Source organism: Patiria miniata, unplaced genomic scaffold, assembly GCF_015706575.1.
Source record: "Patiria miniata isolate m_02_andy unplaced genomic scaffold, ASM1570657v1 HiC_scaffold_17, whole genome shotgun sequence".
Taxonomy (NCBI): Eukaryota; Metazoa; Echinodermata; class Asteroidea; order Valvatida; family Asterinidae; genus Patiria; species Patiria miniata.
Genome location: NW_024037055.1, coordinates 10,168,324 through 10,390,857, shown reverse-complemented (window position 1 = coordinate 10,390,857; position 222,534 = coordinate 10,168,324). Strand labels below are relative to the sequence as shown.

Below are 222,534 nucleotides of genomic sequence, written 5' to 3'. Positions count from 1 at the left end.
AATGTCACTTTTTTGGACATTGTTATCACTTCCTGATGGGTGATGTTCCAATTTAGGGACAAGATCTGTGATGTCTGAGTACATGTATGGTACACGTGAAACACATTGTTTTTTTAATTTTTTTGAGAACTATATAATCGAGAGAAATAGGCCATACCTGTACTATTCTCAGGAAGCAAAGCTGTATCAAGTTCTTATCAACGTCACCGTTGAACAGCCCGTCCTCTTTGAGAGTGTGGAAGATATCCATCCAATATTGAGTGCAGTGCTTTCTGAAAAAGCTCCACCAGGCCTCCATCTTTTGGTTAGTTGTGCTCTTTCCATACAGAAAGCTTTTAGCACCAGCCATGTTGTCTTCGTCGTTTCTTCTGAGAAACGTCTGTACCTGCTCAACATGGCCATTTTCGGTCCCCATATCTGCCCGCACTACGCGTGGACATCCGTGCCTAGAAGAAACTGCTGCCAGATAGAAGCCTAGTATTATTTTGGGATCGTTATTGGTGGTGTATGCCTCTAACCACATCAAGTGTCTAGAATAACCATCTATGCATCCGCTTATCGCAATGCCAAACGGCTTCAACTTATCATACCCATCCATGTGCCACGTCTGGTTGGGTCCAGCACTTGTGTAGATCCTGCGTGTCAAACGATGTCTCCTCTTTGCTGCAACACCTTCAGGGTCTAGCAAATGTTGTATCATACGAATAGTGTTCTGTGAAACAACAAACCCCTCCTCAATGCACCTAGCGTGCATCCAGCGATATCCATAGTACTGAGCAGATGTTTGCAATTGTTCTTCAATAAATGATGCAATCTTAAGGACATCTGAATACCCTCTCCTCCTATACAGTCCTCCTTTCCTTAAAAGTCGGCGTAGATGTCTCTGACTGATAACTATTCCATGGTTCAGAGCAAGGCAAGACAATATCTCCTTCTGACTAAAACCGAGCTGAAAATATAGCTTAATAATCTCTTGACGGTCCATTTTAAAACGTTTGCTTTTTGGCAAGTAAAAGGACTAACTTTCATATCGGACTAATTAGTCAGAAGCACAGTTACTAATCTGGTCCAGGAGTACCTACATGACGACAGCGCCAGCACTACTGAAAGTGCCGTATCGAATTGGTAATTCGTACGTACGATTTAGTAATTCGTACGTACGGTTTAGTAATTCGTACGTACGAATTAGTAATTCGTACGTACGAATTAGTAATTCGTACGTACGAATTAGTAATTCGTACGTACGGTTTAGTAATTCGTACGTACGAATTAGTAATTCGTACGTACGGATTAGTAATTCGTACGTACGGTTTAGTAATTCGTACGTACGAATTAGTAATTCGTACGTACGAATTAGTAATTCGTACATACGGTTTAGTAATTCGTACGTACGAATTATTTTTTTTTTTAACCATGTCCTATCTACACTTCCATAAAATTGTGATGGTTGGTAATACCGCAATCCTTCGCAGAGTTCATTGTCACGGTGTAGCTAGCCCGACCGCGTCCATTCGATCTCGTCTACCGGGAGCCTTTGCCTGACCCATGCGGTCAGCTGACTGCAACTCCAACAAGGAAACGTGACAACCCTTTCCAAAATCTCGGCTTCACCCTGGTTCGGCTTCTCAACGGTTGTAAACGATACGCAGCTAGGAGCCTTGTAAGATATACGGCAGAACATTATAATCTAATATTTCTTTATGATTTGATGCTTAGGCCTGGTAGCAGAAAATGGATCTCGTCAGGTTCATGAAAACATAAAACTTGCTATATGAAAGCCTAGGCTGCCGACCAGGCCGAGGTTTCGAAACACTTCCTGGTTTCGCCCAGTAAACGGTAACTAAAATGATAATATTGTCGGTGAGAACACTTGAACAACATCGATTGAATTTTGTTGATCGGAGAACATTAAAAAAAAAAAACCTGCCGATGCAAGTCATGTTTAACTTTTCAACGATACCTTTTTTGCTATTCAAAATGATTACGTAGCAGTATATTGTGGTTAATCGGGGTTCGGAAATTCAGAAATTTAAGCTTGTCACATTACAACATGTTGTAGCATACTTTAATATTCACAAAAACATTTACGGTGACTTTTGTGCATGCTGAATTATTTACGTTCGATAGGCCTATTGCGGTTTTTTTTTTGGGGGGGGGATGCTGATGATGTTGGCATATGCATGGTGAAGTGATTGGTGATATTGGCACGAGCGGTGGCGATGGTGATTGTGAAAGGTACGTGACGATTATCACGGTGGTCAGGTATCAGGACGGTAATTGAGCTATATGCCCCGTGTCTATCCCGGACACGTGGCTCAGTCTCCCGCCGCTGCCAACACTAAAAAAACCCCAAAACACAGATTGGTTAACTTCTAACCAAACATTGGTTGAAACAGCCACATATTGGTTTATTATGTGTCGAACCAATCGGATTGATTGGTTGTTTTAACCAATCTGTTTTTAGAGTGAGCTTACAGAGGGCGCTAGTTCCATATTCTAACCACTGCAGGATGCGATAGGGACAATAATGATACACTCACTTCCAGTAACGGAAAAATATACTCGCAACTTCCCAAAGTGTTCACAACATCATAGTTTAGCTTTACTCTCTTTCCTTCATTTTAGCTCAATTTTAGGAGGTATTAGGGCTGTACAAGTAGGTCTTTGCACGCAACGCACAGTTTCGTTATCATGCGAGTAGGCGAGTATAGGCGGCGAAATAGGTGCCGATATGAGAGGTCGTAAGTGAAATTCGTTTTACAAGAAGAATACTGATACAAAATTCCAAAATGATTGTTTCTTTTGGTTGTTGAAGTGAGAAATCATTATGCGTAAAATGACAGGCAGTAGAAGGGCAACACGATGTAAAAATGTCCTTCCCATGAGAGTGGCCTGGAAGCTCGAGAGTGTCGATCCTGGAAAGCTTTCCAGGTGAGTTTTTCATCGAGCGTTCAAGAGGGCGGCAGACTCTCTGCTGGTTCGCTGTCTATGGCTGCTCTCTATCTCGGTGCAGATATCCACGCTTGTGTGCCGGGAGGCATGGATACGGTCGAGTGGCAACATTATAATAGTTTCCACGGCAACCTATACACAAGCCAGGCATACCCAAATGCACGTACACACACTCGTTGATGGTAGTAGCCATGACGACCTAGTATTCCTACACAATGGGCAAGTTCAAAAGGTGAAAACAACAGGCTTCTGTCATTACGGAAATGGAATGCAAGTTCCTGGTCTTCTAGTAGTTCGTTTCTATTCCCGTGTTTGTTTACATTTAGAAACAGTAATGTACTCGACCTGAGGAAATAAAAGTAAGGAGGAAAAAACATTTGCCTCATTCATTTTCTGTGTGTGAACACCCAATCAAACTGGCTATATGAACATAGCAACGTCAGAATGTTTATCCCCGCTACAAACACATGAATGTTATATAGTGAGTCAGCCTCGTCTATAGCTGTAGTCGAAGTGATTTCAATGTAGATCAGAGAACACAAAATCATAGCCCAGCCATTGATTCCAGCACTCATACTTCGAAGTATGACTGGCAAAAACAAAGTTTAAGTGATTGTCCAGTGGGTACGTATAGGTCTACATTTCGAGAGAGAAAAAAGAGAGAGAAATGCGTGAATTTCTTTGTGCGGCCAAATTCAGTAAATTTGCTGTCCGAGTCTAACAAAGGGAATTTAACCCGCATTCACAGTAACTGAATGTAATCCATGATTGAGTTGAGTTGGCGTCAGAAAAATATGAAATTGAATGACGAATGATTATAATAATTCAGCTATAATGTGCACCCTACAAAATGGCGGGCGAATAATTTCATGCTGGGGTGCCATTTTATGCATTAATAATACTTAGAAATTAGTCCATGATAAGCATTGTTTGTACAGTACCCCATTACAGCTTGACTAAAGTACACAATCACGAACGACCCAAAAAGGTGTTGAATATTTTCGTGTGCTAAGGTCAAGTGTGAAGTAATTAAACAATGTCTTGTCTTGTTTGCATAAGCAGAAATCGATGAATCGACAGGCAGTGGCGTAGCCAGGAATTTTTCAGTGGGGGGCGCTAGGGGGCTGGAACATTTCATGGGGGGGGGGGCGTCATGTAGATCAATGATAATTTTTTTAGAAACTCAAAATCTCAGTGGGGGGGGGGGGCGGGGGACAAGGTTTGATGGGGGGCATAGTCACCTATGCACATTTACGATGACAGTGACCGAAGCAGTTAACTTCAAAAAGAGCCCGATAGACGGACAAACAAGCAAACAAACAAGCAAACAACCAATCACATAATTATTAAAAAACTGTTGTACATAATCATACACTCTCAATAAGTGCGTCACGTGTTCTGTAAAGAGAACACAACGTCGCTCCTCAACACATGGTACATGCACGTACCATCCTCGGTTATCGTTACGGATGAATGGTGATGTTTCTCCGCAACCCATGAGATGAAACTGTGTGGCTATTATTGTAACCCATTGTGTGAAGGTGTGTGACTACCCGGACCCACAGAAAGTCCCTCCCTATACATGTACTTGTTTACGGAATTGGCAGACAGAATATGATACATCTAGGGTGAGAACGTGCAATAGAATGTGTGAAGGTATTGGATCAAGTTGTGAATAATTACTCTTAGCCCTTTGTGTAGTAGGACTATATGACACCGGTTGATTCGAACTCAATACATCAGAGAGATACCGACAACTCGCCCCACATTGCCACTGCGACCGTGAGCATCGAAAGGATGCGGAAGTAAAATAATCGAGAAATCTCCTTTGAGGGAAGACAGAGGTGCGTTCCAAATCGAAATGGCCGGCAGTGGGTTGCAGGTGTCGACCCGTGGACCACCGCCCGGGTTGGCCTTCAACCTAGACGAGTGGGTACCGTGTGAGGTGTACCTGGGCTGCACCGAAGAGAGAGAGACAGACACGGCCACCAGTGCCGACTTGGCTCGGGTGATCGCCAAGCTACATCGACGCCATGAACGTGACCATGGAACGGTTCTGGGGCAGTCATCTGCAGCAACAGAGGTACGTCAATTAGAAAGGTTCTCGATTCAGACGCCACTATACTTTTGTTGGTCGTGCTCAACAGAGTCAAAATCATCATGTAAAAAATTGGAGAAAGAATGCAGGTTCATGACGCCAGTGAGCGCCCTAAAATATAATATTGAGAAAACATGAATGAAGACTAAAGAGCGTGTCAGGTTTTGTTAGAAATACCAACAGCTTATTAACGTGCAAAACATTCGAAATACTTCTCGGTACCAATTTTTTTCTGTTTTCATACTCGCCACTATGATCCATACTTTTGCAATTTTGAGATCTTTATTGTGAAATTTTGTTATTATTATTAACTATTTCTGATAATGAAACCAAGGATTCCTCAAAAGCGCCCTATGCACTGTAGCTCGCAAGCCTGAAGAAACCTTTAGAGAGAAGAAAATGAGAAGAAATTACAGTTTTAGTTACAGAATGGGCCCATTTTGCAATGCGTTCATTTTCCCACCCAACTATCTATTTTAATTGTACCATTTTTAACTGCCGAAATAAATAATTTGTAAACGGCCGTATAGCACATCGATGCACTGGTTTTGAACTTGAAATTGAATTTATACCAAGAAATCGCGTCATATATGATACATCTTATAAGATATGTACGTATGACGTATCATAAAATGTTGCCTTTTCAAAAGTGCTTTGCTTTTTTCGCTTGTCGACCTTTTTGCTGTCTTTAATTATGGCACAGCGATTTTTGGTAAAACTTTTTTCCGACACAAATTGTAACCTGCATAGCTGCAACCGCAAACGGTGTTCATTAATGCAAACACGCCTGCTGTTTTCAAGTTCGCGGTGGTGCTTTTTGTTTTACATTCTATACCTCGTTTTGTATAAGAATGGAGTGTAATTTACATAACAGTGGGCTCTCAGGAAGCACTAATGGTCGTCATGGTGATACTCGCATGAAAGCACACGGATCAATACAATATCGCTCAAATAAGCATCGAGCTAAATATAGAAATGTGTGCATGTAGCTGTAATTGTGGCGTTGCATTTGGGGAATGACGCTGTCAATTCAAACGTAGTCTATGTTCAAGCCTGCTTGTGTTTTTTGTTCTCCGAGTGCAGCCGGTCCTGATCGAATCCAGTATAGACCATTATCATGTTGCGGCCCTCGTGATTTTCCCCCATTCAAATCAACGTAACCAAAGCGAGGCTGGAAGCAAAAAATAGTCTGGTTCCTTTTTGCACAAACAACATTATTATTCAGTACTGTTATAAGATGCAGGGAACATGACTGAAATGGTAGCAGCAAAATAAAGGTCTATTGGGAAGTTGGCTCTGAGACCCGCGGCCCGAGAAATTCCGAGCTTACCTCACGCTATACGCGCCCGCGTTAGGTGTGTTCACTGGGTGTATAGTGCCAAAAAAGTCCCAAGACTTGATTTGCTTGATCTTCTTGATAGAGCCCTCTGTGGCTTGACTGTGCTTGTCAGGGACCGGATGCAATACGTCAACAAAATCCAAATCCAGAAGAATAAAAAGGCTGAAAAATAATGTTGACTGGAAGGAAACTGTAAAACCCAACCAAATCCTTCCCGCTATAGCCTCTCCTCTTTGCCCCTTTGGCTTTGCATGTCCGCATCGAACAGTGGTGACATGATGTTACCTATCCGCCCCTCATCCCCTCCCAGCGGCTATCCGTCACGAACTTAAACATGACTTTGTGACTGACTACATTTTGTGAGCACACAGTCATCCTCAATCAAATTGGTGACCGTCTGTAAGAACCACCCGTCTAAGTTTAACGATAGAGAAACGTACCGAATCAGAAAGAGACTGAATTCTGAACTTGGATCAGAGTCGGATTCGAACCCGTTGGATCAGGGTCGGGTTGGAACCCGAAAAGGACCCGTTGTGAAACAAAAGGTGGGAAAACTTTGTGCACTCCTTTAAATGAGCTAATTCCATTCATCCTTAATCATTGTATCCATCCTAAGTCCATGAATTGTTTATGATATCACAGGTGTATGTCAAGGTTATACCTCTTGGATTTATTCTGAGGGTCATCCCATCCTCCCGAGACAACCAGGAGACCAATAGCCCGCAAGAGGGTATCAGAGAATTCTTCGAGACAGTCCGCATAGCAAGATGCTCCGCCAACCACGAGCCGTGCAATCGCGCTCTTATCTGGGTGTACAACCGCCGCTCCCTCGATGGCGGGACGGCTGGGTCAGACGGACGGGTGGAGTGTCACGGCGTAGTGTGCCGGGACTTAAGGGACGCCACCCGACTGGCTAACACGCTTGCCGCGGCCTTCTACGAGATGCGACAGCAGCCTGTGTCAATCGGTAACGCCTTTGGCGCTGTGGGCGGCGCGGTCAGCATGTCAGGGGTCATGCAGAGTGTGCCAGGGGAGCTCCCTCCGGCTTACACGCCCGCGGCTACCGGCGGTGAAGTCGCTGTGACAGAGCCCCGGTCCAGACGGGCCAGAAGCCGTGGAGGCAGGCAGATGCGAGTCCTGGAAGTCGTTACAATGCACCAAGGAGAGGACATCGAGGAAGGTTCCCAACTGGATCTGAGCCCCAGGTCAACTGGTTCCATGAGCCCAAGGGATGTCTCATCCCCACCAAATGCCGCCGGCACTACGCGGAACTCCACCGTGTCTCTGCACTCTGCCGTGGCCATCTCCGAGGTCAGGTCTCCAAGAGGCCAACGGTACGGAGGCATGCCAGACGTGGCAGCTGACCCCTGGGGAAACCCTGTCGGATAGACCCTAAAATATAGGCAGGAGTGTTAGCCTCAGCTTAATGAGTTGCTTATAATACTAATAGAAGACAAAAATTGCTTAGAATATGGTGGGACCAGATCGCACGAGCTGAGTCTTATTTTGTAATATCCAGTAGAAAAGGCGTACTCTGCACTTCAGTTTGATGTATCAGTCATTTTGATGTCTTCAGATGCGCATATAATTATTATGTGGGTGAAAACGCTGACATTTTGTATGGGTTTCCAGTGTGCAAGACTTGTAAAAACGTCTATTCCACAAAAGTAGTCCGGGCGGTTTGTGACGCATTTGTTCACGCACGTGATTCATCCATAATTAGCTGTTTCGGTGTACACACCGAAACAGCTCTTGTTTTCGTTAAGATTTTTTTTTCTTTTTTTTGAAACTTGGCACAGAGTCAGAACCCACAGTGAACTCGTGCATGGGAAAAGTGACGTCATCATGACGTCATCATGGGCCACGTGACGTCATCTGAAATGTGCAAACTCTAGGACCCTATATCTAAAGAACTATAAGTCGGATTGGGTTGAAACTCGGTATGTTGGTAGACCGGGATGTGTTAAAGATAAAAATTGAGGTGACGTCATCAGACGTCATCGTGTGATTTTATATCTGTTTTTGACGTTTTGGACCTTGAAACCATATTTCACGAACGCAATATGCTAAATTCAAAATTCTTTTTGTATTAGGTTTGTTAGGCAATAAGTATATGCACACAATTTTGAAAAATGTGTGACGTCATGATGACGTCATCAAAAATGCGATTTTGTAAAACACATATAAGGGAATGTCCGATCGTACTGAAACTTGGTGGGTGGGTAGATAATTGTACCAGTGCACAAAATATGAAATGACATCACGATGACGTCATCGACAGATTTTTAACGATTTTTAAAATATTTACAATTTTATTCTGATTACAAAATTTAACACTTTTCCAAGTCGCTTCAAACTTGGTCCAGGCTAAATCCACAAAAGAATATTGAGCACCACCAAGTATTGTTTTAATGACGTCATCATGGGTCACGTGACGTCATCTTAAAAGTTCATAATTCGAAGCCCAATGTCCACAGCACGGTAAGTCTGATTGGGTTGAAACTCGGTATGTAGGTAGACCGGGATGTGTTATAGGTACAAATTGAAATGACTTCATAATGACGTCATCATGTGATTTTATATGATTTTATGAATTGTTGGACCTTTAAGCCATATCACACGAACGCAACATGCAAAATTCAAAATTCTTTTTGTATTTGATTTGATAGGGAATAAGTATATACACAAAACTTTGAAAAGAATGTGACGTCATCATGACGTCATCAAAAATGCGATAGTTGAAAACATATAAACATAACATCAACATCACTGAACAATCACCATCAACTAATCAACAATAACAAATCAAAAATCTAAATCAACAGTCAAAATCAACAATCAACACCAAAAACCATCAACTATCAACAATCAACTATCGATAATCATCAACCGACATCAACATCAACAATCAACAATCAACAATCAGAATCAACAATTAACAATTAACATCAACAATCATCAACAATCAACATCAATAACCAACATCAACAATCAACATCAAGAAACATCATCAACAATCGACATAAATAATCAACATCAACAATCAACGTCAACAATCATCAACAACATCAACATCAAAAATCAATATCAAAAATCAACATCAACATCAACATTCAACAACAACAACAACAACATCATCAACATCAACAATTAACATCAACATCAACATCAACAATCAGCATCAACTAATCATCAATCAACATCAACAATCAACAATCAACAATCAAAATCAACAATTAACAATTAAGATCAACAATCAACATCAATAACCATTATCAACATCATCATCAAGAAACATCATCAACCATCGACATCAATAATCAACATCAACAATCAACGTCAACAATCAACATCAACAATCAACATCAACAATCAACAATCAACATCAACAATCAACATTCAACGACAACAATCAACAATGCGAAAAAGCCATATGTTCTGTTGATTGAACAAACATAAACCTCTAGTTTTTTTGGCTTTTCCGCATTGTTGCGGAAAAGCCTTTCTTTTTGTTCTCATTTTTAGCTGTTTCGGTGACACACCGAAACAGCTCTTGTTTTCGTTAAGATTTTTTTTAATTTTTTTTTAGCTGTTTCGGTGACACACCGAAACAGCCCTTTATCTCTGCAAGTATTCGACCAATTGTGTTGAAATTTTACACGCACTAATTGAAGTCATCTTCTCATGTCCTTGTCACATAAAAAAACCCGAAACAGCTTGTGTTTGTCAACAAACACATCTCTAGTTTCTTCTCCTTTTTCAGACTTTTTCTCCATAGGTTTAGCACACGTTTCTTCCACCATTCCACTTTGGCACTTTTTTAAATCCGATCGATTTCAGACTTGGTACATACTTAGACCACCACCCACAGATGGTCCTAGAAGAAATTCGTGACCGTGACGTCATCAGGTGTCGGGTTACGTCACATGAAAGATGCATATTTCCCCATATGTTTTGTACACGTTTTAAAACACTCCACTTTGGTATCTTCGTAAATCCGATCGACCTCAGACTTGATACATACTTAGACCACCACCCACAGATGGTCCTAGAGGGAATTCGTGACCGTGACGTCATCAGGTGTCGGGTTACGTCACATTAAAGATTCATTTTCCCCCATATGTTTTGTACACGTTTTAAAACACTCCACTCTCTTCGTAAATCCGATCGACCTCAGACTTGATACATACTTAGACCACCACCCACAGATGGTCCTAGAAGAAATTCGTGATCATGACATCATTAGGTGTCCGGTTACGTTACATTAAAGATGTATTTTTTCCATAGGGTTTGTACACGTTTTAAAATGCTCCACTTTGGCACTTTCGTAAATTCGATGTACTTCAAGTCTAAAGTCTTTAGACTTGGCACACACTTAGACCATCACCAACAGATGGTCCTAGAAGATATTTGTGATCGTGACGTCATCAGGTGATGGGTTACGTCACATTAAAGATGTATTTTCCCCATAGGGCTTGTACACGTTTTAAAACATTCTACTTTGGCACTTTCGTAAATCCGATCTACGTTAGACTTGGTACACACTTAGACTACCACCAACAGATGGTCCTTGAAGAAATTCGTGATCGTGACATCATCAGGTGTACGTTACTTCACATTGAAGATGCATTTTTCCCCATAGGTTTTGTACACGTTTTTCTTCAAATCATATTTTGGCACTATATGTCTGATTGACTTTTCACTTGGCAGATGACATTCGAAGTGACTTCATCAAGTGTTCATCACGTGCACAGAGTATTTCAAATATCCGAAACAGCTTGTGTTTGTCCACAAACACATTTCTAGTTTTTTCTGAACTTGTTATATTTGTGGGCCTATGTACCGCTTGAAATGAGTTAAAAGGTCGTGACATCAATGCTCATTATTTATTTTTTTGTAGTTTGAACTAAATCCATAAAACCAAATTGCACACTGTTGGTTTCTTTTGACCCTGGGGTTGGATAAAATGAAGTATAAAGAACGATGGCGTAAGTAGGGTTCAGTCCGCAAGGGAGGGCACTCGGGCTACCTTATTTTCTAAAGGTGGCACTCAGTCGGTTTCAAGAAAAGGTCATTTTGGCTTCTTCCAATTCTGAGTGGGAAGCACAAGATGGCAAAGGGCTTAAGGAAGTGCCCCACGACCTCCTTGGTTACGCCACCGAAAGGAAACACAAAAGGGCATTCCGTGACTATACGTGCCTGCCTTTAAATTCGAAAACCCATCTTATTCACAAAATTAATCTCTATCGGTCTCTACTGTGCCGAAGGTAAATAACTTTTTCGCACTGCATGTTGTTTCTTGTGCATGCTAAAATTTCAATGCACCAGTGGGTGTGTTGATTGCAATGTATAATATGTAATAATTTCGGAAGATATATATATATTCAGATTATTTATAAGATGGAATTAGCGTCGGGGTGATGTAAATCAACATTAGGTTTTGCCCTTCACCAACGTATAAACACTGTACACTCAGTGTGTTACCTCCCAAGTGAAAGTTAGCTCGGTGTCTCGAACCTACGACCTCCTGCTTTCTAGCGCAGACGTCTTACCACTCGACCACCGAGCTTGCGTGATCGCGCAGCAGCGGGCACCGCAAGCTCGGTGGTCGAATGGTAAAGACGTCTGCACTAGAAAGCAGGAGGTCGTGGGTTCGAGTCCCACCCGAGTGATTTTTCTGACTTTCACTCGGGAGGTAACACACTGAGTATAGGCTACATTGTTTCTACACCGGTGAAGGGCTAAACCTAATATTAAATATTCAGATTATTCACTCAGATTTATTAAATAGAATTAAATAATATTCGCGTGATAAACATGGCTTTCCACAGCGTATGATCTAAACTTTTAAGGTTGTGTTGTATTAATGTGTGCATGCTATATTGCACCCCAGCATTTTAATCCGACAAGTGAAAATGTCAATGACTGGTTTTCATAAATGGTCCTCTTGACAGCGCATGTTCAGATCTTCGGCCAGGAAAAGGACGAGGATTTCGTGTGCAAGGTTTTTCTGAGCATTCGACAAATTTGCACGACAATTTGGAACATAGTAACGTGATTTTAGTGCCACATTTTATCGGACCGATGTTACGAATAGAGCTTCTTTTAGAACCAATAAAATCTAATAAGGTGGATTGATGTCCCGTCCCCATCCTCCCCATCTCCGAGTGGATATTTATGTGGCTGCACAATTTTACCAAGTTCTATTCTTCATGGGTGGAAATGACCCAGATGTCAACATTATCCACTTCACTTTCTGTTCGTAAGCACCTTGGAAACAGATGGACCCTTTAAAAGACAGCATTGTATCCAATGAATGAACTCGGTTTTGCGCCGGACCGGGTTCCTCCGTCAATTCCAGTTTTTTGAAAAAGTTTCCACTGAGCTGAAACTTCAACAAGTTAGTTGTTATGCACCCTTCTTAAGATTTTCAGCATGATTATTGTTGCTCCAAACGAAAATAAATGCACAAAACGTAAGTTTCCCCTTACCGTTAAGATATTCCAAATTACAGTGGGATCCAATTGGGTCCCATCCCATGTAAGATGTCCCGAGTGCAAAATGGGATTCCTTTAAGTCCAATTGAAGACGTCCCAAATTCCCGTAAGATCCCGTTGGGTCACATTGAACATATCCCAAAGGCATTCGATTGATTGCATTTAAGATTTCCCAAGTTGCAATAAGATTTAATAAGATCCGATTTAAGAGGTTCCAAATTCCAATTGGATCTGATTGGGTGCAATTAAAAATGTCCAACAATTCCAATTGGAAACCCGTTGCGTCACACTGAAGTTAAATTCCAATGGGATCCCGTTAAGTCAATGAAGTTGAAGATGTCTGAAATTCAAATAGGATCCTGTTAGGTCCCATTGAAGATGTCCCGAATTCCAATGGGATCCTGTGTAATTCCGGTTGAAGACGTCTTAAAATTTCAACAGGATCTTGTTTGGTCCCATTGAAGATGTCACCGACTCTAGTGGGTTCCCGTTAGGTCAACTTCAGTGGCGTGTCCAACATTTTGATGTCGGGGGGGGGGGGGGGGGCAACCGCACTCGCACATCAGCGCCGAAATGTAGACGTGTTTTTTCCTCCGGATACTTGGCCTCCGTAAATTCAAAAAGCATGGGCGGGGGGGGGGGAGCCCATTTTCCAAATTGGGGTGCTTTTTCAAAACTTTCCATTATTGCATACTGGAAAATATGCAGAATTTCACGGTGCACTGTAATGGTTTTGGAGATTAGATTACATGTAGTTTCTTTTTTTTTTCATGTCGGAACTCCCTAACCATTAATGGAAATAGTTACTGAAAAAATATCCTTCAAAAATATCTGCCGGGGGGGGGGGGGGCAAGGTTCCCCCTGCCGCCCCCCCCCTGCCGCCCCCGCCCCTCCCTCTGGATACGTCACTGGTCAAGGTCCATTTAAGACACAGGAAATTCCAATGGGAGTCCATTGGCTCTCAATTAAGATGTCCCGAATTCCAATAAGATCTGGCCCTTCCCACTCTGTTTTGGGGTCTCATTAAAGATGTCCCAAATTCCAATAAAATTCCGTTGTGTCCCACCAAGAATGTCCAACTTGAATTAAATTTGCCCAAATTCCGATGGGATCCCACTGGGTACCATTGAAGACTCTCAAAATTCGAATAGGGTCCGGTTACATCAGATTGGAAATGTCCCAAATTCCTATGGGATCCCATTTCAGATGACCGAAATTCCAAAGGGATCCAGTTGAGTCCCATGGAATATGACAAATTCCAATGGGATCCAATTAGTTCCGATCCCATTTCAGATGTCCGAAATTCCAAATACCAATGGTCCTATAGGGTCCCAATGAAGAAGTTGCAAATTCCTATGGGATCCATTTGAAGATTTCCCAAATTACTATAGGATTCCGTTGGGTCACATTGAATATGTCCCAATGCGACCCAATCGGCTTTATTCACGAGTCGGCCATATTAAATTGAAAGCGAGGTAAAATCTTCATTTTGTGGAAATTGTGAAAGCAATGACATAAATTTAATCACAAATTAATAACAGTCTGCTCTGCATCTGATGAATAGCTTAAACTTTTTGATTAAATATACAGTAATGTTTCAGCCACATTAAAAAAAAAAATGAAAATGAGGCTTTGAACGCTAAATAGTCTGGCACCGACCATTCAACACATTTTTTTTTGTATTGCATTGTTCCTGTTTGTGAGTGATTAAAAATCCAATAACATCCTTAGACAAGTCCCAACATCTATACACAATGCGATGGCGCGAGACTTGATATGAGGGATTCGAAACATCAAAATATTAAACCAATCGTGTCCTTCGCCAACCTTTTAAACTATACGACATGAAACACGTTCATGATTATCTATGTCTCAAATTCATGGCTATACTAAACACATGATTCTTTGCTTATAACCAACATTCTGTGCCAACAGCTCCATCACACGTAAAAGACTAGAACTTCTAAGCAATCCTCAGCTGTAATAAGCCTCTGTACTGATGACGTCACACTGATGACATGACGTGACGTCTGATGACATCAGTACAGGTGCTTATTAAGCACATGCCATACGCTTGCGATGCGAACCCTCCTCTACCTACTATGGGTGCACCCCACTATAACAATTCCGATGGACACCGGTGATAATCTCCATACTTCAAAACTCTTTTAAAAAATACTCAGAATTCCCACAGGTGTTCAGGCTGCACAGACAAATAATGATCGACATGTCATCTTTCATTTTCTTTTCAATTTTTAGTGGGTTGACCATTGACTTTTTGGACAAACTCTCACCCAAAGAAGACCACTAAGAATCTGCCGTTCAGCCCGTGTTCTTTTATAGAGGGGTCGCACACAGAATCATTAATAACAGGATGTAAACATTTGCAGTTTGCGTATAAGCTAAACTACCAAGCTGAGCTGCGATATTCCCAATCGTTTGTGCAGATATTCCTGAAATTTGACATGGCCAAACTTCAAATAGACCTTATGCGCTTGTAAGGCGGTCACTGTAGATAGGCATTTGATTTTAATACATTAATTGTTGGTAAATTACACAACAAAGAACACCCTCTGAGATGCAACGCATAAAGTAATAGCATCAAAGCCGAGGCTCTCCACACTTGTCATTTTTGGTCATTTGTGGCCTTATCTCCTCCAGTCCTCGCCCCATTATTAAGGGCCTCGCTTTCAATGCTAATTTCAAATTCGGCTTGTGTCCACTCCATACCTAAAACATTGTGTGCTTATAGGGTTAACACAGACTTTCTGTGCTAGCACTGCATGCACAGAATGCTGATTGTAGGCCAAAGCACAAAATTCCGTAGTTAGCAGAGCCATGAAAGTGAGGCCCCGTTTACGAGAGTCTAGGTGTTGTGGTGTTTGCAGTAGGAGTGCCGGTCGCCGCCAGGGCAAGTGAATTTGTGCGTGATCCAGTCCACGTTCTGGCATTCCCGGCTGCAGTAGACCACGTCCTGACACCTGCCACAGCTGAACAGAGGCTGGCCGTTCGGCTGCTTGCTGTCCCCGCACGTGTTGCAGAAACGGACAAGGAGCTTAGTCGGGGTCCTCAAAGCCTGGAACGGAACACAATACATGTGCCCCAAAACGGGGGTGAAGTCAGATTTTTTTCTCCTGTAAAATTAACATTTCTTCGTTGTCTTATCCCTCTCATGTTTTCTTTCGGCGTCTCTGCTTAGAGTGCCTGTGCTATTTTCAGGAAGTTTAATTAGTTTCACAAAGAAACCCGGAATATGATTTGATACCATGACCATTGACAACAAAAGCAGAGAAAGTATTATAAATGGTATTTTTAAGATGAAATTTTGCGTAGGGGTGATATAAATCAAATTAGGTTTTACCCTTCACCGACGTTCAAACACTGTATACTCAGTGTGTTACCTCCCGAGTGAAAGTTGGAAAAAAAATCACTCGGGTGGTACTCGAACCCACGACCTCCTGCTTTCTAGTGCAGATGTCTTACCACTCAACCACCGAGCTAACGGGACCGGTTGGCTGGTTTGAATCTGATGTACATGGCAGCGGGTACCGCATAAACTATTTTTAAGTTGGAATTTTGCGTCGGGGTGATTAGGTTTTGCCCTTCACCGACGTTCAAACACTGTATACTAAGGTCTTTGCATGGGGTAAAACGTTTTTCATTGTAAAAACTATGATTTAATATTCACTTGCATTCTTGAATTTGTACAGCCTGAAACCCCTACCTTTGCTGTTGTCAATTTCCTTTTGATTTTAATATAACGTCTAGGTCGCAGTTCTCCATGTTCCGCTTGCCCTCTCCTGTTTTGCGTTGGTCTCAGTGCAGCCTTCCTGGGTGGCTCAGCTACGGTCTTCTTTTCCCGAAGAACATGCCTGATGATTCCCACCAGAGGCTGGATGACCGGCTGCATGTTGCACTGGTTCGACCCCGGCGGGTGATTGCAAGGTGGTAGCACGTCGGTGACTTCCTTCCCCTCGAAGAACTTGAGCAGGCAGTCTCGGAAGGTCATCAGGAGCGTCTGGTCCTCCTTTATCCGCTTCAATCCCCGCTTGGCCTCCAGGGCGTCTAAGACAAGCCTCTGGACAAGCTCCGGCTCAAAGGGGCAGTCTGGGAGGGTGAACCTCCGAGAGTGTACGGTACCCACCTGAATTGGGAGTAGGCACAACGCCTTCTCCACTACGTCGTCGGCGATCTCCCATGTCTCCATGCAGCTTGGGGGCTGCGGGTCCGATGATTCATCAGACTCAGCCGAGGAGGATCCCTCTTCGTCGTCTGAGCTGGACGATTGACTCTTTGTATCTGATCGCGTCTGGTCGGCGTCGATGTCAACCGGAGCCTCCATTTCATGAATTGAAGAGGCTGAGTCAATCTTTAGAGCCTGCATGTCAGCCGACAACTCTTCGAGGCTCGACGATATCTCCTTTGCCTTCTGGTGCTTTATAGTAGTCGATTCAGCCTTGGGCTTTCTGCCAAATATCCTCGAGAAAAACCCCTGTCCCTCGCGTCGTTCTTTTTTACCCGTCCCATCGGCAGACGGTTTGTTCAGAAAGTCCTGATCTGGCATCCTATCGCAAACAACGGCCCAGGAGGCGACGCTTTGTTGCATTTGAGCTCCCGAGCTGTTGGTATTGGTCTGCGGCGCAGCGGTAGAGTCCTGGGCCTGTAAAGTTTTGAAAATCTCCATGGTGGCGTCTCCAGTCACTGACTTGTGTTTCCGCGCGGTGTGGGTTGGCTGGGTCGGATGGAGGGCAAGTTGAGCCTGAAGCGCTGCTGCACTTGCAGCAAACGCCGGAGGATGGGGTTGCTGTTTGTGGACGGCTTTTAGTTTTTCCCGTCCAGGACTTGTGGACTCTACAGCCAACTGTTGCTGCTGTTGTTCTTCTTCCTGCTGTCGCCGTTGTTGAAGCTGTTTTTGAAGATGTTGTTGCTTCTTATGAGGGTTTTGTTTCAGCTTCTGCAGTTTCTGTTTCTGTTGCTGCTGCTCTTGCTGCAGTTGCTGTTGTAATTCGTCTGGCTCCTTCTGATCTTGAATTTTTATTTGTTCTTTCTCCAAATGATCGGGAATCTGCTGAGATTCCAACTGACTGGGAATATGCCGACAGTTCAATTTGGTAGCTGTTCTGAATGTTTTCTTTAGAGGTACAAAGGTGGTCTGCTTGCAATTGGTTATCTCCTGAGATACCTCATTGAGAGCAGATCCTTGGTTACCTTGAACGTTGAGCTGTGAGGAAATAGTAGACCGTGGTGCCTGTATCGAGGGATGGGTGGACAGAAGAGTTTGCGGTCGGGCATCTGCATTAGATGAAGTTGCACAGAGAGACCTTTTCTGACTTTTCTGTTTGCTTGGATCGGCCGTTGTTGCGAGCTCTCTTGGTGGCTGAAGAGGGTGGTTGGGATTCAGTGGTCCCGGATTAGAGAAATCGATAGTCATTAAAGGAACTGGTTTCCCATGTTGTGTTTTAACGTGCAACACACAATCATTTTGCACGGTTAATTTCCGACCTGGCTTTGCTTTGTATGTCGAAGCTAGGTCAAGCTTTACAGCTTCTTCTTTGGAGGGTTTGCCTTGCCCGTTATTAGCCGCAAAGTCACCCTTTTGTTTTGTCTGTCCGTGTTGGTCATGTTTCTTGGTCGTTTCTTCTGTCAGGGTTTGCTGGAGCTGATGTTGGTCTTGATGAACCTGCTTTTGCTGTGTTGGCTGTTGTTGTTTTGTGTGCTGCTCCATTAGCATTTGTTTTTGATTTTCTGGCTGCACTTTGACTTTGAGAGTCTCCTGATCTTTGAGTTCCTTGGACTGCAGTTTTATCTGCTGGTTCAGTTGAGGTTGTGGCCGTGGTGCTTGATTTGAAAGATGCTCCGTTTGCTCTTGGTTCTGTTGCTGTTGTGTTTGCTGTTTTTCATGGTGCTGTGTTGTGTTCTTGCCAAACTGCTGCTCCTGTAACATACGCAGCCTCTGCTCTCTCTTTAATTGCTTCTTCGTTTTCTTTGATTGATGGTTTTGCACTTGGTTGTGTTGTTGCTGCTGTTGCTTTTGCTGTTGCTCCTGTACCACTTGTGACAATTGCTGGTGCTTCTTAGGTTGAGATTGTGTTTCCATCTGGGACTGATTATTAATTTCTTTTTGTTGTTGCTGCATGTGTTGCTGTTGAATTGGCTGGTTCTCTTGCTGTCTCTCTTGAATTGGCTGGTTCTCTTGCTGTCTCTGTTGAATTGGCTGGTTCTCTTGCTGTCTCTGTTGCACTTTATGGTTCTGTTGCTGATTCTGTGGTGTATCCAGATAGTCTGAAATGGGTTCTTGTTGTTCCATTATATCTCTGTTCTCTTTTGAGCACTGTTCCTGGACTTCATTCTCCTTCTGATGCTGTTGCGGCTGCTTTGGTTGCGGTTCGTTTTTATTTTGCGGTATATGTGCCTTTTTTTGCTGGTTTAAACGTTGTTTTGATGACTGCGTCGATAGCTTCTGCAGTTCTTTGTCCTGTTGTGAACGTGGCTGATTTTGCTCCTTTTGATGCTCACTTTCTGGTAACTGTTCTTTGTTATCTTGTGTACTACTATCTTGCTGGAGATCTTGCCGCTGAATTTGTTGCAACTGCTGTTGCTTTGACTGTTGTTTTGCCGCTTGCACGGGTTGCTGTTGCTGGAACTGCTGTTGAAAGTGCTGCTGCTGATGATGTTGTAACCTCTTTTGGGAGGTTTGTTTTTGAAACTGTTGTAACTGAGGCGGCTGTACAGGCTGCTGTTTTTCTTGCTTTTGCAGATTCGGCTTTCGTTGAAACTGCTTTTGATACATCAGTTCCAACTGCTGTTGCGGCTGCTCTTGTTTTGCAGACTTTTCCTCTTTTAGCCGATTTTGTTGCGATGGTTGCTTTTGGCTCTGCTCTTCCTGATACTGCTGCAACTGCTGCTGTTGCTGAAGCTGTTCGAACTGATGCTGTTGTGCAGACTTTTGGTTTTGTGCAGACTGTTGCTGTTGCTGCTTTTGTTGCAACTTCTGGGATTGCTGTTTAGGTTGTTGCAGCTGCTGTTGTAGCTGAAACCGCTGCAACTGCGGTTGTACGGAATGATGTTGCTGTTGCTTTTGTTGTGGGGTATGCTGGGTCGGTAGTTGGAGCTGACAGACATTTTGCTGTTGCTGCTGTACATACTGATGTTGCTGTTGCTTTTGTTGTAGTGGCCTATTTTGGGACTGCTGATGTTGACGCAGTGGTAACTTTTGCTGCTGTTGCTGATGTACATACAGTTGTTGCTGCTGCTTTTGTTGCAGCCTGTTTTGAGGCAGTTGTTGAAGCTGTTGAAACTTTTGCTGTTGCTGTTGCTGTGCAAACTGCTCATGCTCCTGCTTTTGCGTTGGCTCCAGACACTTTTGTTGTTGCTTTCCCTGTCGAAGTTGCTGGGCTTTTGAGGTTGAAACCTCATTTGAGTTGCACAAGGAACGTTCATGTTGGAGTTGGTTTAAACGCTTTTCGAGCTCAGTCGCATTTGCGAACGAAATCTGATAAGAAAAAAAAATCATCTTTAAAGCCACAATAAATCGGATTTGGTGTGCGATGAATTCCCCATAGATACTACTCGTTTTCTTATTAGAAATTGTTCGTGCTTGATCGAAGATAAGTGTCTAGGACAAGCTTCAGATCGACTCACATTATCTAAACTTTAGTACATGCTTTTAGTTCAAGACTCGAAAAGAGGAGTTATGAAGAAGAATACTCATTATTTGAGAGACATTTGCTACATGCGGACTTGACCAACCTTTTGATTGACTGTAGTTGATTGTGTGTCAACCGAAGTCTCTTTGAAACCCAAAGGTTTTGTTTTAGTGGCGCGTTGGGTTCCGTCGACCGGGGCGAAGCTGTGGAAGCCCGGGATGGGAGACGTGGGAGGTGAGACGAAACGCTCCGATTTGATGGATTGCTCGGAACTCTGTCTGGAAGCACGCACCTGGGGACATTGAAAAGAGTGGTTGTCTCTTAGACTCCAGTCATCACGAGTCTTCCAGTCTTAAGTCAGGGATAGTTTAGTAAAATAAACTAAATCCACCGCAAGGTAATGTTACTTAAATTTGTTACGTCGAACAAGGCCTATAGCACTGACACATACTACTATAGTTTTAAATGATACTGCCCCAACAAAAATATATAGTTGGGGCACGTTCCCAACTATGGTTTGTACGATGGTCCGAAGTATAGTTATATTTCGGACGCGTACGATCTAGGCCTATAGTTGGTGAGTAACAAAGTTAAAAGTCAAATGTGATTAATTTGTGTCTGACTCACGATTGATTGACTTGTGATAAGCCCTAGGCTAGCCCGTCAGTCGTATAATGCAATGCAGACGTCGTCCAACCTGGGCTAGCCCTTGGCAGTATGGTTTACTCTCTGCCGTCTCGATCCCCAGGCCTACAAGATAATTATCTAACCTTAAAAGAGCCGAGGAGACCGTGTTGACTATAGTACTAGATTCCATCCCCTTCTGAATCTCAAAACTGCAATGACAGACTTTTTTTAATTTGTTTACAGGCATTTTGTTACTACTTTAGGCGTATGTACGGTCAACGAAAAACGCTATACCCATCCAACAATACTCTCACGCAAACTAAGGCATAATTGTTACTGTGGAATAGCCCAAGTTGTCATTGACAAATTGAGATTTGGAATGTAGGCCTATGCCTACCCGGAGCTCGGGGGAACAAAATCAAAGAGCGAGAAAATGACTGCGAACCAAGCCAGTAAAACAATGTGACTAGGCCTACGCAGAAAGGAAAACTTACCGCTTTGAAATCCGAGTGGCTTTCAAGACTTGCTTTTTTTGACTGTCCTAAACCCATCGCTGTATTAATTTTCTAAATTGGATCCAAAACTTAAATGAAAGGCTTTCATCAGCATGATCAGAAGAAACCTCTTTGCTTCTACATGGTAGGTTGCCGCCGCGGAATCAGAGATTTGAAATTAATGCGTGTTATTATTTTGCTGCGCCCGCGTACAGTTCACGCGCATCGCGCGCAGTACATCCAGTCCATGCATCCAGTCGAAACGTTTCGCACCCGTTTGAATGGACCGATATGAAGCAGCTCTCGTTATGCTTCTCCTAATAACACTCAGCTATAATTCATTATTTTCATAAGTTCTCAGTTTCAAGGTAATAGACACCATTCGGCAAAAAAAGAGTTTTTGCCGATTCAAGGAGTTAATACGATAACTGTCGAAATTTCAGCTCCGTAGGCTACATACTTTTTTGGAGAAAACTGCGCAAACGCATCTTCGTTTTCTCGACGCAAAGCATAGGTTTCTGTTACGCATGATGGTTTGGTCCTGACCATCGCCAGGAAATTATCATTTCTCTTTTCTCGAAAAAAGACAGCACACTAGGCGCATTGATTTCACAGGATGCTTGATGCTATTATTCAGTCAAGTAGGATATTTCATGATATTTTGACAGTTTCATTTTTCAGTTTTGCAAATGGTGCCCATTACCATTAACCAAGCATTCACTTCTAAGCAGTTTCCTTTTTTTGTAGCCAAATAAATAAAAGAAAAAGAATACGGGAAAAATTAATTAAATTAAATATATAAAAACCAAAATTTAGTAGCGGAGGGGATGGGCGGGTTGCAAACTCTCCGCCCCCCCCCCCCTTCAGCCGCTGTGACTAATGTTATGACATTAGTAAAATGAGGCCCAAAAATAATAAATGTCCTACATTGTTTCTTGAATTGCCTAGGAATGCGGGAGAAATCATCGCAGATTTCAATTTGTTTTCCCGGAGGGGGGATGTCACCGGATCCCTCAAGCTGGGTTGGACTCAAACACCCCCCATATCAATTTTTCCCGTTTCCTAAAAGCTAGATCCTCGTGTGAACGGCACAGAGATGTATAGCAGTGATTTCAGGATATTCCGACCCCTCCCCGCGCTTAAAATTGTCAAATTGAATTGTCACGTTTTATAACATTACTAAGGTTATGAGCTTCAAATAAGACATCACAAGAAAGAAAATCGGCACACGATCAGATACCGAATACTACTTTTTTTTCTCATTATATTTTTAAAAATATGGCTCGTTAATACATGATGACATCATTTTTTGGAAGGCCGTATACATGTATAAACTTTTTTTCTGTTCAAAGCTGTAATTTTGTTTCTGTGTTTTCCTGCGGGGATAATAGAGTCTTATACAGAGAATGGGACAGCAAATACGCATACATCATATACATGTGCATCGTTTTATGTTACCCCAATAACTTAACATTGGAACGAGAAGGAATTACATTCCTGCGAGAATAAAAAAATTAAAAAAGGAAACTGGTTCTAAAGATTTTGTAGGAAAATGCGTTTCATTAGAATTTATACAATTTTCACACACTGAACAAAAACATACGCTGCTGATTCTCTGTCATTACAGATATATTTATTAAAGACAGATTTAGACAAATATAATGATATTTGTAACCAAATGTTTTAGACACGATTATAATACTGTAAATATTGCGGCTACATAAGCCGTTCAAAAAACGCAAACAAGAACGAACCTCTTAACAAATATTTGATACCGCAGACAGAAAACGAGCCAGACACTAGATTTTTGTTTTCGAAATACATTTGTACAAGAATAGGAATATTATTTCACAACTCCGTGAAAAAAATGTTGTAGGTTTACAATCATCAGTCATCTGTACAACGTGGAATTCACGATTTCGTCAATTAAGAAAATAAATTACACTTTCATTAACCTCTTTCCAACTGGAGGTGCCCGTTAACAAACGAGGCTTTATGATTGCATATTTTTAATATAAGGAAACAAATTCATTAAGAATAAAAATGAAACCCAACCATTTTTTAATAGTTCACATTATTTAAAGATAAAATTAATTTAACAAAGAAACCATCTTCCTGCTTCCATTTTTTTTTCAAGTTTCTCTCCCCGTCCTTTTTTTCGAATTTCAAACCGAAAATAGATTTTGTTTTTAAATTGCTATACAAATTTTAGGTGGAGGGGACTATTTAATTTTGAATGCGACATCGAAAATGAATTCGCCTGTGAACGTTTAGATATGGAGTATTTGCCGTACCGTACATAATTTATATTAGTTGGAATTATTTGCGGCCTATCTTTTTGTGCGTTATGGGCGAAAAAGAAACCCAAAATACAAGTGTTATTTTCAGAGGATTGAAAATTCAACATAGCAAACAGGACATTCGTGAAGAGCACTGGTTGAATAACTTTAACACAAAATTGCTTATTAGCTGTGCATAAAAAAATGATTTTCGGAAAACCCAAATTCGTGTTTCATGACCCATTTTTTGGAATTGGATTGAGGTTTAAGGGACAGACTTTTTCATCGGGTCAAAGTATCAACCATGCATGTAAGCGCCCATACCTCAATCAGTTGGGACTTCGGAGTTAATTTTTCTCCATTAAATCTCCCAAATATAGTACAAAAGATAAATTCATTACTTGGTACTTAATCGGTTGGTTCTTCTCCTAAAAACTCCGCAGGGGAGTTTTAACAGGAGTCCAGAAACATCGGGGCAAACCCCTTCTCTTCAATTCGCTCCTGGTAAGATTCTTTTAAGCATAAGGTACAAACTTGTGCTTGGTATTGGAAATATAAGTACCAAAGAGTTGCGGAGAAGCTGCGTGTTAAAAACCTCTTCAACGAAGTTACAATTGGGGTTTTGTTGAATAAACGCTTTTATGTCATAGATGCTATGGTTACTTATACATGATTAATATCTTTATACATAAAGTTCACTCTCATAAAGTTCACAGATTTTAAATTCGTAGATATTATCTTTCCACAGTTACCGAGTTACTTGCTCACTGAATAACATGCTTGTATTTAACATGATTTCAGTACAAGACCAAAGCACACGCATTATTTCACAGGCAATTCATGAAAAGCCCGAAAATACAGACAAATGTTGACCTTTTAAAAGGCAGTAACACACAAAACAAAACACTTTGCTCTCGATTTCAAATGTGCTATCTTTTAAAGATAATTTATACAAAATAAATCTTAAGGCTTGCATTGCTCTTTCAAAATACAAAAGTAAAAAATCTTTGCTACTTAAAAAATTATAAAATTTCAACGTAATAGAAGCCCTCCATGAATTTTTACCATGGCTATCTAGATTTAATATACTTTTTTCCCCCCTGGATTTTCATGAATTCACATGTTTAGTAGTTCAAAAAAGTTGGACCCATTCATGAAGGTCCCAAGCGAAACTATACTGCTAAGCACATTAATGGACATGCTATAGCAATATTCAGCAGGGAACCAGGCATTTTGGCTGGTTACCTTTTTTTGCTGAGCAATAGTTTTCCCTGTGCTAAGCAATGTAACGAAATTGAGCCAGGTATAATAACAATACATGTATGTGATAAGGGAATTTAACATTTCACAAGCTAATGTTGGAAACTTTGCCAAAATATTGCTATGGCGTCTCATTATCATTATACCAGTGCAAATGTATTAAATACGTAAATGTATCAATATAGATGTACTAAATATTCAAATCATTCCTTGAGGCAATTTCTAAAACCTTTTGAAAATATTTCTTTGAAAATTGCAATGGTCATTCTTGGAATGCAACAATAATATCACAAATGGCAATCTGTACAGTCCATGCACTCTTCTGGTACAATTTTTTTTTTGATATGATTTACAATTAGTGAAAATACTAAAAAAATTGAGTTTTATTCATACGATCTTTAAGCAAGTGAAGGTAATTCTCTTTTGAAGAATTGGTAAATTTCTCGCAAAGTTGAGTGCCATATCCTGTTTTTCCCCATTTCTGCCCGTCACCATTACGCAAATTTAACAAACATTTTGTGCTATCATCTCCTTGTTCAAGAGTTGTTCTGGTTTCATTCTCCATACGTTTACAGGCAAAATTGACAATTATATACCAACTGTTTTTTCGACAATCCAAAATTTTTTTGCCGGAGAGTTTCAAAAAGAAACAAAAACAAAACATATGCTCATTTTTAATGAAATGTTTCAACAGTAAACAGTAATACTCACTTTTTTGTGCCATTTTTGACGCCATTCTGCTGTCCTCATAAAAAAAGTACTTTCACACAGTGTACAATGCAACAAAGTTTGAATCTTCTTTTTCTTCAAACTTTCAAATTTTGCACAAAACATCATACTTACAATAGTATCTTTTTTGTCAAGTCTCTCTAACCTGCACCGAGTGGTCAGATTTAAAAATCTTGTAACTATCCACTTCGCTCATACTCATTGCTCTATCCGAGGGTGATACGTTTTTGAATTGGATACGTTTTATATAGCTAGCTACCCGAGTCAATACTTTGAATTGGGTAAGAGCTGTGCATGCATTTATCATTGCAGTTACCTACCCGTAATGCTTTGGGATGCCCATGTTTCACTCACAAAATTGAGAAAAGAGAAGTTTGTACACTTCCAATGCACAGGAGCTGGGCATAAGCCCAACTATTCATGTTTGATGCAACTACAGTCAGTTGGAAATGCTTACTGTCCGCAGTCACTGTGAGCATTCCAGTTCCGGTCATTTCAGGCCAGAATGATGACTAAAGGGTTAGGTGGGGCCTACAGGTAGGTAGAAGGTGCTACGATGACTCCAGTCTGGACCAGGATGATGAGAAGGAATGCTGTCAGTAGGAGGATACCATAGACGTTGGATGTATTGGCAGGGATGAAGAGCAGTCGCACCTGTCATATTGCAACAAGAAGGGTATTGGCTGAGGTTTTTTTTTTCAACAAATCTGACTGGTTAATCAGAGATGTGTGAATTTACACCTTTTAAGGTGAAAAAGAATGACTTTCCATTAAATTGAGGGTGCAACAGTGCTACTTTACTTATCAGGGTTGTTTTTTTTTAGTAAGAGTCTAAGTATGATCTCCAAAGTCCATACAGCCACCTGTGAATATTACTAATAATGAATAAATATATTTTGGGGCTAATCATCCTTACTTGCAGCAGAAGCTGAATTGCGACGGATGCAGCTACGAGAGAGAATCAACAAACAATTCTACTCACATATGACCCAAGCCAGGAATCAAACCGGGGCCACAGCGGTAAGAGGCAAGCGCTTTACGCACTGCGCCACCCATGTCATCCAACTGTCATTATCTTAATGAAATCAACACAGCTCATCAACATCATTGCATTTAGGGCTTACTTTTGCCAGTTGTCCAAATTGACCAATCCATTGAGCCTCAGTTTGGGCAACAACACGTTCATCTGCTCAATGCCAACTTGCACGTTCAAGATACATATCACAGGGGTTTTCCTTAACTTTTTCCTTTACTGGCCGGCCGGGCCAGTAAACCAGAGTTTTCACTGGCCCACAACCGTTTTCACTAGCCCACATGTTTTAATAGTAACTTTCAATCAAATCACCATAAGCATTTTTGATAACATTTTTGATAATAAATTATGCAATATGAATACAATCGGCAATTATCTTAATCATGTACATAATATTGCATGTAGTTCCTTTTTAAGTGATGTCAATGTTTCTTTAATCGTCCATGCTTTAACATAGAGCAAGGCTTTAATTAACAGGAATCAAATAGGGGGAGAAGTTATAATCAAAATTTATGCAGTGTGCTTCGTTCCGAACTTAAGGCTTTAGGTGTTCTATTTCCGACATGTTTTGATAAAACACGAACTAAAAAAGCTTTATCTTGAGGAACAAGAAAACATTGCACACAGTCGTGGTATTAATGGGAGTTTACCAAGTTAGTAACTGAACTGTTTTAACTTGTTTGAAAATGAGTGAGAAGGCCAGTATTTTCAAAAAAACATCTCTCGCGCGCGCCATGCATTTCTAGCGAAGAATGGTGCAATCAGCGTGCCTAGCCAAGAAGCGCTGCGGGCGGGCGACCCACGAACTTACGCTGGTCACGTCAATCCATAACGTTTTCCGGAGCACGGTCCACTTTACATTCACTAGTCTTTACATTCAAAATAGGCCCCTCGAATCTCATATTGTCCTCATCTTTTCGGTACATTCGTTTGATAGTGTTCAAGAAATCATCCCAAGAATCCGTTCGGGCACAAGTTTTGGCAGACTGTCATGAAAGTTTTCTCCTCACCACGTTGTATGATATGAATACGATGTTAACGTACGTACGTCCGTACCATGTGGACTGCAGACGAAGTAAATCAAGTGCGCTGCATGTGTGCACGATGTGTAATGGCAAATACACGTTGATTCGCCTCATGTTCGTCGATGGGATTTCAATGCACAGCGCACTGCGAATATACATGGAGTGATACGAATTCGAACTACCGATGTTTTTATTTCGGTCGGCGTGGCAAAAGTATTCATGTGTTGTATCACCCTTAACTTTTTTATTTTGATTGATTGAAAAATACTGTCGGGAAAACTTCGTTATTTTTATTTTTTTTAACAGTTTTTTGACTCGCCCGTCGGACTACTGAGAGGAGGGTTTTGACTCGCCCGCCGCTGTTTTCACTCGCATTTGGCGAGCGGGCGACCGCTAAGGATAATCCCTGATATCATACATTGTATGTACATAACAGCGTGCATTTCAGACTTTTGTTGGACATTTGGTTGTGCAATGATCGTGGCTGTGATTGGCCGAATCATGGGACAGGGCTTTCTGGATCCATCTATTGGTAGATAGATAACTTTATAAGAGAATAAGTATGTGCTTGGCCGGTTTTAAACACTATGTTTAAGACCGGTTTGGAGTCTGGACGCCGATCAGTGGCCAGACTCCAAACCGGTCTTAAACATAATGCTCAATACCGGCCAAGCACATACTTATTCCCATTCATAAATACCTTTTCGGTCAAACAGTCAAAACAAGTTTACTTAAATTTTATTTAAACCCCTCTTGCTATGTTATGGTATGTGCCTCTCACGAGTAAGCATAAACAACTCCTTATATGGAGATTGTCGTGCACGCGCGATGTGATGCAGAACGCAGCTGTGCTGGTATAGTGTGAATTAAGGACTGTGAAATACGGACTCATTGTTAGTATTGCGCATGACCAACCTAGGATTGTGAGTGTTCAACCAGTAAAAGGGACTGGATTTCATATCAGTCCAAATTTCATGTGACACTGCAAAAGTGTTCAACACCAGTCAGCCAGTGTTTTATCAACCGTTATAAGACCGGCCACGTGATGGGCTCTCAACCAATAGGAAGGGGTAAACTGTCTTAGATACTATGAATTTTTCTAATAGCATGGCCACCATGCCATTGCTAGAAGTTTTTGGTCAAAAATTCTGGAAAGAAATTACAGCAAACTTGTAAAATTTAAGTATGACTTGAATACCTTGCACTTGGCCTGAGTGACAAATTGCAGGAAGGAGTCTAGATCCCTCGGTGTGCTGGTCAGGTAGCCAAAGACTCGCATCTCCAATGCTGCCTGCTCAAACTTGTTGTAGATGGAACTCAATCTTGCTGCCTGATCATTCAACATAGAAAATCATGACAGTACGCAGTAAAGTGGATTGCTGTTGTTCCAATCATCTTTATCTTTATCTACCCGACCAAGCCTCACTCAGCCCAACTCAGCTTTACTTTTCAATGCCCAGCCCAAACCCAACACAACCCAACCCTATTCTACCCTACATAATCAAGCCAAGCCTAGCCCAACTCAATCAGACCCTGGCCATCCCAACGCAACCAAGGCCATCCCAACCAAACTACTCCCAACCAAATCTTACTTGGGTCCACCTAACTAAACTTAACCCAACCCAACCCAATCCAGGCCATCCCAAATCAACCCAACCAAAAACTTGTAACGAACCCTATGCTACCCTACCTTTCCAAGCCCAGCCCAGCCCAACTCAACCCATCCCAACCCAAACCAACTTGCAACCCAGGACATCCCTACCCAACTACTCCCAACCAAATTTTACTTAGGCCATCCCAACTAAAGCTGAACCCAACCCAATCCAATCCAGGCCATCCAAAACCAGCTAAACCCGACCTTTGGAAAACCTAGTCCAACCCAACTCAACTCAGTATAGAATGGGCCTTATTCACGAATCGGCCATATTGGATTGAGAGCGAGGTAAAATCTTCATTTTTGGAACTTATGTAGAGAAATGAAAGCAAAATAATTACTAATTAATTCCAGTCTGCTTAAATGAATAATTTAAAATTTGTGATTAAATGTTCTAATGTTTAAAGCCAGATTTTAAAAAAAATGACATTAAAAAAGGCTGCATTATGCCTGCAAAAATAGTCTGGCGCCATCCCATTCAACAGTTGAGAATTAATGATATTTGTTCAGGGAACTCAACAAAAATGGCCAACTCGTGAATACGGCCCATAACTTAGCCTAACCAAACCCATTCTAGCCCAAACAATCCCAGCCCGGCCTAGCTCAACCCAATCCAACCCAGCCAAGCCTAACTCAACCCAACCCAACTGACAAATTGTTCACCTGTACGTATGTAAACAACCCCCCCCCCCCCCCCCCCGTATCAACTGACTGACAAACAAGCCATCAAAACCTTTGTCAATGAGAGTTATTCCTTTTGTCAATTACCTGCACATAAGGAAAGACAAGGATGGCCAACCACAGCAGAAAGAAACACACGCGATATGTGGTAACTAAAGCAGATATCTCATCACCCCTGGGTTGATGAAACAGTAGTAGGCTTATACCTGAAAAGCAATCAGACAATGATGATGGTTACAATCATCTATGAGGTGCAACATCATTATGACCCCTGCTTACTGGGTGAATGAAACATTCCAAAGACCATCTCAGCTCCTTGGCTAAACAGTTGTATGCTGCCATTTCAGAATAAAGCAGCAAAAATCAAACACAGACCCATACAGATACCAATTTTTTCCTGGGTGGGGTGAAGTGGTTAGTGACAAAGTGTGTTGCGAAAGTACAAATACACACTGCAACTCCAGGCTGGTCCGGAACCCCCAACCTGCAGAACTACCCGCAGATCTTGAGTTTGATGCTCAAGAGCATGAGGGCCCTCCGGTACACCAGTAACCAAATACAGAGTGAATAAAAAAAACAAAAAAAACAAATGTCAGGACCATTTTTTTAAAATGAAGTTCTGCATGTAGCACTTTCAAAATCTAGGATATGAAACCCCAATTAATAAGGTTTCTTTTAGTACAAGAATCATTCAAATCACTCATGTACTCTTCAAGTTACGGGTTTTTAAACACAAACACTGTTTTAAAGTTCTGTCCGCGGATCACAAAAAAGGTAAGTGTTCTTTCAGCAAAACGAAAACAATTCACATAGAGATGTCCTAGATTATGAAAGTGCAACATGCAGAACTTCATTTTAAAAAAATGGTTCTGATATTTAGGTTTCCCTTTTGTTTCACTCACCCTGTATACCCCCAATAGCATAAAATACCTTTCCTGTATATGAATCCCTTGTTTTATCATCACCAAAGCCTATTCTAAAAACATTACGTTTATTAACTCTTTCTTATGCTTTTTCACTTACTATTGTGGAGGGGAACAACATGAATATCAACAGTACGATTTTTGCAGCATTACGAAGATGTTGAATTTTATTTGTGTGTTTGCCTTACCTGCTACAACCATAGCAGCAAAGTTGAAGACCAACAGTGACATCATTTTGGCCATGGGTCCATTCAGCTGCTGAGTGGCCTGCCAAACTTTCAAGATGTCCTGAAAGAAAGAAGGAAACAATCCACTTTCAACTCAGTGAACACAAAAAAGGTCCAAAAGTCTGGGGTTTTTTTTTTGGGGGGGGGGGGGAGGGAATATGTGGAAGAAAGTCCAAAATGCTTGGAAGGTGGTTTTTTTAAGACCCAATGGGGAGTCTGTGAATGGTTAAATAACTTACAGAGTAAGACATGGAGTTTTTGGCACGCACGTGCCCACCTCAAGACAACAATCAGAAGTAAATATAGCACTCAGCATGCTAAATTAGGAAGACAAAGCCAATTTTGAACAGTTTTCTAGACATTAGTCCCCTGAGAAGTTTCAGTTGTCTTGTCAACACCTCTTTAATAGTTTTGCATATATTTCTTGTCTCACGCTTATTTTATTCTTGTGGCAATTTTAACCTGTATATTTTATTTTAACAAAAAAAACCTATTTTTCAATTTTGGGCATCCAAAAATCTGAAAAAGGCTTTTATTTAGGGGTGCTTTTGCCGACAATCAGATCCGCCCTGTGAGTAGACTGGTACCCAGTCCCTATTTGTCAGTTCGGGAAGGGGGCAGGAACCAGTCTACCCTTTGAAACCTGAATTATGTGGATCCGCAAATATTACAAATTTGTAAACTAATTATTCCATAAACTAAACGTGGGCCATTTGATATCTCATACAAAAGTAATATATATCTTTTGCATTCCTAGAAAAATAGCAATTTCAAACTATATATAAATTTACATAAAACTACTTTTTTGGAGGAGTGAATCTCAAAAATGGCACAGACAGTACAACAGTACATGGACTGATTTATGTGGCTGGCCAGGGGGGGGGGGGGGCTGGATTGGTGGTTGATAATTAGACCTCACATGCATGATCATTCGCAAGTCTCCTGTCTTCTCTAGCAACTGTTCCTGGATGCTGCGCACAAAGCAAATGATGGTTTCACACTGCACCGAGTAGTTGACAACAACAGCCGCTATGATGGAGTTGTAGATGAGACAGCCAAACGCGTGGACGCACAGCAAGACAATGTTCCAAGCTTGCCTGTGCAAATTGGAATGCAACAGAAATAGTTCCTTCATACACACTTCTAAAGAAATAGACCAAATAATCCATTGGGTTCCTGCAAAGTGGAGGATTCGTGAAACGCAGAGTAAATCAAGCTGGCAACACAGCATCTTTTTCAGAAGCACTGCTCCTTTCAGAAGGTTCCATCCTTTTCAAATTTGTCCACTCAGTTCAGTGACTGCTCATTTCTAATCACAGCAAAACTGCTGGGAATGAACATTTGGACTTACCAATGTCCAAAGAATTGTTTAACCTTATTTCAATCATTCCCCTGTTTGTTTATAAAAGGTGTGTTGTTCTGGGCATTTAAAAACTTTTGCCACCTTTTCCAGAGATTCTGGCAACGGTTTTGGCATCAGCTGAGTGCAAGCAGCGGACACAATTTTCCAACAAACAGGATAAATTTGACATGCTGTTTTGAATGATGAACTGGTTTTGAAACCCATAATAGAAAAACTTACACAGTAAAGAACTTGTAGATGGTGTTTTGCAGCCCAAAAGCCGTCAGGAACAGTGCCAGAACCCCCATCATGGCTAGTACCCACAATGCACCACCAATCAGGATCCATCTTGGATTTGGGCATTGGGGAAAAAATACTGAATATTAGAAAAGCGTGCAGGTATTTATCAATTAAGTAATGAATTACAAAGATTCTTTAATTAATCTGCCAAAACTTAATGACTGGTTTTGACTGATTTTGACAAATTTGGGAATGTAGAGCTTATGGCACCATTCAGAAAAAATGGGAAATTGGTGTCACAATTTGCCATTGACTTACTGCAATGGTTGAAACTAAATGTCAAAGGAGCAAGGGGTTGCAGGGAAATTCTAGGGGAAAGTACCAACAGAAGCAAGTAAATTTTGAATCCAACATTCAAATTTTTCTTTCACAGGTCAGAAAAAAAAACAAGATCAAATGGAACATGTTGCCTTTCGGGATCTTATAATCTAACAGAGTAAGTGAGATAATGATGTAAATAATACACATCTATCTGTCAGTTTTGTTTTATAAAAATGACCAAAGTACACAACTGATTTTACATGAAAACATCTCAATTATTTAGAAAATAGTTTTTAAAGCTACAGCCCATCGTTTGCAGCTATCCAAAAAGTAACTGACGTAATCAGTGTGGAAAACATTCTTGGTTGAAAGATGGTAAGGGAACTAAACTCCCTGTGAAATTGTTCTTTCTGGCATGCTGTCATTTTGAAGAAATCAACTAAAGAAGGCCTTTCCAACTGTGCGTCTAAAGACGCACCGTTGAACATTTCCATTAGTAGTTGTTTTTTTAATTCGGCAAAGTGTGTGCAAGCGTTAACACGAAGCACACGCGCGCCCGGTTGCTATAATTCGTCGGTTCAGTGCGCGACATCGCGTAGCTGCATTCGGCTCAATGAGAAAGTGTCTCGGACGCTGAATTCAGGCCCAATTCAAAACATGCTTCAGCAACTTTTGATTTGAAATCAAGATCCTAGAATGTTGTTTTTCTCAAAATATACAGCTGAAGCTGAGCTGAACTTCATCAGGTTAGTTGTTCAGCATCCTTTTTTTAGATTTTGAGCACGTTTGTTGCTTCAAATGAACAAAATGCACAAATTACAAATGATGGACTGTACCTTTAAGTTACATGTAATACACATATGTTGGTGAGGAACAAGTAGCACAATAAAAAGTTCAGAGAAGGAATGAAATAAACACTAGAGTTTATTCTTACTTCATTGCCCTGATCATGGTAGACTGTGTGTTAGAGCCATGCGTTGTGGGTGTTGCATGCAGAAAGGCCTGAAAGATACAAAATGTAAAAGTTTCATAATCAAATCATATAACCACTGGTTTCTAACATTTAAGCATGTCAAAAACTACAGCACACATTTTTTTTTTTTTTTAAAGTCTTAACAGTGCAATAAAACAACTAAAGACTGTAGTACATGTAATATTTGAAAGTACATATCAAAATTTTGAATACTCCAATTTCAGTTTGAAAAGCTCCATTAGAAACAGTTCCCAGCTAATCTCCTTGGTTGAGTGGTAATTGTAAAATGTGGTAAGCTTGTAAATTTTTTCTCGCAAGCACTGAGTTTACAGCGTTTTACAGTGTTTATAAATACTGAGTTTACAGTGTTTATAAATACGTCGGTGAAGGGTCAAACACAACATAAAATTTACATCATCCCAACGCAGTTTCCATCTAATGAAAGACTTGCCAACCGGAATAGTGTCCCTGAATGCATTGGCCAATGTTCAATTCACTATCCTAACAACCACAACTACAAGCCACTACATACTAAGCTGGAACCACAAGCAGGAGCCCCTGCAATTGGGTTGTAGACAGCCTGCAAGCCAGAGTGGTACCACCTCTTTAGTTCTTTTTGTTGCTGATTAGAACTGAAATGTATTCCTGTTCCCAGAATGTTCTCAGCGACCTACCTGAATGTTCTAAATTCAGGTGTTCCCTACCTATCACACCTAGAAGTGTTGTCCTCAAGTCATACCAAGTCAATCACAAGCATATCACAAGCCAATCCCTTTCCTTCTTTCTTCAACTTATTACAAGCCATTAAAAATGTGAAAATAGGCATTCCTTTGTCACTATTCACCCCCTGTTACTTGTGATCAACATGTGAGTTGGCTAATTGGCTTGTGAATGACATGAAATGAACTAAGGGTTTACTCAATTAAAACTCTGCAGCCGATTTCATGAAACAGTGCATAACTTACGCTATGAGTAGGACTCATTTTTTGCATAGCTGCGCAATAAACTTAAGATCAATTTCACGAAACTTGGCATAGCTGAATAACGTCTTGGACGAGGAGATAAACAGCTTTTACGATGGCTTTTTAAAAAATTTACTGTTCAGTCACCAAACAGTTACTGAATCACCCCACATACCATTTTGAAAGTAGTTTTGTTCCGACTTTCTTTGGAATCGTGTGGCAACTGTAAAAAAATCTGTCACAAGAAAAATAGCAATTCATTTACTTCAACCACAAAGGTGTGAGTGTCTTGTATCAATGCTGATAAGTTGAGCAATGACAGGCTCCATGACAATCACGATTTGCCAGTAAAATAGTTGATTTTCACCTCCTACGCCATAACTTATGCCACCTAAAGTGATTGCATGAGTTATGCCATAATTTGTTGTGCAACATGCGGGCTTACGCACTATATGAAACTTTCATGAAATTGTCAGAACTGAAAAGTTGCACAGCGTGAAATGTTGCGCAACTTATGCAATAAATTGTGGCGCAAGTGGAGTTACGCCAATGCATAACGTTTTGTGAAATTGGCTGCTGGCTAAGCATGATGTGAGCCCAAATAGGGGAAGTGCACCTGTTGAATCAGTGCATCCATCTGCTCGTTGTCTTGGATGCGGAAGTACCAGAAGCCCAGCAGGAAGGCTACAAAGTGGAGGACATCAGGCAGGATGTAGGAGGAGATGAGATGAGTGCAGGCATGGTAGCTGTCTATGGCTGGTTCTATGGGGACGTAGCCGCTGGGTGTGGTAGGGGTAGGTGCGGGATCAGCTGGCAACCCAAAGTTTGGTGACATCTTTGTCTGTGATTTAAATCAAGAAAATACTCCCAAACTTGTATGCTGGTACCTTTGGGTGGGCCATCACTGCATTATGGGTAAGTTTTTTATTGTTAGGCAAATAAGGATTGAGTTATGGGGACTTTCTGCTGTCCCCGGCCACAACATCTTCGGTCCCCATATTGGACAACTCGTGTGTAGTCCCCACAACTACAGAACAAGTAAAACAAGCATTACATTCACTGTGTGGACTTCCGAACAAAAGATGTCCACAGAAACCAGTTTTCAGATACGTTATGTGGACTTGCCCACGTCTCTGGCAAACAGCTTTAGAGGCATTTTTGGGTTAGGTTTTTCCGTCACAAAATGGAGAGAAACACTCAAGGGAATCATAGTAAAAAATTTGGGTTGAAAGAGTTTTCACAGTGTGAGTAACATGATTTTTTTTCACAGGTTTTTCTTAACTTCATGAAAACAAAGGAATGTCCACACTAGGTACGTAACATAAATGTGTTCGAGTGTGTGTGAATTAAGAGTAACAATGCATGCAAAGCTGGGCAAATCATGCCAGAATAAATTAGCCCTCCCTTTCTGGCTGAAAATAATTGGAGGAAAAGCTGCCCCTTCAGGCTCTCTCAAAAAAAATAGTGACTGTTTTTAACAGTTGGGAATCCTTGGTCTACTGAAGCAGGATTGACTGGCTGTGGCTGTTTATGTAACTTGATACAGCTAACTGTGACTGTAGGTGATTGATAAGCTGTTTGTTGACGTGATTACCAGAAATGTGATCTGACTGTTGGTGACTAGCGTGTGTATAAAGGTTTTTGTGCTAAGAAAGTGGATTGAACTTTGACTGGCTGTGGCTGTTCAGACAGCAGGAAAATCTAAGCATCATAACTAAATAAAAACACACTCAGAACAGTGGACACATGCAGCTCCATTCCATTACATTGAGCTTCAGATCCTCCAAAATCCCTCAGGTGGATTATGAAGGACTATTACTTGCAATAGGTTTGATGTCCCATACACGTTAACATACAAAGACTGGAATGTGCCATTGGTTTCCTGCACAGTTGAAGATTTGTGAAGGATTAGGGAAGGTTCCTGGCACAAATCCATCTAGAGGTAGGGTTAAAACAAGGCAATCCGTGGATCACACGTGACGTCTTTTTTCGCAGCTCCTAACCGAAGTAAATATCAACATCCATCAAATTATGTAGATGAACAAACATTTGTAGCATATTTAAACAAGACCTCTAATGATCCCTGCATGACCTTTGACCTCAATGCTTAACACCAAACCTCAAGACTTCCATGACATTCATTCTAAGCAACATTGGTACGAGTAACCATGCATTTCTTCGAAACAATAGCATTTCTAAATTTTTTCCATTATGACCTCAACTGACCCCTGGAGGACCTTTGACATAGCTCCCTTGACAGTCCCCTAATGGTGTCAATACACTATGTACCAATGACTGTGCATTCAACAACAAATGTATGATTTTTGAGGCTACATTATATGCTCTGCTGCAAGAAAAAAGGGAGAAAATTCAAATGACAAAGGTATCTTACCGGCTGGATAACAAACGGAACATCGTACTTCCCTTGGCAAGACAATATTCGGTACACGTAGACGTAGAACATCAAGGCAACCAGCAGGATTGGATAGACTATGTTCAGTGCCTTCCAGCCACAGTGGTAGTTGATGCGGTCCCGCCCAAATGGCCGCCATCCAATCTGAAAGAAAGAAAACATAAAAAATTCCAAATTCCCATTAACCCTCCTGCTATTAAAACAACCACAGACAGTCAAAATTCACTTCCCCTGCTATACTTATAGCAAAGGCTAGTCACCAGCAGTCAGATCATATGTCAAGCAAGTACTGTGATTAGTCAAACTCAACAGACAAAATAGGCAAGTTGTCGTCATTGCTGTTTTATCCATCACCCGGAGTCAAAGCATAGTTGTATCAAGTTACTTAAACAGTCCCAGCCAGTCAATCCTGCTTTTTTTTTAATATAGGTTGGGAATTTTGAATTGTTGAACACAGTCACTTGTTTGATTTTTACTGAAAGGACTACTTGGCACAGAATGTATGTTTGCATAGGAGGGTTAATATTCCTTCAAATAGGATGTGCACTAGCTGTTCTGCCTTAATTTGTTCCTCAGTAGAACTGGCCATATTGAATCAAAAGTGTGTGTGCATTTTTTTAATGTGCTTGCACTTCTTTTGAATTTTTCCGCTGAAGTATATTTACCATAAACCTTATAAAGCGAGTACTAAATCTCCTCGGCCTTTTAGGCAAGAATGCATTATTCCTTCTAAACCGATCAATATAAACGTGACCTGGCAGAATATGTTTCTGTAGGCATTTGGAAAAAAAGACTTAAAAATTCAGTCAATATTAAACTTACAGATAGCTCTTCCATTATCTCCATCGACAAAATTATCTTGTGGTATTGAAATAAAAAGTGCCTTCAATCTTCAGGCTCAAACATCCAACTCTTACCTTCAAAGCCATTCAATGTCTCTCCTCCAAAATCAATCAATATAGAATCACACTGCATTATCAATCTTTCAAAATCGACCTCAATGTCAATGCGCATACAGTCTCACAAAACTGCAACGTGAATTTTGGAGGATTGAGGAGTATTAGGGGTTTAACAGATTGACATGGATTTATCATTCCGGGAGGGGGGGGGGGAAGGGGGGGGGGAGCTTACCACAAAGAGCAACTTCCAATAGGGCTTCAGCACTTGCTGTCTGCACACTCTCAGAATAGTGGTAGTGTGGTATAGGTTAGTGCCGTCACGACTCTCGCAATCTGTGATCTGAAAAGTTACAGCAAATAGAAGTCGTATTGCCATGAGTGCATTAAATGCACTAGTGGAAGCAGTATTACTTTTTGGGATGTGCCGCCCTGGGTAATCCAAAGTTAAAATCTGTGAAGAGGAAACTTGTTCCTAACTGGCAAACAAACCTGGTCACCTTTGGCAAGGTACGATATCTGTTGGGGTGATTATATTCACTTTATCTGAAAACTACATGCTTTTGATGGAAATTCTGACTTATTTAACATCTTCATGTATTAACATGATTAAGAGTGGACATGAAAATAGAGTTTTCTAAACTTTAAAGAAGTTGCACATATTTGGTATATGCAAGAGCTAGTGAGAAGGTCAAGTTTAGAAAGAATAGGAACAGACAAATATGAAAGATGTTCTATAAAGCAGCATAGAACTTCAAATAAGAAGTATGGTTCTAACCTTTACATATTTGTCAAATACACTGGGCTGTACTAGTCTAATTGACTGTTTGGAACCAGTCTGCCTGCTATAAGGCTGGTCATATCACTAATTACCAATAACCAAATATATCCTTATAAACAGCAGAGACCATCAGACCACGACAACAATAAAGTTACTTAAAGTTAAGTACTAAGTCTTGGGGCACACGAGGCGAAGCCTCGGGTGCTATGCGCCCCTTGGGTGTTCAAAACATCATATCCCACATCACAACAGTCAACAGTTGTTAAATAGCCCATTCCTAGCATACCTCACAAAGTGACGAGGAGTATGAATCCCTGTCCCTTTCATCGCTGGTGCTAGTGTTCAATGCTTCTGTAGTGTTGGCATGGTTGGAGTGAAACATTCTGTCATCCATCGGTCGTCCAACACTTAAAGCATTCATGAGGGAGTTTCAAACCTGTAATAATAAAGGGACTGCGGCATGACCAGGGAACGTTATGGACACATCGCTGACTTCAAAGTATTCACAACTTTTACAAATGTTTGTACAACATGGATGTAGGGCCAAAGATACACCTACATACATGTAGTTAGCCTGTCTTACATGTAGATTAAGGTCAAGGGTACAATATGGCAAAAAATTTGAGATGACCAGTTTCAGCAGTAGCGTACATTTGGGTCCCACGCCTATGAGAGAATTAAAGTCCAATTTCATATATTATGATATCATGTGGAATAGCAATAAAATTGATTTTTCAAAACACAATTCTGGCTTTCCTAAGGAACATTTATAATACGAAACCTCAGGCCAGTTGGTGACAAAATCATTTATCATAACTAAGAAATATACAATATGTACAATATGCAAAATTTAGCATGTAAAATGCAAAAAGGCAAGGAGGTCAGCTCCATGATTAATGAACTGCTGCATAAGGTTTGATTTTTGCGAATGTCTATGTATTTTACACGTAATTCAGCTCTAAGGCTGTGAGATTTCAATTTAGACAGTTCTACATGTAGGTCCACTGATGTTCCTGTTATACCATCAATGACATATTGGTATTCAGATTAAGGCAACTCGGTTCCAAGTCAACTCGGTCTTCATGGAAAAATTTACTTAAATAAAGGCACATGTAGGTAGTTTTAAGGTCTCATGTAACATGACTTTGATTATGTCCTCGGGTGAGGCCGGGTCTTGAGTGACTGGGATACTGGGATGCAGTGGGAGGGGGAGGTTGCAGGCTGGCTTTCGTGTGATGGGGCATGCAACCCATTTTTTTCTCTTCTTAAGAAGCTTTGCAAACTGTAAAAACAATTCCTTCTCTAATTTGTGTTTGGGAAGAGGTTTTGGGGAAGGAAAGAAAAGTCTGAAAGTCTATCTTGCAGCTCCCCTACCAAAGTTGTTTTAAAAAATATGCATGTGGTGAGCCGGGGTTAGCCGGCCGAGCAGAGCCGGGATAAGTTAAGTAGGGATATATGGTACAAGCAGCACATTGCACGGTCGATAGACGAGGTAATTTTGGGCACTAGAACTCCTTTTTCGAAAAAAGGAGTTCCATTCTCCCCAGTTACTGGGACTACATGGCCGGCAGTATGTGGCACCGGCACAGTGCCTGCACTGCCTGCAGTGGGTACGCAATAAGGTGCACAGCCGCGGCGTACCATGCCAAGTGCGTTGAGATTGGAAGTGTTTAAGTGAATACATGTAGTTAATGTCGGACAATTAATAATTGTCTATCACCATCAAATTTTCTCTAAACTTTTTTTCCCAGGTATTTTTGGTAAATTTTCCCAATATTAATTCAAGCCGTAACGGTTTGTCTTTAATTCATTAAACTTAAATTATTACGGGGCAACCACCCTCTCGGCTTCCTCAACCCCTGGAAGATTGCTGTAATTCCCTGGCCACGGGGTGGGAAATTCATGCAAAAGAAAACAATGAATCGCATGCACTCTTTCTACATGTAGCAACTTATTGGACCGTCAGACTGCGACCACTCCACCCGGGCCAACAATGGTACGGTCCCACCACTCAATCACCTAAATACACGTACTCAAGGTCATGTTATTAGGGTAAGAGTCCTAAACATGCTAAAAAGTGCTGACCATATCTTTACGTATTTCCCATATATACATGGAGACCGAGTTGAGTTGTGACCGAGTTGTCTAGGAACCGAATTGACTTGGACCAAGTTGGTTTGGTCGTAAATGGCTATCGTTATGGCAGCTGTAACGTGATTTCCATCTGCTGTCGTTACAGCATTGCAAAAACACCATCGCGAAATATAACTGTCCTACCAACAATAGTGTTTTGGTAGCGCGATTGGTTAAATACTTCACTACCATGCCGAAGGTACCGGGATCAAATCTGTGTTATACCAAAAAATTTTATTCTTGTTTTTGTTGTAATAGTTTCATTTTTTTTGTTTAATGTTTTTAATAAAATCCTACTTTTTATTGAAGTAGACATTATTTCATCTTCATAATCCGTGGCTTTTGAGGATTTCTTTTTAACATAGTGGCCAGTGGCGTAAATCTGTGCCAGCGAGTGGGGGGATGGGGGATGACCAAAATCCTAAAATTGCCCGGCCATGGGAATTCAAAAAGCAGGGGGGGGGGGGGAAATGGACACCACATTATACTAGGGGCGCTCTTCAGAGAAATATCATTACAGTCGAATCTCGTTAGTACAAACTCTGTTAATACAAAATTCTGGTTATAAAGCCTTAGTCCCGACTGTGCATTTATGTGCACAATGAATGGGACTGATGTTCCTCTTAATACAAAATTCTGATATAACAAACAATTTGGCTAGGTCCGAACGAGTTTGTATTAACGAGACTCGAATGTATGTATATTCAGGCTTACATTTTTTAAGCTTGTATACTTTGTTTCTCCACTTTTCAGTGCTATTGAATACAATTTTAATTTTTGGGACATTCTGCAAATACATCAAAATCCACACTTTTTTTATCACAAAAAAGTGGGGGGGGGGGGGGGGGTGATTCAATAGCTCATCCACCCCTGGTCAAAAGGTGAGGGGGATAAATACCCCCCATCTCCCCCCGGGATTTAGGCCCCTGGTAGTAGCTATCGTTACAGCAGCCGCCTGTAATGCAATTTTCAACTGCTATCATTACGGCATTGCAAAAACATCTTTGCGAATCACAACTGCCTGTCCAACCAAAGTCGCTTTGGTAGCTCAATCGGACATAATGCTCATCTACAATGCAGAAGGTTCTGGGATCGACCCCCGCGCTGCGCATTTTTTCCTAAATTCCTTTTCTTTCTTTTTTCTTTTAATAGTTTTCTTTACATTTCCCTTGCTCTATGTTTTTCTTTAACATTTCATTTTCTTCTTTGTAATCTGTGGCTTTGGAGAATTTTTTTAAAAGGGAAATAAAGTCCGAGAACCATTCGGTTGATAGTCTGGTTCCAAAAGCCAAAAATCCTGACGTTGAAAACTATTAGGTCAGGGAACCAGATGGTTGACTGCCATGCCATAAGGATAGCAGATGAAAATATGTTGTGGCTGCCGTAATGATAGCCACTGCGTGTTTTTTTAAGGGAATGTACAACATTTGCTTTTGCTGCAATTTTCAGAAATAAATGGATTTAGAGGATTAATATGTTATAGCACATATTGTTAAACTGACTTGCTTCACATTTTGGGTTCGGAGATGCTGGCAAATCCAAGAAAACCAACCATATTCTTGTAGTCTGGTTTCCTGACCCCACTTAAGATGAAACGGAGAATTTATAGACTTTGGGGAATTGTAATGTCAAAGAAACAGTCTAGCAGGCATGTACCCCTTCACAGGTGTGTAAGCAATTGGAAAGACAATGTGGAAGAACGAAATATTAAAAATGAGGAGCACTTTTTGAAAAAAAGCCAGTTTTCTCCAACGATGGTCGGCCGAGCTGGCAATTGAACCCTGCTGGGGATCTCTCACTCATGAGATACATGTACACGCGCTATGCACTCGGCCACTGCTGTTGTACAAACGATGGTGGTAATTTAATACCTTTTATTATATAATGTAGGCCTAAGTATACGCGTCGAAGAGGGCGCTGTACAATGTAGCCGGCTTTATATCGTTTACTAAAAGAAAGCCGGCTAAATCTAGCCGGCTAAATATACACTTCCTTTAAAGGGAAAATACAACATTTGCAAACATCAAAAAATGAAGTGATCAAATTATCATGAAATACCTTACTGCCTTACTGGATTGTTAGGGAATGACATTCAAAAGCAGCCTGTAAAATCGTGGCTCCTGGTGTGCTGACATTTTCAAGAAAACTTGTGCTAAAGTGGTTGAAATTCACAGATTTGCAGCCCAAAAAATAATCGTGAGTATCATTGAAGCCCGATTACTTTGTCTTTGACATGTGGAGAAGCCAGTAGGTGCTTTCAAAGGTAGTTTTGTGAAGTATTTTGCGTGATTTTTAGAAATTGTTACATTGACAATAGTTCCTTAGTGGGTCGCTAGTACGACAGTAACATCCCAAATGTCAAAAAAGGAGTTCTAGCGACCCAGTTAGTGGGACTACGTACCTACACTGTCTTTTAAAAAAGGCAGTGTATATTTTGCCGGAGACGGCAAACCTTTAGTAAACGTTAGTTTGCCGGATATGCACTGAACATGCGCAGTTACTGTTTTTTTGTACTTTAGCATTTTCCGGTGACAAGTTTTAGTCTGGCTCCATGCCAAAATTATCGTTGTTACCTCGTATTCACAAGATGGGATTCAGACCATTTTATAATTTCGGACTTTATTTCCCTTTTAAAAAAAATCCTCCAGAGCCACAAATCTGAAAAAGAAAATGTAATACTCTGCAAAAAATGTTTGAGACATGTTAAAATAATAAAAGAAGAATATTCTTATTTATTTGGGGATGAAAAAAAAACAACTTAAAAATGTGGTGCGGTCGGAATCGAACGCGTGTCATCCCGATTACTAGAGCCTTTGCTTAACCACTACACCAAACGTGCTACACAACTTTTGGTGGGAATTTAATACATGTTATAATTCAGCCCTATTTTAAAGAGTACAGCGCCCTCTGTTGATGTGGATTGCCGCCGGCAAACCTTTAGTAATCGTTAGTTTGCCGTCATTACCTCCGGCAAAATATCCACTACCTTTAAAAAAAGGGAACATCCGAGAACCATTCGGTTGATAGTCTTGAAGAGCCAATATCCTGCTGATTATTACTATTACTAGTATTAGGTCAGGGAACCAGACAGTCGACTGCTGCCGTAACAATAGCCTGATTATTGTTGAGCTTCACACAAACCACGGAGGAAGGAATACAAACAAACAGTGAAACACGACAAACCACTGGCATGACTGGCATGACTGGCATGACTGGCACTGCAAACAATGACAAAACATTTCTTTTTGTCGGAATTCTACTTTTTCGTAGGCCTAGTTCACCAAACATGGAAATACAGTACAAAACCTTGACTGATTTCTTGAAATTTTCGGTAACATTTTGTGATAAATACTCACTGTTGAGAACAAAGGCGGACGACGAAGGACAACTTTGACTTTCACGGTCAATTTTTTCATTCAATCTTCATGGCGGCGGCCATCTTGGTTGTTTACAAAATTATTGCTGGCGCGTGCAGTTTCCCAAATTACGGCTTCGTTTTAACTTTGGCTTCATACCGGCCCAATACGCCAAGGTCCAAACTGAACAAAAATGTAATACAATTTGATGTTCATAAAGTTAAAAAACAAATTACCTATATTGAGCTGAAGGTCTCAACGTGTTGGGGTAATTAATAATCTCTTGAAACCAATGTTTCACATCAATTGGGTTCACCATAGCTGGAGTTACCCAGCCCTGAGTTTTATCATTGGGTTGTCATCTAGGATGACAACCCAATGATAAAACTCAGGGCTGGGTAACTCCAGCTAGGTTCACCACGCGGCCAAGGAGCTAAAAAAAATCCATATAATTTATACCCTAGTGACGAAATAAGAAGTTTAAGAACATAAGATAAAACAAATAATTCAAGACACACAATTACATTTAAAAAATTTAATTAAATTTAATAATAAACATTTTAATAAAAACAACAAAACTAAACGGGGCCAATTAATTAAAAACAGGCGAAACCCTGAAGAGGCCTCATATCAGGGTCATCAACAAAATAATACAATTTGATGAAAAACATTTCTTGAGATAAAAGTCACTTGATTTTAAAATAAAATAAAACATTATTTATTTCATGTCGTCTTCATTGTCATTTTCACAAGACTTAATAAGTAGCAACCTCGTCCCTAGGGTCTTCTTTATTTCCAACCTCATGTAGTGTTGGAAGCGTACTGTAACGACATCCTGGTAACGAAGTTGAAATACGTATGGATTTGGGTATTCAAATTGGATGCGCTACGGTGCATTCTGATTGGTCATTATGCGTATCTGAGAACCAATCAGAAGACGAGTACAAGGGCGTCGATGTCCAAACAGCTGCTGGCCCCCGAACGTGTACAACGCTGGCGTCCAATTCAAAATGCTTGTGGTGCACGACGACCGTACTTAAATATCCATGCAGAATTTCTCCATACAATTGTACACAACAAAAGAACACACAGAACACGGACAGTGCAGTGACAGCAAGAAGGTTCATTAGTCTTGATGCTTGCCCAATAATTCTAGCTTTTTTCTCAGTGTTTGAGACCGAAAGTGGACAGATATTGTGTGTAAGTAAACCCATCATGTACAGGAGATACAGTAACTGGTATGGAAACACACATATAGTCAGATTTCTTTGCTTGATTTTGAATCAAAATTTGGTAGAATACTGTACTCGTACGCGTGCGCGTGCCAACTCGTTGTAGTCGTACGCGAGCCACCTCGGTCATACACGAACTATCTCGTACGCTACGCGGGCAAACTCGTACAATAACCAACTCGTACGGGGTCTAACTTACACGAACCAACTCGTACGCAAGCCAACTCGTAACATACGCAGGCCATTCTAAGGCCGTACGTGTGCCATCTCAGCTTTACAGTCACTTCGCCCCATGTCACTTCGATTTTGGGTCAACTCGTACCAAGGTCAACTCGTACCCGCGACCCGAGTCAACTCGTACCCGAGTCAACTCGTACCCGAGTCAACTCGTACCCGAGTCAACTCGTACCCGAGTCAACTCGTACCCGAGTCAACTCGAACCCAAGTCAACTCGTACCCTAGCCCCATAAATGTGGCCAATTTACTGGACTAGGCCTACCTCCGTAAACATAGGCCACACGAATACAGGTCAACTCGTACGCGAACCAACTCGTACGCGACCAACTCGTACGCGGGTCCATTCGTACGCGAACCGACTCGTACGCGGACCGACTCGTACGCGGACCGACTCGTACGCGGACCAACTCGTACGCGGACCAACTCGTACGCGTGAGTTTAGACGATTGGTTTAGCTCACATGGACAGATGAAATTAGGTTCGGTACAGTAGGTCGGCATAATTTTACCTTTTCTGAAAGGTTGAGATTTTCAAATTAAATGTAGTTGATTTTTGAATCCGCCAGTGCTACTTACATTCGCGATTTTTTAGAGAAGAATTCTGCGTTTGTTTGTTTTTTTACAAGTTCGCTTGATTGATTGGGAAGTTGTCTTCGCGATAACCAGTATGATTGGTTCCCGCCGCACCGCGCACTGTATAAAGAATGCATGATTGAATCGCTGAAACATATGCGCCGCGGTACAATTGCTGGTTGGTTAGACAAGTAAAATGAATAATTATTATGTCTCCAAATTATATTTTGTAAAATAAAACAATGGGGAGGTGAATTTTATTTATTTTTAAAAATTTGAATTTTATTTAATATCACTGCAAATGCGTGGTGGCCCTGAAAAGGACCGATTGGGTTTTCAGTTAGACAGTGCAATTGTCTATTCTCTTTTGTGTGGTTTGGTGGTTTTTTTTGGCCCTGAAAAGGGCCGTTTTTTTTTTTTTTGGTGTTGGTGTTGGTTACTTTATTATCATCATTCACGGGTTCACTCCCAATCACACACAACGGTCACACACTGAACTACGGACTACCCGTCACACTATTCCCAAATTCTTCCCAACCATGCCAACCCAATCCTCGAAACCACTCCTAAAACGGCCTGCATACGAGTTGGTTCGCGTACGAGTTGGCTCGCGTACGAGTTGGCTCGCGTACGAGTTGGCACGCGTACGAGTTGGCTCGCGTACGAGTTGGCTCGCGTACGAGTTGACCAATCCGCGTACGAGTTGACTCGCGTACGAGTTGGTTCGCGTACGAGTTGACCTGTTTCCGGCCACACATCCACATGTACAAAAACGTGTCGCACTTTGTCATGTTTGTCAAATTTTGATTTTAACATTTATAGGCTTACAAACATGTAGTAAATTGTAGTCCGAGTAACTTGGACCCAACTTATCGCCTTTTTTAACGTTTGGACATGGTCTGCCGAGTAACTTGGACCCAACTTATCGCCTTTTTTAACGTTTGGACATGGTCTGGCGATAGTATCGCCAGACCATGTCCAAATGCAGTGATGTAGTGCCTTGATGCTGGGCCTTGGCCTTAAGGCTGCCTTAAGGCTGGATTTTAGGGCCTTGGCCTTGGCCTCGAGGCTTGAGGGCAAAAGCCTTGGCCTTGGCCTTGAGGGTTCAGGGCCTTGCAATTTTGAGTCAAGGCTCTTCAAGGCCCATAGATTTTTGCATTTTCCAGATAAATCTGTTCGAAATTTTGCTGTTAGTTACCATTTTGTATTACCATGGAGGAGGGAAGCACCCTGTAGATTTGTGTGTTGGGCACACTTCCACTTTTGTAGCATCACATATGTTACCATTGTAGTAGATTTGCTGCAAAAATATTCCGTACACTTGTGGGGCTAATGAGATGATCACTTTAATTGCATATAACTATGGAATAGATCTGATTGGTTGTATATGGCTCCCTGATAAGTGCTAAAGATTTGCATGTATCTGTTTTAGATAATGCTGATATTTCTGACCATGTTGGGCCAGCAAATAAAAAATTCCCAAATCAGTTTCTTGGATCCCCCTTTTGTTACACTTGGGAGAATTGTGTGTCAATATAGAAGTAAATCATTATTGTGTTTAGTTAAACCATCATGAAGACCTGAACTTATACTTTAATAGATACAGTGCAGTCATAAAATGGTGTAGGCCTATGCGAGCATGTTGATTGCAATTAAAGAAATGTTGTACTTCGTAACAAGCAATTCGTGATGATAAGGGCAGATCCAGGGGGCCAAAAGGGGCCATGCCCCCCCCCCCCAAAAAAAACCGAAACCATTTTTTTTAATGTGACGTCGTATTAAAGGCAGGCAATGAGTACACCTCCATCTTTTCCTCAAAAAACATCGGTTAAAATGGTCAGAAATTGCCTCAAATCGCACCACAGAGCATCTCGAATCCAAATTTTTTTCGGGGCCCTTAAGTGGGCCCCGAAGCCCAAGCCGTCATTTTTTGACCCACTTTTGGGGGGACCAAAATTTCTTCCCCCCCCCCCAATTGTGTTCTGGATCCGCCCTTGCGTGATGATGTGTCACTCATGTGACTATAATTAGTTCTATATCAGTGGTCATTTCATAAAACAGGGCCTTGGCCTTGGCCTTGGCCTTGAGGGTTAAGCCTTGGCCTTGGCCTCGAGGCTTGAGGGTCAAAGCCTTGGCCTTGGCCTTGGCCTTGAGGGTCAAAGCCTTGGCCTTGGCCTTGGCCTTGAGGGTCAAAGCCTTGGCCTTGGCCTTGGCCTTGAGGGTCAAAGCCTTTGCTCCAACACTGTCCAAATGTTAAAAAAGGCGATAAGTTGGGTCCAACTTCCAAGTTACTCGGACTAAGTAAATTGTAGGTTTTTTTGCTTTAGAACTAGAAAAAAAAGTAGAAGCATACTCACCCTCTTTATAGGCTAATCAGAAAGTGCTGCCTTTTTCAGATGTCTAATTTTTGTGAAATTTCATGTTGAAATTTTGATACGCAAACGTGTGCAAATGAATCTGGAAATTTCACGAAAAATAGACATCTGAAAAAGGCAGCGCTTTCTTATAAGCCTATAAAGAGGGTGAGTATGCTTCTTCTAAAGCAAAAAAACCGTACAAAGCCTAAATGTGAAAATCAAAATTTGACAAAGTGCGACACGTTTTTGTACATGTGGATGTGTGGCCTATGTTTACGGAGGTAGTCCAGTAAATTGGCCACATTTTTGGGGCTACTCGTACCCAAGTTCACTTGTACCTGAGTCAACTCGTACCCAGGTCAACTCGTAACTCCCTAGAGGCTAGACCCGTGAACGTGGCTTGTAAACTACGCCACGCTGTTGTGTATTTCTGAACCTGGCGAAATTGTCCCTCTGACTCCCTCCATTACACACACTGGACGTTATTTTGCAAATGTAATAAGTACTCACATATGAAGCTGTCTTGAAATCTGTTTGTACATCAAAACTTGCATTTGATGAAATTTGAGGAAAATTCTGGCCCCGGTTTATGAAGTCCTGCTAGCTGCCATTTTCTCCCAAGTGACCTATGCGCATTGCATTTTATTGTACCGTCCTTCGAATAATTCGACGACTGTTTACTGTCGCAGCTAAAAGAGACATCGTTTTAGACAAGTTTCAAGTCCTTTCCTCTCTCACCGCACCGCACGCGGATCCGCGGATGAGCCGAGCAGCCAATCGGGTGCGGGTTTTTTTTTTCGGGGTTGCGACATGAAACAGCCGTCAATCTGTCCAAGCGACTCATCCGGAGTCATTTGTCAGGGTCACTTGTCGGGTTAAAATGAAATTTCTACATGTTCGTATGGGTCTTACTGATGGGCAAATTTCGTCGAAATTACACAGCCTAAACAATCGGACGGGCAAATTTAGATTTCTAGGTGAGTACTCAACACCCATACGGAATTATGTATGTCGGATCGATTTCGCTAGGTTTTAAAATACACAACAACATGGCGTTGTATACAACGCCACGTTCACGGGTCTAGTAACTCCCCTCCTTTTTGGGGAGTACGAATGGATGGTTCCAACAAAAAGTTCCGATTTTATCCTCAAGTCAAAACGGCGACAGAAATAGTATAGTTACGCCACCACAGATACAAATAGTTTGAGGTTTAAGGTGGTGGTATAAACATGATAGATGTTAACTCACATTCTGGATGAAAAGGGAAATTTACCGTTTATCTAAACAGTAAATTTCACTTTTCATCCAGATCGTGTAAGCTGCCGCGGCCGGCTTCGCGCTAAATAAATTCCTCTTTTTTGGGGGGGGGGGGATCCATTTATGGATCAGGAGGATTTTGAAGGATTGAGGATGAATGCATTTTGAGGCAGGACTGTCTGAAAATTTTCTGAAAATTTTGAAAAATTAAAAAATGTTGGAGGATTTTGGAGGATTGAGGATGGTTCCCAGCAAAAAGAGCTAGGGGGTTAGGGTTAAAGGTGACTCGGCATTAGGCTTACTTGTGCGGGAACTATTTTTTCAAACTTTAAATATTATTTTCGACCCAAACTATGCATGCTTTTATCACTTTATTTTATTTTTGTATTTTCAAGATGATCCTGTGGTTTTCCGATGAACATCAATTTGTGCTGATTTGAACGACGGTCTGCTGGCCATAATAAATCAGTGTTATTTCAAGTCTACGACGAAACTTTTCTCGCAAAAAAAATGATAAGCTTTCTTTAATATATTGTAATTTAGTTGTTTATAGATTGCTCTAAGCATGAAGATCACAGAGATGATAGAAAGAGAGAAGAGAAAACCCCTCATCTTTCCATTTCAGTCTACATACAGTTTATAGTCACTTTGTTTTGGGGCAAAATGGAAATAGGGCAAAGTGACGGCAGGGCGAAGTGACATGGGGCGAAGTGGAAATGGGGCGAAGTGACCGATAACCCCATCTCAGATCGTACGTGGACCATAAAATGATTGACTACCTGTTGGGACATTATTTCAAATACTATACGCAGTACGTCACTTCGTGGCTATTGTTACGGCGGCAGCCGTAATGCGATTTTTTAACTGCTAACGTTAAGGAACAGTTTTGGGGTATGGGCTCCGTGCGCTAACAAAAGAGGGCGCGTTTTCATCTCTTTTGAATGCTCCGTGTACAGTAATGAATCATGTTATTTCAAGTCTATGACGCAAGACTTCCTGAATGTGCACAAGCTATAGCCACTGCGTCTTCCCTTGAGCATCAGATGTCGTCGGCGCGCGAATACATTTTAACCCTTTCCTTCCCATGGGCGACTTTTGTCGACAAGAACTACCCCCCTGCTGGTTCCCATGGGCGACTTTAGTCGACCAGGAAACCACACACAAAACACCCTCAACACAGATATATTCACTACTTTTCAGAAAGTCGGTATGTTGATATGTTTGGCCGCCCATACATCAACCATATACTAGCTGAAAGAGTGTTTTCGGATCTTTCTAATGGTGTAGTTTATTTATAGGGTTACCATTACAAAAAAATGAGAAAAGTGCTTCAGAAGTATCCATGCACAATTTGAGGTATGGAGTGCCATTTGGTCATGTGGTAAAATGGCTTGCAGTTTGATAAATGGGACCAGATGAACAAAAAGGCATAACTTTCTTATATTTGCGCATATGGACTTCATTTTTACATCAGATAAAAGAGTAAGGTTCAAGGAACAAACTTTACACACAACACCTATGATTTTAATCACTTCTTGGCAGTGAAAATCTGGGTTGAAAAAAGTAAGTTTTGGACTTGTGGTCAGTTTGTTCACGCTCTAGTGATTTCCGCATGACTGAGCAAACAATTCGGTCCTGGGGAGAGCCAAGTCAATAAACAATGTGGGCATGAAAGGGTTAATTCCACTTGCGATGGTCTCCGAGACTAATCCTCGCCTCCAATAACTTTTGATACATTCAAAGAACGCAGTGGATGGATCTGGAACCAGTCTAGGTCACCCCCAACTCTCCTTTTCTGGCTGTTGATGGGATACTTGTGCACGGAGCCCATGGGCTTATTATATTCATATGTGTGCAACTACGAGTTGGCTCGCTTACAAGTTCACATTTGCACACAAAACGTACTTGTATAAAGTTGATCAAGCTATCCACAAATTACAACTTGCACAGAGTTTCTAATTCCCCAGAAACAAGAAGAGTTGTCCTCAAAAAGACTGAGACTGAGGCCTTTTCCCAATCGACGGCTCCATATCTAGCTCCATCTCCATTGAGAAACTACATGTCTGAATCCAGAGACGGAGTCACGGAGACAAAGCCGGGGTTTTGAAAATGGCCTTTGTACAATTTCTGGATGATTTAAAAATGTGTAGTGGTCACGCTTGTATCTTGACCAAAGTGCAAGCAAAATGGTATGAGCGTTTCAAGGCGTCTGTCTGCTACACTAAACGTAATGATAATATGGCATTGGCGGCAAGCTGGACAGCTCTAGTTGATCAGTATTAGTTGGACAGTCTGACAGTGACTCAGTCAGTCAGAGGACGGTAGGCTGGTTCTTTGATGCCAGTTGAAACATGAAATTTGGGGTCTGAAAAATACTTTTATACACTTGTTGGAAAATAGGCTTATAAATTGTTTGATGACTCACGTGCTAGTTTTCTCTTAATCTGGCACTACTTATAAAATATGCAGAAAACTTGCAAAGTAAAATTTAGACCAACTCTCTCTCTCTCAAGATATCACAATTTTACAAAATATTCTCTCAAAAAAGATATAAAGTTTATTGTAATCAGTCCTGGATTTTATACTTCTATGCTACCATTCCGTGAGGAAGTCGAAATGGCTGATTATCCCAAATGTGATGGTAAAAGTAATGGCATTGTGATTCTACACTCTTTCCCGATATGATTGAAACAAATTTTAAAGGAACTTGGAAGTATTTGTGTCTTTAAGATCACGTAAATCCATCCAGCAAACACCCAAACACTGAAGTTGACTTTCAACCAAATTTGTTTTATTCCTTTTTTAGTTTGTTGTAGATTCTGCTCAAAGGACTGACAGTAGTTTACTCCAACTCCAAGATGCCCCTTGCAATGAGACGAAAGCCCAAGATGGCTAACATCCAGCAGGTGAGGTGGAATGACAACCAGCAGAAACTTCATTATAAAAAACATGAACATCATAATCATTGTTGCGGAAAGGACATTTATTTATTGTTTCACCTGCAAGTGCCAATTGAGGGCGCTCTTGTTGAGGACCATTATGTTATTGGCTGAATTAGGAGCACGAAGTTAAGAGCATTTTGAGGTGGTGTTTGCGAAAACATACGATGTTCGTTTAAGATTTCTAAGATGTTTGAGGATACAAATATGCTGACAGGGCCTCTACACATTGCAGATAACAGACACTTGGCTTAGTTGTGAGAGCTCTGTTGGTACGTCACTTATATTATCTAATTGATCTCCACATAACGTTACATTTGTACACATGAACAATTCATTGAGTATAGTTCTTCAAGTCATCGGTTATTGACCATTCAATTGGAGTGTCCATCATAGTATATTGAGAACTGTGTGTACAAACTTGGCCATCTGTAAAGTGTCTTTAGGACTAGTACAACAAAGTTAAGGGAGAAGTGAACCCTTCCAGTCTATAACTTTGGAGGGCTGTTTATTGTGAGCATTATTTTAAACCAGACATTTACGAACAGCGAGACTGGTATTGCCACTGCCCTGGTGTCTTTAGATTACTCGCATTAATGTTGATGAACCAGAAAATGCGTGTTTAACTACAGCTAAGTGACAAACAGCAGACAGAGGGAGTTCTACACAGCCAAAATCAATCACAATCATATGGAGCATTGTTGGTCTAACCAGTTTGGACTGGCTAACCAGTTTGGACTGGCTAACCAGTTTGGACTGGCTAACCAGTTTGGACTGGCTAACCAGTTTGGACTGGCTAAACACTTCGAACTGGGTAACCACTTTGAACTGGCTAACCGGTTTGGACTGGCTAACCGGTTTGGACTGGCTAACCACTTTGGACTGGCTAACCACTTTGGACTGGCTAAGCAGTTTGAACTGGCTAACCGGTTTGGACTGGCTAACCGGTTTGGAATGGCTAACCAGTTTGGAATGGCTAACCAGTTTGGAATGGCTAACCAGTTTGGACTACTGAGTCTTAATCTGGGGAGGAGGTGGACAGCAGTGCAGGCATAAAAATAAAAAAAAATCCATAACTTTTTCATTTTTAAACTGCACAGCAGGGCCCTTGAATTTCAAGCTTAAAGCATGGCATCACATACAGTTCAGGGGGTGGGAAAGATGCGTAATTGCCTGGGCAAAATAGATCATGTGCAGTTAAACTTCAGCTGTACATGTGCTTGTAAACATAATGTGTTTGGGCATACATGGTCAGTGGTTGATGTATGTTCAGTGGTTGATGTATGTTCAGTGGTTGATGTATGTTCAGTGGTTGATGTATGTTCAGTGGTTGATGTATGTTTAGTGGTTGATGTATGTTCAGTGGTTGATGTATGTTCAGTGGTTGATGTATGTTCAGTGGTTGATGTATGTTTAGTGGTTGATGTATGTTCAGTGGTTGATGTATGTTCAGTGGTTGATGTATGTTCAGTGGTTGATGTATGTTCAATGGTTGATGTATGTTTAATTGTTGATGTATGTTTAGTGGTTGATGTATGTTTAGTGGTTGATGTATGTTCAGTGGTTGATGTATGTTCAGTGGTTGATGTATGTTCAGTGGTTGATGTATGTTCAGTGGTTGATGTATGTTCAGTGGTTGATGTATGTTCAGTGGTTGATGTATGTTCAGTGGTTGATGTATGTTCAGTGGTTGATGTATGTTCAATGGTTGATGTATGTTCAGTGGTTGATGTTTGTTCAATGGTTGATGTATGTTCAATGGTTGATGTATTTCACCTGGGCATTTGGAGCCATTGAGGAGGTACTTTGAAAGGCAAGTCAGTTGGGCATGCAAAAGAAGGTAGAAATTGCTCGTTTTGTTGGAATAACAAAGTGTGCAGTGTTTGCTTTTGGTTGGGTTCAGGGTGAAAGTCCTCTCTAGCATGCTAAGAGGTTGAGAGTTGTGCCCATTTCAACCCTTTGCACATTGTGATTCGTTGCTTTCTGCACAGATTCACCACGATGAGCCCAAGGGACCAGCTCTGCGTCAGAGCAAGCGACGGTCCAGTGGATCACCAAAGGGACAGCAACCAACAAAGAGGGCAGCCTTTGGTGACATCACCAATGTGAGTACATCCCATTAAAACCCAACAAATGCCAAATTGTGTTGTAATGTAGCAAGACACGCAGAGAGAAATAAAAGCACATGAACCCCGAATTGACTTCAACAACTATATTCTTGTGCTTATGCCTTACATACAAATTGTTTATAAAGACTTCACCAATCAACTGTGCCAAATTTTTTGTCTAGATACAAAAGAAAAAACATCTGAGAATAGGCACTGTGTCACTGAAGTGTCCACCAATATTTAATGCTAATGTTTTGAGTTATGAATTGTGTTATGATGTATACATATTGACTGGCAATGAGGTTAATACTACTGCATGTCTATATACCCTGAGGGACTGTGAGAGACCACAAGAGGGTCTGTGAGTGACCACAAGAGGGTCCAGTCCTATTTCTCTCGGCCTTCGGCCTCTGGAAGTAGGACCGGACAGTCTTGTGTTCACTCACAGGGTATATAGAACAGGATGAATGTTGAGAAGTCAGTGTTGAATTTGAATTCATCTACTCAAACCGTCATCCTTTTCTTTTAAACTACAAATAAATTATTATTTCTTTTTCCAATGTAGGCAAAACTCATCAGAAAAGAAGGCACGAAGAAAGTGAATATTGTGTCTTCCAAGAAATCCACCACGGCACAGCAGGTACCCAAAATGAAGGAACCGCTGCTGTTGGTAAAACCCAAGACAGACACGGTGACACACCCGGTGACACACCCGGTGACAGACACCCAGCCTGAAGCCCAGGATGAGAGCCTTGAGATCATCTTGTCACAGGGATCGTCACAGGATTCGTCACAGGATTCATTGCCAAGTTCACAGGAATCCAGCTCATCTTCACATCAAATGCAGTCATCCTCAAGGTAGACTATGTTTACCTGTAATGTCATAACAACTGGCAACTGGCAGGCAACCCAAACATGCAAACATCTTTTGCATAACATTTTGCATACTTTAACCCTCCCTCTCAGTGACAAAATGGAGAGATACCCTATCTGTTTTGTTTAACCAAGGAATGAAATCTGTGAGTCAAGCAATTTTTCATATATTTACTTTCACAGCTCATCTCCAGAGAGTGTGGATTTGGTGGAGTTAATGAATCAACGTAATGATGAGAAGACGACGGAGGCAGATATCAAAGACGCGGTGAGTAGATTTCAGACAAACAAAAAAGTGGACCATGGTCAATGTCTCTCAGTTTTACAATAAAGCCATGTGGGATGCCCCGAAAAGTATTTAATGCCACAAACCATGTTCAAATTCAAGATAGGAGTGGTATCAAGGTGAAGGTGGTTAAAAAAAAGTGCCTGAAATTGTGAAAATGTATCTTCATTTTTCTCTATGCAAAGCTTCCTTTGAAAACCCTCTCTCCCAAAATGTTCATTAATTAATACTTTTTGAATGTCACCCTCTTGTGATATGATCCCAGTTTGTCACTCGGGAAAATAATTCTCATTCATGTAACTGATTGCAAACTAAATTTAAATTTGGTCAGTTGGAGCAGTATTTAAAAACAGCCAGTTGTTTCAGCTAATGGTTTGTTCCTAACTATCTTGAATGCAGAATACAGAATGCTTGATCCTATCATTTAGTCACAATTAAGAAGGATATTTCATAATGTTTTGGCAGTTTCGATTTTGAATGTTTGCAAATGTTTTCCATACCTTTAACCACCTATTAGATGTTTTTCCCTGTGAATGCTTTGACGGTGTTACTATGTATTTGTGTTGGTTTGGAGCAGGTTGCAGCAATCACTTTACAAGAATCACCCGACTACAATGACATAGATGAGGAGAACAAAGGTGATCCCAACCAGTCACCGATCTATGCGCAGGATATCTTCAACTACCTCAAAGAACGAGAGGTGAGGGCATGGTGTAGCCATTAGCTGGAACCAATACTACTCAGTACTAAGCCTTCAATCGGTTATCAGGAAATTCACTACTACATGACAAATGCATATAGTTCAAGAAATCTACCAGGCCAGTTTAAAATCATTCGTATGCAGCAATTAAAGCAAAAAATAAGAAAAATTGCATGACTGTTTTCCTTGAAAAGGGCCCTAAGGTACAGAACTGCAAGCAAACAACAGTTGTGTTTTTTTCCCCGATTAATTAATGGAAACTGAATTGCTTTTGGTAAGTGTATACACTGCAACACCTATGACTGTAGATGCTCTGCTTCGGTGCTTTGTTGATATTAACATGCCAACTTTCATTAGACAAGACAAATCACTTAACAATAGGACTTGTTAAACACTTTTCCCTAGACCAGTATCTAAAGCACTGACTTGATCCAGTGGATACTTCAAACCCCGTTTATACAACATACATCCATTTGCTGCACTATCCCAATCCTCTACTCTTCTTTTTCCTCAGTAGATTCAAATTTTCATTTTGTATCTTACAGCTAAGAACCCCCATAGAGTCCTACTTTGACCAGCAGCCAGAGGTGAATCGTCACATGAGGGCGGTGTTGGTGGACTGGCTGGTGGAGGTCCAGGAGAACTTTGAGCTGAACCATGAGACATTGTACCTGGCTGTCAAGCTGGTAGATCGCTACCTGATGAAGAAGAAAGTGACAAGAGATATCCTTCAGTTGCTGGGGGCAACGTCACTCTTCATTGCCTGTAAATACGACGTGAGTTGTCATTTGCAAGCTATATTCCCCCCCCCCCCAATAATTGTCGGTCATATTGCTTCTGTATAAATCCTCCGGATGTGATAATGATATTTTGCTCTAAAACTACAATACATTGGACATTCTCTGTCTTACAGACTGTTACATTGTCAGATATGCCAAATTTTCCAGGATATTTTCAAATTGATACTGACTATCAGACACTGGAAATTTTTACTTGGGAATTTTCAGTGCAGACTTGCCATTTTTCTGGGATTGTGAAATATTAAATGAAACAATAAGATTTTGGGTAATAAATTATACCTCTAGAGGTTAAAATATTTCTTCATTACGTAGTAATCAAATACATAGTGAAACTGAGAAAAAAATATACCAAGTGGGTATGGTACTGGGTTGTTGACCCCCCCCCCCAACTTGGGTTCTATTTGTGGTGAATTAACCAGACGTTGATATTTTGTGGATCTGATTTCAGGAGCGTTGCCCACCTGCCCTGGATGACTTCAAGTACATCTGTGATGATGCCTATGAGAGGCAGCAGTTTATTGATACAGAGATGGTCATCCTGTCTTTGCTGGACTTTGATCTAGGCATTCCGCTATCCTACCGATTCCTCAGAAGATATGCTAAGGTAAAGCTGCAAGCTCTTATGTTCTTAAAAACGGGGCTTGTAGGGACCAATATTTGAAAGTCAGTGCCAAAATTAGAAAAGCAAAAATTTGCAATTACAATTGGAAAAGCTGTTTTTTTTTTAAAGCTTGAGTTAAGTAATGTTTATCGTTTTACATGTTTGTGGTTAAAATAATTGGTAGAAATAGTTTCCATTAACCCAAATGGGCATGAGTATCCTATGTGTGCAGCCATTCTTGGCATACTTGCATGGCTCTGCTTACCAGAATTGAAATATTTCTGCTTACTGTAGCAGAAAATTCACGCTTGCGGTTTGTATATTCGTAGGTAAGTATGGATTATGAGCTGCCTAGGTATTCACAGATTGTCTGCGTTATAGCTCTGTAAGCACAGAATAGCGATTGTAAGTGCAGTCTTTTGATGTTAGCTAAGCCCTGAATATTGGGACTGGCTTACTGGTGTTTATAACTTACAAAGTCTTTGCACCATTGACTTGATAAAAATGTTGGCTGTTAAATTTGAAAATCAATTATTAAAATTCGATTTGACTTTTTCTAATGGGACGTCAACTAGAAGTCCTGATTACCAGTTCGCCTGTCGCACCACAAAGTGACGTATGGTGTGCACAAAACCCATAGACGATTCGTCCCTTCGTGGTACATCCAACGGATTCTTACCCAACATTTGGTCTTGATCAATGTTCTTGTTGGGTTTGTTTGTTCATGACAGTGTGCTCATGCCTCCATGGAGACCCTGACTCTAGCTCGCTTCATCTTGGAGCAATCGTTGATGGACGCTCAGTTCCTTGAGACGAGGGACTCAATGATAGCAGCGGCTGCACTCTTACTGGCATTCAAGATGACCAAGACAGGAGAATGGGTATGTTAAACATCCATAGGTGTTGCCTTGTAGAGATTACCACATCTGAGTCTGATTACTTCTGTCTGATTTCCAGTCTATTCAAAAGTGGACTTGATTCCGACTTGATTCCCAGTCTAAACTTAGTCCCACAATACCTGCAGTAAATATGAAAAATGTCCCCAAAAGAGGTGTCACAATGAAATACCTCAATCCATGTTTAAATTGGATTCAGCCTCAATCCTCCAAAATCATCCGTTATTTCTTGAATTTGTTCGGTCAAGGTAGAGACCACTGCCTCAATCCTTCAAAATCCTCCAACATTCATTGTAAATATATTAAGGGCGGTGTCAATGATATCCAGAAACAGTGGAGATGGTATCCAATATATAACATGGGCCTCTATGCTGGGTACAGCCTATGACCTCGACACAATGTACCATCCAAAATCACCTTTTTTTGTCATTCAGCCTCAATCATTAAAAATCATCCAAAACCACTTGGAAGATTCAGGAGGGCTACTGAAAGTCGCACATGAATTTTGAACAGCCTTTACTGGTATGTCTAAGACATGTACACAATTATGTATGCATCCATTTACATACATGTATACATCTAGCATGTGTATACACACAGTCTAAATTGTTGGTTCCTAGTATTTCATGCTGTGTATGGATTACATTTGATGCTTTCATTTGCTATTATCCATCAGGATGCCACCCTTCAGCACTACTCAGGCTACAAGGAATCTGAACTGATGGACCTGACTCGTCAGCTGAACTCCATGCTGGCCGCTACACCCAACAAGCAGCTCATGACCATCAGAAACAAATACTCACACAAGTAAGTGTCTCATTAGGTAGATAAATCATTGCTTTAAATCACTCTGTACAATCCAACTAGGACTTCAAAGATTGTTTTTGTGAATTGTTTAACACTTTGTTTAAGTTTTTTTGGGTATACAATACTTCTTCAAGGCAATCAGGGTTTGGGAGAAAACAATTTCCACTTTTAATTGGGACTGGTTTCACAGCTTGTGCTCAGTTCTCAGTATTTTGTTAGCATTATTACTGCATAGCAGCTCGGCTTGGGACTAAAAATGATTTGATGAAATGAATTTCACTGTTTCTATGCCATTTGTACTATATTTGTTCTGCAGAGTTTTCTATGAAGTTGCCAAGCTCCCAGCCCTAGATGTGCTCCAGTTATAATGAAGACTTCAAGACTGCAATCCCTTGAATTCACCTTGTTTACGTTTGATGATTACATGCGAGGAAACACAAGTCGGACAGGCGGAGCGTGAAGGAACAAATGCAGAGCTGTGGTGCTTTTCACAAGCTTTGGCAAAGGGGTTTTGTCAGTGATTTTGTAAAGGAGGAAGCGTCTTCAATTGTGCTATCCTTTCAGTGATGAATTGGACATTTGAAAGAGGTGATCATTGACAATTGTGTTTGTATTTACGTCTTTAAAATGCAGTTTGAAATTGAATCTCACAACAGAATTTTTTTTTTTAGCAAGCACGTTGAAAACTTTGGTTAAAATCATGCCATATGTTCATTGAGGATGAGCTAAGGGAACAATGCTTCAAAGAAATGGATGGGCAACCTCTAATACCACAGCAACAGTCAGTTGTCATTGATGTACAGCTCAGTGCAAATGAACCTCTGTAACCCAACACACTTGATATTAACTTTAAAAAAATGAATGTCACAGACCAATGTGTTGAAGAATATTTGAAACAGTTTTTAAAAATGCAGATACATGTACGTGAACATGTTTTTTCTAAAACATGTCTGTTTTTGCCATGTCATTTTTTACCAATTCTTTTAAATTCACTTTTATCATGACTGCAGTTATCCGCGCTCTCGTGCAATTATTTCTTAATCAGTTTTACACAAAGAGCCTGTCGACTTTTTAAACCTTTTTTGACTTGGTAAAATTAATGATAACACTTTTTTTATATGATGCCAATTATGTTCATCCACTAAAAACATACACTGTCTCCTTTTTTTGTATTTTAAAATCTTATCATTGGCAAGAGCAACTCTTTATTGATGAACTGGAATGTTGTACCATCGGGCTGACAATTGGTCGTTTTAAGTTCCCTCTAAATCATGATTTTGAACTGCATATATTCTGTGTGTGGTGTTTGTTGTACAGTTTGTAAATATGTATTTTCAGTAGTAACGGAAAATTGGCTTTGATGACCTTTGCCAAGTCAGGGAGCAAAAAAGACCAATGCAGTTGTAAAAAAATGTTCCTTCTAAAAAAAACCATGTCAAGTATTTTGGTGGTGTGAAATTTGTATTTCTTAGTTTTCTCTTTTTACATTTTCGTGTACATAAACCAGGCACATTTTTATACAGGAAAAGTGCATTTGTTGGGTGTTTCGTCTCTTGTGAAACACCAATCTCATTTGTCAACACAGACATATTGTCAGTACACTACAACATATTTGGAATGGTAGGATCCCCAAACTGTCTCGTAATGCAGACCTGCATTGCTACCTTGTGGCTTTCAGATTTTCGCATTCTAATGATCAAAATTTGTCCATTATTTTAAGGGTGCTAAGGTAATATCCTCGTCATTATAAATGAGACTAGTTTGGACTCAAGAGACTAGTTTCTGCAGAAAGACTGTGTCATTTGAATCATGTAAACTTTCATTCAGCATCACATCAGTGTCTTCCAAATATCTTTGGTTTTTTTATCTTTCTCAAATGAAGTGTTTGCAAAATTCATTCTCATTAATCGCAGTCCAACATTACAAAATTAACATTTAGAAACTGTTGGATTTAATCAAAATACATGTATATAAACAGTCAAGACAGTCCCTACCTAAAAAAATACCAATTTGTGAAGAAAAAGGTGAATCAATCAACAATGTCAGTAACAATTCTCACAAACTTTCCAGTTTCTTGAACCCAGGGATTAAAAAAAACCAGAAAATTAAATCACTTTGGTATTGGAGAACTTGCTGGATTTTTTTTGTCTCAATGTTTCACATGGATTTCTGTTGATATTTATGATTCAGTTATTTCCAAATTTTAGGCCTTACGGTATTACCATTAAATAACGGGTTTCAAACTTTAAATAGAATTTTAGAATTTCAAATGATTTGAGCACCACTCGTTGTCAGTGTGTGGACAAGTCATTTGAAACATTAAATGGTGCATTGTCTTATAAAACTGAAGAGAAATAAAATATGAATGGTATAATGTACATCTTTAACTTGGTTATTTTCAAAGGCGTAATTCTGTTGAGTAAAGCTTGATATTGTGAAGGACCAAATACAATCTGCATCCCCAGCAGTGTGTTGTGCTCATCGTGACATTAGTACAGAGCGTTCTGTTCAAAAACAAGTATTCTGACACCTAAAAATGAGAGATAACGCATTTGCGTTGGCTTCTGGCTGCCTCAAATGGCATCCTCTTATTTTGGAATTTTGAGACTCGGCTCAGCTGGAAAATTGAAATAGTTTTGTGAAGGAAAAAAATACACAAGTCTTAAATATGAAGGCCTTGATAGAAAGGATGCTGTTTAGTTCAATTTGAATGTTTAATACAAGAGTTTATCCAATCGAGAAAGTGCTATCCCCTAATTTCTGCTATACCTAAAAAAGACACTTGCAATTTACAACATAAAGCAATTTACAACATAGAGCAGCATCTATTCTATTTGCACAAACAAAAGAGGGTGCTGTGTGGCCGAAAGAAAAAGACACTTCACATTGCGTTATACCCCGCCACTCGGAAATACATCCCTAAAATGAACACACGGCAGGTAAGGTTTGCCTTAACAAGGGAGGAATGAGTTGGTTCTCACTGCACCCTTCTAAAGGAAGATGTGGCAATCAGCCACTGCACGCAAATTTTGTTTCCATTGGAAGGTGAAACAATGAATAATTCAGTACTTTTTATAGGAAAATTTATGTTTACTCATGAAAAGAGAATGACTTGAACAACATTGTTATCATTTAGTCAGGTTACATTACAGCATTGTAAAAAAAAAATGGCTGTGGTCAAGTTGCCACAGAAGCCTAGTGGATATTGAGATGAGCTATGGATCGAAAGATCTCTGGTTCGAATCCACCGATGCCCCTATTTAAATGACTGTTTTTCTTCTCCAAAATTTAACAGCTACTTTTTCCTGCATGATTTCCCATTTTTAGCATTTTTACCAAAGCGGGGATACTTGTGGATGGACTCCATGGCTTGTGTGCTACCTTGTAAATTGGTCCCAAATACAGAGTACATTGTATGCCAAGTCTCTGATATTTCGCTTGTCTGGCACCCTATCCAACAAAATTGTGCGAAGAAAACACATATTTCACAATGCATGGTGTGTAACTACTGCCACAATAAACACATGTGTGGGAGAGCCATCACCGCGTTATGGGGCAGTTTTTATTGTTAGGCAAATTAGGACCGGGTTATGGGGGACTTTCTGCTGTCCCCACAGCGTCTTCAGTCCCCATAATACCGTGGGACAACTTGTGTACATGTACAGGGTTCCTTAAGGGGTAGAAAACACAATAGAACAGTAAACCCCATAAGGAAGTCTTTAGAAATCTATCTACCCCATAAGGGGAATGCTATGGAGTTTGAGATTTCAGTAGGAACAAAGGTCTTCCCCAAAAGTATATGTGTGTCTGTGCAAGTGTGTCATGCACACATGGCAGTGTCGACTGCCCACTCACTGGTAAGGGAAAATCTGTTCATTGACAGCTCATGAAATTAGAGGTCACTGTAGCATCCTTGGATAGGGCGGTGGATAATATTAGTTATCTTGCGAGCGCGAGTGGAACACGGAATAATGTAGTGCATCTGTGTCCCACATACCACGAGGCCGAAGGCCGAGTGGTATGTGGGACACAGACGCACTACATTTTCCGTGTTTCCACGAGCGTGATAACGAATTTATCTTCAAGCAAATTTGACGCACAGTAAAAGTTGGAACACGCATGCTGTGTAACCTACGCACAACTGTTGAATTCCCAGTGAATTGTGCAGCACTAATCGCGTCACGTAGGCTTAGAATAGCGCAATACGCGGAGTGCGGTATGGACCGTGGCCGTGCGGTATGGTTATATGTAGCACGGCTTGTTGCCATGGATCGACCAATCAGGATCGAGGATTCAAGTTTGCTTGAAGATAAAAGAGAATATCACATCTCCCTGAACACATAACCATTTGTGCCAACTCAAAAAAGATTATCTGAAAAAGAAACTGCACTCGATGCCAGCTTTACAAAGTCCAATTCTTTTAACCTTTATTTACAAAAAGTGTGACATTCCGAACAAAATTTAGTTTTTATCATTTTGATACAGATCAATATCCTGTCCAACATCCTATGCAATAGATAGTCATCTTCATCTTACTTATACATACATGTCACTCAAATACCTGAGTGCCGTTCCATTTAGCCACTCTTCCACACAAATTCACTTGGCCAATAGCTATGCGTCCCCACATTAAAAAACAAAATTGAAGAAATTTTCCAAAACTTCCTTAAATGTTGTTAAAGAAACTGAGCTGTTTCCAGCATACAGGTTCTCCATAGCCCATAGGATCATTTATGATTTTTGCCCAGACACTTTCCAACAAATCTTTAAAACCCAACTTCAAGTCATAATGAGACTGATAGGATACACCCTATGGAATTATTCTAACACAAATTTAGGAGGAAAGAAATTAGTGTAGGTTATTTTACTAAATGATAAATTGTCAAACTCGGGTCCTTTGTACAAATGCGAACCTGAAGTGTTATTCTGGGCCCTATTTCATAGGTCTCACTCTGCTAACCACAAACGTTGGCTGACAGCGGCAAGCATTTGCTTACCAGAAACAGCTTACCAGACACGAAGTCATGCAATGTATATATCACAAATGTAGTTAAGTCATAGAGCTATATTACATTACTAGAGTGCTTACTCCTCATTCTTACGTGCGGAGATACTTTGAAGCCGTCCTGCGCGCAGACATTTTGAATTCACGTGCGTGTTTGTAGAACATAATGAAAAGATGGATTTTGAAAGTGTTCTCTAAATGTATTGCGCAAGAACAACTTACGCAAACAACTTAAGCTCGTCATGACAGTTATAAAACATCACGGCAAAAATCATCTGCAGTGGATACGCGCACGCGTTTGCGTTGTTTGTGCAAGGCAAAATGCAACGTTCATTTACTCATTGTGCGTTTCAGTTTTGGGCATACATGCATAGGTTCCAATAACGCACCTGCATAGAATACAAACGCAGATATGCAAATAGCTGTACACAATTTTTGAGTTTTCCCATAGGTTTGTGCACAAACATGGATGCGCCCAGCAGGCATCACTTTGTACAACCAGTCAGCACTCTAGTAATGTAATATACATGTAGCTCTATGAGTAAAGTCTATCACAAGTCTAGTCCAAGAAAAACACAATCCTAAAAGTGTCGGTGTTTGGCAAGCAGATGTAGAAAACGGAAAATTTTAGCCCCGACAGAAGCATTGCATTCATTGTGTGTCGGCCATTTTGGAAAACACAGTAAACAACTCAGGAAGACTGTTGGCCTTTGTTGCCAACATGCGCCAACAGTCGTTCCCACGGACCCCTGAAGGCAAACGGATATCCAACGATTTGTTATTATTAAAGAAGTACTGTTTCCATCCACTTGCAACCTTTTCGTTTTTTCAATACACTGTATCCAAATGTACATGATTCCTCTGAAATAAGAGGGATTGATAAGACCACATGATTCTGTGAAAAGATTGTGACATTTATATTACCCACTATTCCATCCAACATTTCAGGTATTTCTGCCTTTTTTTTTTTAAAACAAATCCTTCAATTCATTCTCATTACCCAAGGTTAAAAATGTTGCTTTAAACCTAGATTAGGGTCATTTCAGCAAAGAGATAATAAACAAAACAAAACAAAACTTGTAATTTCTAAAAACCAATACTTTAGATAAAAGCTTTTCAGCAATTTCCCCCATTCCTCCCCCCCCCTAAAAAAATCTCTTGTGAGTTAAATTCCTGGATCTTTCCCTGATCTTGAGAAAAGGGGTGGGAGTTAGGTTGGAGATGGGGAAAGAACAGTATAAATCGATCCGCACAGACTCTTGGCAGTCCCAAATAATGTCAAGAAGCACTGTGACAACGTGTGTGCAAATCAACTGTTCAACGACGTTTACTGAAACCAATAGCTGACAAAATACTTCAACTATTACTGGGGGCCTCCATGAGAGCACACTGTTTTCGAACTAGTTTATACCATCTCCTTCCCCCAACTCCACCCATCCCAACCCCCTTTTTTCCAATAGCACCCCTCTGGTTTCACCCTTTTAGAGGGCCACTTTACGCCCCTCAATACTGATGGAGATAGCACGTGGGTTCTTGTTCTTGCTCCGCGCTTTGGCGTCTTTGAAGCGTTTCAGATGCTTGTCTAGTTTGGTGGGTTCTTTCTTGCCACTCTGTAAAGAAAAAAAATGCAGACAAGTTTTTATCCTCCGAAAAGACTTGTCAAGTATTGGGAAGAAAATCTACAAGCATATTTGTTTCAGGTTCTGGATGCAGACTGGCAGCTTTGTCTCCAAACTTGATACATGGGAATGGTTGTTTATATGTATACATGCTAACTCAAGAATTTGATTGGGTATAGTAGTTTGTAGGATTTAATGACCACTGAAAAATATTTCAAGGTTGTAATGGTGAAAATATGAGTAGGAACTCTCTGATTAGTCCAATGGGCAGGCTATTCATGAACCAAAGAGACTGCTAGTGAGTGAACGTAGTCACAATCAGAGACCATGGAGCAAATTTGGAGATGTTTTAGATGTTTTCTTTAGCTTGTGTAACAAAAAATGAAAGGCTAAAAAAAAATTTACGGTTAGTTTCGAATATCCGGTTTCTAAAATCAAAATTGAATAGTTGAATTCCAACCAAATTTCAAAAACTCTGGATTTTAATCCCACCTCTACTACATTCCAAATGATTTGTTCCTGAATGTTTGAAGAAAATCACAGTTGCTGTGAATTTGGACTTTTTCTATGCATATGGTAGTTAGAAGCCTAATGGGGTGTGGATTGGACTCTTCAAGGAAGACACACAAGGAAGCCCTTTGGTCAGTAATAATGAGCAGGGTCTCACTCAAATTGGCCCGAGTAGTGGAGTTGGGTCCTTCCTGTTCTTTGTATGTATCCCTTTTTCCCAGTTGGGGTGAATGCCATCAAAATGGTGCATCCCGTGTTTGTACAATAATGAGCATGAACAAGTTTTCAGACAGATAACCATGTTTATAGAGTAAACATACATATCACATATCACCCCACGTATCATTTCTAAGGCAAGAATCTTGGCACTACATTTTAGCACAGTTTGTAGCAAGTCATGTGTTATATTGTGGTATCGTATTGCCACTATACGGAACAATTTAGTCCTCTCTTACCTTGGAGAATTCTTTCTCTACGTTCCACTTTGGTCGGACCACATAGTCCTTGGTAGATGGTAGGGGTACCCTGGCTCTACCAACCCAACCCTTGTCTCCAGGTCTCAAGGCCCTGCAACACAAAGGAAAACACTGTTAACCCTAAGCGCTGAGATATATTTACCTAAATCTTCCTAAATCTTTACCAAAATCATCCACTTTTCAGAGAGCTGACAGCACATTTTTTACACTCAAACTTTAACGATGTACTGTCAATGCTACTTTCTGAGTTTCTCCCTGAAAAAAAACCAGATTTTTTTTTTTACATTGCTTTGTTTCTAGCTATACCGTAGTTATTCATTTTGTCAGCAGGTTGCAGATGCCAAAAGTAGCACAAAAGCATAGCTGCCAACTATTACGATTTTTTCGTAATTATTGTAAGAATTGTTTGTTAAATTACGAAAATACGATTTGCCACTAAAAAATTACGAATTTCCCATTTTCTCCCTAACAAAAAAAAAATACTTGTTAAGTATCGTTTTTGACCGAAAACTTCTGGCGAAATGTTGCGATAATCGATGGACTGGTGACAAGTCTAATAAGCAATGCGGTCAAGCACCTGATAGACATCAATGCAGTGTGCGCAGTGGAGTATTTGAGGACCAGACTAAAAATATTTTTCAATGGTGTGCCATTTGTGTGCATCTCGTGGATGTGTGGTTGGGTGTGTGTACTGTATGTGTGAGTACTTTTCAATGACGATCGTGAGCACATTTGGTCGCTTATTGCCGGGATGAGACCCATCAACGCGACATTTTAATCATGGAATTTAATAAGAGTATGGTTGGAATAATTGGTAATAGAGTTTGAGTTTATCACAACGTCCAGAAAAGATAAATCAGCATGCGTTTGCAAGGTATGTTGGCGGGATATTTCTATTGCATACGGTGGCCCTAAATCATTGTGTGTAAAATCACGATACGAACTCGAAACTCAACATCGATAGCATGCATCTCAAAAAAAAAAAAAAATGCGCACATGTTATTATTGTTATTATTTATTTGACTTCAACAAACAAATACAGACAGTAAAACAAAATGAATTTTAAAAAAAATTATTAATATTTTTTTTTCGAAGTGGCTATCATTACGGCAGCTGTTGTTTAGCGCCCTCTACGATACTTTTTTGATACGCACGCAGGTATATAATTATTTGTTTCTCCACGTTTTAGCGAGCAGTGCGACAGCTCAGACGATAGAGGGTAGGATTTTGCACCGCGAGGTTGCGTGTTCGCATCTCAGTTTTGCACTCGAATTTTTTTCCTTTTCTAACCTGAGGCTTTGGAGGATTTTTTTTAAAAGGGAAATAAAGTCCGAATTTCATAACGTTCAAATTCACTTTTTTCCTTCTAATTTTATATTTTCTTCTCATGTTTTTATAAAAGTTGCAGTACTACCGTAACGATAGAAAATGGGGATGCGTTACGGCTGCCGTAATGATAGCCACTGCGTTTGTTTGTTTTTTCTTCTCCTTTTTTTTTTTTTTTTAATTATCTTTTGGCCTACAGTACATTATTATTCACAACAAGAATGGTATACACATGTAAACCATGTACCTGTACTCGATGTTGGTATAAAAGCTGGTACATACACTTTTGATAATAGGAGCAGTTGAAAATGACCGCGCGGGTTGATTACTCATTGGGATTTTGAAAAGTTGGCAGCTATGCAAAAGTATCTTTTTGTGAAAATTAAACATACAACACGAGAATTTGTTAGAAGAAAAAAATGGAATTTGTTGAAGACCACAGACAGTGTATCTTTAACACAGGCCTCACACAATATAAGTATTATCATCAGGGATGTAGCCAAGTCTATCACAAAGTCCCTGCAAGTCCATACAATTCATCCAGTCCCAATTCAACTCACAAGCTATTCAAAGGAGCTTTGACAAAGGCATTCCTTTGTTATTGTTCATCCACTGTTACTTGTGAATGGACTTGTGATGGACTTGTGACAGACTTGACTACATCCCTGAATATTATACATCAAGTGATCTTGTGTGGAGCCAAAATGTGTTCAAAACCAGTCACAAGGAATATATCGTTATGTCTTAAAGCTATGGTCCATCGTTTGCAGCCATCCGAAAAAGTAACTGGCGTATTATTGTTGAAAAACATACTTGGTTGAAAGGTAGTAAGTGGACTAAACTCCCTGAGACATTAATCTTTCTGGCAAGCTATCATATTGAAGTAATCAACGAAAGAAGGCCTTTCTAACGGTGCATCTTAAGACGCACCGTAGGAAAATTTAAATTAGTAGTTCGTTTTGTTATTCGGCGAAGCGCGCGCAAGCATTGGCACGATGCACAGGCGCGCGTGGTTGCTATAATTCGTCAATCAGTGCGCGACATCGCGTATAGCTGCGATTCAAAACAATTCAAAACATGATTCAGCAACTTTTGATTTGAAATTGAGATCCTAGAATGCTGTTTTTCTCGGAATATACAGCTGAAGCTGAGCTGAAACTTCATCAGGTTAGTTGTTCAGTATCCTTCATTAGATTTTGAACACTTCTGTTGCTTCAAACGAACAAAATGCACAAATTACAAATGATGGACTATAGCTTTAACAGGCGTCCAGAGCTATGGCTGTGTTTATTGTCAACATATGCCCACACAGTGTTAGCTGTCATTGACTTTGACATTAGCTCATGACAAGATATGCATTTGCCCTTCTGCCAAGCACACGGACAATTTATTCTGGAGAATTGAAAACTGATTGTGTATTGTAATGTAAAACTATGGACACTGGACGTTATTTAAATAGAACTTTGCTCATGACAAGTACCTACCTTTCTTCCCCTGTGAGTGCTGTCTCCATGCTATTGGGCTTGTGTGTAGCGCCATCTGTCGAACTGTATGTGAGAACAGGACAAACAGGGGAAATAGGACATTCACTTTTCAATTGTGTTTGTTCTTGTAGACCACATTAGACCGTTTGCACTGCAGCCATGTTTGAGGTGTGTGCTTTTGTTCAACAGGGATATGCATGAGCAGACCTCTTGTGCATTCATTGTTAATGAATTGACATAACAAAACACACCTCCAAGATGGCTGCTGAATGCAATCACTCCATTTGAAGCAATGGCTGCGGTGGCAACATATGTGCATGCATGTGAAATAGGTCCTTAAAATTGAGGTGCCTTGCAGTTTTAGAAAACTGTGTGCAGGGCCAAATATGGACCCTGTTTGTAGGAGAGTGCTCCAAGCATTGCAAGGACACTCTGAAACTGAGCAGACCAAACCAAATTTTCTGTGTCAACATGTGCAACATTGATCTACCTACCTTAACCGTCTCTTTTTGACTGCTGATAGCTGGGCTAGATCTCTCTCCTGACGCTCCTCCTTGCTCATGGAATGAAAATTGGCCTCAACTCCAAAGATTGGTCGTGACCAATCATCTGTGTTGACAAAATAATTAACAGGTGGTAACTTTCAGGTGGTAAAAAAATCCTGTGTGCATTTTGGTACCAGATATGTGCAAGATCTCTGTGGGTATGGAGCAGCAGTCAATCACCGATTGCAGTACCTGCTGCTAGAATTATTAGATTCAAGTTGGCCAGGCAACCAAAGTAGTTCCATGGTTGAGTGGTTTAGACATCATCCGAGTCCCACTCAACAAAACTGGTTAATTATTTTCTCCTTGTTTATTCTCTGCATTCTATATACTCAGTGTTGCGCTGTCTCACATCACTGAGTAAACAGTGCTAATCAAGTTGCGTCGGTGTGGTTCAAACACATATGTAAGTTTAGCAGCTAATCAGAATGACTCTTTTCAACTTAACAGCCAATCATAGATCAGGGTGAAGACACTCTGCTTACTGATTAGTCTTCCTGCTAAATCCCTACAGTGTCGCAGTTCCTTGGGATGTCTGTACAGGCACATGACTGCCTTGCCGATACCGCTGGTTTTCAACATGTGCTGGTCAATTGGTGGAAACTGTGAAATAAAAGTCAAGGTGTGATTTAACAGCGCTGCTGACAAAACAAATTGTTAAAAAAATCTGCTGAGAATAAGTGACAAATTTAAAAAATGCTGCAAAGTCCTTCCAAATCTCCGGGAGGATTTTGGAGGATTTGGAAGGGTTTAAGAAGAACTGGGAAAATTTGGGAGGATTTGGAGGGGTTAAGGTTTATGACAGGAGTCATTTTTTGTGTTTTGAGGCATGAACCCAATTAGGAGAGGGGGATATGACCTACCTCCTTGAGTACTCTTAGAAGGCTCTCCCTGACATGAAGGTTGGGTAGACTGTGATCTGGAAGTGGCATGAGCCATTCCTTCATGACTCTCAAGATGCCACAGTCTAGGAACGCTATCTGCAAGTCTTGCCTGTTTTCAACATCATAGAAACAGAAAATGAGTTCACTATTTTTACCCCAAAGCCATCGTTACCTCATTAGCCTTCCTGTATCCTTGTAACTCACCCACTAAACACAATTTTAATTGCACATTGTTTGTTAATAAACTGTTGAGTGACATCAAGCCCCATGTAACACATTTGTGTCTGGGCTTTTCATTCCTCCCCAAACCTCCTGCAGCCGATTTCAAGAAACTATAGGTAATTGCGTAACTCCACTTGCGCCACAATTTATTGGGTTAGTTGCAATACATTTCACACTACGCAACATTTCAGTTATGACACGTTTCACAAACGTTTGATAATGCGCAAGTCCGCGACTTGTCCAACAACATATGGCATGACTTGCCAAATCATTTTAGGTGGCGTAAGTTGTGGCGCAGCGACTATAAATGAACTATTTTACTAGCAAAATGTGATCATCGTGGAACCAGTCATTGCACAACTTATCAAGGTCGATACAAGACACTCACAGCTGTGTGTTTGAGTTAAGTGAATTGATATTTTACTTGTGACAGAGAATTTATAGAGTTGCCACATGATTCCGAAGAAAGTTGGATAAAATTACTTTTAAAATGGCAGTTGGAGGGGATTCAAAGACTGTTTCGTGACATATTATCCTCGTCCAACATGTTGAGATTATTTAAAACATTACGCAGCTTAAGTTTCGTGAAATCAATCGTTCAAAATCAATCAGAAGTTTACTGCACATCTGTGCAACATATTTGTTGTAACTTACGCACTGTTTCGTGAAATCAGCTGCTGAAGCCCAACAAAGTTTGGAGGCGTACATGTAGAAATACTGAACCTATTTGTTTTCATAGTCTTTCATTTTCATTACAACTATCAATGGAGTATGGATCGTGTAGTTTGGTGGCTTGACTTTTAATAGCGGAAACATTGGACCAAACACTTAATGACACACAATTTACTTTTGCTTTACTACTGCATATAACTGGTGGACTCTTTGTTTCATACATGCGTCAGTCCATTTTCATGTGTTCCATTTGTAATCTATCTCCAGTTTAGGGATTCTAGTAACTGCTAAGTTTCTTGTGAAAAAAAAACAATTTAACACTTTTCACTTAAGTACCTGAGAGTTCCTTGTCAAAAATTATTTCATGTCAAATATATAAGCAACTTGTTGCAAAAGCTAGCCAAGTCTTGTTGGAACTCACTTTCTAAGTTGAGACATCACAGAAGGCAACATCATTAACTTCTTGGTGGCTGCTTTCCTCATCTGATTTAATGAACGGTCTTCCTGCCATTGTAGAAGAGAAAATAAATTTACCCAGTGGTTAAATTACCAATGCCATTATATGCAGGCAAGCAGTTAGCATTTTAAGAGTGTATGTTTTCATGTTATACACCATGAAACATAACCAAGAGCTTAGATTTGTTTCAACAGTTGTGCATGGTGATGATGGACAAACAACTGAAATATTCCTTGGCTTTGAAAAGTTAAATGCGAGGGTGGGGCTGGAGTGGGGGGATGTTGGACATCACTTGACAACAGCTGGCACTGTTCTTGACACAAACATGGTTACACATATGTATACATATTATGAAAATGAACATATCTACTCTTTATGTTCATTTCCTGTTACATTGAACTCTCTTAGCTGCAATTTGCTTCTTTACTTCCACTTTGCAACACTACTGTTACTTTTTTGCACAGTCATATCAAAAGAAAGACACTGTTATCAGTCATTGTCAGTGCAAAAGTCTTGGGGTATGATCCTGTGGCCCATCCCCTCCGTCAACAAATTGGGGGGGGGGGGAGGGATTTCCCCATTCCTGATAGGATTTACCTACATGAATGCATCAAAAATCTACTTTTATGGTCTTTAGTAATAGGCTGTCTTTTTTTAGCAAACGACAGCAGTTGTAACAAGACAATCTTCTAGGTTCAAACATGAGCGTCACCATCATCAGTATTAAGTAGGATTGTTAGGGCGTTGTACGGGCTGTTTGGTTCAGATTCTTCCAAAAGCACCAAATTCAGATTCAGATTGCTCGACCCTGAAAATACCTGAAAAGTGGTATTATTTATGATTCTAGCTCATTTAGTTCAATTGACCTCTGACCCAGTTGGTGGCCATATTGGATTTTGCCAATACGGCGGCCCCGTGGGGCGCCCGACTTGGCGCCCATCAAAAATCGAAATAGTATGGCATGGTCGACATCTGTGCCAAATTTGGTGCTTTTGGAAGAATCTGAACAAAAATATCGCTAAGACCCCCGGCAACATAAAATCGTCAGTAAGCCTCATTTCGTTGGATTCCATCACAGATTTTAATTTTATTATGTTTGAGCCCCTCCACCATTGACTTACTTTAGAAGCCTCCTCCATCTGTTTAATCATAGCAACGATGATGTCATCGTTGTCGTTGATGATGTCACCGCCCCGCCGACGTTTCCGATGCATTTTGTTCTCAGCTTTTTTCTTCTCCATCATCAGGTCAAAATCAGACACGAAATCCCTGTAGATTCAACATTCAGATATTTCTTCATAAGGAAACAAGAAGTCGATTTTGTTTGTCGAAGTCGATTTTGTTGTCATCCTGTATGCTACGAATTGAAACATCTCACGTTGAAATATCTTCTTAACAAACGTTGATCCTAACTCACTTGTGTCTTTTGGTAAGTACTAGATCCACCAAAATCCATCACTGACCCTGCTTCACATAATGCATTAGGACCAAATCCGCTGAAATCCACCACAAGACCACCACTACTATAGGTGGATTTTGATGGACTTGGTACTCATGGCTTGCCTACAAAAATCCCTGAACTGGGGAAAAAGATTTTGATGGATTTGGGGTGGTTTAGGTTTGAGGAAGTGTACCTGCCTGTAGTGGTGCTTGAATATTTCTGCAATTTCTGACTTAATCTCAATGAGTATTTCAGCTAAAACCTCCTGAATTCCCCCAAAATAAAATCCACCAGGAACAAAATGGCGTATCAAGGCAAATTCTTTTAGGGGTGTGCATCCAAACCGGGTACCCGAGCACCCAAAAACTGATGTCAGGAACCGGTTCCAGATTATGGGATCGGGTGCCCATAACCAACGTAACAAATTAATTGGTAACTTCTTAGAAGATGAAAATGAAAGGTTTTGAATGCCATTTGTGGGATTTTTCAAAATGAAAACCAGGCTACAAGGAAAACCAAAACAGATGTCACATTTATGTGCATTTTAACGCACGACAGATGACGCTCACGACAGTTGCAGTTTACACCGTAAAGTTATAAAACCCTTCAGACAACTTCCAGGATTTGCATTTTGGGGTTGGGTTTCCTTTACAGGTACCTGTGTTTTACTTCAATAGGGAACCTGGTTCCTGTAGTACCCGTAAATGCACACCACTAAATTCTTTGTGCTTAAACTTTCAAGGGGCATGAAGCGGTAACTATTAAGATCTGGGAATGTTAGTGTGTGTGTATTCATGAGGAATCATTGTTTCACTAAGGTGGGTTGCCCAACCATAGACCTGAGATGTTTTACTTGCAAGCGGCAATTTTTACCTGGTTCTGTGCCCCGTGTTTTTAGGTCATCAGTCCCAAAAGATTGATCATTGCATGTCTTTTAACCCTAACTCCCTAGGGGTCGTGCAAAATTGTATTAAAATTGGAGGATTCAGGACAGTAAGGGTTAAAGGAGGTCACTGAGTTTCATTTGCATGAAACTTATTTCGTGTGCATTTATACTTGAACGTCACTAAACCCATTAGTCCATGTACTGCCCAAAACCCCTGCCTGTTACTCCTTATATTTCCCCAAACAGCCCAAGCACTAGGTTTTTTTTTAATCAAATTGGAATAAATACAATGGCAAATGCATTGTAGTTCATGTGCTAATTATTGTAAAATTGCAAGTAGAAATTTAAAAATAATGAAAGGTTTGCGGAAACACCATGTGCGAATAATTTCTCAACTAAGAGTATGGTTCTGAAAGAACCAGAGGTATAAACTCGACGTTCCGGTCAGTATGCTCTGACCGTCTTCAGGAGAGTGCCTAAACTCTAAGAAAGTGAATACTTAAGTAGCAAAAGGCGAAGTCAATGAAGTGTGAAGTTGCATCCTGTGAAATGTAGAAATTTAAAAGTTATGACTGATATCTTATTGAGGAAACCACTCACGCTTTGGACTTTTCACCATCTTCAACACCTTCGTCCGAATCCGAGTCCTCTGCTGCCAGCGCTTGTTGGCCCTGCTCTGGCTCGGCCTGTTCTCCCTCTGGGAGTTCCTCCCCCTCCATCTCCTCAGGCACCCCCTCCTGCTCAATGGTATCTTCCATTCCGACATTGGCATCATCATCATCGTCATCTTCGTCACTGGAGACAATAGCTGTGGACATAAAAACAAGGGCATTTCCAAAATTCTGAGCCCAATTTCATGGTGATGCTAATCAAGGAAAATCTGTACTTATGATCACAATTCTGTGTTTGCAGCACCAGCTGAGAAATTTGCGATAAACGTAAGGGATACCTGCCCAAATAACAGTAAGAAAAGGAAGGTTGGGGGAGACGCCTGACATGAAGATGTTATGGCACATTCAGAAATAAGTGGGGCTTACATTATTAGCGTGTGAAGCAGTAAGCACATGCCGTGCGTCCAGTTTACTCGGCTCTCAAAAGTGGTACAAAAGCGCCCTCTCTGTTCGTGCACGGAACCCACGAGCACAGAATCTTTAAATTATTCTCTCCATGCACTTCAACAAATTCAATTTTTTTTTCCAAACAAGTTTAGATGTATGTGTATTTAAGGAAGAAATGTTTCTCTCAATTTTGTCTGCAACCCTCTACACAAAGGCTTTTATTTTGGTTTGCTAATGTACAAAGGAGCCACCTGAAATATAATCGGGCTGCAAGTAATTCAAACTATGCAAGGTAATTATTCCAGAACTAAATGTGTTGTCCAATTTTTCATTCAAAACGCCTTGAATAACTTTTGAACTGCTAGAAAAACTGGGGGTGGAACTTGCATTGGGGCGGCAATTTCAGTTAGGGCCCTGTCACACTTCTGCATATCCTAATTCCTTATGAGTTGCGCATTGACATTTTTTTCATACGCAGTCGTACGCACAATACGCACCTCATATGCATCTCTATCGTTTTGTGTAAGTTTTATGTACACAGGCATACGCATGGTACGGCCCAGTACGCTGGATAGTTTTGGGCATGCACAAAACTACGCTGCGTACGCTGTTACGCAGGTCATAAGTTATAAATACGCAGCGCATCGGTCCCGCATCGGTCGAGCGCGGTACGAGTACGCTTTGTGTTCATGGGGGATAAGCCGTTCATACGCGGTAATACGCTGACCTCCTATATTGGACGTATACATAGCATACTTGCAGCGCAGATACAACGCACACTGAACGAACTCATATCGAATGCCGACGTATTGCACGAATTAGTACCGCTCTTCCTGCGAGCGGGCAGCGCATTGTTCTTATTCGTAACTTATGAAAAACGCACAGATAGCGAACTCGCGCACTGCATACGCAACTCATACGCATCTCATACGCAGTGGATGCGCTGAATTCGTTACTTGTTCGCTAGATGTGCGTCGCACATAAGTCAAAGTAATCAAAAAATTTTGACGTTTTGATCGTACGGCTGCGTATTGAAAAATTTTGATAAGGAACTCATAAGGAATTGGGATACGCAAAAGTGTGACAGGGGCTTTATGGGCCGTATACCTGCTCACAAGCCACAATTTCTCGCTAACCTGTGAAATATACCATTAAGCACGTAACTGTCTGCAATTCATCACTTCATACGATAATTGGAGCTTATAAACTGGGCCCTATTTTAAAGTGTACTTGTAATGTCATTTTTGGAAGGAGCCAATGCAAAATAGTGTTGTTTTAATGGAATTCTGAATATGAGCCATTGTTTGCTATTTCTCTTGGGTGTTGCTGAGGTTTTGTGATTTTGATGCCTTAACCCCAAACGATCCCCAACCAGCCAAACTCCAACATCAGGGTTTGTTGGAATCTGTTAGGATGAGTACTGCACTAGTAAACTGACTGTGCTTTACGTGGGTTTAGGCATACCACAAGGATTAGGAATGTTCCTAGTAAATCACCCTAGGGGTTAGGGTTAAAAGAACAGCCAGGTGACAAGACAGATATTACAAATGGGAAAAAATCAATTCAGTTAATTCACAGAATGATATATCAAACTAAAACAAAACAGTTGTCCCAGGAATATGTACATGTAGATAAAATAAACAAAATATTTTTATTGACTTTGTCCCTACCGTTTTGAGGGTAAATCAAAATGGGGTTTGGTACTGGGATCAGGACATATACAACACAAAATCTCAACAACAAAAAAGGTGAAAAAGGATCATTCGTTTACCTGCTCGCTTCTTTTTCACTGGCTGTTCCAGTTCTGCTTCTCCAAAACCCTGTACAAAGAAAGGAAAAACTACATTTAGTAACGAGCAGAATCCTTCACGATAAGGGTGGATTAACTGAAACAATCTTACCAACCAACTAGTCTACAGAGAAGTATGGTTAACTAGAGGGCGAACTTTAATAGAGAAAAAGAATTAGCATGATCAAATAAGACCTGTTACATGCAAAGTGTTACACTCCTTCACAAAACTTGAAATGCACTTACAGTACAAAATTTGATTTCGCATATCTCGTTTTGTTTGTACATGTACAAATATAAACAAGTCGGTTCTCGAACCACGCATCTCCCCTGCTTTCGTGATTATCTGTAAAGAGTGACTTTTGACCTTGGTGTGTGACCTTTGACATCATTATCATATGAAGGTTGCCATGTTGCATCTAATGACCCAAGTTTGGCTCCAATTGGACTTCAACTTTGCAAACGAGACAAATTTTACATTTTCAGACTATTTTACAACTTGACCTCAGATGACCTTTGACATTGGTATGTGACCTTCGACATCATAATCATTACCATATGAAGGTACCCATGTTGCATCTATGATTCAAGTTTAGTTCCAATTGGACTTAAACTTTTGAAATGAGATCAATTCCCCGAAACTGTAACCAAAATACCACGGACATACATACTACATACACTGTACGGACATACATACTACATACACTGTACGTACAGACATAGTGATTGCATAGTCTCTTTCCTGAACAAAGTCCAGGTGAGACAAAAATGGTTACAAAAATTAATGTCTAACCCTAATTTCTTCCACTGTAATCTATATTGGACCAGACCCTCAAGGATGAACATCAAACAAATAAGACAAGCAATATACAATCTGGTAAGTCTTTCTTTTTATACCTCAAATTCTTCATCATCTTCTTCGTCACTTGAGCCAAAAATATCTGCAATGAGTTCTCCTACTCCAGCTCTGCAAAAGAACACAAAACAGGAAAAATCAATACAAATGATTAGCCTTCCTTCTTCAACTTTACCTTGTAACTGCACAGGTTTACCAAAAGACAGTCTGGCCATGCAGTTTGTATAGACATGGTAATGCCCTGCACAGAAAGTCACTTGACCTTCCGAAGCCATGAGCATGGTACTGTTCATTGGGGGGAAAGCGAAATTAAAAAGGCGGAAATTCGAGGTTTAATAGGGTTTAAGAGGACACCTTGGGGTTCACCCCTGCTACAACTTGTATGCCAGTCTGCCTTATACTATGTTGCACACACATACCTATTCATGGAACTTGTAAGGGACGCTCAAAACTTATTAAGTGACACATTTTTGAAGAAGATATCATTGCATATGACAAGTAACAAGATGTCACATATGTTTTACCAACAAAATTATGGTAAAATGTCTGACCCTGGAATGGTCCCTACAAATGCCCCCGTTTTTGTGCTTATGAAGAACTGGTGTGCTATACTCACTCCTCTTCATTGCTCTCATCCCCACTGTCCAGGGTTTCGGCATGGGGTTCGGCCGGACTCTGGGGCTGCTGGGCCTCTCCAACCCCATCCTCCTCCTCATCGCCCCTTTCTGCAAACTCTTCACCCACTTCTGCCAACTCTTCGCCCTCTTCTGCCAACTCTTCGCCCTCTTCTGCCAACTCTTCGCCCTCTTCTGCCAACTCTTCGGCCCCTTCTGTCAACTGTTCACCCCCTTCTGCAAACTCTTCGCCCCCTTCTACCAATTCTTCGCCCCTTTCTGACAAGTCTTCGCCCCTTTCTGCCAAGTCTTCGTCTCTTTCTGCCAAGTCTTCATCCCCTTCTTCCAACTCTTCTCCCCTTTCTGCCGGCTCTTCCACCTCGTTATAGCCCGCTTCTGTCCCTTCTTGTAGTCCTTCGTCAACACTGCGGTCATACGGTTCTGCATCTATGTCATAAGGCTCTGAAAACAAAGAAAGTTTGCCTTGTCACGTTATAGTTTTGCTCATCGTTCCTTAAACCCTTTAGTCACTGCAGCGTTCAAAACCACACTGCCTATTACTCACTTTAGTGCCCGAAACCACCCAAGCACTCTATGTTTGATTGATTCTTCAGTGAATAAACACAATGCAATACAAGATAGTACAGGTGCTAATGGGTTAAAATATCAATTTCTTCCCAGTGCCTTATGGTTTGTTTATTTGCAGCTATTAGCTTGTACATTTAGATAAGATATAGTTTCACTCATGCTAAATACATGCTGATTTCAAAATGTGTTTTGAGTGTTCTAGTAAATGGACACAAATTATAACTGTTGAGTAAACACTGCCAACATGATTGGAACTTACCACCCAATTTTACTGGGTTTTGCACCCCACTGGATGCATGTGTTTTATGTTTTATTGCTGGACTTTGTGAATACGATTTTTCAACACTCCCTAACAGTTTTTATAATCAGCAAGTGTTGTATCACATGCATGACATGGGTACACATATTTAATATGGTGAAATTTTCTGTAAGCAAAGCTTAGTGCAGTAAGAATCAAGAGTCTGATGTAAAGCTTACCATCTTCATCGGAGGCTGCTTGACGCTCTGGATCAGGGCTTTCTGGTCCCATCATATCTGGGTCTGGTTCATAGGCTTCATGCCTGACAGGATGCTGGTCTTGAGCTGCTTCATCCTCTGCGTACCTCATTCCATCTTCTGCAACCTCAGTGTCTGATTGCACCTCCCTGTACTGTTCCTCTTCATGGAAGGCCTCTGTCTCTGAGTCCACACCATCCTCTTGGTGCGCCGTGTCCTGGTATTCCTCCTCCTGTGTCTGGTATTGCTCAGTCTGCTGCTCTTCCCTTCCCCTGTCATCGCCGAACTCCTCTGGTTCAGCATCGCTATCTACATAGTGTCTGGCTGCCTGTCCTGATTCAACATCTTCATTGTAATCCTCATCAGAATCTGCTCGCTGTCTCTCTTCATCCCCTTCTAGTCCTTCCTCTGAGCCATAGGCCGGTTCTTCTTGGTAGTCCTCAGCAGGTTCATACTCTCCTTCCTCAACCTCCTCCCCTTCTTCCAGCTCCTGGGGCTCTGCATCGCTCTGTTCGCCATGCTCCCTGTCGCTCTCATCATTTCTCTCGCCTCCATCTCTATCTTCGTTCTCATCGTCTGAGCCATGCCTGTAAGCCACATTGTCATCGTCACTATGTCTCGCCTCGGTTGGCTCCTCCTCAAACTCATCCTCTGACACTTGCTGGTAATCATTGTCGACTTCTCCTTCCTCAACTGCTTCCCCATCCTGCTCTTCCTCTGATCTCCCATCTTGATCATCATTGTCATCGATTCTGTCCTCCATGCCACTTTCTCTGTCCTCATCCTCCTCCTCGGCCTCATGGTAACCCCCTTCCTCCTCCTCTGGCTCCGCCTCTTGCTCACTGTCTCTTTGTTGTTCTTCCTCATTTTCGTCACTTTGTTGCTCGCCATCTTCCACTTCTGGTTCACTTTCCACCTCCCCTGCAGAGCTAGCATTGTCCTCATCATCATGCCCCCCTTCTCCATCTGATATGTATTCACCTTCCTTCATAAAAATGAAACAAACATGTCAAGAATAAGGACTTTTATGGCATTATTCGGTGTAGTATAAAAAGGTAGGTGCGAGTACTAAAATCATGACACGATGAACAAAAGCGTGATTGAAGTCTTGGACCCACAATGACATCATGCAGCAATGTGTCCCATAACTATGATGGTGCTAGATGGGCAAGGTGCTCATTGGACAATGTGTTTCTAGGTTTGAATTCAGTTCAAAGTGAAGAAACTATGGAAAAGAAAAGGCTTTGGTGTTCAGCTTACTGGGGGTGCAATAATATTGTCGTAATGATAATTACAATGCACGAATACCTCAACCAATAACAAAATCATGACACATGGGTATGAAAAGATAGACTATTTCAAGCATCAGAAGTCTGACTTTGTGGACAATTTTTTTTTGGGGGGGGGGTTAATACAAAAAAATACCCAAAAGGGAACCTGAGCACACTTTAGCAGCTGTACTGCAATTTCACAGATTTCCAAACATTGGAAAATAAACCCAGTTGGAGATACACAGCGTGTGGGCAACTTTATTTTGAATGGGTACAACCAAGGCATAAATGTCAAACAGTCCAAAACTGCCACTGCTGAAGTTCAAGATATGTGCAGAGTGCATGTATTGTGATGCATGTCACATCATCACTAGTTACTGTTATCTGGATATTATGGTGAAACTGTGGTATCACAACACCACATGCAGAATTAAGGGTCAGATGGCTTAGGGGAAAGGTTTTGTGTTGGGGGGGGGGGGGCAAGGACTCGGGGAGGAAGGGGTTTACCTCTAGATCCTCTGCTGGGGTTTCCCCAATGCTTGCTGCTCCTTCACTGTTTTCTGCATCGCTAGCTGGCTGCAAGTCACCTTGTTCCTCATCACTGTGTTCATCTTGGACTGGCGTGCTACCTCCATCACTCCCTGCACATTGAGCAAGTATTACATTACTATTTTCACTGTGGCCCAATTGAAAACTTTACCATTCTAAATTATGTCCAGATTATACATTCCTGATCTTGCTGGGCATGACTGTACAAGTTATATCAAAAACACATAAAGTGATCACCTATTTGACAGAAATTCGCCAAAAAAGAATGCTGAGAAAATGGCGATTACTTTAATACGGACCCCTCTTTAGTTTTGTTCAAGTAAAAGTCTGATGTTTTTGACACCGTTTTTGGTTAATTTTGAACAGGTTCTTGCTGCAGAAAATGCAATATTCTTAAGTGTTTTACGGTAGGTGCCATGCGAATCACGGCAATTTTGCATGTTCATGGTGCATTGCGGTGATCGGCATCTTTATTTTCGTGTTGCGTTTTGTCGTCTTCATCATCGTTTATCTACACATTTCCCTCAAAGATTCAAAACCTTGCCCTCTATCTACGACATACAAGTTGGTTTTTAATGACGCTTATTACATGTAGTTTGGTAAAATTGGTAACTTCAATAATCGAAAAGTGGATTTTTGTTCTCTTATACTAGGAACAGGGCCTGTAACTACACAATCACTAGAAAAACAATTGTTGAATTTGATATTGATAATATCTCAAACGTTTTGCACAAATATTTCATTGATTTTCATACTGATTTCATGCTAAAAACGTGACGCGACGCCTGAGGCACTCCATTTGTGGTGCGTATACCTCTGTGTGCGAATCCACGGACAATTGGGTCATCGCACTTCGGCCTGATTTCGTGGACTTTTCTCGACTCGGACAAAGTACCACTACTTTTAGATCTGCCATTGATCCATCAAGTTATGAGTAATAACAGTTAAGATCTCACTCTCTCTCAGTTACACTAACTTGTTGATTTATCTGGTCAAATTCTCCCCCATCCCATCTGATAACCAGTATAAAGTGGGGGTGTATTCGGAGGCAGAGTCCGACAGATCGTTACTAAGCAAAAACCTTCAGTCTGACTAGGGTTGATGCTATGCTGCAAACATAGTAAGAACATGATCATGTGATTATGGTTCAGATCTCACTCTCTCATTTACACTACATAGGCAGTGCCACTTCTCCTTCAGACTGGGACCTGGAGTGCTCTGAAACGTGTCAAACAAAATCAGGCCCACTTTACTCACTCTTTAGCCAGCAAATTTCTCCAAAAAATCCATTGGGCAAAGAAAAGATCCTCAGTATTTCACCAACCAAGTTTGCAGACTCAACTCAATTTTTAAAGGAGGCATTTCTTCAATATTTTGCACATGAGAGGGAAGTCAAGTGATTTCAAACTGAGGCTAAAGACTAAACTGGTACATGTCCAACCATGGTCCAACTATTTGAAAAGACTGACCTCTTCATTCAGTGTCAATAGTCTGGTGGCTGACTATGGAGAAATGCGAAGTAACTTGAGACTAGTTTCCGGTTCATGCCACATGTTTCTTAAATTCTTTTGGCATGGTTGATTGATGCAGTACTGAAGCAGTGATAGACTGGTTGTTTCAGGTGCTAGTCGATTTTCTTGTTTTGCATGTTTTCAATACCTTAAATTTACGACCCACATACACAGTATTGAGAGATCCAATTTTTCGGACTAGTTCTCCATATCCGATCAAATACTCCCCCTTTTTACCATATCCAATAACGGGATGTCGGTAAAAAGCAAAATCAGACATTTCAGCTTCATTTCTGAAAGTTTCATGACATTCTGATGTCTGTCAGCCCACCACGTATCTTCATTCCTTCCACTTAGTTTGTGCGCATGCGCCAAAATCTCGGCTAATGCCAGTGACTGTCGAAATGGCAGCGCCGCGGAGAGGAAAGACACACCAATTTTCATCTATAAACATCCTGTTCATTTTGCTAGATTAAGTCAAATACATGCCACTGGATGAAATTAAATTTGTTTATTATTATCTTATTATTATCTTATACCATATTTTTTTGTCAAAATTTTCAAGAAAATGTGGTTTTAGATCGTTGTTTGCTTTCCATTTCCATACAATCATCAGCAAAAGGGCCAACTTAAGTTGGGATTTTTGTAATGTTCTCCAGTTTTCCCAAACATGCCACTTATCGCAGCATTTGAATGAGATATTAAAATATATTATCACAGGATTTTCGAGTTATTGTGAACAGGTTTGCATTCCTTAGGTGGGTATTGTATTTGAAGTTTCCGACTGTACCTTTACATGTATGAACCATTCGCTGTCAAAAACGATGTCACAGTGCACGGACGGCCATGTTGAGCCATCCACTGGAGCACGGGCCCGGCTTGCGTAATGCGGAAAATCACGCTGCGCTATATGGGTCAGCGGAAAAAAACGAATACACGTCGGCAGATACTTTGATTTATTTAGTAATTTTCGTCTGGTGCGTTGTCGCGGAAAGCAAGACAACGAGAATGCCCTCCACGGCAACCCACCAGACGAAAATTGAACTCACTTGCGGCACCTGAAAGCGGTGTGGTACCCACATACATCGCGCGCGCAGATTTTTTTGATGTCATCACGTGATGCATACATTTACATAATTAGTAAAACAAAATGGAAGACAGCCGTTGGAACTGGCGTATTTTTACGGACAAGCCACCGAAATCGTCAAGATTTTTCACTTTTTTTTGTGGTCTGTTTCAAGTCGATCATTAGGCTTCGTAAACATGGTAAATGACTGCTGAATGTATGAGGTATGTAAATGAACTCTGGGGTGGGATATTAGAGGTGAAAATGAACAATTTTTGAGAGGCCATTTTTTTAGGGTCTCTTGCTACCACATTCTAACGAATAGGTTTTGCCTCCAGCGTTACATGTGAATGAATATGGAACATGTCAGCTGGAGTTACTCAACTACGCGGTATCAGGTCAACTCGGACCCAAACCAAGTCGGACCCATGCCAAGTCGGACCCATGCCAACTCGGACCCACACCAACTCAGACCCACTACCAACTCGGACCCACTACCAACTCGGACCCACGACCAACTCGGACCCACCACCAACTCGGACCCACTACCAACTCGGACCCAAGCATGACCAACTCGGACCCAGCAATGACTCAATCATTAGTTTCAGAGATTATATTTATAGGTGATCTTAATGTTAGTGCTTATATAGTAAAGATATTCTGTAATTATATTGGGCAGAATGGGGCTTTTAGTTTTGTTGTTTTCTTGTATTGCAGCTGTGTGGAGCGCTATTTTATGATGTGTACAGTAAATACTGTTGCTTAAACGCTTATCGTTTTGAACGTCATAAAACTAAACGTGCTTAGCTTTTTGAAACCATGACCTGTGAAGCTAAACCAAGCGATATTAATAGCGTATAGTATAGGTTAGGCATATCGTATGTCATTTGTACAACTTGATATATACGTGCTTTTTCAAAATCTCGATTTTCTTTTCCAAACGAAATTCAAAGGATTATAATTTTCAGTAAAAAATAAATTACTTGTTTGTTTTTGCAGGCCTTTGTGTCGTCTAACAAGTGGTTTTAAGTGGCACATTTTGTTTCAGTGAGGAAGTTATTAATTTGAAATAACTATTTAGGCCTTTCATTTCATGTATTAAATTGTTTGTTTTTGTTTAATTCACATGCTGGCTTTGAATTTTGTGGGATTTTTTTATGAATCTGTTTAACTTTTAATAATTTTTTAAACTTTTTTCCCCCGTGGAACATCATAGTCGAACATACAGGCAGCTACCTGTAAGGCCTTGAAGGATAATCTTCCCAGAGCTCCAATACTCCTTTTTGATGATTGACAGTGCATCTATTTGTAGGGGATTAAACTTGATCATTTTTTAATTCACATGCTGGCTTTGAATTTTGTGGGTTTTTTTTACGAATCCGATTAACTTTTTATACTTTTTTGATTTAACTTTTTGTTTAATATGGAACCTTCGTTTTTCTTGCAGTGTATGCAATGGTGTTTATGTGGGGTTTTTTTTTAAAGAGATTCTAATAGACTTCGTTTTTATATCTTATTTATTTTATTTATTGACATAATGTTTACTTATATTCATTGAGTTAATAATGTTATGTTTGAAAGTGTTTATGTTTTAATGCCATACTTTCCAATTTTATTTTTCTATGAAGATCTGTCTGTTCTTAATTTGTATACTCGTTACGTTGAAGTTTGGATTAAAAACGAAATAAATGCTGTTAAATTTAGCAAGATGGAAACAAACAAAAATAATAAATAATTAATTACACTTTTAAAGCGCATTTCAAAATAGCATTTCAATGCGCTTTACAACGACAAAAATGTTATAGGGGCCTACTGCTGCAATACAGATATGAGATAATTTACCTTACAATTACAATGAAAATTTATACTAAACAGCATCACTGTAATAACAGATGAGAAGTGGACAAACTTTATGAAATGAATGATTGAAAACGATGTCGAATGATTGAAAACGATGGGTCCGAGTTGGTCATGCATGGGTCCGAGTTGGTAGTGGGTCCGAGTTGGTTGTAGGTCCGATCTTGGTAGTGGGTCCGAGTTGGTCGTGGGTCCGAGTTGGTCGTGGGTCCGAGTTGGTAGTGGGTCCGAGTTGGCATGGGTCCGAGTTGGTAGTGGGTCCGAGTTGGCATGGGTCCGAGTTGGCTTGGGTCCGATGTGGTTTGGGTCCGAGTTGGATCGAAACTAGCCCCATAAATGTGGCCTATTTACTGGACTGCCTCCGTAAACATAGGCCACACATCCACATGTACAAAAATCGTGTCGACGGAGCCAAATTTTGATTTTCACATTTAGGCTTAGTTTGTAGGGTTTTTTTGCTTTAGAAGCATACTCACCCTCTTTATAGGCTAATCAGAAAGTGCTGCCTTTTTCAGATGTATATTTTTCGTGAAATTTCCAGATTCATTTTTACACGTTTGCGTATCAAAATTTCAACATGAAATTTCACAAAAATTAGACATCTGAAAAAAGGCAGCACTTTCTGATTAGCCTGTAAAGAGGGTGAGTATGCTTCTAAAGCAAAAAAAACCCTACAAACTAAGCCTAAATGTGAAAATCAAAATTTGGCTCCGTCGACACGATTTTTGTACATGTGGATGTGTGGCCTATGTTTACGGAGGCAGTCCAGTAAATAGGCCACATTTATGGGGCTAGATCGAAACCAACTACGCCTACGGCATGTCATGCATGTGTCCGGAAACCGGGCAAGGCCTGCTGTAATTGTAAACTCACCACTCTCGTAATTTTCTTCCATTTTTCAAGTAGAAGGTGTGTGAACGAACGCGTTTCGATGATCACTTTAACTCTGCCTTGGATTCATCAGACACAAAACAATATGCCGGCAACAACAAAACGGATCGCAAAACGGGAAAGTCAAAAAACACGATGAACCCTAGGTCCTAGTTCTCTTTATGCGTACCATATTCACAATCAAGAGAGGGCGCTATAGCTAGAGATCGACCCGCGCTGCACTGACTAAGAACTTATATTTTATTTACGTGAAAATTATATATCTAAATAAAGCAGATATCATTAGAAAGCTGGATAGGAAAGCCTGTTATTTATTTATTTATAGTTTTATTTAGACAGGCTAGCCTAAGCAGTTTTAAAAACTGCTATTATGAGGGCCCTGTATGTATAAAATGACAATGATCATGAAAATGAAATAACAAGAAAAACATAACGTAAAGTCACTAAGAAAAATTCTAAAAATTTAGAATGAAAAAAGCAGACATGTAAAACATAGGAATGTGAATATGTAAAGTAAGAACAAATATTAAAATACAGATATGAACAATAATGACAAACTGGACAGAAATTAAATTTTAAAAAAATCCAAAACAGAATATGCATTGCAGGTGTCTTAGAGGGTATTCTTTGTTATTTTGAACTAGTAACAAATGTAACATACAGCAAACTGGAGGTTCATTGTTCAATCAGTTTTTCAGGATAAAGCTTGAATGGTCCCTTGCAGATTCTGTCATGTGGCTCATAGACCTTATGCGCTATGGCGGAGTACCCGGGGCAATGGCTTTGTATTAATATTGCATGGATAGGCATGTAAACCTTTTGTGCATTTGTTACAGATTAAAATAACAAAGAATACCCTCTGGCACACCCGCAATGATAATACATAAGGTATGAGAGGCAGTCGAACCCCATCCCGCGGCGCATGTACTGGCGAAAGTTGAGACTAGACTAGAATGAGATAATCCCAGCAATATGGTTGCTAACCGCAAAGCGTCGCCGTTGTTAAGAAAAGCTAATCCGATTACGTACATAGACGCTATAACGGAGCAGTGAAATTCATGCACCCCCCCTAAAAAAAAATGGCATTTCGAACGTTGTGTTTCTCAGAAAATATGGTCGGTATGATTGAAATGTTACATTCTAACTGAAGAAGAAATTCTAAACTTCATACTGGTTACTGTCAAAGCTGTACCTTCAAGTCTGGAGGAAATCGTTCAAAAACTTCCCCAAATGTATGTATTTATCCCAATTTCTAGGAATTTATCCCAGTTGTTATTTCACGAGTAGTTGAACACTTATATCATCTCAGTATATTCCGAATTTCAGCTTAATCTGTTGTTGCGGACGCTAGTGTTACAACGTGAACCATCTCCATGGAAAATTTCGAAGAGAATCAAAACAATTATTTGCCGACCCAACCCCATGTGCATTGCTCAGCAAAGCACCGTAGGCGCTACGGCCCGGCTGACCGATTTCGGCCCAGCCCACAATGATGACGGGCATATTATTAGCACGGTCACTCGGCGTGACATGGCTTGGGTCTCGGTATCGACCAATGGAAGCCGGCAAAAAGGTGATATACGTTAATTAACAAGTCATGAAGGAGGTTTTTATGCGAAGGTTTACCGCACACCGTAATTGATAGGAACCTCATTAATATTCGTGAGGCTTGCAAAGATTGATAGCTATCAGTGCGCACGCCAGTGTTACAATTTTCAAAATTGCAAGTAGCAAGGCCTATTTTCCCAATTTCAACGGAAACTAAAGAACATATCACAACGACTTTTAGCACATACTTGGATCATTATAGGGGAAATAATCCTGAAAGTTGCATTAACATACGGTTTTTCAAACTGGAAATATTAATTTTCAAAGATTTCACCCCCAAACGTGACCATGTCTGTCTGTGTACATGTAGTTTCATTCAAAATAAAGTGTTACGTAACCTTTAGAAACTGCCCTTCGCAACCATATGGCTGATCAAGGCAAATTGTGAAGAAGAACAAAATATCTGGAAAGTAGGGCTATCATCTAAAAAAAAAACAGGAATTCTCTGGCCTTATCGCTAATTGCCGACTCCAACTGATTTCCGATCGCAGCAAATTCTAAACCGGGCAGGATGGATGGACGCCAAGTATATTAACAAAGCTGTGAAACCTTTTTTTGGGGGTATTCTTCGGGGGGGGGGGCTGCATTGTGCCATGCTCCCTCCAGGAATTTGCTCCACTCTGTGGACAATATTGTAATTTTAACTTTAACATTCGCAACAAACTTTATTTCTGGCCACTTTCTCTATACAGAGCGGCTGGCTAATGTGCACAGAGCAAGGGCTGGGCCCATGGATGCCCGTCAGCGCAGCTCGCCCGGCCGGTGTGGCAGGTAATTCTGTCCCCCCTGGTAAATGTGTCCCCCCGGACAGATCTACCGGGTCGTGACCCGGTAAATCTGTCCGGGGGGACACTTTTACCTAGGTAAACCTGTCCCCCTCTTGGTAAATCTGTCCCCCTGCACGACGTTAAATGTGTCCCCCCTGGTAAATGTGCCCCCGTGCAACGTCACAAGTCAAGCACCCAGACTGTATATTAGTGAAGTTATTAACTGTTTTTGCGCGGCGCCTTGCTAAATTTGGGAATGGTGCTTACGTCAAAGCACAACTCCCGTTTTGATGACGACTTCGGGCCCAGCGAACGATTTGCATGGTGGGCGTGCGCGCGATACCGCACCTATGGGCCGCGGCCGGGGGGGACGGGGACAACATTGCACCAGCAGCAGGCCTGCGGCGCAGTGACCCGTGTCGCGTATAATTTTGCCAATTCTCCTCATTGAAGTCCGCCATGACAGTCACACGCGTATCGGCGGCTGATGCGCGTGCGCGCTAGCGATAGGTTGAGTATTACTACGCGTGCCTTCTTGCAGAAACATAGATCGGTTGATTAACATCTTAACGTTAATTTCATTTTGATAATTATTGATGAAGGGTGGAAAAATCTAAAAATGTATACCTGTGCGCTGAATTTATTATAATAACATCAATATAACAACTTATGCGTGCAAAACCAGGGGGGACAGAATGGACCGATCCAGTAAGCACCGCCCCATGGTGTACTGACCAATCACAGCCGTGATTTATGTCCGACGTGCGTGCAAGGAAGTCCGACATGCGTGCACGCGCGTATGATGCGCGCGGCAGGAAAATGCAGCGTGGCATTGGAGAGGAGCACGTGGTTATTTGCCCACGTGCGCAGTGGGCGGGGCTTACTGGATCGGTCCATTAACTGGAGGGGACAGAATTACCTGAAGGGGGACACAATTAACGGGACAGGGGGGACACTTTTACCTAGGTAATTCTGTCCCCCGGACACTTTTACCGGGGGACAGAATTACCGTCCACACCGGCCCTGCGCAAAACTAAACTTAGATATATTTAGAAGAGAGAAAAACCACAAAACCCCATGCCTATAAATATCCCTGTTAGTCTGGTGGCATATGGTCGGAATCATGACCGACTGGTCCAAAGCACCAAACTTGACAGACTAGATTCTTATAGCCCTAGAGAAGATATTTAAAAGGGGTGACACCTGAAATTCTTTTGGGAAGGGTGCCTAATTTGCATAAATCGTTAATCCCTGCCGTGTAATATATTTATTCCCATATTATATTTGGGTATATTTTTATTTTTTAATTTTTTTGAAAAGTGTATTTTGGTGATTCTACTTACATATCCTTACTTCAATAACATTTTCTAAAGCTAAAGTGACTGAATAATTATGAGAACATAGCAAAGTACCAAAATGGCTACTATTTTACCCAAAAGTTGCGCGCATTTACCTTTTCCTCAGATATCATCAACTAGTCTCGCCAAATGTGGGTATTGATGAGCTTCAACACAAAGTAACTTACTAGCACAGTTACCCTAACAAAAATAAGTGGAAATCATGTGAAAATTTATAAAATCTTGATGTTTAGCCCACAAGACAAAAAAGGGGAGAAAATGAGGTGTCCATATATTGGGCTACTATAGGCGAAGGGTAACGTGGGGCTTGAACAAGTTCAACGAATTCCCCCCAAATGAGAGATTATTGTTGTTTACAATAATTTTGTCTACACCAAAACGTTTTCTCACCAATAATTTTGGGAATTTCCTTGAACTTGTTCCAGTCTCCCATGTAAGGCACGCAACCCTTCACCTACTTGTTAGGCCAATTTAAAGACACCTAGTTTTTTCCCGTTTTTGTTTTCTGGGCTAAGCATTACAATGTTATCATCAGTTTTCACATGATGTTGCATAAGGTTTTAATAGGGTATCTGTACTAGTAAGCAACTTGGTGAATTTGAAGTTCGTCAATGCTGATGTTTGGCAAGACTAATTGATGATATCTGGAGACAAGGTGCGCGCAGCTTTAGGGCATAATAGTAGCCATTTTTGATTGTTACTATGTCCTCGTAATTATTCAGTCACTTATATGCTTTGGAAAATGTTATTGAAGTAAAGATATGTAAGTGGAATCCCCAAAATACACTTTTCAAAAATATTTTTTTAAAATATACCCCCACATGGGAATAAATATATTCCACGCAGGTATTAACGAATTATGCAAATCAGGCACCCTTCCAAAACGAATTTCAGGTGTTACCCCTTCCAAATATCTTCACTAGGTCTATAAGAATCTATCTGCCAAGTCTGGTGCTTTGGACCAGTCGGTCACGATCTTGTCAAAAATTAGATCTAAGCTACCTGACTATGTTAATATAGATAACAATAGCCATACAAGTTAAATCGCGGTTTTGGGGTTTTTGCGACGTTAAATTAAAGATCGCACAGCCTATCGCAGCATAATAATAATTATGATGATCTTGCTGCTAGCTCAGCGTTCAGGGTGCACAGCGCCCTCTTCGGGTGATAGAGGAAAATCCGAAGCGACGAGTTTGATGAAGATGGCGGCCAGCGGGAAGTCGAAAAGTCCTGCGATGGACGGACTTGTCAAGCAGTTTGCTGCTATCACGGGTAAGATTTCCACATATTGTGAACGAATAGGTGTTGATTGACACTGCATGGAGTTATTGCAGAATACCCTACAACTGGAAAATAACCCCCCAAAAATCAGACTTCGGGTAGGCCTACCTACCGCCCGGTACATCGAAGCAGGTCGTTTCGTACCCAAGTCGTTTCGTACCCAAGTCGTTTCGTACCCAAGTCGTTTCGTACCCAAGTCGTTTCGTACCCAAGTCGTTTCGTACCCAAGTCGTTTCGTACCCAAGTCGTTTCGTACCCAAGTCGTTTCGTACACAGTCAATTATGATGCACAAAGGAGAAAAGCCAGTCATGCAAACCCGCTCCTGTGACGTCACCGACGCGCGGCATCATTTAAGATGTATCAAGTTCCCAGGGATTAAGATTGCGTCCTACATAACTGGCTGTCTGTTTCACTGTCGATCATTCTGCCTCAGAATGTGTATTAAAACTGATGAAGTCTCGACCAATGCGGTGGCATTCACGCACAGTAGGCCTAGCTACCGAATGTGGGCCCTCTAGCGGCGAAAAATCCTTTGGAAAACACATTTGGTTCCCGTTTTTATGAACGTAATCATCTTCCGATTCGCCCTTCATGCCCTTAACATGCTTAAAGATTGTTTTCCCTTTTTGAATTTTTAAAACTCATATTGAAAGAATATACGCAGTGGCTATTGTTACGGCAGCCGTAACGCATTTCCCATTTTCTATCGTTACGGTAGACTGCAACCTGGCAACTTTTATAAAAAAAAACATGACAAGAAAATATAAAATTAGAAGGAAAAAAGTGAATTTGAACTTTATGAAATTCGGACTTTATTTCCCTTTTAAAAAAAATCCTCCGAAGCCTCAGGTTAGAAAAGGAAATAAATTCGAGTGCAAAACTGAGTTTCGAACCCGCAACCTCGCGGTGCAAAATCCTACCCTCTATCGGCTGAGCTGGCGCACTGCTCGATAAAACGTGTGGAAACAAATAATTATATACCTGCGTGCGTATCAAAAAAATATCGTAGAGGGCGCTAAACAACGAGTGCCGTAACGATAGCCACTTCGAAGAATATAACACTGGAATAACACAATAGGCCTAAACCAATTTAAAATCTATCGTATGGGGATCTACATAGTTTTTTTTTCATTTCAAAGGAAAAGCCTTATCCCCTTGAAAACCCGGGTAACTGGAGAATGTATAAGTGCATTGACGTATGAACCTCCCGGACTTGTGTTTTTTTAAAGTTTTTTTTTTTTAAGGTTTCAAATTTGCTTGTCATTTTGATTCCGTTACAGTTATGGTGTTCCAATTTTCAGATATGATACAAACTGCAAAACTACAAAACTAGTGAATTGCATTTTTTATTACAAAACTAGTGAATTGCATTTTATTACTCACAACATTTTTTGAATTGAAATCAAAACTTGATAATTATAGAAGAGTGAAAACATTAACACCAGGGTAGATTGAAACATTGAAAATTTTAAAAACAATTGAATTGCATTTTATGACTTACAATAGTTTTTTAATTAAAGTCAAAACTTGATAATTATAGAAGACGGAAGACGTTTACGTAAATTCAACATGAAATTTAATAACAAAAAGTACAATTTCTCAGGTTAGAAAAGGAAATAAATTCGAGTGCAAAACTGAGTTTCGAACCCGCAACCTCGCGGTGCAAAATCCTACCCTCTATCGGCTGAGCTGGCGCACTGCTCGATAAAACGTGTGGAAACAAATAATTATATACCTGCGTGCGTATCAAAAAAATATCGTAGAGGGCGCTAAACAACGAGTGCCGTAACGATAGCCACTTCGAAGAATATAACACTGGAATAACACAATAGGCCTAAACCAATTTAAAATCTATCGTATGGGGATCTACATAGTTTTTTTTTCATTTCAAAGGAAAAGCCTTATCCCCTTGAAAACCCGGGTAACTGGAGAATGTATAAGTGCATTGACGTATGAACCTCCCGGACTTGTGTTTTTTTAAAGTTTTTTTTTTTTAAGGTTTCAAATTTGCTTGTCATTTTGATTCCGTTACAGTTATGGTGTTCCAATTTTCAGATATGATACAAACTGCAAAACTACAAAACTAGTGAATTGCATTTTTTATTACAAAACTAGTGAATTGCATTTTATTACTCACAACATTTTTTGAATTGAAATCAAAACTTGATAATTATAGAAGAGTGAAAACATTAACACCAGGGTAGATTGAAACATTGAAAATTTTAAAAACAATTGAATTGCATTTTATGACTTACAATAGTTTTTTAATTAAAGTCAAAACTTGATAATTATAGAAGACGGAAGACGTTTACGTAAATTCAACATGAAATTTAATAACAAAAAGTACAATTTCAAAAAAAAAAAACAACCAAAGAAAATCACGCTACAATATAGAAGAACAACATCATCGATCATAACCCAACCTAAAAAAAACAACAAACCGCAGGGTAGATAAAATCCAAGCTCCAAGAAGAACAAAAAACATGCAGTGGCAGGTTAAAAAAATCAAACAAAACAAACCGCAGCGCCGTCAACACAAGTCCTGTGAACCACCAAGAGTGATTGACAGTAGCATTGTTGTTCAATAGAAAAGGATTTGGAACCCTTTGTCACGTGTGCAATGAATCCTGGGTGCGAAACGACCTGGGTACGAAACGACCTGGGTACGAAACGACTTGGGTACGAAACGACCGACATTCCTGGTACAGGGCCACTCCATTCTAGTCGTGTTCTACTTAGCTTGAGTAACTCCAGCTGACATGCTCATATCCATTCACATGTAGCGCTGGAGAAATAACCTGTTCGTTAGAATGTGGTAGCAAGAGACCCTAAAAAAATGGCCTCTCAAAAATTGTCCATTTTCACCTCTAATATCCCACCCCAGATTTCATTTACATACCTCATACATGTACATTCAGCAGTCATTCACGAAGCCTAATGATCGACTTGAAACAGACCACAAAAAAAACAAATACGAAAACTTTTGATGATTTCGGTGGCTTGTCCGTAAAAAACCGCCAGTTCCAACGGCTGTCGTCCAAATTTGCGCGCGCAATGTATGTGGGTACCACACCGCTTTCAGGCGCCGCAAGTGAGTTCAATTTTCGTCTGGTGCGTTGTCGAGGAAAGCATTCTCGTTGTCTTGCTTTCCGCGACAACCAAAGTTGAACTCACTTGCGGCGCCTGAAAGCGGTGTGGTACCCGAACGATAATAGGGGGTCGGGAACTAGGGCAGCTTTTATGGACGGATACCAGTTCAAGCTGGTTCCCGATTCCCTTTTACCGTTCGAAATGCACTTGTGTTTACTAACGCGATCCAGTCTACTCATTATCATAATCGATGCATCGCGCGCGCTCGGTAACGGAATCGCACTCGGGATACGGGAACCATTGAATGTACGCTGGGCATGAAGACCACATCGCGTCGTTCAAATATTAACACGAATCGGAAATTTAACGTGTTCACGATCGCGAGGGGACCCCTCGGAATTGAACGGGAAATTTCACTTTCCATCCGGATCGTAAGTAAACTTCAGTACAACCATCTTAATTATCGATGTCTACTTGTACCTCAGTTGGCGTATCTAGTAATTTGGAGGCCGTTTTGAAGGTGAAATCTGAGGTTTTTTGTTGGAAAATGTTGGTTTTTGGAACAGTGACAGAATTGTGTTGTTCAGCTCGCACTATTAGCTTGGACCCCACTATCGCCAGACCATGTCCGAATGTTAAAAAGGCGATAAGTTGGGTCTAAGTTACTCGGACTAGTGATAAACGCAGCTAATAATTTGGAATCGCACTTATGATCCGGACATCAGGAGTGCCCGGAGCGTCAGTGCGATACCAAATTATCTGCAGCGTTTATCAAGTGGTAAACTACATGCATCAGGAGGAGGTTGCAGGACGTCGAGATCTTGCCAGATTTTACCTCGAATATCGTTTAAATGCCAGATTTGGCATAAAAGCAGATTTCAACATGTCCAAGAAAGCTTGATATGTGAATACTTATCACAGGGTATAAAGGCAATGTTCAGTCTTTGTCATGGAAGGACGATTTCGCTTGGTTCGAACATGTACAAGAGCATGGCGTACTTTACAAGCCACGTTCACGGGTCTAGTCGTGTTCCTGTTGTGCGCTATTTTGTGATTTGCGCAATCATAAGAATGCGTATGCACATTCTTATGATTGCGCAACTGGATCCTTGTGCAATCTTCGCAAAAAAACTCTTCCAGATTGAGCGCACATTCTTAAGAATGCGCGACAAGATAACGGTCTTGTCGCTGCCGAGCACCAGCTGCGCTTGGCAAGTCTAGCTGCATCCTCATTCACTGATTCTTAACAATTATACTGTTTGCAACGCAAGGTCACTTACCTAGGAAAAGATTTAACGATGAAAAGTATACACGTATTCGGGGGACCGGGAAAAAATAAGAGACATAATAATAGTGTAGTGGAAAGAATTTTGATTTTTGGGTAAACAAGGGGGGGGGGGCGTAAGAATGAAGAATGTGAAGAATGAGTCAAAAGAGCAATTTTGGCAGCTTCTGGACATCGTTTTTTTGTGACATGCATATGATACATACAGGGACTTGTAACTTGTCTAGCCTAAACGAAACACTTCCCAGACTAGTTCCCAGTCCTCCGTTATTACAAAACTTCCCATAGTGGGCAGAAAAAGCAATAACAGGTTTAATTTGATTCAAATTATCGTAGTTATACGAGTACAGAAGCATAGATCATTTTCTTTCCTCATTATATGAATTATTTCCTCTTTAATCGCTATACATTTCGTTTAACATAATTATGCTGTGCAATGTTTATTAAGATTGCGCAAAATTCATAAATTGCACACGTGATATTCCCATGCAATCTTAAGAATAAGCGCTCATTCTTCAGATTGCGTGCTCATTCTTAAGAATGTGTGCCCATTCTTAAGAATGCGCGCTCATTCTTAAGATTGCGTGATTTGCAAGAAAGCGCACATCATTCTATTGATGACTTCATGCTCATCCACTCCGCATCCGCGCATCCAAGACATCCCAAGCCGTCTCACTCGGTATATATAGTACGTACTTGTCAATAATTCACTCTCTATAGCGCCCTCTATAGGTGATATCCCTATACATACATGCACATTTCAGGGACAAAAGAAATCCCTGCTTTAATCCACTAGTACAATGCATAGGGATATCACATTTTGCAACACGTATGCCAAATTTTAGATGAGCTAGAAACCAAACCAAAAATATAATACCTCCAATTTTTGGATATTTTGTAGAAAACATGTTGAGGTATAATCTTCATCAAAGTTCGTCTCAAGGTCATGTGATCCACAAGGTCAAATTCAAGTTCAAAGTAAAGGTCAAAAGGTCATCATACTTCAAAGTACTCTGACATGAAAAGTAATGGATTCCTTATGATGTTACCTTTCCAAATAAACCAAGATTAACAAATTTGGCTCACAGGTTATGGAAATATGTTCATTTGAAAATTGGTGGCCATGCCCATTTTGACCAAAATTGACAAACAATGGTGAGCAGTAGCTCGAAAAGCGTTCATCGGATGGCGCTAAAACTTAAAATTTTAGCTTTTTCAGCCTAAATTACCCCATACACCAAATATTAACCAATTTGAAAGGGGTGGGGTTTAAACTTTAATTTTTTTTTGGTGATTTGACACGGAATGACCCAGTCCTGAAACGTGGCGGTATTTAAAAAAAGAGAAAAAAGAGAACTGCCCTTGCGATTATCTCAAAGCTTGCTTGGTGAAAACTGTGAAAAAATTATTCAAGTAAGGAAAATGTAAATAAAAGTAGTGCTCACCAGTAGTTTTTGGCCGAATAATAAATAGTTTTTGTCAGTAATCATGACCTATGATGTGGTTTTCATTTGTCAAGGGGCTACTGAAGATGTTGGCCGTCGCTTGCTGGAGGTGTGCAACGGAAACCTGGAGATGGCCATTGGCATGCAGCTTGAGGGCGCTGTTGAGACGGCTGAAGCAGGGGCATCAGCCGGCCCATCCGGGGCTTCAGCGGGCCCATCCGGGGGCAGCGCTGTGCCAGAAATACCACCTGAGTAAGGGCAGCTTTTGAAAATGTACTCATCCCACATATTTAATCATGTTAAGACTACTCTGTCATAGGGTGAAAGATGACACAAGACTGCTCAGACAAAAAATGTACTTGCACAATGTTGAACTGTAACTTAACTTACATCAAATGTGACTTAGCACAGTTGTTATTCGGTAAATTTCTGATGTACAGTTAATCACTTTGCTTTACTTTTGACTTCTGTTGAATCAGTGATAGCGTCCGAGCACCTATACCTCAGAAGAGAGAAATTATGGTTCCAGAAGTGCCAACTTTTGGTAAGTGTCTAGATATTAGGCAGGATTTGAGTAAGTGAGAGTCTAAATTTGACTTGGAATGAAAAACTCCAAATCGGAGTTATTTTTGCGCACACATTTACATGACATATTGTTAAAAAAGGGTTCTGAAATCAAGCCTTGCCAAAGATGAGTTTATGAGTGTCATCGATATTATTGAAGACAATATACAAATATTAATAATAATAATATACAACATGTTGGCAAAAAGTGCATTTGTATACATGTCTCTGTGCTTTTCCTACCTTATGAATTAAGTATGTGGGGCATTTCTATGAATTTAGGGTTTTAAGTTGTGACATTTTTTTGTTCCTGTTACCTTGGTACTTTGTGAGTTACCGGTACCATTCAAGTATCATTAAGAAGGACTTCAAACAATTTTTCATTTGTTGGGTACTTAGTTTTCTATTCATAATCATTCTTGGAGGACGACCGCAGTGACGAGTACATCAGAATTATATAATCACAGATGTCAAAACGTAGACCCCAAATTTGTAGACTGACCCATTTATGTGCCTGTATGCATTCATCATAAGCCAATCTATGTTGTCATTTTATCAAATGGCTAATTTAAGCAAAAAAGTATAGGACATATAATCATGTCATATAGGACATGAAATTTTGTACCAAAAAATGGCCCAAGAACATTTGGTGTTCTGTAGGGCGTGGCTTCCAATCCCAAATTTCTTTTTGCACTGTTTGTCACTCATCTCTGTTTCATTCATCTTTGCTTTTGTCCCTAACTGTCAGGTCCTCGACCGAGGCGGAGAGGCGGGCAGATGTCTATATTTGATAAGTTCCGGGACTTCCAGGCAGAAACACGTAAGAATCACAGAATCTCTCCAAAAAATGTTTTATTTTAAACCTTCCTTACCCCCAATCACACGGAAAACACTGAAGGCACTTTACCTGGCAAGAAATGGTCAATGGAATGTTGGGTTCTCTACCAACAGATTTGTCCGACCACATAACAGGAATAAGCTTGTTTGCTGGAACTATTTAATGGAAATAATCTTGTTTTATTAACCCCAACCTTCCTCAATCCTCCAAAGTCCTACAGGTGGTTTTGGAAGATTTTGGAAGATTTTGGAGGATTGAGACTGAATGCAATATACAATGTTGGAGGATTGTGGAGGATTGAGGGCACATGGACATCCCCATCCTGGCAAGCCCATGCACTTTTGTCCCGAAATGTTTGCTATCGAATGCGTGACTCCAGTCATACTTGTCATAAAGTAAAAATATCAAACTGCTCCTTGGCTCCCACTTGTTCCAGTTTTACTTCATGGTTTAATTAAATCAAATTAACTTAAGTTGTCCTATTGGGTAAACTTGTTTGGGTTTGATCAAGGGTTCACCTTTGTTACATTCGTGAACTATCTCGTTTTTATTTTATGTCTGAAAAGTACTGGGGAATATGTGTAAGTGTACCCCTGGAAATGTACTCGTATTTGTACTCGTGGAAAAGTACTTGACTACAACACTGTTGCAAAGTGTAGATATACTGACACTTGCCCATGCATGAATATAGCTGCTGTTGTGTCATTCTTGTGATCTCCTTCTTTAAAATGCATGGCTTTGCCCAGTTTGCTAATCTGACCACTAATGGTCTCCATCAAATGGACACAGGCTCTGTTTGGGGGAAATCTCGTTCTTATCAGCAACATTTTTTTCTGAAGCTCATATTGTAATTTCAGAGCAGCAAAGATTGTTGGGACTTATCCTCCTTGGCAACAACTCCTCTCTACATTACATTTAGATTTTTGTTTGTGTATTGTTTTTTTTTGCAGGGCATCAGGAAGCCTTGATTCGTAACCAAGGCAACGAGATACCCCAATCAGCCAAAATACGCACCCTGGAGGACCTGTTTCGACCCCCTGTTGATCTGATGCACAAAGGCACCTTCAATACGGTTGGTACAAACGCACCTTATTCCCTTCTAAAAATCAAGTGCAAAAATCATGTCCTTGAGGTGTATGTAATACACGTACACACATTCTTGTTCCGTAGTTGTGGGGACATACACTCGTCAATACGAGGTATTTGTGGGTACCAAAAGCGCTATGGGGACAGCAGAAAGTTCCCATTAAAACTGCCTCATAATGCGGTGTAGGGCTATTCACACACGCACACACACGTAGTCGTTTTTTGCTATGCTTCCGAGGATTGGCTTTGTGTTTTCCTTTGTCCCTGTAATATAACACTCTCCCATTGACTAAGCACACAAACCTGCGTTCGAGGACAATAGGCACCTTCCTTCGAGGATCAATGGCCCCTTTGTGCTCCTTTTGTTGTCTGTCCTCAGGCGTAATGCCATGCAGGAACACCCACGTTTGTTTATGATGTAAATCGAGGATTTTCTATTGTTCCTCTTCCCTTTTCCTTTGTTTATACTTTTTTGCAACAGCTCTCATTGGTTTTGTACATGCTTTCTAACTGAGGAGTCCTCAATTTGGTTTCTGTCCTCGATTCATCGATGATGTTGCAGTGTGTGTCCTCGATTTACACCATAAACAAACGCACCTTTTCTGCTTTATTGTATATAGCGGGAAGTCTATTCATGTGGCAGCTGCAATTGGTGGTGCTGTGTCATTTGCATCTACGCAAGTTTTGTGTCTTATATCACCCTCTGCACTCAGTCCATTGACAGAAACCTCCAAAATTTTAGCACCTGGGACTGTCTTCCACAAAATAAATTAATATGTTGAAGTTGGGCCCCTCTTGCTTCAAAATCAGTTTGACCTTCGTTTGTTCTGTTTTCTAGGCTCGAGAGGCTGGTCAGAGCCAGGGGCGATGGTTGATTGTTAATGTTCAAGATGTACAGGAATTCAATTGTCAGAAGCTCAACAGGGATGTATGGAGTGACCCAACGGTCCGCAGTATCATCAGAGAGTCTTTCATATTTTGGCAGGTACTTTTACATCCCTCCCCAATATGTTTTTCAATAATATAATATAATACAACAATTGTGCTTATATTGCGCTTTCCATCGTATCAACAATCTCAAAGCGCTTTACAATTATTACCCCGTTCATCAGGCCATGGGACCACACGGCAGCCGATATCAGCGCTCAATCGGTCCTCGACCCTCACGGGCACCCATTTATACTCCTGGGTGGAGAGAGGCAATTGTAGTTAAGTGTCTTACCCAAGGGCACAAACACCATGTTCCTTCTTTCATGAGTCAAACACCGTAACCACTGGGACCCATGGCATTTATCTGAGTTCTACGGTTGACTTAATTATTGGCTCCCTGCACGAACAGTAGAGGCACCTTTTGACCACTTTTGAGAGCTCCAATGGGAGGGACACACTGCGTGCGTACTGGCTGCGCGTTTGTCACAGGAAGTATGCATGACTGATTTTATTCTGAATCTGCACAAACTCCTAGCGTCTTTGTGTGAGATTCAGGTGTGTTCAAATGTCTCTCCCAGTGGTCTCTCCCAACTCTCCCCTTGCAACCATTGAGGGGGTACTAGAGTGGTAATAGAGTGGGAATCAAGGCTGAGCACCAAGGCTGTGTTGAGTGAGCAGGAAATTAGGAATGAGTGTTGGGACATGGTTGTGCAAGCATTTAAATTAAAGGCACGTAGGAATGTTGGTAATAACCCAGAAATTTGCTTACAGATTTAATGAAATGCCTTGCTCAAAGTTGGGCTGGTTTCAAATAGACTACCCTGTGAAATTATCCTGCCAGAAATGGTATTTGATTGAAAGTAAACTGCCATTAGCAATGGAATCAAGTTACGAGACCCAAAAAAATTTGCTGAGGTTTTGCTCTGTTTTCTCAAAATGTATAGTAGCCACTGAACTAAACCTTCAACAGATTTGTTGTTAGGCACCTACTTAAGATTTTGAGCAATTTTGTTGCCTCAAATGAAATGGTTTTTTTTACAAAGAGCAAATGAACCTGTGTTCCTTTAACCACTTCGCGCCGGGATTATTTTGACATTAACCGGACCCAGGCTCGAGATTGTTTTTCACGAACCTCAATGCCAGACGGGTTCAGGCCATCATCTGCGGGTAGCACACCCTGATATTTCCGGCCTCGCCCGCTGCGAGCGGGTTGCAGACAGATATTTCCGGCTCTGCTCGTTGTGTGTTTATCCGTCATCTGTTCCGAATACGGCAAAACCTTGCGTGTATACACATCATCTGATGTGAACTGGTTAACAAAGCCTACAAACATTTATCATTGTCTTCAGAACTGACTTCAGCATTAAACTTGGTATAAAGAGTAAAATTTTCTACTGTTTTGTTTCCATTCCACACACATACTGTAGAGTTTGCTTCAAAAGCCTAATTTAATATCAGTTGGGTTAATCTGTGGCATTTTGTCTATTTTCAATCTACCGGACTATTGCACCTGCATTTGAGAAAATAGAGGACATGCAGTAACGTGACTGCCCATTGATTTTGGAAAGGCACCGTTTAAGTGATCCACTGACATCATCTGCCGTCTTCTGCCGTCTTCTATAACCAGTTTTGTGTTTTTGTATTCAGGTGTATCATGATAGTGATGAAGGCCGTAGATATATGCAGTTTTACAGGGTCAACGAGTTCCCCTATGTTTCCATACTGGACCCAAGAACAGGTAAACAATTAACAATGTTATTGGAACAACACAGATTCAGTGTTATTTCAAGAACTGCACTTGTTTATAGTTCTCTTTCATGATAGAATATATAAATGTGTCTGAATTGCGGATTTGTATGGAGTATTTATCAGTGTTATAGTCACTGGCCTTACGATGCATCACAAGTACGTTACAAATGCCATCACAAGTAAGTCCAAAGTATATTGATTTATATCACCCCGACGCAAATTCAATCTTATGAATAGTTTAATTGCGGTACCCGCTGCTACATGTACATCAGATTCGAACCAGCCAACCGATCCCGCAAGCTCGGTGGTCGAGTGGTAAGACATCTGCACTAGAAAACAGGAGGTTGTGGGTTCGAGTGCCACTCGGGTGATTTTTCCCAACTTACACTTGGGAGGTAACACACTGAGTATACAGTGTTTATACATCGGTGAAAGGCAAAACCTAATATTGATTTACATCACCCCGACACAATTTCCATCATATGAAAAGTCCAAAGTAATTCATGAGTCCAGTCACAAGTACCAGGGGATGAACAATAACAAAGGAGTGGTTTTGTCATAGTTCATATATAGCGTGTGACTTGACTTGGGACTGGAGCACTTGTTATTGACTCAACACTATCTCGACTACAACACTGGTATTTATGCAAGCAGACACAGACACAAGAAACTTTGTGGCATGAAAGCTAACATATGAACTGGCTTTAAGTTTATTTATTTTGTTTATATTTTTTCGTTTATATTGTAGCCGTCTTAATTCTAATTTTGTTTGTCCCCATCTAGGCGAGCTTCTTGTGTCTTGGATGAAACTAGACAGTGTATCATTTTGTGACCTCGGTAAGATACTTTCCTTCCCCAAAAGATTTCTTTTGTGGGTTATTTAAATCCTGTAATGGAAATCCAACATTTGAGTCTTTCCATTTGATTTGAACATTAAAAGGTCTACAAATAATTTCAGGGCCAGAGGCTAAGCAAAAGCTGGACATGAATTCAGTGTTTCCGAAATAGCCCTACTCTTTTTTCCTACAGAGCGAATTGAAATGCTCATTTACTGACTGCTTGTTTCAGTTTTGGAGATATCTGCTTCATTTACTCAAATAGATACCGGGTACATCAATAGATTAATGCACAAACATTGATGCGTCCGGCAGGCTACATTGTGTACAGCAAGTTAGCTCTCTAGTAATTTCACGCATCTCTAAGCCTGGGACACATTGTTAAGAGTCCTCACATTGTCTTCTGATCCTGATTTCCTTTCCATTTACAGTCATGGAGTTCCTATCTGACCATCCATGTTTTGACAAGGACACGTTGTCATCACCGCCTGCCAAAAGAGCCAGAACTGTAAGTTATGCACAGGGTCATAGACTGCATGCATGAACAATAGATTGCGCTTTTGGCCACTTTGGAGAGCCGTTTTAGGCGAAGTATGCACAACTAAAAAAAAATTCTGAATGTGTACAAACCCATAGTGTATTCCCATCGTGAATGTGCACGGAGCCCATATAATGGACCCCTACAGGATCTATAGCTTATTGTACCTCTACAAGCACTAGAAAATAAATGTGTGTCGTTAACCCTAACCCTGCTGAATCCAACGGGATCCAACTATGTCATATACCCGATGGAGCCTGTTGGATTGAGCAGTAAACCCCTTGTGAACATTCCTCATGCAAAATGCAAACTGCATTATAACGCCATGTTGGACTCCGTTGACTTTAGCAGACAACCGAAAATAAGGCACAGTGGATTGAGCAGGACACTCCGGTTGGACACTGTTGGATTTAGCAGGGTAGTCCTGAGGAAGTACTAGGGGGTTTGTTGACCTCCTAATTTGAGGAAAGCCGATGGCCTTACAGTTTCTGTGATTTTGTTGGTTAATCAGTTAAAGACAAAATGCTTCTTTATCTAGGGCCCTTGGCCCTAAACAGATTTATACTTATGAATTGATGGCCTGCTGAACTGCTCAGGCACAAATATCGGTGACAAAATGAGACAACTCACAAGACCGTTTCTGTTACTTTCAACCAATCCACCAAGCTGGTCACTTGAACTTGACAAATTGAATACCATTGTGCTGTGCTGTACCAATTTCCCCTTATATTCATAACAAAGCCCCGGCATGTGTATGGCCTAGGTCTCCCTGGTCTCAGAACCTTTGCAGTTGACCATCCTCTACCAGAAGTCTTGGTTTACACCCTTGGGTACAAGCAAATACGTTACATTACGGCTGCATAACAGCTCAACAATGCAGACATTACTGGTATCTGTCAACCCTTGCTCTGCTACACTCTACAAAACACTTCATTATTTGCTGAAAGAGAATCCCCAATGTTTACTGCAGGCTCAAGTGGTGTAAGCTGCGCTGGTGAGCAAATGAGAACCCTTCAATGCACTCCATGGGGCAGATAATTGGCATTTCCGGCTGAATGATAAAAAACTGCACACAGAGAGTAAAGGCTGTTGATCTGCATGCGCCAGAGTTAAAATACTGCAAATTTGCAGTGTGGAAACTTACCGTGATGTCACAAATTCACATTCGCGTTGCATTAGTTTTTGCGCCGAGAATGAACCAGTCTGAAGTGTTGAATCAAACAATCTTTGACAACAAATGACACTGGCATTCTAAGCTATTAACCTGATTCCAGCTGAAATGCTGAATGCATCTTCCATTTGAAACTGAAGTACATTTTGATGTTTTGTGAGACAGGTAACCTCTTTTCTCACACGGTTTTTGTTTTGTGTTGGTTTTGTTTTCAAGTCTTTTTTGTAATTTTTTTTTTCCTGTCATAAGACCAAGAGCATATTAGACGCCAGTGAAGATTCCCAACTGGAAGCAGCCATTGCCGCCTCTCTTGCCGAATCCTCCAGCTCCGCCTCCCAAAGTGCCCAGCCCACCAAAGACTCATCAGCCGCTGCTTCGTCCTATAAGAAAACACCTGAGACAATCAGTCTCTCTGGCGACGAGGACGATGAGGATGAAATTGAGGACGATGATGATGATCTCATTGTGAATGTTGAGAGCAACTCCAGCCGCGACTCCAGCGACTCGGATTGCGTGGTTGAGTCAGTGGGCGACCACAGCTCCAAGAAGGTTCCACCAACAAACCCTTCCTCCTTGTCGCAGAACTCACTTCGAGCTGCTCCATCTCACGTTGAGAAAACGGAACACTTGCTGTCATCGTTAAATGGAAATGCCATCGCAGAGAAGGAAGGGAGAACTAAAACAGTCAACCAAAACAGCAACGGGGATAATCATGGGGGTGGGTCAGATAAAGACGTGAAAAGGAAGGTGTCAAATGCTTTAGATGGAATCACTGAGAATAGGACAGAAATGGCGGAAACGAGTCTTAATAACGGCAAGACTGAAGTTGATGCAGGTCAGTTTAACAACAGTAAAGTTTTCCGTTGTTACACACCGATAGCTTAGCCATGCATGACTGAATGATGAACAGAGTACAGCCTACTTACAAGTCCATCGCAAGTCCTTCAGTTTCAAGCCATGTTCCAAGCTATATAAATTAGGGCTGTGAATTTTCGAATAATTTAGTATTTGATTATTCCAACTTGGATTCGATCAAATATTTGATTTTGAAATGCACTAATCAAGTTAAACATGCGCCAGTCTAAATTGGCCGCTGGTCGGGATTTGCATGCGCCTGCACTTGTTAAAAATTGACAGAGATTATTAAAATAAGGTAATGAACAGGTAGCGGAATGGCTGATATTTGACCGATTTTTAAAAAAGAAATTTGAGCTATGTTCCTCGTGGAAGCTATCCTGTCATGCGCGACTTTCAATAAAAGTGTGGCACTTGACAAACATTAAAACCGACTTGTGGCTGACTCGTGATGGACTTGTAATTTGACTTTTGACTGACCTGTGATTTGATATGTGATGGAGTTGACTACAACTGCACAGTGGAATTCCCCTGAGTGCCTTGGCTGCCATTTACACCGCCTTAGGTGTACAAAGTGCCATGGACCAAGTCACAGCAGATAACATTATTGTATATTGCTACATGTATTGAGATGCCAGTGTAACTCTCTTTCATGTTTTGGGGTTCTGCAGAGGAACAGTCACAAGCCAAGCTGATGCTACGATTCCCAGACGGAAAGAGGAAACAGCTCTCACTGTCGGAAGACACTCCTCTATTGGTGAGAGAACACTAGGATTCATTTGATGTCTGTGAATGTGAAGTGAAGAACCCATTTTAAGAGTTGTTCAAATTGATAGTGCATTAACTTCAACCATAACTCCAATGATCCATCAAATCTTGGAGTTTTTTGTAGGATTTTGTAGGATTTAAGATGGTACAGCCCAGCCACTGCTACTTTGCTTTGAGCTCAGTGCCCCTGGAAAGTTAAGCATGAAGCATGCGAGAGGTGGAAAAGTTGCCTCCCCACATAGCAGGCGAGGCTAAGTCTTGTAGCGGATAAAGCAACTTTGCAGTGCATACTCTCTTCCCCCCCCCCCCCCATTTTTTGTTTTAATTCTTAAAGCATTGTGCTTTCCTCCAATGCAGAATATTGGCTTTTGAAAACAGTATGCAAGTTTTTGGGACTCTTGTTTATTTCCAGCACCAAAATTTGTCTGTAGAGTCCCAGGAATATGCATTGTTCTCTTGGCCTTGAGTCAGGTGGCTTAGACCCAATTTTGGACAAGATCGTGGTCCAAAGCACCAAACTTGGCAGATATATTGTTATAGCCTTAGAGAAGATATTTAGAAGGGGTGACACCTGAAATTCTTTTGGGAAGGGTGCCTAATTTGCATAAATCGTTAATCCCTACCGTGTAATATATTTTATTCCTATATTTGAGTATATTTTTAATTTTTTGTTGTTGAAAAGTTGATTTTGGTGATTCCGCTTACACACCCTTTCTTCAATAACATTTTCTAAAGCATTTAAGATTGACTGGATAATTATGAGGACACAGTAATGATCCAAAATGGCTACTTTTATACTCTAAAGTTGCGCGCATTAACCTTGTCTCCAGATATCATCAAGTAGTCTTGCCAAACCTTAGTATTGATGGGCTTCAAAATCACCAAGTTGCTTACTGGCACAGTTACTCGATTAAGTCTTCATGGAAAATCATGTGAACAATGATAAAATTGTGATATTAAGGCCAGAAAACAAAAACGGGGAACTTGATCAAGTCCACCACGTTGGGCAGGCTTCGCCTAGTTTTTAGCCCAATTTACGGACACCTCATTTTCACCCCTTTTTGTTTTTGTGGGCTAAATATCAAGATGATTTAATTTTTCACATGATTTCCCATTTATTTTTGTTAGGGTTACTGTGTCAGTAAGTAATTTTGGGAATTTGAAGGTAATCAATACTGAGGTTTGGCAAGACTACTTGGTGATATCTGAGGGAAAAGGAATGCGCGCAACTTTAGGGTATAATGGTAGCCATTTTGGATCTTTATTATGTCCTTATAATCTTCAAGTCTCCGATATGCTTAAGAAAATGTTATTTAAGTAAGGATATGTAAGTAAAATCCCCAAAATGTGCTTTTCAAAAAATAGCAAAAATAAACATCTACCCAAATATGGGAATAAATATATTACACAGTAGGGATTAACGCTTTATGCAAATTAGGCACCCTTCCCAAAATGATTTCAGGTGTCACCCCTTCTAAATATCTTCTCCAGGGCTATAAGAATCTATCTGCTAAGTTTGGTGCTTTGGACCAGTCGGTCACGATTCCAACCATATGTCACCTGACTACTTTTTAAAATCTGAATATCACAGGGATGATGAATTCGTTTAAATAGAACTAATAAAAAGCTCTGTAATCACAGTAAAATAGCATTTCCTGATTTCAGTTTGTAGGGTTTTTTGAAATGTTACAAAGATTATTAAACCTTTTTTCTTTTTCAGAACTGATAAAATGGTTTAACATTTTGAAAGTTATTTCTGTACCTGTCATTGAGTTGTGACACTCATTGTGAGGGATACATTTTTGTGTCCGTTTTAGTGATTCTTCGACATCCGTGAAACTTACATGAAACGAACCCTTCTATTGGAAAGAAAATTAAAAAATCAAACTGCAAAAAACTTATCTTCATATGTTTTTTTAATCTTCACACTCACAGACTCTGGTGAAACTGGTGGGCAAGGAAGGTTATGCCAACGAGCGCTACGAGATGGTGACCAACTTCCCCAGGCGGAAACTCTCCTACATGGACTTTGACAAGTCACTGAAAGAGGCTGGGCTGTGCCCACAAGAGACCATCTTCATACAGGAACGCTAAAAGACTGAACCTGACGATCTAAGAGGGACCTGCAGGGCCCAATTTCATGGCCCTGCTAAGCACATACTTCTGTGTTTATGAGTGTCATTCCTTGCTTACAGCTCTACCACAGAAACTGTAGACTCAACTTGTAAGCTGTGTGAACATCTACGTGCTTATGCCGAATCTCTTGCTTATCTGTGATATTCGCTAACTTCATTTTCTGCTGTAGTGAGCGGGAAGTCTGCACTAAGTAAAGGTAGTCAGGGCCATGAAAGTGGAACCAGCATGGAGCTGCTTATACTGCAGAAAATATTGCTTGAGAAATATTCTCACTAAGTAGATGTCATCTGGGAACCAGTCTAAAGCTATATGCATTACTTTGGATGTTTTGGTTGGTAACCTTGAGTTGCTAAGAAGGACTCTTATGTGTTAAGCAAGTTCTGTGTGCATAGCAGCTTCAAGACACTGGCTCTGTATTCTTGTGGTATAACTGGTGATCTGGTCAGTAGACTCCTGGACCTTGGGCATGAATCAGCCGAGCCCAAACTTCTTGGGATCACAGCAGCTGTGTTTGTTGATCTGTAAACACCAACAAGTTTTGGGAACTTTCAATATTTTAGACAGCTTTTGAGAATGTCTGTTTTCACAGAGGTCCCAAAGAGTGCCCTGTATTTTGGGGGGCAAACTATTACAGCAGTTCAAGTTTTTCATGTATTCCTCATACTCTTTCACTCAATTTCGTATGATACACTAGTCACTTCAGATGCTTTCCACAACCAAGGCCCAACTCGTCAAAACTTCTCACAACTTATCTGCTCTGAAGAAAGTTTACTTATGGGGACTAAAAAGAGAATGAGTTGAGAACATAACAGCTGTTTGCAGGAACACGTAAGGAGGCTGTGGAACCCACTCACATGGCATATCAGCACAAATTGTCTGTTCTGTGCTCTGTGTTGTATTTTGTTTGTGCATGTTATTATAACTATAAGCCCTTCCACAGGCTTCTAGTCTTGCCAAGCACGCATCCTTGAGAAGTTTGAATTAGTCCTGAAATTCTTCAAGTCTCTTCATTGAAACAGTCATTTTCGCTTTGGATATTTGTAACCATGTGGTTTTTATCAGTGAAGATTGGCCCTTGGGTATGTTTGCTTGTAATCTTTCCGATTCCTCCAAATATCTAAAATGATACAAGCTCCTAGATTCTTGCACTGATAAAATAAAATCATCTGCTTTCCTTCCTGCCATGTTGATAAAGTTAAAACTCATGCCAACTTTGGGTTCTCGTTTGGTCCTAACCATGTCTTTATGCCAGCATGATCAAAGATGTGAAAATGCTCAACCAGTTAAAACCAAAGAATGCTATAGATATATTTGTTTTGTCTTGAATAGGGGAGAGAATGTATTAAAGGCATATAGGAGCATTTGCATTTATCCCAAAAGTAACCTACCAAATTATTATAAAAAAGGCTTACATGGATTAAAGATCGTGAAATATTTTCATGAAAATATTCATGGCTTGCTGTCATTTAGAAGAAATCAAGAAATGTTGGTGATTTCCAACAATCAGTCGATAGTTGTGCATGGTTTTACACTGTGCTCTCAAAAAGTGCTGTGTCCACCGAGCTGAAACTTCAATAGGTTAGGTTTTGAACGTTCTTCTTCGGATTATCATTTTGAGCAGTGTTACTATTGGAAATGAACAATATGCATGAAAAGCTAATGATCCTTTATGCCTTTAAAGGAACCTCATTTTGCACAACCAACAATTCCACAGGAAAAATTACATAGTAGAGGTGTCATTGACAAAATATAAATCTACGATTAAAGTGTAACCCCGACTGTACACAGACCCACCACAAGAGGGCCATATGATGCATAAACCTTACAGCAAGAATCGTGCATGTTCCACCTGTATCTGATAGAAGCATAAATTAGAGCTGGCCTCTCATCTCTTATCAGTGACGTCTCTATAATTGGTATTATTCAATCATTGAAGATGTATCTATTTTTAATCCAAATTTGTCAATAAAGTTCTTAGAAATTCATGATGCTGCATAGTTTGTGTCATCAATATATTTGCTGTGTCCAGGACTTTTATTGGGAAGTTGTCTATTAGGTCCCAGTTATGGTGTGTTTCGAGTGAACCCACAATTTGTTTGTTGGAACCATAATTACTGGTTCACGCGCAAAGCAACGGCCCAGTGAACACCGTGGTTCCTGCTGAAAGGCAGTGAACCATTTTCAGGAACTAATTTGTGAAAATGTTCTGTACAAGTTGGATGTACAAATGGCTAGTAAGCCTGTCCTGACCTTTCTCAGTGTATAGGTGGTTGTGACCATAGACCAAAAAGTTTGGGTTTTTTTTTGGGGGGGGGTGTTGTAGGGGATTTTGGTAAACAGTTTGAGGACATGAATCATGTTATTTGAGTACTGTTGAACTTTAATACACATTCATAAATACCTTGGACAGTTTACCCATTCCTATTGGTCGAGAGCCCATCACGTTGCCAGTCTTAAATGGATGATAAATACATAACTGGCTGGTCTTAAAAAAAAATTCAGTGCCTTTTACCGTTCTATTAGTTGAACATTCAACATCTGCATGTAGGCATGCGCAATACTGCCAGGGAGTCCGTATTTCATAGTCCAAAATTCACAACGCACTCACCACAGCTGCATCTGCGCGACGCGCGCGCCAATCTCCACAAAAGGAGTTGTTTACATCTTAACTGTGAGCTGGACACTCCATTAAATAGCTAGAGCGGTGTTTTGAAAAACAGAAAGTAAAAAGTGTTGAACAAAATTGTTCGAAATTTCCGACTCGTTTTGACTTTTTGACCAAAAAGGTATTTATGAATGGGAATAAATATGTGCTTGGTCAGTATTAAACACTATGTTTAAGACTGGTTGGAGTACTGGAATGGTGATAATTACCCAAGGTGAAGCCGAGGGTTTGTGTACCCTTACTTCCCTCCCCCATAAAATGGGGGTTGTGAAAGATGTATTTAAGTGACATCAATCTGTAATGAACCCATTATTACAAAGTATATTGTGCACAACACCACCACAGCATTTTATTCGAAAGAAAAACACTTGCAATGTATAGATAAAAAAAGTGCACCCTTCAAAACTTAATTTAATGTACAAATTAAGTGTACAAATCAACTTAATTAAATATAATACAAAATTGGAGCTTCCGTCTTTGCATTTTGGAACCTTGAAACCATGATTTTGAAGTGGGATATGCCAAGTTACTCGGTAAGTTTCTTAAAATCTCATAAAAAGCACAGATACAAAAGGCCAATAATATACCATCTGTACATAAAGAATAAAATGTTTACTGCTTAGAAGTAAATTTTACAAATAAGCTATTTTAACTAATAACATTACATTTTCTTTCATAATGCTGAATTTGGCCTAATATGTAGGCTTTCAAGCAGACCAGGTCAAAAAGTAGAACAGTGGGATTCAAGAAAACAAATCACACAAATAATTGTTTGATTTACATATAACAATGTGTAACACCATTATGAACATTTTTTGAGATTTCATTTTTCCGAAAAAGTAGGAATTTCAAGAAAAATGTAGGAGCAAGGTAAAAAAAAAAACAAAGAAGAGAAAGGGTAGGACAAGTACGAATACTTGAAAGCTGGCCTTTATGTATTACACTGGTTGCCTTACTTGCCGTCCTGATTAATAGATAAAAGCCAAACACTGGCAAGGCAAAGGTTCTCCACGTTGATCTGTGTAAATCACATTTAGCTTTACTCTACTCTACCCTTAAGTTTACACAAGTGCAATTTAGCCCTGGTTTGAACCAAGGTTAGCCAGATGCTCTATATCTGGTAAAAAAACCCCAAAATTATGGCCACCCTAATTATGTCCATGCCCTTACATCATTTAAAGAATCATTGCATATGAGAAAAGTGTGCTTCATGTTTATGTACAGTGTTTACATTAACAATACTGTACCGAGATAGTCCAAAAGGGCGTTGTGTAGTATGTGTACAGTGTATAAGCAGAAGCAGAAGCAGAAACAATTAGGGATTACTCATGGACTGAGTCCATATGGCAAGTAGTCAGTTAGTATAGTATATTGCAGAGAAAAAGTTTTAGCCCATTTTGCTTTTCAATTAGAACGAGAGTTTGCCATGGAGAGTCCATTTTTCTAGTTTACAGTCGTCAATACACGGCTCATTTGAATGAGTGTCAGTGGACAACTTGAGCTAATTGGTTTGGGGCATAGCGTTCTGCCACCTTACAAAAAACAACATATTGATAAAAAGAAAACACATACAATAAACACCTCGGCTAAACCGACATCGTGTAAACCGTCATATCGCTTAAATCGGCCGTCTGACGAAAGTCCCGATTGTCTCTAATGCATTTCCAATGACATTTTCTTTTCCAAGCCAGCCTTTGTAAGCCGCCATTTCGCCTATATCGGCGTGTTACTTTCAGTCCCATTTCCTCAAAACCACACAAATTCCTCTGTATAAGTCGGCATCGTGCTCTGCGGTTTGCAAGAAGTGTCAAGTGAAAAGTCGCACACACTGCTAATTGACATCTGTTTATGGCACAGCCCGTGATTGATGCACGTGCGCGATTAAAAAGGGGTTTTCCCGATAGCACATCAATACCAGTACCCCCTCTCGACTGCATGCATGCGCTCTGTTCATTTTGGGGGTCCCCTTATTGTACCAGTACCATGCACATATTTAATTCGTGGCTGTACACGAACGTCGTGCACAATGTACACAACATGCACATGGCCGGCCATGGATGTACAGTATGCAAGCGATCTGTACGAACCACTGTTAACGCTTGCCGGCCGCACTGTCCTTGCTTCATACATACGTACATCTACATGCATGACTTTTTGCGATACCACAGCCTGTTTGTGATGATAAACATTGAGGATATATTTGCTGGAATCAACCATGGATGTAGAAATAAACCAGGGTAAATCAAAGCGTTTGAATTTTAGCCATGAATCTTGTTTGCATGATCCAGATACAAATGCGCATAGGCCATTAATTCAATCTATTTTTTTCACTCCGTGATTCAATTAGTGCATTTGTGTAAGTCGGCAAAATGACGACTTGCAGCAGAAGCCGACATTCGCGTAAGCCGTCACAAATTCTCTGGTCCCGAGAGTGCCGTCTTAGCCGGAGTTTACTGTACTTGAATCATACGCTTACGAAACTACTGCCTGGAAAAACCAACAATTTCAAATGTCCCACGCTGCGAATTTGTCAACCATCTCCCACACTGCACTGGGAAAAAATGAACTCTCTGTGGCAACCTCTTGGTGGTGCACTGCATTGTGAATCGCCCTCATTGTTTGCTGAGGAAGAGGCCTCCTGTTTCTAATTTTAAGGTTAACATCCGACTAATACTGTCCTGCAGTTAATCATTTATCCTTCAGTAATTTACATGTACATACTGAAATACTAATCCGACCACATACAAACACAAACTCAACATTGAGTATTCGGACAAAAAATTCCATCTTATGGAATTCAAACAAACAAAAACATAAAATTGCAGTTGTTCCAACAGCAAATTCTAGGAAGTATTCATCCAGTTTCTTGTGTTGCAGTTGATTAATGATCTGTCCCAGTTCAAAGGTAACGTCAATACTTTCTACTTGAAGTATTTTTTTCCTTCTTTTTCTTCGATTTCCCTGTGTGGCCCTCACCTTGGATGGCCCTTGAACAGGGCGTTGTGATATGGGTGACTCATCAAAAACACAATGTTTGGAGTGGAGATGTCAACTTAAGTAAACTTCAAAATATTGCTTCTCCTAGTAGCCTCTTTTTGGTGTACTATATCATTTTACTGTACCTCATACATATTCATGACCGAGAGCCGAATTCTCACTGGTCCATTCACCATCAAGTGCCAGATGCTATTGTTGCTGTTTACCAAATGCACGCGCAAGTATTCACGCACAGGCTAAATATGCATGCATAGTGGTACGCATGCGCATTACAAAGCAATCATGGAACTGTTGCACGGGTGAAGTACACACGCGGGAATATCGCCCGAGCTAGCTACACATGAAAAGATCATGGTTGCACATGTAAATAATTAGTGTTTTCCCGAGCTCAATGATGCCGAATTGGAGAATATGATGGACAATAAAGATGTCTTCTGTAATAAAACAAATTGTCCACAAATGATTGTATTTACAACCGTAGTTACTGTATTGCAAACGAACTGAACTTTTCGGAGGTTGAGCAATATTATTCCTCTGGTGCGCTGGACAAATTTCTCCGAAGATATATTTTGCCTGCAAGGTGCATACATTGTACTTATTGCATCAGGGAAAATTTGGCAATTGAATATGTATGAGGTATAGTTAAACAAATATAACATGGTTTATTTTGGGTGGACAGTCGATATAAGCTCCCCTCGGTATTGGAAGTTGACAAACTCAACTTCCAATACCTCGGGGAGCAAATATCGACTGTCCACCCGATATAAACCATGTTATATTTGTACAATATTCATCCAATGAATTGACAAGACAATACAAACCCTGTACCACCACTGTACTTCATTAGTCTAGATTGACCTTGAAATAATCAGCCACTGAGACATTGCTGTAGCCACCAAAGTAATCCAGAAGCAGAATTTGATTGATGTCCATCTTGAGGAAGGTGTGTTGATGGAAGTGCCAGCTGGACATGGAAGGATGGCGAGGGAAGAGGGCTGCTTTGGCCGTGGCGTTGCCTGCCGCATCTTTCACTAAGTGCATGTCACCTAGAGTAGGGAAATACACAAATGGAGAAAATACTCATTGAAATGTCAGGAAGATACCACTGAACTTCTAGGTTAAACTCCCTGTGAAATTATTGTTTCTGGCAAGCTGTCATTTTGAAGAAAAATAAACGAAAGAAGGCCTTTCCAACAAGACACACCGTTGGAAATTTCTGTTAGTAGTTTTTTTTTTTTATTCGGCGAAGCGCACGCAAGCTTTGGCACGAGGCACATGTGCGGGCGGTTGCTATAATTTGTCGGATCGGTGCGCGACATCGCGTAGCTGCAATCAGCTCAGTGAGAATGTGTCTCGGACGCTGAATTTAGGCCCAATTCAAAACATGATTCAGCAACCTTTGATTTGAAATTGAGATCCTAGAAAGCTGTTTTTCTCGGAATAGACAGCTGAAGCTGAGCTGAAACTTCATCAGGTTAGTTGTTCAGCACCCTTCTTTACATTTTGAGCACTTTTGTTGCTTCAAATCTTTTACATCCATCATCTAGTAACAGTCAAGGAGATTACAGACTAGGAGTTTTGGATCATTTCTCTGAATCATTCATTTGGTATCATGGTTAATCAGCCTAGTCATGGACATTATACTTTGAACCTTTCACAAAGCTGGAAATGCTCATATCGTGTTTAAATCCTTTAAAAAACTGTGTCAATGGTTTTCTGCAGATCGAGTGTTGGAGTTTGGAAGATTTTGGAAGCTCCCAAGGAATTATTGTTTTTGGGCATGACATTTCTCAAATGGGCAGCAGTCTCAGCAAAGTAAACTCTTCCTAGTGGGCCCATCTCAGTCACACGAGAGGATTGGATCAGCCTTTGGCCCATCTAAAATCTTTGAGAGGCCTCAGCTCGCAGCCATCATTTGCACTCTCTATTCCATATGAAAAACTAATTACTAATTAAAACTAAAACCGTTCAGAAATCATACTAGAAGATACAACGACTCTAGTTGAGTGCTAAATTTAAACCCACCCTCGAGGTGTTGTAACTGACCGTTTTAGCAGCAAGACAAAACCAATTTAGGGTAAATTTAAAACCGTTCAGACACTGTTTTAGCAGAAAAGTAACACCGAATAGAGTTCAACTAGTATCTTAAGGGAATTTAAAACTGCCTCTGAACGTAGCCTTTTACACCCTAGCTACCCCCAGGATCTGCCACTAACACCTAAGTAGACACATACTGCAGGGTAACACATGGCTAAATAATGACTGCTTCAACTGGGCCATGTTCAGATACCGTTTCAGCTAATACGGTAAAAGTTAAAACGGTCGCTTACCACGGAAGGCTGGTTGTAAAAATAAAACTACCGATCATCCAGACATTGTTCAAGTATATAGCAAGTTGAACTCGAAGTGGTTTATCTCAGTTTCTAGGGTAATGTAGAACATCAGCCTCGGAAAAAAACGCGCGCTAAAAAGAACCTTCACTCTTCCATTTTTACACTTTGCTACACATTGTCTGAGCCTCTCACCGTCCTGATGTGTGTTACCATGTTTGACATATTCAGCCTCGGGTTTACTGCATCAACTTGCCTGCAAAACATGCCAGTCACGTGAAAATACATTTGATATTAACGTCGCATTATTGACCAATCAACACCCTGGTAGAGTCAAACTAGCTTCTCCTGGTCATCCACTAAACAAAGAACTAACCAAAGACAATGCCACGGGAAGATGAAATGCTTTCCCTGTAAACCACTTCCCTCAATCCCTCTCCGCTTCCCCACATTGTTAGATTTTGTCACCATGCCTTTTTGGTCTTATATTTGATAATAATGAATGTATGTTACCCATCAACATCAGCCTTGCACACATTGGCCACTCCGGGTCTGAATCTTTGGTTAAGAGGCATTCTTTCAGTCCAAACTGGGCCTCGCTGAAAGTCAATGTCACCTGAAATAAAACAAAGAGAAAAGCTGAATATGGAATTTTGACTCTTTACATCTTAGGTATTATAGCCACTTTAATTAAGGGAAAAAATGTGTGCTGGTTTTAACCAGTTCACATTGGAGGACGTGATAACATGCACTGGCTGTTTTTATACACACGTGCCGGTTGACATTTTGGCAGAAAATATCGTACAAATACTGTTGAAATTAGTCTTGTGAATCTATATTTGTGGTGTTTGGCTGTATATCAGAAAGTGGCTGGAAAGTGTTGTTTTCTTGCGAAAATTGAAATTTTCGGCAATAACAGTCCCGGCACGAAGTGGTTATACCATGTTTAAGACCGGTTTGTAGTCTGGACACTGATAATGACCCAAGCTGAATGTCATTATCAGCGTCCAGGCTCCAAACTGGTGTTAAACGTAGTGTTTAATACCGGCCAAGCACATATTTATTCCCATTCATAAATATCTTTTTTGTCAAATAGTAAAATCAAGTCAAAAATTATAAATTTCCAACCATTTTGTTCAACAAGTTTACTTCACGTTTTTTTAAACACTCCTCTAGCTATGTTATGGTATGTGCCTCTCGCGAGTAGCTGTAAACAACTCCTTATATGGACATTGGCGCGCGCATTGTACATACTGTGAGATGTGGTGCAGAACGCAGCTGTGCCGGTGCAGTGTGAATTTAGGATTATGAAATACTGACTCACTGGTGGTATTGCTCATGCGTACGTGAGGATTGTGAACATTCAACCAATAAAAGGGTAAAAGGGACCAGATTTCATATGAGTGCAAATTTCATGGACACTAGAAAAGTGTTTTAAGACCAGTCAGCCGGTGTTTAAGACCGGCCACGTGATGGGCTCTCAACCAATAGGAATGGGTAAACTGTCTCAGGTATTTATGAACTGAAATTTAATGCAATAGTTATTATACCTTGCGTGTTTTTTTCACACTTTTGCATGTTCCTCAGGTACCCCTTTTGTGATTTTTAAGTACTATTGTTAAGTCTTCCAATATTATCTCGTTTTCAAAACCCTGTTTATTAGAAAAAAAAAAATAGCCTCAAGTTTTTAGCTTCCTTGGGCACTGTCAATAATTCTTTATTTGTTTGATGAGCAGGGGTACACGGTTATAATTTGACACCTTGAGCAATGCATAGGAGGATATGCATCTGGAAACAATTGAATCATTTGTGAACATTATTTGTCACATGCTTACTTTGCTGTTCTGGGAAATATCCTGCACTATGTAGGATACAGTGGGCTGATACATGTAGGGAATGCCAGAACTCTTGTCCACCGGCCCATCGCTCATGGAAGTAGGGTTGGGAAATGGTTGGCCAAGCAATGCTGGGCTGGATGAAAGGGTGGTTATGACGCACCAGTCAGCCTGTACCAAATTTGAGGAGAAATTTCAAGAAAGGAAGATTCTTCTTAAGTTTGTGCAAAATCATAAGTAAACTTCAGAAATTAGAGTTTTCAAAAACAATTACAGACAAACTTGTGTGTGCTATAAACTGCTTGTAGACTGAAAATGTAGTCTACAAACAAAGGGAAACTGACAAGATTCACTTGTAACAATAAATTATTAAGTTGATCGAGCTAACTTAATTCCACTGAAGTGGGATTTTAAAGCATTGGCCTAATTTCACGGCACTGCTTACCAGTGTTGGAGCAAAGGCTTTGACCCTCAAGGCCAAGGCCAAGGCCAAGGCTTTGACCCTCAAGGCCAAGGCCAAGGCCAAGGCTTTGACCCTCAAGCCTCGAGGCCAAGGCTTCACCCTCAAGCCAAGGCCAAGGCCCTGTTTTATGAAATGACCACTGATATAGAACTAATTATAGTCACATGAGTGACACATCATCACGCAAGGGCGGATCCAGAACACAATTTTTTTTGGGGGGGGGGGCAAAGAAATTTGGGTCCCCCCCAAAAAAGTGGGTCAAAAAATTACGGCTTGGGCTTCGGGGTGCGATTTGAGGCAATTTCTTACCATTTTAACCGATGTTTTTTTAGGAAAAGATGGTGGTGTACTCATTGCCTGCCTTTATTACGACGTCACATAAACAAAAATGGTTTCAGGGTTTTTTTTGGGTGGTGGGGGGGAGCACAGAACTCTGCTGGGGGGCACATACCCCCTGTGCCCCCCATAGTTACGCCACTGGCTGTATTCGGACTCTGTCTTGTACCAGTTTTGTCCATGGAGAACAAATCCATTGCCTTTGGGAGGTACGTTTGATATTCTTCAAGTTGTCATTAACATGTTGATGTACCTTATGCACGATGTAGCGAGCTCTCTTTGCTAGTTCACCATGTGGAGGGGGATCAACACACTGTCCAATATAAAAAAAAAACACAGGAAGTTCAGTGAAAGTCTCTGATGAACATCAAAGGAATGGAATGTGGAAACAATTATCAATATGCTATCTCTTTTATTACACTTATTTTAATAGCACCATCAATTATTGTTAATACTACTATACTAGCATGTTGGGAAACCCGGTGCTACAAACAACCAGTACTATTTTACTCGGAATTGACCATTTCACAATGCTAGGAGTAGACTAAGTAGTACCGTACTACAGTACTATACTAAGAGTAAAATGAATGAGTAAAGCCATAACTCTACGAATTGTCTGGTCACGCACTCCTGAGATTCCGAGATTCTGAAATTCTGCCATTCTTGTCCTTAATTATTAATAAATATACCCCTAACTCCCTAGGGGGTGTGAAAAATCATATTAAAATTGGAGGATTCAGGACTGTTGTTAGGGATAGCCATAATACAACAGTCCTGAATCCTCCAATTTTAATACGATATACAAAAGCACAAAAGCATACGACAGAAATTTGTGTAGAAGGAATTTCAAACACTGCTCCAATCTAGCTTGCACGACACAGCTCATGACCTCGGAAATTCACCATTTAGAATTTCCCATGTCAATTGTCATGACATTTATGAGACCTATTGGTCGAGAGCCCGTCACGTGGCCGGTCTTAAACGGATGATAGAGACATGGCTGGCTGGTCTTAAACACTTTTCCAGTGTCACATGAAATTTGGACTCCCATGAAATCCGGTGCCTTTTACGTTTTATTGGTTGAACATCAAATTCCCCACGCATGCATGCGCACCAGTGAATCATTATTTCATGGCCCGATACTTATATTACACCAGCCCAGCTACGTTTTGGGCGACATCGCGCAGTACGCGCGACCATGGAGGTAGAATGCACGACGCGCACGCAATTGTGGAGGGGCATTCCATATTATAGTCAGAGGGGTGTTTCGTAAAACATGAAGTAAAATTGTTGAACAAAATGGTTGGCAGCGTCTAGTTTTTGACTTGTTTTGATTTTTTGACCAAAAAGATTTGTTTTTTTGACCAAAAAGGTACTTATGAATGGGAATATTAATATGTGTTCCGTCGGTATTAAACACTGTTTAAAACCGGTGTGAGTCTGGATGGGTGATATTTACCCTCGGCTTCGCCTCGGGTAATTATCACCCATCCGGACTCACAGACAGTCACATCGGTTTTAAACAGTGTTATATGGTGGTGTTCCCTAACGTGGCGCACTTTGACGTTTACCCGACTTTCATCGTGTAGTGTTTCCAAACCTCTTTGTTGACAAACCTCAAATTCATGCAGTGAAATACTGGTACCTTTACCTTATTAGTACTTGCTTTTTAACCTCTGTGAACAATTTCGGTGTCTTGAAATTTAATCCGAAATTCAAAAACGGTGGCGTCCGGAAATTGGGGACAAATTGTCGGAGTGTTCCCTAACGTGGCGCACTTGAATAAATCTCGGAAAATTCCAAATTAACATTTAAGAATTTCTGTAACCTTGATAAATTCTGATAAATCATTATTATCTTCACTTACAAGCCCAGCCAGATGTTTGTCAGAAAATTATTTTCTTATTTTTCGGGGCATTTTCAAAGGGTTCACTTTGCACTTGAAAATAAAATCGGAAAATCACGCCAAAATAATTTTTTCTTTTAACTTTGTAACGGGTAAATAAACTCGCGATTTATGAACGGGAGTGTTTAGAACTTGATGAAATTTCACTTTCTGTGAAATTTCAGTTAAAACTTTTGCTCTAGCTAGGCGCTACAGGTGAAAAATCAAAGTGCGCCACGTTAGGGGCCGCGCCACGTTAGGGTACATCAACAATACTACTGTCGAGCGCAATTTGAGTCCCCCACGCAAGTTTAAACTTGCGCGAGGGACTCCTGAAGCAGCAAATTACACCGCGCCATTTTAATTTGCGTGCGCAAGTTTAAACTTGCGCAAAGGCGATCGCAACCTTCTTTTGCGGGCGGAATTTTCATTGATGAAGAATTTTTTTTTCAAAACACGAGTACATGGAGAAATAATGGAATAAATGAATGAATAAAGAAATAAATAAAAAGGGGAATTCAATTAGCGTCAATGAAAAGAAACATTGAGATTTAGCAGTGCTTATCAGAGAAGTTGTTTAAGGGTACGTGGGGGCGGGACCGGGGAGGGGACCGGGCAAGCAATCAACTTAAGCACACTAGCGGCGATTGCTTGGAAAGTGTACTGAAGTTGTTCAAAAATGGAGACCAGCTTCAAGTTTTTTGCTTTGTAAACCTAATTAGCATTTTATTTATATTCTTGAATGTAAACAAATCATAATTTCCTAGGTGTAACCCGCTGTTAACGTAAAAAGAATGATTATGATCCCTTCAATTGTTCAAGTTTGGACATTATACTAATCATTTACATTATTTTTAAAATGCTTATGTATTCTACAATTAAAAAAGTACTTACTCTTAAAAAGATACTAATTAATTTAACAATTAATAAATTGTACGGTACAATAATTCATATTGTTTTTAGAAATACGTGCATAACATTTCGAGCGTTGTGAACACTTCAAAAATGCACAATTATAAAAAAAATGAATGAATGCATTACTAATTTAATTAATTAATTAAATGTATTACATTAATAAATATTTTTTATTGCAGGCTCAATAATTCATATTAAAAAATGTTTACAACTTAAAGACGCTATGCATATAAAATGGTAATTATTTTAAAAAGTAAATAAATTTGCAAATGATTTAATTAATGAATTTAATCAAATGTTTCAAAAAAAAAAGGCATTAAGGCATTGTCTCCCGAAGTTCAGTGATGCTATTAAATCGGAGAAAAAATCTGCTTTAAAAATAATGTTACATATCTGCATGAGTATACACAGGGGCAAAATAGTTTAGCGGCTCTGTATGCGTGGCCGGGAAAATCTATGCAGTGCGCAAGTTTAAACTTGCGTGCGCAATTTGTAGCAAGGAAATGAATGCGCGCGCAAGTTTAAACTTGCGTGCGCGCAGGTTTAAACATGGAGAAATAAAACACTTGCGCGGGGGACTCACTTTGCGCTCGACACTACTACTACTAGGCCTACCTCCGAAACACACATTTATTTCCTTATTCAATTATCCAGCTAGCCCATCCCTACCCTCATGACCCTGATCCCTCGTTCTACTTAAATTCTAGGCTATTCAACTAACCTGGACAATCACACAAAACAGCAGCAGGACATGTGCAAAGGATACAATCGGCTGGGCCATTGTAATCGGTTAAACTGTCTGCCAGACAATAACAAAGATAAGGCCACACAACCATACAATATATGTGCAGTCGAGTCGATCAACAAAAAAGGAAACAGGAACTGTAGCTGATCATTGGGAAGGGCGCCACCATGTTCCTGGTAGGTAAAAAGCAGATATGCTCCAGTCAACGTGATGTTAGTTATTTATTGCGCAAAGCCATTAACTTTTTTCTTTGGAAAATCATGGAGATATGTAACATTTTAAAGCAACTGATTTTAATACAAGTCATGTATTTTAGGGGGAAATGCCTAAGTGCCTCATTTGAAATTGAGCTGACTGTATTAATTGTAAACAGGATTCAGAGTTGGGGTGGTATGAACAATCCCCTCCCCCCAAAAAAATCTTTCCACGTTTCATCATGCCTTGTCATGTATACGTAGACATTGTTTATGGCTTATTCACAACAGGACTTTTGTTTTAAAGTATACAGTAAAACAGTATTTTGATTAATTAATTAATTGTTAATTATTTTGTATTATTTTTTTTATTACTTTTATTTTTTTCTTTCTGAAGAATTTGTGAAGAGTACCGGTGATGTCCGTGTGATGTAGACGTAAAGCGTTTTAAAAACAAATAAATAACAATAATCACTATTATACGACTAAATGTACCAGTAAGGAGACATGTTAGCGTCATTTCTTCGAACGGCCCGGGCTAGGGAGACACCGGTCTCTAGGGACACATTTTGATATCTCCCTAATGTCACAGCCCCCTTTAGAGGCAATTTCTTTGTCGCAATCAGGTTATATTTGTTGCTCGTGGTCTTATAATTAGTAAACACATCGAAATGCGTGGGGGAATGACAAGGGAATATTGGGTTAAGGCACATTTAAGCAGCATATATGCATCGTCATCGGCTTCCTCGTCCTGTCGACAACTCCGCCTTCCAGTCAACAATTCTTGCACTGTTCCTCAATCAGCGACACAGCCCATGTATATACTGCCTGCACCATATTACCGCCATTCAATTTTGATTTCAGACACTTCTTTACCCTTCTGATGTACTCTTTACTAAACCTTTCCTTCACTTCTTCGTTCATCATTCTTTCCGCCTCCAAGACACCAAGATATACTTGTATCCTTCATGCTCTCCCAACGCCTTCAGCAACGACCATCTGGCAGAGGAATGCCATCGGAATCCACCTTCTTCCCGCTTTTCAATGTACAGACAACACACTTCTCTTCACCATGCATTCCAATGTCCTCACTGTATACCCTAACCGTCTGCACCAATGAAGCAACCTCCTTCTTGTTCTTGGGAACAGCTTCATGTCGTTAATTCTGCAGCCGTCTTTCCGTTCATCTCGTATCCCGCCGCGGCCGGCGTTGACCTTTCGCAAAACCATATACAATGGCATTAGCGACAGAACAAACAACAACGGCGACAGTGAGTCCCCTTGAAAAATCCCTCTTCCGGTACTAACCCCACCCAGGCTTTCGTTCTTAGCCGTCAACTTAGTCCTCCAGGTCTTCAAATTGTTGTTAAGTAAATGCCTCACCCCCTCAGCAGCCCCCACTAGCCTCAAAGACTCAACGATCCACGAATGCGGCTTCATGTCATACGCCTTCTTGTAGTCAATCCAAGCCATCGACATAATGGTCTTCCTCTTCTTGCAGTCTTTCAGCACAGCTAGTGTCAATCGATCACCGGTTGATCCTTCGTTCGCCTTGACCGTTTCTTACATCCTGTCTGCTCATCTGGAAACAAACCATTTCCCTCCAAGTGACAGTAGAGATCCTCAGCTATCAGATCAGTCAAGAGCTTGTAAGGAACAGAAAGACAAGTAATAGGTCTGTAATTACTTGCAACACTTCCCTTCTTGACATCCTTCATGAGCAAAACAGTCGATCCTCACCTCGGTCATCCACCTTGGCAGATTCCCATCCCGTGCACGAGACACTCCTGTAAATGCCCTGCAAGTCTACCGTGTATACTGCTGAAATTCTTCAGCTAGTATCCATGAACATGATAAACTCCCAGGGCTTTCTAATTTGAAACTTTCCTCAACTCACTCTTGACTTTTTTTCCCACAGCGATCGTTACCCCCTCCTGCCTATAAGAATACACCTTAGTTCTTCTCTCAGTTCTTGCAGCCACTTTGCCCGGTTGTTGTGCTGCTATGGCTTGTTCCAAATTCAAACCCAGATAGCCTTTGCCTCAGCTGCCCTTGGGACTTCCTGAGAATCGTCATCCTTACCATCCAGTTCCCTGAATAACTGTCTCTGGTTTGACCTAACCAGACTATTCTGACGAAACTGCCGAATCCTGTCGTCGTAGCTCTTCACCTTTGCCTTAATCTGCTGCTTGGTTTCCTCCTTGACGACCGTTATACCTTTAACCCGCACCTGGTATTTAACCATTAGCCTATCTCTCATGTCGGAAAAATATGTTTTGCCCCCCTCTAGAAAAAATCCTGGCGGCGCCCATGTTGATGGCATTAGCCTACCTGTTCAATTCTCTTCAGCATTCTTTCCTCCTCTTCTGTCAAGTCTGCATCATGATCCGCTCCTCTTGGCACCCCCTCACCCGATCGACCTCCGCCCTCGTGTGCAGCAGCCACATCCCCAATGCTAGCTTCAAAACCACCACCTGCACCCCGGACTCTCCATCCCATCATCTCTTGGAGCGTTATGCTGGATCCAACCTCATCAATTGAATACTGGCACCATCCTCTACACTTTCTCGCAAATTCCCAACCCGAGCAACCCCCTCTTGATTTCTTCAATTTCCACAGCGGTCACCACTGATTCTTCCTAATATTCCTGACCTGATCTGCTATACCGGCCCCTTTCCTGCCACAACTCAAACATATCCGCCTCCTATATCCTCTGGTTTACTACTTAGATAACACTGCCACCCTATTTTCTTCCTTGCTCCACTTTCTCCTCTTTCCTGCCTTAATACTATGATTATTCTGAGCAACACAAGTATACGATTTGGAGATGCTTGCCCAGGCGCACCTTCCAAATCGGGTGATGGACCATGCCGGAGAGACATGGCCATCTATTACACACCGACGACTTCCTGACGTAAGGCACACATTATCATCACAAAACTTATTATGAGCAATGGGTCCTACTTTAAAAAACTGATTGTATTCATCATTAATGATAAAGAAATAGATTTTTTTATCAAAACGAAATTAATTGGTGTGTCTTATTTTGTTATTGGCTGTCGTGAAGTAGCAGTAATAGTAAAACAATTGACAGAAATTCACAAGGGAACACGTCTTCTCTTGAGTCAAATTCTTTGTTCAATTTTTCAAAAAAAGTTTGATTTAAATTATTTTTCAGATGCTACGGTATTGAAGTTCATTCAATCGTTTAAGTTTTACATTAGTCCAACATGACGCTAAGTTCATAATTTTAAAACAACTTGACTATACTTTGGAGGTAACTCATTCGGTGGTAAAAGCAACTAATTAAGGACTCATATTTTCCACTGATCATGCATAAAATCTTAAACCTGCCTAATTCCTTAGGACCAATATATCATCGTTTGATCTGGTTTCCATATTTGAACAACTTCAGGAAAGTTGTGGACTCTTGAAGCGATCGTCACTTGAGTCCTTAATTAGTTGTATTGCCCCGATAACTAATTTATATTGTATTCTCGGATTTGTAAGTAAGATTTGAGGCTTTGCATGGTGGAGATACTAAATAATGAAAGGTTTGCGGAAACACCATGTGCGAATAATTTCTCAACTAAGAGAATGGTTCTGAAAAGAACCAGAAGTATAAACTCGACGTTCCGGTCAATATGCTCTGACCGTCTTCAGGAGAGATTTGATTAACATTGCTAAATCTCAACCTGATCTTAACATGTTACTATTTTCACTGATAGGTCTACTTTCATCTCCCTTTTATTCATTTTATTCGTTCATTCATCTATTCCTTTATTCTTCTCTTCGCTTCTTCATTTTGGGACCTTTAGAAAATAACATCTTCAATCAAAATGAAAATCCCGCTTGCATTTTCCATCCGATGTTGAATAATTCTTGCGTTGATTCTACGTAGCCTCAATCACCCGCATTTACCTATCTAACGCTAGTAGCGCCCTTCCCCATCGACCCAATTAATGACGTCTAGCGTTTCATCCGCGCTGTACAAACATATACCCAGTGTCCTTTCTTTCCGGTTCCCTCCAACCAGGCGTCATGTCTAGAAAGTAAAAAGCAACGGTAGAGTTGGCGGAGCCTCAAGTTGGCTGCAAACCCTCCGTCTTAAAAAGTTATCCAACTAACCTCATTTTGGCAAAAGGCCACCGTGCATTTTATCATCAGCTCATTGATGGAACTAAACAAATATCATATAAGCCATTTTAAAAAAAAAGGAAATGGAAGTGTCAGCGCCTCCGACGGTCGGAATCACTACTCACAACGTATTCTGAATATCTCCAATGTTACTAGCCACCCCCCCCCCATTTACTTTTTTTTTTATTTCACTGGGTAAAACCATGGAAGTATAGCTCCATGGTAATACCAAAATGTTTTTATAAATGTGTACATCGAGTGTCCGAAGTACGTCTTCATCCCGTCTTGCATGCGCAAACGTAGGGGCGGATCTAGCTTTCAGTAGCTGGGGGAGGGGGGTTTGATATAAGGGGGGGGGGGGCGTTCGGTACGCCCTGCTAGTGCTAGTGGGGTTCGGAACATTTTGAAGTCTACAACCATGATACTTTCTCCAGCATTCTAAGGGAATTTGAGAATAAATTTCCATTTATTATTTTTGGCCCAATTTTACTATTATAACATACATTCTACTATTATAACATGCTTCATAATATTAGCTAGCGCCTTTGATCAAGAACTCCCCCCCTCCCCTCCCCTCCCCTCGGGGAACTCGCAGAAAAACATTAATACCGTGGAGTTGATGTCATTGTTGCATTGTTGCATTGTTGCGGCCAACCACTCCCCCCCCCCCCCCCCCCCCCTCCAAAAAAAGAGAAGAGACTCTAGCGAGTCTTTTACAGCATGGAGGAAAGAACGCATACAAAGATCATTCTCGTCATTTGTGACAAGTCAGGAGCAACTCAACACTAAACTTTGGATCAAGTATAAAGTGCACTGGGATAGAATATTAATTTGGTTGCAACACCGCCTGTGATATTTTTTTCTTTCTAATTCAAATTAAAGGATAACTAGTGTCTCCAGTCCATGGAGCTACCTCCAACCGTATACAAAATACCATCAATCGGATATCGTCTTGCTTGATAAGAACACAATCGATTGTTCTTTGTCCCTTTGAACATGGAGCGCCAAAAGAGCGATTTAATAGTGACCCCCTGGCGCGCTCAAGTGCTTATCGGTTCCACCATCACCACCAGCAGAGCAGACGTCACTTTTAGTACCCGAATTCCTTGCTTTCTACTGGTAACTTTGTATTACCGGCGGTCCAAATTTGAAAACCGACCGAATCGAGAATTTTATTTGTGTTGGATAAAAAGAGAATAAGAGATTGTGGATTGCCTGTTCGAATTTATTTATTATTTTGTTTTTATATTACATGTATTTTGTTTTATTTATCAATGTTAGCTACTACGAGCACGATTAAAAATGCCTTCATTTAATGAAGACTATGGCATATAACGCTAGCGACGGGGAGGGGGGGGGGGGGGGTGACTGGGGAGTGAGGGAAGGGGGCGTTGAATAATGATGGGGGAACTTCATGCAGGGAGAACGGTCAGGGTGTGGAGTTTCTCTCAAGAATCAGCTGAAATTCTGGCACTGTTTGTAAATATGTATAATGTATTTTCCATCGATTCTAATTTTTTGTTTCCTTCATTTTTTGGGGGAGGGGGGGGGGTAACTTTAAAATCAATTAAATATGTCCTGTCCGTATCGTTTTCGAGTTGCACCCGACCCCGAAAAATAGATTTTTGTTTTACATTTAGATTTTTCTAACAACAAAATAGGTGTTCACTTCTGGATGGAAACATCGATCAAAAAATCAGTCAACCATTATATGGAGTGCGATACTTTACTGAAGACTTTGTTATTTTTTTTGGCGGCCCTACAACCATGTTCTGCCACGCGGTCTATTCACAGGGTGGATCTGAATGATTGTGCGCGAAAGAACCACCAATGAAAAGAGTTTTTTGCAGCTAGGGTTGCAGACGGCAAAATAGAAAAACATTTTGAATTTAAATATAATTATAAAAAAAAAAAATCCCCCGCCAAATATTCCCAATAAATTCGTAAGTGGGCTTAAACAAAAACCATTTTGGGCTGGCCCTCAGATCCTGCTTTAGTATTTTACAGTATATGCATGTTTAGAAGACTGGGTACCACACTACTAGCAGGTACTAGAAAGCTGTGACGTAAAACACCGGCGACAAAATGGCGGATTATTCCACGAAACGTGCCTCCTCCTGTTTAGTCTGGATGTGACAAAAGTTTTTACGCAAATAACCACCAAAAATGACACGGCGTGACGGAGACGCCACCATCAAAATGACAAGAATGGACCAGCAAGAGCCAGGACCTAGGAAATACTCGCTTGGGACTGAAAGTGAGGGCAAAACTTCACCACAGCCGGCGCCGTCGTCGACGGGGTCAAAGCACCGGCATGATCGCGACAGTCTGCGGTCAACTTCCAACTCGCTGCCGGGCTCAAGGGCCTCGTCACGGCCCGGATCACGCATGGCGTCCCGGACAAACAGCCAGGAGTCCATAATTGATCTTTTCGATGGCATGACACTGGCTTATGGTCGGAATGGGTAAGCATAAGTTGAATCATTCTTTGCAATTATAATCATTCATCTAAGCCCCTGGCCATGACACAAGTTACTTGGACTACTCCATCATGTCCATGGCCACCATACAAAATTTAAATCTGGTGGCAGTGGTGCACTTTTTTTATGTTAAGTATTTATTCATAATGTATTGCTCCATTTTTTGACAACCATAAAATTATAATGATTTTCTTCATTCTCATCTTTAAGTTTATAAAGCACTGAGTTGCATGTAATTCGTAAACGGATAACATTTAGCTAAACGTGACGATATGTTAAACAATAACATCATGGTCATGATGGTAGGCCTAGGCCCTATCCTGTTTTTCACAAAACTGGAAATATTTCTTTGTACAAATTTCATTTTTTTAATAATTAAATCACATTTGTTATGACTAAGACAGTCACTGGCCATGCTGGCCATCATTGTTGTGGTAAGAAAGTATTGTCAGGATTACTAGTAAATACTATCCAAGTCCAACTTTGTCATGATGTATTTAATATGCATTGTAAACTCGATATCTTATTTTATGTAAAATTGTTTTGTTTTTATTTTTGGGGGAAACATTAGGTCAGGTAAACAAGAAATATTTCCTCGCCCGGGCTTTTTGAAAAAAAAAAACCACTATTTTCTTTCTAGGTGAGGTCCAGACTGGGACCTTAATTGTTGATTGCTCAAAATTGTTGATTTTAAGTGCTCAAAACCATATAAAAGAAGATCAGGCCAACTTTATTCACTCTTTAGCCAGCAAATTTCTCCAAAACTTTCACTTGGCAAAGAAAAGGTCCTCAGTATTTCACAAATGAATGAAGTTCGAAAACGCAACTCAATTTTAAAGGCGACTTTTCTTCAATATTTGGCAGTGGATTGCACATGAGAGGGAATTCAAGTGAGGGTAAAGACTAGACTTGTACATGTCCATCCATGGTCCAACTGCTTGACAAAATTGACTTCTTCATTCATTGTCATTAGTCTGGTGCCTAACTATGGAGAAATGTGTAGAAATAGTGACCTAGTACCCGACATCCTAGATATTTCTTGTGGCACAGTCAGCTTGATGCAGTACTGAAGAGTTGGTGGACTGGTTGTTTCAGGTGCAAGTCAAGTATTTTCTTGTATTACATGTTTTTGTTGTGCCCATTCTTGAAAATCACGCATTCTTAAGAATGTGCATGCACATTCTTAAGAATGTGCAACTGGATCCTTGCACAATCTTCGCAAAAAATAACTCTTCCAGATTGAGCGCACATTCTTAAGAATGCGCGACAAGATAACGGTCTTGTCGATGCCGAGCACCGGCTGCGCTTGGCAAGTCTAGCTTAATCCTCGTTCACTGATTCTCAATAATTATACTGTTGCAACGCAAGGCACTGAAAAGTAGAGTGGATATGATAAGTATAGGCGTATTGATATGGGGGGGGGGGGGGGGGACCGGGAAAAAATAAGAGACATAATAATACTAGTGGAAAGAATTAAATTCTGATTTTTGGGATAATAAAAGCGGGGGGGGGGGGGGGGGGGGGGGGACGTAAGAATGAAGAATGTGAAGAATGAGAATGAATACTGCGACATCCCATAGTGCTAATGCTATTTCCCATTTAAAATGCCACCAATTTATTGTTCACACCCCACCATTACGTCGCAGAGCTGTATTCTATCTAGTCAAAAGAGCAATTTTGGCAGCTTCTGGACATCGTTTTTTTTTCGTGGCATGCATAATGATACATACAGGGACTTGTAACTTGTCTAGCCTGAGCAAAGCACTTCCCAGACTAGTTCCCAGTCCTCCGTTATTACAAAACTTCCCATAGGGGGCAGAAAAAAGCAATAATAACAGGTTAAATTTGATTCAAATTATCGTAGTTATTCGAGTTCAGAAGCATAGAACATTTTCTTTCCTGTTTATATAAATTGTTTCCCTTTTAACCGCTATACATTTCATTTAACATAATTATGTCGTGCAATGTTTGTTAAGATTGGGCAAAATTCATAAATTGTGCACGTGATATTCCCACCCAATCTTAAGAATGAGCACTCATCCTTAAGAACGCGTGCTCGTTCTTAAGAATGGGCGCTCATTCTTAAGAATGCGCGCACATTCTTAAGATTGCGTGATTTTCAAGAATGGGCACAACATTTTCAATACATGTTTAATTTTTGGAACTCTCATACACAGTAATTGAGAGCCCCAAATTTTCTGACTAGGTGAGGTCACCTTCATAGAATATATGACCAAAAGTATCTTTTCATGTAAAAAATACAAATTTGTTCATGTTTTTTGTGACAGATGGGACATAGCGACGTGGTTTTTACCATTCTTTCAAAATGGTGCAAGACTGTCATGTTTCATCTTTTGATTTAAAATTCTATAGTTCTGGATAGGGATGGCATCAGACTTTATAGTCATCCAAGAATAAAATATTTGAAGCATAATTTCCATCAGAAAATGGAGGAAAACATTACTTTTGTTTCTTGAAACTTCAACTTCAAGCCTTGATAAAAATAAATCCAAGTGCAGTAGAAGGAAAAAAAAATGTTTCTGAAAGCTTGGTTTGTCTACTTTCCAAGAAAAAAATAATTTACATGTAGAAAATGTACTTTGAAAATTTATGACTTCGCAACTCTTATCCAGAATTAACCATTGGTGATGTGGTCATATTTTGAGAAACCAAATATGCTAATCAGACTCTTATGAAAATGAGACTCCTTTACCCTCTTTATTGAAACTACTCATCTGAGCTTGTGTACGAAATATATACGAAATGGATTGTCTACATGCGTGATAATATATCTTGCATGTGCACATAGAACAATGCGTAGAACATGTAGACAGTGTGCGCGCCATGATCGCCGACAGCTGGCGTCCTGACAGAAATTGACCACTGAAAGACTGCAGTCATGCGCCGAGTCTCGTGCACGCGCAAGTGCTGTATCACGCATCTAACCAGAAATTTGGGGAAGTCCCTTATCCTTGTGAAGAGGATCCGTGGTTAAACCCTCTCACGTGACCAGTCCTCTCCTAATTATCTTCACTTAAAGGGAAAATACAACATTTGCAAACATTGAAAAATAAAACTACCAAGTTGTTACAAAATACCTTACTAGGATGTTGGTAAATGACAGTCTAAAGCATCTTGTAAAATTATGGCACCTGGAGTGAAGTCATTTTCAAGAAAAATTGTACTTTTGTATGGATTTCCAACGGTGGTCGGCCGACCATCGTTGGAAAAACCTAGCTATTTTTCAACTACTGCTCCAAATTAACCATTTTTTTTTTCAGTCCAAAATTTGTTTGCTATTGGTCCCATGTTACGTTCATGAACGGGTGCAGGCCAGCTAGATTGGTTCCCTTACCTTACAATTTTCCAGCATTTTTGATCCATTTCATCTTTAGTGGAGCCAGGGAACCAGACAACTTAAACATTTTTGTTTTTCTTCGTTTTTGCAGCATTTGCGGACACAAAACTTCAAACATGTCAGTGTAACAATATTTGATCTATTACTTACATGTACCCCCAAAATAATTCATTTCTGAAAATTACAGCAAAAGCCAATGATGTACATTCCCTTTAAGCATGCGCAAAGTTACCAGTGAGTCCGTATGTCATAGAGTCCTACAAAGTACAATTTACTTTGTGCTAACATGTACTTTGTACAGGTCTTTATTTTATTTGGTAGATTCAAGGGTCATTGTCATGGCAACAGGGCTTAATAGTAACCGACTCACCTTTGACGAGTCGAAAGGTTTAGTGTGGCAAGCACAATGTACAGATATTGTATGCATGATGTACCCAGTATGTGTACGTTAATACAAAATAACTATATTCCAATCTGTTGCAGTTAAGGAGACTTGTTAAAAAACTTTCTGCCATTAAGTTGCATTTGAGCCATCTCCAAACTAAACTGGAAGTTCCTAGAGGAGCATACATTACATGTAGGGCCATGTCTGGACTCATTCGCCAATTTTGTCGGCATCTGTCCACGTGTATTGACACGGATCAATACCATTCTACATGAGAGCATAGGGGGCACAAATACATTAACACCACAGAAATCTTCCCCATTTCATTTGCCCAATGGCATCCTCTACCTCCCTACCTCTGGGGAAGCCTTTACGCATTTACATGTGAAACCCAACTTGACAGGATCCAGATTTGCTCACAAATTAGTGGGGGAGGAAAAGGGGGGGGGGGGGGGGGGGGAGGGGGGGAGGGGGGGGGAGGGGGGGAGTTCACTACCCATCTACAGGTACCAGCCGTCTTGTACCTGCAACTTCAAATATGTATCCATGTGAGAAAATGTCGCAGTTCAGAGCATAAGCTGAAACAGCTGTGCATCCATAGCACCACACGCACACTCCACATGTACACGCATACTATTGTATGGTATACTACCGTAGCGTGCACATTTTATCATTACCCTTGTTGGACATTGCAGTTCACTCCAAGTACCTGCAATTTTACTCAAGTACATGTGTTTTTAAGATTAAGAACATGTTTTTCACTTTGTTACCGGAGCACAACATTTTTGTTGCCTTACTCATTGAACCTTTTATTGCTAGGAACCTCAACAAAACCACACAAATGTTACATTTTCTTTGAACGTGTTAATATAGCAAAAGCACAACAGTAATGTGCAGATTTTTGGGACAAAGATGGTTTCAATGCATACACATGAAAATAGAATAAATATACGGGTACAGATGTAGATTTTGTACATCTGCATGTAAAATCTGTTGATTCCCTTTCATTTCCGTGCATGCCATACCCATCCGTCTACGTATCTTTTAACCAGAAATAACATTTCCTGTGATATTTACCAATCTTTCATGTGTTGGCACCCACATCATGAATGGACAAATATTGCCTGGCCTTATTGATCTCCTTGTGGGTCCAAAGGTTGATGCGTGTACACAGCATACCCTAGCCTAGGCAGTTCATAGCATGGTATAAAAAGTACAGTTGACCGGTCCGGTTGTGAATGTGTGAAACCAGGAATTGCAACAACAACAACAAAAAAAAAAAAAGTTAATCTCTTTTCTTTTGTTATTTATATGTTATCAATAGTTTTCACATGTTTTGATGAGCTGTAAGTTCGGCAGTATGATATATTTTTATATTACCCGAAAATGAAGTGCTCACATTTGTCCTTTGTGCATTGTGGTAAATTCATGGTTTTCAGATTGAAATTACTCTTGGGACATATTGGTTGTTTCTGTACTTTAACCCTACACACAACTACCCTTATATCTACACAAAAAAATCACTACGTTTTGTTTCAATTCTGATGCATTTAAAATGCACTGAAATTAGTTAGTTTGGATTGATTGACATCATTGTTGAAGCTGTGCTGAGTATTTGAAGAATTGAATATTTCATTTATTACGTACTAGTGGTACACGTAAGTGGTGTATTCGCAAAAATACTCTGTTGTACCGGTACCATTCCACCATTCAAAGATTCAAATCATATTCAAGATTTTAAAAATTCATATTTTAATTCAACAATTCAGAAATAAAAATGTAGTTTAAACAAAGAGGAAAAGACAAGACAAACTGTTTGTTATCAGTGCCGTGTTGATCTCTTTTTTCCCTGTTAGATACTCAGGATTATTGCTTAAAACAGTAAGATGCCGCTATTACAAATATAATAAATACAGTTTAATATAGCTGCTCTAGCTCATTGTTAAACAAAACATTCTGAATATTTGATTGATATTCAAATTTGAATATTCATGCATGAAATTATTCAGACTGTATTGTTTTGCTCTTATTGCAGTCATGAAGGAAAAGGGTTCCAGCTTATCTCTCCTAAGCCCAGAGACCTCCCTCACCAAAGGTGGACATGGACCGACAAGTTGCGCATCAATAGTGCCATCTGGAGGGCATGGCACATCCAATGTGAGTTTTGTAACTTCCTCGGGTGTTTGGGGGGAGAGGGTTTGTCAACCACATTCATGTTAATTGATATGATAATAATACTTGGCATGAAATCAAATGCAAAGTCTTATTTGTGATGTAACGGCAAGTATTCGAGCTACAAATTTTGCAAACTTGAACTTATTTCAACCACGGATCCTCTACAGAAGGATAAACGACTCATCTGAGCTTGTGTACAAAATGCACGGAACGGTTTGACTACATGATGCGTGATGTTCCGCGTCCGCGCATAGAACAATGCATAGAACATGTAGAACAATGCGCATGCGCCATGAATCCCAGACATGAAATCTCGTTGAAACCAGTCAGAAATTTGACTGTAGTCGCGCGCCGAGTTTCGCATACACGCACGCGCACGGGCCGTATCTCGAATGTAACCAGAAATTTGAGGAAGTCGTTTATCCATGTGTAGAGGATCCGTGTTTCAACTCTGGCAGATATCTCCGTCCGCCATTTTGAAAATTGATATGTCAGACTTGTTTCAAAATTGTGCAGCAAATCAAAAAATTCTGTCACGGGTAAAACAGCAATTTATTTTCTTCAAAAATAAAGCTGTGTCTTTTATCAACTTTGATAAGTTGAGCAATGGCAGGCTCCACAATGATGACGAGTATACTGTATTCATAATTACCTGAGACAGTTTATACATTCCCATTGGTCAAGAGCCCGTCACGTGGCCGGTCTTAAACGGATGATAAAAACATGGCTGGCTGGTCTTATACACTTTTTCAGTGTCACATGAAATTTGGACTCCTATGAAGTCCAGTGCATGCGCAATACTACCAGTGAGTCAGTAGGCCTATTTCATAGTCCTAAATACACAATGCACTCACCACAGCTGCATCTGCGTGTCATCGTGCAGTATGCGCATGCCAATCTCAGTAAAAGGAGTTATTTACGTCTTACTTGCGAGCTGGACACTCCATCATATAGCTAGAGGGGTGTTTCGAAAAAAGTAAGATTGTTGAACAAAATCGTTGGAAATTTTAAATTTTTGACTTGTTTTGATTTTTTGACCGAAAAGGTATTTACAAATATATGAATTTTTCGCCTCAGGTACTTATCAGCATTCCAGACTCCAACCAGTCTTAAACCTAGTGTTTGACACCTCCCAAGCACACATTTATTCCCTCAAGTATTAAAAGTCACTATGCCTTAACTTACACCATCTAAAATGACTGTGCAAGTTACACCATAATTTATGTAAGTCGCAGACTTACGCACTTTGAGTATGACACTTTTGTATGAAACCATGAAACCGACAAACCCTGTACATTTAAGAATGAACAAGTTTTCTCTATATTTTTCTCTAGTTGTGAAAGGCAAGAAACCGATTGGATGTCACTTTGAACCGCGACTTCCTGAATCCCGACCCACACTGCAGGTGAGACCTTAATTATATGACAAAGCAATACCGAGTACAAAGAAGCTGCCATGTACATGTACGTGTACTTGAATTGCCCTAATATAGTTTTGGACATTTACTGTATCCCATTATATTCTGTGTATTGAGAAGTGAACATTAATGTTCAGAATCAGAAAGCGTCATGAGTCCAAATTTCACCTGAAATGTAATTGGGGGTGCTTGGTAGTGGGACAAACATGTACGGGTACCATTCTGTTTTTACCATTGTTCTTCAACCAGCTGCCAAATGCACTGTATTCACCTTCAGTTACATGTACCGGTAGGTAAACAGTTGACAATAGGCCCCTCAAGTCTGGTCTTGTACATGTGCTCATGTACATGCACACACCGGTTTGTTTTTGGTGTAAATCAAGGATTTTCTATTGTTCCTCTTCCTTTTCCCTTTGTTTATACTCAGCTCTCATTGGTTTTGTACATGTTTCTAATCGAGGTCGTCCTCGATTTGGTTCCTGTCCTTAATTCATCGATGATGTTGCACATGTCCTCGACCCTCACAGGTACCCATTTATACTCCTAGGTGGAGAGAGGCAATTGTTGCCCAAGAGCACAAACACCATGTTCCTGGCAGGGTTCGAACCCACACACCGTCGTACATGAGTCAAACACTGTAGCCACTGCACCATGGCGTTCTACATGTACCCAGATTGGAAATGCAATGATTCATTCCCCTTCCCCATGTTTTGTTTCCCAACTCCAGGCGGATGCAATTCAGAGTGGCCGGGGGACTACTGGCAGCATTCAGTACAACCAATCACAGGTCGGCTCTGTCGTCAGGGACTATAGACGATGGCGTCTCTACCACATGGACACCGGCAAGGTATTCAGACTGAGGTTCTGTTCAAACTAGGACAATTGTAAACCATGGCTTTGGCTTTTCATTGAATGCTATGTCAATGCTTCAAAGCTGAAGCCTTAACCAAACCACTGACTTGGATACTTGCTTAGTTTGTGTTGAGGGTTCGCTCATACCCAGTACCCTGTACAGGGGCACTGGTGATGGTAAGTCTCTTACAAGAAACACAAGGCATTGTGGGAAGCTTAACCCAAACCCTCCAGGGTCTTTTGGCTAGAAACCCTGCTGAACATGCAACACTTGTCTACGTGAAAACACTTGTCCACATGACAAGCCTGCCCGGTGTACCAAGATCCATCAGGTCAAAAATCTCAAGGGCCAAACTGCCTCAGAGTCTGTGGTCACCAACTACAGCAGGATACAACTGTGGCATTGTTCAATGGGACTAGCTGTCTATGTCTCGGAATTGACCGTTTATGCACTGGTGATGATGGCTCAATGCTGCAAGGTCCCAGAGACTTTTACACCTGATGCACTGTGTTCCATGGGCAGGGTTCATGCATGTACATTCTGTATTGTGTACAGATGAAAGTGTTAATACTCGGCCACTGGTTCAACAAAATCAACCCAATTACATGTAGAGCTGACACATATAAGCTGTGGTATGTGCTAGCAAAGTCCTGAAAGATAGAAGAGAATCATAAATCCCATACGTTCAGAATGAGAGTAGAGTTGCAAAATCAAGTTCTGAAATTTCTTAACAGGGGGTTTATTCCATGTCCCTGTTTTGGTTTAGTAGAATACGCCATTTAAATTTTTTTTAAAATAAATACTGCATTAGTAGTTTTGGGCCTTCCTAGCTTCCTAGCACAAATACATGTATGCCCACTGATTAGGATTAAAGTACATGTACTTCTGAATGTCTCACCCCTTTTAGCCTGGGACGACCTCCTCCTCTCAAGGGGAGCCTGCAGAGAACCCAGAAGACAAGGCCTTCAATTTGGACTCACGCCACCCACCCCTGTCCCCGATGGCAGCCCGCACACTCCTTAACGATGACCTGTCCAAGGACTTCTACGATACGCTGTTCATCAGCAAGAAGAAGTACTTCTCAGTTCCCCATCCCAAGAAAATTGGTGAGTGAGAGAAGTAGGGTTACAGGCTCATCTGAGTTTGGCTTTTACTCGGATGTTTTTGACCGTTGTGCTTTAACTTTGTCCTCGGCAATCAAAATCAACACTTAAAAGTGTAAATTTTCCTGATGGGTTTTGCCCTTCACAGACGTGCTGTCTTCATGAGCTCCCAGACAGCTCTGTGTATACAGTCCACATGAAAAATACCAATATCCAAAAAAAAAAGAATATTACTGAGGGATGCTTAAGCATACCTCTTAGACATTTAGATGCAAAATTGGATGTGCTTATCCCACCCAGTGAGAATGCAGGAACTGGTGCAGTGAATAAAGCAAAGTTATGGACTTGAATGCTCCTGGCTATAAATGGTAAAATGGGATACAAAATACAATCATAATTTCAAAGCAATATGTCGTCTGGTCAAGTTAGATTTCCTTTGGAACATTGACATTGTTTATAGTGATCAGAAGTGTGGGAAAAACAGTAGACCACTGTTAGAAAAGTTCAGTGACAGGAAGCACTGAACCAGCAGTCAAGTTGATATGTTGAGCCTTACTTAACAGAGTTTTGATATTTACTTACTTGTCCAGCCCGCCATGTCTACAATGCCGATATCTTGCAGCCAGGGCTGATGCAGCTGGAACCAGACTTTGATGATGATTTCATGGATACATTGGACTCCCTACAAGGTAACAAACACAACCTTCAAAACCTATTTCAACATTCAGATTGAACTTCAAAGTTAGAGTCTGCCCTGCCCTTCAGTTTGACTTTCCACTCCTACATTTCAGTTCAACTAGTAGAACAATGTAAACATGTGGATGTCAACAATACAAAAATGCTACGAAATTGGAATCAACCAAGCTTTCAAACCCTATACATTTTGCTTGGAATTAACACATTTTGGCAGGAATTGTTTCAGTTTCATGGGTTCGTATCTCTTCATTGGACACACACTGAAACTGGATTCAGAGACTAAATCGTGCTAATAACACCACAACACCACACATTTTTGGCCTAAGTTTTTAAAGTTTTTGTCGCATACAGTCTGACTTTCCTGCTCATTTTCAGATACGTTTTGCAAGACCCCTACCAAGGTAGATCTGCGTAGTCTGATTGAGTTCAATGATGGTCTGCTCTGTACGGATAGCATGAGCGCCTTCGCTGACTCATTCTTCGGCCCGCTCACGGTAAGAGGGTTTGTTGGTCCTCTGTAATTTAACCCTTCACCCTATCAGATCCTTCAAACATTCTGCCAGAGGTTGTGGAGGATTTTGCAGTATTGTGGAAGCTATTACTTTACATTGAGCTTGATGTCCTTTGAAAGTTTTAAGTACAGGGCAATTCCACAGGATTATAAACCTCAGTGCCAAAATTTCTAAATGGTCCAACTGCCACAAATAAAACATGTATACCATTTGAAGCTTATCATCTGTATCTTATTGAAACATAGTTTATTTCTAAATATTTTCAATATTTTGGCTGTTATTTGCTACTGAAAAATTAATTACACACAAAAAATCAGTTTGATACCATGGTGTTTGGAGCTGATTTCTAGTACAGAAAAAAAAGAATGAGTAGTTTCTTTTTTTAAATCATTGTAGTGACTAACTGATATGTTTTATCAGAATTAAAATCCACTTCAGGATTCTTTCGAAAAATGACTACTTGGAGGGAATTAGGGTTAAAAGGGTACTGATACCGATGCCACTAAAGCTTGCACTCAACTAAACCGAATGGCTTTTATTTAATTTATGCATGAATTTCATTGCTTTCTTGAACATGTTTGCAATTGCTTCCAAGTTTAATTCACTACTGTGCTAAGCCTCCAGTGACATCAGCATCCCGTGTTTGATTGGGAAAATAATCTTTTAATGTGATTATTTTGACGTAATTTTTCCTGGATCAGACCGTGAGTGAGGAGACTAGCGATGCACAGCAGGATCCCATCCCGGTATCAGCCAGCATGGCCCCCTACCCCGTGGCAATCACGCCCAATCCAGCCAACGTGGCCCGCAATCTTACCTTCCCATCCTTCTCGGTCGCTCCATCGGCAAGTACTCCAGGGACGTCCTCCTGTCAGTTCTGGGGCCAGCCCGGCTACCAAGTCACTGCTGGTAAGCAGTCGCAGGCCGGTGGTGCTTTCCCCAAGCAAGCCACAGGCGCTGGTGCTTCTCCAGTGTCAGTGGTCTACACGTCTGGGGCAGTCTTTGACCAGATGCCGCCCATCTTGGAAGTATCGGGTGCTGGTGCTGGAGGTATGACGATGATGGTGGATTCGACCCCTTACCCTAAGCCACAGATTAGCTGTATTTCGTCTACCCATTCACAGGTAAGTCTAGAAATGATGTGGTCATGGAAGGTTGCATCAAATGGTCTAATTTTTAAATGTTGGCATTGCTTGCGCTGCCCATTTCTATGGAGTTTGTGCACTAGTACCCTGTCCATAGTTACAACAAAATGGTAACGTGGCCACCATATGCGTAGCACTCACAATGACAGTACAGGTTCAGGCACATTCAGTATAAAGTATGTCTTGCATACTTCAAACAAGAAAGCACATCAATCTTATCCCACAAGTCTTATCTTTCCAGTGGTTACAAAGTGCCATGTACTGTTCAAACATGGAGTCCATTTCAGATTCAAACTGGCCAGACAAATCTGGAAGTTGAACCTGCCATAAGGTTCAAAATGTATTCATGAAACAGCCGTAGAATGCATAAGTTGAGTTACACATACTTTGCAATTTCCACAGGTGTATTCCACAGCAATTGCCAAGCAGGAGCCATACAGTCCACCAATGGCTACCAGTCCTCAGACCATGAACACTGGAGTGGACATCAACGATGCTCTTGATATAATAGCTGCTCAGTTACAACAGCAGCAGCAGCAGCAGCAGCAGCAGCAACAACAACAACAGCAACAACAGCAACAACAACAATATAAACAGTTGCAGCAGCAAGCCCAGAATGCTTCTGTTGTCGGCATGAGCCACACCAGTTGGTCTGGCAGTAGTCAGAAAGGACAGCTACAGCCCACCTCGCAGACTTACACCATGCCAATGGAATCCACTAACTGGCCCAACTCCAACCTGCCTCAGGCCCTACCTTCCTCAGGCGTGAACTGGTCCTTAGCTGGGGGTACGCCAGATGTTTCCATCACTATGGGTGGATTCCCACAAGGCATCATGTCTCAAGGAGGCCTGTCAAGCTCCAATATGGCATTTATCCAGAATGCAGGCGGCCTGCCCCATGTGATGATTGCTGATACCATGGCACCAATGGACCAAAACATAATCCTTGGTGCAGCGTATTCCCAACAAAATAACACAGCACAATCAAGCACACACAGCACACCGGGCCACGGAACACCAGGTCACACAACACCAGGTCACAGAACACCGGGCCATGTAACTCCAGGCCACAGAACACCAGGGCATGTTACACCAGGTCACAAGACACCGGGACATGTGACTCCGGGTCATGTGACACCTGGCCACATGACTCCAGGCCATGTGACTCCAGGCCATGTGACACCAGGCTATGTAACCCCAGGTCATGTGACCCCAGGTCATGTGACCCCAGGCCATGTGACCCCAGGTCATGTGACCCCAGGTTATGTAACCCCGGGACCACTGACACCACAGATGGATGAAAGCATGGAGTTTGAAGAGTTTCCATTTCCATCCACGCCCAAGTCCGGCAGTAGCACATCGTCATATAAGACAAAAAGAGGTTTGGGGAGCTTTAAAAAGCATTTGGCATAAATGCATGATTGTGCCAATGCTTCAACTAAACCTTTCAATTTGAATACTAACTTTTGGTTTTGTGACTTTTGCAAGACATATTTTAATAAATCAAAGTTATTAAGAATACAAGACGAGAGGAGTCACTGCATAATTTGATGCCCATCAATAGGTTCAATTCTTGCAATAATTTAACATTTGAGGTAACAAAAGGGCATGGATATATGAAAAGTGTTTTGAGGCAACAAAATATTGATGCGGTACAAGAAGATGCAGTTCCTTAGCTTAACTGAAAGGCCTTTTATAAACCAATTTGCTGATACATCAAAAGGAGTCTGTTTGAGAGGATTAGATTTCAATACAACTTCTCCTTTTTTTACAGAGCGCCCTCGCAGTCGGAAGAATTCCCATGACCGCAGTCCACGCGTCAGCCAGGTCGGGTTCACCGACTCGGCCTCCTATGCCAGTTATATGGGAAAGGTATGTGCTATGGGAACCAGATTGTCAACTGGTTCCCTGTTATGAAAAAAGGGTGGGTGAGAGCAAGTGATAACAAACTATTTGGTAAAAATTTTGTGAGGTGAAAGGCTTTTCTTGTTTTTTGAAAAAAATCTAATTTATTAGAGAAAACTTGTTGTGATCAAGTTTGTTCCATTATTATTACTGCCTAAGTTACTGAGAGGTTTCCTTTCACTAACTGCATCGTCTTAAATATCTGACCATATTCAGATATTAATTCCAACAGTTTTCACAAGGGAAAAAGTGAATTGCAATTAGAAACCTTGTTCCTGAATACAAAATTGATTTAGCAGGAACAAGTTGATAGGACTTTCTTATGGAGTGTCTTCCTCTTTGAGTTTAATATGAATCAATTTTCAAAACTGAGGTTAGTCAGTTAGTGGGGGGGGGGGGGTCTTGAAAAAAAAGAGCTTTAAATTTTAACATTCTTTCTTTCAACATTTAAAAGAAAGGAAAAATCATCAGTATTTCTTTTTCTGAAATAGAATCTTAAATATAGGTGATAAAGATTACAAAGGTGAGTAAAGTTTCTTTGATCATATGTTTGTTTTAGTGGCGATTTTTAATCACACTGTCATTCCCCCTTTTTCCCCCTCCTTATACAATGTACATCTCTATAGTCTGAGGCCAAAGATCTTGGCATGCCTAGCCCATCAGAGATGTCTGTAACCCCCTTCCTCCCGTCATCCGGCCATCCGTCCAACGTGTCTAGTGAGTAACCCCCAAAAAAGAAAAAATGCCCACACAAAAAGGAGGCGGAGGACACGAAAAAAAAAGTATCCAGACGGGTAGCCGAGGGCCAGGCCAGGGCAAGCTAGAGTTGTCGGAGGGGCCACCTTCCTCAGAATTCACTTGTTACATGCACAATATGTTGAACCCCACAAACACAATAAACCGTTCGCACGCTGCGTTCGGTGTGCGGCAAGTATAGCCGCGGCGTTATGTGTCAGCGTCGCGGTCTTTTGCTTGTTTTGTTCTCTGCCCTGACCTTTCTTGCGCTTTGGAGAGTTGCTTTTACACTACTCAAACAGTATACTGCCATTAAAGGCATTCTGAACTGGAATTCTTGTTTCAGAATGTTGTGAAATTTGTGATTTCTTCATTAAAATCAAACAATCAGTCGTCGTATTATCAACGGCTGTTCTTTTTTTTTCAGTAAACATCAAATTTTATCTGGGCTGAATAATAGTACTCTTCAAACCAAAAGGTCATGGCCGAAAACTGGTTTGTCTTGTGTGTGTGATATTTCCTACCTAAGCATGTAAGCCTTGATCACCCAAAGATTTTTCTTGTTGTTCTGTAGGCCAATTTTTACAGTCCCCATCCCATTTTTCTTCTTTTAAGGATCTACTTCTGTCCTTATCTACAGCTCCTTCATCTTGTACTTTTAATGCTCCAGATTTTTCTCCGCAGGAAAAAAACACAACCCTCCAAAAATAATCTGAAAATATTTTTAACTCACAAACGAGCACAAGTTGATTAATAACGTGAAATTTCTGTTTCAGATTTTGCTTTTCCTTTTCAGATACTGTACATATGAACAAAAATCTTGCGCATGCCAAATAAAACGAGAAATTGACGCTTAATTTCTCCTCATTTTAAGTAAACAACCTTTTCATGTAGACAAGTTTTGCAGCCCTCAATTTTGAAAGCGAAATACTTTCCAAAAAATCTGTAGAAACTTGTTGTCTGGTAAATATATTTGTCACTCATAAACTGGTAAGATTGGGTTTATAAAGATTAGGCACATTCTGCTTATGCAACCAAAAGAAAGTTTTTTTCCTTACAGAGTATATTTTTCCACTTTTATATTTCACTTATTCATAATTTTTTTCTAAATTGTAAAAAAAAAAAAAAAAAAAAACACAAACCACCAGCATTCAGGAATAGTGCAAACAGATTTGCGTATACAAAATTTCGTAATCCTTATCCAGAGTAAAACTATAGTTCCGGCACTTGATTCAAATTGATTTATCCACACAGATGTCTTTTCCTGTAAACTGGTCATACATCACCATGTTTCTCAAGTCCATTTTCCATCACAGAATATGAATAACCCCTTTGATTTAATTGTGTGATAAATTTTGCATCAACAGCATTGTGATATAACCTTGTGTTACAGCTTTCTTTGTAATTTGTATTCAGATTTACTAATAGTCCTTTTTTGTTATTTTCTTTCCAAAACACCAAATTTTTGTTCTTTCATTCACCGCCAAATCATCTAACGTCTTCGTTTCGTGATTCGTATGTCTACCTGTTTGTCACTCCTTCTGTCAATGTGTTTGCTGTGTTCTCCATGTCCGTCTCTGTATCCTTTCCACGTACCTTCTCCCCCACCATGCGTCACCCCTTCCGTGTACCCAAATGACCACAGGTGCGGCATCCTCCCCTGGCAGCGTAACAGAAGGCACAGAATTTGAGGTTGGTAGAAAACTATCGTGCTTCATAAGTGACCAGAATCAATTCTCTATTAAACATATGGCATTGGCTTGAATATTGGGTCTGCATGCCCTCCAGCAGTGACAAGATTACATTAGATGAGGGGACTTCATTAACTGTAACTCTCCCAAACAGGTGCTTTTGGCGGAATTTGCAGGATTTATGAGCGTAGAGCCCAGCTAATGTTACTTTTTACAAGTGGCCTGTTGCCCCTTAAAAGTTTTTTTCGTACAAGGAATGAGCCATTGTTTTCCTCCACAGTGGCAAAAATGCTTCGGGAGTCGGGTTTACAAGACATGAATATTCTAGGCCAGATTTCCAAACTTAATAGTTTTCTTATGAAACTCTTTCCAGCTTTATGACTGGATTATGGAGTGTCAGTCAAAGTCGGTGAGTTGAAAAAAATATACCTAAAGTGCGTGTCACCACAGCTTCTGTGAGCTAGAAAACCATCAATAGTTTTTTTACTCCACTCATTCCCCCCCCCCCCCTCCATTTTGTTTTCTTTTTTGGGGGGGGGGGGCAGTATTCACGTGTAATCAGCAATAGTTCCAAAGTGCAGTATTTAAACCTTACCCTTATGACAGGACTATTTACTTCTGCACTCTATGGCACCACACTTTACCATAGAAATGTAAAGGGGACGAACCTTTGTTTGATTGGGCCAGACTCGAGTCGATGTAATGCTGCTGTTGGGGGTATCGTCACACCTCCTCCACAGCGAGTCTGTTACCTTCCCAGCATTGAATAATGCCGGTACCCATTTAACACCTGGGTTGAGAGGAGTAATTGAGGTAAAGCGCCTTACTCAAGGGCACAATACGCATGGCCACGGCGGGGCTCATACCCGCAATCTTACCATCATGAGGCCTGTGCTCTACTGCTAGATCACACGTGCCCTAACTATACCATAGCTCTGGTAAATTGGTCCAAATGCTCTAACACAACCATTGTAATCTGCCTACAACACTACAGCCAAACACCACACAACCAAACACCACACAACCTTGCTGTAACTTTTAGGGTATAATTTGCCCAGTTTACACCATTAGCATAACATGTATGCATGCAGCTGTTTACAATGTGTGACATACACCAAATAGTGAAGCTTTTTGTGGTATAAGGTGGAGGGATGATTACTTTTCATTATATATGACTTGAAGCTTTGCATGGGCGGATGAGATAAAGCAGAAAGATTGCGGGTAACACCATGTGGAAAGTAATCTCTTCTTGAAAGAAGTGTGGTTCTGAAAAGAACGAGTTGGTTGAGTGTAGAACTCGACATTTCAGACTGTCGGACAGAGCACACGGTCTTTCTACTTTACTTTTCATTAGCTAAAGTATATTTGACATGGATAGAGAGTGACGTGCATTGGTATTGTCATGCCAAATTGAATGGCAAAAACTCATCACAGCCATTAGAAGCTTGCTTTATAGAGATACATTCATACATCATGTACATGGACATTTCTTCAAAACTGACTCAAAGCTGTATGTGCTGTTGGGACACTGCATGTTTAATTCCCTTAGAGCTGTAACCAGTCTCTGACAAATTTCCACCTGTTTTGGCTCTGTGCACAAGGCTGCCCTTTAGTGACAGAAATGGGAGATTTTACTGTTAAGTGATGACATCGTACCATCATTTTGCATCATTCACTTTGAATTCCGTAGGCACAAACAGTAAATGTCATTACCCAGTGATTTTAGTAACACTTGTAGTTCTTAGACAAAAATGGGTTATTCAACATTCTGCAAAGAACTGTTCACAGGTCATTGTGCAGAGAACTGGAAACCCAACATTCTTAGAACTGGTCTGTTGACATACTGAGAAAAAAAAACGGTGTCTGTATATTCTGTTAAAAAAGTGTCTAAAATTCTGAGAGGAATCTATAATCAACTTGGCATTTGGAACAGAATGCTCTTCCATAAATAGCAGAAAGATGCACCACAACATAGATTTTGCATGTCGTACATGCTGATAATTTTGTTTTATAATTACATGTTAGGAATACCCTGTTTATGATTTGCATGATTTTGCACAAAGCTTGAAATTTAAGAAGCATTTTAAAATTTCAAGTCAAAATAATGTATTAAGTTTGAATGACAACATCTTTAATGGTCCCTCTTGGAAACACATCAACAGTTTAAGACCACACAGTGTTGCCCAACAGTTGAAAGTAGGGTGTCCAATTCTTTCATAATGTGTAAAATTGGGTGTTCAGATTTCCACCACGAGTCTATTTTTTTAAGTTTCAAAAAAGGGTTTGGTTAGAACCCATTAGCTCCAGTTACGGCCATACTCCAATTCATCTCTTACCATTGCTCCATCAAAAAAAGCTTTAAGTGAAAGGACACGCATAGTCAGAAGCATATAAAAACAAAAGCAATCATGCTTAACCAGTTCACGCCGGGATTATTTTGACATTGACTGGACCCAGGCCTGGGATTGTTTTCACAAACCTCGATGCCAGATGGGTTCAGGCCGTCATTTGCAAGTAGCACACCCTGATATTTCCGGCCTCGCTCGTTGCGTGTTTATCCATCATCTGTTCCGAATACTGCAAAATCTTTGCGTGTATACACGTCATCAAACGTAAACTAGTGAACCAACTCAAGTTTGTTTAGTTTTTGTTTTGTGTTACATGTATATAGTTCCCAGTTCCTTCTGTTCAACACGTTCAATCTGAATGGTTCGTGAGTGTGAAGCACTTAGTGAGAACACAGCAACAGTGAAAATCGTTGCTGTTTAGATGCAGCTCAGAGTATTGCGGAGGATTCTAGAAGCTTCCTAGCAATTTTGTTGGGGGGGGGGGCTTGAGGTGTTAGTTTATTAAGTTTGTAATTCCCAGTGGAAGTGATACATTTCAAGGAATTATATGACAAGGACAGGTCACCTCAGGGTAAGCAAGGTCACTTTAACAGGTTCAAAAGGGTATAAAAAAAAATCTGAAAACCTTGGTTCTTATGTTTCTTTTGTTTGTTCTTGCTGCAGTTCCCCACACCTCAAGCTAAACGGAGAAAGACACCAGACAGCAATGGAGAAAAGGTTTGTAACAGCTCAACAGAACGGTTTGATGCAGAAAAATCCAAGTGAATTTTGCACATGTTCACTATTTTTCAACTCATTTTGCACAACCTGTAAGCCAACTACAATCTAGCATTACTGAATGCAGAACACAAACTGATCAAGCAGCACCTTGCTTTCACCTTAGGAAAGTCGCCGGAGGTACAAGCACCTACAATCTGAGCACAAGCGTCGCTTCAACATCCAGTCAGGATTGGATGAGATCCAGAGGGTGGTGCCCGGCCTGCGGAATACCAGCGACTCCAACAAAAGCAGTACGGCCACCATGCTGCAGAAAGGTGGGCAACTGTAGACTAGCCAGATCCATAGTCTGTAGTCATGACTGACAAGTATGCCTGCAGGTCTTATGTGCACTCACTATGCGCCTTTGTCATATGGGATCACCGCAATGCATGTGAACCTTAAGCAAAACAAGTCATGTGTGAGCGAGTTACAGTAAGGGGGGAGAATGTACTGTGAGGTTAACTGTGAGGATGTACAGTGTTTTAAAGGGTATCTCTGGCTTCAACCTGGAGATGTCACTTGTTTAATTTTGCAGTATTACCCAATGTTTTCAAATTGTTCGCGCCATAAAAGTCCATTGAACTTTCAAACGTTTGTGTTGATACCAAGTTTCACTTTTTTATTGAAGCAGTTATAAGCACTCTTTGCTTTCTGGGGAATGCATCGTATGCGAGAGATTTATTCAAATCACAAGCTATTTAAATGGATGTTGTCAAAAGCATTCCTTTGTTATTGTTCATTCTCTGTTTCTGGTGACTGGATTTGTGATGGACTCACTACATTCCTGCTCAATAGTCCTTTCATAGAGCTGATAAGGTGTTAGCCTTTGAACAAGACTAGATTTGCAGTTTGTTCACCTAATACAGCTAGTCCCTTAAAACGAGGTCCAGCTTAAAATCGCGGTCCAGCTGATATGTCGGTAAAGGGCACTTATACTACGTTATTTATGCTGAAAGATGCACCACCATGTTATTTATACTACGCTGCATCGGGAGTCCTGTTTATTACGTCACGATTTACTATGTTTTGTTTGCTGCCCCCAACGACGACTTTTACACAAATTGCACGTTCAGGTGGAAACAGGACCTGAAAACAGCTCTCAAAAGTACCTTTTGTACTCATTTCATGACAGACACAATAGTGGTTTTTATTTCATCACACCTTAGGCTACATATACCCGAAAAATGACGGAAATGTCTTCGAGCATTCCACAACTTCTTTAAGGGGAACAAAATCAAAATCCAGTCTTGGACCTAGATTCATAGGGTGTGGGATCCCAGCATAACTTCATGTGTGCTTTATTTCTGTGTGCAGCCCATGAGCATATAGTGCTTTTGAAGGCAGAATTGAAAGACATGAGGAACGATGCTGAGAAACTCCGTGAGGAAGTACAGGCGCTCAACACCGAAATAGAGTAAGGCAGATCCTTGTTATTGCCATGTGTAATCAAACTAAGTGAAATTTGAGAGTTAACCATTTTCTTTCGTATTCAACTGAAAATCATTTAACCAGTTTGCATTGGATGACGTGTTAACACGATCTGGCTGTTTTTACATACAGGCACGGCTGACTGGTTAAAACGTCAAGCGTGCCTTGACTCTACATGTGTCTAATCACCCATTTGTTTTGTACACACACACACACAGTCCGAGAAGTTTGTGTAGGCGGACCGTGTGTTGAACTTGAACAAGGCCACTGTGCACCGCCTGTTGTGGTACAATTTACGCTCCAGTGCACACCCCGGAGTGTTGAAAAATATGAGGTTGCGGCAAGAAATATCGTACAAATACTGTTGAAATGACTCTTGCGAATCAGTATTAGTGGTGTTTGACTGTACATCAAAAGTTGGCCTGTATATCAAAAGTTGGCTGCTATATTTTGCTTTTTCAAAAATCGAAATTTTTGGCAAAAATAACTGGTTAAGACTAGCCTTGTGAAATTTTTTCAGGTATGGTAAAATGTGTGTTTTAACCATTAGGTCTGCAGCATGGGCCGCAGATCTGTACCACTCCTGTATGGCTCACTATGTTTGATATCCAAGCTTACACCACATTCTTGCTGACACAGTTACACTGTTCCAATAAATTGGACTGACTTTGTTCAGTTTTAGATGTGGGATGAAATCTCTGGAATGACTTATATCAGGGAAAACTCACAGAACGCAGCAGAGAGTGAATTCCTAATTCATTTGAGGGCCTAGATAGGATCTGAGCCACGGCCACCAACCTGATTCCCTGAGTTAAGAGTAAACAGTGAACGAGAGAGTATCTCTAAAACAAAAAAAAATCTGTTTGTCATGCATAGAAATGTATTACGAGTATTGATTTTATCCGTAGCTCATGTCAAGATGAGTTACCAGATAGCGGGGCACCAGTCACTGCCCAGAGCGACCGGCAGCTGCACCAGATGATGGACACCTACACCCACCAGAAAATGAGGGAAAACTGGACATTCTGGATCGTATCCTTACATTTGTCTGGACTTAAAGGTATAGTCCATCATTTGTAATTAGTGCATTTTGTTCGTTTGAAGCAACAAAAGTGTTCAAAATCTAATGAAGGATACTGAGCAACTAACCTGATGAAGTTTCAGCTAAGCTTCAGCTGTACATTCCGAGAAAAGCAGCATTCTAGGATCTCAATTTCAAATCAAAAGTTACTGAATCATGTTTTGAATTGTTTTGAATTGCAGCTATACGCGGCGTCGCGCACTGATCCAACGAATTATAACAACCGCGCGCGTGTGCGTCGTTCCAATACTTGCGCCGAATAACAAAACGAACTACTAATTGAAATTTTCCTACGGTGCTTCTTAAGAATCACCGTTGGAAATGCCTTCTTTCGTTGATTACTTCAAAATGACAGCTTCCCAGAAGGAATAATTTCACAGGGAGTTTAGTCCACTTACTATCTTTCAACCAAGTGTGTTTTTCAACAGTAATTACGCCAGTTACTTTTCGGATGGCTGCAAATGATGGACTATAGCTTTAACACGTTTTGCCTCCTGCAATTCATATGATAGAGCGCCCAATGCTGCCGGTGCAAGAAAATGTGTTAATATCCATGTGTTGGTGTGTGCATTGTCAAAAAAAAGTTAGATGCAATAATTTTGTCATTTCGTGAAAGTTGTTTTTCAAGTAATGTAAACTTGAGATGGAAGTACATTTGTATTGGCGTGGACATTGGTTGAGTATAACTAGCCTCCCTCAGTGATCCATGGGGAGTTCGAAAAAAATAACACTTCACTGATTACCTCAAGAGACCAATAATAATACCGGAGTCTTATATAGCACACTTAACTACCAACAATTAGTTACTCAAGGCGCTGGTAATTATGTCTATTTTTTTAAAGACGGGTAAATGAAGTTTATGAGAAATATGAGACCCATTATGTAGCACCTTTATAAGGGTTTACAAGGTGCAGTGGCGAATATTGCAGCCACTGCCAGTGTTACTGGGTTCTTTTACGTGCATTACACATCACACTGGACCTACGGCTTTGCGTCCCATCCGAAGGGCGAAACAGTAATGGTAAAGTGCTTTGCTCACAAGCACCATGTTCCCCGTCAGTATTCGAACCCATATACCACGCCACACAAGTCGAACACCGTAATATTTGTACACAGCTCTTTTTACCTTGATGGAGTTGCGTTTCATTTTCCTTGACCTGCCAACCTGTACCCAGTTCAGCCTGATAGTCCGCCCATTGTTTGAGACATACCTGTCAGCTGTTAGCTCTTCCCACATCAGCGACTTTGACCAGACCGTCCAGGACTGGACTGAAGAACACTGCAGATTGAAACCCCTTAGGAAATGTGAGTATGGATTGTAGACTAACCTCAAATGTTATCAAAGTTTGAAAAAATGTATTTGAACTTTGTATGTTTTTTTAAAAGCAACAGCACAATTTCATGGATCTTATTATATTTTGGTTAGTAAATTAATGTGCTAAGTAAACATTCAGCAGATAACCAATCACAGGCAATGCACATCACATGGGTTTTTGGCTGGTATCCTGCATTTGCTAAGCTAAAAGTTACTGCAAGAGGCTCTGTCAATATCAGAAATTTTGTTATTGATATATTACAAGCAACTCATATAGATTATAATTGATACATCAAATTTCATTGCATAAATTTGGCTGATGCACTTTGTAGAATAAAAAATGTTTAAAATTGTCAGTAAGCTGTGGGTTTTCTTGGATTAGAAGAGTACAAGAAGATGATGTATATTTTGCTTCCACTTATGTTAGTTTCAATGTCATTTCTCATATCAACATTTTCAATATTTCAATCTCAGTAAAATCGATATTGACAATATTATGCTATCACATTAAAATTGATTAATATATGTATCAATATATTGACAGAGCTAACTCTGCTGTAAGCAACTTTTTTGCATAGCGGGTCTGCGAGGTTGGCTCCTGAAGGTTTAAAAATGCATATTGTCAACAGCCGCTGTTGGTGGTCTATGGATGTTTCCTATGTTGTGTAATATTGCTCATGTAAATTCATTATCATTAATGTTTTGTTACTTTAAAAAAAAAATTGCCTTTGACAGTGGTGACAGCAGCATTAACCAAAGTTAGCCGAGAAACATCTATCCTGATGGATCCTGCTTCCCTCCCAACTCAGATCAAAGAAATCATCTCGAAAGACAACGACCGGGGCCCACACGGCAAGACATAACAACAAGCCCCTGCACAGAGTATTTTCTCAACTTCTAATTTATTTTTTACACATTTCTTGCTTCCCTTTTTAAGAAAATGAAATAAAATTAGCATTAAAGCCTGAATTAGAACCACTATTGTATTATATGCCACCGAGCCATGAAGTAAAGCATGCACCACAGAAGTAGAAGAAGCCGGGGAGGTCTTTTGCTCGTAGCTGCCGCCAAGTGAAGGTCATTGGTTGAAAATAATAGATCCAATTGGTGCTCACTATTTATTCGTTACTTGGTTGTTTGTATCATCGGTAATGAGCCTCTGTACTGATGACGTCACACTTTGTTTGCATGTGCACTTTCCTGTGGAGCCAGTGGGGTCCACGGTCCACTGAGCACCATAGGAAAGCACATGCGTAAACAAAGTATTACGTCATCAGTACAGAGGCTTATTGCATTCTAGAACTTCTGGGGTCAAATTTGAAATACAAAAGTCAATATGACTTGTTCATGAATGATCTTGCAATCGATTTATTTTCAAAGATAGAAACATTTATTGGAAATGATAGTATACATTTATTTGTGCCATGTGGATTAATCAATTTTTTAAAAATACGATTTGTATTTGAATCGCATGATATGCTGCATTATTTATATGTGTTGGCGAGAAGGTGAGGTGGACATTGTTAAACTGGTTAGGTAAATTACTGCTGCATTGTGGAAATTTGATCCCAAGATTATAAATATTGGTAATCGCCTCAGCTGCTGAGGTCAGGAAAGTTTTCCTTTAGAAAGTAACATTTTTATGTAGCTAGAATTAAGAAGTGGCAACAATGGGCAGGTGGCCACAATGGGCAGGTGGCCACAATGGGCAGGCGGCTACAGTGACAAGTGGCCACAAAGTACAGGTGGCCACAAAGTACAGGTGGCCACAAAGTACAGGTGGCTACAATGGACAGGTGGCCACAATGGACAGGTGGCCACAATTGGCAGGTGGCTACAGTGACAAGTGGCCACAAAGTACAGGTGGCCACAAAGTACAGGTGGCCACAAAGTACAGGTGGCTACAATGGACAGGTTGCCACTATGGACAAGTGGCCACACTGGTAAATCTGTTTGTGTAATATGAGCAAGTTAATTTGCATTGCTGTATATCATCAACTTATGCAGATTATTTGGTGTTGGGCCTATCCAAGCCACAGTGCTTTGCCCAATAGTACCAACATGGCTGTATCTGTGAGAAAAGGATAGATTACAAATGATTTTTGTTTCAGTAACATATGTGCAAACACCACTGTTAACAAGATAAAGAACACTGCCACCTACATGTATGAGTTTAGGTACTCGTTCAAACATATCACCTGAATCAAGCATGGGCGTAAATCGCACAGGGGATGGGCAGGATATCTTTCTGCCCCCCCCCCCACACTTTTTTTTTACCGGGGGTGGGGTTGGGGTTGGAAATTGGATTCTCCATGCGGATTTTGAAACTTTCAACTGTCCAAATTTATGAAATAGTTCAAAAACGGAGAAGAAACAGTTCAAAAGCTTTGAATATATCATTTCCATGTAAGGTTAAGGGACGCAAGTTTGCATTACATGTCCTTTTTTTCATGAACAGTGCCCCAGAGTGTCACATTGTTATCCCCTATCTCTCTCCCCCCCCCTTCCTTCCCCCGCCGGGCAGTTTTAGGATTTTGCGGTATGGTCATCCCTTGTCCCCCCACTCCCTGACACAGATTCATGCCACTGGATTCAAAGGAAAAATACCATCATTGATAATAGAAATATTTACATTTTGAAGAGAAAAATATTTTCCATTTTTACCTCTCATATAGTAGCAAAGTAGCCTGTATCAGGCATTTACTACACATACCATTTCTTTCAATGTTCTGGGAACCATTTCCAGATCAGTAACTTCCATATGCAAGTGTTTGACTGTAACTATTCTCTTTAATACAAATTAGTGCCGTGTGCTGTATGTACAGTGTTTTTACTCATGTAAACAATTGTTCCCTCTCATTGTACATTAACATCCAAGCACAATTAGAAGAAAAATCATGCGATTAAAGACTATGGAAAACATGGCACCAGGTTTAAGATTCATTTGCACACCTTGTAACGATCCTATCAAATTCCATAGAAATAGTACAAAATAAATTTGAATTTGAAAAACTGGAACAAAATTGAAATGACTTGTAGAGGTTTAATTTTAATTTGTTTTTCTTTTACTTTTGGTTGGAGTTGTGTGCATGCTCATGGTCTTAAGCGGAAGTTTTAGAAATAAAGAAGGCGCTGTATTTTGGTTTTTAAGTTACACTGTTCCATTAATGTCTTAGAAATGTGGCATAATTATTGTGTGCTATGTATATGTCTATATTTATGAATTTTACATGAAATATTTGGTGCATGTGTGTTTGTGAGATGAAAGTATGGATGTGCTATCTTTGGATGCTATGTGTACATTTGATAGTGCTGATGATTAGTAGGGTGTAATTTATTGTTTGAATAAAGATGTGTTTTTAGAGTCACCCAAAACAAAGACTGTGTCTCTTATTACTGGTTTTATTCTTTTTCTTGTGTTTGTTTTTAGCGAAGAAAAACCCAGATGTTGTTATCTGAAACCTTTTTGCTTGTATACCAAGTGCAAATTTTGTAAAGCTGCTCATTGCTGAGCACATGGGCAAACATCCAGATTTCATTAAAATTAAATTATGTTCAGTGCTGACTTTTACCAAGGAGATAAATTTGCAAAGCTATTTCATCTGCTTGGAAGCTCAGCGAAATTTGCTCATGATTTCAGACACTTTTACTCATGGATGAATGGACTATAGAATGTAAAATATTAGCAGTTCTAATGGTGTCCATCTACATGTACATATGCAGTATGGGGCAAGCACTCTTGTTGAACGGCTACGTGTTTTGCAAAATAAGTCAATTAGGTAAATATGTGGGGATTTCCTAAAATATCAAATGTCATCATCAAAATCAATGAGATGTTGCCCATATAACAGTTCCTTGTGAACATTGTTGATTTATTTGCGTGAGATATGCAAATGAACAAAAGATTATGACATTGGCTGCACATTTTACTTTAATATGTAACATATTGGCTTCATTTGGGGATCTTATGTATTATTAATGATTTTTGACAATACTTTGTCGGTCACATGGCTGCGTGTTTTGATTGTGGCATTTAAATAACCTTTGACCTTAATCTCCCATAGTTCCGTGCGTCCATGATGTACTGCGCGCTGCCATTTTGTTAATTTCGTCGAAAGTTTTCGGCCACCGGGCGAGTTTTTCCGCGTTTCTCCCGCCTGTTTCTCGCCGAAATTGGGCCATTCTGGGTGGCCTTACCCTAGGTCATGAATGCCTCTCACACGCAATGAGCAGAATTCATCCCTGAAACCGGATCTGGAGATTGGGCCGAGAAAAAGGAGAGCATCGGGCAACAACCACAGGAAAAGAACAAGGGACGATCTGTGCGAGTCGGGCGACGAAAACAACATCGCCATGGGGGAAGCGCCAAAACGGGCGAACTTTTCGGCACTTAGCCCGTCAAATAATGGATTCACAAGCAGAGCCTCTCCTCTAGCCAACAGCAAACCGGGAAGCTCAAAAAAGCTTGTTATTAAGAATTTCAAAGGTTGGTGTAAAATTTGAGTGTTTGGCAGAAATGTTCTGATCTGTGACATGTGACTGTCATGCATAAATGCATGTCATGTGTGACGTCTAGACGTCTGACTTTCTGGAACTTTTTTGTTATAACTGTTCAGATTCAGATGTTGGACCTGTTGAAAAAAAATTGAATATTTCAGCATGATCAATGTAAGACTTTGTACACATTTAATTGTGCAGAAAGTGTGCACGACCATGACGACAGCTTCCGTAATAACTGAGTTGCAATTTCTTTTTTTAGGTCAAAAATACAGACAATATAAATATTATGGGAAAATGTGTTATGTTATGTAAGTAGGGGGCCTAGACCTTGCTGTCTGAATTATGTGAATACCACTTAGGCCTTGGGTTGGGCTCTAGGTCTTTTGTGATGACAGATTTTTGATAGAATGATGTAGGCCTAAGTATGCTGCTGCAGCTGCAGCTGCCACTGTTTTTTCACAGCCTTGAGTGTCAATCGTTGTAAATATGATTGTTGGGGGGAAAAAACATAACGTTTGGACTCAGAAAAATGAACAATTTTGTAACAAGTGCACAGATGTTGGCGATTGTGTAGTGTAGGGCCCTATATTTCCCTAGTAGTATATTAAGGGAACAAATGTCCACTTTTATTTTAACGACATTACAATTACAAACAGAAAAATGTAATATTCAGACGCCACTTCTTTGGTTGTGTACTAAGCCTGTGGAGAGTCAAGTGCATTTTAAAAGGATTTTTCAACAAAATTGGAAATGTTTCTCAGTCCCAGATTCATGTCTTTTGAACATTTTTGCAATGATTGGCCTTCACTGAAATAATATATGATGAAAAAAGTGGTGTCAGGATACAACATTCTTTCCTTGCAAACCAACAGGTACATGTATGCCGTAGATAGAGGGTAGGGCTTTTATTTTTTGAGGGAAAATTTTGGGTTAAAACTTAAATGACGATGAAGACGAAAAAAATGCAACAGGAAAATAAAGACCGCGACCCACAGTGGACATGCAAAACTGCGTTGATTCGCTTAGCACCAACTGTAAAAAACGTAAGAATATCAAATTTTCTACTGCAAGAAACTGTTCAAAATTTCAAAAAAATGATGTCATTAGGATTAAGAGACGTCTGCTTTAGGATGAAAAAGTCATTTTGGAATGATACAAAAACTCCTTTGTCTCTAATTTGATGAAAATAAAGAGGGGCCCTAAACTTACGCAATCGCCCAGAAGTTTCAAGGCACAATTTCCTTTGACAACTGAAAAAAAATCTCTAATTTCCTTTTTTTTTTTGAGAAGTTGCTGTCTTTCTATAGCTCCATGATTACTATTAGGACCCCCTAAGCACATTTTTATGTTTTGAATGCACCTAAACAGCTGGTGAAGGCACAAGTCAATTTTATTTCCCTTGTCTTGGAAAATGTAGCAAATGCTAATGTTGCTGCAAGATGGAACTTTGATTACAGAAGGCTAAATTCAGTATAAATACATTGAATCAAAAAGGAATAAAATGTTATATGAAAACATACTAGGGCCTAATTAATGAAAAGTACAAAAATAAAAAGAAACTTCATGACCTTTTTTGGTTTGATTAATTTATTCAACAGTGAGGCCAGAACTGCCGGAGAACTACCAAGAGCAGACATGGATGCGGTTGAAGGAAGCTGTAGAGGCCATCCACACCAGCCGACCAATCAAATATAGCCTGGAGGAGCTGTATCAGGCCGTAGAGAACATGTGCTCCCACAAGATGTCTGCTGCCCTCTATGACAAGCTCAAGATAGTCTGCGAGTCCCATGTCCGCTCGCAGATCGGGCAGTACACTGGATATCCTTTTTTGGCTTTGTTTATTAATGTTGGATGCAAAACCATGGGCAAATCTCTATCATTTAAACTGTTAAAACTGTTTATATAAAGAGTAGCTTGTGCTTCCTACTCTGTCTGACCTGCTAGTAAACTACAGATGTGCATTTCACATGTCATTATGGCACATTACCCCTAACGATCGCCAACCAGCCAAACTCCAACACCAGGATTTGTTGGAATCTGTTAGGATGAGTACTGCACTAGTAAACTGACTGTGCTTTACGTGGGATTAGGCATACCACAAATAAACAGGGCCCAGCTGTTTATGTGTACAGTTTACCATATGATGTTGGGATTTGCAAGGATGAGGAAGGTTCCTAGTATAAATCACCCTGGGTAGTTTGGGTTAAGCCTTGCTCATTTAAGACTTTTTGCAAGGAACCTTCCTTCAGGAATCCCTTAACAGTAACCACTGTGAGGAACCTACTAGGGCTGTCGAATATTTGATCATCAACCGAATATTAGAATAGCTTTTTGCGGCTTTGAATATTCAAAAACAATAAACTACGCACATGACTGTCATGTTACTTTATCATAACGTTGCGGCGTTTTATTGTCAGGTTCCACTTTTTCTTGTCTGGTAACTTTTTTTGTCGATGGCTGTTCATTGTTTTTATCCTTTTAGCAGGTAAAAGCTCTTGACAGTTATAAAGTGCTTACTGCAAAATGCTCCCCATCGATCGCCACATGCAATTTTAACTGGCGCGCTCTGCATGCAACTTTTGACCTGCGCGGTAGACATTTGCAGCTGGCAGTTTCGAATATCCGAATATTCGTTCAAACACAATGTCGAGTAATTGAATACTAAATTATTCGTAAATGGACAGCCCTAGAACCTACTAGTGTTACTTACTCTCAATCCTGCAACAACCACCAAAATAATGGGTTTTGGAGTGAAAGCGTTTTATTTATGTAAATAGAAGGATTTAATGTAAATATGTAAATATAAATGTACTATACATTTATATGTGTGAATTACAGTTAAAGTTTACATTTCCTTCTAAAAGAATATTCTTGTGAATGTGAAAGTTGCATTGACAGTCTTTAGTTTCCAATTCATATATTGCAAATGAACTATAACTGAACAGTCTAATTGTTGGCAGTGCCATCCATTGACATTTTCTTGAAATGACACATAGTTTAAACAGAAAAAAAGTTATATTTTTTTTTTGTCCATTTATGTGAAGACTAGTTAGTTCACAATCTTGCATTGAAATCACCCTTAACTTTTGTATACTGAAATGCTGGACAGCCTGTCATATCTAAAACAGCTAAACACTTGTTGGCTGGACCACTGTAGACAGATGGTAAGTTGTGTATCAGATAAAACCATCAATTAACCAATTGTCCCAGATAACTAACTCAATGGAAGTTAATTGATGTCGACTAGCACTAGCACTAGTGTTTAAAGGGAAGATACAACATTTGCAAACATCAAAAAACAAAATGATCAAATTACCACAAAATTTTTTACTGGACTGTTAGGGAATGACAGTCTAAAACATCCCGTACAATCATGGCTCCTGGAGTGCTGACATTTTTAAGTGAAGTGGTATTTTGTATCAATTTACAATGCTGGTCGACCAACCAGCGTTAGAAAAAACTGGCTTTTTTTTCAAAAACTGCTCCTAATTTTCATATTTAGTTATTCCGCTTTTTTTTTGCAATTGATTACACACCTGTGGAAGGGTACAAGCCAGCTAGACTGATTCTCTGACCTTATAATTCACCAACGTCTACAAATTGCTTTGTTTCATCTTAAGTGGGGTCAGGGAACCAGACTACAAGAACATGATTGGTTTTTGTTGTTTTTTCCAGCATCTATGAACCCAAAACATGAAACAAGTCAGTTTAACAATATTTGCTTTCCTCCAAATCCATTTATTTCTGAAAAGTACAGCAAAAACAAATGCTGTACATTCCCTTTAAAGGGAATATACATCATTTGCTTTTGCTGTAATTTTCAGAAATGGATGGAATTGGGGGGTTGAAAATATAGAGCAAATATAGTTACACTGACTTTTTTGAGGTTTTGGGTTCAGAAATGCTATAAAAACCAAGACAAACAATCATTTTCCTGTAGTCTGGTTCCCTGACTCCATTTAAGAAGAAACAGAGCAGTTTACATACATTGGGGAATTGTAAGGTCAGGGAACCAGTCTAGCTGGCTTGTACCCGTTCATAGGTGTGTTATCGATTGCAAACAAGCGCGATGGTCAACTGGGGCCAGTATTTGAAAAAAAGCCAGTTTTTTCCAACGCTGATCAGCTGATCAGCGTTGGAAATTGATACAAAAATACCACTTTTCTTGAAAATGACACTATACCAGGTGCCATGATTTTACAGGATGCTTTACACTGTCATTCACTAACAGTCCAGCAAGATATTTCAAAATGATTTGGTAGTTTTATTTTTTGATGTTTGCAAATGTTGTACATTCCCTTTAAGCTGTATCACATACATGTATTGCTGGATGGATTCATGCACACACAGGTTAATGCACACCAGCTTGGACATGTAGAACATCTGTTATCAGTCATAATATTATCCATTTGTGGACCATGCATGAGCTGTCACCATGAAATGAGCATAAACTCGGAAATTACCATTTTGCAGTAGGCCTACAGACGGGCAGTGGCAAAATTTGAAAGGGTGTTCGATTTTCATCTAAACCTCAATTTGTATGTCCTGTTCTCCTTTTACCAATTTTTTTTTGTTCTGTCAAACGTTTTAAAAAAGTGTTTTCATCATGTTTTATCGTTAGTTGACTGTTCATTCACTGTAATACAACCACAATTTTTTTAAATGCCATTTTCTCAAAAATGACTTTTACAACATCAGTTAAGTTGGCAGTTTATATTTTTGTTACTGATTTTAGTACCCCTAAATGTTATGTGCCATTAGAAAGCTCTTGTTCTGCAGAATCTACAGGTGTAGAAAGAAGAATATCTCAAATCTTAAAAAGTCTGACTTTATGCTCATTTTGTGGTGATAGGTCACATATGTTGTGCAAACTGAATCAGTACAATTTCAAGAACCAAGGATCGTATCAATTGTAGCTTTTTTATGCTAGGGGCCGAGGTATAAATGTGCTGTAGATTTTTTTTTTAAGATCTCTTTAAATGACTTGAACAATTTATTATTAGTACCACTTAGTTCTTTGTTATTGTCATATAGGCTTTATACAGTGGCCCTTTTACATTGAAAACAGGTTTTGCCTCATCTTTTATAAATATTTCCAGTGCTCAGGATAGTGTCCACTTCTGTATCTGAATGAAATATACTTATTTATGTATTTCCTTCTACAGATCATGATCAGAAGTATATTCCTCTTCCTGGACAGAACTTATGTCCTTCAAAACTCCTTTGTTTCCTCACTCTGGTAAGTGGTTTGCAACATGTACACGCTTTGCTCGCTTTCATGTATGTGTGTATGTACAACCACATGTGTGCATACACGTACATGCACATGTCTGTGTAAACATAAACAGAAGACTTCTTCACAATTGACTTCTCGTGATTCTTGGATACATCTAGAATTTAGGGAAAGAGATGACCTAAAGATGCCTGATGTCATAAATGTTTTTTCCCTCCTGCCTTGCCTTTTCCTTTTCCCTCACCTGCCTCCTCTTTCTTGAAATGTCCTCCCTCAAAATTGGTATGAGTTGTTTTCGAGTCGTTTGTAAGCTTGTAGTTTATTCTGAGGTGAGTCACTCACAAAAAATTGTCAAACTGTAAGTTAGTTTTGATCAACTCAAAACCTGTAAGAAGTTTCATATGTTACTTGTATCTTAGGTATGAATATTTATCAAATATTTACAAAAATAAAGATGAATAACTTACTTTGTTAGTTTAGTGCCGACTGAAGCCGAGTGTCTTAATATTGTCGCAGTTACACTCAGGTTGCAGAAAATCGGCGACTGATATGTTTCCAACGGTTGTTGCTCAGGCGCAGCTTGAAAAGTCAGTCGTAGAGTGATCTGTGTCGTCGTAAGGTCAACCTGAGTGCAACTTAAAGGGGCATCAAACATTATGTAATAGTGGCAGGGTTTCACCAAACCTGATGGATCTAGAAATTTATATGAGTTTGAGAGTAACAATGGTTAAAATTCTTTGATTTTTGCCCTGAACTTCCCTTGGCATTCTTCCTGGTGTTGATCTGGCATCATTAAAGTTTTCCATTGTTGGCTTTCAGGGATATGGGCCTGGATCTGTTCCGCACCCACATCATCAGCAACAAGACGGTTCAGGCACGGACGGTGGACGGCCTGCTGCAGCTGATTGAGAGTGAACGGGGTGGGGACGTGGTGGATCACAGTCTGCTCAAGAGCCTGCTACGCATGCTGTCAGACCTGCAGATCTATCAGGAAGCCTTTGAGAGGAAGTTCCTAGAGGCCACGGACCGGCTGTATGCTGCCGAGGGCCGGCAGCTTATGCATGAGAGAGACGTGAGTAGTCAAATGGTCAGAACCATTATCGGGAATTAAAATACATCAGAATGTCACTATAACGAACACAATGGGGTCCATTAAAGTCTCAGTGTTTGACATTTTTGAGTATTAGAGTTGCTAGGGTTAACGGTGTTTAGGTGCGTATGTGCATTTACAAAAATGTTTATTGTATGCATTGATTCAGTACACAAGACCTGGGCCAAATTTCGTGGAGAGAGATGTTTGCATGTATTTATACATCTATACATTGTGCAACAATCCACAGAGCGATGGTCAATAGTAGTATAAAACTTCATTGACATTTTGGTCGGTAACTCGGTTTTCAAAACACATCTTTTCTTTGCTTTGCACACATTTGTGCTTAATATCTCCACACATTTGGCCCCAACTAACATTCCACAGGCCATCCTATTTATACAAACAAAAATATTTTTGCAACTTCCAACTTTGTTTGGAATGCGCCACTCTTGACCCAGGTCCCTGAATACTTGGCTCATGTGGATCGGAGACTAGAAGAGGAATCGCAACGAATCATGTACTACTTAGATCACACCACGAGGAAACTGCTAATAGCCTGTGTAGAAAAGCAACTGCTGGAGACCCATGTCGGCGTGATCCTGCAGAAAGGTTGGTCCTAGTGATGTGAACTGATTGAAACTCATTGGATTCATAACAATCATTTATTGTACTTCCTACTAGCTTTTGGTAGCTGAAGGGGTTGACACTTGGCTTCATGCGACAGAATCCCTTGAGGAGTATTTCTGAGTGCCATTACTGCTTTGCATCCATGTTCAGAGATGAATTCCTCTAGGAATATGCTATGTGTGTGTGCACATGTCGACGATGTTTTCACGAAGTGACAAAAACCTGCAAAATCGATTAATTTTTCGATTTTGAATTTTGCTGGCCAATTTATTGCTCTTGACAAAAAGAAGAATTTGACCAAGTTTCAAAGCGAACTATTGTTTACTTTTCTAATTATCGTACACAAATATTTGACAAAAAGCCTGAAATTTGTGTTTTTCTGTTTTTACGAAGTGACAAAAACTTACCTCGTTAGCAGGGCCAGAGGAATAATGCATTTTTCTACACACGCGTTAGGATGGGAGTGGACGCGCGCCCCGCAAACGATGTCGATAAAGAACAGGCGCGCGCACTGCAGTGACGTAAGATGCGCAAATCTAAAATTGGTTAGAACGTTTTATTTTTTTCACAAAGTGATGAAGAGTGTACAACTTAATGGAACAAAATATAGAGGCCTCTGCGTTTTGCTGTTTTCACGAAGAGAAGAATATCTTCATTGATCTTTATTAATGAACTACAGTTTAATTAAGAGAGACTTCTAATAAACAACTTTGAATTAGCAAAGAACTAAGCATACGTTACTTGACAATACAAAATTTCCCAAATCTATAACTACAAACTAGTCGAAAATGTGTTTTGAAAAAAGGACTAACTCCAAATGCGATTATCTCGGAATGATCTTTTTGCATGACATTGAGGTTTTTGTCACTTCGTGAAAACACCGTTGATATGTTCAAATGAAAATTGGCCAAGGCTATTTTCAATTTCTCGGTAAATATTCTGTATATAGGGTCGTGTATCACTTGTATTGATTTTCATGGAACTAAAAGTATATTAAATTGTATTGCGTTATATTCAGGTCTGGATGATCTGTTGGATTTGGACAGGACCCAGGACCTAGCTCTTCTTTACAACCTGTTCCAGCGTACCAAGTCAGGCCTGACAGAGCTCTGCCAATACTTCAGTGCCTACATCAAGGTCAGCAGCCTATTTTATTGTCTCGCCTGAACTTTGTTCAGACCATGCAATCACTATGTCTGTCCGTATGTATTCAAGTATGTATGTGTATGTCCGTGGTATTTTGGTTAAAGTTTCGTAAAATTGGTCTCATTTCAAAAGTTGAAGTCCAATTGGAACCAAACTTGGGTCATAGATGCAGCATGGCAACCTTTAATGATAATGATGTCAAAGGTCACATACCAAGTTTTAAGGTCATTTGAGGTCAAGTTGTGAAATAGGCTGAACATGTCAAATTGGTCTCATTTCAAAAAGTTGAAGTCCAATTGCAATCAAACTTGGGTCATAGATGCAACATGGCAACCTTCATATGATAATGATGTCAAAGGTCACATACCAAGGTCTAAGGTCATCTGAGGTCAAGTTGTGAAATAGGCTGTACATGTCAAATTGGTCTCATTTCAAAAATTGATGTCCAATTGGAACCAAACTTGGGTCATAGATGCAATATGGCAGCCTTGACTCCATGGGCTCGTGAGCGTTCCTTCACTAACCCCTGGCGGTGATGAACACGTAAACGATGCTGACTGGCTATTTAGAGCGTACTGCGCACGCATTTCGAAGATTGTACGCTGGGCGCGCCCATAATGCGCTCGCGTGCTTTGCACGTCTCGTCACGTACGAATATTCAAAACTGCGCGATGCCTGTACGATATGGATTATGGCAGCCTCGTTTTTCGCTAAAAAAACCCCTGTATCTGTGGTTGTAAAAGGACGAAAGGGGTACGTACCTTTAATACAAATCTTTGCTAATAACGCAACGTCCAAACGGTAAGGTTTGAAAGCATTGATTCTTCAAAAAAACATAACTTTAAACATTTTAAAGATGGCGTCGGCGCGTAAAACGGATAAACTGCAGCCTAATTATAATTACACAATTCCAGGGGTTGAGATCACGCAAGGCATAGCAAGATCTCGTACCCATGGGAACGAGGTTGGCAATATGGCAACCTTCATAACGATGTCAAGGTCACATACCAAGGTCTAAGGGCATCTGAGGTCAAGTTGTATATTAGGCTGAACATGTAAAATTGGTCTCATTTGAAAAATTTAAGTCCAATTGCAACCAAACTTGGGTCATAGATGCAACATAGGTACCTTCAAGTAATAATGATGCCAAAGGTCACACATCAAGGTCAAAGGTCACTCTTTACAGATAATCGCAAAAGCAGGCGGGACCCATGGTTTGAGAACCATCTTGTTGGTTAACCCTATGCCTTTAACCCTAGCCCTGCCAGACACAGCACGGTGCATCAGGTGTAGAACATTTTGGGATCTTGCTGCATCAAGCCTTCAACAACAGTGCATAAACGGTCAATTCTGAGATAATGGGAGCTAGTTGCATTGAACGATACCACTCTTGGATCCTGCGAAGGCCTCTCAGGCAGTTTTTGCCTTTGGGTAGTTAACATGTCGGATCTTTGTTGCACTTCGACAAGTGTTGTGTTGATGTGTTTTGTAGGGATTCATGCCAAAATGCCATTGGGGCTTTGGGCTAAAGTAATATTAGTAGCATAACATTTTTCCTTGTACAGTGAAATCTCGATAAGTCAAACTCTGATGACTCAAAACAACTGTTAAGTCAAACAAAGAATCCATTGCCTTCAGTAGTATAACACTACAACCCTGCTTAACTCAAAACTCTGCTTAAGTCAAATTTTGAACCTGGTCCCTTGAGGTTTGACTTCAGGATTTCACTGTATATAACCCAGAAAAATGGTGAAGGTTGTGCAATGTTTGTGTTGTTTGCATGGATAGAATCCCACCCTATCCACTGCCACTGTCATCTGACAAAACACATTGCAACCGCCTGCAAATGGGATCAATCTTTTGTGGTATCTAAAATGGCAAGGGGTAAAGCATTGATAAAATAAACCAACGTTATTAACTTGATGTCTAGTAGAGTTCATATGTACTGCTCACTATGGCTGTTTTCAGAAATGTTGTGTATCATGTTCAAGGTAGAGTATATCATTTGTCATTTATGCATTTTTTTCGTTTGAAGCAACAAAAGTGCTCAAAATCTAAAGGAGGTGCTTCAAAATTAACCTAATGACGTTTTAGCTCAGTGAATGCTGTATATTCCGAAAAAGCAATATTCTAGGATCTCAATTTCAATTCAAAAGTTGTCAAGGCATGTTTTGAATTGCGCCCGAAATCAGCGTCCGGGACACGTTTTCATTCAGCCGATTGCAGCTACGTGATGTCATGCACTGAATCGACGAATTATAGCAACCGTGGGCGCGTGCGTCGTGCTAACGTTTGCGTGCACCCATTCACGGCTTTGCCGAATTACAAACCGAACTACTAACGGAGATTTCCAAAATTGCATCTTTAGACGCATCTTTGGAAATGACCTTCTTTTATTGTTTTCTTCAAAATGACAGCATGCCAGAAAGAATAATTTCACAGGGAGTTTAGTGCCATTACTGTCTTTAAACCAGGTATGCTTTTCAACAAGAATTTTGTCAGTTACTTTTTGGATAGTTGCAAATGATATACTCTACCTTTAAACAGCAATTATTAGTTGCTGAAAAACTGGGGAGGTTTGAAGCAGTTTGAAGAGTGGAACTGCAGGGCACTTCAGGGCATTGTGAAGACCAATTAGCAAAATATCTATATAATTTTTTTTTTACAGAAAACAGGCACAACCATCATTATCAATCCTGAGAAAGACAAAACTATGGTGCAGGAGCTGCTGGACTTCAAGGACAAGATGGACAATATCATGACTGATTGCTTCGCTGACAATGAAAAGTTCCAGAACACGCTCAAGGAGTCATTTGAGAGCTTCATCAACAAGAGGCTGAATAAGCCTGCCGAGCTAGTCGGTAAGAAGGGGGTGGATGTAGAAGTTGTGGATATGAAACATGTAGTTGTGAAAGTTTTCAGAGTGGAATTGCTGGATATCTGAGGTGTGATTGTGGGAGATATGGATGTAATGGTTGTAAGTGTGGTAGTTGTAGGTGATAGATGTGGTAGTTGTGGATGTAGTTGGTGTAATAGTTGTGGATGTGTTAATTGTGGATGTGGTTGTTGTGGATGTGGTAATTGTAGATGTTGTGGATGTGGTAATTGTGGATGTGGTTGTTGTGGATGTTGCATGCGGATTTGGCAAATGTGGATGTGGTAGTTGTGGATGTGGCAGTTGTGGATGTGGTAGTTGTGGATGTGGCAGTCGTGGATGTTGCATGTGTGGATGTGGCAGATGTGGATGTGGCACGTGTAGTTGTGGATGTGGCAGTTGTGCATATGTGGATGTGGCAGATGTGAATGTAGTAGTTGTGGATGTGGTAGTTGTGGATGAGGCAGTTGTGGATGTGGTAGTTGTGGATGAAATATTTGTGGATGTGGTAGTTGTGGATCTGGTAGTTGTGGATGTGGAAATGGATGTGATTGGTGTGGATGTACAAGTTTCAGATCTGATAGTTGTGGGTACGGAAATGTGGGTGGATGTTTGTGGATTTTCATGTGCTTACATCGATGGTCAATACCCTTTGTTTCATCTCTTACCTACAGCCAAGTATGTTGACAACAAGCTCCGAGCTGGCAACAAGGAAGCCACAGAGGAGGAGCTAGAACGATTGCTGGACAAAATAATGGTCATCTTCAGGTTCATCCACGGTATGTTCAACTCTTTTTCAAACCCTTTTTTTCCCCCGATTTTTAAAAATCTTGTGATGTTGTTCATAGCAGATAAGGACATTTCTCTGTTTGGATTGGGGTGACAACTTGACCGTGTGCGGGACACACTTCGTACATGCAATGGTTCATGCATGTGTGGCATAAGGTACATTGTGCACGGAGTCAATATCTCCTAACAAACAGTGAATGGTTGCAAGTCTTGACCAAAATGCATCATGCTGTTTCTACTGGAAAATAATGAAATCCGTGTAAGTTACGTGGCTTTTTTTGGTCTCCTCAGGCAAGGATGTGTTTGAAGCCTTCTACAAGAAAGACCTAGCCAAGAGATTACTGGTTGGCAAGAGTGCATCAGTCGACGCTGAGAAATCAATGTTGTCCAAATTAAAACAAGGTGAGTATGCACTGTCCAGTCCTTAGTGTTGGTTCATGCTTTAGCCAAAATACATAACATCACACAAGTGTAGTTTCACTGTGATGCTGATCATTACCAAGGGCATTGCTTGAGGGGTGTGAGGGGGTTGTCTTGTCCCCCCCCCCCCAATACAACACTGTATTGTCCTATAGTGTCCAGTCTCCTCCACTTTGACCATCTGCCCCCAGAAGTCAGATGATGATCAGTCCCCTAAGATCCAATTTGATTTTGTGGCGGCCAATTGACCTGGGAAGTAGATCTGGCTATCTTTCTGCTCTGAGTTGTCTGTTGACAATTTTGTTGTTACCCATTGCCAAAATTTACCAAATTGATCCGATGACCCCCATGAATCCCGGTACACAGTGGCGGAGATTTCTTGTTACAGGTGGGGGGGATGATTTTTGAAAGGCCATCCTTGTGTGGAACGCGACACGGCACGGGGTCCAAGAAACCGCTTAAGGGCCCCCTGGTGGGTTGCAGGCGCAAGGCCCTTGCTAGGGGTTGAGGTAAACCCCCCCTGGGGTTTACACAATTTTAGGTGCAAAATGGTGTCAAAATTCAACCTTTTCTTGAGCTTGAATTGCAATAAATGACAATAATTAACACCTTCAAGCATTAACAAATATAAAAGATCTTCAAAACTAAAATTTCTCATCCAATGTATTTGGAAGTGTAGGCCTAAGCTATCTTTGCACAATGGAGCTCTGGTCACCTAGCAACACAAATAATGCCTATGCATATATCCCCCCCATCCCCCCCCCCCCCCCCCCGGGATCTCCGCCCATGCCGGTACATACCGTTATTTCGTTTACCGTTTTGGATTTCCTCAAAAACAAACACAGTAAACGAACCATGACCGTTTTGTCGTTTTACAGTTTTGTAAAACGATCAAACGGTTTTAAGATAAATACGATAATTCCGTTTTATCAGTTTAGTAAATTTCCTTACAGCATAACGATCAATGATGTTTGTTTTACAGTTTTACACAAATAACTTTGAAAAACAGCAAAACGGTCAGTATTGAATACAGACTGTTTTTTTTTATTTCACTGTGTCATAGTTAACAGTCCGTGGTGCATTTTGTGGCGGTGGGCATGCAAGGGGGTGGAGGGGGACCATGCCGTGCATTCAGCTGGTGGGGCTTGAAGAGTTGCAAGCAAAAATGGCGCTGGAAAATTTCAAGGAGAAAATTTCACAATGGATACAGTAAAGAAGTTGCAGGTGTTGAAGGAAATTAGAGTTTGGCGCGGTTCTTCAATAGCCAATATTCACAGATTCTGTCGTGAGAACAACGTAATCAAGTGTAAGGAAGGCAATTTGGGCTTCAGGCAATGACTCGATCCCAAGGCCAGGACACATTAACATTCCAAGGTGCATTGCCTAATTGCCGAACCTGAATCAAAAAATGGTCGGCAAAACTATATGGACCGTTGTCATTGTCACGTTTTTGTAAAACAACACTCTAAAAATATAGCAACTAACCATTTATGGCTTTTTACAATTTAAACAAACAACAAAAAGGTAATTGTTTTTTGTCACTTACCCGGTAATACCGTTTAATCGTTTTACAAAACTGTAAAACGACAAAACGGTCAATGGTTCGTTTACTGTTGTTGTTTTTGAGGAAATCCAAAACGGTAAAACGAAATAACGGTATGTACCGGGATTCCCATGACCATTACCCAAACTAAATTAGTTGTTACTGTAATCCATGTGATGTGTCAACCAACCTGTACTCTGTTAGTCTTAGTGCCAGACGTTCTAAGCAGGGTAATTCACGATAGACCGTACAGCCTTTGTACCGCGCAGCATCATTCATGTCGCACATTGTCCCCCTTGAGGGCGCTCTGTTCCCATCCGTAAACCTGACTCGAATGGCGAATGGCACGCAAAGAACGTCTTAGGAATCTCGCATAGGAATAGGGCGTGACCTAATATGCACAATTTGACAGGAATAATTGCGCATCTACATTGGTGGAAACAAAAGAGCCAGTTTGAAAACTGTTAGTCAGGTGACATAGCACTGATTTGATGATTTTTTGTTAGCTTTCCAAAGCCCAGTTTCTTTGCTGCAAAATTGATGGCTTCATCCACGTGGTCCGACTTGTTTATCCAATGAAACTTAGGCCTACAGGCTTGCAAGCTGTGCACCCGTGGCTTGGAATACTGCAGTACGTACAGAAACTGCACATGCTACATCATGAATGCATACAAATGCACACACAGTTCTGCACCGAATTTCCTGAGCAGAAATACGAGATTCCTAGAAGGTCCTTTGCGCCTTGTTTGCGCGTGTGTAAAGGGCGCCTGCTTTAGTGAATCACTGCACTATCCAATAACCCGTGCGCGCTGAAACACCGTACCACTGAGAACGTCTTGGATTTAATACTACTACTCTGTTAGAGTTATTAACCACCTGACACCACAATATACATGATGTAATGTATGCTTTCAGAATGCGGTGGAGCCTTCACCAGTAAACTGGAGGGCATGTTCAAAGACATGGAGCTGTCTAAGGATATCATGATTGCCTTCAAGCAGGTCAGGATATAAACAAGATTAAACAGAAAATAGTGCTTACCAAATTGTTTGTGCTGTAAGTAAAAATAAGTGAGAACCAGTGATAAACAATGTGTATACAGGGCATTCTGGCTGGTGACCTGTATTTTTGGTAAGCAAATATTTTCTGTGTTGCAGATTTTGTGAACAGTTGTTAATTAATAGTTGTATACACAGCATCGTTTCCTGAAGTAATGTTCTTCTCAAAATTCTCAAAATTGGTCAGAATCATCCCAAATCTGTTGTTACATATGTTGTTACATAATTTGAAGCTGTGTTAACTGTGATTTTAGCACCACACAACAAAATTTATATGGTAAATGATAATATTTGTATGGATTGTATTTATTTTCATTTAGCATGTGCAGCACCAAAGCATCCCCGGTAACATAGACCTAACCGTCAACATACTAACGATGGGCTACTGGCCGACGTACACACCCATGGAGGTACTCTTACCATCCGAGGTAAGAAGACACTCTTTAACTGTCATCCAGCAAAATGTCAAGCGGTTAAATCACAAATGGTTTGGAAGTAGTGGCAGATAAGTATTATAAAACCCTCTAAACTCATCAATGTTTAAAATTGCTGGTAAAGAACTGCAGTATAGTGTTTTTCATTGCTCAGGTCATTACACAATGCATTAGTACGGTACAGATCCGGTGTAGATTTTGGTTATCCAATGTCACATCCCATTTGTTGAATGGTCTCCCTGCTTAAGTACGCCCTCAGTGGAAACAATTGCAAGGATACCGTTAGTAAAAGATACTTGAGGTTATCCGCTACACACTTGATAAGGCGGAAAAGAGTGTTCTTGCACAGTTTTATTGAAACGGGTCATACAATTTCCTGTAAATGAAAACAGACTTCTTCTTGTTTTGCAGAAATTAGTGATCATAAATGAGAAAGCAATATCATACAGGTTTTCAAGACTTCTTAATTGTACCTATTTTCAGATGGTGAAGCTACAAGAAATCTTCAAACATTTTTACCTGAGTAAGCACAGCGGTCGCAAGCTGCAATGGCAGCCCAACCTGGGTCACTGTGTGGTCAAAGCACTGTTCAAGGAGGTAGGAAAAGGATCTCAAAATGTTGAGAAAAAAAAAACACCTGAAATTTCAGTTGACTTCTTAATGAAAGAAAAAATACCGCATGAGCATTGTTGGATTTGCCTTTAACTTTTATCATAAACTGAACAAAATTGAGAAGAGGTACAGTTTTTTTCGTGCACTGTTCTGGAAACACAATGGAGTGTGAAGTATATATACTTAAAAAAAACACCAATTTCCTCCTTTCATAAAGCAGATCAAGAGGAAATAGTGTAGAAAAGAAAAATTGTCATTAAACCTCTTTTGATACATCGGAAGCTTGCAGTGTAAATGTGATAACAGGTTTTGCTCATTCAACTATTAACTTTCAAAAGTGAGGTTTTCATTCTTTTCTTTTTTTTGTCCTCTAAGGTCAAAGAATTACACGTGTCGCTGTTCCAAAGCCTAGTTCTTCTCATGTTCAATGAGGGGGATGACTACTCACTAGAAGACATTGCCCAGGCTACAGGCATAGGTAGGTGGTAACATGACTCTGCATGGACTCCCAGCACGAACGGAAGATGACGCTTTTTGACCACTTTCAAAAGCTCCAGTAGGTAGAGCACACTGCTTGGGCATATACTAGCGGGGGAAGCATTCAAGACTGAGTTTATTTCTTGTGTTCAAAACCCAGTTGTATCTTCAAGTGAGTATCTGGCGCTGACGGTAATGCGTAGGAACCTCTGGTCCGGTGGTCTCCTTAACTCTTTCATTGTAACCGTTGACGGGGTACAGTCGTTTTCCTAGTTCCGGATAGCAAACATCATTCAGGCTGCTTTCGGCTCAACTACTCCACGAATTCAAGTGACATTGATTAAAAAGTTTACCTTGAGTGATGGAGAGACCAAAAATTTAAGCTCAAAATTTAAGCTCTTTTTATTTTGATTTTAAGTACCGATGTCACTTTTCCTAGTTCCGGATTGGTTCAATCAGTTCCGAATCAATCAAAACTGCTTCACGCGAAAAACAAATCACGCGAGAAAACTTTTTTTCAGCCAGAACCAACCAAATCAAGCATATTTTCTGATAAAGTATTATTTCATTTTCCAAAAATAGTTCATTCAAGAGAATTCCAGCAAATTTTAAAACGAGACAAAAACGTAAATGATTTTGAAACTTTTGTGTGCAGCCCAATGGCTCGAACTCACGCACGGACCGAAAATCTTTGACCCAGCACAGAATATGTCACACAAAATCGATTAACGCGCGTGTAGTTGGGTCGTAAAGTGCATGCGCTATCCGGAACTAGGCAAAAGCATATGGTCATTCGTTGGCGAATTTTCAAAAATTAGAGACTTTACAACTTATTTTGATTCAACAAGCATTCGATGGAAGAGTTTATACAACTGTAGTGTATGAACAAAATATTCGAAATCACATGGTACAAGTGATATACCGAGGAGAAAATTTATCGTCGATTCGCAGCTCAAAATTCCTCTTCTAAATATTTTATCGGAAAAATCTTTGTGTATCAAGGAGCTTACATTTTTCTTTTCAAAATGCACATCGTCAGAACAAAATTATTGGAGACTAATCCAAAAGAGGTAGATTTTATTTGAAGCTATCCGGAACTAGGAAAATCCGGAACTAGGAAAACGACTGTACTTGTACACAAAGTCCATTGCTGCCACTAAACTCCTTTACCTCCTTGCTTGTTTTTCATCTGAAGCTAATATGACAGAGCTGCTAAGCATAGAAAATATTTGCTAAGCAAAAGCAGGTTACCAGCCATGACATCAAGTAATGTGTATTGCTTGTAACTGGTACTCAGCTGGTTCTTGTTAGTGTAACCTGGAAAAATGACACACTTAGGGAACTTGCACTAAAACTAATACAACTAAACTAAACTCAGGATCTTGAAAAGAAAAGTCGCGAAGAAATTGAATTTATAGAGACAGGAGACAAATTCTAGATTTCAAACAAAAAAAGGACAAAAAGAATTTATTGACAAAAAATTCAAAAGAAAAACAAAATAACCAAATAATTATAAAACCAAAACCATGATCGCAGTATGGCTGATTTTCACAGTTGTGCATCCCCTCCCTGAGCTGGTTTTCACCCTTGAGTTCTGATCATCCTTTCATTAGCCAATTGTAATGGTTTCAGTGCACAGTGATCCACTATTGACCACTAGTGTCTTGAACGAAGACTACTAGTCAGTAGGAACCAAAGTGTACTCTACATTCCTGAGCAAAGCTAATGCGAAAGATAATTTTCAAATGTTTGTCTTCTGTCACAGAGGATACGGAGCTGAGGAGAACACTTCAATCTTTGGCCTGCGGGAAGGCCCGAGTCATCACAAAATTACCCAAGGTAGGCTGAAGTCAAGAAAACAATTATGCCGAAATCAAGTGGTCCTCATATCGTCGCGTCAGTGCAACAAGGTTGTAACTCCATTCTGCAACAAAGTGGTATCTGGCGTGAATACGCTCCGTGCAACAAGGTCGTATCTCAACGTCCATTGACTTTGTGTGTAAATCTTTGTTTTATTTTAAGTGAGATACAACCTTTTGACGTTCTGAAACTCGCGTTTCACACGAGATATGACCTTGTTGCACGGACACGACGATATCTAGGTTCAGCAATTTCAGCAGATAATCCTTAACTCTCTATGCATTGTTGCTACGAACCTTTTTGAATCCTCCAAAATCATCCACTGTGCAGGAAACCAATGGTATACTCCTTGTTCTGCCAAATTTCAAAGGGTATTAAGTACTGTGCAAAGTATGGACTGTATCTTCCTAAATCCTACAAAATCCTCCATAACCATTCCGTGGATTTTGAAGGATCTTCGAAGTTTGAATTTAAGGCATTGCAGTGTGGAAAGTAGTCTGAGGATCAGACGTTCACGTGTGCAGAGCCACATTATGAATGTCTGATATATCATAGCATGCAAATTTTATGCAACCCCGTGCCAGCCAATCGGAATCGACTTTCGAAATTGTGGTGTCTTTTCGAGCAGAAATTTGGCCTAAGGTGTTGATTGGTCAATTGGCTGCCATATTGTTGTAATACAACAAGAGGTTACCAAAGACCTGATAGAAGGCGCTTGCTGAATGGCCAATATGTGGAGGGTAAGATGCAGTCTTGTTTTGCATAAAGAGAAGGACGGTTTTGAGAGTAGCTAGAGTTTTATCTTTGCCCTAAGTTCTGATAACATGTTGCATTTAGTGTGGAAAAACACTTGAAAACTCGCCACTGATATGATGAACTTTGTTTTTAATCCTTGGAGGGGAGAGATGTGGAAGACGGTGACCGGTTTAGCTTCAATGGTGACTTCAAGCACAGGTTGTGTCGGATCAAGATCAACCAAGTCCAGATGAAAGAAACGGTAGGTCCTCACTTTTCCATGCAGCTACATGTACTTATCTGTGTTATGTTTGTCCCACTGTCCCATTTTGCTGAATTTCAAATCTTCATGAAGTCTCATGTACATTGCTGATTATTGAATGCAATTCTATGTCATGGACCAGTCGTAGCTGTCTAAATGTATGGCATATGTAAACACTTCACTGAGTATCAAAAAATCAGTGTTTAGCTGCTTCTTTTTTTTTCTTTTCTTTTTGAGCAAAGCTTTTTCTTTTTGAGCAAAAGAAATTCCTGTGACTCCTCTCAACCTACTGTGTAGACAACTTGCTGCAAAATATTCTCGATATTTTGTGACCTCAGCAGCTAGTAATGGGCAGTCAAGTCAGTTTAAAAATATTTGAAAGAAATATATCTAAAATATCAAACTGTTCTGCAGCTAAGCCAAATTTCATGAAAGAAATCGTGAGTAGATTGTGCAGCTCTGCAACGAATTTGTATCACAAATCTGAGGCATTTTGTAAGAGTTAAGCACTGTTTCATGAAATTAACTGCTTTTATTACCAACTGTGTGAGTCTGTAAATGATTGTTCTTCTCCAAATGCTGGCCAAAGAGACTGGCTAATCTTTTTTTATTGTTGATTTCTTTTCCAGGCGGAGGAGCAGTCCAACACGCAGGAGAGAGTATTCCAAGACCGTCAATACCAGATAGATGCCGCCATTGTTCGTATCATGAAGATGCGTAAGACCCTGACCCACACGTTACTGGTGTCGGAGCTGTACAACCAGCTCAAGTTCCCAGTCAAGGTAAGGGTGGAGGGGGGAAGGGGGGTGAGGGGGATCTCAAACACACCTGGTGTTCTTGGTCATGAGTGTGCACAAACTAGTTGCGTCTTCTCATGAGTGTTAGGCGCCTAATGGCTTGGAATGTCCCTCCCGTTGGTCTCCCCAACGTTGGTCTCCCCAACGTTCTCGTTGAGAAGGTACTTGTGCACGGAGTCTATAGGGAGTTCCAATTTTAAATTGCCAATGAATGTGCTTTCTGTCGGGCTTATTTGGTGCCTCATGGCACGGCAGCAGATCCATGCATGGCAAGCAATATAGCAAGTATACCCTCAATTAATCTATGAGCATTCCTTATATGGGAATGTCAAATTTATGAGTGTCTACAGTAACTGGTGAAAAGCCAAAAGTGTCCAATTACAGTTGAAAACATGTTTATTGTTCATTATTAGGTGTTGGGCCTTGAGCCCAAAACCTATTGTTATTGTAAGAATTTACTATTTTTTTTTTTTTAGTTCTCCTCAGCAAATTGTTTGTCAAAATGAAAACATATATGAACTTCAATTGTCAATACACGAATGCACAACCCACTGAAGATGTGCTTTTTTGTAATTACGTCATCATGACGTCATCATGGGTCACGTGACGTCACTTCAAAATATAATAAATTTAATCTTTGGAATTCAATATAAAATCAACCGTGAGAGACCGGAACTTGAATTTTGCGGGAATCGACATGATAATACATGCTCTTCCTTTTATCCTGTGCGCGTGAAATCACGTGACCCTTCCTTCCGGTCGAAACCGGAAGTGCCTAATAATTTGAAAGTGGAAAAAGATGTGAACTTGCTTTCAACGGTGTTGGTGTCTGCCTGGATTGACCTTTCAAAAAAAATAATGGGTGATGCCATGAAGAGTTGGAGCGCCCTCTAGCGGCAGGTTAAAAAACGCGAAAAACGCATTTTCACTTGATGTCTGTGGCGAAGTTTGCGGTATTCGATTCAGAATTCATGTACATGATGACCACATAGGTCTTGACCTATGTGCAAAAAAAATTTGATTACGTCATCAGATCGGAAGTTACAATAAAAAGACCTTTAAACCTTCAAAAATTGCTAAAAAATCAACCGTGATAGATATAATCAAGATTTGGCTATATAGCACAGTTAAAATAGCTCTTGAACTTTCTGGTAATGACGTCACAATGACGTCATCAAGTATCATATTACAAGCAATCAAAGATTTCTAGATTTAATCTTTGAAAATCAATATAAAATCAACTGCTACAGATTTGATTTTGATTTTTATGGCAATCGATACAATATTGCAGGGTCTTCATTTTTGGTATTAAGTGCAAAATCACGTGACCCTTCCTTCCGGTCGAAACCGGAAGTGCCTTATTATTTGAAATTGGCAGAAGATGCGAACTTGCTTTCAACGATGTGAGTGTCTGCCTAGGCAGTACTGTACAAAAATTTTACAGGTGACGTCATCAAATGTTAGAGCGCCCACTGGCGGCATGTTGAAAAAGTCAAACATGGATTTAAACTTGCATATTTTGAGTTGATGTGTGTGGCAATGTTTGCGGTAGTCCATGGCCCAACACCGTGTGGTTGTTCCTACAACCTCTAGTTTACCTTTGTGTTTGTTGTTTCTGTTTTCAGCCGTCGGATCTAAAAAGAGAATCGAGAGTTTGATTGACCGGGACTACATGGAGAGAGACAAAGACAATCAGAACCAGTATCACTATGTGGCCTAGTAGCCTCCTCTCCAGCAGTTGGATCACAGCTGACCTCAGTAGAGTGGATTGACTATAGATGTAAATGGACTCCTCCCGTGCAGGTCTTCTTGGTAGCTTTGATTTGCGGCTTGTGGAGTGAGACTACTTTTGAAAGCTGGACCACACTGCGGTGTTCAATAGACTTGTCTGCCACCAGTCTGAATTTTTGTTCTTTCTCAATGTACAATGTGCTCGGCTAACCAATCTGTGTGGTCTACACATTGATTTACATGTACAAAACAACATAGGGTGTAACACAGCGCAGCCTCCATTCCAGCCTGACGAATCTTGGTTGAATACAACGTAAGCCTTCTCACAAACAGACCCAGAGAGTACAGACTGGTGAAGGAGACCACATTTTGCACTTGATTTGTATATTGATATGCAAACTTGCTTTCCCCAGCCCATGTTGTTCATTATCAGTGACATTATTAGTTTTCATACCAGTAAGGGCCTCTGTATTAACCAAATTAAAACATCCCATATATTTTGTTTTGGTTCGTTGAAAAATTTGTAAATGTTTTGCCTTGCTGTTGCTTTTGTTCCAATGAATGTATCTAACTCCATCTATTTAATTATTACTTGATTCAGAAGGTATATATATAATATATATGCAGTATTCTGTCGCATACAGTTAATAACAAAGCTTGCTTGACAATGAGTGCCGAATTTGGGAGATTCATAATGCAGTGGGCCACCTAGAGTTTGCCACAGAGAGTTCATTTTTCCCAGTACATTGTGGGAGATGGTCGACAAATTCGCAGCGCGGGACATTTGAAATTGTCAGTTTTTCCGGTCAGTAGTTTCGCAAGCGTAGGCCTATGTTTTGAGTATCTGTTTGCCCTTTTCTTTTCTTTTTATCAATATGGTGTTTTTTATAAGGCGGCAGAACGCTGAGCCCAAATCTATAACAAATGAGCTCAAGTTGTCTACTGACACCCATTCAAATGGGCCATGCTTTGTCGACGGTAAACATGAAAAATGGACTCTTCCTGGCAGACTCTTGGTGGCGCACTGCATTGTGAATCGCCCGAATTGTTGTCAACTATGTGAGTTAATTTCTTTTCCAGGAAAGAGTCATTAGCTTCCTTCTCAGAACATATGTATCAGCACTTTCCTGGCAGCTTCATTCTGTTTCCTGTCCACAATTCATTCACATTTTCCTTGATTTAAGATTGATCATTACTAATTTTGAATACATCTGCACATTTTCTCCCTGACAGTTTGTTCCTCTCCAAACTTGTGGAAACGGAAAGAAATATCACTTTGTGTCATGGCATGAGACTGTTTTCACAATGATCTCTATTCAGAATGCCCAATTTCAATAGCGCTGCTTAACAGCCGATTTTGTGCTTACTGAGCCTCCATCTATTTCATAGAGACTGTGAGCAGTAAGCACAGTAAAAAGCACGCTTAACTGCGGAGGAAAAAAATGGCATAAATCAGTGACGTAACAATAGAAATCTCCATGAGCGCGCAACTGTTAGCGCATCCACACCTAGCCCCATGAATGTGGCCAATTTACTGGACTACCTCCGTAAACATAGGCCACACATCCACATATACAAAAACGTGTCGCACTTTGCCAAATTTAGATTTTCACATTTAGGCTTAGTTTGTAGGGCTTTTTGCTTTAGAAGCATACTAACCCTCTTTATAGGCTATAATCAGAAAGTGCTGCCTTTTTCAGATGTCTAATTTTTGTGAAATTTCATGTTGAAATTTTGATACGCAAACGTGTGCAAATGAATCTGGAAATTTCACGAAAATAGACATCTGAAAAAGGCAGCACTTTCTGATTAGCCTATAAAGAGGGTGAGTATGCTTCTAAAGCAAAAAACCCTACAAACTAAGCCTAAATGTGAAAATCAAAATTTGGCAAAGTGCGACACGTTTTTGTACATGTGGATGTGTGGCCTATGTTTACGGAGGTAGTCCAGTAAATAGGCCACATTTATGGGGCTAGTCCACACCATGAAATAGTGCTTAAGCAGCAGCATGATCTTCTGCTATAGTAAGCGCAACTTTTCTGCTAACTGTTAAGCAGGGCTTTGAAGCTGGGCCCAGTGAAAACTGGTCCGAAGAGTATGCTGATAAAATGAAGCCAAAAACAAAAAATCCCGACCATATCTGACTTTCAAAACAATAATCCCCAAATGTTTTTGTTGTTGTATCTCTCTAACTGATTTCAGGCCCAGAAATTATTGGTCAAGATTAACTTTGCCTGTGCAGATACTATTGTCTTTTCCCCCATAGCGCATGCTTTGAATTATCTGATCACATGCACGACTTTGTGTGAGTGAGTGGCAGTCATTACAGAATCACTGCAGCAAGTTACTGCGGGCTTTTACACTGTTACTTTTTTTTGGCCACATTTTATTTTGAAAGGAATATGGCATACTGGTAAAACAGTGTATGCCTTTTTCATGTTAGCAAACGGTATCAGATGAGCAACTTGAACTTACCCTTTGATAAAAATGGGATAAACCTGTCACGACACTTTGATTGGCCACACATGAATTGACATTGCTTGAAATTGCATAGTTGTGCTCCGCCCATGCCCATATTTGGTAGCATCCTTACTCCATCCTGATTGGATGTTATCAGTTGATTGATAGCCAAAACTTATACAAATCGCATTGGCTTGGGTTTTACAAACTGCTAACTCCTCCCATTTTGGGTGGGGCTTTTTTAAACCTTGTTTATTAATTGAATGTAAATTAGAATGGCACCTGAATGTTACCCAAACACAGTAAAAAATAACGGTTTCAAAGGCAAAATAAGTTAATTTCTTTTAAGCTTGGTTAATTATCCACTGCATGTAGATTAAATTAAATTCTCTATGACAACATACCTAAGTTTTGGAAAAATGTTAACTGTTTTTGTACAATACGAACATTTAGTTAAAATGGAAATTGTGTGTTAACACTGCTATAGCTATATCTAACTTATTTTACAGGCCCTGAAAATCAAATTATTTTGATAAGACGAGTGTTGCACAAGAAGGCTCTGAATGTCACTTAAACGTAACTTATATTCGGTTTTGATAAAATACCAACAAAAACAAAACAAAAAAATTAAAAAGATGTACGTAAGTGGTAACACCTTTTGTGGAAACAAAAATGGCCAGGGTTATTGTATGAGACTTCTGAAAATGTTGATTAAATATTAAAGTATGAAAAATGTCACAAAATATTTTGTTCGGGTTGGTTTCTCTCTGTAAATTTTGTGGAGTCATTGGCAAGGTTTTGAATATAACTTCAAGGGAATATACATCATTTGCTTTTGCTGTAATTTTCAGAAATGGATGGAATTGCGGGGTTGGAAATATATAGCAAATATAGTAACACTGACTTTTTTGAGGTTTTGGGTTTGAAAATGCTATAAAAACCAAGAAAAACAATCATTTTCCTGTAGTCTGGTTCCCTGACTCCATTTAAGAAGAAACAGAGCAGTTTACATACATTGGGGAATTGTAAGGTCAGGGAACCAGTCTAGCTGGCTTGTACCCGTTTATATGTGTGTAATCGATTGCAAACAAGTGCGATGGTCAACTGGGGCCAGTATTTGAAAAAAAGCCAGTTTTTTCCAACGCTGGTCGGCCGATCAGCGTTGGAAATTGATACAAAAATACCACTTTTCTTGAAAATGACAGTATACCAGATGCCATGATTTTACAGGATGCTTTACACTGTCATTCACTAACAGTCCAGCAAGGTATTTCAAAATGATTTGGTAGTTTTATGTTTTGATGTTTGCAAATGTTGTATTTTCCCTTTCAAATTATCTGTGCTAGATATTGTGGATGATAGCAGTGAACGAAATTTTCTTTTAAGTTGTGCAAGTGGATTCTGATCCTGCCAGAAAATTATGGTTAAAAAAAGGACAAGTAAATTGTCGGGTGGATTGTACTAACTGCACTAGTGGAATTAGAGGCCAAATTGTTTAGTTCCCTACTTGGAAGTAAAGTGAGCCCTCTTGCGATGGTTTGGTCATACATTAACTGTATGATGGATTTCACACATTTTATTGACTAGGAACTGTTACAGGATGCTTGAATTAAGCAAGTGGCGAAGACAGTTACCGATCTGGAACAACATTTAAAATAAAATTCGCGAGATTTGTTTTCAAGAAGTTATTTTATCTAGAGAGAGGTTTCAATAGCGGAACATCAACTACATGCACGAAATACTTATTCGATGACCCAATGACCTACTTTTACCGCCATATCGGTTTCGCTTGTACGTACACGTACGTACGTAAATGTACGAACCACCCACCGCATTGCATGCGTGCAGTGCGGATCGGAGAAAGTGCATGCGCTGCATCTTCGTGCATGTCGTGTGACTAGGTGAAACATCTGACTTGGCCGAACGGCAGTTTATTTATCGTGAACATTCTATGGATTCACTCGAAGTTGTCGCCGCAGATGTTAAGCTGACATGTCGCCGGGACTGCAGGAGGCTTTATGAAGGCTTGTCACCGACCACGCCGCAATGGCAGCGGCGTCTGCCGCCGGCCTGCCAGCCAAGATACTGGAGTTGATTTTCTCCTACTTGGATCTAGCTGACCTGCTCAACTGCTCTACTGTCTGTAAAGCCTGGCATAACTGCCTGAACGATGAGAATTCCTTGGTTTGGCGGGTCCAGTGCATCAGGAAGATTACCGCTGATGCTCGTAAAGGGGATCTGCTGTCTGAGGTGCCCAGTTACAAGGCCAAACTGCGGGCCTTATTCCACGCCTTCAACCCGGGCGATTGCTCGCGGAACGTGTACGTCAAACCAAACGGGTTCACGCTCCACCGCAACCCGGTGGCGCAGAGCACGGACGCGGCCCGGGGCCGGAGGGGGTTCCGGAAGGGCCGGCATGCCTGGGAGGTCTGGTGGGAAGGGCCGCTCGGGACGGTAGCTGTGGTAGGGATCGCTACCAAGAATGCCCCTTTGCAGTGTCAGGGGTACGTGGCTTTGCTAGGGAGCAATGACCAGAGCTGGGGCTGGAATTTGGTGGACAATTACCTCTCACACAACGGTGATCACCAGGGAAACTTCCCACAATGCAATAATGCACCGAAGTATGAGGTGAGAAAATCTCAGAAATGATTTCCATACAATGATGATTCCCCCCCCCCCAAGTGTTTAAATAGCCTTGAACCGGTCCTGCACTTTTCCGTTATTAAGCTGGCACTTGTATAGCGCCCTCGTGGGCACGTATAACTTACACGTACACCTACACCATATAAGATATTACATTTCCAACCCAGTCGAGCGAATGCATGGCCTAGCGAAGAGCGGTTCGATTCTCCGTGAGTACACTCATTTAAAAAAAAAAAAAAAAAATTTAAATTAAGAGTTGCCTTCCTTTATTGTTTAAATCAAATCCTAGATTTAATTGCAGAATTTTACATCTTTTTTTGATTCGTGGCTCGGCAGGATTTTTTTAAAGGGAAGTAAAGTCTGAAATTGCACTAGGTCTGATACCCATCTTCGTGAAAACGAAGTCACATTAACGACAATGTACATTTTGTAAGCATGGAGCCAGACAAAGATTCAGCACGGTAAAAAAATGTCCCGAAGTCCCAAACAACACTCACTGCGCATGCTCACTGCCGTGCTGGTGAAAGAGCAAAAACAATCGGGGACGGCTTCACGGTCAAATATACCATGTATACACTGCCTTTTTTTCCCCAAGATGGCGGATGGGTTCTTCCATTTTTTTCCAGACTCCATTATTTGCTGATACCAAATTGTGTCCAAAGGAGCAGTCAACCTTTCTACATACAATGTCGTTGGAAACAAATACAATAGGCCTATATTGACAATAATATAAATTTAAAAAAAAAATTCAATATTCAACTAAACACACAGTAAACACACTAGAAATGTACCTGTTTCAGTGTTTGTCTTCCAGTCTTAATTTATATGTGCCGGCTGGTACATTACTTTTGATTTTATTTTCACTCGATCCAACCCTTAATATCCTGCTACTGTACATATTTCTGCACCTTCTAAACACCAGACTCGAACTCAGACAAAAAAAATGCAAAAAAGACTCTCTCATTTTAACCACTAAAATTCGTAAACCTAATTCCCTGTGAAGTCAATCCTTATGCATTCTGAGCCATGCTATTACTTGGGTCAATATTGGTCAAGACCCCCATTGGTTTGTTAACATTATGCCAGGGGAGAAGAAGGAAATTTTGACGGTTTGTGACCTTTTAAATAGCAGGAGGGTTATTTCAATTACATGTACGGTGTATAAGTCATTTGAACCGCCCATCCCATCTTTTCATTCTTCAGTTTCCTCCCATCCCCCATCCTGTCCATGACGATAGAATGGATGACCAATGCTTTTTTGGCACCATCCACTGTCACCATGCCAATGACCTGAGGCAGTGCCGTGACCTTAGATTGACTTATTGCTTTGTCATGACTCACTGAAAAAGATGCAGTTATATTGAAATTGGATTATGATTATGGTGAGGTTATTTTCATGAGGAGTGTTATATGTAGGTTCAAGTGCCTTGGAAGGATGATAAGAATATTGTTTAATTGTGTTTTTGCCCCTATTTTTTATTAATAGTTCTAAATTCATTTCCTTTCAGGACCCCTAATTTATGGCTACATGTACCAAACTTGATATTGTACGTACTAAGCCTCAGTACGTACCATAAAAATGAGAAAACCAAGATTTTAAGTGCTAAATGTGCACTTACCAGTACATGTCATTGCGGACCGTGCACATTATTTCATCTGTGTATGCATGGAAAGCACATACCATGTGTGCAATGTACAAACATCATGCGTCTCATTTTTGAAATCATAAATACACCAAGTGATTTATAGTTATTATCTTGAATCTTATTATTAGAACGCTTGAGCCATGACATTGTCTTTTCTCCTTGAATCCTTTCTCTGTGGTTTTAATTTACATGTACATGCGGTAACAGACCCCAGCTACAATTCAAGAAATAGGCCTACATTGTATGTACACTGTTGTGTACATGGCTTGAGGTCATAACCACAAAAGCCACAGTACAATTATGTATGTAACATCAATATCAGTAAAGCCACATTTTTTATTGCTTGTCTATGTAGACTGTACCAGGGTATGTCACTTTAAAGGGAATATAACATTTGCAAACATCAAAAAATACAACTACCAAGTTTTAACAAAACTTGGTAAATGACAGTCTAAAGCACCCTGTAAAATTATGGCACCTCGTGAGAAGTCATTTTCAAGAAAATGACATTTTTGTATAAATTTCCAACGGTGGTCGGCCGACCACTGTTGGAAAAACCTAACTATTTTTCAACTACTGCTCCAAATTCACCATTTTTTTCACTCCAAATTTGCTATTGGTTACATGTTCATGAACGGGTGCAGGCCAGCTAGACTGGTTCCCTTACTTTACAATTTTCCGGCATCTATAAATTGATCCATTTTATCTTTAGTGGAGTCAGGGAACCAGACTACTCCACCATTTGTGTGTTTCTTGGAGTTTCCAGCATTTTCGAACACAAAACTTCAAACATGACAGTGTAACAATGTTTGATCTATTATAGTAACCCCTTAAATAGTTCATTTCTGAAAATTACAGCAAAAGCCAATGATGTATATTCCGTTTAAGAGGCTGTCATATGCGCCCATCACTTGTGTGATGCACCCCATGACCACTGGGAATGGTGTGTCATTGTCCAACAGTGGGTCATCCTTTTGTGGAATTTATGCAACCCGGCCCCTGCACGAGGCAGTATTTTTGACCCACCTTTCACAGATCGCAATGCACTGAGGAGAAGTGATGCACCCCATAATTTGTTTGACACACCAAATCAAATGCTTCGTGATTGGTCACCTGACAGTGATAATATGCTCAAAAGTCAAAATTTGATAATTCAACTCAAACACACACATTATACAAGTTGGATTTAGGATGCTAGAATGTGGACATGTACGTACATGTTGGGGCGTGAGCTGTGGTACCACATGTACCTCAGTAAATAAATGTCTTTGAATTGTAAGTAATGGATTAGTTGAAAGGGTCCTTAATTGTAGCTGATGTTCTGTTCCTTACAGTAGTTCCAGTAGGCACATACCTGGGCTTGTCTTAGTAAATCTTGAAGCCCTATCAATTTGTCAATTTAAGCACCCCCATGTCCCTAGTGCCGTCTTGCTTCAACAAGTCTGTCACTGACTGAAACACCCGAGCCACAATAACTGTCCCGCTGCATGATGAATTCCATCGGTTCTTCTCACCAGAAGCATTAGAGAAGGGCCAACAAAATGTATGCTCCCTAGGCCTGCAGCTACACTCTGCTGCATTTTCGAAACCCAAATCCGCAAAGGCCATGTCAATTTGTCAACACGTCATTTTGCAGCCTGTCCCCCTGTGTGTACCATCCTTCAGAGTGTATTCCTAATCAGCAACAAATCCTGCTGGATTTTTACCACAGTGCAAAAACGATGACACAGTCCTCTGTTTTACTCTCTCTCTTTATTGCTTCCCCCCCCCCCCCTCTGCGCTCAAGGTCAAGACGTTATTTATGGGGTGATACATGTAAATTTTGTGTTCATTGGCCATCTCTGATGGACCAGATTGCTTAATGAACCGGAAAGAACAGGGGGAAAATGGAAGAGAGTGGATTTTAGGGAGTGGACATGAACATTGTGTTGGGTTAGTAATGATGAATCAGACGTTGACGGGTTGAAGGTGTGAATGTTAGACTAGTGGCAAGTCTCTTCATTGCCTGATCACATGTAGAGGTTTCGTTCATTTACCCATGTATTCATGGTGCGGGCTAATTTCTTGGAGATCCCATTGGACAGACTCTCTTAAGGCCAAAAAAAAAAGTCTCTGGTTTCTGGTATGGAACTTGTCCCAAAAATGGTGCAGCGATGTGTTTGTTTTTCCCTACTTTTTTTTTTCTTCAAATGTCGGCTGAAAATGATGTTTTTCATTTTCCTCATGATATTTTGCGACAGGGATAAGCTGTCACCAACCTCATACCCACGGCTTTCAAGATGTTACCACAATGTACATGTAGGTGTACTCTCCCACCCTGGTATTGGATCATTTCTAAATACTTACATGTATTCTTCTGTGGTGTAACAAACAACTTGAATACTTTTCAATGTACATACTGGTACAAAAAAATCTCCGGTTTCTGGTCTGCATGCCCGTCAGTCGCCGTAGCCAAGCCCGTCAGTCGCCGTAGCCATGCTTGTCAGTCGCCGTAGCCATGCCCGTCAGTCGCCGTAGCCATGCCCGTCAGTCACTGTACCGGTAGCCATGCCCGTCAGTCGCCGTGGCCATGCCCGTCAGCCACTGTACCGGTAGCCATGCCCATCAGTCGCCGTAGCCATGCCCGTCAGTCGCCGTAGCCATGCCCGTCAGTCACCGTAGCCATGCCCGTCAGTCGCTGTAGCCATGCGCGTCAGTCGCTGTAGCCATGCCCGTCAGTCTCAGTAGCCATGCACGTCAGTTGCCGTAGCCATGCGCGTCAGTCGCTGTAGCCATGCCCGTCAGTCGCGGTAGCCATGCCCGTCAGTCGCCGTAGCCATGCACGTCGGCAAAATTAAAAAGTTTTTTTTTCCAATGTAAGACGATGTCTCAAAACTGCCAAACTCACTGGTTTGATTGGAATCCTGCTGCTGCACAATTTTAATGTGTTTTTAGATAAGGTTACGATCAAGTAGTTTATGTGGCCTCTCTGGGCTCCCATATATTTTGAACAAAATTTAGTCGGGCACCATTTGCAGACGGTGTTGCAATTTTGTAATTGTGTGTCTGGAAGCCAGACTGAGGGAGCGATGTGGACAGAGTTCTTGCAGAGTAGTTGACCAGTGTACACATACAATATGCAACATACATGTACATACATGTACTGTATGAAAACTATGATGTATCATGTATGCAGGTAAATTTCTGAACAAGCCATGTGCAAACATGTACGTGTACATGTGTTTTTGTGTACACGTACATGTAGTTCCGCTTATCAGCATAATTATATGCACAAATTATGACAAATCCATAATCTGTTATTCACAGTGACAACTGTAATTTTAGACTCTTGAATCACTGAGCCTCCCTTCAATATAAGTACATATCCAGCTGACATGTAATTGTAACTGTACATGTATCGTTCACTGAAGGACATGAACATGTGCATTGCCTCATGCTATGCCTATGGCAGGGGGGGGGGGGATTAATTAACGAGACCAATATTTGCCTGTTCTATTACAACTTGCATATCTAATGAGCCACCCTGCTGGTTCTGTAAAGCTAGTATGACTCAATATTCATCAACTGTGAGATCAGTCCACGCGCCAACGAACCTGTGCCATCCGTATACGTAATACTCTTAGGGGTCAGCTGGGTGTCACTGTATGTCATCCTTGAAGAAAAAAAAATCTGATGAATATCACCTTTAGTGTTTATGTAATATGATATAGGGCCTGGATATGTTCATATGATGCATATATATTTACCCATCGGTTGATGTTTTGTGTGTGTACACTGTAGGCCTACATGTTTTTATAATATTGTTACTTTCATATGATGATAATATACACCTTTTATAGAACACATTTTAATGGCAAGTGTAATGTAGAGAATTCATCCTTGCTCATATTTACTCATGAACAATTAAATGTAAAAACATTACAATCAAATTTCAAATTTAATTTTTTTCCCCAAAGTTTATTTTTGCTCTTGTACATGTAGTTTATTAAAAAAATTCAAATTGATTAAAAATGAACATTACCAAGTTGTTGAAAAATCTTGTACCTTTGAGTTGATGCCATTGCAAGGAACGAGGTTTTTGCCACGGAAATTTTGATATTTTTACATGCACAGTGTACCGGTATGTTGTATACTAACCTTGGTCAAGGCACTAGTTGTTATTCATCCGGCCGTAACGCGGTAAACGATATCTTCGCTAGCGCTATGCATGCAGTCATAATGTCTATGCATGCAGTCATAATGTCTATGCATGCAGTGCATTAAAAATACAGCGCGAACAGCGACCTCACGCAGCCACTATTTGTATGCAAATCAGTTGGACCCAATCTAGCGCCTTGGTTCAATCGTCCATGTGAGGTTTTGGGGGTGGTGCTCATTATGTTAATAGCCTTAGCTGACCTTAAATGTCGTTTTCTTATTGGTCGATCGTTGCGTGGAAACTTGCATAGTGAAACGTGGCACCGTACATAATCCATACACGTACACGTTGTGTGTCTCTACACACGGCACCAATGCACAAAAACTGTGGTTCCTGTCACGTCCGCAAAAGGCGAATAGCTGCAAATAATTTGGTGACGTCCGGATTTACCAAGGTGTGATTGGACACTCCACATATTAGCCCCGCCTACACTTATTTGTATTCGCATACGAGGTCGTGCGCTAGAAATCCAGCGCAAAATAAAGAAAAACATAAGCTTTTGCCGACGATTGAACCAAGGCGCTAGATTGGGTCCAACTGATTTGCATAGAAATGGTGGCCGCGTGAGGTTGCTGTTCGCGCTGTATTTTTAATGCACCGCATGCATAGCGCTAGCGAGGATATCGTTTACCGCGCTACGGCCGGGATGAAGAACAACTAGCGCCTTGACCAAGGCTAGTTGTATACATACCGTTTGGGCTCATGAACTACATGTACAAATGTACATCTTGTACACGCATGTAATTGTTTGTGCACATCAGTTGGGGGTTTTGCAAAAAAAGAATTACGCATACAGCCTACATATGTACATAGCTGGAACTACGTATGCCTAGAATGCAAAAAGGAATCTGTTTTTGTAACTTCAGCAAAGACCATTTGCAAATGTTGTCTCTTGCTGTGATAATATGAAATGGAATTTACTGCATGGTACTGGGAATCTTAGGCACACGCATCATTAAAGTGCATTCATAAGTATGGCAATTATTGAAATATTCATGTACAAGGTACATGTACATGTAGGGCATGTGCTTCCATCAATTTGCCGGTAATATGAATTTGGTACAGTCATGGTAAATGTCAGTGAGATCAGTCTGAATAATTGATATTGTTTGACGTCAGTGCCACAAAATTGGCCAGGCAGTGGTGTTATACAAAAATATGTACAAAACATGTACCGGTATGTTCTGGAGATCATTGTTTTAAATAAACTAAGAAAGATGTACAACTTGTACATATTAATATCCACTGTCATGTACATGTAGGATGGGTTGATATGTATGCATTTTCATTTCTTACCAAAATATCTTGACCATTACTGACAACATCAGCTTCATATCACAATTCTTCCAAAAATAAATTACATAATGGGAAGTTACATTTAAAGGGAAAATACAACATTTGCAAACATCAAAAAATAAAACTACCAAATCATTTTGAAATACCTTGCTGGATTGTTAGTGAATGACAGTGTAAAGCATCCTGTAAAATCATGGCACCTGGTATACTGTCATTTTCAAGAAAAGTGGTATTTTTGTATCAATTTCCAACGCTGGTCGGCCGACCAGCGTTGGAAAAATCTGGCTTTTTTTCAAATACTGGCCCCAATTGACCATCGCACTTGTTTGCAATCGATTACACACCTATGAACGGGTACAAGCCAGCTAGACTCGTTCCCTGACCTTACAATTCCCCAATGTATGTAAACTGCTCTGTTTCTTCTTATATGGAGTCAGGGAACCAGACTACAGGAAAATTATTGTTTTTCTTGGTTTTTATAGCATTTTCGAACCCAAAACCTCAAAAAAGTCAGTGTAACTATAGTTGCTATATATTTCCAACCCCCCCAATTCCATCCATTTCTGAAAATTACAGCAAAAGCAAATGATGTATATTCCCTTTAAGGATTTGGTAGGATTTGGTAAGGTACATGTACCAGTGTAGCCAAGTTAATATTTTACTTAAATGTACAGAGCTTGTTGCCCTTTGAAAGTGAAGTGAAAGTACAAAGAATAATTTTCCTGTAAAGTGGAGAGGTTGTTTGAGGATTGAAGACATTTTTTAACAAAAATTCCAAGGGAGTTAGGTAATAATCTGAGCAGCTAAATCTAAGTACTGTGAACATGTATTTTTAGATGTTATGAAGCCACTTGTTTAACAGATTCAGTTGTTCACTGTGTTATTCTGATGGGTGCACATGTCTAAGAATAGATGCAGTGTTTGCTCTCCAAGTGCATTGCAACAGCGAGGACCTGATTCATGTCGTCGCTTCTTGAGGCAAGTCCAGACTTGCATGTCCCTGGTGATCTATTGTCTTCTCTTGGCATGAGAATCATTGATGAGGTTCACAGAGAAAGTGCAGTGAATGTTCTCAAGGAGCAAAAAAGGAATTTACACATGAAATGTTGTTATTGGCTCGAGTACCTGTGTGCTGTTTGCTCAAACTTAAACAAAATTACTTGTTTTTCAGATACTGCAGCTTTTTGGCCCCTCCGTTTGAACATGACATACGAACTGTACATGTATACATGTACTTGACATAATATTCTGAGTTCCGACATCATTCTGTGTAAAATGACGGGATAAAGGAACATGGCTGTTCTATTAATAAACAACATGAATCAAATGATATCCTGGTAATTTTTCCGTCAGATGAAGATTGAAAGCTGATGGCTGGTTGGTTGGCTGTCTTGTTAGAGAACTAGTTGGCTGGTTGGCTGGCTGGCTGGCTGGCTGGCTAACTCCCCTGAAGGTTGGCTGGCTGGTTTGCAGGCTGGCTGGTTTACTAGCTGGCTGGCAGGCTTGCCGGTTGGGAGGTTTGCTGGCTGGCTTGCTGGCTGGCTTGCTGGCTGGCTCCCCTGATAGATAGATGGTTAGCTGATTGGCTGACCAACTTGCCAGCTGGCATGCTGGCTGGCTGGCATTCTGACTGGCTGGCTCCCCGGCTTGCTCCCCGGATAGCTGGCATGCAGGCTGGCATACAGGTTGGCTGGCTGGCTTGCTGGCTGGCGTGCTCCCCAGATGGATGGCTAGCTGATTGGCTGACCAATTTACTAGCTGTCATGCTGGCTGGCATGCTGGCTGGCTGACTGGCTTGCTGACCGGCTCCCCGGATAGCTGGCATGCAGGCTGGCTGGCTGGCTGGCTGGCACTGACAGGCAGGCAGGCTGGCTGGCTCGTTGGTTGGTTAGTGAGCTTATTGTAATTTTCCCATTTTCATATAGTGCTGTGTCTATGAATGGCCCCTGACTACAGTAAGCTAATAATGATGCTGTCAGCAAAATTCTTCCTGGACGTAAAAAAAAAAAAAAAAAATACATTTTAAACTAACTTTGTGTTGCCATTAAAAGATTTTTGTTTTTGTTTTATTTTTTTCCATTTTACCACCCCTGAGTGATGAACTGGCAGCCCTGGTTTGGATGCAATCTCAATTTACTTGTCAGGTGGTTAGAATGGATTTCTCAGCCACAGAGACTACACTACTGTTGTTCAGAATCTGTCTGAATGCGTACAACATGCTTGAGGCAGGTTGTTGTTTCCCCAGTGGGTTAGCACGGCCTATCGGCCCCTGATCCTGGGGGACAAAAGTGCCCTTAGAAATTCAGGCCGTTGTCGTAGATCCCTAAAATCGACTGTGATTTTTTCTCCTTAGCTGTCTGTCTCTTCTCTGCTTTGTAGGGATGTTTGTGTCTTTGGATGGCTTGTATTAAAAAGAGCGCGGTGTTTGTTTACCACCGACCAAATGAAAATGGGAGCCTAATTTTGTAACATGAGATGCCTTGGAAATACGCTTGCATAAACAATTGCAGATAATCATTTCTTCTTAGGTTATTCCCTTTTTTATGTTTGGTTGGAAGGTTTGTGAAATGACCTTTCATCACAGAATGAGTATAAAGTCTGACTGTTGAGGTTTGACATATTTTATATGTGATTCTGCAGTATAAGAGCTTTCCAATGAAACATTTAGAGGTATTTTAGAGGTACATGTACCGGTACAGTAATGGAAATATAGACCACCTACTTGACTGAAGTTGAAAAACGACTCTTTTAGAGTATGGCATAAATCCTACTGACAATGTGTTACAGTAAATTACAAATGTTATGCAGGCCTAATTGACCAAAATCACCACCCCTTTGAATTTTGTTGAAATGTTGTGCATTCGTACCGGGTATATACATGTATACATGTGAACATACGTACATAAATTTGTCACAAATTACATGTACATCAGTACTTGTGTACGTGTACCGTACATGTACATGTACATGTACATATACCGTACATGTACCGGTACATGTTGTAAGTCATTATAGTGGCAAAGCCACAGCTCTACGAAACTTAGTCCTCAATAATTTGCTTATTACAGTCACTCCATTCCAAGACATTAAATGGTGTGTTGTGGTGTTTGCCCAATCAATTAACCAAGAAATTAACGGTAGGCAGCTTGGACCCTTAAAACACACACTGTCCCTATGCCTTTGTGGAATGCAGAGATTGTAATTGACTTCACTGTGAAATCTTTATTACTTTCTCATTATACTGACACTGTATTAAAAAAATATATACTATAGGTTGGGGTGGGGGAGGGGGTTCAGAAATGTCCATTAATTCTAAATTATAGTCTGCACGGTACTTGTTTTGATATTAAAGTTAACACTGATCTATAGAGGACCTTACAATAGGGCACTAGGAGTATGTGAATTGCTTATTACATTTTATTCTGGCTCTGTTTGTCAAAAGGTCTCCTCAATGGAATTTTGTATTTTCTTTTACTCTCAGAAAGACGTACAATGTACGGTACCATGGTTAATTGTTCTCCTGTATTAAATACAAGTGTTTTGCATCAATTTCTTGATTTTCTGAGTTCGCCCATTATGCACAACCATGTCTGCTTAAAAAAAAGAAGTGAACGTTGCATAGACCATGTCTTGAGGGATATGCTAATATAGGCTCGCTGTATAACTGCGTCCTACAATTAAATATCACATTACCAATTTTCTGCCAGAAGATGGATATTCTTAAAAAGAAAAAAATGCTTGACTATTGAGTTCATTCAGGATGATCAGTACAATCCAATGAATTGATTGAACTACATGTAGCCTGTAGGGTTTCATGGTGACTAAATCCTGGCATCTTGTTTTCATTCATGAGTTCTCAGGGCGGTCAGGTTGAGGGGGGGGGGGGGGAGTGGATCGGTGCCCAAATCTCAAGCTGCCACAAACACTGGCATTGTTTTGGTTTGTCCCATTGGAGGGCAGAGATTACTACTGTATACATACATGTACGTGTACGTTCCTCTACCCCTACAATAGAGCCTGAATGTAAAAGGGCACATGACGAGCTTCCTTACACAGTTAATTAAATTCGTTTTCGCAGCCCAAAACATTGTTAGCCTCGTACGGTACGTACCTTTTAATACATCAGGCTTGAAACTTGTATTGTAGCCAGATGTACCAGTATACATGTACATGTACACGCACATGTACATCATGTGATTGTTTGGTGGAAACACCCATTTTCTCCGGAAATTGGGCATATCCTGAACACAACATGAACAGGTGAAGGGAAATGGATAATGCTTTACTCAGAAATGTAGGGCGTTATTGTCTTGTGCAATAAAACAAACGGTTTACTGTACCCAACTCATGTGCATTTTCACCAGTGTGCAGTACTCTTGTAATGTGTTACTTGTAATGTGTTGACAGGCTGATTGGCCCAGCCAACATGTAGACCTTATTCAGACCCCATGCCTCCCCCCCCCCCCTTCAATGGTGTGTCAAGAGTGGTCATGTGCTTCATGGCTGTGACGCAGGGGTGTGTCAAGTCATGATCTGGCGTGTCCAAACAATGTATGGGGTGCATCACTTTTCCTCAGTACATGTACCAGTAGGTGCATCACAATCTGTGAAAGGCGAATCAAAATGTTGCCAAATAGCATCAAAACTATACATTTGGTGCGTCACTACTCTGACACAGGAGTGTATAGATTCCACAAGAGTATTGTGACACACCATTCCCGAGGGTCATGGGGTGCGTCATTGATGTGTATTTACAGCACTATTGCCCAGCGTATATATTAATTTTAACAATGTTTAGTAAAAACTTATGAAGGCTGTCAGAAAATGCGTCTATAGATGTATCTGGGTGGCAGAGTTGCTGACTCGAGTCATGTGACTTGGACTTGAGTCGGAATCGAGTCGCTATTTTTGTGACTTGTGATTTGACTTGTAAATACCAGCTTTGACTTGTGACTTGACTTGGACTTGCAAACAATGACTTGTGACTTGACTTGGGATTGCAAAAAAATGACTTGTTACCAACCCAAGTCAGACGCTACTCGAGCGACCCAATACACTTTAATTAAGCTATTATACTTTTAATTAGCTTTTTCATTCCAGATAATAGACCTCAGTGACTGAATCCAGTAAAATAAATAGTTCCCACTAGTTTAAAAAGTGTTCAATAAGACTGTCACAACAAACTACAGTTTTCAATGACCAATTGTCTCTTGCTTAATGTATTGGTTGAACAAACTTTGAAAGGAACCTTTCATGAAAAGAAAGCAGGCCTTTGTCAATTGCGTGTAAAATACCGGATAGCCTAACCCATTGGTAGGCGTTTAGTATACATGAAAATTGAACAATAAAGTGTTAGTATACTACGTGTAATCGAGTGAGGAAGTCTTTTTTTCACGGTCATCTCAACATTTATTTCTACAATGTAAAGTAAATTTATTAAAGTATACAAAGGGCTAATATCCGACAGATATGTGATAAACTACAAGAATAGTAATTGCAACACATTGAAAAAGGGGAATTAAGGAGGCATGTTCAAAATAACTCGTAAGTTCATGCCAGGTTAATTCTTTTAGCTTATTACAGCTGGACAAAATAATGTGCAACTTGACGTGTTCTTGGACAAAGATACTTGTGACTTGACTTGTTTTTAGACCAAATGACTTGTGACTTGACTTGTGACTGGACCTAATGACTTGTGACTTGACTTGGACTTGCAAACAATGACTTGTGACTTGACTTGGACTTGCAAAAAATGACTTGCTGCCACCTCTGCTGGGTGGGCTTGTAACAAATTCTGCAACTAATTATTAGTTTGATCAAACATGTCTGTGTTTAAAACTTTTTTCTCTGAAAAAAACCCACCCTTACCCAGATGTCTGTTAAATATCAAATTAGCACAGGATAGGTAGATGGGGGGTGGGGGGCTAGAATAGACAATACAAGTTAGTTATCTTAGAAGAATGCTGGCTCCTACACGCCAGAAGCCTGGAAATGCTCATTGCATAATCCTAAGGTGTTATTCAGTTGAGTGATTCTAATCTGTCTAAACTGTCACAAGATTCCAAAGTTCTGAGCAAAATACATGTGTACACACTAGACAGCAGGGGGGAGAGAATGAAAAATGTGTGAAGTGATAAAAACAAAATTACGGTCTGGTAGGCAAAGTGCTTTATGTCATGCGATATTTCAGAAAAACTGTACCGGTAGTGCATTCTGTCGGAGGGACAAGCTGCCTGAGTGATAGGATTGAAGTGCTCCACGGAGAAACTGACTGGCAGTCGGCGACACTGGTTACACGTGTGAAGGCAATTAGGCTTGACAATATTACTATTGATTAATAGGCCAATAAGTGCAGGTTAGCGCCGCCAGTCCAGATTGGGGGACTCGGAAGCGAGCAAATCAATTTATTTACGTAATTTTAGAAGTGATAGGTGTTAGCATATTGGTGGCACAACTTTAGCAATTTAGCGACTTCTGCTTACCAAGTTACATCTAGATGGCTCATCACCATGCTTACTGCCTGCTGTGAAATAGATAGGGCCAAATAAAAAAAAGTATGTGTTTACGGTAATGTCCTAAACATTATCCAGGTAGGAAGGTAGGGAAGTACAAGTACTACAACAAATGTAATTTGTTTGGTTACTTTTTTATGTTTGTCTGTTGGAATTTTTTTTCTTACTTTGTTTACCTTTAACCAGTCAGATGATGCGTATACATGCCAAAGTTGTGCTGTATGTGGAACGAATGACGGATAAACACGCACCGAGCAAGGACAGAAATATCTGGCTGCGACCCAGGTGCTCACAGCGAGTGAGGCCGGAAATATCAGGGTGTGCTTCCCGCAGATGATGGCCTGAACCCGTCTGGCATCGAGGTTTGTGAAAAACAATCCCGCGCCTGGGTCCAGTCAACTGTCATGTCAAAAGAATCCCGGCGTGAACTGGTTAAAGGGAATATACATCATTTGCTTTTGCTGTAATTTTCAGAAATGGATGGAATTGGGGGGTTGGAAATATAAAGCAAATATAGTTACACTGACTTTTTGGAGGTTTTGGGATCGAAAATGCTATAAAAACCAAGAAAAACGATCATTTTCCTGTAGTCTGGTTCCCTGACTCCATATAAGAAGAAACAGAGCAGTTTACATACATTGGGGAATTGTAAGGTCAGGGAACCAGTCTAGCTGGCTCGTACCCGTTCATAGGTTTGTAATCGATTGCAAACAAGTGCAATGGTCAATTGGGGCCAGTATTTGAAAAAAAGCCAGTTGTTTCCAACGCTGATCGGCCGATCAGCGTTGGAAATTGATACAAAAATACCACTTTTCTTGAAAATGACAGTATACCAGGTGCCATAATTTTACAGGATGCTTTAGACTGTCATTTACCAACATCCTATTAAGGAATTTCGCAAAAACTTGGTAGTTTTATTTTTCGATGTTTGCAAATGTTGTATATTCCCTTTAAGGCTTTTCTGTTTAATTCAGCTGCATAATTGTGTAATTAACCAATAACCCTCACAAAAATGTATTTTCAATATATACTTTATTTTAAATTTTTGGCCAAATGTGGCAGTAACAAAATTAAGGTCGGCAATTTGGCCATAAATACCACTTTTGTTGCAGCCTAGAGCTAGTGAAAGATTGTTTGCTATTAGCAGCACATTGCAGTACCGTGTAGGTATGGCAAATTTTTGCAATCAAATTTGGCCAAGTTTTCTTGTTCGCTTTACACACTGGCCCTCTTCTACACTCATATATTTGCATATTTGTACATGTACCAGTACTTTATACCAACATAAACTTATTATTTCGGTTGAAGAGTGCTTCACTCTGAGTCTGAGGGTGTCTCTTTTAAGCCTTGATAAATTTATGCACATGTGCACACGTACCAGTAAGTGTTCAATGAACCTTGTGTTGGGGCATGTATGTACTGTCTGGTCAGCCAGTGAAAGTGCAGCATCATATCATTCAATAGTTTTGCAGTGCACACAATTGTACGTATCCATGCTCTGTGCAAAAGTGTGCATCAACCTGCATGATATGGTTAGTATGGTAGCCGTCCATTTGTCCATGCCATTAAACCAGCATTGCCCATGAGACATGATTGCTGATCTTCATTTACATGTAAAAATCAGGATGGTTAATTGGCCATTGCCTACTGTACAAACAATTAAATATTTTTGCTCTACATACTTGTCCAGTCATTGATTATGAAAATATAGGCCTACATCATCACTTTGGCTGTGTGATCGGAAGTCACTTTACTTTTATTGATTGTGCTCCAAAAAACCCACTTCTTTTGTGTGCATGTACATCGCACTATTAGTACAAACAATGTTCAGCTTTTAACTGAATGACTTGCGCACGTACGCATAAAGAAATGATCCCACCCATTTCCCAAGTTGCGCAACTTGATGTACTGGTCAGTATTCAGTTACGCCTTGCAAATTAATACTCACAACACCTCCCAAAATGGATTGCTCACTCACAACTGACATCGTTTTAACATAAATAGCGGACATCCTCATGCATTAGGGTTGGAAGTCCCTCCTTCCCAGGGGAACGCTGGTACTAAACAACCTCATCCCCCTTCCCATTGTTAAGGCTGTCCCCTTGGAGTCCCCAAGACAAATTTGGATGTGTCTGTCATTTTCTTTTGGAGTATTCGGTTTCCCCTTTTCTTAGGGTTTTAGCAATTGGAAGTTTCCCATACAGTGTACTCCCCCCCCCCCCCCACCCCCACCCTCTTAAAATTCCCGGATATCCATGTAAATTGATTAGCATTTTAAATTCCTTGCTTCCTTTGGTGGGGTATTGGCCAGATGTGGGTTTGTCTTACATACACCTTCGATTGTTACAGGCCTGGTTCTGGTTTTTCCCCTTTCTTTCTTGGATTCCACTTTAGGATTATGTGAGCCTGAACACATTTTGTGTCTAAATCACTGTCAAGAAAGAGCAGCACTGCAGTCACTTCACATTTCTCCACTAAATTGGGCACTCTCCACAAAGAAATGCCTGAAATCATGTTGTTCTTTGCTCTGTTAGGCACTGTTAGTCAGGTTACCAACTGTGGTTCATGAATGAGCATCAATGGGCTTTACAAACTCATAAACAATCTGATTTTTCTGAAGCGATTGGACACTATGACTCTAACGTAACCTTATCCCTCCTAGTTGTCAGTTTTTCTTTTTTGTTACAACATGTACATATGTAGAATGTCATAATGTTCGTCTGTACACAAATTGTGCCTATAATTCAGCATAGTTTTTATGTACATGTAAGCCCCAAAACTACCGGTATTCTTCATTCACACACCTTAACCTCACCTCCCTAGTGTCTTTTACTAAGAACTGGACCAAGTCCATCAAAATCCATCAATCACTGTGCTTCCAATACAAATGACATAATGGAATCCGCCACTGACACACTGGTTGACATTGATGGACGTAATACACATTGATGGGCTTATATAACATTAGCAGTACAGGAAGCTAGGCAAAATCAATCTAATACCCCTGCTTCAGGCCATTAGGCCTAAGTCCATCATACTCCATCAATATTTAGTCACACCAGGCCTCTTGGACCAAGTCCCCCAAAATCCACCAAAATGGGGGGATGAATTTTGATGGAGTTGGGGTGGTTGGGTTTAACATACAATGTACATTGTACACACGTACATTGTACATAACCTGTACGCTTGTAAGTCCTCCTGTTACAGGATTTTTGGCTTCTTCATATTGCAGATTATAATATATTGGTGCCTTACAATGTGTAATTTATTCTTGCGTATGTACATTGTACCTCACATATCTTGCAAAAATGTCAGAGCCCACTTTACTACATAAATTGTACATGTTCATCCCGATAATAGACATGTTATTTTCAATCCATTTGCATTGACCGAGGCATGTACCGGTACATGTACACTGTAAACATGTGCAAGCAATATTTTTGGATTTCTGTTTTTTACTACTCCATTGATTTCTTTAAGTGCTGGCCATTGTTACCTCACTGCATTCATAGAGGTAGGCTGCAAACGAGGCAGCCACTGATGAGGACAATAGCCGTCACCATGGCGATGGAAAAAAGATCATTTTTAGAAGGATGGAAGTGAACTGCAGCTGAACTCTGCATTGTGGAAGAGGCTGGTCATAGACCTGGAAATTCCACACGGCTCAAAAGTAATTAAAATATGGGCGATCGTGTATTGTAGGTCCCCTCTTTAGTTTTGGTCAGATTAGAGTCAAGGGTGTTTTTTTAACATTAAAAAATGACCTGTTCAACCTAAAGCAGACTTCTCTCAATTCTAATGACACCTTTTTTTTGTAATTTTGAACAATTTCTTGGGGTAGAAATTGCAATTTTCGGTTTACGGTTGGTGCCGTGCGATTCAGTGCGGTACTATTGGGCGTTCACGGTACCTTTCACGCCATATTTATTGTCATGTTGCGTTTTGTCGTTGTCATCGTCATTTTACCCCCTTAATTTCCCTCAAAAATTTGAAACTCTGCCCTTTATCTATGACATAGGCCCCTACCTGCATGTTCTTAAAGGGAATATGCATCATTGGCTTTTGCTGTAATTTTCAGAAATGAACTATTTGAGGGGTTACTATAATAGATCAAACATTGTTTCACTGACATGTTTGAAGTTTTGTGTTCGAAAATGCTGGAAAAAACAAGAAACACACAAACGGTGGAGTAGTCTGGTTCCCTGACTCCACTAAAGATAAAATGGACCAATTTATGGATGCCGGAAAATTGTAAGGTACAACCAGTCTCTGCTGGCCTGCACCCGTTCATGAACATGTAACCAATAGCAAATAAAATTTGGAGTGAAAAAATGGTGAATTTGGAGCAGTAGTTGAAAAATAGTTAGGTTTTTCCAACGGTGGTCGGCCGACCGCCGTTGGAAATTTATACAAAAATACCATTTTCTTGAAAATGACTTCACACCAGGTGCCATAATTTTACAGGGTGCTTTAGACTGTCATTTACCAACATCCTAGTGAGGTATTTTGTTAAAACTTGGAGTTTTATTTTTTGATGTTTGCAAATGTTGTATATATTACCTTTAAAGGGAAAATACAACATTTGCAAACATCAAAAAATAAAACTACCAAATCATTTTGAAATACCTTGCTGGACTGTTAGTGAATGACAGTGTAAAGCATCCTGTAAAATCATGACACCTGCAACCTTGTCCCCAGGGTGTCGAACAGTACGCGCCCATCACTACCTGCTCTCTCACCCTGGTATTGGATCATTTGCATGTGCAAGATTTTTGAACACGTATGCAAATGAGGAACAGTATGGTGCCTGGATATGCATTACATTAGCGTTTGTTTTTGTATGCGGTGTCGGGGGTAAAAACAGAGTCAATTCGTCGCAGCGCGAGCACGGCGTGAGTTATGAACATTGATCTCCATATACACAGACATGGAGATCAATGGTTACGAAAACACGATTTTTAAAATTAAACTGTAAGGATCTTATCGAGACAACACGCAGTATCATATTTCATATTAATATGAGCATATTGGAAAGGAAATTAGTATTTTCGACAAGGCGTGGACGAATGATCGCAAAAACACGTACTGCACGTTGTGAATAATAGCACCAAGTACACGATAAAAATCCATTACTAGCCAATTGCGGTATCCAATCAGGATACAGGAAGAAAGTTTCCTATCCAGGGTTTACTATTGGAAACGCAGTTGGAAATAAAGTAAGCACTGGGGACGAGGTTGTGGCACCTGGTATACTGTCATTTTCAAGAAAAGTGGTATTTTTGTATCAATTTCCAACGCTGGTCGGCCGACCAGCGTTGGAAAACACTGGCTTTTTTTCAAATACTGGCCCCAATTGACCATCGCACTTGTTTGCAATCGATTACACACCTATGAACGGGTACAAGCCAGTAAGACTGGTTCCCTGACCTTACAATTCCCCAATGTATGTAAATTGCTCTGTTTCTTCTTATATGGAGTCAGGGAACCAGACTACAGGAAAATGATTGTTTTTTTGGTTTTTATAGCATTTTCGAACCCAAAACCTCAAAAAAGTCACTGTAACTATATTTGCTATATATTTCCAACCCCCCAATTCCATCCATTTCTGAAAATTACAGCAAAAGCAAATGATGTATATTCCCTTTAATGTCACCACCTAGTTTGGTAAGTCAAATAAATTAAAAGTGGATTTTGTTGTCTCACATGTATAGCCATTCACTTCGAAAAATTGGATGGCATGGTAGCTACGGTAGTGCGTAAAGTGCTTGCCTCTCACCACTGTGGCCCGGGTTCGATTCCCGTTGTTGCTGAGTTGTTCGTTGATTCTCTCCTGTGCCACGAGGGTTTTTCTCCGGGCTCTCCGGTTTTCCTCCCTCAGCAAAAATCAAACACTTTTGATCTCTGGCTGTGCTCCGTGGTCAGACATGAGTCGTATGGCGGCTGCCAAAGACACCTTTAGATGCCTTTGGCCTGACCACGTTGTAGCCGCGTCCTTCGCAATTCAGCTTCTCAGCTGTGAGTAAGGATGATAAGCCCCCCAAATTATTATTATTATTATAGCAAAGGGGTCCTACACAACACGATCGCCAAAATATGGTGCTATGAAATGTGTCCAAGGATGTAACTTTGCATATTTTAATTTTATAAACGGTTTTATAAAACATTTTAAGAACAGGTTAAACATTTAAACGTTTAGCCATTCACAAAGGCTGATGCATGCTCATTATGTCTGCATTATGTCTGCAATTAAATAGGTTTAAAAGCATCGTTAATTATTTGTGCTATGTACATGTACATGTACATGTAGGTTTAACTCAAAGGAAGACTGCATGAACGGTGAATGTACAATGTAGGTCCATTTTTTATAATTCAGGTTTTTTTTTTAAACGTTTTTGAAAAATGTGTAAACGGGTGTACATTTTATGTAGCTCATTGTTTTCATTTTAATGTTTAAACGTCACATCCTTAATATGTTCATGAAACAATATAAATTGTAGAGTTTGCATGTGTGCTGGGGGGAGATACAATCCCAGTATGATGCATAACATGTCCCTTCAGCCCCAGGTATCCATTTTATATACAGCAATAGCCATTCACTTTGAACAATTGTTTTTTCTGCTGGTGTGTGTATTCACACACACACACACATCAATGTAAAATAGTACATGTGTACATGTGTGTAAACTTGTGGACATTTAGGACTAGGAATCAATATTATGGGCTCCGTAAAAATTGGCTACCTGCCAAAAAAGCCAGTGAATTTTTGTGTACTGCTGGGTTCCCTGCTCATTTCCGTTTCTGTACATGTACAGTATAGCAAACAAAATTCCCAAACAGGAGTCGGCCATATTAAATTGAAAGCAAGGTAACTCTTCATTTTTTGAACTTGTGAGTAGAAATGAAAAAAGTTTATAGTTTATTACAAATACCAGTCTGCCCTGATGAACAATATAAAATTTGTGATTAAACATACATGTACCCTACATGTATATAATGTCGTAAGCCACATGTAACCTAACTCCCTTGGCATTTTTGCAAGGATGTAACCTCAATCCTGCAAAATCCTCCAACTGCCTCCATGTAAAAATAGCATAAAACCTCAATCCTGCAAAATCCTGCGGCAGTGACTGTCAATATGTTGAGGCAGAGCCAGTGACATCCTGGAGCAGTGTGGAGGACTTCAAGCATAATCAAGACCCAAATTTATGCTAGGCTGAGCATAAACAACACAAGGTCCGGACCAAGACCTTGACACAGTGTGTCCTCCGAAATCAGCAACACACTTTTGCCATGTAGCCTCAATCCTGCAAATTCCTCCAATTCGCAAAGATGATTTTGGAGGATTTGGGATGGTTAGGGTTAAAAAAAAATTGAAAGTGAGGCTTCGAACGCACTCCAATCATAAAAAAAACCGGTAGTCTGGCACCATCCCATTCAACAGTTTACAATTCATAAAAGAGATTCAGGGAACACGATCAAAAATGGCTTCTTCGCAAATAAGGTCTATAGTATCTGCTATGTAGAGACTAATAACTTAGTAAGTACACCCTTGGAGCAAAAAAACACCAAAGAGCAAGTCACATGCAATTCATAAATATCTAAGACAGATTCCTATTGGTCGAGAGCCCATCACTTGGGTGGTGTTATATATGGTTGATAAAACACCGGCTGGCTGGTTCAGGTACTCCTATGAAATCTGGATCCTTTAACCCTTTACTATTGGTTGAATGTTCACAATCTTCACTTCGGCATGCGCAATACTACCAATGAGTCCGTATTTCATAGAGTCCTCAATTCATACTACACTGGCACTGCCGTGTTCTGCGCCACATCGCATAGGACGCGCCACGCGCGTGCCAATCTCCATCTGAGGAGATTTTTAGTACTACTCGCGAGAGGCACATACATGTACCATAACAAGTAAAATTGTTGAACAAAATCGTTGGAAATTTATAATTTTTGACTTGTTTTGACTTCTTGACCTAAAAGATATTTATGAAGGATTTGGCGAGGGACGTTATCGGCGGCCAGGCCCTAAGGCGGTTTTAAACGTACTTGTTTAATACTGGCCAAGTACACATTTATTCCCTTATTTCTATTGGTCGAAAGCCCGTCGCGTGGGTGGTTTTAAAGTTTCAAGCGTGCATTGGAAGCAGTGGGATTGAAGGATTTTGGCGGACTTGGTCCAGTACTTAAGGGTTAATATCTGCACATGTCTTGTTGTATGGAGGATGTACATGTATACCGGTACATGTGTGTCTGCATCAGGTGGTTGACCACCATTGTGAGACAGTTGTTTTTTCCTCAATATTTATCTTTTTGTCTGAAGTCTGTAAACCTCAAGTGGCTTTTAAGAGCCAGTGGCTAAGAGATAAGTCTTTCTTTTTACAAAGTTGGCGGCAGATGAAAAGAAAAAAACAAACTTGTGACGTGTGGCATTGCATGTCAATTTGCCTATTTGTAAAAAGTAGGGGAAAAAAGCACTTTGAACAATTCTTGTGTGTTATCCTTGCTGTATGGTTTTGATGATGTTAGTCAGGCGTCGTCTGTTCCTGGAGTCTCCACAGGGAGGGCAGACAGTGATGCTTGTGGCCAGCCGTGGCTGTGCATGGTAATGATGCTGCCGTCAGCTTGTCTACTAGTTGTGACTCTCCCGTGACTCTCCTCGTGTTGTAAGTTGGAGATTGAATTCACGCTAGTCCACCTCAGAACTTGGACGAAGGGTGTTGACCCAATAAGGAGAGAACAATATCTCATTGAGTGTTCTATAATGTAAGTGTACAACTGTACCGGTATTGTACCTGTCCATGTACAATGTACATGTATGCACAGTGTATGCCCGAGGTGCGATTTTGTTGATGTGTTATTTGTGCAAATAGTGCAAGAAAAAACTAAAATCATAAAGTTCAATTGCGCTATAGGGGTGTTATTAACCATTTCTACATGTAGAGCCTCTATCCCTTATTTTCCAAAATCCAGCACCTGTACAGCTCGGACATTGTTATGTCAAGTATGGGCGTACTGCCAAATTTTGTTTACATTGACATGTACTGGTACGTAGTATATGTACTACTGGTATGTGTACCCTTAATTTTAAACATGTACTTGAGAAAGTTGTCTTAAAGTTAAAGTCAGATACATGTACTGTCACAAGTACTGTACATGTATTGACATGTAAAAAGGGAAGAACAACAGTGATTCAGGAATGCCATTCGAGTACATGTACCCGGTATACGGTAGCTTGTCACTTGTCACTGGACTTGTGATGTACCGGTACTTAAATTGTGATTAATTAATCAGTGATGACTTCATCACAGCTCAGATTTCTGGATGTTGCTCCTGCATATTTAGTTTTCAATAGTTTTAAATCAATACGTTCATGCATAGTGTATGCGTGTTTTGCTTGCATTGTTCATTCATAAGCACTGGCACCATTGGAGCAGCTCGTCACTTTTACAGACTCGGGGACTCTGTACAGTGGAGACAAATCGCCGCTCTCCGTGTTTTCGTTCAGACGCGTACATGTCCATTATAATCACTGACCCATGAGTTCTGGGCAATCCTCTCTCTTCTCTCCCAACTCACTTTCCACTGAGCCTCGGGGCCCAGCCTATTGGCTGCAGACTTAAAGTCTGTGTGGCCTGGGCATCAGCGTGTTATTCAGCAATAAGAAATAATCACATTGAGCACGATGAGTAGAGGCGTGATAATAACGGCCTCAGTAGTGTAGCCTTTTAAAGGGTGACTGCCCTGGGTAGGATTTCGCAACTGTAGTTTCCATGGCAATTCATTTCTTGTTTGTTTAAATACCGGGAGACTTTTTTTCTAAGTTATCTGATGGGGATTGAGAAGTCTTTCAAAAATAGACTGGTTGTAAATGATTTGGGAAAACTAGGTTTTATCTACAGCATTATAATACTGGACAAATATGCATATCATAACCACACATGAAAACACTGGTAAATAGTACAAATAATTTTAAAATGATAAACAAATAACGCTCCAGAATGTAAACAATACTTCCCTCCCCTAACCCCCCCCCCAAAAAAAACTTTACTAATGTTTACTTACATGTACATGTGACTCCTCCATTCTCCATGTGTACATGCACGATTGACATTCTCCCTTCATAAATGCATGCTTAGTGAACCAAAAGATTAAACATAGGAACCAGTATCATGTACGTGTAGACTGTAAAAATGTATATGTGCCAGGAAAAGACCCTCGAACATTTTTTTATCCTAATTTCATTTTCAAGGCGCCACTATTCTTGTTACCATATTTTCCATAATTAAAACTCTTCGGAATGTACATGTACCTATACCCCCTGTGGCAAAAGGATTACCATTTTGGATGATTAGAGGTCGTCGCTAGCTGCCTAGGGCTTCACCGAATAATTTTGATGGTTTAATAGGAAAGAGGGAGGGGAGTGGGGGGAGGGTGTTATGACCCCATATCAATACTCTGGGGAGCGTTTGGTAAAGAATTTGAACTGAGGCATTGTTCAGTAATAGGGCTGATAATTGTGAGGAATCACGTTCAGGATCCCTGAATTCTGACTGATTAATACGATTGTAATCAGAAGATTTCATCATTTGGTTAATTTATGAGATGTTATAAGCGGATGTCAAAGGTAATATACAACATTCAGTTTTGCTGTAATTTTCAGAAATGGATGGATTTGGGGGTCAGTATTTTAAAGCAAATATTGTTACACTGACCTGTTCAAAGTTTTGTGTTTATAGATGTAGGAAAAACCAAGAACAAAAATGCTCTTCTTGTAGTCTAGTTCCTGACCCTACTTCAGACGTCCGACGAAATGGAGCAATTTATACACGTTGGGGAATTGTCAGGTCAGGGAACCAGACTAGTTGGCTTGCACCCGTTCACGGATGAGTGACCGATTGCAAACAAAATGTGAACTAACTAAATCTTGTAAATTTGGGGCAGTATTTGAAAAAAAAGTCAGTTTTTTTCCAATGATGCATCGATCGGCTGACGATCGTTGGAAATTGATACAAAAGTTCCACTTTTCTTGAAAATGACAGAACACTGAGTGCCATGATTTCGCATGCTTGAGACTATTATTCACTTACAGTCAAGTAAGGTATTTCATATAATTTGGTAGTTTTGTTTTTTAATGTTTGCAAATGTTGTAATGTTACATTTAAATGTACCGTATGTACATGTACATGATGCTGTGGCATGAACCAAGCCCAGCTACTATAAGAGCAATGCAATTAAAACCACTTTGCGGCGGGATTGTTTTTGCCAAAAATTTCAATATTTCGCAAAAGGCAAAATTTTCCAGCCAACTTCTGATATATATGTATGCAGCATCCAAACGCCACAAATCCTGATTTGCAAGAGTCATGTCAACAGTATTTGTACGATATTTCTTATATGTTTCAATACTCCGGGTGTGCACTGGAGTGTGTATTGTACAACAATAGGCCGTGCACAACGGCAAATTCAAGATCAACACACGGTCCGCCTCCACAGACTTCACAGACTTTGTGTGTGTGTACAAAAGACACGAGGAATTAGCGAGTCGATGCAATTTTGACGTCTTAACCCGTCAGCCGTGCCTGTGTATAGAAACAGCCAGTGCATGTAATCACTTCCTCCAATGCTCCGATGCGAACTGGTTAGCCTGGGTGATCTGGTCCTGAGTACACGCATGTCAGACTACCAGTAAAATGGGTTCTTGACAAGAGGTTTTTTTATTTGAGAGCCTCCTCCTAAATATATCGTTATGCAAACACTTTGTTGGAAATAATCTGTTTGTGATACACAGCATGACACACAATGCCCCCTCCATTAACATACATGTACATGTAGATTTTAAATTCTCTCTTTGAACAATCCAGCAGGAAATAGCCTGGTGTCCAAGTGATTACGATGTCTCCACAAGTAAGCAGGAGGTCATGGGTTCAATCACGATTGTAATCTCTGGAATACCACTGAGTGTACATGTTACAATGTACATCCGACTGTAACTGTAAGGCAAAACTGAATATTAAAATTATTCATTCCATCATAAATCATTCAGTTCTCTCTTTCATCCACATTTTCCAGGTCGGTGACAAAATACGGGTTATCCTAGACATGGAAGACAACTACCTGGCCTTTGAGCGGGGCTACGAGTTTCTGGGTGTGGCCTTCCGCGGTCTTCCAGACGAGCAACTATTCCCGGCGATATCGGCCGTCTACGGGAACACAGAAGTGACCATGGTGTACCTCGGCGAACCACTGGACGGATGACGGCAAATTTCCGGAGCTGCTTACTCCGGATTTCCCTCGCCAGGGGCACACTTTTATCAATTTTTTTTTAGTCATTCAGTTGGCATGTAGTGAATATGTTGGGATCCCTAGCTCTTTATAATTTGGTGTATTGTACAAGAAGGACCAATTTACTGTCACTAAACATCCACCAACTAAAGACACAGGGCCAGAGAGACTTCCTCTATTATATTCCTTTCCTTTTTTAATTTTTAATATTTTGCAGGGGACTTTTTTTTTAAAACAGTTTGGATGGGTCGGTATACATGTATACACCCTTGCAGGAACTGCATTGTGGAAACTTATGAGTGTCCCAGCAACCCAAGGGTGTGCATAGGAACTGAGGTCCCCGAGTCCCTAACTGCTGATGTCAGGAACCGGTTCCAGATTACAGGATCGGTTACTCTTAACCAACTTTACAAATTACTTAGTAACTTCTCAGACAATGAAAAAGAAAGGTTTTGAATGTTAAAATGGAAAGCAGGCTACCATACATGGAAAACAAAACAGATTTTAACACACGACAGATGACACTTGCGAAAGTTGCAATTTACGCCATAAAGTTATAAAGCCCTTCAGACAACTTCCAGGATTTGCATTTTGGGGTTTGGTTTCTTTTAATACGGGTACCCGTGTATTACTTCAATAGGGTACTGGTACCTGGCTCTCGTACTATCCATAAATGAACACCACTACAGTAAACATTGCAAAACTTGTCACGCAACTGCTGTGTAGTCCCCACGACTACAGAACATATACATGTATGTGTGTACATTTACTATGTGACACATTACTAGCCTGTTTTCTTTCAGGAGTAGAGAAATGGACAAATTAGCCCGACTGCGTCTGGCCATACAGTACTATCGCAAGCTCTGTAGTACGGCCAGACGCTCAATGCTTCCACACAGACTGAATTTTTTTTCCCGCTGATGTAGCGATTTTGCTACAGATTTTGATCGAGATTATCTTCTCGTCCAGGACAGAAATATCCAAAGTTAAGAATCCTAGTCGTAGAGGAACTCATACCTTTTTGAAAAAACGTTCTTTGGTCCCAATATTTTGATCCATCTGGCCAAAAGACGACTTTTAGTCATCATCTTCCACAAATATCGTCCTGAAAATGTCCTCCATGCGATTTCAAAATGGCGGCCGCGTTGTAATGTATGCATTATGCGGGCTTGCTTGGGCAAAGATAATGAATATGCATCATAGTTTATGACGTTTTTCCGGCGCGGCTGGCCATACAAACACGAGGTCATGAACTAAATAATGCATATTCATTATCTTGCCCAAGCGCACCCGCATAATGCATACATTACAGCGCGGCCGCCATTTTGAAATCGCATGGGGGAGCATTTTCGGGACGATATTTGTGGAAGATGATGACTGAAAGTTGTCTTTTGGCCAAATGGATGAAAATATTGAGACCAAAGAACGTTTTTTCGAAAAGGTATGAGTTGCTCTACGACTAAGAAATTTGTGTCCTGGATGAAAAGATAATCTCGATCAAAATCTGTAGCAAAATCGCTACATCAGAGGGAAAAAAAATTCAGTCTGTGTGGAAGCATTGAGCGTCTGGCCGTACTACAGAGCTTGCGATAGTACTGTACAGCCAGACGCAGTCGGGCTATGGACAAATGTGTTGTTGGGATTTATTGTTTGAATCCTGTTTTGTTATCCGGAATGGTAGCATTGGTCCTTGTAATGTCTAGAGATTCCCCCCCCCCCCCCCCCCAACTTTTTGAGGCTCAATTTCATTTTTTTTCCTGCCATATGCTTAATAGAACATGTCATAAAAAAAACCTCTGAGATCTTTTTATAGAAAAAAACAGCACTGCATTAAGATCCAATGTAAATTTCCATAGATCAGCATTATCATTAAGTTCTGTTCCAACAATATTCACAATTGAAAAAGTAAAAGGAAACAGGCCTTTTCCATCTGAAGCTATGTTTTGGGTTTCTGACATCAAGCAACAACTTGGATTGGGCCACTCAGTCTCTTCTTCAGTTTTTAGTGGAGAAAAAACAGCATATAACTGTTTCCTCATAAAAATATAGTTTACAAAGAAAATAATACAAATTAGATACATTTCTGCTGGCTTAAAGTATATTTTAGATAAAGGCTTGCAATCATATAATGTACACACAGACATCTTGAACTATTTCACTGTCTTGTTATTCAGCCTTCCACATTTGATGTCATTAGGACAAATTATTGGACCCCTTTTTTCATATTTGTCAGATGATATTACCTTTTTTTCTCACTCATTTATTCATTCTTTAGGTTAGGAAAATCTACAAAAAACATGTACCGTACATTGTATTTACAGCTCCCCTCCGTCCCAATGAAAAAATGCCATGGACTCTCAATAGTTTGCCGTTTAATGGTAGAGTAGTAGCTGTCATAGACAAAAAAGTTTCAAAGTACATTAACTCTTTGCATACTGTTAGCCAAGCTATTGCTCAAAATGGCTAGAACATCATAGGGCATTGTCTAGTAATTCCATTATGGCAAAATACGTGAGTGAAATACATCTTGTACACTACGGTACATGTATGTATAAAACTGTGAAGGGCAAAATTGTTATTTCTTGAAAATGAAAAGCAGGGTGAACAAAAAGAAAGAGGATGAGATCTTCTTTCACACAAATTCACAACCATATTGAATCAGGCACCCCTAGCTGTAATTCCATATATGAAGTTTTTATCACATTTTCAGCTAAAAGCTCGTGTAGGTTTCGATGTCCTGAATCTACACACTTGCAATACGTAGTAAAATTTGACTTAATTTTTATGTAGATGACCAAATGAAAGCCAGCACACATGTAGGTTATTGTAACTTGTTGTTTACGTGTAGTTCATACCGATCATGTATGTAATGCATATTCAAAAACACATTTGTTCTTTAGTTTCCTACATGTATCACCTGACAGTTTTAGTGTTGGTTAATTTAGCCAGATGTTGACCAACAACCATGCACAGTACATGTATGTACTGAGGGCAGATCCAGAGCAGAAGCCACAGAGAAAGAAAAATCTCCTAGTGAGCATTAGCTGTGATCTCTAGGAGCACACTCTGGCAAAGGATGATACTCTGTCAGGCTTGCTTCAAGTATTTCCAAAATTTAAATTTGTAAATGATAAAGCACTTCTAGTTTTGCAGGACTTTTACAGATTCTTATGTAAACCTTTATTGTGATCAAATTTCTTTGTGTAATTTTTTTATTTCATTCCATAACAAAATTTACAATGACGTTGACAAAAAATTGACAGCCACCAGCATTGGATGGTTCACTTATACTTGTTAATGGGCTCTCACTTTCAGTTGAAAGTTTTTACTTCTCAGTTGTTAATGTACAAAATCATAAATGTCAGATTTTGTTCTTAATTTTTTTTTGCATTTAGATTGGACCACTTATCAAGGCACACAATTTTAAACCTGAAAATTGTATCTTTTAAATCTATAAATCATTGATTTTCCATCACGTTAATCACTCAGGTTATTAAACGTTTCAGGTTCTGAAATGTCAAAAGTTTATTAGAAATCAGAACTATTAAACTATCTTCCCCAAAAACTGCAACATTATTTTGCTATGTGTCCAGATATATTCAGACATAACAATCTGTATTGCAACCATATGACTATGGATAAGTTGCTCCACTTTGTCTAAAAATTCAGAGAAAAAAAACTGTTCTTCTGTTGAACCCCCTCCCCAACCACGCAACAAAGCAACCCTATCATACCAGCTGTAGCAACATTAACAGTAGCCTTTTGTCAGTGTCTGATTCAGCAAAGCATTGGATGATTTGTAATAGTATATTGCGTACACGTACCTTTTCGCTGATGAATAAACAAGGCAGAACATTTGTATATCTCCACCTTCTCAGGGATTTGTGAAACTTTATATTGTATCATACAAATAAAAAATCTGTCAAGTATGGATGTGTACATGTACATGTAGTATTAAGCCTGGGCCTGGACCTCTTGCTGCCAGGGTTAAATTAGGATACACAGGTAGATAATGGACCATACCAGGCTAATGTGATTTGTGAATAGATAAGAAAGTAAACAATAAAAACATGCCTTATAGTGTATTAAAGTTCCATATGTAGGCCATTTGTTGAATTTATCCATAGTTGGAAACTATCCATAGTTGGAAACTATAGTCCGTGGGACGAGGCCTTTTTTTTTCGCTCGCCACGCGGTCTGGTTCGCCGAATTTTATAAAACTTCACAGACATGTAGATTATGGTGTACCATATCGAAAACACTTTGTTCCTCTATCCACAGTTTGTTTGGGAGTGAGAAAATCTGGGATAAAAACGCTGAAAATTCTACATGAGAAAAAACATAAGAAACAGCGCCCCCTATTGACACAGTCAGAAACCTTTTCTCACGCAATGGCCGTCCGACTCCGAGTTCGGGCGGACTGACGCGAGTATTTTTTATTGTTCTCACACTTGAAAGGCAAGAACACAAACTGTGAATCGGGGAACAAAGGTTTTTCGATATGGTACAGATCGCGTATCTCGAAAACTAAAGCGTTTTCGGCCTCTCGTCCCACGGACTACTAGTGCCGTCCTCTGTGGCGTCATTTCTTGGGGCTGCAATGCACAAAAATGTGCTGATCACAGAAATCTAGAGTATAGCAAAGTACCAGCAAAAATGCCATGTATATGTAGCCGATTATTGCTAGGACATGTCAAATTTTCAAAGCAACAGGGTGAGTCAGAAAGATGAGTACCTTGTAAATAAGAAACACAAACTACAAGGTTTTAGTAATCACCTAATTGCTGTTTCATCAATTGTGATGCAATCAAGCTAAATGAGTCGTTTTTCGACCCTGGTCAATTTTTTTTACAGATTTGAAAAAGAGCACAATCTCAGCATTACTGCTGTAAAAACCCCATGCTAATGCCATCTTTAGTTCAAAAATTATGGAAGTTGGAACACCAAGAGCTCTGATGAAGTGATGTGATGAAGTCGCCCTATTTTGGCCTGAATCTCCAAATGAAAATTCCCGACAAATGACTCATTTAGCTTGATCGCATCACAATTTTGCTTTTGTGGTTCGGGAGATACAGAGTTGTTCCCAAAATTCATGAAAATCAATTTTGTCCACGGATCACTGAATCAGGCTAAATGTCAGGTTTTGTTTCTTTACTTATCATGTTCTTTATTCAACAATGTTTCTGATAGATTACAAACGTTTGACATGGTACAGTTTTCTGAAACCAGTTCCGTCTCATAGTCATGTAGGTATTCCTTCCACACTGGGGCGTCAATCGCTTCTCAAAAGTGGGGGGGGGGGGGGGGGGGGGGGGGGGACATACCTTGATCAGAACTAATGCGAGTGTGAAGCGTGAAGCCCTTATGGCATGGGGTTCGGGGCCCGCTTAAGGGCTATTTCTGACCACTTTAACCAATATTTTCTCAGCAAAAGATACATTGTAGTACTTACATACGTAATAGGGCCCTGTAAATGAGACACACGGGTTCAAAAATCTGGAAGGACATTTGATATTGTGTCCCCATCCTTCAAAAAGTGGGGGGGGGGGGGGGGGGGGGGGGCGGGGAAATGCCCCGCCCCCCAGGATTGACGCCCATGCCTTGACATGACTGAGAACAATTAAGGGTTCTGTTTATGTGTGTGTGTCATTCACGCCTAGCCTGTAGTCAAACTGACATGTTTTTGCATATTGGGTATTCCGTGGACAACTTTGTTTTTCACCAATTTTTTTAAAACATTGCAGCTTTCAGAAATTTTGTTGTAGCTTGTTGCCCAATTCACCAGATGACAGCTAATTAACAGGGGTTTCCGGCTTTCTGATCGTGTTCTATTTTCATTCCCTGTATTCAACAGCTTTTAAACAAAAAAAATTTGAAATCGGGTACCCATCTTTCTGGCTCACCCGGTACGGTATGTTTTGTGATCTGCAACTCTGTGAAAAGGGGCCAGGACAAGTGAAGTCCTTGTGTTCATGTAAGTAGTGCCCTCTAGACACAGGTTTGCAAATAGATAATAAGTGGCCACTTTCAACTAGGCACAATATTGTATTAAGTCAGTGATGATGCTAAGCACTTTTTATGTTATTATTAGAAACTTATACCAACAATGATTTCAAATTCTTTTTTTCAGTAATCGTGCTGATTATCGTGCTGCCAAGTTTTCTTAAACTCTAATATCAGTGCTTATTTTGGATTATTTGCATGTCACAAATGTTGAGGGTTGTCAATTGGTTTATGTTTGGTGCAGTTGATGTACAAGTCTTTTCTAGGATCATGTGAATTTGTAATTTAAAAGAATATAATTTAAAATGATCATTTGCAAAAAGCAGATCACAAACTGTATGTTAATGAATATATGAAAATTGTTATTTATTTCACACTCGCTACTCTTACGTCATGTTTTATACACAATGGTAATCAAGAGTTATTGTGACACATTTAGTATATCACTACCATATTTGCATGTGTGTAATCATTTAATACTACTGCCAATTTCTTTGGTATGTTTGAGCAGTCGTTATTATAAAGGAAGTCAGTGGGAAAGGCTACCATATTGTAATCATGTGCCAGTTTTGCAGGATCCGTTTTGACTTCATCATATGATTGTGCCGTTTGCTTTATAATTAGATTAGTTGGGGATGAAGGAATCTGGTTGCGATCACGTGATATTTGGATGGATTGTGAGTGCAGGCATTTTGAGCATTATACCTGATCTGTTTTCGTTCCTTCGAGGTGCTCAAGGGCTTATGCTTGTTTACCAATGGAGAGGTTAAAAGACTTTGAGGGCATCCAGTATATTAATTCTGAACTTCAAATGAATTTAGATTTGTTCTTTTTTCTTCTTCTTTTCAGGGGGGGGGGGGTGTTTCACTTGAGGGGAGAACTACATATACCCCCACAGTTTCTTTCCCAATTGGTGTAACTGATAAAGAGGAAGGAATTTTTGGGGATGGTGGAGCTGAAAGATTAGACGGGAGGGTCATTTCTTTTTGGGATGGAGGTAGATTTTGAAATGTTGAACACTTGCTGTATTTTATCAAACAGTCACATTTTATCAAACATTTACTAGGATGGAAGTTGTAACGTTACACTTATGGGAGGAGGCCTAGAGGGGCTGAAGCCCCTCCCCCTCCCCTGACTTTGCGTGATTAGCATCCTGGGCCCCTCCCCATCTCTTACTTGTGGTTCCAAAATGCTGACTCGCTGATGATTTAGAATTGTAGCTGATCAAGAAGTGGAAGGAAAGCAAGTCAATGTTCAAATTATAGCATAAAATTATCAATAGAAACTATCAGAAAGAGCATCCAGAATGCAGCTTTGGACAGTGTATGTTATCATGAACTGTACATTCTGACATTGAATGAGGTCCACCACGCCCCGTCGGATCTGAATGTAATACAGCCGGTTCATAGGACAAAGTGATTAGAAATTAATTAGTGTTTGCGGGTTTGGTCCTATGTTATTTTGTGGTTTTCTTTTCTGACTGGAAAACAAATTTCTCTTGAGGTTTTCAGGATGATTGGTTTTGAATTAATGACATATTTATTAAAAACGGGTACATCTGGCTCAATCATTGTTCAGTGGGTTTCTTTAATGCTTAATTTACAAAGAGTGTAATGGTGTATGGTAGCCAGGTTATCTATATAGATTCTCATGTACTGTTATTGCCAATTATTAACCTGGATTCCAAACCAGTGCCTGCTTAGTTTACACATTCACCCTATGTATCTTGACAGTAAATTTCTAATTTCTGTATATCTAGCATTGTGTATAAATTTTGGTACAGAATATTAACCATGATTAAATTGACATTTAAAACATTCGTGTAAAAAACAATGGAAATTAATTATGGATATGAGGGGGGGGGGGGAATAAAGACAAAAAAAATACTGTTACTAGAATATTTCCACAAATTCTTAACTACAGGAGTTAAGTCAGCCAGGATTAACAAAGCACCAACATTGAGAGAAACTCTTGATGCAATATTTTTTTAATGGAATCTTGTGTTTCCATTATACATTAACCTTTGTCAGCTATTTTGGATTTTTGTGTACTGGAGTGTAACACATGGACACTCTGTGTGTTTAATGCTTTTGACTGTGGTAAACACACCAGTGTTGCTTACTTCTTACTTTTCAAAACAAACTTGAGCTGAATCCATTGGAATCCGTTCAGTTATGAAAAAAAAAATATCATCCAAACCATTATGAAACTTGTTTTGTAGTTTCCCTGACCAGCAAAGTGTGATTGAAACAGAAATATACGACTTCAGGATTGGTGACAATAGTTGGTCAATTTCTCTGACTTCACCGTGCTTGAGTGCATTGCATATTCAAGGGAGGAGACTATTGTGTAGTAGTAAATGGTTCCAACAGATGGAGCGATGTAGAAATATTGTATAAATTGCATGTGTAGAGGAAAAACACTGATGTACATGAATAACAACATTTGATATTCAAGAAAAGAAAAATTCATGTCTGTTATTTTTTGTGTTGTTTCATAAAACAAACTCTGTCATATCATGCCATCAATCCATAGTATCATGTAGTGTAAACTTGTACTGTCCGTGCTCTTGAGCAGCACCAATGATCTATTTCCGGGAGGAGTTTTGTACTTGCATGTTTTATTTTAACAAAAACACCCCCTGTGGGTTTTTGGGGGAAAAGGCTTTTATTTTGGGTTGTTTTTGCATGCAAACAGGTCCGACCTGCGACTAGACCGATTCCCAGTCGCTTCTTTTATCATAGTGATAGGTGTTGGGATCCATACCGTGTGCACACTGAATTATTGTTGGGCCGCAAATAATTTTTACTCTGTAAAAGCAACTTTCCAAAACTAAATGTGGATCTACTTATTTGCTCGGTGTCATATTCAAAAATCACTATTAAGGGGATGAAACTCAAAAATAGCATTGACAGTACATGTACATCTTTAAGTATTGCAGGGTTTTTAAGGTTTCTTTTTTTTATCGGGGGGGGGGGGGGGGTTCAGGCATATAGCCCGTCCATATCTCCCCTGTGACTGTTGAACCCAACTAATAATGTATTTCAGAACTGAATTTCATATGTTTATCACTCATTGGAAATGTGGGTATTTTGTCGTCACGGGAGGGCGCTGTAAAAGGGTAAAGGATGCAGACCAGGGCCCAATTTCACGGCGCTGCTTAACAGTTAGCAGAAAAGTTGTGTTTAGCATAGCAGAAAAATTTGCTAACCTTAAGCACTATTTCACGGCGTGTGTGTGCTAACGGTCGCGCGTGAATGGAGATTTCTATTGTTACGTCACTAAGTTAAGCAAATTTTTCCTCTGAGGTAAGCATGCCTTTTGCTGTGCTTATGCTTACGGTCTCCATGAAATAGACGGAGGCTCTGTTAGCAGAAAAACGTGTGCTTAGCAGCGCCGTGAAATTGGGCCCAGTAAATAAAATCCAGATAGCATTAAATGCCCTCACTTTAAAAATCGGGAAAAGGTCATTTTCCTCAAAACATTACATTGAATTAAAGTTAAAGTTTGATTCACCCTCTTTCACATTCTGTAAAATTGTTGGTTATCCAATGGATTTGGGGTGATTTGGCGGTTTTGTCCCTCCAAAAACTATCACTTATCAGCTTATCCGTGGGGGGGGGGGGGGGGGGGGGGGGGGGGGAGGGGGGAGGGGGAGGGGGGCACTTTTCCCCCGGCGGATTTTTTTTACCAAATTTTTTGTCAGCAATGATTTAAATAAATGTTTCTAGAGCTCTTCTGACATCAATCCCACAAATGAAAACCCGCTCAACAACCATTGCAATACGCCGTGAACATGTCAATATAATAAGCCTATGTAATAGTATGCATGAAAATTGGCAGTTTTGAAGAGCGCCCCCATATGGAAGATATTATGTACCCCCCCCCCCCCCAACCCGCAAAAGCTGAATTCGCTGCTGCAGCTTTTCTGAGCTGTAGAATCATATACATGTATAGGCTACAATTTTTATTCGGGATACGACAAAAGTGGGAAGGGGGAACAAACGATATGATATCCCCCCCGCACTTTAATAAATGGGGATGGGGAGGGGGTTCCGGGGCCGTGCCCCACAGATTGACGCCCATGCATGGCAGTAATATGAATCGTAAGTTGGCCGACGCATGCAATGTTTGACCCATTTTCTGGTCTGCACTTCATATTATATCGTGGCGTCGGAATCAGAAATGTCCGGGAAAATATATCCAACTTTTCGCGATGGGAATGTCTTTCTTTCTTCCAATAGAGTTCTAGACTGAGTCCATAAATAGCAAAGGGGAAATAAAAGCGGGGTTTGTATGACCGAGCTCTGACGAAACAATGCGTCTAATAGCTTTTCATTCCCAACTTTTTCTGAAAAAAAAAGAAGTCTCTATTTTGAACCTCAAAACGCACTAACTACACTATGTCTCATTGACCAAAAGGCTCACTACTTATCTAATGCATAACAATTAGCCATTCATAATTATTGAAAGTTTGATT

The 222,534-nt window shown here is 40.4% G+C and overlaps 10 protein-coding genes across 16 annotated transcripts; 6 read left to right on the top strand and 4 right to left on the bottom strand.

Annotated features, from left to right (window-relative positions):
• The first annotated feature begins 4,447 nt into the window (after positions 1-4,447).
• Positions 4,448-8,286, top strand: LOC119723796. Its single transcript, XM_038194660.1, has 2 exons — positions 4,448-5,035; positions 7,032-8,286. The coding sequence occupies exons 1-2, from the start codon at positions 4,814-4,816 to the stop codon at positions 7,776-7,778; spliced, it is 969 nt and encodes a 322-aa protein (XP_038050588.1). The 5' UTR covers positions 4,448-4,813; the 3' UTR covers positions 7,779-8,286.
• A 5,965-nt stretch (positions 8,287-14,251) lies between these two features.
• Positions 14,252-21,817, bottom strand: LOC119723795 (putative uncharacterized protein DDB_G0271606). Its single transcript, XM_038194659.1, has 4 exons — positions 21,654-21,817; positions 20,636-20,824; positions 16,611-20,378; positions 14,252-15,962 (listed from the first exon to the last, which is right to left on the bottom strand). Exons 1-4 carry the CDS (start codon positions 21,708-21,710, stop codon positions 15,753-15,755), a joined length of 4,224 nt encoding a protein of 1,407 aa, XP_038050587.1. The 5' UTR covers positions 21,711-21,817; the 3' UTR covers positions 14,252-15,752.
• Positions 21,818-23,258: 1,441 nt separating this feature from the next.
• On the bottom strand, positions 23,259-45,258 carry LOC119723793. 2 transcript variants are annotated; one of them, XM_038194657.1, is made up of 12 exons: positions 44,882-45,079; positions 39,679-39,828; positions 38,847-38,954; positions 37,695-37,859; positions 35,919-36,143; positions 34,302-34,369; positions 33,047-33,154; positions 32,384-32,561; positions 31,426-31,525; positions 30,402-30,520; positions 29,178-29,309; positions 23,259-26,575 (listed from the first exon to the last, which is right to left on the bottom strand). In XM_038194657.1, exons 2-12 carry the CDS (start codon positions 39,811-39,813, stop codon positions 26,453-26,455), a joined length of 1,461 nt encoding a protein of 486 aa, XP_038050585.1. In that variant the 5' UTR covers positions 39,814-39,828; positions 44,882-45,079; the 3' UTR covers positions 23,259-26,452. The 2 variants fall into 2 exon arrangements, with proteins under 2 accessions (XP_038050585.1, XP_038050586.1); XM_038194658.1 differs by lacking the exon at positions 44,882-45,079 and adding an exon at positions 45,118-45,258 and having other exon boundaries at positions 26,453-26,575.
• A 589-nt stretch (positions 45,259-45,847) lies between these two features.
• On the top strand, positions 45,848-62,934 carry LOC119723792 (G2/mitotic-specific cyclin-B3-like). 3 transcript variants are annotated; one of them, XM_038194656.1, is made up of 11 exons: positions 45,848-46,002; positions 53,344-53,443; positions 55,468-55,581; positions 56,150-56,442; positions 56,641-56,725; positions 57,321-57,443; positions 57,989-58,219; positions 58,692-58,847; positions 59,576-59,725; positions 60,417-60,547; positions 60,864-62,934. In XM_038194656.1, the coding sequence occupies exons 2-11, from the start codon at positions 53,396-53,398 to the stop codon at positions 60,913-60,915; spliced, it is 1,383 nt and encodes a 460-aa protein (XP_038050584.1). In that variant the 5' UTR covers positions 45,848-46,002; positions 53,344-53,395; the 3' UTR covers positions 60,916-62,934. The 3 variants fall into 3 exon arrangements, with proteins under 3 accessions (XP_038050584.1, XP_038050583.1, XP_038050582.1); XM_038194655.1 differs by having other exon boundaries at positions 45,861-46,085; XM_038194654.1 differs by having other exon boundaries at positions 45,862-46,081.
• Positions 62,935-64,948: 2,014 nt separating this feature from the next.
• Positions 64,949-88,814, bottom strand: LOC119723791 (protein IWS1 homolog). Its single transcript, XM_038194652.1, has 15 exons — positions 88,602-88,814; positions 83,253-83,386; positions 81,457-82,459; positions 80,394-80,853; positions 79,819-79,888; positions 78,904-78,952; positions 76,675-76,882; positions 74,869-75,016; positions 73,712-73,794; positions 72,376-72,505; positions 71,998-72,115; positions 71,462-71,576; positions 70,968-71,030; positions 68,137-68,248; positions 64,949-67,162 (listed from the first exon to the last, which is right to left on the bottom strand). Exons 1-15 carry the CDS (start codon positions 88,621-88,623, stop codon positions 67,034-67,036), a joined length of 2,844 nt encoding a protein of 947 aa, XP_038050580.1. The 5' UTR covers positions 88,624-88,814; the 3' UTR covers positions 64,949-67,033.
• Positions 88,815-90,951: 2,137 nt separating this feature from the next.
• On the top strand, positions 90,952-112,913 carry LOC119723790 (UBX domain-containing protein 7-like). The gene is made up of 13 exons (XM_038194651.1): positions 90,952-90,998; positions 93,484-93,624; positions 99,529-99,706; positions 99,934-99,998; positions 100,767-100,838; positions 101,807-101,928; positions 102,781-102,927; positions 104,520-104,610; positions 105,405-105,458; positions 105,889-105,965; positions 107,416-108,001; positions 108,693-108,778; positions 110,725-112,913. Exons 1-13 carry the CDS (start codon positions 90,962-90,964, stop codon positions 110,881-110,883), a joined length of 1,815 nt encoding a protein of 604 aa, XP_038050579.1. The 5' UTR covers positions 90,952-90,961; the 3' UTR covers positions 110,884-112,913.
• Positions 112,914-116,106: 3,193 nt separating this feature from the next.
• On the bottom strand, positions 116,107-125,254 carry LOC119723789 (protein CREG1-like). Of its 3 annotated transcripts, none has more exons than XM_038194647.1 (5): positions 125,073-125,254; positions 121,805-121,864; positions 120,753-120,923; positions 119,431-119,533; positions 116,107-117,633 (listed from the first exon to the last, which is right to left on the bottom strand). In XM_038194647.1, the coding sequence occupies exons 1-5, from the start codon at positions 125,130-125,132 to the stop codon at positions 117,431-117,433; spliced, it is 597 nt and encodes a 198-aa protein (XP_038050575.1). In that variant the 5' UTR covers positions 125,133-125,254; the 3' UTR covers positions 116,107-117,430. The 3 variants fall into 3 exon arrangements, with proteins under 3 accessions (XP_038050575.1, XP_038050578.1, XP_038050577.1); XM_038194650.1 differs by lacking the exon at positions 125,073-125,254 and adding an exon at positions 125,021-125,055; XM_038194649.1 differs by lacking the exon at positions 125,073-125,254 and adding an exon at positions 124,967-125,052.
• Positions 125,255-131,468: 6,214 nt separating this feature from the next.
• LOC119723787 (carbohydrate-responsive element-binding protein-like) lies at positions 131,469-158,192 on the top strand. Of its 2 annotated transcripts, XR_005270577.1 has the most exons (19): positions 131,469-131,892; positions 137,686-137,807; positions 139,160-139,230; positions 139,970-140,089; positions 141,003-141,201; positions 141,789-141,887; positions 142,270-142,388; positions 143,108-143,530; positions 143,954-144,932; positions 145,326-145,423; positions 146,083-146,173; positions 147,837-147,883; positions 150,894-150,947; positions 151,114-151,264; positions 152,304-152,403; positions 153,326-153,449; positions 154,674-154,803; positions 155,549-156,609; positions 156,728-158,192. XR_005270577.1 is itself a non-coding variant. In XM_038194645.1 (18 exons), exons 1-18 carry the CDS (start codon positions 131,594-131,596, stop codon positions 155,674-155,676), a joined length of 3,354 nt encoding a protein of 1,117 aa, XP_038050573.1. In that variant the 5' UTR covers positions 131,469-131,593; the 3' UTR covers positions 155,677-158,192. The 2 variants fall into 2 exon arrangements, 1 of the variants encoding a protein (XP_038050573.1); XM_038194645.1 differs by having other exon boundaries at positions 155,549-158,192.
• A 676-nt stretch (positions 158,193-158,868) lies between these two features.
• On the top strand, positions 158,869-181,832 carry LOC119723788 (cullin-4A-like). Its single transcript, XM_038194646.1, is given in 19 exon segments — positions 158,869-159,299; positions 160,912-161,131; positions 162,408-162,477; positions 164,479-164,552; positions 165,366-165,618; positions 166,098-166,248; positions 167,285-167,403; positions 170,081-170,273; positions 170,962-171,066; positions 171,368-171,478; positions 173,955-174,040; positions 174,418-174,525; positions 175,015-175,128; positions 175,519-175,621; positions 177,386-177,459; positions 178,379-178,477; positions 179,107-179,259; positions 180,900-180,906; positions 180,909-181,832. Coding segments are annotated over 19 exon segments (2,403 nt in total). The 5' UTR covers positions 158,869-159,022; the 3' UTR covers positions 180,995-181,832.
• A 3,250-nt stretch (positions 181,833-185,082) lies between these two features.
• On the top strand, positions 185,083-212,258 carry LOC119723785 (F-box/SPRY domain-containing protein 1-like). The gene is made up of 2 exons (XM_038194644.1): positions 185,083-186,093; positions 211,839-212,258. The coding sequence occupies exons 1-2, from the start codon at positions 185,512-185,514 to the stop codon at positions 212,022-212,024; spliced, it is 768 nt and encodes a 255-aa protein (XP_038050572.1). The 5' UTR covers positions 185,083-185,511; the 3' UTR covers positions 212,025-212,258.
• Positions 212,259-222,534: the final 10,276 nt, after the last annotated feature.

Bases quoted from the DNA above. Each gene is read 5' to 3' on its own strand.
- LOC119723789 (XM_038194647.1), bottom strand. From the start codon at position 125,132: ATGGCCCAGCCGATTGTATCCTTTGCACATGTCCTGCTGCTGTTTTGT. The intron at 121,865-125,072 runs GTTAGTTGAATA...TATATTGGACAG, and splicing joins TGTTTTGTGTGATTGTCCAG to TGTGTTGATCCCCCTCCACA. The intron at 119,534-120,752 runs GTAAGCATGTGA...GTTTTATTTCAG, and splicing joins ATATTTCCCAGAACAGCAAA to GTGACATTGACTTTCAGCGA.
- LOC119723785 (XM_038194644.1), top strand. From the start codon at position 185,512: ATGGCAGCGGCGTCTGCCGCCGGCCTGCCAGCCAAGATACTGGAGTTG. The intron at 186,094-211,838 runs GTGAGAAAATCT...CACATTTTCCAG, and splicing joins ATAATGCACCGAAGTATGAG to GTCGGTGACAAAATACGGGT.
- LOC119723787 (XM_038194645.1), top strand. From the start codon at position 131,594: ATGACACGGCGTGACGGAGACGCCACCATCAAAATGACAAGAATGGAC. The intron at 137,808-139,159 runs GTGAGTTTTGTA...ATTTTTCTCTAG, and splicing joins GAGGGCATGGCACATCCAAT to TTGTGAAAGGCAAGAAACCG. The intron at 146,174-147,836 runs GTGAGTAACCCC...AAATGACCACAG, and splicing joins CCATCCGTCCAACGTGTCTA to GTGCGGCATCCTCCCCTGGC.
- LOC119723793 (XM_038194658.1), bottom strand. From the start codon at position 39,813: ATGAATGCTTTAAGTGTTGGACGACCGATGGATGACAGAATGTTTCAC. The intron at 33,155-34,301 runs GTAAGAATAAAC...CCCAAATCCAAG, and splicing joins ACCATGATCAGGGCAATGAA to ATGGATCCTGATTGGTGGTG. The intron at 31,526-32,383 runs GTGAGGTCTAAT...TCTTTCTTTCAG, and splicing joins ACTTGCGAATGATCATGCAT to GACATCTTGAAAGTTTGGCA.
- LOC119723796 (XM_038194660.1), top strand. From the start codon at position 4,814: ATGGCCGGCAGTGGGTTGCAGGTGTCGACCCGTGGACCACCGCCCGGG. The intron at 5,036-7,031 runs GTACGTCAATTA...ATGATATCACAG, and splicing joins AGTCATCTGCAGCAACAGAG to GTGTATGTCAAGGTTATACC.
- LOC119723795 (XM_038194659.1), bottom strand. From the start codon at position 21,710: ATGGGTTTAGGACAGTCAAAAAAAGCAAGTCTTGAAAGCCACTCGGAT. The intron at 20,379-20,635 runs GTTGGTCAAGTC...TTTTCTTATCAG, and splicing joins CAACTACAGTCAATCAAAAG to ATTTCGTTCGCAAATGCGAC. The intron at 15,963-16,610 runs GTAGGGGTTTCA...GTTCCGTTCCAG, and splicing joins GGAAATTGACAACAGCAAAG to GCTTTGAGGACCCCGACTAA.
- LOC119723792 (XM_038194656.1), top strand. From the start codon at position 53,396: ATGCCCCTTGCAATGAGACGAAAGCCCAAGATGGCTAACATCCAGCAG. The intron at 53,444-55,467 runs GTGAGGTGGAAT...CTTTCTGCACAG, and splicing joins AGATGGCTAACATCCAGCAG to ATTCACCACGATGAGCCCAA. The intron at 58,848-59,575 runs GTAAAGCTGCAA...TGTTCATGACAG, and splicing joins TCCTCAGAAGATATGCTAAG to TGTGCTCATGCCTCCATGGA.
- LOC119723790 (XM_038194651.1), top strand. From the start codon at position 90,962: ATGCCCGTCAGCGCAGCTCGCCCGGCCGGTGTGGCAG. The intron at 99,707-99,933 runs GTAAGGGCAGCT...CTGTTGAATCAG, and splicing joins GTGCCAGAAATACCACCTGA to TGATAGCGTCCGAGCACCTA. The intron at 105,966-107,415 runs GTAAGTTATGCA...TCCTGTCATAAG, and splicing joins CTGCCAAAAGAGCCAGAACT to ACCAAGAGCATATTAGACGC.
- LOC119723791 (XM_038194652.1), bottom strand. From the start codon at position 88,623: ATGGAAGAAAATTACGAGAGTG. The intron at 76,883-78,903 runs GTAAACGAATGA...TTATGTCCACAG, and splicing joins AGTGAAAAAGAAGCGAGCAG to CTATTGTCTCCAGTGACGAA. The intron at 75,017-76,674 runs GTGAGTGGTTTC...TTGAATCTACAG, and splicing joins GATGGTGAAAAGTCCAAAGC to GGATTTCGTGTCTGATTTTG.